The following is a 287,232-nucleotide window of genomic DNA, read 5'->3' on the forward strand; positions in this document are numbered from 1 at the left end:
CAAAGCCTCTTTTGTACTAGGACACAGTTCAAGGGATCTTGCAATGCTGCGTTTGTAAACACGCGGCACTTGCAGCTACACGCTGGGAGATGAGAGCGGGGGCAGCATGGGAGGGCACTGCTCCCACCAGGGCTGTGCTCCCCCTCTGTGCCTACTGCAGTCTGGGGAGCTGGGAGCCCCTGGGATGCTCGTTCCTGAAAAGTCACCAAAAATGGAGTCCTGAAAGAAACAAAAAAGAAAAAAAGAAAAAAAAAAGTGCATCACTAGGAATTGTTTTAGGCCCTGATCCATGCATAATGCAAATCAGTGGCTCCTGGATATGTCTGCAGACACCCTTGGCCTGCACAGGAGCTTCCCCAACAAATAGTGAGGAGCTCACAACATGTCGGCATCCTGCAGGGCTGGGGGTCGTCCCCACAGAGCTCCCACCCAGCTGGGCACAGAGCAGAGCCCAGGTGGCAGAACTCCCCACGCAGTGCTTTCCCTTTGAGGCAATCCCTCCCCTGCTCCCCAGACCCTGCGCAGCATTCCCTGCTTCCCTTTGATCTGTTTCTGATGGGGCTGCTTCCTTCTGCTCATTTTTCTTGCGCTCTGGTTTCTTTTCCTTCGAGTTTTTTCTTTCTTTTTTTTTTTTATATTTGGACAAATAATCCTCGTGTCTCCCTCCTCGCCTTCCTTCAAGGGGGTTGCTCGGGAAGCCCTATTTATGGGTTGAAACGCTGCTGAAAGAGTTATTGCCATGTTATTCAGCTGCTGTGCCAAGCCTGCATGGAGATCGGGTTGCTGCTGAAAGGGTGCCAGGCACGTCTTTTTCCAGGAACCAGCCGCCGCATTTAGCCTCCGGCTGCACATGAAAGGCTGCAGTCGGAAACGTGACATTGTGTCAACATTTGAGGCAGGTCAGAGCTGGGTGAGACCATGAAAACAAGGCAGGGAACGCGACGCGCCCGGCACGGCAGGGGTGGTGAGGAGGGGCTGGGGTCACCCCACGTCCCCACCGTCACCCCACGCCCCCATATTCCCGTCTTCATCCCCCTGCAGCCATGTCACCCCGTGTCCCTGCCCTCCATCACACACCCCTGTTCCATCCCACGGCACACAGCGGTGGCACTGAAGGGACCCTGTGTGCCCCACTGCGCTGCCCTCCTGCCCGTTCCCCCAGCACGTGCCCACCAGTAAGCGATGGGGATGGAGATGGGGCTGAAGCGGGCTGAGCACCACAGGGATGAGGCACAGCCGCAGCGACTGTGGAGGAGCTGAAATGCGGCTGTGCTGAGCGCTGCGTGCCGTCCCCAAAGGGGGTTACGTGGGGTTGCCTTCAGTGGGATCAATATTTAGTGCTCATTAAACCAAACACCAGCACCGGGATGCACGGAACGCCTGAGTCCATGCACATGGGCAGCCCTGCGCTGCTCAGTGCCGTGCAGCATGGGCACGTGTGTGCGTTCCACAGCGGGGTCCCAGGGCTGCAGCAGCCCCATCCCACACAGCACTTTGCTGTCACCACATCTGGCAAGTCTTCCACACTGTAAAAACCTCCAACACCCAGCAGGGCCCTCATGTACTGCCCGTGTGCAAGGGGTGAATGATTCCAGATCCAGCACCTGAGCGGCACACAGCAGCGGAGCAGTGGGATTGAGCCCATCCCACCATGAGGGCAGGAGGAGCTCCCCCATACCTGGGTCCTTGGGAAACAGCATCCCAGCCCCGGAGCAGAGGGGGTGTGGTGAGCAGAGAGGGGCACTGGTCCACCCGCTGGTCCTCAGCAGCACTTGGGATCCAAGGAATGGGGAGAAACCTCAGTTTGAGCAGGTTCACCTGGAGCTGGATGTGGTGAGAGGAGCGATGCCCAGACGTGCAGACGGGAAAGAGATCAGTGAATATCCCTGAAATCAATCAGCGAGCATCCCCAGCAATCCAGCGGCCAGTGAGCATCCCCAAAATCAGTCAGCACCACCCTGACACATGGGAAATACCCCCATCCCCATGCTCATTCCTGCTCCTGCCCCAGCCCAGGTCCTGCAGGGGGACCCAGATGAGCTGTTGGAAAGCACAGAAGCTGACCCCCATCTTCCACAGGAAAAGAATTATTTTATTAAGTATTTTTAAACAACTACTTAACATTTACTCGAGATAAAAATATGTACAATATCCCACCTTGAAGAAGGCTCCAAAATATAAACACTGTACCTCTCCCTAGAGAATAAAACAAAGCTCTTCTCTTCAAAAAAAAAACAAAGGACAACCCAGAAACAAAGATACATTCATATTTCACACTTCTTTGATGCTCAAGTAGTTATACAAATAATAGACATCTGAAACGCTTTACCTTTTAATATATTTATATAATATATATATTTATAACAGGATTTTACAAATAAAGGCAACTGTATACCAAAAAAAACAAAAACAAAAACAAAACAAAACAAACAACCCAATAAAATAAAGGTCAGAACACGATCTGCAATCAAGCATAGTGCATCTCAACAGCTGGGGCAACGGGAAGGTGAAATGGGAATCATACCGGAGTTGTGCTGGACACCAGTCCTCAAAACCAGTGAGAAGAAAAAAAAACAACACAAAACAGGGAAAATTCTGTTTAAAAAAGAAAAAAAGAGAAGCCAAACTGGGCACGGTGTCATGGCTTTACCTGCAGCAAAGGGCCCCGCGGTGCTGGGATCTATGGGACGTGCCCAAACCCTCACCTGGGTTAAGCACAGCTGGGCCACGCTCACCTGGCAGGACCGGGCTCAGCCTCCACCAGCAGCTCGTTACAGGATGGGGCACAGGTTTGTTATTCATTAGGTGTACTCCACGTAAAGCCTCCAAGCAGCATCTACCTTTTATTTATTAAAATACTCATCAGCAAAGGTGTGGAGAGAAATCCTAGTCTGCCTGAACCACTGACTATGCACGGCCAGGCTGGGAGCGCTGAGCCCCCAAAGTACCATCAGGGACAGCCAGAGCTTACAGCCCAAGGCACCGTGGGGACACCCAGACCCTCCTCTGGGAACATCCAGACCCTCCATTGGGGACCTCCACACCTTACAGCTCAGAACCCCCAAAGTACCACCAGGATCACCCAGACCCTACAGCTCAGAGCCCCCGACGTACCACAGAGGGCATCCGTACCCTGCAGCAGGGCCATCCATACCTTCCACTGGGGACATCCAGACCCTACAGACCCACATCTGCCTCTCGGGGCATTTTTTCACAGCTTTGACATAGGGCAGCTGACTGAGCCAACCCGCTCTGTGGGTGCAGAGAAGGGGGCGGAAAGCATCGAGCTCTTTTCTTGTCCTTTTGGAAGCAGCTCTGCACGGCCAAGCCGGGTGCCTCCTTCATCCTCCTGCACGCTCCCTGGCACAGAGGACAGGGACGTGGCTCCCTGCACGCTGCGAGCCGTGGCCCACACCTCCCTCCAGCCAATGCATAAAAGTGAAACGGTCTCAAACTGGAAAAAAAAAAAAAAAAAAAAAAGACAAAAAAACCAAAACCCACGTCGCGCTTAGTCTTTGGTTTCCAAGTTCAACGGGGGGATCTGCTTCAGCGCCTGCAGCAGGGCTGAGGAGTCGATGGGGGAGCGGGCAGGCCCCGGGGAGGGCAGTCTCTGGGGCAGCAGCAGTGGGGGGGACAGCTTGTCGGGGCCCACAAAGCCGGTGAGCGCGGCGGCAGCGGGTGTGGGCAGCCCGGGGTACAGCACAGGGACGGAGGCCGGGTACCAGCACTTCTCCAGCATGGGCAGGTAGGCGGTGGCGGACGGTGGGATCAGGTAGAAGGGCAGGCACAAGGGGGGCTGGTGGGCGTGGGGGGGCAGGAAGCCGCCTGCGGCGCCCATCACCTCGCCGCCAAAGGGGCTGTCGTCATCGGGCACCTCCAGCCTGCTCCTCTTGGCTGGAGGGTCCTCGCTCTCTTGCTTGATGGAGCCGATCCTCTCCTGGACGGCGTATTTCAGTTCGGTATCCTTTGGGAAATAGGGCTGCTCCGGTTTGGAGTCGCTTTTCTCCAGCTCCCCCCCGTAGCCGCTGTCCGTGTCCGTGTCGCTGCCGCTCTGCTCCCCGCTGGAGGCAGCGAATGTCCTTTGGATGACGGGCACGCAGTTCTGCCCGCGCCCCTCGCCCGCTTTGCCCCCCGGCGCCGCCTTCTCCTTCATGTCCTTGGGGCCTCCCGGCAGCAGCTCGGCCGCCACGCGGTGCAGGTGCCCCACCAGCTGCGCTGCCTTCAGCTCCTTGTTGTCGTGCTTGGCCACGTACTGCAGCAGCTCCTTGGCGCACAGCTGGAAGCCGGAGCGGAACATCTCTTGGCTGGAGTCGAGGCTCCTCGCTGACAGGTCACCTGAGGAAACATTAACAGGGAGAAATTAAAAATTAACAGCACGCCAAATACTTTCATTACCACCTCCAGGCTGACAGCACACTTTCGGTACGACGCAGCCAGCAGAGCAAACTCGGTGGCCAACCTGAGTTCCCACGACTTATGCACCAGATTCCAACTTGCTCCTTTCACATCCTTCCGTTCACTTCTACCCATGCCCTTCATCTTTCAGCTCTGCATTTACTGCATCTGGCACATCCACTGGGGAGCAAGCAGCCAGTGCACCCCAGACCCAGCAGGACCCCCCTGGTGCCACAGGTTCCCCCGGTGCCAACGGGTCTCCCCCCGTGCTGACCCTGCAGGGCAGTGGGACCTGCCCAGCCAAACTCAGTCTGACTTTATCAGACCCACGTGAGTGCCACATGTGCAAGCAGCAGGAGGAAGCACGGGGAGCAAGCAGCTGCTGTGCCAGGCCCCTTCTGCCTGCAGAGTGAGAGGGCACAGAGATCTGCACACAGATAGCGGCGTTTGTGTGCTCTGGGGGAAAAGGAAACAGCAGAACTAGGATCCAAAGCTCGTGGTCATGAATGGAGAGAGCTGAACAGCTTTGGAGAGGACATCACAGCAAAGCTGGGCTTTAAATAAAACAACTTAAAATCCACTTTAAAATTAAAGCGACCACACGGCGCGCTTGGCACTGACCCCGCAGAGAGCTGCACTTGTTCTGCACGAGCCCACGAGCCAAGCGAGAGAAACCGACAGCAGTCAAAGGGCAGAGGCACAGCCTCCCCTTCCCCACGCAGTGTCCCCGCAGCCCCGCCAGGCCCCGCACGGCGCACTCACGCACCCGCCTGCAGCCCGCTCTGCAGCGCCAGGATCTTCTGCTGCTGCTGCTCGATGAGCGCGGTCAGAGCCTTCACGTGCTTCAGGGTCAGCTCCAGCACCACCGCCTTCTCCAGGTGGCCCAGGGTCTGCGGGCAGAGCACACAGCGCGTTGGACACAGCTGCGGGGTGGGACGGGCACTGGGGGACATTCCCACGGCAGAGATGGGGGCGATTTGGGGAAGGGGGTCGGGGGGCAGCGCTGCTAATTGGGGAAAGCACAAGAAGTGCTTCCTGTGAACAGAAATATCCGGAATATGCACGGAATAGAGAGCACCGCGGGGCAGCCCCCGGTCCCCTATCCCGGGGGTATTTGGGGACGGCCGGCCCCGAGCAGAGCTCTGCTCCTCAGCGCTGCTGCCCCCGCCGGCACCGCGCGCTCAGCGCAGGGCCGGGCCCGGAGCCCCGGAGCGGTGCGCGGAGTGCCCGTACCGTCAGCTTGAGGTGCTCGGGCAGCAGGTCCTTGAGCTGGGCGATGCACTCGTTGATCCTATCGCGCCGCTTCTTCTCTATCAGCCTGTGGGGCAGCTTGTAGGTGTCCTGCAAGGAGCGGCGGGTCAGCGCTCCGCACCCACCCTCCGTCCTTTTCGCGTTCTTTTTTTTTTCCCTCCTTCCCAAATAATCGCTATACGCACTCCGCATTCCACCCTCGGTTCTTTCTTCTTTTTTTTTTCCTTGCGGCCCCCACCCCAAATACTCCCGAGCTCTCTCCGCCCCCCACCCCTCAGCACGCAGCCTTTCTTTTTGATTTCCCCCCGAATTGTCGCTGAGCGGACGCCCCCTCCCCCAGCTCCGGAGCACCCCACAGAAGCTCAGCTCCCTGTCTCCCCCCCAACGACGACCGCTGACCCCCGCCCCGCACCGCCCACCCCGTTACCTTGCTGTCCTCGCTCCTCTTTAACCCCCTCCTGGGCTTGTACACTTGGTACATGTGCGCGAAGTCCAGCCTGCACGGGCGAAACGAAAGCAGCGAGGTTACCCCTGTCCCCGGGGCCGCGGCGGGGGGACTCTCTCCTCTCGTCCTGTCCCCCCCGCAGCCTTACCCCGGCACATCGGCGCTCTCCAGGGCGGGCAGCTTGCCCAGGCACACGGGCGGGGGCTGCGCGCTGGGGATGCGCTCCATGGGGGCGCGGAGCGGTGCGGTGCCGCGGGAGCCGGGAGGAGCGGAGCGGTGCGGAGCGGCGCGGAGCTCAGCGCGGGCAGCTCATGCCGCGTCCCCGCCTCGCCGGCTGAGGAGCGGAGGGAGGCGGAGGGCCGGGTTAAATGCGGCCGAGTGGGTGGACGGCGGCGACGTGCGTTACCCTGTGACTCCCGGCACGTCTGGCCGGGCTCCCCCCCCCGCTCCCTCCCTCCCTCCATCGCCGTCACATGAGGCTCACGTGTCGGCGAGCGGCGGCCTTCCTCCCCCCGCCCGCTCCGCCGTGCAACGTGCCGGGGGGGGAGGCGGGGCTGCCAGCCCGTGGCCCCGGGTGGCCCCGGCCCTGGTTGCTTCCCGGCCGCCCCTCGGGCGCTGCCCCGCCGTCCCGGAGTGGAGCGGGGCAGGCAGGAGCTCGGCACCCGGCTCCCGCACTCCGGCACTGCCGCGACGCGTCGGTAATCCCCGCTGCCGGAGCCCTTTGGCTGCTCCCGTGCTGGCCGAGCCGTCCCGCGGCGCGGGGCTTACTCATGACCTTAAGGGATGCTGCCAAGGATTTAGGAGTCCCCCTAAAAAGAGGATCCGAGCGGAGCTGTGGCATTCCTGGGCGGCAAGTGGGATGACGGAGAGTTGGGTTACATTGTCCTCCCTGTGATCGGCTTTCATAAGCAGGGGCTGATGCAATCAGCAATTTGTCTTCGAGATTTTGTTTGCTGAATTATTTCTGTGTGGAAATGCATACGTACAAGGCGTATACGATGCAGTAAAAAGGCCAGATTTCCTGCAGCTGCAGGTCTGGAGTGCCATACCAGGCGAGCAGCAGACGGTGCCCAGCAGTGATCTGTAGATATCTACAGAGCCCTGGAAGCCAGGGGCTCACAGTTCGCACTCAAGGCGTGCTGAGAACTCAGAGATGATGATTTGGGGCAAAATGCTGTGAAATCCCAACAGCAGCATGGGATGGAGCCTGTGTGGGCAGCACGGCGTTAGCAGCTGGGCTGCAGCTTCAGCCTCACGATAAGGTTACTGCGGGTGGTTTTGTTTTAAAATGTCCCTTACTTAATATATCCACGAAGGCCAGGCATGTGCCTGTGGCCTGGAATCAGATAGCTGACTCCTCTGCTCTCTCATTTCCAGCAATCTCGTTTCGGGTTACTGGCACCGGAGATTAAAGGACGGCTGCAGGCGAAGGTTATGCAGGGCAGCAGTGCTTCGGCTGGGCACCCAGCGGGCACCCGACGGGCATCCCCAGAGCCCTCCTACTGAACACACCCTCAACCCCAGCAGCCTGCAGGTGGTGACCAAAGCTTGGACTGAGCTTTGAAAACACACTGCCCGGAGCTGCGGTGCCCCATCCCTGGAGGTGCCCGAGGCCACAGATGGGCTCTGCGCAGCCTGAGCTGGGTGGCACCAGCCCATGGCAGCGGTGGGGGTTGGATGACCTCTAAGTTTCCATCCAACCCAACCATTCCATGAATCTGTGATGGTGTCAGGGTACAGGGACCTGTTGGGAAAAGCAGTGAGGGCCAATGGCACTGAGGGGCTGCTGTGTGTGTGCTGCCATGAGCGGGGCGCAGCCCGTCAGCCACGATCTCTCCTCCGACCGAGCGCGGGGATGTTTGCCAGCACCAAGCACGGCAGTGGGAGGAACACGTGGGCAGAAGCTATTTGGAAGTGGCAACATTTGTGGACATTACAATTCATAATAAGAGACTTTAGCCCACTTTAAGGCTCTGTTTAATGAAATCTCCCCATCATGCTCTGACAGCCGCCCTGCCTGGGCGCTTGCTGCTAACCAGGTCCCTGCTTGCACCATCGTGTGGGAAACCGCCCCCAGCTCTGTGCTGGCAACGGGACCTGGAGTGCCCCCAGCCCCGGTGTGAAGCTCCAGGGCTGTCCCCCATCCTGTGGCCACGCACTGGGGGCCACCACGTGTGGCTTCTGAGTGCCAGGAGGGCTTTGCACAAAGGTATCAGATCCCCACACGGCTCTGCCCAACATCAAGCAGTGAGTCAGCTCCGGGCCGTCAGATGTCTGCGCTTCAGCTCTCAGATCTGTGGAGCGAGGAGCACAGAGCTCTGCAGGTATGCAAAGCAGAGCGAGGTGCCTTCAGATCTCTGGCTCAGAAAGCACTGCACCTCCCAACTGCAGAGCTGTTTATTTTTCCCTGGTATCTGAGTACCTGGGTGAGAATCAATACCGGGGAGGTCTGTTCTGCCTGCAGGGCACAGGGAGCAGCGGCTGCAGTGACACGGTGCGTTTCCTTCCTACCTGGATATAAACAATTACTCCTCATACCAATAAAACCCCAAACCAAGTGGGCACGAGAAGGGACCAGCAGCACATTCCCCATGGTTTGACTCAGGCCACAGCCAAGTTAGAGGGACCCTCCACCCCCTGCTGAGGACAGAGGGCTGCACGCACTGCACTGAGCTCAGTGGTGATGTTTGGCCCTTGGAATAAAGAGGACACAAAGAAAATGCAGGAGGTAAGGTAGGGCAGGAGCATGGTGCCATTATCCCCTGCACACGGGGATCCCTGTACAACATGAGCTGGGTGCATGCCAGACATTCATGTGAAAGAAGCACGGGCAGGAATTCAGCGCCATAGGAAACATTCGTGGCAGACTTGTGCCCAGTGAAGGTCACGCACGCGTTTGATCTCCCCCAGCACCCCCACAGCCTGCTCCAGAACCTGGTGCAGCCCCACTGACAGCCCTCGGGGCCTGGCAGCACAGGAGGGGTGAGCGCAGCACAGCGCGTCCCGCAGCGCCCTGCCCTCTGTATCGCAGCCATCTGCCCGAGAAGCACTGGAGCAAACCACAACTGAGGGTGTTGCTGTCTTCCCCAAATACTTTCTCTAATGAGGTTTTTAAATAGTCCTGCCCCACCCACGCGGGCACCCAGGGCACTTTCATCTCAGGTGCTTGGGAGCTGGGTGGGACCCTGCTGGCACAGGGCAGGGGAGTGCTGCTCCTTCCCTGTCCCCAGAGATGCCCCATGCGTGTGGGGCCAATGGGAACTGAGTTCCAATGGGAACTGCAGCAAGCAGCAGCTGGCCGTGCTCAGACCACGGCTCGCTAACAGGCATCAGGGCCCCGTCAGATGTGACCTGTAGCTGCCTCTGACCCTACTGGCCACACGAGAAAATCACAGTCATCCCTCCCAGTGTTGTAAACTCTATGACCATATAATGAAAATAAAGTCCTGCCCAGAGGGGCTGAGTGCATCCGCAGCTGCTGCCCAGATGTGGTGCCAGGACCCTCAGCCCCCACCCTGCTCACAGACCTGGCCAGGGGAGGCTGTGCTCCACAGATCCTGACCAGCGAGACGCCGGGTGCCTTCGGTCTCTGGATAGAGAGCTGAGGCTCTGATTTGAGATGATGAAAATGAATAACCATCTGCTCAGCAGCCGCTGCGGACCCACATTGTATCGGGGCCATATGGTGTCCAGGGCTCCTACGTACGGATTCAATTAGCTGCCGGCGCCTGCGTCAGCAGTGCTGGATCCACCCAGTCATGCTTTTGGAACAAATATTAGAATATTCCCATGGATCCTCCAGACAGTGGGAGGTGTTTCCTTCGCTGTGGAGGTTTTGGGAAGCGATGACTTAGGCTCATTCTCTCACATTCCCATCTCCCAGCTTCCCAGGGCTGTTCCCGGGATCGCTGCGCCCCAGGGAGCAGGGAAGCCCCGGGTGCAGCTGCAGAGTGTGTGTGGGGGGGGTTGGAGAGCAGAGGAGGAGGGCCCCGCTGGGACCGGGTCAGGGCTTGCAGCACTTCCCAGAACACTGCCCGCTCCCAGCCCTGCTCCAGTTCTCTCTTCCTGGCACTTAATGCGGGGTTGCTGTGCTCAGCTCCTGCCAGCAGCCAACCCGCTGCCTCCGCCTCGCAGCCCCGTGCCAGCAGGTTCCAGCTGCAGCCCTGCAATGGGATGCAGAAGGGAGAAAGCAGTTCCCCGACTGCTCCCAGCCCTGCAGACAGACAGGCGGTGTTCCTGCCTTAGGGAGCCAGATCATGCACAGTCTAACCAGCTGCCACCGGCTTCCCAGTCTAGCAACATGGAAGCTCCTTTTCTCCTGCACAGGTGCAGCTCTGCACCCTGCTCTCCTGCACTCTCCACGTGCATTGGCCTACACTGCTTTTCCATTGCGGCTGCAGTGAAAAAAGCCCTGCCAGGAGCAGGAGCCCCAACGTGCAGTGGGATGTGGGCATGGGCTGAGCACACTGCTCTACTCCCTCTGCAACCAGAGGACCGCAGCATCCTCTCCCTCGTTTGGGAATGCGCAGAGGCAGCAATCAGCTCAACCCAAGCAGTCAGAGCTGCTGCTCCTCCCGGGGCTGTGGGGTCTGACAGGAGCCCAGCTACAAGTCAGCTCTGATAGGAGAGCTCTGAGAAGGAGCAGCAAATGGAGCAGGTTCTCATTATGGTGCAAAGCACATAATGGTGAGGGAGGAAGCGACGGGATGGTAGGGCTCATTGCATCCCGGGTCCCCTGCAACTACAGCGTGCTGGAGTGTGCATCTGCTGCAGACTGGGAATGTCTGATGGCTACATGGAAGGAAATGCCTCTGGCCCTGCCTGCAGGATCCAACGTGCCACTTCGTGCTCTTCTTTCCCTCAGTACAGAGCTGCTTCCTGCCAGAATACAGGATTTCAGGCAGCTGGTTCAGCCCTCACTGCCAAACTCCACACCAGTGGAGTCCACACTCACATCATCTTGGGGGGATCCCTGGCCAGGCCCCACCATCTGATGGCGTGTCCCTGGGTCCCCCTAAGGACATGCTTCCAGCTGGGGCCCTGGTGCAGTTTGGGGAGGTGAGGAGTTGCTGCTGGGAGACCAAGCAGTGACTGATGTCTTCTGGGGAAAGTACTTGATGTCCAAACATGTGAACAGCAAAGCCCAGGCATGCGGTTGGGTGATGTGTGGAGTTAGGGAGGGACTTTTTTGTGCCAAATTTCCCTTTTCCCGAAATGGACACGCCAAGTCGCCTTATTTCTTAATATGCAATGAGACGGAGGAGGAAAACTTCCTTCTTAGCTTCTTTTAGGTGCCAGCGTTTCTAGAAAGCTGCTGAATCATGCACACACATGGCCCCAGTGACACCCCACAGATGACTGTGACCACACGGTCCCCCCATTCCCTGCTCCAGAGGCCAGAGCTGCCCTCACCCCAACGCTTCCTCTTCTCCCACTGCTCCCTCCTGCAGCAGGGGCTGCAGGGCTCTGTTTGCCCACATCTGCCCCAGGGAGTGCGCGGAAGGGAGCTCTGCTGGGACAGCACATGCACCCAGCAGACGATTGCAACACGTTCAGTACTTGCAAGCTGCAAAGGCAGTGAGCTGGAGCCAGGTGAGTTATGTGGAAACGGGGAGGCACAGAACCCAGCTAGGGGAAGTAGACCTATGTTTTTTAGAGCAGCAAAGGACTCAGCCCTGCAACTGTTTTGCTTCCCAGAGATATTCAGGCCCCATGGAGCCACATATATTTGCCTATTAACGATGTCGCTGCAATAGCAAAGCCTCCTTCCTCTCTCCCAGGCTCAAATGTGGTATGTAAAATGGCAGTGCCTTTCATAGCCCTGTGCCCACAGAGGCTCAGCTGCCGAACTCATTTCCTATTTACATCAGAAAAAAAGCAGCTCAGCGAGGCCGGCCGCGGGTGCAGGCAGCACTGCGCTCTCTGCAGGTGTGGGAGCGGCTCAGCCCACGGCTCCAGCACACCGCAGCCACCGCTTCCCTGCAGCTCCCGGGGCTTCCCCAGCTTCTGGCTGCCAAGCACACTCAACAGCCCCGGACCAGCCCTGTCTGGCCTCACCCCGCTGCTCAGCATCGCCTGGATCCCCTCCAGCTCCTTTCCCTTCCCCCTGCAGGAAGCCCTCTGCAGGAGCGCCCCTTGAACACCTCCAGCTGGGCACCACGCTGGGCGCTTTGGCTCGCAGCTGAGATGTCATCAAACATCCCCAAATCATCTGCTCCACCTGAAGACACGGCCCTTCTCCCCCTTTGCCCATCTCTTGGCACAGCGGAGGGTCAGGTTGGGTATCAGGGGACGTTTCTTCTCCAAAAGAGCAGTTGGGCACTGGCATGGCTGCCCAGGGGGTGGTGGGGTCAGCGTCCTTGGGGGTGTTCCAGGAATGTGGAGATGTGGCCCTGAGGGACGTGGGCCACGGGCATGGTGGGGGTGGGCTGCGTTGGGCTTGGGGATCTTTTCCAGCTGTCGTGATTCAATGGTTCCATGATTCTATGACTCTGTCCCATGAAAGGAAGAACCCCGTGGCACACGCAGCTGCCTGACACCCTGCCGGCCCCACGCCACTCATCCCTCTGTGCTTTAGATACGAAGCTGTTTTCATCTGCAAGTCACTTCCTCAGAAACTCAGTGGGAGAGTTATAGTTCTCGGTTTGCTGCAGGTTTTTTAGATATGAATAAATTCTCTTTCTGTTCACAAAGAAACCTCCTTCCACCGGAGAGCAACCAGGAGAGCCGTGCTGCAGCACTGCGTGTGCTCCCACCACTGCACGGACACCCTCTGCTGTCACTTCCTTCGTCTCTTAGCAACGTTCGTGCAGCGCCGGGGTCACCACACCCCGACCACATCACACACAGCACAGCCAACTTCCAGAACAAACAACATCAGCTCAGCCCTTCTGGCATCTCGTCTGCACAACTCCAACAGGAGCCGTTCGGGTGGAAATTCCCTGGATTGGGCTCCCATGGTCACTCTGCATGGCCCCGAGGAGAGCGGTGAGGAAGGTGCAGGAGGGAGCAGTGCTTTAGGGCTGGCGGCTCACCCCAGCCCCATTCTGCTCCTAAATGCAGCCCCAGGCATTAAATGGAGATAACTGGGGCTCTCCTGACTGCCACGAGCAGTGATGCTCTCTGACTCTGGCGCATAAGACTCTGGGGCTTCTTAGGATGAAAATCACCATGCAAGTTCAACATTCCATCTCTCAGAGCCATTGAAGTTACCTGCGAATAATGTAACTCCCTCAGTTCTGAGAGCTCCGTGTGATGCAGGCTGAACCTCCGCCACTGCAGCCTTCACTGCAGGGCTGATGTCTGCCTGACTCTCACTGCTGAGATAACGAGAAGGAAAGGAGGGAAACAGTGAAGTGAAGTGAAGTGAAAGCAGTGGTTATGCTGCGAACACAACTCCTCCAGGATGTGGCTCCTGTCACCTGGATGGCAACGCCTCATCAGTGCGGCCCAACGGCACCGAAACACTGCAGCAGCCTCTCCCTGCCTCCCCTCCCTGGGGCAAAGAGTTGGCGAAAACAAAATCATGGGACTGAAATAATAAGAATTAAAAAAAAAAAAAAAAAAAAATCACAAGACCCGTGGTTGGGAGCTGTGCGGGTTTCCCACGGGCGGTGCAGGGCGGGCGCCCAGAGCCATGCACACAGGGCTCCTGAAATGCTGCCCTGTGCTGCTGCAGGGCAGGCAGAGCCGTGGCACTGTGCCTTGGCCACCAGAGCACTCAAGGGCCATGGCTGAGGGCTTGCACCCGACCTACTGCTGGCCGTGGCCGAGTCTTCTCAATCTCCATCACAGAACCTAATTTTGCCACCCATCTCTTTTCACCTCCTCGATTTTGCCCTGAAAAGAAGGTGTAGAAGAGCAACTCAGTTCTTGACTTTTTTTTTTTTTTTAAATAAGAAAACATCTCTTTTCCCCACAAAATTTTCAAAGTAGGTGTCTTCGATGGTAGAAGCTCCTCTCCCTACCGCCAGCTCCAGGGATGCTGCTTCCCCTTCCCTCCCCTCGGCGCCCTCCCCCCCCCCCCCATAGCAGGAGCAAGCTGGCTCCCATTTCCTGGGAGACTGCTCCACCAGATTCAGGAGAAGGGAGCAGCCTCTTGCCAGGACCCATGGCAGATGCTGGCATGAAGGCGGGGATCCAGCTGGAGCTCTGAGCACAGTGCTACAGCTCACTGCCAAGCGCTGCAACAGGGGGCCCACACACAAACACAGGGTGCTGCTCTCCCCAGGGATCTGCACCCAGATCCATCAGCTGCTCTCCCCGGAGCATTCCAACCTCAGCCACAAAGCATCGTTACTCCCCAGTACCGTTGTGTGGATGTCAGCAGCCATTCTCCTGTCCCCATATGGCAGATGCAGAAGCTCAGTCAGATGTGCCACACGCTGTGCCCAGAGCCAGGGAAATCCCCAGGAGGGGAAGGGATGGGCAGCAACATGTGGCACCCAGGGCACAGAGCCACGTGGGGAGGATGTGGGCTTTAGGAAGGAGGTTGGTGACCTTCAGGACAGAGTTTCACCGCCTCCAGCGCAGGGTGTTACAGTGGAACCAGCACTGTGTGAATGCCCTCTCACTTGGGTGCATGCGGACACCACCCACTCATCTCTCCATCTCCCCCCTCCGCTATCCTTTGCTCCTCCATCCCACACAGCAGGCCTGAAAGCCATCTGTAGAAACTTCAGGCCAAGGCCACCAAATGTTCCTCACTTCCACCCCTGATACGTTATTGTGCTAACCCCACTGAGCAGTTATTCATTTGGCACCAGAATGGTGAAGGGCATGAATGGGAATGGCACCAGAACCCCAGAAGGCTCCGTGCACGGCAATAAATGGTTCCCTGAGAGCCCCCGTGTTTGGCAGTACCAGAACTGCAAACCAACGTTGGCAAATCCAACTGTGCAGTGAGCCGGGTCGTCTGACTGCCGGTCTTGTGCTCCGATCACAAGATGATCTCTTCCTCTGCAAGAGCACTGGGCACAGGATAAAGCAGGCTCGTGTTCCCAACGCCTCCCCCACGGACACGCTCTGCTCAGACCTCAGTACACGTGGGGCAGAGCCAGAAGGCAGTGCACTAGCAAGAGCAGCCTGAGCTGGAGCCTGGCATGGGGCTCTTCCGTAACAGAAGCACTGAGCTATCAAGGTTTTCTCACTCCTGTCTTGGTAATCCCTGATTTTTACAGCACAGCTTTAGGAGTGAATCATAGAATCACAGCATCACAGAATATCCCCACCTGGAAGGGACCCACAAGGATGGCTGAGTCCAACTCAGCTACACACAGAGCTACCTAAAGATTAACCCATGTGTGTCAGAGCATTGTCCAAGCACTGGGCTGGGCCTTGGACAGGAAAGCCTACACACTGTGTGATACCACATGTGGCCTCGTACAGCCTATCTTCATTCTTCCTGCTTCTGAAGAGGGCAGCAAGGCCAATGCACTACAAAAAATACAGAAATGTAATGACACAGAAACTGGCTGCAGGCTGTGGTAAGGGCCATGTGCAGGATGAGCTTTGCTGGACAGAACAGCTCACAAACGGAGGAGCTGATGGCTGAGCATCCACATATGGGGGCATTGCCACTCCCTGCCCAGCCCACACTGTGGGCTGAAGTCCATGGGCACGACCGAGTGCCCCTAGTTTTTTTGTGGTTCCAAAATGTCTCAACTCAAAACAAGGACTTAGCAAGGCATGAGCAAAGTCGAGGGATGTGTTGTTCCTGACAACCTGGCCTGGTGCAATGCAGGTTCTGCCTTCGGGAGGCATTCCCTCCTTGCTGCTCTGCATTCAGGCACTGTTAATACTTCTCGAGCAAGTGTTTTTTCTTTCTGTAATCAGTGATGACCCTCTCCAGAATGAGCTAATTTGAAAAAGAAATGTTGCACTGATCACGTTTTTACCGATCTAAATGGAATTGTCTTTTTGCAGGAGACAGCTGATGTGGCTCTGCGTTACCCTCCGTTCTCTCTCTTGCCTTGACCCATTTCGTTCCTTCTTTCCCCTCTTGCCAAGAGAAACAAATCCTGCAACTAACCTTTAAGGGTTCCTTCATCTCTATTTTGTTCCTATTAACCTTCTGTTTCTCTGGATAATTCTGCAGCCAAGAGTAGGTGTGACTCCCACGTTACAAGTCTAGCTGTGCCGTTGACTCATGTGCTGTGCTCACAAAGCCAGATCCTTTAATGGGAAGGCTTATGCAATGTAGCGAGGTCTCCCAGAGCATATGCTCTTACTCGAGTTGTGTGATTTCTGCTTGTTCTCTCTGCTAAATGAGACTGAGTGCAGTGGTGGGCTGCACAGAAGGTGCACGCTGTTTCACTAACCCTATTATGCCCCAAGCGTGTGCATCAATCCCCGCACTGCCCTTATTAAAGCTCCCTTGGGAGGTCACCACACTGCAGCCCAGCATCGTGCACAGCAGCCCAGCACCACGCTGGGGGAACGCAGTGCTGCTCCGGGGCTGTGCTGCCCTGTGCCCCCACTCCCAGCCCACACCAGCACAGGTTCTGTGGCACACAGCTTACATAAAGCACCCGTAACAGACCGGCAGATTTGGCCTGCCATGTTCGAGGGCTCACACACAGCTTTTTTTTCTTTTTTTTTTTTTTTTTCAGGAGGGAAACCGGCAACACATGGTGAAAAACACCCTATAGCTTCTAACTCCTGTCTTTGAGATCTCGCCATCTGTTCCCATGAACTTCAAGCGAGAAGCAGCACCATTTTGAAGGCGGGCGCTTAAAAAAGCCCTCCGTTCCTTGGGCAGAACCCATCCGGCGCCAGCAGGGAGGGCAGCCGGGCCCCTACCCGGAGCCAGGCTGCGGTGCTGCAGGGGCACAAGGCACGACGGCTCCGTCCCACCTCCGCCCTTCCCTGTGCAGGCGCACAGCCACCCAGCCGTCAAACCTACAGCTCCAGGAACCCCCGGAGCCCAGCTGGGGGAAGCACTGTCAACTCTTTTCCCAGGGCCCGGGACTGCTGGGAATGCAGGACGGCGGAGCACTGGCCCACGGCACGCTGCAGGCTCCCTCCCCGTGGCACCTTTCCCAAAAGGAGACGAAGCCGAGCAGCTGCTGATATGGAAACCAACTGTTTGAACTGCAGTGCACTTACATATGCTAATGGCACCAAGCTACTGACTCCTGCAAACGTGATGCAGGAAATGACTAAACATTTAGTGCTTGTTATTTAGCAGTATTCCTGGAGACACGTAGGTGGTGTGGACAGCATGGTATGTGCATTAAAGTGCAATTTAGGTCAATGATTCTTTGAAAGGACCATTCTCCTTTCTCCCCCCCCCCCCCCCCTCCCTTCGGGGAGAAGGAGTGTTCAAAGATTAACTCTGCCAGCTTCTTCCAACCAGTCACCCTCAGCTCTAAAGGAAATAGAAAAGGGGTAAGACTGTAGGAATTACCCTGTGTTAGCAACATCAGAATGCCTCTGCAACACCGTTCACGTTTTATCTGCTTTTAATGCTTAGAAAAAGGATTTGAAAGAAGCTGTGCAGGGCAGAACACGTGTTTAGGCAAAAGTAATAACATTTAATGAGGTGTCAGAGCCTAACTTCGTAACCAACAGCCCCAGATGGGAGCAGAGATCCCCTGGGGGACAGCTGCCATGCAGACGCGGGGCAGAGGAGCTGCAGGGGCGGTGCAGTGTGGGCCACGGGCTCACCAACACAGGAAGAAATGGCTGTGGGTAGCTATGGGATGCACTGGATTGTACTCCTTTATGTGGAGAACTTTCCAAATCATTGGGAAATCCCCGAGGAACTGGAGATGCATCTCTGGAGGTCCGGGATGCACTTGTGTGGGGCCACAGGGAATGGATTCTGCATAAACCACAGCTTCCACGGAACTCAGGTGGCAATGGACTGCTGAGATAGGTCTGGTGTGAGCCTCACTGGGCAGCAAGAGGCACAGAAACCCCAGGTAAATGCAGGAGGGCTCCAAATGACCCCTCTGGTTGCACAGAACACCACATAGAACTGCCTGTAGTTTCCAGCCATCAGATACTTTCTTTCCCTGGTTTCCCTCGTTCCCCAGCAGTGGCAGCTCCTGAGTCACCTGCTCACCTGAGGCTGTCACCGGGCAGTGGCACACCACAGCAAGCTTTCACTACAGCCCATTTTCTAGCACTAGCTGCCTTTCAAGACCATTCATTCGTAGGTGTGAAGCCCTATTTGTTTATTTATTTTGTCCCAAGGGAATTGATATGGCAAAGCTTTCAGGACAGCTGCTGGGGAAGGAGTGTCCCTATTGCTCCCTCATTGCTGGCGGCCCGTGGGACCTCTGTCATTTGGCTGCTGTTCCCACGAGTGAGCAATCTCTCCAAACGCAGGGAATTCTCTTTGGATAAAGGCTGAGGGACAGTCATAGAGGAGCTGTTACTGCCTGTCCCAAGATGTGCTCCTCCATGCCCCTCCAGACTGCCCCCAAGTCATCGCACCCGTCACAATGTCTGAGCTTTGAGTCACCCAGCACCTGGAGGGCATGGAGCCTCCAGCAGTGCTGGCTTTCCAGCGTGGATGCAGAATGCACCAAAAGCAAAACATGGCACATCATCACTTCTTTCTTCTAAGCCCACTTAAGGGCCTTACACTGAAAAGTGCATGCCTGGAGAAAAGAGACATGCGAATACTGAGTACCCTTACAGTGCGAGCAGCTCATGGAAACACAACTACTGCTCCTCCTAAGAAAGGAGACAGTACAGGCAATCAGCAGAGTCCCTCCTTGCCTATGTTTGTTGATAGAGGAGCAGACCTGCTCTCTCATTTGCTCTATCACCACCCTGACATTCCCTGAGTCACTGCATGTTATCTTGCCTGTCAGTGCCATATACTTTTCACTCCAGACACTCTCTCTGGAGCGTTTGTTACTCAGAGACATAATTACTCAGTGCTTCCTTAATCAGCCCAAACGCAAGGCACTGGCCACAGAAGACGTCTAAGAGCTCAGCTTCTTGGAGACCCCGAAGCGTGAAGACAGACAACGTCTTCTCCCAGGAAAACTTACAGGAAAATCAATCCAGCTTTATGTGCTCCCTTCCGCATGGCTCCCAGCTCTGCAGCAGAAGCCCAAGCCCTGGCACAGTGTGACCCAGAGCTGTGGGTGCAAGGAGGGGAGCCGGGACTCACCACAGCCGCAGCACTGCCCGAGTCCTTCCCTCCACATTACAGATGTAACACGGCGCTGCTTTGAAGAGAAATTTCCTTGATATCGTTAGATAGGTTGCTCTTTAATCAAAGTACTGCAGTTAAGTAAGTTATTAAACTGTGGCATCAACAGGTGAATCATAGCTGCTGATCAAGCAGCAGACGGGCTGTGGCCCTGCGGTGCCTGGGAAGCCCCAGGGAGGTCAATGAACTGAATGAACACCAGGAAAACCAGGCAGGGGTGTGCAACCCCAAACACCTGCACTGCAATACCCAGCTGGTGCTGCAACACCCAGCTGGTGGCAGTCCCACAGTGAGGAGCAAATATCCCCACACTCCATCACTGCATCTGCAAGCTGCGGGAAAATGGTCTTCTCAGCCTCACCTGTGCTGTTAATGCAGAACAAATCTGCCTGTTCTGGGGACAAATATGAGGGAAGTTGTTGGGGAAGTTGCTCTGTCAGCCACAATCAGTGAAATGTGGGCTGAAATCTACATCACGGGGAGCCCATCAGGTGGAGACTCCTCATGAGCTCACAGTTTAAGCACACTCTTCCCATTTACCCCTCAAAGGAGTAGGAAAAGATGGAGGGGCGCTTATTGGAGGGAGGGTCTTGAGTTTCCGGCTCACAGTTCTGTGTTTTGTGAGTAATATTAATCTAAGGATTTGATTGCAGCATCATTTCTGTGTGTTTCTCCTGTCTAAATCCAGCAGCATTCTTAGGGTCAAGCCCCAGTCCTAGCTATAACAGTATCAATCCACAATACTTCTCCTCCACGCCCAGAAGGTTTGACATGTGCCCTGCAAGGGCTTTCAGTGCAAGCAGGGCAGGGAGGGGAGATATCAGCCCCATCCATGTGATGTTACTGCAGATCATGGTCACCACGGTCAGACCTCAGCTCCTGGGTGAGTAAGCATCCTCAAGGAGGTGAGCAATGCTCCAGTTACTGTAACAGGGAACAAATGGGCTACTCAAAATAACAGTAAACCCCCAAGAGTGCCATTAGAGCAAATGCGAGCCCTCTCTTAAAGGAACAAGTGAAGGCTTGGATGAGGCTTCGAGAAACCTCATTTAGTGAGAGATGTCTCAGCACACAGCAGCAGTTGGACTGGATGACCTTTAAGATCCCCTCCAACCCAAACCATTCAATGATTTTACAATTCTAGGACTTCTTGTGAACTTTAGTTTTAAGAAAAATCTGTGTCAGAGGGCTTTGTTTTGTTCTGCTGACACTGGGATGAGCTCAGAGGTTGGATACGTGAACGCTATGGAGCAGCAGCGCTGTGAGGAAGGCCATGCTGCAGCTACAGATGGGTGCTGTGCCCCTGAGACATCCAGGTGATGGTTCAGGTACCATCTGAATGGAGCCTGGGGGATTTAACTGCTATTTTTTAGGGTGTTAGCCTATTTTCTCCCCAGTGCCTATAACAAGAGCTCTATTCACAGCACTGCCTGCAAACTCGCCTGCCCAGCCTGGAGAAAACATCTGAGCACGTTGCCTAACCCGACCACAGGCAGCAGAGCCATCAGCTGACAATCCCCAGACCTCACAGCAGGATGGGAGAGAGCCAAACACCATCCCAGGCCTGCCCTATCTGACGGGCTGTGCCCACAGAGGTCACGCAGACCCCACACACGTGCACGTGTCCCATGCCCAGCACCACCAGTGGTCCCTGGGGACTCATTTCTACCCTCACTTTCCACCTCCATCACGTGTTATTTGTGTGAGTTGCATCGAGGAGCGCACCGCATGACTAACAAACACCAGAATTTCCCTGCTTTTGTCTCTCTGCTCCTTCTCAGGAGCTCTTTGGGTTTTTTTTGTTCCCCTCGCATTAACATCAAACCCTCTCCCTTAGCCTTGATAACGGCATAGGAACCCCCCATCAGTGCAGCCATGCCTTTGGGCTCTCCAGCTTGAGAAGCTGGCTGCCCACACTGGCTTTATTTGGTGTTTGTTTGTTTAATGCCCCAGTTAGGAAACTGGGAGTGGGTGATGGAGATGCATACACACCGTGGTGAGCCCTGGCTAAAGCCTGGGACCTCTGCAGCCTAAACCAGGCAGTGTCAGGCTATACTGACACCACATCATTCACAATGAACACATGGAGATATTGCTCCATTCTTCCCTGAGAAAACCAGCCTGATGTGGGGGAGCACTGAGCTGAATCTCAGACTGGGACAGCAGCACAGCTCCTGGCCTTGGTTCCTCCACAGGAGCACGCATGATGGGCTGCAGCCCCAGCTGCAAGCTTTGCTGCTTGGATTTCCACCTGCATCCTTCATGCAGCATCAGGGGGGTCAGTCCGACATCCATAACCTTTGTAAAGCTGTCCATGGTTAAACACAACAAACTCACAGACTTTGCCCCAGTGCAGACACTCCTGCTCCTCCACCTTCTATCCCTTCTATAGAAGAAACTGTGTGCAGATGATGTAGGGATCAACTATGCAATTTCTCAGTTTTATGTAAACAGAAACTCTCCTGAGGGACACCCTGGCTGCTTTAGTTTTGTATTACATTGCATACAGCAGCACAATCAACACAGAATACAGAACCTGGCCCACAGCAAGTACGAGAAGCAGACACAAAGGAGAGCGTCTCTGTCAACTCCCCCTGCTTAGCTTTCAGATCATGGCAGAGCAAGCAGAGCCAGAGACAGATTTCTCTTCCAGCCACAGACAGCATTAAAGAAATGACAAAGCAAAGCACCTGGCTCCCAGCACACTGCTGTGTGTTCTGCTCCCATCTCCAAGGCCAGGACTTACTTTTATGTTATCCGGAAATCTCCTTTTCCCAGCTCCAAACCAAGACTTGAGATCATTAGAGGGAGTACTGCTTGTCAGCGCAGAATGCAAATTTAAAACACTTGTCCCAAATAACAGGAGGTAGTAATTAGGCTCCAGTACTTCCTCCTGCACCCTTTCCTGCACTTCTGCAGTGATGTAGGACATGTATCACCAACATGCCAGTAAAATGAAGAAGCCTCCCTTTCTCCTTTTCACAGACTGCTCCTCTCTTTCTACTCTTGCTCCATCCTCTTGTTTATTAACTTTCTTTCTCAGTCACATCAAACGGGCACCTTCCCTGCAGCAGCACTCAAGGAAATACCCCAGCCATCCTGCTGGCACCGATGCCTCCTGCCACCTCCATTCACAAAATGGAGCTTTCCTTCTGCAACAAAACCCCAGGCCAGGTGGCACGTAGAAGACTTCCCAGCAGAAAGTGTTGGCCAGGTTCATGGTCAGAAGGACCATCAGTCAGGATGGACTCCTGCAGGTCCTGGAGCCACGTACCACAGACATGACAAGCTGAGGCAGTGCTGAGGGCAGACTCACCTCGCCATCGAGGCTGGGCAGGCCTGAAGATGTGAGAACTGACACGGGCTGCAGATCCCCATGTGCGGAGCCCTGCGGGGCTGCAGGGGCTGCGTGGCAAGGACAGAAAGCCAGGAGCAAAACCAGGCACAGCAACCTGCCCCAGAAGTGTCCGTGCCCTTGGAGAGAAGAGGGAAGGTAAAGAAGACAAGTTTTTACATGGAGAAAGTAGATACATTACTTATAATCTGATTAAAATTCCACACGGATACTCTGTAAAGTTAGCTCTGGAATCAGTGAATGGTCACGCATCTCCCAAGCACAAGATTTATGTTTAAGAAACTCTGTCATTATGGTAAACCTACAGGGAGCGTGTCCAATTGGCTGAACAGGAGCAGCAAAGCCGTACTGTAAGATGCCCCAGCAGATCCGTGCGCTGCCTTTTCACGGCCTGAGCCCAAATCCTGGGTGAAACAACCAATTTAGAAGAAGACAGTGCTTCCAAAAAGGCAGCTCGAAGCAGCACCATGGATGTTTTACATCACTTGGTTACTCGATGTTGGTAGGATAGGAAGTGTAGGGATAAATGCCTCCAGGCACTGACGGGTTCAGTGCTGGCCCCGCACTGACTGCTGGCCCAGAGCTGCTCCAGGCAGCCAGGAGTCACACATCAGCTGCTGCGGGTTTTATGTGTTCCATTCCGTCCTGGTGTTTCCCTGCTCTCCAGTTTTGCAGACCGCAGGCTGCACACCACCACAAGGGCCAGGAACAGCTCTGTTGCAGAAGGAGAGCAGCCTCGTGGAGAAGCACGTGAGGAGAGGGTGGGATGGTGCACATGTGTGCCCCATGGGCACCAGAAGGGAAGAGGAGCCCTGCCAGGCCACGGCACACCATCAGAGTGGGCATTCCTGTCTGCTTCCTTCCTGCCTTCATGTCGGCAGTGCTCAGCCCCTGGCACTGGCTGCTGGCGTCCTGCTTGCACTGCAGCCACCTCAATCCTCCAGGCCGGAGATGCAGAACAAAGCTATTTGTCAGCAAAATGAAGCGGCTCTTCCCGCATCCCCCATCTGGGGCTGGCAATCACCTCCCTCCTGCTCCAGGGCTGAGCATCCCTCCCGCCCGAAGTCCCTTCCTCAGGCTGTGGGCTGGCTGCAGGGCAGCTGCTCCCCAGTTCCTCTGGCCACCGTGCCGCCTGTGGATCCCCAGCACCGTGCTGCCTTGGAGAGCATCCAGCACGCTCACTGCAACCCCAGACAAACAAACAGCAGTTGTGCAAGGGTGCGGGGCAGGCATCTCCGGCAGGAAACAAAGCACAGGACTTGCTCTATTTTAATCCTGCCAAGGGTCTTCTTGGAAGCGAAGCAGAGCCTGGCTGCGCAGAGTTAAGAATGAAACCCTATTTTTAGCCTGTCCCCGGTGAGGTAAGAGCGCGTGAGTCAGCCCCGGCGTGGGACGTTGCATAACGTGGGGCCGCCGGCACACGGGGGTGAGGATGGAGGATGGAGGATGGAGGATGGAGGATGGAGGATGGAGGGAGCCGTCCCTCTGCCTTTCCTGGCATTGTCACCGTGAGACAGACCCTTCACATTATTTAAATGCAGGGCTCTTCTTTCCACCTCCCCTCCCCTGAAAATTTTAATTAGAAACAGCAGTAGGCTGGTTATGTAATGCGATTAATTGCAGCATTAGAGTGAAGAAATATAGGGCATACAGGTCTTAAAGATTCACATGCAAAGTCATGTGTGGGAGTGAGAGAGACAAGGGTGAAACGCAAGACTTATCTGTTTGATTATGTACTGCTCACGGGGCAGTGATTTACTCCCTGAAAAACTTAATCACAGCGATCTGCCAATAGCCAAGGCAACCAAAAGGAGCAAACACCCAGAAGACGAGGGAATAGAAGTGCTTTCACAGCATCTCTAAAGGTTAGGTGTGCACCTTGCAAACAGGATGGCACCGTGGCAGCAGACCTGCCCCTCAGCAGCACTCACTCACTCCAATAAAAGTGAGATTTTCCACTGAGTCATGATTAATGAACTGCAGACGCATGCTGATGGGGAGGGCTGCAGCTAACTTTCACTGTGCTGCAACTGTATCTGGGAGAGTAGATGTGGCTTCAGGGTTCTTTCTCTCTTTTGTAAACCTATTTCCAGGGAAGAGCCGAAGCCCAGATCGGTGTGGTCTCCTGCTGGTGACCTCCAAGCACCCAAAAGCGAAGGGTGGGGTTTTGGTCATTGAATGGCCGTTGTTTAAACTCAGCCCAGTCCAGTAGTGGCAAGGAGCTGCCGGTGCACCTGACTGCCCCAAAGTGCCATGGTTGGATGGGCTGAGAGAGGTTTGTCTTCACTGCAGAAGCACAGAGCATCTGGGGCTGAGTCTGAGCAGCCTCACTGCAAAACCCAACTGGGAGAGATGGAGTGAGCGCTGCGGGGACTTCGGGAGGCATGTCTGCAGGTATCTGAGCACTGCTGCTTTTCAAAGCACAAGGACTGCTGTTAATATTCATGGAAAGGAAGATGAAAAGGCACTGGAGGAGGGAGCGCGTGGCAGGGTACCGAGGAAGCCCCAGCATGTTCTATCCTGTGCTTGCAGCAGAGAGAGGAATGCTCGCAGTCCGAGTGCAGCTGCTCTGTGCTATAGATTGCACTCCCAGATTGTCTTCCTGCCAGCTGCCCCCAACGCCAAACCTAAGGCTCTGGTGGGAAGAAGTGCTAATTTAAGGCAGCTCTCTCTGAAGCAAAGGCTCTTCACCCAGTAAGCCCAGCACAGCTCAAATTACCTTCTCTGCTGGCAACCTCAGCTGTAAAGCCATGGTCTGAAACAGAAACACCTCCAGTCGTGATCTCTGCTGAATAAAAACTTAATTTGCTGCTGCTTTGCCATTCCCTTGCAATGATTTCAGAGGCCCCTGTGTATGGATCTGTCAAGAAGCAAAATGCCAAGACAAATTTAAAAGCAGCTTTAAAATTACCTTGAATCCATACTGTTTGATTGCTTTGCTGATAAGAAAAACACTGAATGATTCCTATCAGAAAAAAAACCAAACACACTCAGATTTCAGCTGTCTTCTCAGATAGGCGCAGTGCAGCGGGGTTAGGAGCGATGGCAGGGGACTTCCTGGTGGCACACTGAAGAGGAGGGTGAGCCAGCCAAGAAGTCTCCTCCAGCTGCTTGTAGGTTTGTGCCCTGCACTGCAATAGTCCTCAGCTGCTTGTATGTATTTTTAAAGCTTCCCTCAGCTGTGTGTGTGATGGCTGAGCATGAAACCCGCCCAATCAGCTTGGCATTTGGCTTCATCTGTCTCAGTGCATCTGTACCACTGGAGCAACTTTCTTCCTTATGCACAGCCTAACTGGTGGCTCTCATCAGGCCAGGCCCCGAAGATGCTCTCAGTGAAACCTCCACTGGAACCATCTTCCATTGGAAACGTTTTTCCTCTCCTAGAAACTGGCTGAAGAAAAGCTGTCCGGATACATCTAAGTGCACAGTCAGATTTCTCCTGAAGAAATCAAGATCAAAGCTCGCACAATTAGGAACAAACTAAAAGCAAAGGCACCTTTACTAAAGCTCATTAAAAATATCTTTTGTGCCGATCTCCTGTGTGGCACCCAAAGTCTCATGAACACAGTGGGCTAATGAGAATGCAGTGGTGGTTTTTTTGTTCCTCCAGTATTTTTCTCTTCTGTACTTAGCAAATGTCATGGTTTAATTAAAGGGTGTCAAAGGCACAGAGAGCTGCCCCAAGATCATTGCCTGCTGCTATATAAACGTGGAGGTGAAGACAAGCAAGAAGGGCCATCGTGCCAACAGTAAATTATGGGCAGAGGGCAAAGTTCAACCATGGAATGGACAGAGCTTGATTTATAGTGGTGGGCTGCTTTGCCCTGCCCTGCCGTGGGGCTGCCCAGCCCTGCTCCCCCCAGGCTCCAGTGCTCACCACCACCTCTTGCTGTCCGTGCATGCCCAGCTTCCTTCGGGGCCTGGCCAAGCCCATAATTCAGCCTCTAAAGGCACACATGTGGGCACTTCTGTATTTATAAGTATTTACCAATGCCCTTCTAATGATGAACTCCTTGATTTTACAGCCTCCCATGATTCTCGTGAGATGATGTTTCCTTTTCTGTGGCTGCCTGTTTCTCTCCCCCTGGCTGTGCCTGCTCTCAGATAAAGGCTGCCTCATTCTCCTTCCCTTTCTTCCACATCAGTCAATATTGATCTGACCATTCCAGTTGCAGCTTGTGCTAACAGTTTTCTTTATGCCTCTCTCTCTGATAAACCCGTGCCCTGCAAACTGTCCTCCTGTTTGTCATCCTTGTCTGAGGTCTCAGGGATTCACTGCATTACTTCACAGCTTACTTCTCGGTGTTCTGCAGCAGTCGTCCACGCTTTATCTCACCAATTGCTCCCATTTCTCAGCTGCTTGGAGAGATGACTGAATAACACCCTATGAGCTCTCTCCCTTCAAAAATTACCTCCAAATTAACCTATGAGCGCAATACTCCCAGCAATATATTTCCTTTTAATGGAAATCATGCCTCAACAGCAGCTTGCTGATAACCCGTGTTGGACTTCATCAACACACGGCTCTGGAAGATGGCAGCTGGGGCTCACACCAGGCCTTGACTCCTATTCCTGATGAGCCTACTAGCCATGCAGAATGGAAGGAAGCATCTCTGTGGGACCACAGTACCTCCTAGATCCTCCCTGCTATGCAGCAGACAGTTCTAAGTATGGAGCTGCTGTATTGCCAGACTCTACAGGTCAAGCAAGAGGGATCATTTGCCTTTGTTGTGACTGACTTCTCACTGCAGCGTGGAGGAACAGCTGTATTTCAGCTGGCTTTCATGAGTTACTGGAACGGTCCCACTGGTGAGGCTCTTCAAGGGGAACCACCACACCGAGGTCTCAGAGGTGAACGGTTCACAATGAAAATAGTTATAAGTCATAAAAAGGAGCCAAATGAATTCCTTTGCAGGGAAAGACAGCACAGGGCTTCTGCGCCAAGAAACAACAAAAGGATTTCCATGGCATTCCTCAACAAAGTATCTATCAGCTCATTAGCATGAAACAACCTTCATAAAACATTCTGTAGTTCTACCAGTAAATTCTCATAAAACTAAACCCCCATACTGCTTAATTGCTCTTATTAGCAAGCCAACTGTCTGTCAGACTTATTTTGTTATGCAAGGCACGCTAGTAAGAGAGGGCATGCAGTTTTTAATCAGAGCTGGGATACTCACTAGGATACAGACTTCTGAAGGGCACAGCTTCACCCAAACAAGCACATCCATCACAGCCGGACACAGAGAAGAGGTGCTGTACCTTGCTATACCCAAACATATGGCTGCACACACATTTACCTCCTCCTCCAATACACCTGCAGACACGCTGTTCAGGCCCTGGAGCTGACCTGCCCTAACTGCTGCAGTCCCTGCCCAGGGAGGAGAGACCCAGCTGAGTGCTAAGCAGAGCACAGCAATGCAGATTCACATCCATCCTACGTCTGGGCAGGATTTCTAGCAGAACGCTGGGAATACAAAACCTAAGGAGTGGTTCTGGGTTCTCCAATACAAGCAGCTCAGTCTGAAGGCATCCGTCCCCTCCCTGCTCTGCAGGCCTCCGTGAGCGCCTCATCTCCCATGGAGACACCGTGCTGCCGTTACCATGGCTGTGTGAGACCTTTAGCAAACACACAGTGCTCTCCAATAAAAGCTGTACCTCTCACTGCTCAGCACAGCCATACGTGACCGGGAGCACTGCTGCACGGCCGCCTGCAGCTGCACAGCCCAGCGAGGGACTCGGCACGCTCTCCTCGTGTGTACGGCTTGAGCAAAACCAAGGCTCAGGAGCTCCAGTGAATGCTCTCTCAAAAACTGTACGCAGTTTGGCTCTTACAGAGCTTCAGCTCTACATAATTCTCTGTTGCAATTCTGCTGGCCTGCCTCCGCAGTTAAACCTAAGATTAACCGAACCCATTTTTCACTTCAGCAGAGTTATTCCGAGGCAGAATCCAGGGGAATACAAGCCTTCAGCTCTCAGCAAACACTGTTTCTTGTTTTCTCTCCTTCCTAACAGGCATTTGAGTGGACCACAGGGCCAACAGAACCCAGCTTCTGGCGGATCGGGCAGACTGCTACCTGAGTGTGCTCAGCTCCCAAAAAGGCACATGGACTGAGTGAACATGTCACGACACGGAGCACCGCGTGCCACTGTCCTGTCCTTCCTTCTCTTCCTGTGTCAGGGGCATGTGCTCATGCCTAGAAATTGTAATGCTGCTTCTTTCACTCGTGGCACAGTCACATCTCTCCTCTTTCAGCTCACTATTCTATCACAGGTCTGCTTTGCACAGCCTGCCATGGCTCAGCCCAGGGGAGCAGAGGTGTGGGCAGTGAGCACTGACATGCAGGCAAAGAGCACAGAGGCGCTGCTGCTGCAGCAGAAGCACATTTGGGCAGACTCTGACCTATAAGCTCACTGTCACGCTATGGGTGTTGATGCTCAGATGGTGTCATTCAGGCCTCTGAGGTCACGGAGAGCACCCGGAAATTCTCTTCATCTCAGAAGCCAGCACACATCGTTTGTGGGCTGCTCCACACTTAGGACTTCCAGCACTTTCCACAATTAAAAAAAAATTTAAAAATATCCTGCTTTGATAAAAAATTTGAAAAGGTCCATTGCTTCTTTCAACCAAGGAATGGGGCAGAAGAGGTTTTTTATCCATAATCCTCAACAGATTTTGTGTGAAAAGCTCTAATGCTGCCATGCCTTGGGACTGCAGCCTAAAACCTGGCAGTGGAGGGAAGGGAGAGCTTTGCCATCTTCACGGCCAGTCAGCCACCATGCAGACAACCACCAGGGCTCTGCAAAGCTGCAGTATCCCAGTGGGAGTTTAGTGCATGCTTCCAGCTAAATTCTCCAAAGATTCCACCTCTCTGAGGCTCAGAGCAACCTCTGCACCTGCAGGCATGAGTGGCTGTGGTCTGGGCTCAGACCAGGCATGTGGAATGAAGGCAGACGTTTATTTCCTTGTGATCTCAGCAACCTTTGGAAGTGGAGGCTGCCCAGCTGGAGCGCAGAGGGCAAAAGCTGAGCTCACACTTGAGAAACAGATGCTCATTTTTTCACATTTTGCAGAAATTGAGATAGGGAGTGGTAGATCTGGAGACTGGGGGCAGCTAGGCAGCTGGCTAGCACCAGCAGCTGCGAGTGAGGAAGGAGGGGCAGCAATCTGAAAGGCAGCGCTGATGTCCCCAGGTCTTATGGTCTGCAGAACAAGGTTTCTTGTTCTGAGCTCAGGCTGTGGACCATCATCCCAGTGTTCTTATATCACTGCATCACAGAGTCATTCAGGTTGGAAAAGACCTCTGAGATCCCACCGTGCCCACTGCCCACGTCCCTCAGTGCCACATCTCCACGTTCCTGGAATGTCCCCAGGGATGGTGCCCTCACCGCTCCCTGGGCAGCCCATGCCCGACCGCTCTTTGGAGAACAAATGTTTGCTAATTTCCAACCTGGCCTTCCCCCGACACAATGTGAGGCCACTGACTCTCACCCCCACCTCACTACAACCTCCTTTCGGGAGTTGTGGAGCCCACTGCATCTGCCAGCAAAGCGTCCTGCCCTGCCCAGCACAGCCAGCACCGTCGTGCTGCAGCACATCTCCCGCAGCCCCGGGCAGGACCTCGAGCTGCAGTCTGTCTGCGCGGCCCCAGGGCTGTGCCAAGGCCCCGGGCCACATGCAGAGCCAAGAGGAAAGCGCAGCAGACTGCTGGGAAACCCATCATTAAGCAGAGCTGTCTGCTCCGCTCCCTGAACAAGACAGGGTTCTGGTGCAAAGAGACGACTATCTAATAAGGCTTCTAACTCGTGCCCACAGATAAGCCAAATTAATTCTGCACAGGCATCTCTGAACCTTTCAGTTCTAGATTCTGCAACCGCAGGAATGGTCGTTTATCACCGTTTCGCGTCCGCGGGAATTACTGGGGGCTGCGCTATGCCAGCTGTGCGGGGTGGGGCGGCGGAGCGCTCCGCACTGTGCCGGGCGGCCCTCGCGGAACGCACGCGTGTCCTCCGGGGAACAGAGGCAGAGCAGCACGGCCGGTCGTCCCCCGGCCCCCAGCCGTAATTCCGTACGCTCCGGGAGGGCGTTCAGCGCTGCCCACGGGGCGGCCCGGCCCCGCCCGTGCTCTGCCCTGCCGTGCCCGTGCCGCCGGCTGCATCCGGCGCCCGTCGGGGCGGCCGTGCGGGGCGGGTCGGGCTCGCAGCGTGCTGAGCCGCGTGCGGGGCGGGTCGGACGGCGGGCTCCGCCCGGGCCATGCGGAGCGGAACGTGAGCGGGGCCGACCCCGCCGGGAGGGAAGGGAGGGGAAGGGAGGGAAAGGCCGCCCCGGCCCCTCGCAGCCGGGCTGGCGGCCGCCGGCGCTTCGGGCCGAGTCGCACGGGGCCGGGCGGGCGGCCAAGGCGTGTCACGGCCGGGCGGGCGGCCAGTGCCTCCCCCGCGCAGGGCCGCGTCCGCCGGCCGTCCCGCCGCCGTGCCCCCGCCTCCCCGCCCCGTGGCGTTGGCAGCCGCCGCCGCGGGATTTTCCGCGCCGCCCCTCCGCCCCGGCTCGGCGTGCCTTGGCAGCGCTGTGCGGCTCGGAGCGCTGCGCGGGGCCGGGCCGGACCTCGCCCGCCTCCCCCGGCACCGGTCCGGAGCTCCGGGCGGAGGGAAAGGTGACGGCAGTAAAGCGGAACGCGGAGCAGCCGGGCGGGGCCGAGGGGTGCCAGGGCAACCTGCGCGCTCTCCGTTCGTGAAGTAGCATTCTAATGGCAGGATGTGGTCAGCCTCCGCAGCGAAGCATCGCAGGCGTTCCGGGTGACCTCTCGGAGCCGGCTGCCTCGAGCACCGCCGGCGGACAGAGCCTCGACGTGCGGGGCGGGCAGGTGCCGCCGTGCGCAGCCCTTCTCGGCCCCAGCAGCCGCTCTAACTGCGCTCGCTGCAGGATAAAACTCAATAGAACATCTTCAGAATGACGTTATCTGAAGTATGGAATCCTCGAAAACAGTGGAAATCTTGCAGCTCTGCCAACGCCGGCCCTGCGGGCACAGAGCTGGGAGCTGGGAGCTGGGAGCCCGCCCTCTGCACAGCACGTCTCCAGGGGTGCAGCCTGACAGCACAGCGTGGCAGACCTGGGCCTTCCCAAAAGCCTTAAGCATGCACTTGCATGGTATCCAAACACTGGGTCTGCAGTTACATTAAGTTTTACTTTCCACCAAAGGAGCCGTTAGAACTGCACTTTTCAGAAACTCACGTTCACACTCTTTAATGTTTTGTGGTTGATATCCTGGGACATCTTACCTGGGCTGGGATGGCAGATGTGGTGCATCTCATCACAGCCTGGGTGTGTATGGGGAGCGCCTCAGCTCAGCTCATGGAGGTGTTTGGTCCCCGAGCTGCTCCACGCTGTGTGGCACATGGATGTGGACTCTGCTCACTGGGGCTCCTTGGAAGGGAGCAGAGGGTGATGCTGCGTGTGGTTGCCTTGCCCAGCACTGCCAGTATTTAGGACTTCTGTTGGGAATGCTGCATCTGGAGAGAGGAGTTATTTGAGTAAATGACGAACCTGAAAGAGGGCATTTTAAAGCTTTCTTTTAAAATGTTTTAACACATGGGCGCAGTGAGGACTGCTGGCTCTCCCTGATGCACTGAAGTGTGGTGCCACAGTGAAGTGTTGTACTCAGTGGCCACGTGGAACTCCTCCAGAGCTGCTGGCATCCACCACAGGCACTGAACCTTTCTCTCCTAAAGCCCTTTTCCTAAATGAAGTTGTAAATGCCAGCAGTGTCGGGGGAAGAAGCGGATCAGTTGTGCAGCTTTATGCTCAGCAAACTCCTGCATTCATGCACGAGACAACCAGAGCAGTGCTGGTGCAGAGGGGATGGTTTTGTGCAGAAACGTGGCAAAATCCATCACACGCAGAGCAAGGAACCTCCCTTCCTGTCAGAACACGTGCAAGAGAGGAATTGGGAGAGTGGGGGATGTGGGAGATGCTCAAAGATCTGCAAAATATGTGACCATTTGCTATGCAAGCAGATCTGTGCAGGCAGTCTGTGCGTGGCGTTCATTTTCAGGTTATTTTGGATTCATTTCTATACATATTTGGGTGGTTATTTTTCAGCTGTAAGATCACACCTGTGTTGTGCAGCTCTCAGCAGGGCTGTCCGGCTCCCAGCTGCTCCCAGTACTGGTGATGCAGAGAGCAGCACTGTGGGTACGTTTGGCACCAGGGGCAGCAGGGCTGCTTCAGGGCCTGTGTGAGGAGAGCACGTGGCTCATTTATTTGTGGAGAGACGCTATTTCTCTCTGCCAGGGATGCCACCTTTTGCTGCAATCTCTTCCCAAAAGGGAAGCTGTGGCGAGCTGCCAAGGGGCACGAGATGTGCAGGGTTACATCTGGAGCAAACACTGCTGTTTGGAAACCATCTTCAGTTTCTTCTTGAAAGTCTTCTTGCTTCTCACCTGCTGCCTGCTTCCCACCACTCCCCAGCTGTAGGGCACAGGGTCCAATGAGCTCAGAGCAGCCAGAGGTGCTGTGTCCTGGGCAGGTTCTGTGGCTGCATCTTAACGTCCGCTGGAAGAAAATAACTGAGCATTCACATTGCTTCCTGCAGTCAGAGCTGGATGTGGAGTTCGCACTCTGCCGCTCAGGGGACTTTTGGTTGTTCCCTATCTGTTTTTCAGTAACACGTCTGGTGGTTCTAAAATGAGTGTATTTATCTGACCCAGGAACAGAGACATTACCTCATTGTCACGGGGCTGGTGGCAGGCAGTGCAGCACGGCCAGGCAGAGCTGCTGGACACGGGGCTGTGCTGGGCTCACCCTGTGCAGGACAGCATTACCCTGCGGGGCAGCCCAGCAGGATGGGACAACGTTACCCTATGGGACTGCCCAGCAGGACAGCCACAGCACCAGATTGGGGCAGGATGGGCCCTCTTGTCCCACAGTGCTCACCCGAACACTGGTGCACGCTCATTGGCACATATGTTGTAAGGCTGTGATGTATGCATTTAGGCAGCACTAATGGCTTGATGATTTCAATTCTCGCTGCCTTGATTTTAAATTAAAAGTGAAACTTGTTCCAAGTAATGGTGTAGCACAGTCTGAGTACAGTCCGTTGTGCACACTGGTCATCCTGTGGCTACCATAGGCATGAAGACGAAGGCCAGCAGCTGAGCACAGCCTGCTAACAGCACTGAGCGTGGCCACCTTATATTTCCCCTCTGCTGATGTAGGGTTGTGCAATACACACACGACTTGAATCACAGGTCTACCCCAGGCAAGCCTGGATGGGATCCCTCCAAATTTGCCAGCAGTTCGTTTTCAGATGGCACGCTCAGCATTCAGCCATGAGGCAGAGGAGCCGCCCCTCGGCCATCGGCTTCCCTGTTACTCACTGCTGCTGGGAGGGATGTCTGCAGGATGCTGGGGAGCGTCTCCCCAGGGCACACTGCCAGCACGGCTTTCCTCCTCCGCGCTGTCACTGGGCCCTCTGATTCATCCCGTCTGCCCGCCTTGTTCCTGTGGGATCCAATGCACCACCTCTGCTTTTCTTTTTTTTTTTTTTTTTGGTTCGGGGAAATTTCATGTTCTGTTTAGTTTTCCAGTTTATAAAATCTGGTGTAAGCGTGGGCTGAGATGGCCCTGAGCTCCCAAAGCGAGGAGCTGGCTGAGGGGCTGGGGTAACTCTGTGGGGGCTTTGCAGGCAGGTGGTCTTTTCCCTTTTGCTTTATAATTCATGTTGCTCAGTTAGGGTGAGGATATGGGCGAGGACAAGACTTGTCTGTGCTGTCCTGGCACTACACCTGCAGAGTCTGGAGTGGGGATGAGACTCAGGAAAGGGCTGGAAAACAAGAATTGGAAATTTCAGTCCTTGTAGACAGCAACTCAAGCCCAGGACAGGAGCTCCTTCATTCCTCTGGCACGTGCACTATGAACTGCCTAATAGAACGAAGGATCATTAAGGTTGGAAAAGACCTTTTCAGGAGCAGTGCTGGGGCTGCCCAGCAGTGTGGGGTGAGCCAGACCCCCCTCACCACGGCCCCACATGGGTGTCCTCCATCCTGCCATCAGCTTTGTGAAGGAGATCATCACCAGGCCATGAGAAACCTGGGAGAGGCCACTGACCTCAAAGGCACTGCAAGGAGCCCACATTTCCATCTCTTCCCAGCGTTTACATGGAACAACCTTTGGTTTCCTTCTCTTCCTCCCACTTCCTAATTCCAGGGCAATGAGCAGGCCCTTGGTGCCAGCCACAGACACACACTGACGGCCTCCCTTGGCCCTGTTCTGCCAGGTGCAGGGCAGCTGTGGGTGTCTCAGGGTGAGCCGGAGATGTGGGGCTCTGCAGGTTGGGCTCTCTACACCTCTCATCAGCTCCAGATCTAAGTGAGTGCAACGTGCATCACTCTGTGCATCCTCCTAAGCCCTAGAGGTGGGCTGTCCTACTTGAATGAGCCTCAGTGGCTGCAGACATTCAGACCAGAGGCAAAGAGGGCATGGCCAACCCAGGCAGACACATGGCCCATGCTAAATTCATGGCTATGGGGAGATGTTCTCAAAACCACGGGGCAGTTTGACCACCAGGCACGGAGGAACCACTGGGAGACGTTCTGCAGTGTGCATCAGGCAGGCAGCTGTGCCAGCGGGTGGCAGTGGTACTGGTGGTGTATGAACAATGAATCATCGTGGGATTTAATTGCTGTGAAAAGTCCCGTGGTGTGTAAATAGACACAAACTGCCATTTTTAACTGCTCTCAGGTACGCCAGCACTGGGGGGATGCGGCTTTCTTCCCGTAAGTTTGATGCACGTTACGTTGTTCCCCTCATTCATAAGTAAAAGTTTCTTGCAGACGTAACAGATTGTGTTTCCATCTCTGTTGTGTAAAAACAGCAGTGCGGACACAAGTGAAATGAAAATCACAACATGCCATCTTCAGAGTTGTACTGAAACACATGGAACAGACACTAAATTCCGCTCTGCTGCCTTCAGATTCAGCGCTCTGTGTGTTTACTTAGTGCCAGGGACGGAAAGTAAAAACAAAATTATCATCTGAAAAAGCGGCAGTAAACAGGCGTCGGTTCCATCCTCTCCCTTAGGACTGAGCACCGCTTCCAGGCAGAGGAAACACTCTGTGAGAGCTGCAAAGTCATTCCCAAAATGACACAACAGAGAAAAAGAGAAAAAAAAAAAAAAAAGGATGGAGCTCCAGGGTGAGAACAGACAGCAGACGAGGAATAATGGGTGAGAGGGAGCCAAGAGATGGCCCTGAAGTGATGCTCTCCTGGATGAACGGCCGCCTGCAGCCTGGCTGCTGCTGTGGGTGCAGGCAGGGAAGCACCTGGCCGGCGGTGCTTTGTGCGGCTGTCAGCCCGCGTGTGCACAGACAATGTGTGCATCCTGGGATTGTGAGCTCGCAAGGTGCAGGATGGTTTTCCCATCTTGTGGTTATTTTTGACATTTCTGAAGGTTTTGCTGTGTTGCGCTGGGACAAACAGCTTCCATTTTTCCCACGAGGGAGCACAGAAGGGATCCCAGCTGTGAGCACCAGGAGCTGCAGCAGCGCATCAAGATACGTGGGTTCGGTACAGAGTAGCTCTCGTCTTTTTCTTTTCTCTTCCAACCTTACACAGCTTCGTTTCTGAGGGTCCCCCTCACACACAGAACTGCAGCAGTGCGTCCCACAGACCCACGGCTGTGCCAGAAGTGGCTGTTGCACCCCACTGCCCGCGTGCGCAGGGCTGCATTGCTGTCTGACCATGCACTGATGGCACCTTCAGAGTGTTGCTCCGTATTTGCCTTTCCTTCCTCAGCTAGCTCTAAACTCTGACCAAAAAAACAAGCGGGTTCCTGAGCTACGTGCTGACAAGGCTCAAGCACTCTGGCTGGCAGAGCGGTTATGAAGCTCACAGTGCAGCTGAGTACTGGAAAGATATTTGTCACTGCAGATTTTGCTTGTCATCTGCAGAGATGACATGCAGATCTCCCCTTTGACAGATTGATAGTCATTCCGAGATGCACCCACCCACAAAAACCACAGACATGCTGCTTTACTCAAATCTTTACTTTAACCACTACTTTGTGATGCAAAACTGGTGGAGTTTTTGGTACTTTTTGTTAAAAATGAACTCTTTATAGGGGTTTTCCAGCATCCCTTCTAGTTACTAAAAACAAATTGACATTAGCGTACTGGATGGGACAGCTCAGTTTACTTGTGGGTGGTTTTGACATTCATCAAATTAACGTGTTTAGTCTGGAAGAAGGTTGCAAAGGTAGTAAATAACAAATTGGACACAAAAGTACTGCATCTCCCTCGAAGTTATCATATCCCCATATAGCATCTCCCCATTAAAATGCCAGCTTCACCTTGCTGGAAGGTTTATATGGCTGGACTGGATGATCTTGGTGGTCTTTTCCGACTTCGATGACTCGATACTTTTTTTGTCTCAGATACCAACCCCTCCTACTGACCGAGTTCACATGCAACGAGGGGCTCTGCTGGCCCTGATGAACCTGAAGGCACTTTGACATCACGGCGACATCGCATGTCGGGCGGCCGTGGAGCTGCAGGAGAGCACCCAGGGAACACAGCGCAGTGTCTGCAGGTGCTTATGTTGGAAACGTAAAAGGGAAAGTACTCCAAATAAGTTTCTCTTGTTCAGAAATACAATGGACAATTTAAAAAACCCTATTAAGCCTGTGTGTAGGAGCATTTCCCATTCCGGGAGACAAGTTGAATTGTTACACGGAGCTATATTATGACTCTCCCGACAAAGTATCAATCAAGACTCCATTATGTAAGGAGGGATCCATCACACGCGCCCCATCGCGAGTCCCTGCCGTGAGCGCCGCGGCTGCAATCCAGGCTCCTTTGTCCTGCCCTGTGCCAATTTGCTGCGAAATCGAGGACGGGGCTGGGAGCTGCCATTTAGTTGGCTCAGGGCCGCGGCGCTGCGGCTGTGCTTTCTGAGCGGTTATTTGCATGGCCTTGATTAGCACGTCGCCTGCTTCATTAGCGACGAAAATTCTCGTCCACACATTCAGCCATTCATGCAAATTGAAAAATACATGGAGATCCTTCCCCTCGAGGACTTTCCATTATTAGAAAAATGGGTAGATTCTTTTTGTTCCTTCCTCTTCCGAAGGTCACTTTCATTTTCACCTCCGAATGAAACTTCTTGTTTAAAAGATGACAGAGCCGTATTCCCAAAGTTTCAGGTACAGCGGTCCTGCTTCAAACCCAGGCTCCAGACGGAGCCATTGCAGCTGCCCGCCAGATGGGTGGAGACGCCCAACTTTAATCTCATTCTTGAGCTGCCACTGGGATGCGTCACCGCACCGCTCGGTGTAGTGGAGGTCAGGAAGGGGTTTTCAGTCACAGAGTTTCCACTGTGGGCCCTCAGCCTCTGGGTTCCCAACCAGCAGCTGCTCCTCTTGACATCCTCTGCACAAGTCATTGCATCCTCTCCAAACAGCACCCGGAAGCCTTGCTTCCTTTCCGAGTCCCTGCTTCCGACATCGTGCACTTCCAGCTCCTCACAAGTCACTTCTTCCCGCACCTCAAATCCTTCCTGCTGCCCTCTTGGCCCCTCCGCCACATCCCCACCGCTCTGCTGAAGGTGCGATCCGGCAGCGCGGGTCCCACAGGTACCCACATGCACTGGAGCGGATCCACATGAGCAGCGCCCAGATCCCTCCCTCTCCTATGCAGAGCTCATGGACATGTGCGGCTGTGGGCTGAGAGAAGGAGCCTTGAGGTCCCAGCAGCGCTGCCCAGAGCTGGGGATGCCCCATCCCTGGAGGTGCCCAAAGCCGTGAGTGGGCCCTGCACAGCCTGAGCTGGGCAGCGGGGTCCCTGCCCACAGCTGGGGGTTGGAACAGATGGGCTTGAAGGTCCCTTCTGTGATTCTATGAAAGCACCAGGGCAGAGAGGTGCCGGTTCCTCCTGGCCACCGCTGAATTTGGGTTTTGCATCACAAGGAAAGCATCGCTTCTGGCTGTGGTCTGCAGGGCGAGTTTTGTTCCTTGAAGTAACCTGCTGAAACTCAGAGCTATTCCACCCTACCAGCAGCGTGCACCAACCTCACCATTTGTGGACGGTTTCCCACGACAGCTCATTTCTGATGTCTCTGAGAAAAACCGCTGCACAGATCTCTGCCGGCGTGGACAGCAGGAGCCTCGTATCCATCGCGTGGTGTCTGAGAGGTGACGTTCTGGGATCCCAAGCAAAGGTCAATGCAAAGAAACCATGGGTGTCATTACAGACTCGCATCTTTGGTTTGGGAATGTTTTCACTTTCAAGTCCCCAAATTGTGAATAAAACTTCTTGTAACTTCAATAGATAATCATATTAGTGGAAAAGACTCCCTCTGCTGCGGGGCAGTCGGTCTCCAGGTGGCTTTCCCAGGGGAGCAGCTGTCCCCGATGCCGGCCCCAGCCCACCCCACAGCCATGGGTGTGGAGCTCAGCCCAGCCCAGACCAGGTGGAAGGCATAGGCAGAAGAGGCTTAGCAGCCAAACAGCGTAAGAAGAGAAATTAAGATGTATGATGGCTACACACAGAATTCCATTGTCAAAATGGATTTCTAGGAGTGCTGCTTGCTGCTGGAGGGGAGGAAAGGAAAGGAAAGGAAAGGAAGTTGGCTTCCTCTGTGCTACTGCAGGGCGGCTGCGCTTCACTTCCAGCACTCGGCTGCAGCTGCAGCAATGGGGAATAAAATACCACTTTTTGCAGCTCACCGCATCTCCTGGGAAATGAGAACCGCACATGAAAACACCAGGTTTTGTGCAGCTGGCTTTCACACAGATCACTGCACAGATTGGGGCTTGTACTTCTCGCTGAAGCACCCACTCAGTTTTTGCCTTTTTAAGGCAAAGATGAAGCAAGGCAGCACAGCTGTCCCTGCACAGGGCACACGGGAAGCTGCTGACTTCCCACAGTGCACACAGCCTCCTCCCTCTCACCTGACTTGTGGGAGACACCAGGAAGCCTGGCGGATCTGCGTGTGTTTGTTTATCCCTGCATGGCACGGAGGGAAGGAGTGAGTCAGATGCATGTCTCTACTGTTCAGAGAAAATGAGATCCTCCTCCCTTTATTGCACAACCCCCGATAGCAGCCGCGCGTCACGTTCCCTGTGCGTGCACCTTGCTAGGAGCCAGTGGCTGCAGAGGAGACACCAACAGATCGAGTGGGATGTGCATGGAAATGAGGTGTGATGAAGAACTCTCAAATCACCAGCAGCTCTCTGGCTTGGAGCCGCTGCTCAGGGCTCCCTGCAGCACGGGACGTGCCCAGCACGGCACACGGTGACACTCCATGGCAGTAAGACGTGCCCCTTTCAGATGGCTGTGTGCAGATTAAAGGTGATTAATTGTACCAGGTAGATCCAGCTGCAGAGCTGAATCAAACACACAGTCGGAAACGCTCTATGGAGCTCATGGAGCTGAAGAAATCCTTAAAAAAAAACCAAACAAACAAGACAACAAGAACTCCAACACTTCAGCCTGAGGACGACAAGCCCAAAATATGAGCACTCCACATCTCAATTGCAGGACCTGGAGCACGTTTGCACGCAGCTGCAGAGGGCCCAACTGGTGCTGCTGTTTCTAGACCCATCTGTGCCCCTGGAGCTGCAGGGGGATGAGCTCAGTGCTGCCCTGCAGGGCCCTCCTGCACCGCTTCCCCAACGCCCGTGTGTGTGACAGCACCACACGCAGCCCTCGGGGCGGGGGACAAACCACAGCAGCCTGTGAACATGTGGGATTTTGCATCATTTATTTAAATACCTATATTTATGCATTTACAAATTTTCATAGTTCTGTTTGTAGCTTTTCTTTTTTTTTTTTTGCCCTTTTTTTTTTTTTTTTTTAGACAGTATTGCAGAGAAGTCAGCTTTTGTAAAAGGAAGTCCATGTATAAAACGAAGCAATGGATTGGAGAAAACAAAAGGCTCCTCATACTTTCTAGAATCAGAAACCAAAGTGACCAAACGGAGGGAGAGAAGGGGGTGGGACAAAACACCCTCAGAACAGTGGCTCTCTCACAAGCATTACATATGTCAGTGCTCAGCTACAGTCCTAACGGGATCAATTGGTGCAACGCCTGTCTGCAAAAAGCTATGGCAGGCACAGAGGTCTCTCATGGAAAAACAAAAGGAAAAGGTCCTACAATGAGGAACACGAAGCCCAGACAGCCTCACGACGGGGTTATGGGTTGTGGCACAGAGTGCCTGCAGGAGACTGCGCCGACTCACCAGTAGTGCATACTCGTCCCAAACTTCATTTTGCATAAAAAGTTCCCTTTAAGAAATCTCACCGTTTAAAAAACCCGATATCTGAGCTCTCTTAGCCTCAGTACTCTGCAGAAATCACTTGAAAAAATACTTTCTCTTTTCCCCCTTTGGAAGCTTCAAAGTAAAGTTTCGTTTTAACTGGTATCGATTTAACAGCTCATGGATTCCCAGTGTCGTCCCTGGGAAGAAGAGGCAACAGATATGGCATTGCAAGATATTTACACACATGGTACAAAAATGTCCAAGGGTATGAAAAATCACCAGTAACACAATTTTGCAGCAGCCTCATTTACACCTGTAATTTTATACCATTTATTACATTGTACTAACACACCAGATTCAAAGATGTGCACTCCCTTTAGGACATTCAGGAGTTACAAATATATTGTGATTGCATAATTCATATTGCACAATTGTATAAAAACATAAATACTAGCTATTCTATTCTTTAAATACAAAATACATGTCACGTAGTCAAATATTCTTTTCAAGTGCAATTCAGGTGCTCTCTTTAGTCCTTCCAATAAAAAGGCTATTTTGATAGTTTTGGCACAAGTTTAACCTCTGGCGTGTGCCAACAGTTCTAATTACAATACGTATGCCCCAAACTTTATATAGTAGCAGTCATATACATACAGTATAAAAACAGGGTATTTACAGGATGAGCTAAACGTACACGGGATGCAGCCTCAGTGGTTGGGCTGGACTCGGTTAGCATTATTCACGCTGCTGCAAGAGGGAGAAGCGACCCTTCTGACTTATGCTGGTTGCTGTGGGTTCACATTCATGGGAGGAGGGTGTCCTAGGAGACCGATGCGCTGCTTCTGCTTCCTCTGTTCGGTCATCTGGAAAATTAAAAAGTTTGCTCATTAGGCCCGGCCGCTTCCTGTGTGTCAGCATGGAACGAGCCATCGTGGTCAGGGCTGCTTCGGAAACCCTCTGCTACAAATAATGCTCTCCTGCCCCCTATGCCAAGTGCTTACAGATGGGAAAGGCAGCTCCGCATCTCCTCGGGGAAAAGCCACGGCTTTGCTTGTGTGACTGAGCTCTGCTTGCAAGGAAACGGCCCTGGAGAGCCTGGTGGCACACATGAGCTTGTGCAGGAATTGGTGCAGGAATGAACACAGGTGGCTGCCAGCAGCTTTCCAATAGGAACACTTGGTAACCTGGACGAGGATGAGGCAGGAGGAGGCAGGGGGTGGAAAGAAAAGCTGAGCCTTCACGTGAGGCTGGGGGTGCTGGACAGCTGCAGCTCGCATCAGGAGAGGGCAGACATCCCTCCTGACCCCTAAAGGCACACCTTGCCATCACAGGGTGATGTTGGAGCCACAACCACCTGGAAATGGAGCTCCCTGCACCAACCGCCTCAAAGCAGCATCCAGCACACAGCTGTGCCCTGCCTCATGGCACAAACCTGTGGCTGCAACTGTGCCCCTGCCACAGAATCACTACGGCCCCATAAAATCATCTCGTATTCAAGCATGAGAAACTACACAGAGCATTCTGCTGTATGGGAGCTAACCTTGTCCCTTAACTGAGCATTAGCTCCATGATAATGAGCCAGATAATGCTGTCTTTGCAACATCTACCTCCACAATCATGTAATTTTTTTCAATTTTCAGTTATTTAATTGCAGACGTTGATCAACAGAATTGATTGCAGGAATAATCAATTGCACTCTAAAGGAGACAGCATGTTCACACACTGCTCGTCAACAACACACCCCTGAATGTATTTGCCTAAAAACACGCATTTAGAGGCAGGGCACCCTCCTTCCCTCGCACTTGGAAGGAGGCACTGTGTGCCAGGAGCTGGAGCACAGCTAGGGTGGGGTGTGGAGCCCACCATGGGAATGTGCATCGTTCAAACCCAGCCATGCTGGGCAGCTCCAGAAAGGCACTGGATGCTCCCTGCGCACGGCGCTGTGGCCAGGCACCCAGGCAGGCTGGGTGTGCAGTTACACCCAATTCTGCACCAGGGAAAGGACTGAAATACAACAGCACTCCTGAAACCATAATTAAACATTATTACAGCTGGTGCCTTGCTCAGCGTCTGACCAAGGGGGAGGCAGAACTGTCATTTTTCTGTTACTTTTTAAGAAAAATTGCCACGCTCTCACAAGGAGAGGTCACACCTCGCATTCTCTGTGACACACTTTTGGAAATGTACTTTCACAACAAGCTCAGGGGGCTTCACAGGCAGACAGGCGTGGGTGCAGGGAAGGGAAGGCCTGTGCACAACTCCAAGCACACACACACACACACACACACACACACACACACACACACACACACACACACACACACACACACCCCTTCCCTGCTGGACCACCTGATGTTGTCTACCTGGACTTGTGTGAGGCCTTTGATTTGACCTGCACCACATTCTTATCTCTGCCCAGAGTGGTTGTGGATATCCCATCCCTGAAGGCATTCGAGGCCAGGCTGGATGGGATCCTGGGCAGTCTGATACAGAGGTTGGCAACCCTGCCCACAATGTGAGGTTTGGAACTAGATGATCTTTAAGGTCCCTTCCAATCTAAGCCATTCTATGACTCTATGGAATAGAAACAAACAAACAAAAAAAAATGAGAAAAAAAGTGCAACAAAACAAGACTGATATTTTTCACATTCAGAGGCACGTGGCTGCAAGGCAGAGCAGTTTGAGCCTCTAGCACATTTACCTGGGCAGAGAATCTCTTGCAGAAGTTTGAGGCTGCAGTGACCTGAAGCCCAGCCCAGTAGATAACAGCCTACACACGTTTTGTAGGGGAGCTGTCAGCCCCAACGGCACGTGATTAAACACCAAAACCCAAGGCTCCCAAAGTTCATCAGAGCCGAGCTCTCAGATAATTGTGTGTAATTACGTAGATGCACTCTGCCTAGTTCCAAAGGTTGCTTGTGAGTTGGAGTTAAGTCCAGAAGTGAGAGCAGTGCGTGCAGCAGATGCACGACCAGGGCACTGGTTCCATGGGCACGCTCAGAACGCGCTGCTCGCAGCGTGCCAGCCTCACCTGCTTGGCTGCGACTGCTGGGGACAAGTCAGGTGTGAGGGACAGAGGTCCAGGGTCTCAGTGGTGTCACAGCACTGTCTTGAAAGAAGCCAACATCTATTGTGGCTGCCTCACACTTACTGACATAGGAAGGCAGCGCTGGAAAGGACTTCTGGATGATTGCATCGAATCCCCTGCTGTTGCAGACAATTCTGTCGTAATCTTTTTGCACAGAATTAAAATGATCAAGATTTTAATGGCTCTGTGTGCATTTCTCTCCTTTGTGAAAGCAGGCATGCTGGATTTCACATTTTAACTACTGTCTCCAGAAACCTAACAAGCTTGAAAAGCAAATGAATGAGAGGCCTGCCCTCTGTTTAATTGCAATAAAATAAATACAAATAAAAGTTCCCTGAGCTGGTTCCTTTTCCTGGAGACAGTTCCTAATCAGGAGGAGGGCCGAACTGGCTTTGTCACATAATTGGAACATCCTGCAACTGAAGCAGGGTGCTCTCAATAACGGTACTTAGGGGAATTCCTAAAAGCTATCACAACATTAATGAAGCTGGTTTCCTCTTTTGCTTTTACAGTCAAATAGCTCTTTAAAAGCTAAATCCTTCATTCTTATTTTCACAAAGAGTAAGAAGGGTTTTTCAGTGCTTGGGCAGCCAAGAGCTGCAAGCTTTAGAAATAAATGCGTTCCAATCCAAAGCTGGCTTCAGCCGATGGAAAGACTCCTGTTGTCTGCAGACCACTTTGAGTCAGACCCTTCAACAGGAAGACGTAAGACACATGTTTCAAGATAATTGTTTCCAGGCAAAAGAGCAAAAACGCTACCCAGCAAGTATTAAAGCTCAGACAAAAGAGCAACTGCCTCCATCCTCTGTCCTCAAAACCAACTGGAGCGAGGGGATCCATGGCACAGCGTCTGAAAACTAATTACAGCCAAGAGCAGAAAGACTTTCTGCTCTCAACCTGACACTAATCCCTCCCTGTGCTCTGCAGGGTGCTGGGGAGAAGGGCCCAGCTCCATCAGAAAGCAGAGCATGATCGGAAGTCAGCGCCAGGATCGCAGCCAGTGCCATCTCCCAAAGACCATCTTTATAAAGATAACTGCTTACACAGAGATCGGGTCGGAGCAGAGAAGAGATGGGAAACAGGCATCAGATTAGTACTGAAGGGAGTTCTGCCAACTATCCTGCAGGAGGCAGATCAAATCTGAAAAGGCAACGGTCCAAATCTGTTGACCATTTCTGCCCTGCACAATTCCGCCTGCTGCCCGGGGATACAATTGTGTGCAAGCCTGAATTCATGTCACCCACTGCAGCCATCCACGTACACGTAGGGAGCAGAACCATCTGGCTCGGGTTATTAATCCATAATGATAAGCAGTCACTTCGCTGCCACAGACGGCTTCCACCAGGGCAGGCAGAAGCAGTTTTGCCTTTTACTTCCACTTGGGTTGTAACCCATGCAGACATCACGAAGGAAAGCACGCTGTCAATGAAGCATCGTGTACAAAGAGTAATAACTGACAGTGCAGTTCAGTTCATTCACAACTGGTAAGCCTCTGATCAGCTGCTACTTCACCTTCACATTATCTTAAATAATCCTTTGTGAACCTCTCCCAGAAAGAATAATGTTTACCCAAATACACCTTCCAACATTGAAAACTATTGATCTTAATTACACACGGGAAGGAGTTGGCCAAAACTAAAAGTTAAAGCAAAGTCTCCAAGCTCTCGCTGCACCGACAACTGCTGCACTGAAATACTCCTCTAAGGTCTGTGCAATGTTTGTGTGTGGAGCAGAATCAATGCATGCTGCAATGCAAAATAATACTGTGGGCAGTCTGTGCTGCAGATTAAAGCACGACAGTAGCAAACTCTTATCTGCACAAGCAGCACAGCTCTAACATGAAGGAGACCACTGCACGCTAACTGCTCAGGCTCTTCTCCAGTTTCTCAGTGGGTTTTGAGGTCCGCGAGCAGCGCTGCACTTCTCTCACTATCACACCCTCTGACTCGCAGGATTGCACTGAGGTATTGGGGGTGAAAGCTGTATTAACAACAGAACTGTAAACAAAGATACAGACACGGGCTCTGTGCACCAGCAAATGCTGACTGACATCAACGTCAGCTTTGATTTTCTCAGTGCAAGTTTTTCCTTTTGGGAGGTGTCACCCATCCAGTTTGCGCAGCACTGACAGGCAGGTCAGCTACGGTGCTGGGCTTTGGGAGGGTGTTTTTTTTTGTTCAGTGCCTTCCTAAGCACAAATTACTTTAGAAAAACTCTGCACAGGGTTCACAGAGTCCACAGAGCTGTAAAAACCCACTTGGTGGAACAGGCTTGCAGGAGCTGAGCTGCCTGTGGGCGTGTGACCGCAGGCTGGCTGCCAGCTCTGCTCATCCTTACCTGGTCCTTCAGCTCTGACAGCTGCCCAGAGAGGTTGGTCACCAGCTTCATGGTGGACTCCAGCTTCTCCTGCAGGTTCCTCAGCTCGTTCTGCTCTCCCTCCGAGTCGCTGCTGACGAGGGACATAGCTCGCATCCGGGGGAACCAGTCCAGGTTTCGCTCCTGAGAACCAGGCACAAGTTCATAATTAGCTCTTACCACATGAAAACCTGCACCCCAGCGGCTCAGTGCAGACGTATCTTTAATGCCACACTGGGACATTCCTCAGATACATAAGCTCTGCAGCATCTTCCTCTGCGTCTTACTGGAAAGTCTGTAAAATCACCCACTGGAGGCAACGAGGCACTTCGGATGCAACTACTGAAAATTAAGGCTGCTTCTTGTTGGCTTTTCCTTTCCAGCAACTCATCCTCCCCAGCCATTTCTTTCTCAGCACAACACACAAACACCAGACCATGAAGCAGACTCCATTTAGTGTCTGCACACACATCCTTCCATGTGAGAAATCCACAGCCTTTGTGCACTTCTTCAACCAGCCTTTGTTGAAGATTTTCTGCTGATAAAGTTGGAGTTTGGTTTTTGATCAAAGTTTGGCTGTGCTTTGTACTGAAAGAAAAAGTGCTCTACCTGAAGTTGAAAATTTACAGTTGAAATACTTTCTTTTAAAAGAAAACTTAAAAAATATCCCTGTTATGACCAGCCGTTTCAATCTAAAATGTGGGACGGGTTAAATTCCAATGCACCGCTGACCATCAAGCCTTCCTTCAGGCCTGCAGCTCTCTGGTAGCCCAGGTTTAAGTCACAGCCAGGAACTCAGCGGAGGCATGAGGTTTTACTAATGTGTACACAGAGGCTCACAAGTGCACTCACGTACACACCATGACGTTAAAAATAAAAGCGGGAACGGAATAGAAAGCCACAAGAGAGGAGGAGGGGTGCATCTTGACACCCTGAGTTTTAACACTGGTTTGCTATCTAGTCCGGCTCCCCTCCCACGCTGGAGATGCTCTCTGGAATGGCTGTTCAGGTGGTGCAGGGTGAGGGGATTTGAGCGCTCTCACTGCTGACCCTGGGGCAGCTGGCACTGCTTTCCATGGACCAGATGGACTGGCGGCAGCCCCTGGGATCAGCAGCATCCCAAACCAGAGCTCCGTCAGCCATGCTGGTTAACTGCAGCCAAAGTTCACCACTTCCACAGGCCAGGCATTATGGACTTTTTCAAAACTGTGGCTTACTCCTATGGCACTGCAAACTCGCTTTGGACTTCTGCCATTATCCCCTGCCTAAACCTCTGAATCAACCTCTGCCCAACTCCTTGCCCCCCTCCCTCCACTCTCACTCTTTTCCAGGAACATCCACACTACTTAAATCGAGGCTGTGCACCTCTACACAGAGGCACAGTCACGGCCTTTCTGCAATTCAGATCTCTTGCCAAGAATCATCATCTTAAATTAGTTGCTTCTGATCTGCTCAGAGTTTACTACTGCAGAGATTAAAAGGCATAAATGAGGCCCTTTCCCATGCAGTGCAATGCAGGATTCCCACGTGATGCAGAACTGCCAGAACGGCTTTTCTCCTGATCCCTGTTTACAGGGCAGATGGTTTCTGCTAATAAAAGAAAAATATATATATATACAGAAAATATGCCTTTATCGTGACAAGTGCCAAAATATTTTGGACTTCAGGGAAAGACAGTTCCACAACTAAGCCTTAAGAGCAGCAATGGGCAAACAGCTCCCTGCATTCTTCCAGCAGCACAAAGCACTCAGGAGGGACAAGCAGGCACACACACTGCTTGTGCTCCAGCCCAGCTCCTCTGCCACAAAGTAATTCCCCTCCCCGCCAACTAAAAAACAACTGTAGTTCCCCTCTCTGCTGTCCTGAATGCCACGCGTTTTCAAGGATGGAGCAAATGACACTGCAGCACAATTTACATCCACTGCTCTGTCCTGCCCAGCTCCACATCCCAAAGCTCCCAGGCTCACACAAGAGCAGAGCCCTGCAGCTCCTGCCCGCTCCTCGCTCACTGGGGGAATATTTGGCCTTGACTCACTCCCCATCAAGTGAGCTTTCCATGCTCAGAGCACTCCCAAGAGCTTGTCCATCTGTTCTGCTCGTGGAACACGATGGGAGCAGGACCTGGGGACAGCAGGTTTTCCCTACCTGAAGTGTTTTATTAACAAGTCTCCCACAACCTTTTCCAACATCAGTCTGCAACGCAAGCAAACACTAGAGCTGCTGCAGGGCTGCACCTCGATCACTGCAGGAAGGGCAAGGCAGGTGGCTGGTGGTCTCGGAGAGCTGTGAAATCAACCTAGCAAGCCCTACAGCACAGCCAGCTCCTGCAGGGCTCTCAGGGTTTCGCATTTACTGGCTTTCTGAAAGCCCCTGCTCTTCATATCACCAAGGACGGGAAACCTTGGCTTTCACTTGAAAAGCAACAAAGCGCCTCTCTAATTCTCATGGCTATGGTGAATGATGAAAAACAAAAATGATTCCGTGAATTCCTCAAGCTGAGAAAGGGGAAGGCTGAAGGAAAAGAGAGAAAGATGATGGCTTCCCTTCGCCCTCTGAGCGGCAAGGGTAGGATTCACACCTGAGCCCAGACTCGGCACTGCTGCTACTTCTGCTCCGTGCAAAGTGCCTGGTGTGAGCTCCAGGGTGTCCTGTGCACAGACAGGGAAAGGGCTGAGGTAAATGCCTATGCATCACTCCAGTAGTGTTGCTGGGCTGGACGCAGCCCTCACTCCTGTTCCTGTTTTGTGCCACTAGTAGCTGTTTCACAAACCCCAAGTGCACCTTACATACAGCTGCTGCCTGGCAAGAAGCACAGGGATGTCCACCCAGAGAGCTGGGCAGGTGTGCTGTAGGGAGGCACTGCTCCTGCTCTTCCTCCTCCCCATGCACACAGCCCCACATCATTTTATGCTGCCTTCATGGGAAACCTTCAGCCCGTTCCTACAGCCTGCTCCAGCTCTGCAGAAAGGAGCTCGGAGTCTGGATGTAAGCAGCATGCTTACACACAGCGTCCCGTCCAAACAAACGCTTGCACTCCGGCCGTGGAGGGGGTCCTGTCGAATGTATAAATAACGAAGCCTTGGGCAGAGCTGGTGGAAATGGAAAGAAGCAGGAATGTGGAAAGGTCACCGTCGGGAGCCCGCGGGGCGCTGTGCAGCAGCCAGCCCGGCTCCCGGCCCCACGCCTCCGGCAGCGCTCGGCGCGATTCAGGGCTGAATAAAAGATTTATATCTCGATGATCTAGTTTCTGCTGAACTTTAACTCAACAGCAGGGTGCCTTTAAAGATGCAGCCTGACATCTTTTATTTGAGGTTTGGTAGCTTTTTTTTTTTTGTTTTGCAAAAGCACCGAGCGAGCCACGAAGCGCGAGCCTCCTCCTTGATCCCTTTTTCCTGCCTGTCGGTCGCACGCCGCCCGGCTGCTGGCATCCCACATACCGATGCAGTTATGCACTGTCTGCTGTGGTCCTCGTACAAGCCGAGGCACCGCGATCCTGGTGTGCACTCAGCTCCCTCTTCCCGTCACAGTCGCAGCTTCCTCTGTTTGAACAGACGAGCTGACTGCAGCCACTGACGGAAGCTGGCTAACCACAAGGGCTGGGTTTTCGGGTTAGCTCTTTTCTAGGTAAAGTTGGAAAAGTCCCTCTTGTAAAGCAAATATCATTAAATCTCAGACATGGGGGCGACGCTGACCGGCCTCTTAAAACGTCCACGATTGGAAATTGAAATAAAAGAGGAAGCTGCGTTGCATGATGCAGATGCAATTCATTCTGAGAAATGCCTGTTCTTCCCTGCTTCTGCCGAAGAGTTTATTCTAAGAAGGGTTTCTGAGGCAACCTCCATACGGAACGTGCCAGGAGATGCATTAGCTCTGCTCCTGAGCTGGAGGTGACTGCGCTCGGCTCGGCCTCGCCGCGGCCCCAAGGAAGTCGCCGCTATTCTGGGCCTGCGCTCCAGCAGCAGCGCTGCGCCTCTTATTTATAGGGTGCTGAAAGGCTGATCAGTGCTCGTCAAAGTATCAATTCCGATAGCCTGCCCTCTCAAGAGCAGCCGGCAGGCACTGCTTAGTCAGGGAAAGCGACAGCAGCGAATTTCTACTTGTCCCATGTCATTAGAAGTCATGCAATTAATAAACAGCCTTCTGGAGTGCTTCGAAACTGACAAACTTTGTGCTTTTTTTCTGTTGCTGTTGTTGTTTGTGGCGAGATGAAACCCCTCTTGGTTCTTTCTTGTGCTTCCTAGAAAAAGCCCCACACTGGGTTCTCTCTTCTGCAAAGGGCTGACCATCACTTCTTCCACACCAAAGCGCGCTTCTCACCTCTCTGCGTTGCCTCCCCCCTCCGCACTAAAAATATTTTCAAGTTCCACCCATGTCTTTCAATTTGTGGTTAATGATACAAAAAATATTTCTCCTTTTTTAACATTTAATTTAAATACAGAAGGGGCTTCTGCAGAGTTGCAGAGCGAGGCAGTAGCGGGAGGCCTGGAAGGCGGACACCATTTCCAAAGGTGGAGGAAGGTCGCATCTGCATGGGAAATGATCCCACCGTGTATCCCAGGAACAGCTCTGCCCAATGACTCACTGCAACGGAGCGCTTTGTTTATCAGAAGAGAGGTGAGCTCTCCCAGTGCCACCAAGCAGAACGTGACTGCGAAGTGCAGCGCTGCTGGAAGCTCTGCAGGACATCTCCCAGGCTGGGCAGTGCCACCTCTTCCCAGCAGCTCACCGCTGGTTGTTTGGATCTAGATGTTAAGTGAAGTAGGACGTATTACATCACGATCAGCCAGGCAGGACAGAACAATTAAACACGCAAAGACTGAGCAAACAGGGCTGGCGGCAGCGATGGCCCACCTACTCTTGCTCAACACGCCTGCTAAGAGCCTGCGCAGCCTCCGCAGCGCCTGCAGCACGGGGTCAAGGCCTCAGCGACACTTCTGGAGCAGTGGCAGCGGTGGCTCAGGAGGCGGCCATCTGCTCAGCGACTGCTCAGGGGACGGTCACTGCCTGTGACAGCCTGGAGGCACGGCCATCTCGGCACATGCAGCTCCTCGGGGCTGTCGGTGCTTCTCCCCTCCCTCTGTCCCGGCTGGGCTCCAGCAGCAAGGACACGGCAGCACTGCGTGCTGTGTACCTGCAAGCGCTGGGATCCAGCCCTGTTTGAACACATTATGCAAACAAACCATTACACGGAACTGCTCTGAGGTATGTGCTGCTGTTTTCGCCCACCCAGGCCCTTTTTCTGGCACACGGAGTCTCACAGGATCCAGGCAAAGCCTGGCAGGCCTGCAGGGACACGGGGCTGGCACTCCCGCTGTGTGCTGGGGGCACGAGGCTGTGACATGAAGAGGATGCTGAGGGCAAGGGGAAGAAAGGGAAAAAAAACCACAACAGGAACAAAGTTCTGCTGGGCACCGTTACAGAGCAGCAAGGCTGACAGCACCTCCCCACGCCGTGCCGAATGGGTGACAAGAGAAGGAGGACAACTGTTTCCCCATAGCTTCAGACACGTCACGCATTTAATTGCAAAGACCAGCTCCTTCCATTTACCACCCTCTGCACCTTTACGCTCTTTGCAGGCGCAGATCTGCTGCAGGGCACGGCCCTGCCCCGGTCACTTATCAGGGAGAACCAAGGCCATGGCCACGTCAGGTGGTGGCCAGCAGCAGAAGCCATTGCTGCTGTACACACAGGTCACACCACCTCACCAGGGACCAGCGTGCTTCTGACCTGCACCTTGCCTCATGCCGAGGGTGGGACGAGGAGCTCAGCTATCAAAACCAAAGCTGCAGACCGTGCCTGTGACGCAGTGTTTCCAGCAGCCAAGGGCCTTCTGCCAAGTGCACCTCCTGGCTCTCCTCTGCCCCTGCTATTATTTGCTAGTTAACTCTGTAATTATATTAGCTAACCTTGGTACGGTATCTCAAGACACAGCTTGTTTGGAAGGGAAGGTACCACCAAATTAAGCCCTGACCTCCTTTGGTCCGGCTCTCTGGCTTGCAGTCAGTGCCCGTTTCTGCTGGGAGTTCGGAAGCCCTGGACTCCTCATCTGCAACCAAGCAGCTGCACACAGGTGATTCGTATGGGCTTCTCTCTCCTGTGCCACAGCCCAGCACAGACAAGGCATTCTTTTCTGTTTAGTTTTGTCCCAAAGTAGAGGATTTCCAGGCAAAATTACACATGAATGTAACTAAGTTCTAGTACTTTTTCAGACTCATTCTAGCTATACACTCACCAATCACCAGCACCGAAACCAGAGAGCTCCTTTCCAAATGCTTGGCTACTTGCTACAGGGGCTTCAATTCAAACCCAGCCTTGGCCACCTCCAGCTGAACTTCTTCAGTGCAGAGCTTGGGGACAGCAACCCCTCACAGCCCTCAGAGGCACATGAGCCTCGTGCACGTCACGAGTCACTCCTGTGTGTTTCAGAGCACGACAACCATGGCTGGGTGCTTCAATCCTTCAAATCAGCTTCAACTTGCACTTCTAAGAGAATGTAATTCTGAATCTTGAGACTGCTGAAGCCTCGCCTTCGTTTATTAGGAGCTAATTCTTGGCAGAACTTGCAGGCTTCCCTGGATACTCAATCATAAGAAACCCTTTCCAACTATGGCGAGGCACAAAGCTCAAGGCAAAAAGAAAAACGTTCAGTGCTATCTGCAAATGCCCAGTTTTGTACACAGAGGTTAACTTGGGCACAAAAGGAAATCCTTAGTCCTCATCTCCATTCCAAATTCGTTTAAGGCTATCTGCACCATCATTTCTATTTATAAATGGTTCATTTTCAAATGACAACACAATCCAATTTATAGTTCAGGGCTTGGCACTCTGGATCAGGACATGTGAGCTTGGGCAATCCCTTGCACCTCTCTGCCACGGTGTTGCAATAGAGGTTAATGACATGTATCCTTGGCATCGCACTAGATTAAGCTTTCTGGAAATTGCAAGGGCTAGTTAGGAAGTTTTTTGTTACAAACTTTTCCAAGTCTTTTTTTTTTTTTTTTTTTTTAATTGTTAATATGCATATCTGCCTGCATAAAACCACTCAGCTCCTACCCACACTGATGTGAAGGCATATATGCAAATCCACGTTTTAGCGCATGCAAGAGTTCTGTATGCAAATATTTGCCCATGCAAGAGACAGCATACTGCAGCTGCACACATGACAGCCTGTGAATGCACAGAAACGATATGGAGATCTGCTTCTCTGCGTATCGAGCTTCAGGTTTTTTTACATTTATAAATGCCTGCAAACAGCTGTTTGTACAGAGTTTTGCCAGGGCTCAGAGGACAGCTGTGCTGAAGGGGCTGATACTAGCAGGGCACTGCAGCAACTGGGGGCAAACGCACAAAACTGAAGAAGAAATTCTCCTCCTGAGAGGATGGGCAGATAAGACACTTAAATGAATTAACCTACAGGGAGTTGCACCAAGTTCACATTAGTCATTTGGGTGTGGATGTCAATGTCTGGCCAACACGATAAGTGGATCCCCCCACCTCCTACACACATACTATTATTCAGACATCACCTGATCTTCCCTGGTGACTACAAAGCAACACAGCAGCTGAACCGTATGCCTTTGTTCCTGGGAAACACAAGATGCACTGGACTACCAGCTCTGCAGCACCATAAGCATTCCTTACAGATAACCACTTTTCAAAAGACATTGATCCGTCTTGAAGCCTCGCTATCTTAAGTGCACATCTGCAGTGATTTAGCCAGATGAACAGGAGGTGGGTCATCACAAGGGTTTCATAAGCACTAAAAATTGAAGGTCATCTCTATTACCACCAGAGGTTTCTCTCACATCCTAGGGTACTTTCTGTGCAATTACATACATGTTAGGAGACTGTTCAAGAATGCGTTTTGAAGGTAATCTGCCTCATGCCAAGCTTCTGCTTGCCACCTCCTGAAAACCATAAACTTATCAACCTTGAAAGTGCTGGTAAGAACTTCAGGACGGCAGATGATTCACTGCAGCAGCTAGGGCGTGGAGGCAAAGTTAGCTTTACATCAAACAGAAGCAGCCACCGCATCTTCCCTCCTGCATTTCTCCAGCAATTCCCACCTAAGATTCCTAATATCTCTTGCAAGCTTTACACCACGTACCATAGCAGGCACGCACTCACCTTATTGGAGAAAGTAAATATTATCCCTGTTAGTGGGGGTGAAAGCTGGTGATGAATTCCAGAGCTCCTATCAAAAACCCTGACTTGTAGCTACATGACAGCACAGCACAGCTTCCCACGGCACAGCACACAAACAGCTCCACCACCAAACAGAAACCCTAACAAGAGCAACCTGAGAATTACAAGCACAAACTCAGAGCCACACTCGTCTCATGGGACAGACAAACGTTATGATGGTACAGTTACAAATCAGAGTACTGAAACACAGTAGGTTCCATTTTGTCATATGTTTTGAACATGCTTACAGTGTTCAAAATGCATCTTAAGTTCTGCTTCCAAGTTTGACTACTGACTTGTTTCTGCACATAGCATTTTAATTTAATCAGCCGCTATCCGTGAAATAAAATCCAGATATCACTGGAGACCTGCAGTTAATCATTGATTTTCATGACTACGAGTCACTTTTCTGCCTGGTCAGTTTCCTGCATGCTGCAGGATGAACTCTGGGCAAGATTCAGCCTTGTCATACCCAGGATAGGGGATAGCCTCAAACTTCTTAGATTTTTTTTATTGTAGAGAAGAGAACATCAACATTCAATATCAGCCTTAAGGCTTCTGAATACTCACTAACTAGCCTAAGTGAAACTGCCCGGGATTCTTTTGATAGCAGTGTTTCAGATACCCTTAAAGCACTGTACAGCAGCACTCATTGCACTTACAGTCTGATGGCAAATCATTTTAGTGTCCTAAATTCTGTAGGGCTTTATTTTTGTTTGTTTTTTAATGTCCTCTGGTGCTGAAAAAACACAAATATCGAATGGGAATGGCAAATTATTTTTTTTTTTTTATTTTTTTTTAACACTTGCCAAAAGGCAGAAACCCAGGAGTTTTCTATAGATATTGCGTTGGGAGTCAGAGCAAAGGTGAAACGTATCAAGGCGTATTCTGCAATCACAGGATGACTTGGAGCAGTTTATGCTTCCTACTCTCAGCTACTAAAATGGGTATAGATTTCAGTGAACAATGGTACAGCTAACAGCCCATGGAAAACGACTGCCCCATCTGCGTCAGCATCAAAGATGTTAGAGTGCCACCTTCAGTCTGAAAACGAGGGGAAAAACTCCTCTTTAACTAAGCGCGAAAAACTCTTAGGAAAGCTTTCAGGGAGAATCTGGGAGCTGCTGGCGCCAGGTTCCCATTCACACCCTGTACAGCACAAAAGGAACCACCTCCAGCAGAGCCGAATCCGAATCTCAGAACCACTGACACCTGAGGGCTCCTCCCGCACACCCTGCCGGCCGTCTGAGCGAGACAGCCGTGCCCCAGGCTGCCACCTTCGGCAGAAAGCAGGGCTTCTGACCTCCACAGCAACACCGAAAAGGTCTGATAAAGAAAAGCAGCCGGCGTGTTTTACTTTCAGATTTTCTGGAGTGAAAAAAGAACAAGTGAATGATTTTAATATTCAAGAGCAATGGAAAGAATTTGTTTCCAAGGTTCAGAGTCAGCAGCCCAGGGGAATGCTGCCGAGCAGAGCATGCAGAGCCCAGGCTCCTCCAGCACACATGTGCTGCCGTGGCAGAAACCGTTGTGCAAAGCAAACTCACTGCCTGCTCCTCAGCCTGTACAGCTCTGTGATGCTTACAGACAGCACTGCACTGAGACTCTGAGTTCTTGGTTTAAAACTTCTTCACAAAACACTGAAAGGAACCACTGTGAGACCTGCTCAGAGCCTGGACCTGGGACACACGGCTGAGCAAAGTCTCATCTGCATGAGACACGTGGTCTGTGCAGGACTGATCCACATTCCCATGGAACATCTGGGAACCACCCACTGCTGACACTTCTGCAAATGGGGATTCTAGCAAGTTTTCCATCTTTTCATGCTTACTGCAATCACATGCAAGGATTGTTTTTTAGTTCCTAATTTATACTTTGAATCTGAAATAATAACGTCTCAATCAAATGCTAGCCAGTTCAAATGTTGGTTTTTTTTTTAGTAAAGTATCTCGAATATAATACATAAAATACTTTTACAAGCAGAAGTACTTTAAAGAGTGCAATGCTTCCAAAGCAATGCTTGCAGGCCATAAACAGGCAGCTGGGCAGAATAGAAAGCAGCAGCGATGTGCTTCGTTATCTCACTGTGCTAATCCTCCATCAGGTGACTGCTCACAAGATTTCTTTAAGCCCTCATTACAGAGGCAGAAATCCAGAACTAGGACATACACATTAGTGACCCCAAAGTAACACGTCTCACCTCCAGGAGATCTGGGGGGGATTTGCATTCTGACCAGGCTGAGGCAAACTGCCATGTAACAGGAGGTCGCAACTCCAGAGCAAAAAAAGGGGAGGCAACAGACAAGTATTCTGCTTTTATTTGGCTGAAGGCAAATAAATAACCAGCTAAACGTCCTGCATCAGAAACAGCTCATGCTAACTGGCCAGAAGACAAACAAATCAGTAACTGGGGGTTAGGAGCTAATTCCAGGAGCTCTGAACCTGCTGCTTGGCAGAGACACAGCTTTTAATTCACTCATTAAAAAGCATTACAATTGAGCAGGTATTAATTTTAGTTTCTTGCAGTAATAAGCTAAAATCATATGATGGCAAATCCTCTGAGCCAGTTGAAGTTATTTATACTGGGATGGCTCATAAACTGCTCCCTATACTTCAGACACTCCCAACAACTTGACAACGCTCTTCCAAACAGCAGTGCATTAGTTTTCAAAACAGCAGCTTCTCTTTATCAGATCTAAAACCACAGCGAGTGCCCTGCTGTCACTGCTTGGGCACACGCAGGGTGCTGCAGGCACAGCAATGCACAGCTCTATGCTGCACACTGCCTCCCACTGCAGCCCTGCCCTACAGCGTGCTGCCACACACACACACACACACACACACACACACACACACACACACACACATCTTTGGTTGTATTAACTTGCCAAGGGCATCAGAAGTGCAGTATCTTTAGAAGGCACTTCCGAAAGGAAGGGCATTGGATTAAGCCTATTAGTGTAGAAGTAGACTTCCTCCAAGTTAGTGCCACATTTACCAGATGCACCAGTAGATTGGTCTGTGCTAGGAAAAAAAACTCCAAACTCACCTTGATCATTTCTGCCACATAACTTTCCGGTCCTGTATATTCTGTTGAATCTTTTACTTTCACTAACACGATAAAGCACAAATAATGCCACATGTTGTGCTCTTCTTTAATGTGCTCTTCAAAGGTGACTGTCTTGTTATCAAACTTATCTCTTTCCAAACCTACGAGAGTGACACATACATAACTCTTAGTATTTACAAACTGGGACCAAGAAAATGAGCTCTAAGAACAAAACTTCTACAGCCTCCTGCAGTTCTTAAGTCACATTCTTAAATGAACCATTAAGAACCATTCTTAAATGAACACTGAATGGCCTAAACTCTGACAAACAGCACAGTGCAGTGGGAAGGGGGGGGGGGGGGAGGGAGGGAGCAGGCACTGCAAGTGCTGCTCACAGCTGGTACACATCACAGAAAAACTGTGGGCTAAAAAATGGTAGCCACCTTGTATGCAGTCTGTTGCATTTCAGAAAGCATCCACTGTTTGCAGGCAACATGCAGCATGTGCTTTGCAGCAAAATTCCAAATTACTTCTGTTGGTCCGCTCGTCATGCAGCCCAGGCACTGCCCTGCCAGTTACCTGCACTGGCCTCAGCAGCTTAACTCCAAATCTAATGATGTGAGAAACTTTCATAGACCCTTCTCATCACAATGCACCCCCCAAAAAATGCCTGAAGCAAAGGAGAGGCAGGAAATGAAGATTTGAGGGGAAAAAAACCCAACAGTGCAGGACTGTTGTTAGACTACATTTCCTATTCCTTCCTCCTGTCGAGTTGTTTGCTATGCACATGGAACCCAAGAGCACCAACTGATCAGGGAATGAAAGGTGGGAACAAAATCAGCTGCAAACAAGTCTGGAATTACTATCTCTGACTTTGACAGAGTAACTCTGCGTTAGGTGCGTTTCTACACTTACCACAAATAAAGCAAGTTGTTTTTAAAATCTCTTCTTTCTTCTGTTTTTCACTCCTTAAATCAGCAAAAGTATCAATGATCACACCAAAAATCAGGTTAAGGACAATAATGATGACCATGAAGAAGAACAACAGATCATATATCACTCTAGCAGCAAAGAGAGGTTCCTGCAAGATACGTATTTTAATTATTAACAACCCAAATACGTGTGCAGCTAACCCTTACAATACATTTCTGGCAGTGCAGCAGCAAGAGCATGCTGCCCCACAACCCCTCCCTTCAGAGTCTCCATTTCTGATGCTCTCCAATGATACCTTAGAATTCAAAGCATTAAGTGAAACTAAAGTGCAAGATTACAGAGAAAAGCCAAATTAGCTGAGGATGCAATCACTACCAGGCTGCTCCTTCTGCTCGCTTTGTCCAAGCCTGTGCTATTCTCTCACACGCTCAAGTTTGCCCTCCTCACCCTGCAAACTGATTCCAATTGTATCTGCATTTAATCTGGTTATACACAATAGTGTACCAGTGTTAATTACAAACTGTCACCGAAATTGAACAGTATTCATTTATCTCACCAATTCGTAGCTTTGAATGGAACTAGAATTGGACTTACCACCACTCACATCACATTCATTACCTAACCCCCATTTTCAGAGCCATCCTGGCCAGATTAGCGCCAAACTTTGGTTATGAATTATTGAGCTTTCAAATCATTTTAAGCTGAAAATAAGGCTAAATATTAAAGAACACTTTGAAATTGCAGACCATGTACTTCTGTTATCTCATGTGAACAAAGCAGACAGAGGGTAAAAATGTGGCTTGAAGAGGTCCCTTTTGTCCCTGGCTGCAAGGTGCAAAGCATTCACTCCAACCAAGATTGGCCCCCTGGTCTCCAACATGGTCTTGGAGAATGACCAAAGGGAAGAGAGCCTGAGACTCCAGTAAGCACCATCCTGCTAGTAGCCCTGTGGGCTGCTCTGGGTATGAAGGTCTTTGCTCTGCAAGGATGGCTCCTAAGAAGTTCCTTCCTTGCCCAAAGTCTCATCTCAGTTCCCTCCTCTCATCCCATTCCCTGTTTTACATATCTTACCTTTCCAGCAATGCTCCCCACAGGAACTCATGCCAACAGTAAGGTAGCAGCTAGCACTGCAGCTTTATTCTGCTACGTTACTCTTTCTCTAGCCTGTACCTCTCTCACTTCTTCAATTCCTGAACTCCTGAAGCACAGACTGTTGGCTACACCTGTTCATTTGGGCCTCATTCTAAATAGCCCTCATGCTGAAAAAGGTCTCATTTACTAAGACAAAAGTTAAAAGCTTATTTGAACTGGCTGCTGCTTAATTTAATACAACTGAGATTTAACTGTATTACACAGAGAGAAAGCGTGGTTCCTTCTAGTTTGCAATGTCTCCTACATCTGTTTCAAGAGTGTAAATGCGTTTTCCCCAGCAGAACCAGATCCCCAGCCCTACATGGTTATCACTCTTCCACCCCCATTCAGTGATAATTTACCTCTTTGGATGGTTTCCTGAGCACATCACCTACTCCACCCCCACTCCTGAGCCCATGACTCAGTACAGTAACAATGCACATCAGTAACGTCTCACACGTATGCTCTTTATTCTCTTCCTCCATTTCTTCAGCAATCAGCTCTGTTAACACAGCAAGCAAAGACACGCACAGAAGGCAAGAAGATCAGTTTTAAGTGATTCTCTCCATTCTTTGCTGGCTATGCTCTCATTCCCATTTGCAAAAAGCGCCCACATTTCCAGCCAGCATTGAGAACCTCCACAGCATTCGCAGGGAGCAGACCATCAGCAGGTCTCCCACTCTGGCTCCAGCCTGCCCTCCTTTCCCCCACCAGCAGTCTTCCTTTGTGCTTTAAATGCCGTCTTTGACTTGGTTACATCTCTCTGTTCCTTGCCTATGCATAGCTCTGGATCACCAGATGCCTGTTTATACAGAATCAGAGCTTTTTGACAGCTCAGAGGACAAAGTGTTGCCTCTTAAACTCTCCCCTGGTGCCTAACAGATTGCACAGCCTTTGGGCTGTGCTCAAAATGGCAACTTCAGCTCTTCTTTTCCAATGGCTAAAATACCACTGCTTATGGAAACAGCATTTTGCAGAAACGTAACGCTGTTTTTTATGACCCTCTCTCCATTTGGCTGAAGCTTCCAACTTCACTGTTTCAGTTCCAGGGGCGCTAGAATTAATAACCAAATTTCATACACTCTCCCTGTACCTACTGGGAGTCTCATGGCTTACATCTCATCAAAAATTGCTCATCAGTGGATCCCACCTGTCCTCAGCAAGCCTCGGATGGCCCAGAGCAACCCAGGATATCCCAAACCCAAGAGGGTACAGAAACAGCCAAAGATTTGGATATTGTTAATATCTCTGGCCACATAAGACCCTGATACCAGGTTGATTATTTTTCATACCAGCACATCTCTGGAGTTTTCCTTTCTGCAGCCAAAGTACATAAAGACAAAGTGTTCTCCTGCTAAAGCTGAATAAAGAAGCTATTCTTGTATCTATGTTGAATCTCAGTTTATTAAAGAGGACACTTGAGCAAAACAGAGCCATCTCCCCTTGAGAGCATGGGCTTGTGGCCATTACTGACCTTTGAAGCACTTGGCCATCTAAGAGCTCCACTTCTAAGAAAAATAACGTTACTCTGTCTGGCTTTCTCAGCCAGTGTCATAAATCTTTAAGTAGTAAATTACATTTTCTAGAAAATAAAACTGAGAATTTTCAGCATCCAATCTGAGGCTGGTGATTATGCTACAAGAAATATCTCACATGCACTTTCCTGAGCCCCAAACCTCCCAAAACTACCTTGTGTGCTTAATCCATTGAGCACTTCCTGACATGATATTAAAAACAGTTTCCTTAGTTAACTAGATAAAATAATGCTGACAATAAACAATGTTCTGTTCCATATTTCAGAGTATTATCCTCTGAGATCACATTTAATAGCCTAATATAATAAACTTTGCAAGGACCTAAACTGCATCACTTCCTTTTCAAATTGATAAGGCAGAAAATTAAAGAATATATCAAATGTTTTATCAAAGTGTGGTTCAGTTTCAAGTTTCTCCAGTTCAAACACTTCATGCAACAAACGTCATTTATGCTGTTGCTTTAAGTTGGTTTTACTTCACATTAGTCTCACAACAGCTTTCCTACCCAAATTAGTCAGGATTTTTTTTTTTTTTTTTAATTTTGAAGAATATATATCTACATTTAAGGCATTTAACTGGAAAAAGGGTAAAAAGTCAGGATGGGAATGAAGGATTCAAAAAGCAGATACTCACGATCTGAAGGAATGATTGAAGAACAGTTCTCACTGCTACCTGCTTTGCACACATCTGAATAGAGAAACTCCCCAGTCATGGTCTCACCTGGTTCTGTGCGATCTGAAAGCAGACAGTGATAAACAGAATGGCTCCATATTTTCTATGCTTTGCAAAGTTACCTCTCAGATATTAAGATACCTCAGGATATCACACGTGGTGTTGCATTACTAGGCAGATTTAGAGCTGCATATTAGAGTTAGATGGCCGCAGTACTTCCTGATTCACACAGTCAGTGATTTTAAATTCAAATACAAACTTCTTATTTCCGTGAACTAAAGACTGCAATTGTGTATTTATTTTGAATTAGTTCCACAGTTGGCAAAGTCATTGAAAAGATTCCAGCAATATTATCTTCCAGTTCACAGTGAATTTTCAAGGTGACTGAAAACCTGCACTTCAACATCTTGCAAGTATCAAAGTGCCACACAGTAATATATCTTAGGCATTGCTCCAGCTTGGTGCAAATGTGAATTAATAAGGTCAGTGAGGTTTGGGTCTCCTACAGTATTAGCAGTATAACCAGAAAAAACAGTGGCTATGTCAAATAATGCTTGTCTGAATAACACAAATGTCAGAGAAAACAAAAGCGAGAAAATCAGAACAAGCCCAAACCCAAACTCCTCCTCCAACAATTTCATTTCTATGCCTCCCATCCACTGAGTTGTGCACCAGATGCTGTAGGGTAGAATAAAAACCAACAGCTTTTAACTTAGAATAAGCAAAATAAAGTCAGCACTGAGAAGCCCAATATGGGATTTAGACTATAACAAAAAATTGAGATTCCTACACACATAGAAGCGATGAGCAAATCAGAGTTTGGCAGAGAAGCCTCTACTTCACAGGATTCACCTCTTTGAAGGTCGCTTCCCTTATACTCACAGGGTTATTTCAGATAGAATATTTCTGTGATTCTGTGATTAATTTTTGTTGTGTTGAAACTAAGACCCATCATTAATAGCCAGTATAAACATTCAAGATCTGGCAAACCAAAGTAGAGTTGAATTCCTGTAGCATAGAGCCTTCCCATCAATGCCTACCCAAAGCCTGCTTGTAATTAAAGTGGGGGAGAGAGTAGGAGTTATCTGAATTAGATAATCTCAACTGTTTTAGCAAATGCTGAGGAAAAGTGTCCAGTTTGTTCAGAAAAGCCCTGGTGCTGTCTCCAGAGGTTCCTTCTACCCATCTCTCTTTATATTGCAGCAGATGCAGCATGTTGAAAAAATTTACAAAGTAGATTTGGTGGCAATTTACACCAATCAGTTTTATTTCGTTTCTTTCATTTAAGTAGGTTTGGTAAGAAAGAAGCTGTCAAAATTGCAAGAGAACCAGGATGTCTCACTGAAGGTGGAAGACACTCAGCGTGCCTTGGGGGACAGAAGCCCATTACCTTCACTGTTGTCACAGTGAGTCTTCAATACCAACCTGGCAGTAATGTTTCGTTGGGGAGCTTGTCTACTTCCAGGATAAAGTCATCTTTGAAGAACAGGTACCCCACAATGGAGAACAGGTACACAAGGATGAGCGCGAGCACAGCTGTCAGGATGATGGAGCGCCCATTGCGGGTGACGCTCTTGATGACATTCAGCAAGGTCTCCTCTCGGTACACCAAGTCAAAGAGCTGGGACAACAACCAAAGGCAAAGGTGTTTCTCACATGTACTGCTGATACCACTGGTGGCACATCACCAACGAGCAACATTTTCACCAAATTAGCACTGAGAAGAAAATACGCTGTTTAAATCAATTATGTCTCTCACTTCCCTTCTGGGGCCTGTGACATTTCTCCATTGTAGCCCGGTCAGGTTGGTGGCTACATTGGCTGACAACGAGAAGACAGGTATTTCTTAAATGGAACCTATGGCTATACAGAAAATAACAAATTCGGTTACCAGAGGATGTAGCAGACATCAAACAAAGGGACAAAAATAGAGCTCTGAATGAGCTTTAGAGTTTGCTTTAAAAGTGACACATTTTCTCCACCAACTCTAGATATAATCCTTTACTGCCTGTTCTTAGAAGTACTGCACTGCATGCGATAAATTCCACCCCAAAGAGAAAAGACACCTGCCAAGCACCCTCTCAGTTGTGTAAAGCCTGTGGCTACAGAGATGCTCCACAGTCAGCCAAGCACTCAGAAACACGGACACTGCCTTATTGTTATTGACAGTAATGGAGAAAACTGTCTTCTAGACTGCATGCCCATAAACTTATTTTTTATACATTAATATATTTTAAAATATTAGTACCCTGTAGCACAGTAACACCACAAATGCCCACTGTTCAGCTACCACTTCCAGATTTTTCAGTCATTATTTTTCCTTGTGCATGAATTTATGTGACCTTAAGACTTGAAGCTTTACCGGGTTGTGATCACTTGGAGTCAAAACAAGGGAAGCTGTTTTATCATCTTGGAAGTCAGATCAGGGTCACAAGCAGTGCCCTGAACCTACAGAACGCACACCTTTGGTGCCTGTGAAGATGACTAACTACCACAAAGGGAAATGCTAAATACCTTTGTTGGAATTGCAGACATATTTACTGTAATAACCAATTTTAACAGAATTCAACCTCAAACGTGTCCTGTATAACTTGCTTAACAAAAGCAGTCTCGAGTTTTTCTGTAAAAAAGCACAAGGAGCTACAGCAGGAGCCTTGTGGCCTCCCCCAGGAACACAGCCAAAATCACCACCACGCCATCTTCAAGAGCGGCTGCACAACAGCGTTGCAGCAGTCAAACAGAAAGCGCATGACATCCAGACACACATGAGATGGGGCTTCACAAGCACAAAGGAAGAATAGCATTCTGAGGGCAAAATGAAAACCTACCAGCAAACTATAGAAGAATTCATGTACGAAGAGCCCCAGAGCACAAATCAGGAGGTACAGCAGATGATAAAGAAATTCTACGTCCATGATCATTGCCTTGTATCCTCTAGTGAAGGTTCCGCAGTTACCCACAAAGCTCATCAGAAAAATGATTTTATTACAAACCTAAGGAAAGACGAAGCATAAATTAGTTATAACATACAGCTTGCAGGAAAAAAGGCAGTTTTTCAAAGCAGTGGCCAGTCAGCTACACAGTGATATCAGCAACTGTGCTGTCTGTTCCCTCATAGTGTTCACGTGTCAATCAGAGCAGATTTGTGCTGTGTTTTCTGCAAAGCAGAGACTGAGCCAAAACTAAACACGTTTATAAAACTGGCACGTGGGCTCCACTCTCCAGCTTATGAAAGGGCACCAAAACTAAGATTTAAAGAAGTAAAAACATTCCCTTATGCGAGAGGTAAACCTTCCTTGAAAACAAAACACACAAAACCCTCTAAGCTCTTTACTTTCTGCAATCAAATTACTTTCTAGCCTCCTTATGTTTCCGAAGCTCTCAAAAGCTCCTACTGCTTGCCAATAAGTGAGTGCCCCTGCCTCATGCTCAGTGCTCCCTCAGATCACACACACAGCAGCCCTACTGTGTGGCACCAGCCACCAGCACCAAATGGAAGCTGCCTTCAAGCTACAGCTAAATGCTACAGTTACCAACAGCAGCAGCAACTCTAACAGTGCGGCCCGGATCCTGTAGCACAGGACACTTGGTGGTGTACTTTGAAGATGAGGAGCACTATTAAACCATGCACCTGAAAGCTGGGCACTTCACAAGAAAGGCCAAGGCTCTGAGAAGATGCATTTTTGCACAGCTCCCTCTGACTCAGTCAAAGAAACATTTTTGGCTTACTTGCCTGGAAACCACACATATCTTGGTTTGAGCACTAATGAAGTTCTCTGGTGGCTCTGCTTACACGCTCAGTCCACATATTACTGTAGCAAAACTGCTTAGTGTCAGCTCTTGGCTTGCAGGTACAGTGCAGGCAGACATTTGGGAAATGCGTTTTGTAAATCTTGCACAACCCGGAAATACTGCAGCTCAGTGCAGAACAGAGCTGGGTTTGAACAAACACTGAGTGGTGCAGGGTCACAGAGACTTCTTTACATCGCTGGCTGGGCTGGGAGCTGCTCCTGGACTGTAACAACACCAAAAGAAACCTCAGAGCTCTCCAGCTTAGGGAACCAGGGTTACATGAACAGCAAAGTTCTCCTGCTAGTAACGACCAAGGAGGAAGTGGCCCCACAGCCCAGCCCTGCCCTAGTGTTCCATGCTTTTTCGGCCTGACATCTGCAGGCAAGAAGTCCTTACATAAGGAGCAGTGGGACTTCCAAACACCCAGCTCGATACTTACGTTGAATGCACCCAGAAGAAATAAAGTGGGTTGTAAACCAACTGAAAATATTAGTCGTAATATCGTAGAAGCTATTAAGGCTCGGATGCCGTGGGGCTTAGGAAGAGCAATGACTATAGCCAGAGAAATCAGCATAGCTGTCCACAGCAAGCCTGACAAGTGGGGCTCCAAAGTACCTAGGACGAAGAGTGAAAAAACAAACAAATTCAATGCTTTGTATACCAAGCAAAACAAAAACAAAACAGCCAAGTAAACACCATTTTATCTTATCTTTGGTGGAGTGCCATTAATTCCCATGCTCAGACGCTGCTGATTGCAAAGTGCTAAGTGGGACGTCTGAGCCCAATGCCTTCAGCAGTTTAATTTCAAACTTATTACTAAAGCATTATGTAAATGATAAACACCAGTATTGTAGGATTCTTCATTTTAGTGTTCATTAGTTAGGCACCTTGAATATTGAAACGGAGAGGAGTTGTGCTGGTGTGCTCTATAGATGACTGAACGGATGGGCGCGTGAAGACAACAAACACATGCAGGCCCTGGTTCACACACTCACCCCGAGCCTCCTGTTAGCTTTTGGTCAAAACCTTGTGCCAGTTTATATCATCTCTTGCTATTTCTGGTTCTATTTCAGCTGTCTCGTGAGACTGCCTCCTTACATAACATCAGCTTGCGTTGCTAAAAATACACTTCTCAAAGAACCAAGGAAAATACTCAGCCCAAAAGACCGCTTAACCTGGGTTTATGCAGAATATGAAAGGTATCTTTTTCTTAAAACTTGCATTAAAAATGCTTTTATTCATGAATGTGATACGCTGACAAAGAACATCAACAAGCCAGTGCTCACCAACTGTCCATACGACCCAACCTAAAGCACTTGCTGTCACAGCACGTGGGTCCATTACCTGCCCATAGGCAGGAGGGTGGTGTAAGCTGGAGGTCTGGGTGGGAAGCTCTCCATGCTTCTGGAACTGTCACAACATCACTGCCTCATGCCAGGTCTCCATTTTTGCTCCTGCTCCTCAAGTCAGAAGATTTGCACTTTGTGCTACAGCCATACGCTCAGCAGTGCTCAGTTCAGCACATCTGGGCAACTTGGGATCTGACTTTTCCCAAATAGTTTGCTTTGAAAAGTCTGATTTTTTCAAAAGCTTAAATAAACACACAGATATTTTGTACTTGGATGTTTGATTGTGACTAGTAGATGAAGAGATTTCATCAACATTTTACCTCATAAAGTATTTCAAATATGCAAGGTAGGGCGGCTCCAAAACGCCAAGTGATTCCCTCACCCCTGCTGCTGCAACTTGTAATCCCAACAAACTTGTTTAATGACCAACTTTGCTAGCAGCCATCCATTCGGACTTTTAAATTTTAACTTGCGATCTTTGTGACTGAAGACAGAGAATGCAGCTGCTCCTCGTTCCAGCCAAACCCATTTCAGTGAACTGGTGAGCTTCCAAAAGGGTGAAGCAGCTCGCAGGCTGCACAGGCAGAGCTCAGCTGATACCGTTATGGCCAGGCTGCTGCTGCCCCTGAGCTGTGCTTTCAGGGGGTCTGCAGTCAGACAGGAGCAGGAGGCAGAGGGAAGTGCTGTGGAAGAGATGAGCATCTCTCTGGCCCCGCTGCACCATGAATGCTAAAGGGGAAGTGAAGGCCTGGACACAGGCCCCTCCCCAGGATGGGGTGGTACTTTTGGGGTCCTTAATTTACCTGTGGGCACAGATCTCCTATCCAGTCACATCCACATACCAGCTGTGCAGGAGATACACGCGACAGAGGCAGTCACAAGAGCATTTCTCCAAATGTTCTGGTTCTTGCTGATGTGAACCCATGGACCGACCTGTGCTAGGGTGCATCTCTATGGAGAGGCTGAATCTAAGGATGAGCAGCTGAATCGAGTCAGGGCCCTACTGGAAGTATTTACTGAGTTGGCTCTGAGACTGTGGCACAAACCCCCTGCTTGGATCAAAAGCCACTTCCTCGAGACCTTCTACAGCAAGGTTGTGCAAACCAGCACACATTAACCCATACTTGATTACACAGATGATAGCAAGCCCAGCTGCTGCCTGCTCATGGCAAAGAAATGCCATGTGACCATTAGAGTTTTACAAAAACGACATTAGCAAAATGCAAGCTCAAGGAAAAAATAACATTTCTCGTATTTTTAGTTCAACACTTAACTACAGAATTTAAAACACAGTAGAACTGTCAGGTAACTAACGGTGGATATCTGCCTTTGATAATTTTTTCCCTAGGAAAAAGCAAAGCTCCACGTTTTCCTTATAAATGCCTCAAGAAAGAGTCAGAAAACAGCACTACTTAATCCAAGGCAATTAAAAAAGCCTAATTCTGTTCAACTGTCCTCACTAGAATCAATAGGGATGCACAGGTGTGTTACAAACAGAATCTGTCTCACCAGACTTTATTTGTTCATATATTTTTATATGTTGAATATTGGTACCTCCACGAATTCCTTTGAATGGGTAGAAAAATGCTACCAGCAGGTTCATGAGGACGGCCAGGTTAAAGGAAATACTGCTCCAGAAGGACATGTTCCGAGCACACCAGTACAGGAAAGGCTGAGCTGCAAAACAACCACCATCATTCTTTTTAGTGACACAGCATTTAGAAACACGTCTATATGAAAATAAGCTCCCCCAAAACTCAGCTGATTTGCAGTTTGCCAAAAAGCATGGTATCAGCAGCACCAGCACCCTCTGCTTATTCTCAAGCTGATTTGATTACTCTCTATCTTTGGGGTACTTCCTGCTTCTGAGTCGTGGTTTAAGGCAAAGGGCTGTGTTAAAAAGGAAAGTGTTTTCCGGCATGAATTGATTTAGTGGCATCACAAGTTCAGAAATACCAGAGGTCAAGGACTCCAGGTTTCTTTCCCCTAATAATGCACTCTGCACTGAAGGCACACAGAATGATGAGAAGGAAGAAAACCTGACCACGCTCCCATCAGCGCCACGCAGCCCTCCCTGCTGGCAGCTCCTGCCCACCCCCAGGCTCCTCCTGCACTGCAGCCAGCAGAGCACACCCTGCAAAGGCCCAAAAAGACAAAACACAGCACAGTGTAATCACGTGGCTGAAACATTTAATGGACCAATACAGCCCCAAAGTAACCATCTAGTGGAAGCTCAGCCTGCCTTCCCTCTGTATCGTGGGCAAAGGACACACACGAGGCTGCACAGAGCTGTTACATAGCTGTGTATTTTAAAAATAAGCACAAGTGCCTTTAAAAAGAGTTCTCATTTCACCAATCTCTGCAGCTAGAATCAGCAGGCACAACGAGCAGAAGGCTCTGTATCCTGAAGCAGCCATGGACAAGAGAACGAAAAGGACGGCTCAGAAATGTCCTCGATTCCCTCTGCACCCCAACACCACCCCCAGCTCAGCTCCTGCAGGCTTACTGCGCAGCAAATCGGGTACTCCTGAGAGTTAGTGGTGACAAATCTATCAAAATCCTCTCAAAGAAGGAAAGGAACTCATGTTTTCCTCCCTTGGAAGGAAGCAACATGTATAGATATCAGAGAGCAAAGGAAAAGAAGCTCACGGTGAGATTTAGGGAAAAGATGAAAATGCAAACTCTGAGGCTGAAAGGATGACTGACTGACTGAATGAATGCAGCAGCTCTGAGCTCACAGCAGCCACCACTTCTCTTCAGGAAATCACCTCTTCCAAAGCAAAAAAGTGGGTTAGAAGAGTTACACAATGCTTCATTATATCGAGTTGAAATGCACATTAAAAGTGGATGTATTGAACAGCTGAATGCAAAAGAAAAGACTACAAGGCACCCAGCCACTGCAAGAATACAAGCTTCGTTGCATCTAATTAGCCAGGTACATGTGAAGCCTCAATGAGATGAGAGGTAGCAATGCTTCAAATACATAATGCACTGATTTCTACATTACTTCTCACAAAGAGCCAGGCTTTACCTGAAGCTGCTGTTTGAGGGTGGGCACAGACAATCTGCACTAGGAAGCATTTTCGCCTGGTTTTGGCAGGCTCATTTGAATTCTTAATTAAGACCTCAGCAGACACTTCTGGTGCTCAGGTGATGAGTCAGCTCTACGAGCTGAAGGAGGAAAATAATAATCTTTGAAGACTTCTCAGAAAAGCTTGGTTGATGAGTTTAATATCTGAGGCTGATATCTAACAGAGGTTTGAATAAACCTTAAGTGGCAGCACATGAGCACAACAGAGCAGTGCCAGCCTGTCATGGCACAAATACACCAACCTGCAGTGAGGATGTAGAAATGACTGTAGAAATGTGGACTATCACTGAGGCATATCTAACCCCAAACACGAGGAGACAGTGCCTTCCTGCACAGTATAACAGGATTACCATCTGAACAGAAGACTCCAGTTCTTCAAAGAGAAAAGAAACACTCTCCACTTCTGCTGATGGATCCTGATCGATTTGCAGTCTGTTAATTCTGAGCATCTTCATTGCTTGCTCGCCCAGAGATTGCCTCAAAGACAATTACTGTAACTCAAATCTGGACTTAAACAACAAAAGCCAACATAATGTATGGCTGCTGTCAAACACAACATTGTCCATTTGCTTATGATGTCAGATGCTCCTGTCTTCCTCAGGGTCCTCAGAACCCCCTCAGGAAGCAGCTTTCTAGGGAGTTTGATGCTGTCAGAAGTATTAATCCACTGCCAAGTGGAAACAGCTCCACTACAGTATTCATACACATGAAAAATGTTTCAGCAGAGCTAATCAAGCTTCAGGCTGTCTTATCTATATTTAATCTTGATGATTTTAAATAAAATTACAATTGTTTTCCTCTGTTAAGAAGCCTATTAACATATATATACACGCAGCTTGACAATCAGAAGCAAATATTGAATTTCCTTTGCCAACGTGTAAGACTTTATCAGTTCAAGTGTGAACTGTGCATAAGCAACCTAACCACGAATTGGAGAGAGTCCAGGCTCTTCTTGGAGACGTGCACTGAAAGGGCAGAACGCAATCATCAGAGGTTGCAACAAAGGAAATCATTTCACAAAAAGCCGTTTTCACAAGAAAGGTCAAGAGGTCTCTTCTGAGCCCTTCTTTTCTGCCTGCAGTACACAGCGATGACACAGAACCACTAGGGCCTCTGGCAGGGATGAAGCACTGGCAGCTCACTGCTGGGGTTGCACTGCAGGTGGCTTTGGTGGGCCACACAGCTGCACAGGAGCCCCAGAACATCCAAGTCTAGAGGACAGAGTGGCCACACTGAGCTCCTGCAGCAAGAGCTGGTGCTGAGCTGATGGGGGCATGGGAACAACACGGGTATCAGATGGCAGGTGTCGACTCGAGGAGGAACTGCTTTGTCTCTGACACCTCAGAGGGTCACTGTTGGTAATTTCTAACCACTCATCACCACCCACTGAAGCTCAGCCTCATGTGCGACATTTCTCCTTCATCCAAAAAAAAAAAAAAAGGAACTTCTTTTAAAAAATATATTTGAAGCAAACAAGTTAGAAAGTTTGCTGGGTGAAGCGATGTTGGCGTTGGAAGGAGTCAAATATAATTTCACAAGTTTGCCCAGCTGCCAGTGGGAGCCTGAGAGCAAAAAGGTGTGCAGGGCAGCATGTCCTCCAGTCTGCTCTTTGCCCACAGAAAAGATTAACTCTGCCTTTACTATTACTGGAAAACGTGTGTTTAAACTCTTCTTAAATCTCTGCACTGCTGGAGATGCCACATGCACCACGGGCAGCCCAGGGCCATGCTATTCCTTGGCCTTACTCTCCCTTGCCACACAGGGTAACTGCTCCTTGTACCCAGCACAGGAGAGAAGACTGCTGCTTTCTTCAGTTTTGTCCTCACCACTTCTCCCTGTCCCCAAATGCCATCTCATTTCAGCAAAGCCCCCACAGACGCATTCCCTTCTCTTGAACCTTAAAAAAGATGACCTGTGATCCTTCTTGCTGCTCTCCCTGGATCCCCTCCGGTTGGTCCATATTGCGGTGGCTTTAAGCTTGATTTTGTTACAGCATATCACCATCATGCAGAGAAGCAGATTCTTTCAAACAACCAACAAGGTTGCTGCCACACTAGGTAACCATCTGCTAGCAAGTCAACATTTTACATTCTTAAATGCTGACCTAAATACTCTGCTGGTAACACTCCACACAACTACACTGGCAACAACCACTTACCTCGCAATTTCTTTTGCCAGTTCATCTCATTAAAGAGGTCTTCTGATTTCATGAAGAAATCATTGATCTTACTGCCTTGTTCATCCCTCTCCGTGGTGTAATATATCCGCAGCTTGGACTCCTTGGTGAGGAATTCACATATATTGGGCACAGGGAAGACGATCTGCTCCATCGTACGGTCTGACCTGACAATCTGAACAACAGTCTTAGTGGAGTTTTCCCTACTTTTACATTTTTTTTTACTTCTTAGTTTGCCTGCTTTCTTCTTTCCCCTCTTTAAAATCAGCTACATGCAGAAACTTGGAAGCATTTCTGTAGAACAGCATCTTGACAGAGACTCCAGTTAATTTACCTTTCAAAGCAGGCCTACATTTAGCTCCAAGATGGATAAATTCTCTGCTACGGTCTTACTCTGGCAATATTGTTCTTAGTTGGAATTTCCAAAGGGCCCGGTAAATCCTGCTCCAAAGCTGCTCTGCATTTCAGTACAATCTGGTTGCCCAATTCAGTGATCTTACCAAGTTTTAGCCACGCGTCGCCTGAGGAGTAACAGTTCTATTTAACTTGCTTATTAGATTTGTGAACTCTCCAGGTTTGTGAATGTTTTACCTTTTAAAAGCTTCTCAGATCGACTGCACACAAGGCCAAGCTCTCATTTTAATACAGAAAGAATAGCAGAAGATATCACTAGCTTTACGGATTAAGCAATAGCACCGGCCAAAATGTAACATAAGTGAAGTTACACTTCCTCCTGCCAACAGAGCTCTGCTTAGCTCCATCTTAAAGCCCACACATGACAGCTCAAAAATAGCTCTCCCCCAGAGGCTGTCAAAAAACAAAATAGAAAAAAATAAATATATATTCTTATGTCAAAGATGACAGTCCACACAGGTAGCGAGTTCCATCAAAATACCGTGTGCAATGTCACCATTGTTCAATTACAAGGATTTTCCTCTCCAACTGGTCTTCCCACAGAAGATCACATCCCCAGGACTCTCCCAGCAGTCTCCATTTTCCCTCTTACCTCAATCTGTGCTGTGTGCTTGGCATAGAACTCCAGAGCCTCGTCTCCCTCAATCTGACCTCCTGGCTTCAGCATGTTCTGCAGCTCTTTGTTGTGACGAGCCAACTAAAATAAAGGAATGCAAAAGGAGTGGGAAACACCAGATGTCTCTCTATGATATTAAATTTCTGATTTTTGGCATAAAAAAAGAAATAGTATGCAGTCAGCTGCTAAGAAAGGGCAGAGTTGACAGAAGGCTTGTTCTATTCCAACCAGACACCCTGCAGCTCTATTTTGGGTGCAAGTCATAATGATTCAAATATATATATTTTTAATATCTATGTTGTATTCCTCTTTCACCCATTCTCTCCCACCCTTCACCTGACTGGGGAAAGTTCCTGAACATTCACGTTCAGTCTGTCCTACACCCACCCTAATTCAAAGGTGTGCTGATTGATCCAGCACTGAAGCAGGGATGGAGGAGAATGCTTGCAGCAACTGAAAAGCAGATTCACAGAGCACTGCTTCAACAACAACAAAAAAGTTTCTAGATGCTCTGCTTTCATTTTACACCATGATGACAAATTTCCTTCACAGATGTAAAAGGAACATGGAGTCTCTAATGGAGGGATCTACGTAGTATCAATGTATAAATAGATCCAGATTACTTTTTCCCTTTGACCTTTCAAACACACAGCAGTGCAGTGGAACTGGCTGGCTCCAACATAAGCGATGGGAGAGAGAATGTGGCATGAACAAAGAAAGCAGACTGAGATTTCTCCTCGGGGTTTAAATGACCCACAAGAAGAATTTCTTTAGGTGTAGAAATAACCTCTGATAAAGCTGAAAAATACCACCCTTACTCCCTTAAACTGCCAAGAACATTCATTATGAGGCTTCAGAAACTCAGTCATGAATCTGCCCGCTTCCAATTACAAAACTCCAAATTTTTTTTCATATTTTTATTGCAGAACTTTCTGATTTTTTTTAAAGCTAAGATTGTGCTATAAAAAGAGAACTTGCAGTGAGTTTGTCTCTGAGAGATGAACCATTAAAACAATGGCTTTAAAAAGCGAAAAACAGGCTGCCTGGTATTTGCAGTTTGTGATAATTAGTGCTCACAGAAACCGTAGGTGAAATCCTACCTGATGAGCTAATATATAAATGTTGTGTCCCACGTTCCTGGGAGATGCTGCAAGATCTTCTCCATTCTCTCCATCCTCAAATTCTACTTCACCCTGAAGATATGCCTTCTTTATCACTTCCACCTGGAAAGAGACAATTCAGTTTGAAGGGCACTAAGGCCAGCACACGTGGAGTACTCTTACAGAAGCAGAAGGCATCTGAACATGTACCATTCCAAGAGGAAGGTCAGAGGGCTTCTTAGCACCCAGGGTAAAACAGGAAACCTCAACTCGGCACCTTCAGCCCAGCTCATCAACACAAGATACCAGACCTCATGTTTCCCTCCAATGAATGTGTTTTTGGTCACACTCATGGCACACCACACCACCTTCACCACCTTCTGATCTTTGGCCACACCACAGCTCAACACACTGAGACAATCTGTCAGTGCTTCAGCTGTGCTGTGAATCTCCTGTTTGTGTTTTCATCAATTAACACGTTAAACTCTAGCAGTGTTGTGGGCTGGTTAACAAACAGCTTTTAGGACAGAATAAATTTGTCTTTTGTGCCAACGGTTTCCTTACACAGGCTCTGAAGTATAGGATGAGGATCTCCTCCTTAAGAAGCAGTGAAGCAGCTGGCTCTAGCATTTAGAACCAGGTAAAGCTCCTGCTTTCTGAGAACTAGCCAGGGCCGTTGCCAGCAAACACCGCACTCATTCAATCCAACCCTCATCAGGATGTGGGCTGTCAGTGTCCTCTCACACAGTGCTGGGGCTGATGGCGTCACCCAGAGCCACGATGGCACCTGCTGGCTCGCTCCAAGGGAATGCAGAGTGCCTAGGGACTCACCAGCTCTTTGGGCCTCATGTTGTAAAGAATCCTTTCTGCGTTCTCACTGTCGTGCCTGCTCTCCATGATCGCCAAGAGCAACTTTGAAGCGTTGTTCTGAAGGGAAGGAAGAACAACATCAGTCATCACCAGGAGCCGAAAGCAGAGCACACCCAGCCCCAGCTTCCACACATGCTGCCCAGAACCGCTTCGGATGCCTCTTCTTTTTCCTTTTACTTTCCAAACCCTATTTATCATGGAACACCAAATTAACAACTCAAGTTTTGTCACAGGCTGAGGTTTTGAGGTTGGTGTATCTTGGTTTGTTTTGTGTGAAAAACACTGCAGCATTTTTGCACACTTTCAGCTCCACGGTGGTGCAGCTCAGCACTACTGGAGACTCTGTTGATTAAATCAAAGGACAGCCAAGGCTGAAGACACAGACGTGCTTTGCTGCTTTTAACTGAAAATTACTCTGTGACCTGCTCATGCCAAGAAGAGGAGGAAGGAAATGGGAAACTACCACAAGGCACCAGACTACTTTAATACGAATAATTAAGATTAAAATCCATCATGATTGACAATAAAAACCAATAAAAGTATTTAATTTTGAAGTATAATGCTAATTGAGTCTAAAAGCATTTTTTATTTAGAATAATAAAAAACCCACACTACCCATACTAATGGTGCGAGGCAGCAAAGGAAGACAACTAGACAGTGCACTGTGAGACAGGACAAGCAGTCAGAAAGGAAATACTTCTCAGACACGGGCTGAATTGGGAGTACTCCATGATTACTGCAGTGAGAAGACAACCTGCTAGTGTACTTTGAAATCAGTCCCAGGACTGATATTCATTCAGCATTAATATGAGTAGCCTCAAAAATTCTTGATGACTAAACATCAACCAATTTAACAGCAATAATGAAGTATGAGGCAATTAGGTACAGCACAAGAAATCTGACTTCCTCTGCATATAAAAAGCTCACAAACAACAGAATTTTTAATTGGAATTACATTTTTTTTATCAGTAATTATTTTAGGACTCCTCAGTATTGCCTGCAGTCAGCATGTGTGAAAACAGTGACTCCATGTTTTCATTTAGAAGATGACAAACAATCCCTGGGCACTGCGTTCAGCTCTGTGTAACTTTTCAGCACTTGTGACTATTGGGATATAATAAACATCAGCATGATTCCAGCAATAAAATTATGTTTCATCTTGCTTATGCTAACAGGACCACATAAAATATTCACTTGCCTTTAGTTCTAATACAAGGTCCATCCTCTTCTTTCCCAAAGGGTTGATATCATTGAGAATCAATGCTGTGATGATGTCAATACCGTTGGACTCATGAGTAGCAATACAGTTCTGTCCAAATAAAATTAGTCAAACTTCATTAATTGTCTACACTGAAAACGCAGCCCAGGTCAGTGACCCAGCCAGAACAGAAGAGTTAGCTCTTTCATCGCCTGGTAAGCTGCTCATGATGAATAATGGCACACAAAACTCCAGACAGTAGAATAACATGAGATAAATGCATTTGGTTGTGCACTTTTCCTACAGTCAGCCATGGCGTGTCCTCCTGAAACCACCCGAACCCAGGACACAGAAAACAACACAGCTGATAAACTAAGTACTTACATGCCAAAGAGCTCAGGCTGAATAAGCAGCTAAGGAAGAACAGTGTTTTGCCAAGATTAGGGATAGTTTTCTTTATTTCAGATGTGCCAAACAACACCAACTGTGGACACGTCTAATCAAAGAATGCAATTTTCCACAACCTTTGTGCTTGCCCTGTAACCTCGCTTTCGTAATGGCATATGACTAAAATGTACAAACTGACAGCAGCTTGCCAGCTTCAAATGCAGTCCTGCTCTGTTAGGGAGTTGCTCTGCAAAGACACAGTTTTATTTAAAAGATAGCTATTCCACCCATTCTGTGGCCTGTATTACAGAGACAAAGTGCTGTAAAACACAACCAAATCCCTTTTGTCAGGCAAGCAACGTGAGCAGCCCTGTATGACAACACCAGAGCTGGCTGAGGGCCGAGCCCAGCAGAGCACATGTTGCAAACGCAGGGAGGCAGGGATGTGCACCTCACAGACACATTACCTGGTTTTCGTGGCAGGGCCCCTGGCAGTACTCTGTCAAGCTTTCCAGCGTCTGGTTGATCAGAGCTACGTTTTTCTCATTTATATACAGACCAAGAAGTCCAAGCCCACCAGTTGTGCTTCCACAGATGCAGTCCAGGAACTGCAGCGTTTCACACACCAAGTTGTAGTTGGTCTTGTTGTTCTGGCAGCGAAGGAAATTCTGCAGCATGTTACAGCCGGGGCAGGGAGGAGGAAAGAAATAAACCATACAAATTGATGTTTGGATCATAACGTTTTATTAAGTTAATCAACCTGCAATTGCATTGCATGGTATATTGCTCTAATTTCACTGGAACTTCATTATAGGGAGCCTGGACAGACAATTTAAGACTTCCAGGGCTTGCTTGCCATGTGCAATGTGCTCGAGCAGCTTATTGGCTTCACATTTTTATAGAAGACAGCATGCAATAAACAGAGCGCATCCATTAGAGAACTAAAAGCAGCACAGAATGGGCAATGCAGTACGGATCAGAAAGCTCCTCTAAGCTTGGAAGCTTTCTTCCATCCTGCTTGCTACATTTCACTGCTAATGATCACTGAAGGCTCCTCCTGAGACCCTTCTCCAAGACAAGAGAAAACAATTCCCTAGCTTTGCTTCACAGCAGCACCACCTGAATTGGTGAGGAGGCACCGACTGCATGACTTGAAGGGAAGTGTCCTTCTGTGTAATTCTCTCAGTTGCATTTCTTCCCACGTAATTACTGTAATCCCTGCTTGAAGTTGCTGATTAGGAACAGTGCGTTTAATGAAATACCACAGTTATCAGCATGGATTAAACGTGTTTCCTCTCTTTTGTATTCCAAATGGGAAATAAAAAGAATAAAACAGCCCAAAGAGGGACAATTAATGAGAAACAATTTCCCAAGGACTCGGGTTTCTGTCAGTCAGTTCCCAGCAATGCTCTGGATAACCAAACAGACACCAGCACCTCCTTGCCTGGCAGTGTCAATGGGAGATGGCCCACCTGGCTCCTTGCAGGCAGGTCACAAAACACTGTAAAGGTGGGGGAAAAAAAAGCTGATGAACAAAATGCATGGAACTCTGGAATGAGTAAGGTCTTCTCCACAAGCCCGCAGCCGAGTGCTGTCAACTGATTGCCTCCAGTGCTTGCGTCAGACTAATAAGTCTAAGGCAAACAGACTGAGAAATTGCCAGATTCAATTGAAGGCTAAGCTAAGAAAGGAAAATGCTGTCTATGAATGCAGACTAAAGGTGACAGTGATTCAGCACATTTCAACCAATTGCTCATTTAACAACCTGACTTTTGATTAACTTGTCAGAGCATAGAAAGGTTGATGCTACAGAAATTAGAGCTTTTCCCTTCCCTCCAGAAGAAAAAGCAAAAATAATGGGTAATAGTGAAAGCAACAGAGCAAAGCAACTTTCTCTGCGGTATAAATTTATTCTCATAATAGCTATGCTTGTACCAGCCTTGACATGTTAATTCAAAGTCAATAAAAACAAAGGAAAGAAGCAAGAGGACAGTGTTAGATGGCTAAACAAGGTGAAGGTATTGCAGAAAACAAGAACTGCCAGAACTGGGAGAAACTGCCCAAGGGAATCCCTGCCGAAGTCTCAGCCAATAGTCTGAGCTCTTCCTTTTCTATCACCCAGATCAGCCTTCGGGCTGGGATGAGGGAACACAAGTCTTCAATATTGAAGATGCAATCCCAACGAGATTGATGGTAATGAACCTGAGTTCAGACCCTCTGTGTTCACAATAAAGAGCAATGGAGTTGCAGATTCAGCTGGAACACGTGAGAAATATACAGCTTATGAGATCTTAGGGAGAAAAGAGGAAAAGAGCAAACTTACAGCCTGACTTTAAGCATCCTCAATACTCAGTTGACGAACGCTTTCCAATGGGATGAAGTAGACTCAAAGGCAGCCTTAAGTTCCTGCTTCTGTGAATAACTTTCTGGAGATGCTTCATGCTACTATCCATTTGTAGGGAGCACAATCTTCCCTACTTCTAGGATACACCAGCAGATATGGCCACGTTTGTGTAGGCAGCATCTGCAGGCAGTGCTTAATGCCTCAGACTTTGCTTCCCAGTACACAGCCTGAAGCTGAATATCCTTTGGAGAAAACATACAGACTTAAAATGAAATTGGCTGCTTGAAGAATACCAGCTCAGTGCGTTCAGGCACGGACAGGCACAGAACCCTTGGAAGGAAAAGCTCTACCATCTACATGGGTAACTCCCCCAAAAGCCCAAATGTTGTCATTGAACAGTCTTTGTTTTAGAAGAAATCTGATCCCTGACTGGAAAAAAAACTTTGCAAAAAAGAAGACAGCTAAGAGGCGAGTCTCAGTAAAGAGATTTTGCAATGATCAGATTTCTGTTTTCCTAGCAATCAGGCAAGGCAAGGCATTTTTTTCTGAACACTACAGTCTGCATTGACCTTAAGCTAATTCTCAGATATGCTTCCTGCCTACATGACAAGCTAACCCTGCTCATCCTCTGCATTCTGCAGTACTGCTCTGCCAGCCAAGTGGGATCACTATCCTGCAGCATGCAAAGCCCTACTTTTCTTTATTACCTGTGCTGTGTCTTCAGTAATTAGGAATCAAAGAAGCAGTAAGAAACAGCAACGAAAGTTGCATCAATTCCTGCTTTTTTTTTTTGCACAAGGGCAGCAGGTAGCCTATAGAGCTTTAATCTGAGCATAGCTGGTCAGCATACTATTACAATATTGTTATTTTATTTCACAGAAATTATTCACCTGATAGAAAAAGAATCAGAACAATAAACACTTGATCTTGATGGAAAAAATAAGTGCAGCACTGAAGCAGCATCTCTAAATGTGGCTGCAGGGAAAGGCTGGTGACAAACTCACACACGTTCAGATTCTTCCTGCTGGGAATCCCACTTCCCTTCCCTCCTCGCTATCTGCAAGTTCCATCCCTACGTGCTTCACTCCATCACCAGCTTCAGTTCATATGACTAATTCTGTAGTGCACAGGGATGTCTCCATTCAGAAAAGAGACAGTAAAGGAAAGACCTCCTACAGAAACTGCCGTGGCTGTCACTAAGCCAAACAAACAGCTGCAGCCTGCAGCAAACAAATGGCTGCAGCCATCCACAGCTATTACGCTTTGCTTTCAAGGTTGAGCTCATGCAGAATCAAAAGGTCACACCTAATGTAAGCGTAATAAGAACCCCAAGTATCTGCGTGCAGAGGAACAGCTATTGGATGCCCTCTGTGGCAACATTCAATGCATTCAGCCTGAAGAGGGTAACACAATGTACTGCAGCATCCACTTGCTTTGTCCCAGACTTTCCATTCACCTGAAGGCATTGCAGGCTGGAGGAAGGCAGAATCATAGAACCACTAAGGTTAGAAAAGACCTATGAGATCATCCAGTCCAACCATCCACCTATCAGCAATAGTTCTCAAGAATTGAGATTGACTGATTGTTCTCAAGAAAAGCAACACACGCAGCATGGAACCCTTCTAAGCTCACAGTAAAAGCCTTTTCCTTTTTTGCAAAATATCAGACTACTTACAGTTGCTAATGGCTTGTAAAATGCTTGGTTGGACCAACCTGTCACTGCACTAATAGAAAGGAGTACAAATTACACAAATTTGAACTTATGCAATCTTAGCAAGCCTCAGTTCCTAGAATAAATAACAAGTCTTATTTATTCCTTTAGGTTGTGAACACATTGGTTAATATTGACAATGAGTTCAGATATTGACTATTAGCTGCAGACAGATTTTGAAGCTTCATACGCTCCTACCTCCACATCAGTACCAAAGGAGAAAGGCAAGGATCAAGGTAGGCAAGTAGAAATTGAATTACTTTTGAGAAACGGTTCCCTTTACCTTTACTTTACTCTTTCTTTCCTAGAGCAGAATGACAGTATCTGCTGCTTGGGGAATTGAATTGTTTGGGATGGTGAACAACTCAGGCCAAGTTTTCACAGTGGCTTGAGTTCAATTTTGTTCTTATAGCTTTCGGTGCCTAGCCAAAAACCAGCAGCAAGAAAGGATCCTGTACATGTGGTTTGGAATACTGCCATGTGAAACTACCATCCTACTTGTCTCCAACATTGCTAACGGCATGAGAACTGTTTGACAAAACAAAGATCAAATAGTTGAAAAATTAGGAGAAAGCCTGATGTAGGTAACCTCAGCACCTCCAAAATGTGAGAAGAATTACAAGTTCGTAGCACAGAAATATTAACATACAGCTTTGATTCCAAGTATTGCCAGCAGCAGGGCATTAGAGTTCAGCGGAAGTGATTTGGCAGGTCTAAAAAGCACTCACACAGGGTCTTTACAGTTCTGGCACACAGTACAACAATATGCAATCAAGGCAATTACGCCTCCTTTATGAGGGCATTTAGCGCACTGTACTGCGTCTCCTAACTTCACTTCTAATCCAGCAGCAGCAGTTACTATGCTGAACAAAAATCACGTTAATTACAGTCCGTTTGCAAGCAAAAATCTTATCTCCTGTGGAGGTATGTGCTAGATGAGACAGGGCTCACCAGTCAGAACTGTACAAACATATCAGAGCATCACACACCACTGGGGGTGGCACAGGCAGCAGGCTTCCCACGACTGCCACCAGTTGGGTTTTTAGCATCTCCATAAACAGAAATGCCACAAACTCCCAAGGGCAGCTCGTTCCAGGCTTCCATCACCCTGGCAGTGATAGCATTCTTGCTGTTTAAATGGACTTTTCCAGTTTGTGCCCACTGCCTCTCTGCAGCGACCGCGCGAGGCGGTGCGGGCGCAGCTGCTCAGCAATCACACTGACCTGCAAATCCCGATTGTGGTTCTCACAAAGCAGCTGCAAGAAGCGAAGGATGGGTTGCATTATGGTGATCACAGCACTCATCTCCAGGTCATCTTTGCTCTTGTCGGCTGCTGACTGTGCTCCTTCTGCTGCTGAATAATGGTCATCAGAGTCAGCTTCTCTCCGGTAGGTGCTGTACGCCTTTCTTGTAGCTGCAGAGGCCTCCAGTAACTGATCCCGGACTTCTTCAGTAATCTGGGTCATAGGCTCCCTCACTGAAATACACAAGAACAGATCTTCCTCAGGCAAATCGAATTAAAAGGACCAAATATCCAGTCGCACACCTCCCATGGAAGTTCCACATACAGGTGAGCTAGTTGTCACCAGTCCTTTCCAGTAAGTATGTTTAGTGTGATGCCAGGGTATCACATCACCCCCTTCCCACCTTTTATGCAGATGACATTAAAATTACAAATACTGATATTAATTGGTTAGGGAACACACATGTAACACTAGCAGGAGTTATAATAAAAGGACTTGCTCTAGAAGATAATTAGCATTTCTCCACTCATTGTTAGAGAAGGCACTGACCACAACCCACAGCCCATGGTCATTGCTACGAATCAGATTTGGGCAGCTTGTCACGATGGACAAGGTGGCAGAGTCTCATCTCAAAAACACCTTTCATCATTTCAATAGCACAATCTCACAAACGGATGAAGAGGGGGATGAAGCTCTTGAAATCCCAAGGCAGGGCACCACTGATCTCTGAACTCTGTTCTGTGGGATCAGAGATCAGAGCATTATTGCATCAGTCAAATGAGTTCAAAAAAGCATTTTCCTCTCCCTTGACGCTTTAGAAAGGGCACAACTGGAGATTACCTCTTTTTCTGTTGGGAACATCTCTGTCTGAGTCTTCATCTTTCTTTTTGTTTCCTAAGTCACTCGTGTTGACTGTGACGGTAGCCTTGATTTCTTGCTGTGCTACTTTCATGCGATCATAAAACACCTTAAAGAACTTTTCGGATTTCTTGTCTTCTGTGAGTCGGCAGAAGAACGAATGCTACAAGAGAAAGTGGAACAGGATATATATCTTCTTACAAAGGTATGAATGCAGATTATTTCACCTTTTTGCAATGTGTGACATCCTGAAGGACCAGAAAGTTAATTAGTTTTCAGCAATCTGAAACCTAGAAAAACGGAGACTCAGATCTTATTGTTATAGAAGCCAAAGTGTCTCAACTTTAGCAGCTCCCTTGTCAATGGCTTCCAAATGTAATTTTAAAGAGGTGCAGTATGTTGTGCTAGCCCTCACACGTTCGGGCAGCAGAATTCTCCCTCAAATGTGGAATTAAAGTAAATAAAACAAATCAAGGTAAGGACAAAGGAGTTATTTGTAATTTGATTCTCAGTTCAGAAATGAAACACTATGAAATGTGTAGAGGAAAACCATTCTGCCTTCCTCTCCAGATACCGAAGGGACCGTGGCTCATAATATGCAATAGTTGATCTTCATTCTGTCTGAAGATGTACAAACATGGAACAAGGGATATTTTGTGCTCAGTTTCCATTGCCCTGTCTGCACACTTGTTTAAACTCCTTTTAGTTCCTATTCCAGTACACCTCTAAGTGACAGAGAAGCTCAGAGCACTGACCAGTTTTGGAAAGGTTTGGTAGTGTTCTTCTGTCCATGTACACTTAGGGACAGAAAGTTGATCTGAAGTTGAGGAGAATACAAATCACGTACAGGACAAAGAGGAGCCAACAAGGGGAGCGGTCAGACAATCCTTGATGAAACCAATATGCTGTTACATAAATCAGTACCAGAGCTTAAACACGACTGAAGGATGAACTTGTAAGTGGGTCACCTTATGCAGAGTATTATGAAATTAGTTAGCATTCTGCAGCGGCTCACAACCCAACAGCTTTACATGATGAATAGGAATGAAACCTGATTTGTTGAAAAAACAAATTGAGAACGGGAATAGCAATATATCCTGCCTGCTTGTCTGAGAAGCAGAATGCACAGAGCCTTGTCCGCTGCCTTTGATCGCTCCCAGGCAGCCGCAGCCAGGACACCGCTTCATGACTTTGAAACGCTACAAAGTCGCTGCTGTCATTATAGAGAAGTGCTGCTATTTAAGGAAGTTGGTCAATACTCACGTGAGACATCCCTCCCATCTCTGCAACGCTTCTGGTGACCCAAAGCCCCTCAGGTAAGCTTAGGAGCGTGTTCTTATCTTAGTGATTAACACAGAGGGCAGAAGGAGCAGCACATCTGCACATGGAGCTGTCAGAAACAAGAGGGAGCCACCAACGTTTGGCCCTGCCACTATCCACAAATGAGTAACGTCAAGGAAAAAAAGGAAAGAAAAGGAGATGTTTGAGGACATGCGGTGTTATTTATGTATGTGACGGCCACAAGGACATCTAAGAACCATGGAAGGAAGAAATGTGGAGATTCCAAACATGAAGATGAGAGAAAATGCCCCAGGCCCAGAAGACTGGCCTGGGAAGTGACCAAGGTTTCAGCCAACCTGTCACAAGGGACAAACTCCTTTCACTACCAGGCAACACTGAAGAGACACACTGTGCCAACAGGCATTGCAATGAGCTTAGCAACAGCACAGAAACCATCCCAGGCCTTCTGACCCGACACAGGATGACTTGGTGAGCCCAAATCATTTAGTATTTGCAGAATTATTCTATAATCTAATACTTTCTATCAATAACTTTAATGTTATCTCTATAAATGTAACCAAATAAAAGCATCCATTGAACGATAAGTTACTTATCCAGATAGCATACTTACTCTAAATTGGTTCTTTGACCTGGCCAGGCTCAACAAACAGAATGCTGCCAAGCATCAGCCGCAGCCACGCGAGGCCTTAGCATGATTTCCCTGAGCTGCTGGCCAGTGACCAAACCCAGCTGGTATCAGCTGCATCTTGCAAATTTTACTCTCGTGGTAATTAACAACAAACATATCAATCATAAGACAGAGCAGCATAAACCATCGGCTCCAGGAAAAGTCGCTGCTTTATGAAAAACAGCACTGTTTGCAGCTCGAGCCGGTGACCGTGTCAGCTGGTGGCACAACTGAGGAGCCCATAGAGGAGGATTTTCCCTGTGATGAACCCATAGTGAACAAAAGCCTTTTTCTAAAGAACCACGCTGAAGAACCACCTTGCACGCAAGTGCCGTGACTTGCTGACAGGTTTGATTTTTGTCATCTTTTCAAGCTTCTTAACTGACTTTCCACTGCACTTCAGAGAAAAAACAAATGAAACAAACATTTCCAGTAAAGCATTCTTGTGCGTGCTGTGCGTGCATTTGATGGCTGTCACAACACGACTGTTTCAGTTTAGGTCAGTTCACACATACGTATCAACCACATGCCAGCTACCAAAGATACCCTACTTTAAGTAGTATGATCCTGGAAATTGTGTTCCAACAGGTAACTGGTGATGATAATTAAGGTAGAAATCCTAAATTTTATTTCCTGACACAGCCTCAAACCAAAAACTGAGAAAATCTCCTTTTTAAAACCAGAAATAGAGCAGCCATTCTACCTTATCGCATGCCAGGATCCTGGCTTGCAGAGTCACTGAACCACAAGGCTGGCTGGTGTACTAGAACAGAAGTTGGGAACATGAATCTCAGAACAGTTTGGGTTGAAGGATACCTTTAAGATCATCTAGTTCCAACCCTCTGCCACGGGCAAGGATAAAGACCAGCAACCTCTGCTCATACATATTTCAGAAGGACAGAACTTGGAGGGCCTGCTGAGAGACGAGTGCAACGCTACAGCCAAGCGTGACTTCCTGGAGGCAGCCCTGGCACAGGGCAGGGCAGCGTGCCCCTGCCACAGCCATAGCGGGCTGTCCCAGCACGAGGCACCCGAGGCCCTGAAAGGAGCAGAGGTATGAGCACGGCCTGTAGCCGAGGAACTGGCAGTGGACCAGTTCTCTGCTCTTACTGAGCTCCAACGCCGTGCAGAATGAGACTACATTTTGTTTTGCTACCGGTTGTTGCTGTTAAACACAAGACATCGCATGAACATAGAGAGGAGCATGAGGTTTGTTTTATGAGTGCTGGATTCAGCAAACGCAGCTTTCCAAGTAATGCACCTCAATGAAACGCAATGCAACCCCGCAGCACAGCAACCAGAAAACAGATAATGTGGCTGCAATTAACTAGAGAAAAAGGAGGAAAAACTCCAAAGCACTCACATGAAGCACACAGCTTCTCACACAGCGTTAGGTCAGAGTAGGTGAGGGTACATTTTTAAAGCACAGACACCTACATGAACCCACCCAGCAATAACTTCGCAGCTTTCGTTTGGGCAATGGAAAGAACTTTGTTTAACTGCACAGAAACACAAAGGGAAAAGCTCCCCACATGAAGGTCTGCAAGTTCTATGTCTTGCATGAGTGTGGCAGATCTGCACTGCCATGCTGAGCAGACACCTTGTGACACCCAAAGCAGTCTATTAAGCCACCGAAGGAGTAAAACCAGCACCACGAGGGGTACCAGGGCACCTGCACAACAACTTGTCCTTCCTTCTCCCCATCGCCCAGCTCTGCTCCTGAAGAAATCCAACCACAACCCCTCATGCAGTAAAATTACCCCCTTGCACAACTCCAGCATGCTGCCTTGGAGCTAAAAAAGAGACACTAAGTAAATACCAACACCAGCAATCGTTTTCTCTGTTTTCTATGACTTTTCTTTTTCACCAATTTATGCAAAACGTTTCGCAGGAGCAAAGCTGAGAGACAAGTGACCGATTTAAGAAATTAAAGGTGAAGTTTAAATGCCAGAGTATTTATTAGCTACAGCCCAGCCCACCCCTGAGCACCATCAGCCCCCTTAGGTCTTGCTCACTAAGAGGGACTCAAGTGGAGTTCAAACAATGCAGCTATTCAAGAAAAGCATCCTGTCTTGAGAAGGCGTTAGAGGTGATGAAATATAGGTTAGCAACTGTTAGAAATGTGTGATTAAGCTACTTTCATGTCAATTTCCAGCCATTATTTTGTTTGTCTGTTTTTTTAAATTATTATCTTTTAAGTCTATGTTCTTTCCATGGCCATCCCAGGTACTTGGTATCTTCTCTTCACATCATGTATAGACACTATTAAATGCTCACCCTTTCATCTTTTTCTTTTCTGCCAAACTGAAGAAATATTTCCACAAATCTTGCTCGCTGCTGTTTCACTCAGAATTCATTACATTTTCAATGATTGTTATTTTTTTGGCAGTCCTTTCTCTTTTGTAAACCATTGAAAATATTGGTTCTAGAATTACATTAAAAAAAAAGCAGTAAAGAAAAGGTGCATTGCTTAGGATTACCACTTCACCTCTTGTGCTTTCCCTTCCACGATTTCTGACACGGAAGACACAATCCCCAAAGATGAATGGAAGATCAGCTCCCTGTTCCAGTACTTGATGGGAGGCTCATAAGAGGAGAGAACTTTTTCACACGGTCTGATAGTGACAGGACAAGGAGGAAAGGCTTTAAACTAAAAGAAGGTAGATTTCAGTTAGATATGAGGAAGAAATTCTTCACTCAGAGCAGTGAGGCTCTGACAGTGCTGCCCAGAGCTGTGGTGCCCCATCCCTGGATGTGCCAGGGGCCACGGATGGAGCCCTGTGCAGTCTGAGCTGAGGGCAGCCAGCCCATGGCAGGTTTAGATATGGATGGTCTTTGAGGTCCCTCCCAACCTAAGCCATTTGATGATTCAGCTGAGCACAGGGAGCTCAGGGCAGCAGGACTATGGGGATGGGACAACCCCACAGTGCATACAGGCACAGCAGTGACACGAGCGAGGCTGTGAGCGCCTTACAAACACAGACCCAACTCACAGCGCATTCACCTCACAATGAGCAAAGCTGTACCCGGCAAAGTGCTGCTAAATGGAGAATCAGAACCAGCTGAAAGCAGCCCGCTTCCAGCTCATGCCATCCAAGGGCTTACCCTGTGTTACCCCTCTGCTCAGCACACCGTTCTCCAGCACCTGCCAGCTGGATTTGCCCAAAGGCGCAGCTATCTGCTCTGCTGTCTGGAAGAGGCACAGTTGCTGGCTTGCTTTGCACAAGACAGCTTGGCTTTCCTTCCAGGCTCAGTGATTACGGGTGGACGGTACGCAATCTGAATGATGGTGTTGTGTGAAATATAACCAAAACCTATTAGCAAGTGCTGGATTTGAGACATCTGTTCAGATATGCGCTTCTTCCCGAAGGAGGGTGGCCTGATTTTAGGAAAGCGTTTGGCTGCAGAGCCCAGAGCTCGCCGTCATCCTGCGAGGCCGCAGTATTTTCTGCACCACACCCTCTGCAATTCACAAAGCTGTTCCAACAGAGCGCAGCCGCCGCCAGCCCATCTGAGCAGGTTCCCAAGAACTCCCCAGGAAAACAGACATTTGATTACGAATAAATAAGGAGAAGCAAAGCCCCAGCAAGCGCCTCACATGAATCCCCGTGAGCCGCTGTCATCTCCCTCCCTGCTTCTCTAATGTCAGTGAAGAGAAAATATCCGATGAAGCTGACGAGTCAGGGATATTTCAAAGAGGAAAGTCCCTCCAGACAGAAGAGGAAGATCAGCTCTCTGGCTTCCGTTCAGGACATTTTATTCCAACGCTAAAGAGAAATTATTATGGGGCTGTTAACTTGCTTGGGCTATCCAGACAGGCTGCCAGCACGGAGTAATGCAAAACTTCTGTGCTAACCCACGGCTGCAGAACTTGCTTGCCCCTCCCATCCCATTCCTTACAGCAGGACTACTTCAAAGCAGCCACATTTGAAGAAGGGGAACTGCTTTGCTAACACAAGCATGGAATTAAGCACAAACGCCAACTCTTTATGTTCTGCCCAGATGCATCACAGAATTGAAACCTAACTTTTTCTTTCTCACCCATCTCATGCAGTTATTAATACAATTGAGCTCCTCTCTTCCCAAAGTCTTCCACATCCTGGCTCACTGAAGATCCACCGTTCTGGGACATGACTGATGGATATCATCAGCCTACTGTAGCTTAAGGAACCACCAAATATTTCATGATGAACATACGTCACAGTTTGAAATAAACCCATAAGGAAAATCTGCTGGAACATCTCAATGCTCAATGACTGGATTTTTTTTTTTTTCCTTGCAAGCTATGAAACAAACTTTCTCATGAAAGCAGAAGGGGGACTTCCAGTCTGTTTTCTCCATAGCATGACCAACCCCCTCTGCTATAAGCATCCACATGCAGCCCTGCCGCTCTCATCTGGGGATTGCCCAAAGGTTTTGGTGGCTGTGGACATACACAACCTAGCCTGTGCAAGCCCTCATCTTTCCCAACAAACATTAAATGAAAGCAGCAGCAGAGTTCCATCGCTCATACCAGGAAGAGCCCTTATCCCCTATGTGTCTTCCTGCTGCAACGCTCAAAAGCTTGATGCAATTCCATCATTTCTCAAGGAGAGTCAAAGCAGAGCCAAGGGCAGGGCATGCCCTCACAGCCAGCCCAGGGGACAGCAGCGTGACGCCAGGCGAGCAGAGGGGAGCAGGGCACACTGCAGGAGCTGCAGGCAGAGCCGTGCCTTCCGCCCGCTGCGGATCCCTCTGAACAGGGAGCAGATGGCTTCCACAGCGTGGGAGACTTGGGGGCCTGACCCGCTTTCAGCACGGAGCCTTATTTGAGTTCCTCCTGTGTGCATGTGCGAGCACGCACCGGCGGGTCACACAGCTAATCTGTGCACAGCTCTTGTGTGGCAGGAGCACGAATCCCACTTCCTTGGTGAACCAGCGAGCTGCGTGTAGGTGTGAGAAACAAGGAAGTCTGCAGACTCCCCAAAAGAAAAAAAAAAAAACGTGTAAGATCTTCTTGAGAGACAGAGGAATTAAAGAAAACCATAGCAACAAGTCAGTCCACCTACCCAAACCACCCACCCACCACCAGTTTCATTTGCTGACGCACTTCAAAAACAAGCTGGCTCCTACCAGCTCTGGAAGGTGAGCAAGCCCTGAGAGCTCATTAAATTCCCTCCTCAGCTACTCGTGTGTGCCTGCAGCTAGTGAGCAAGTGGGATATAAATAGAAGTTATATAACATCTCTTTGTTGATTCCTGTGCTTACCAAAAAGAAAAAAAAAAAAAGGCAGCATGACCTTGTTTTTCTGAATAGCTTGCCTCTGCCTGCTTGTGGAGGACTTTAATCCTGCTAGGGATCATCTTAAAAGTTGGGTTTGGATTCCATGGAGAGAACAGGGAGAATCGCTGACTTACATCCCTACTTCTTGGAGCACCAGAACCTCATCTGAACGTCAAGGGAGAGCCACAGGATAGGTCCCCTGGGATATCCAGACAGGCTGCCAGCACAGAGTAATGCAAAACTTCTGTGGCTCCAACATACCCCAAGGGGTATCAGCCATGACTGACATATAAAGGCTCCAAGCGCTGTCACAGCAATCTCACTTCATCCACCTTCAGCCTCATCCAGGCATACTGCTGCCCCCAGTGACAATTAATCATCATTGTAAGACAAGGCCCCCTAATAGCTTTTGGCTCTCGGTGCATTCTTAGCAGGTCTTGTTAGTTTTCAACATGGTGGGGTGTAATGGTAGGGGAGATCCTAGCTTTCACTGTGCTAAATGCATGAAAACACACGTGAAAGAGACCGTGTGCCCAAGGGCTTGCAATCTGAAGTCTCCTCACACCCATGACAATCAACAGCGCATCAGGAGGTGGATTTCCTCAGCGCTAGTTTAATTGCTAGTGCAAGTGCAACGCCTTGTTTTGGAAGGTAACTATGGGGTCTGGATTTGCATCGTGCTTTGTTTCAGAGAGCTCCCTCTCTAGGCCACAGCCCACAGCTCGGTGTGATGCCTGAAGCAGGTCCTTATAAAGATTAAGTAGTAAATTTGGTTAAAACAAACCCAAACTGCCAAATCTAAAACACTATTTTGTAACCACATCTCTGTTCTGCATCACTAACACTTCTGTATTATTTTGCAAAGTTTTCTCCTGATTTTAGAAGGCAACAGCTTGCACCTCCCAGCAGCAGCTTCTGGAGGGTTATCCTCAGGTATTAGTGACCAACAGAAGCAGCTGCACTCAGCTTGTGAGATTTCCATGGAGTCCACATGCTGTTCTCAGCACAAGGCCAACACCTGGAATGTTTTCAGTGCTCCTCAGCGCTTCCTTCCCTTACTACCAACACAATGCACACCAGCTGGGGAGGTCTTCTCCCTGAGCCTACGTAGCAGCTTGGTTCACTTGGTATCTGCTTCTTTCCTATGACCAGCAATACAACTAGGAATTGGGCAATCCAGATTCAATTGCTTTTCATTCAAACAGGCAATTGCTCAATAACCATCAACCCTTGTTGGACAGTGAGGTACCAAATTTAACAATGGAAACCACAATCCATTTTGCAGGAGCTTTCTTGCTGGTGGCAGTACATGAGGAGTAAAGTCAATCAAGCTGAAGCACACGTATTATAGTGCAAGACAGAGCTGGAGGCCAGAGAGCCATGTCAGTCCACCATTTCACCAAAACTGTATTTCCTATGAAACCAGAGGATTGAGAAGCCAGCTGCTGCTAATTCTGCAACAGAGCCACATAACCCCACTTCTTTCCTGAAAAATAATCACTTTTTCCTTGAGTACTGACCCCGTTCACTTTGCGTTTGCAGCCCACCTTGGGAAGCCATGTGCATGAAGGGGTGAGGAAAGGCACCACTGTGCTTCCAACCGGCAGCTCTGCATCACACTGCTTTGGGGCAGCACTAAAACTGCTTAAGCTGAAGTTATCGACCTCAGGTACTTTCCCTTCCTGAAAATACCCACAGGTGCATGTGGGCAGTTTGTCATGTAATCTAACTTTCAAGAAGATCCCTAATTAAACCAGTGGACCGAAGTCTCCATGGAGAGGCTGTTATGTAAGGGACTTGTCATTACCTTTCACAGATGAAGGAAACCCAAAACTCCACGGAGGGGAAGAAAAATACATGGTGCTTCTAATTTGTATCCGGAAGCTGAGAGAAGTGTTACAGAAGTCTTCAACAATTTTCTCCACTGTCATTCATTGCTGAGATTGCTGTAACAGAGGAAAACTCGCCGCGTTGCAGTCTGTGCATGGAATGGGCCATCCTTTGATCTCTTCCCAAGGAGCTCAGTGCTAAGCGTGCCTACAAGCAATAGCAATGGCCCCACTGCTCCTGCAGAGCCAGGCTCCACGTGCCAGCCGGCAGCACCCAGGTGAAGGGCACCCATCCTGCCAGGGCTGCCCGTCCTGCAGCGCTGATGTGAGCTCTCTAGAGGCGAATGCTGAGGGTTACATAAATTAATAAAAGGTTTTACGTAATTTTCAGTTCAGTGAACAGTAGCATTCGTCAAGTTAACCTGCTGCTTGGCCTTGACCCTGCAGTCCCATCTCCACTTCTGTCTCCTTACAAATGAGGGCAGGCATCCATTGAAGGGGGAGCAGCCATCCTGCTTGCCCCAGCTGCTGCCCCCCATGAGTGCTTCTGTTACCAAAGCACTCCCAGGGTTTCTAAGATGCACCAAAAGCTAGAAACAACAACAAACTTCTAAAAGTTTCCATCTGGAGAGCTTTAAGTGGGCAAAGACTTCTCTGTCTTTCTCCCCAAACAGTTCAGCCCTTACAAGAAAAAAGCAGAGCAGTTTGGTGTAACGTGTGTGCTGTCCTCTTGGCCTCTAACCTAAGATAAACCAGGAATTACTTTTCTCATCCTGCTTCTCCTCCATATTAATTTTCTTAACAATACAATAAAAATCACTCCTGCCAATTATTATAAGGAACATTTCTAATTTGCTTTTCTGCTGGAGTTGCCAACCACCTACTTTGCCTAGCCTTAATATCGGCCCTGCGTGCACTTAATGAAACAGCAACACCTATTCCAGTTATCCCTTCCCAGCATCACCGGGATCTGCTCTCCCACTAAAGCTCATGGGAGTTACCCGGGAACTCCCATTATTAACCACATTACAGTCGTCATGTGCAGTTCCTGTGTGTCACTGCAGACTTTTGCTTAACTTCAGGCTGAACTCATTTCCCGTGTGAAAACCTGGAGTTAGGAAAATGCCGTGCAGAGGCAACGCATTTCTGGCTTTGCTGTCAAAGCCTTTTTACGTAACCCGTCCTGATCCCACTAGTTTCCTATTCTCAAAGGACTGTAGGTATAAGCAGGTTAAGTTTAGCAAAAATTATTCAAATACAGCACAGAGCGAACTTATTCAGAATCCTACAAATGAAAAGCTGCTAATAATAACAAAAAAATGAAGTGAAATGACAACAAACTGTGTTAGAACACAGTGCCAACGTGAGCCGACTTGGCCAGGTTGACTGCCACAATGACAAACGTATCTGATGAAACTGAACGATTATGAGCCCGATGACTGCAGATGACTCTGCCACTGACACATACTGGCAACTGCCATAGAATTTCAGAAAATCCACGCTGCAGGTTGCAGAGGTTGTGCAGCCCTACCTTATATGCAAAATGTACAGCATGAACATCAATGGGAGAACGACTGGGACAAAGCATCACAGAGTACTGGGTTAATTTCTATAAACACATCCAGTCTCACAAGCACGTCTAGTTTCCATAAGCCAAGAAAAAAATTTGCAGCCTGTTCTGTAAGAAAATAAGTCTTACCAGACAGGAGAGCACCACACTGCCATACTGTCATTAAATCTGTATTGTAGTGAAAGACTGCTTCATAAAATATGCTAGATGTGCAGCTGTGCAGGCTAGGAACTACCCCATGCAAAGGCAGACTCCCCACCAGCGAGGTGAGCAGCTATGCTGTCTTACTAACCTGAAGAGAGAAAAGCTTTGGTTCCATGACTTTACCATGTCAAGATGCCAGTTTAACTTGAATATCATTCAGCAATTACTGCGAGGCATACGGAACTGAAATGGTGATTTTACTGAAGAGCAAGCCTGCACGTTCACTTTGATTCACTGGTGTTGAGCCAGCTGTTCTCCCAGAAATTAACTTTTGTGGTTGGCGTTTGCCTACATTAAAGTTTTATTTACTTGGCTTTCATGACTCAACTACTACTGAAAGATGAGAGAGCTGAGTAAGTGCCACTCTTGACTAAAGTTTTGGAAGTTTCCATGGGCCTGACGATGCTGGAGACCAGGCAAGCAAAGCAGGGCCTCAGGGAACTCACTAGCTATCAGCAGGTTAATCTAGGCAGAGATAAGTCAGGGAACCCCTCTGAGCACGGATAAGCCTTTTTTGCCTTTTGCTATTAGGTCACTGGATTGTTATAGCATAGAATATCTACCCTGATAGAATATTCACTTCATAGAATATTTTCAATAAAATCTCATCTGTACTTTGCATGCAAGAGTAAGAGCTGCTGGGTGTGCCAAGACCTCACAGTCTGCAGCACCAGCTGCTGGCGTCACCAAGCGATGTGGTTCCTAAAACATTCTGTTCTGCAAAGCAGCAGATCTGTAACCCCCAGCTCCCAGTGTCCTGTCAGGGCACACACACACACACACACACACACAAAGCAACTGCTGGCTGTTCAGGACAAGGTAAAGGCAGCCACAGAACACTTATTCCCAAAGGGAAAGGATGGAAAACAGTTATTCTGGTTCAGCGGAAGTAACTTCTATAAAGGCAACAGCACAGCAGAAATTGGCAGGACTGCGACACACGGACGTGATCTTCTGTAACCACTGTATGCCAACAGCTTGCTCCTAACCACAGCTATTTCACAGACTCCCAACCTGCAGTTATAGACTGCAAATGCAAACTGAAAAAAAAAAAAATTGCTTTTTTGGTGAAAGAGGTGTCTTTGGAGATGGATGGAACATTTCCCTATTTGTTTTGACCCGATGAGCTAAGAATCTACTTCCAACAGAGACACATGCACAGCAGGAAGTGGCTCTGCTCACTCCATTAGCTCTGGATTCCAGGACAAGCAAAGGCTCTCTCCATCTCAGGCTGGTGTAGAATTTGTTTTTCCTTCCAGCATGACAGTGTGAGGTTACCTGAGGCTACCTGTGATTCTCCCCAAAGAGCGTTAATTCTGTCATTGTATTTTAAGATGGTAGAGGATTTCAAATGCTCTGTTCCCACTTTATCTTCTGCAAAAACTTCACTTGAGAGCACATGTACAGGGAAAAAAGAGGGCACTGATTGATTACAGAGTGAAGAGATGAAGGAACCCTAAAAGGTTCCCTCTTCTCTTAGCAGAGGTTTGTGTGAAAACAAGATGGTACTGTAGATGTAACTGGCGGTTTTAATCATAATCATTTATTATAACCTCCCAGAATTCAGCCTCATGTTACACTTCACCAAGTCTCACCACCTCCTGCTACCCAGAGGACAGCATAGCTGCGCATCTCCAGTCAGGAGACCTTTTCTATGGCACTGGATCTGCTTTTGCTGGCAGGCTGCTTTCCCAACAATCAGCAACTCAGTTCAGCTCACTCCACAGCTGCACAAGCCATACAAAAAGGGGACAAACAGAGCTAACAAAAACAGTAACGTCCGTTTTGGCTACAGCCCACAGTTACATTAGATTGAGCACAATGTGGAACGCTGCCTTCAATCTGTTGAAACATTTATTCCAATAGCTGCCACGGAGGGTCCAGCAAAAATAATGTCACCACTGCAGGGGCACCTATCTGCTGCAATGACACCAGAGAATGGCTGTGGATTTTGGGTAGTGTGGTTTTCAGAACAGAAAAACAAGTAAAGGACCATAGAGGTGGTGATGTTATACAGAGATCAGAAGGGTCACGTATATAAGGTTTTCTTAGTCCTGTTCTGAAAATGCTATCTGGGTTTTCTTTTATCTTTAAGTTCTTAAACAATTGTTCCTCAGCAGCACAAATGGCATCAAATTATAAGCCTAAATCTGTATGTATATCAAATGCTTGGATCTGTCTTCTCTCTGAAAGGAACAACCTGTAAAATCGACCTTTCTAAACAAATCACTGATTGTTGCCTTCAGAGATGTGAAACAACTGGCAGCAGGGCAAGGAAAGGGGAAATCAGTCAAGAATAGCTCTATGTAAGGGCCATTGTCCACGTCTGGAACAAACTGTCTGCAATAAAAAGCCAGAATAAGATACTACATAATCAATAAGGGTAGGCTATTTTGCCAAAGTAACACTTTCTTCCTGTTTGGAAGAATACACCATATCTCAAATGCAATGAGCCAGTTGCTGGATATTCACTAGAATCCATAGCAAATGCAATTCTCACATAGGGACAACAAACGCTGATTTAAAACACAGCAGTGAAGCACAGCATGATTACAGGAGAACAGTGGTAGTTTGGAATTTACCACGCAGTGTTATCTTTAATTCTGATCTGAAATTTAGGACCTATAGTTGTAAGAGTCCCAAAGCATCTTGCAGTTGCTTAAAACTTACTCATAAAAGCAGTCACATTGATGTACACTACAAAGCTGTTTTGTTACACGTTCACTCCTCCATATTGCCCTGGGAAATACCTCAATTACCTAGTGCCCATGCAAACATTTAATAAATTTACTTTTGCATGGCAGGCACTGGTATTTCCCTTAATTACAGGTCAAAGATCATTTAGTCATTTCCCCTTCCATTGCTTAAACCTCCTCAGGTTTCCTGGATCTCAAAAACATTTCCCTTCCCAACACGTTTTAGTCAGAAGATTAATACTTTCCATTTTCCTACCTGTATTGTAGTGTTGCCTCCTTCCAGAAGGGCAATGGCGAGTAGGATGCTCTCGTGGAAGACTCTGTCGCTGGTGGCATTCATGATGAGGTCTATGACCAGGTTGGATGCACCTTCTTTATCCAGATGACACTGAACATCTGCTAAACTCATCTCACCTCGGCTCATTGAACTCGATCCAGAGCTTCCTCCTACAAAGTGATGATGATAGCCTAAGATTCAAATCCTGCCACCCTGAAGTGATGGCACCTCTCTTCTGGTTAAATGGTGAACTATCCCAAGTTGCACCCATTTTTTAACACTGACGAACTCAACATCCAGCATTTCTGCAAGGAAGGGTTTTTTGTGGTTGTTGTTTTGTTTTTTAACTAAGAGCACAGGTAGGACACACTGTGTGATGGGCACTTAACACTGCGGCAATACGTGCGAAGCAGGTGGGTGCTGTCCCTGAGGAGAACAGCCTGGGCTGGAGAGGAGAAATAGCTACTGCCACAGCTAGCTTCGTTCACAGCAGAAGCTGGAAAGAGGGCTGATGTATGAAAAGCTGAAAGTAAAAGAGAACCAAGGGATACAAGGAGATGAAGGTTCTGCAGCACCAGCGAGGTGACAGAGAGAAGGCAGGACAAATTTGAGCAGATGGCAATGCCAGTGCCATGCCGTACAATTACAGAAACATAGAACTGGATGGATAAACAGGGCAAACAAGACAAGCACACAGGAGCTGGTGGAGGAGACAGGGAGATTGAGAACTGAAGCAAAATGATCTAGAAAACAAAGGAGTATGACAGCAGGCAGTGCTGTGCAAGAGCAAATGTTACTGCATCCCAATTTCAATTGGAGGGCCAGTTTTTATGCACTTGTTTGTTGCTGATGGCTTGCAACAGGGTTACCCTGTGGTCCGTAGTGGCAAAACCCACTGAGTGGGGCTTTTTAAAAACTACGCTCTGCCCAAGTTCACAAAGCTGGGAAAGGCACGGAGGTACGAGCTCTTCTCCATCTACGAGCAATTTATTGGGGTTTTCGTTTATTTATTTTTGTGAATTTTGTAGAAACAGAACAGCAGAGGAAAAGCCTGAAGGAAAAGGCGGTAAGGCACCATTGGGTGATGGAGACACACAGACATCTGACAGCCCAGCTTCCGTCCCCCCTGCCCACCTCCAGACCCCGCAGCAGCCCGCCTGCCCCCAGCCCACCTCCTGCCCCGGCCTTGCCGGCGCTGCCAGCAGACAGGGGCCCGTTGCCGAAGCTGGTGAGGCTCTCCCTCCGTCCCGCCGGCCGGACGTTGCCATAGTAACGGTTGACCAAAACTTGCCGGAGCGCCTCGCCCTTGATTCAGAGAGGACAAGGAGAGCATGACTTGAGGTTAAGGAACAGGTGAATGAGCAACAGTCACAGCAAGAGCACCGCCCTGCCATTGCTCTGCGTGCAGCAGTGGAGGGGGACGGAGATCCCAGAGATTTGGAGGAATTCACCCCACACCTCCCGGCGCTCTGGGGCCACCTGGGACACCACGTCTGTCTCCAATGAGACTAAGGGTTCCTAGCGCTGCAAATGGCGGCAGTCCAGGTTTCATCCTAAAGCTTTCTGGTCAGATTTTATTCTCTAAGAGACTTTTTACATTCATTTTTTTTCCTTTTTTTAGTTAAGAATTATTGTCTCAGGTTTCAATGTCAACAAGTGGAACGTTGACAGCGCCAGCATAAAACGAAGAGGACGAGAGAAAAACTAACATCAGAAGGAGCTCTGTGACCCTGCATCCCCAGCACCGTCCCCTCCTGTGGTTCCGGCGTTGGTCACTGCAGGGCTGCCAGCCCCACTGCAGGCACAGCCCTGCAGCTCCCACCGCACACAGCAGCCAGCAGCCGAGCACATGAGCGCAGCGCCGCGGGGCGCCTCTCCTTGGGTGACCCTGACATCCCAGGGATGTCTGCACGAAGCACGCGCTGCTGTCATCAGCACAAGTCAAGGGAGAGCAAAGCACCTCCCAGGTCGAATGTTAGCCCACAGAGCTCGCTCTGTGCTCATTTCAGCCTTTGCAAGAGTCCCCAGTAATTGAGAGGGCTGTACAAAAGCTGGCTGTACTGCTGGCAAGAGGCAGATACAGAAACGCTGCACTTGGGTTGACAGACTTATGTAAGGCCTTTGTGCATTCAGGAAGGCGGGCGATTATTTAACAGCAAGCTGCTGCTCTGCTGCTGGGCGCGTGCTGTGCCTGCAGCAGTGCCAGCGACACAGAGGGGACAAAGGGACTTTATAAGGAGCCCCAAAGATCAGAACTAGCCACCAAGCATTTAAATTTGAACATCCGTTAGGATAAGCTACAGTATCTTCCTCTCCATTTGCAAAACGTTTGATGCTTATTTTCAGTTGTATTTCAAATTAAATTAGTTGTCTGCATATAAATTCAGGCCATCATCCAATAGAGGGCTGAGTATTAGCTATCGTGCAAGTGAAGCCTTGCTTTTTCAGCTCTCACTAGAGGCTCTTAAAACACAAGTAAATGTGTTTAACCACACAGCTTAGACGTGCATCAGCTAAGTCATACAGACCCAGCACTGCCACGGTCAGACTGCTTTTGATACGGAGCTAGCACAGCCAAAATGTCAGTTAGGTGAAGCCTTGTACTCGGTGCACTGCAGAGACAAAAGCCTGCTGGGACCTGATCTAGCAACCCGCTAATGTCACTCCCAGGCCAAGAGACCCCACGTGTCCCCACAGCAGGCTGGGATCGCTGCTGTCTGCTGGCAGCCGTGCTGCTCACAGAGCAGAGCTGCTCCTACCGCCCATCACTGTGAGAGCAGCAGCACAGGAACTGCATTTTATGGAATCAGATGGGGACGGGGGAAATGGCAGGGAGATGAGATGTCAGAAAAGCTCTAGCAGAGCTTTCCAACCAGCTGCTTCCAAAAGTTTAAAAAAAAAAAAAAAAAAAAAAAAAGGTTCTTTTGGAAGTAAGAGGAGAAGAAAATATCAGAGCTTTTCCAAGGGCATACGCTTCCTATCACTGCTTGGGCCAAATTGTGAACATGTAGGAGAGGCAAGAGACTAGCTCAAAAGCTCAAGCAAACTTATCCCCAAGGAGCAAGTGACTGACTACATGACAGCATTTAGCACATGACGGAGTGCTTTACTCACCCTTCCTGTCTCAGTCTGGCAGGTAAGGAAGGATATGTGACAGAACAAGGCTAAGACAGGCAAAAAAATCCTGAACTACATCTTCCTTCCACACGGGTACTGATTAAAAGGAAACCTGATACTTACAGCGCCCCGTGCCAAACCCAAGCTGCTCTCCCATTGCCTTTTCTGTTAAGCTGACTAGTGGCTGTCTCAGCATCCGGCATTTAAAAGCAGCAGTTTCTACTCCTTGGTAACAGTACTACAGAGATCACCACTTTGTAGTAATGCTATGAAGATCAGAGCACACATGTGACTACAAGAAGTGCTGCTTAGCGAGCTGCCCGCATCCTGAGCGCAGGGGGTAACTCCAGCTCCTGGGACTGCCTCCGGGCTTTCCTTCCTAGCCATCGTGTTGAGTTCTATGGCACTGCGATGTGTACAATATGCAAACACATCAGATGTCTGGTGGCAGTAAGGAAAACCAAATATGCTACCTAAAGAAATCCAGAAGCATTCAGTTTTATCTGCATGCATCTTCAAGGTAAACCAACAGTAAGCAGCATACAAACACGATGAAACATATGTCAGTAAAACAGATGCAGTGCACAGATCAGGTGTTATCAAAAACCTGTTATGACTTTGAAACAGTAAATCTTTAATACAGTTTAAGAGTGAAGCACTTATCAGTTGCTGCTCCTAGCAGAGAGTAGAAGAAATTAATACATGTATTAACAACGTCAACTTGTCAGCCTCGTTCTTTATGAAAGGGCAGGTGGGGCCAAACAGGCAAATTCCACTGGCACCACTGGGTGCTGTAAGCGTGACCAGAGCAGGATTCGAGGCTGAATCCCAAGCAGCCCAGCCTCACCCTTCCTCAGAATACAACAGGAGCTGCCCAGATGCCCCGTTTTGTAAACACTGCTGCTAGCCTTGCTAACTTCAACAGGCTGACAACGAGCAGATAACCACAGAAGTGTCTTACATTACTTCACTGTTCGCAAAGAAAAGGTAGAGGATTAGTTCTGAACACGCTTGACTGCTGTACATACCCTTCTATGATCCTCCAGTTGCCTCTGTGGTAGACTTTGATCAAGCTCCTGCTGCTGTGCATGTAAAAATTTCCTTTTAAAGCAGAAAAACACTAAAGAGACACTAACATCTTTGCACTCATGGAAAATATTAAGGGAAGTCACGGCTGAAGGCAAGGGGGAGATGAGAAAGACCAACTGACAAACTGAACAACACATGAGCCCTTCCCTAGCTCCAACAGTACTCAATCCGTCTGCTCTGACACCGGCCAGCAGACTACATGGCATGCACGTGTGCCAAGGCATTCTCATGGATTTAAAGGAAACACAAAGTCTATCTAATTGTACAGGTACCACATGAGAGTTTGTCAGAGCTCAGACCATGCATTATGTCCATGCACACACAGACACGTGTACACACACACACAAACACTCCCTTCCCACTCTACACACACTTCTGGTGGAAGTGAAGGCACTTGAATGCATCTGATCATGGGGAGCCCTTGCCAAAACCTATGGGTTTTTCATCCCAAAGCCAAGGACTTCACCGATATATTAAACAAAGCCCCTTGGCACGTGTAGATTTCCAAATAAAATCTCTCTCACTTCAGATGAGAAATATGTAAAGGGAGCAAATATTCGGGAACTTAGTACAGATTGGAACTTCCACCTTGTAAAGCAGTAATACATTCACGTTCTTGTTGCTTTAAAGCATTCTGAAAACACTGAAACATTCTGAAACCACGCTATGCAGGGACCCATCTTAAACCAGAAGCCATCTTCCAAGCATCTCAAAGTCGTTCTGTGACCACTGAGAACTGCAACTTAGATTTGAACACAATTCCACAAAAATTGCATGTACAAAGGTTTAAAGCATCACAGTCTGCATTTTTTCCTTTGTAATTTCAAAACACAAACAGAGAATCAATATACTCCTAGATTAAGACTTCTGTATTGTTTCACTTGGATTTGTACTCATGAAGGATCCAGATGTAAAATCTACTGACATAACTTCTGGGCATCCCCCTAATTCCAAAACGAGCTGAGATTTCACAGATTTTTATGTCTTATCATCCCAGTTGATGCTGGGATGTCTCGAAAACAAAAAGTGCCTACAGCAGGTCACTAAAGAGCTGGGGATCTTCATGCAGTGAAGGGGCCATTAATTATTTCACTGCGGCCCTTCAAACAGGACACCAGGCTGTTCTGGAATTGCGAAACTTCTGCTAACTTCTTTCATCAGCTCCATTCCTTATCAGAGGTTTTAAAGTGAGATAAGGGGAAAACAAAATTCCTTACAAGGAATCACAGAAATGAAGTCTTTGGCTGCTACCAAGGGAGGATTTCAGCAGATACTTCTCTAAGAGCCCCCCTATTAAAAGCATAAGATAAACAGCTGATAGGCCTGCACTACCCAGGACACATTAAGCTGCTTGTCCTTTGGGTCCCTAGCTTCATCCAGGAACAAAAGATTTGGGACTGGTTTACATGCTTTTGTGTATTTTCTGAGTATCTTGCTGATGCTGTACCAGATTGTAGCACACCAACCATACTTTTCACTGTCTACACCACTTAAACACACATTTCACAGTTTTTCTCTAGCAACAAGACACTCCACCAGGACTACTTCAAGACACCAATATTTGCCTGTTGCACAAATATGGGTGGGTGACACACCTCTACGGAGCTTTCTGCTTCTGGAGGCTGCGGCAGCTATTTGAAAGTAAAATGCAGAAAAATTAGTCATTCTTCAAGACTCTTTCATCTCTACAGAAATCTAGTGGTCAACACTTAGTGGAAGGGAACTAGCAAGCCACTCAACTGCACCTGAGTCATCACAAATGAATTATGGCATAATCATCATGTACACCCTCCCAGCCACCCACCATGCTCCTAAGTTCTAAAAACAGAGCAGGTATACCTTGAACATCCCAAACTACTTGGCATAAGCACAAAGGCACGAGCTAAAAGCTATCGTTGCAGGTGCACACGGGGCGCTCAACCCAGAGCTGCGCTGTTGGGCAGCGTGCTCACACTGCACACACAGGATCTGCCACGTGCACATGGAGAACAGCAGCACACGCATCACGGGAACGCAGTGCACGCATCCCCAGTGGGAAGCAGCCAATGCTACGCATCACTAGGAGACTTAATATGCCAGTTTAAAATTTTCTGTGGATTCTAACCTAGAAACGTACTTTTCCTAAGATAAAAGACAAGTAATGCAGTACCAAATACAAGTAATGAAATATAAAGCTTAACGGCAACAACTTCTCAAAATTAAAACACTGACCACATTGAAACATTGATGAAGACAAGCAACTTGCATCTAGAAGAACTTTGACGTACAACAGAGACCTGAGCATTCAAATGGAACTGCCTACTTCACAGTGGGCAAATTGATTTAACCTCTCAGGAACAGAGGCTAAGAAATCAGGCTCTGATGATGCAGCAACACCCAATTAAGCCCGCTGCTGACTGCTCCATCTGCCCAGAGGGCACACAAACTAGACAGACAAATGGGGCACAGGCTGGGAGAGCAGCTGCAGGGCTTTAACCCGACATCCGCTGCAGTTAGGAAACACACAGCAGAGGATAGAAAACTGCTGGGATCCCAAAGCCTAAATATGGTGAGATCCCACTTCCCAGGAGGGAGCCAATGAAGTGAGCCCTTCCCCTGCTCCTCGTGCAGGGGCTCCTTGGCAGGGAGAACCACTCTGTCCTGCTCCTAATAGCCTCTCCTCCTGGCTCCTTTGCACAGCCTTCGGTACACCGCTTCCTTGCATTGTCACCTCTCTTGGAAACCACACAAGCATGCAAACCATTTCTTTCTTGGCTAACTTGGAGCATGGAGTACTTGAGCCAGAGGACCAAAAGTTAACAGGAAAACCCTCATTTGTGCAGAGGAACACACAGTTCCTGCTCAGCGCGCTCCACTGAGCACACCCTTGGCTGCTTGTGGACTGGATACTGGGAAAGCTACATCGAGTCATTAGTGAGTCTGGGCACATTGTCCTGACACCACCAGCACAACCTGCTCTGAGGCAGAGCAAAAACCACCCCCTTCTTTATGGGTTATCAGCAACAGCACGTACATTGCAAGGGAAATTGGGCACCTTCCTTCCAACGGAGACAGAAGCTGGGAGGCCAAGTGGACACGACTACAAGTGGATTTCAGGTTCCGAACAAAAGCTCAGGCTAATACCATGATAAGCCCCAGTTAATAAAACCTGCATGGATGCTCTGGGGCTGAAAATCAGTAGAGATGAAGAATGAGCACGAAATCAATTTGATCTTCCCAACTCAGACTGAAGAACAAATTCCTATACCTTCCCACTTCAGCCCAGACAGCACATGTGCACAGCTCAGCGTGTCAGGACCAGCCTCACAAACTCATCTGCAAGCAGAAGCTGCAGGCCTTGGCAGGGCTCCAGCGATCATTTCACATTACCATGGCCTTCAGCCACCTTTCAGTAAGAACATACACTCCAAATACCAAAATCGCTATTCTCCACGACAAAATGGGTTAAAACAGCAAAGAATTATTGAGCTACCGCGCGCTGCTTCACACTACCCTCAGTACTGCAAAAGCAAAGCACTCGCTTATGCTGTACAAGAAAAGGGAATGCAGATGGAAGCGTTCATTGTGCTAAACTCCCCATGCCTCAATATCCCTCAGTTCTCCACCCAGAAGAAATGCAGTGGCTCTGGGAAGGGTCACAGGGCCCAGAGCTGCAGGGCACCGTGCTGAGAGCTGTCAGCTGGAAGGCAATGAGCAGCAGAGGCAGGGCGCAACGCCGTGCCTTTTCACCAGCAGCAGTAAAAGTTCCTTTCCACTTGCTGTACAGAAAAACCCCTCTTCCTTTTAAGTTTCCATTCCTACAAGGCTGGCAAGTAAACCACTCATCATTAGCCATAACAGGAGGACTGCATTTCATTTGACCCGTCGGTGACTGTAACACCTGTACCATCCATTTCCCCAACACGGGCTGTGCGTGTTTCCCAGGGCTGTTTTTATCTGACTCAACAGTGGATGTGTCCACCTCAGAAACCACCACAGCACTGACAGCTCAAGCCTGAACTTGTTACATCTCAACCTATTGATGAATGGAAGAAGTTCTGGTCCTTTTTCTTTCTTGCTTATAGAAAGGTAATGAAAGTTTTATTTTCATTTGCTTAAAAAAGAAATAAAAAAAATAAAGGATTCAAGCACCCAGCACTGCAGGTTAAAAAAAAAAAAAAGGAAAATGGTTTGAGGAAATACAGACTTTCATTTAGGTTTAAAGCCTCAAGATTAGTTTTCTCATTAATTTTTTTAAACCCAACAATGAGTAACAGTGCAGGACAGAAGCAGTGAAAATGCCTTAAGCACATTTAAAAGGCAGGCAGAGGTTCCCATTCGTGCAGATGGGGTCTCCTCCAAATAACGCCTTCAGCAGCACAGGATAGGAAGCACCTCACATCGTTAGGTCAAAAATGGCCGGAAAACAGTTGTACCAGGAAAGGCTGCACACATTTGTGAGCACACGCATACAAACACTTCCAAAACAAAAAACAGATCCTCTTTTCTTCAGCCCTACTGAACTTCAGGATTTTGACCCCAAAATACTTGCAAGCAGAAAGCCTCTTCCAGTCCTGGACACTTCTAACTTCAGAAGACTGGCAGGTGGCAAACCTGGGCTGTGCAATTTGCACAAGTAGATTACATTTTCCAAACCACGCTGTATCTCTTCTGGGTCGTTTCCAGGTCTCAACCAGCCACGGAAGGGATCGAGCAGTGCAGAGCAATACGAACTAACATCTCTACTGAGCAGCATTCAGGACCAATGCTGAGCACTGTGGAGTGGACCACATTAATAGCATGGTGCAGGAGGAACTGGGAGCTGCCCTGTGCTGCGTAGGACGTTGGGTTAAGTGACAGAGCAGTGCCTTCTGGTCCTGAAATCTGTGCGTATGGCATCTCATTATCAGGGTGGTGAGGAGAGACTTGGCAGAGAAAGAAGTAATAGGGGGCAAAACAACTAGAGACACATCCAGTGTCACTCAGGCCTCTGATAGCTAGGTTGGATATGCAGGTATCAAGAAATAGAGCGAAGATGTCAGATGCAGCTTAGCAGCCGACTGCCCTGCTTTCTCTGCCCTAACTCTGCTCCTCAGCTCCTGCCCAGGCAGAGCTCCAGCTGGATGCAGGCGCTGCCCTGCCAGTCCTTCCCTGCACTTCTCCTTTCTTCTGAGCCTCTGTTCTCTCTCTGAAATACATCTGTGCAGCTCTTGAAACACACAGAGCAAAAGCAAAACGTTGTCATTCTACCAGCTATTCTGACTCACGACAGCAGACAAGAGAACCAGTTGTATAGCTGTCCTTCCTAAGTCCTCAGAAATAACTGACAGCTCTGCATGGGTTACGTGCTAAGTCTCCTATGTAAGGCCAACACTGTTCCTGTGTAGAACCAAGAAGAGTTGGGGCGGCGCAGCTCTTACCAGCTCTGCCATTTCCATCTTCTCTACAAATTCTGCATTAGTAGTTTTAATTAAGCAGTAAGATGGTGCCATTTTTTCTTTTTCTTTTTACAAACAACTAGAAGTGTTCCAGTCTCCTTTTCCAGAGAGCTTACCAATTCCAGTTCCAGTTTGTGCAATAAAAACAGTCCAAAGATTGCAGGATCTCCGAAGGAAAAAAAATATAAAGCAGCCCACAAAAATTTATGAGAGCCTGCATTTCCTCTCCTGGAGACATAACAAGTGAAGCACTGTCTAAGAGCAAAATACACAGAGATGACCTTGGCACAAGCTCTCCCTGCGAGGAAAACAATTTAAAAATGCATCCCCTCAGCACTTAAGAGGTTAATAATTTTTCCAATTTCAGTAATCAAATATGCACAACATGGCCTATATTGTGCACTCCGCTCAGCTTCACAGTTCATCACTGATGAGCAGCATCGTGGAGGTCGCTTCAGTCCATCCCTTTGTGCCAGGATTTTGAGTTCCCTTTCCACCTATGTGAAACCTTAAGACCAAAGCGAAGAGGGGAAAAAAAAAAACAAAAAACCCACAACCTCAAAACTGTATGGAGTGGGCTTAAAGATGTAATTTGGTGATGATTGTTTTTTGGAAGGAACCTTTAGGACTTGCCAGTTCCAACCCCTGTGTGGGCTGGGTGCCCCTGGCAGCTCAGGCCTTGGGCCCCTCCAGGCACAGAGCACCCACAGCTCTCTAGGCAGCCTGTTAGTGAGTTAAAAGATAAATTGATGAAATACTCAGTTCCGTTAGTTTCCTCCAAGTCCTAAACATCCTCAGCACCAAATGGAAACTCAGGTTGTCGCGGGTGCAGGGCTGGGTCTCTCAGGCCATCGATGGGGGCAGGACCAGGAGCACAGCCCCACAGCAGCATGCTGGAGCTGCCTGTCCTCACCCCACTGCAGCCATGGGGCCGCAGGGCAGCCATTGCCACAGCCACCAGCACAGGGTCGGCTGCTGGCAGCCACGGACCCGAGGCAGCGTAAACAGCTCCACCGCCTTTATTGGCAATTACTGCTGAAGGTCACACATCAGCAGCGAGCCTAAATTCCAGGAAAAAAAGCTGTTCTTATGTAACTGCTGCTTGAATGTTGGCAGGTGCCCAATGGAGCAGTTCGCTGCAATGTGGCTGGGAGGGGAGAGGGAAAAAAAATAAAGTAGGACATCTCCCAGTCACATTCAGCATCCTGAGCATGCCACCTGCAGGTCAGCACTCAGACTTCTCACCTTTTTAATCAACAAGATTCACGTGCTCCTTCAGGACACCTGCACTTCAGTGCAGCACAGCCATCCACTGGGGCCAACGGGAGCCCAGGGTGCAGCCTGGTATTCGCAGCTAGGGTTTGGAACTGCAGAACCCACACTTATCACTGGATTTTGGCTTCTGGATGGGTTGGGGATCTAATTAAAAGCAAGCTTATTGCAACCAGACACAACTTTGTTATCACTGCTGGGCACAGTTTCACACCGGGTGGCACCTAAGAAAAATTTAGGTTGGTCTTGCTGGCAGCTTCCCCAGAAATAAAAACACAGCAGAGCAACCCTGAGAGGAGTACATTAGGAAAGGCTCAGCCCAAGGGCTTTTACAGAGACCATGAACCTCAAGGCTGGAGGCGGGCATCTCTATTGCTCAAGGCACTCACATAGAGCTGAGGCTCCAAGCTCTGCAGCCCCTGCCTGAGCCCCAGCCCCAGGGCAGGCTGTGAGCAAAGCACTCCCCAGGCTCCAGCTATGGGTTGCTGAGCCTTTTATTTTTATCAAAGCAAATCTTGTTTCTCCTCAACCTTAAGATACCTCTTCTGTTCTTTGTTTTAAGCCAGTCTCATGCAGATCCTATCCCTACAGCTCTAGGTCTACAGCTCTACAGGAACCTGAAATCTTTGGAAATATTGCAAGAATTGCTTTCCTTCTTAATGCATTGTAATCCCTCTCCTCAGAAGAATCCTGCATGAACCCTGCTGCAGTACTGGATGCTGGAGAGCTTGAAAAACATCTACAAAAGCTTAAGAACTCCACCAGTTCTCCGTGGGAGAACTCCAGCTCCTTCCTGTCCCTCCTTCCTAGCAGCAATGCTGAAAGCAATCTCAGGATAAATCCCTCAGCAGAGAGCACAGAACCTGGCCAAGTGAAGGCAGTGGGATCAAAGCAGTGCTCGCTCCTGCACTGCCAGCACGCCCCACACCGCACTGCCGATCCTTCCTGCCCTGCAGGGGATTTCCTGCCCCACGGTGGATTCCAGAGTTATTCACCTGCTGAGAAAGGCACTCCCTTTCTTCGCCCTCAAATGCTAGCAGGGGCTGCAGCTCCTGTTCTCTTCCTGCCACAAGTCTCTGTGACAAATGCATGCACCTTTTCACATTGTGGGGTTCAGTGAGTCTGGAACACCCCGCATTGAAATTGCCCCGCAGGAAGCAAGTGGAGGATGTGAAGCTCAGACTGCTCGTACCATCACAGGAGCCCTCAGAAATCAGGCAGCTCTGCCCTCAGTTATTTTACTGGAGTCTTACCCTGAGCGAATAAGGAGCACTTCAGCTGGTCAGAAAAATTACATAATGCAGAGTTAGGCAGGGAGGGCATTTATTAGCTCTGCTGCCACTAGAGATTGCTGTGCTTTTTGTCACACACGTGTACCATGGCCAGGGGTGACAAGCTGAAAAAGGCAACGCCGGGATGCTTTCAGGAATCACCAGTGCTTCCAGACCCTGCTGGATCCCCTTCCCACACACCCAACACCTGTGCCTTCCAGTAGCTGCTCCACCACAGAGCAACTGCATTCCAACACTGCAGCCTCAAGAGCAGATCCCAAATTGCTCCACACGCTCCGGCTGATTTATTGCAGGCGAAGGCAGTGCATTGCAGCCAGAAACTAAGTGAGAAAGAGTTTCATGTTATGACTTAATTTGCAATTAAACAATTCATGGTTTTGTCTGAAGGTTCTCCAAGATGAAATGCTGCTGCTATTCTGGGATGCGCCGCACAACCTGGGGGTCCAGCACCTGACGGAGGCGTTTATGTGCCAGCAGGATCATTTTTCACAGAGACATTGCTGGTATGCAAGCCCCAGGTAAGACGGGGAAAAAATCTCATTTAAAAAGTAGTCGCTATTTCAAATCCGATGTGGTTCTCCTCAGAGAAAAGTTACCCAGATAAATGCAGCTGATCAGCATCCAAATAGAGTTCTGCAGAAAGCGCCTTATAGTTCATCATCTCTTCCACTGAATAAACAGGAGCAGCACTGTGAATATTTTAAAGGGTTGAATTTTGTTGCCTCTAAATGGTCGGTTTAGGAGATAACACAGGAAACAAAAAGAGGAAAACGCTTCTATCTCCCTGGCATTTCAATGAAATAAGGTGCTAATCCATCACTTTTGAGCATCATACATTTATGCAAAAAGAATCCCAATATTTGTGCCCACACTGACTTTTTGGGTCTGCCTGAGGAAGCTGTAGCAGCAGAAGCAGCTCAGACTTTGGCAGCTTACCCCAAACATGCCACCTCTGGAGTCCTCAGAAAGCCTAATATCAGTAAAACTGGAAGCCCTTCTCCACACACAGCCTTCCTGCCTGCAAACAACGGCAGCAGGCCCAGCACAGAGCAGTGCCCACTGCCCTCCTGCTGCTCCTTGGGAACAGTCCACGTCCCACTGCCACACAGCTCAGGCAGGGGCTACTCCCACGGCCTCCCAGCTTCTTCCACTTTCCCTGCTAACACCATTAAAACTTTTGGCCTTCCAAAGAGCTGACAGAACCTGATCACAGCTTTCAGTGCTTCATTGCAGCTGAAGGCCGATGCTTTGACAGTGCTCACAGCAGTTAGTGCTCCAGAGGCACTCAGAGATGGTCCCAGACTTGAGGAGAGCTCCTTTGGCACCAGGAGACTGCCAGGAATTCTAACAGCATTTGGACTGATGCTGCAAGCTGCGACACATGGAATTAGTTATGGTAACTATTCCCACTATAGACACATGGCGGACTGGGATCTCCACTACTGCACTAACACAGGCATACAGGGCTGGAGACAACAGGACAGGTCACAGGCTGCTCAAGAAACAAACACCATACAAACAACACCGGAGAAGAGAAATAAAATTAAAACCTCAGCATTATCCAATTCAATGGTAATCTGCTGGGAAAAAAAGAGGGGAAGAATTGAAAGCAAGCATTAGTAAGAGAAATTACAAACAAATCTTACATTAGGATCCTATCAATCATTTAACACTGACACCATAACCCAACATTGTGCTTATTTCACAGCATTGCTTTGCCCCAGGTGTGCGAGGGCAGCTGAGCTGGGAGGCCGGCAGTCGGGTTTCCAGTTTGGAACAGGAGCAGAATTCTGAAATCTAACAACTGGAGAGCTGAGCTCATCATCTGGTAGGCAGCGGGACGAGGTGCATGAATGACATGTTTCAGCTAAGTGAAAAACGTGGGTCTAGCCTACACTGTCAATGGAGCAGAGCTTTCAGCATACCGAATGCACTGCGGTGCGCTCTGCATCGCCGGGAGCGCCTGAGCGCGTGCCAAGAGCAGGAGCCTTCAGCAATATGGAAAGCTTCGAGCCTTCCCACAGGCTTCTGTGCATCTGTGCTCTCACCACGCTTTTTGCATGCTGCAGAGGAATCCCAGCTGTTTAATGAAGGTCTCAGCTAATGGGATGAGGCAGCGCTGTGCTCTACGCTTCCACCTCCGGAAGGGACAGCACACGGGCCAGGAGGGTGAGGCACTTCTGTTTGTGCTGGAAGATTCAGTGGGAGAGGAGGAGTGAGGCCTTCTATAAATCAAACTGTTCCAGAAGCAGCACTCAGCACGCCAGCAGAACCGCATGCTGTGCCCAAGCTGGCCTTGAGCTCCACTGCTGCTGAGCACTGCTTGCAGCAACCCCTCACCTCCAGCTGCACAGCGGGGATGGTCGGCACGCTGCTCACAGCACTGAGATCTGCTGCCTGCCTCTGGGCCTCCTTGCTTTAGAATGGGCGGATAAGATGCTCTTCCTTCTTCTTACGCTTCAGGATGAATGCAAAACCAAAGGCATTGCCTCTTAAGTGGTGACTAAATCCAGCTATATGAGCACAGGGGAGAGCCCATGGTTACACTACTCACACCCAGGCAGCAGCTGTCCTACACTGCCAGCAGTCTATCTGTAAGCACTCAGCTGCTTTCTCATATTCAGAGCTCCACTTCAAGGGATGTTCTTATTTTGCATTATGTAACTGATCTGCTGTAATGCATTTTCTACACTTGGAAGCCTGAGAATCGTGTTGGGCTCTCCAACAGAATGGTGTCCCAACAACTGTATCCTCTGGAGATGCCACTTTACCCAAGTTTGTAAAATTCTAAGGTACCCTTGTAAGTGAGTTTCCATCCAGAAAAACCAACTGGCATATTGCACTAAGAACTCAAAGCTTTTATTTTTTTCACATATAATGTCCATCATTTATATTACACCAGCTGACCTTGAAGAGCCTCTCATGGCTGTTTTTTAATGGGAGAATGTACACTGATAAATTAATTAATACCAAATCTGAGATTGTGTTTCAACTTTTATATCCCCTTGCTTTGGGTACAAGAAAGTGTCAGCAACCAACACCTGATCACCTCGCCCAGCTCCCTATCACTGGAGCAGCCTGACTTGTGCTGGCTGCAGCCAACCCCTGCCAGACCTGACCTGCACAGTACTGCACGTCTTCATAAACAGACAGCGGGGCTGAAGACTTCCAGCTGTACCAAGGGGCTGAGCAGAGGTCAGCAGTTGCCTCAGGGCTTTGCAGGGAGAGGGTTATGACTCAGCACAGGACCCTGACACTTGTGAGGAGGACAATTCATAGAAAACAAGCTGAAAGCTGCAGCTGCCTCATCGTACTGATCTGCTTCCCCTTTCTCATCCCACCTATACATGTTTCTTCCTGCAGTTTATTAGGGCCCTTTCCCAAAGTCAATGAGTTTATCGAAAAACACTGCTACAGCAAAGTGAAGGTGATTCCTTAGCAGCACAGCACTGCAGAACAAATGTGCAGCCACAGCCCGGAGGCAGGCTGGATCTGGAGAGGTGCAGCACAAGGGAAGGAAGCACGCCCTGGCCATCCCTGCCCTCCGGGCACTTTGCTAACAGCCTCCCTCCATCCCGCCCTGCTGCGTGCTCAGCTGGGTGCACTCGGTTGCAGCCCACACATGTGCACGTGCACAGCCACATGTGTGCAGCCTCCCTGTTGTGTTTGCTCTGTCAGCTCCTCCAGGTCTCAGCCTCCTGCTGAACAGGCAGCAGAGCATTGTGTTCTGCTCCTGCATCCTCCTTTCCAGCTACGCCAGACACAGCAGAGGTTGCCTGGGCCATCCCAGGTGGGCATTCACCTGGTGATGCCAAAGCTTCCTCTGCCTTCACAGCTTCTCCCTTTCTCACAGCTGCAGCTATAGCTACAAACAGTTAATATTCATATTATGAAACTGTCTGAGCTCTAAAGCTTCTGCCTTTCTGGGCTGTGAATCTAGCACTGTGCAGCAACTTCAAACCCTACAGCACGTGCTCGTCAGACACGAGACACCATCTGCTCCCAGGCACAGGCTCCCAGCTGCAGGGAGCATCCTTCCACACCACTGCTTCCCAGCCCCAGCTGCCAGCTCTGACCTCTTGGTGAGCACGTTCACCCAGAGGCTGTGCTGCGTGCTGCTGTGCTGCATGCCGTCAGGCTGGGTTGTTTAAAAAATGTAGGAGATGCTTTAGATTGGGAGTTTGAAATGGACTGCAGGAACATCCAGATTCCCAAACATACTGCCATAGACACGCTTCCAACTCAGAGAATTGGTCTGTAGCTACAGGAAAACATCCCTCTCAACTAGACAAAGGAACTGTACATAGAAAAGGCAAAGAAGAGAAAGGAAAATACAGGGGTGGCTGTACAGTTTCCATCTGTAACTCACAAGATGATGACTCAGATGTATGTAAATTAAAATCAAACCACTAAATATCCTCTCATTGCAAGTCTATGTGACCTGGACCCAAAAAAGAGATAAAGAAGTTATATTCATCGTTAAAAGGTAACCACTGTCAGCAACTGCAGGAATTAGGAGTTAAACTTGCAAATTTCAAGTAGAAAACAGAACCAGGCTAACCTTTCCAACTCTATCTGAAGTTGTTAGCTGAATAAAAATTTTTTGTTCCTTCTCCAGCACAGAAATGCTTACACATACAAAACAGCTTGAAGAAGCCAGAAGTTTATTCTCCTTTACTGAATAATAAAGGCAGTGTTGAACATGGAATGACAAACTGTCAATTACATTACCTTTTCTCCATAGCCTCTGTCTTTGGTCATCATTTCCCTGAGTGTCTGTAATACTTTAATACACAGTTTCTCTTCATTCTCCTCTAGCAGCTGTTTAGTATGCTTTATTAATCTGAAAATAAACAATCAATTACAGCTCATTTTAATAATAACATTCTAAAAGTAGGATAACATACTTGTTTTTTTACTGAATTTAAGCTGCAAACAGGGTTTTATTAAAACATAATTCTGTCTCTCCATTATATAACTGTTAGGGGAATATCCTCAATAGCAACACGTCAGAAGCCACTATGGGCTTCAGTGAAGCTGTGAAGGAAATGCACAGAGTAGCAGGCAGGAGAACCAGATAAAAACCATCTGATCACAGGCAGAAAGAAATCAGAGGAAGGCAGCATATAATTTAAGACTTGATAAATCTTCAGAACAAACCCTAACAGCAAGGAGAAAAACTGTTCCACAGCTACTGTGTTAAAAACACACTGGGAGTCCTCAGTAGTGAAATTTGAAATCCACTCTACCCAGCATTTATTAATTACTCAGTTACCTGGTTTCTGTGATCTCTGTCCATAACCCACCTCTCCAGGAGATGATCTGAGAAGCTGGGTTTTGCTCTGAACTGCCCTCCAAATGACCCTGTAATCTCTTCCCTTCCTTCACTCCAAACTCGGGCATCTGAGTTATGTGATGCATGAGATAACAATTGATTTTGACACAGTTCCCCAGCATCAAGAGCTGCAAGGACAAGTGCCTTGCAAACATCATTGAGGTTGAAGACAAGAGTCAGTTCAAAACTGCATCCTCATTTATAGGCACTATATATAATTCAGCAAATAGACTCCTAAATACCAGCTCTAGGAGCACACCAGCCTTTCCCCCACTCCAGGAGCTCACCCTCCCCCAAATGACAAGCACTGTTATAGCAAGAAATGCCAGCACAAAGCTGGGCAAGAGCACACCCCTCCATGGAGCACGGGGTGAAAACTGGTAAAAAGCAAAATACTACAAAGCTCCCAACATGTCAGATTTCAGGACAACTTACTTGCAAATGAAACCTCCGCTTTCACATTTCCTCCTTGCGTCTGTGTTCTCTGGGAAGAGCAGTTCAGGTCTGTGAAGCACATCTACCAGTACAGACAACTCTGCTTGGACAAGAGGACGTAAACGATCCTCTAAAGCTGACACAATGTCCTGGATCATATTGAGATACAATAATTAACCACACATACAGTTATATACAAATTAATTCTACAAGCTGCAAAAGAGGAGCTGAACAGTTAGTTCTGTTCTGCCTGCACTCTCAGGTAGTTTTATCAGTATGCATAAGCATAAGAAGTATTACTTAAAATTATGCATAAATGGGATTCTTGCCTTTTCACTCATGTTTGGAAAGCTGCAGCTACCTGACAATAAAAGCATGTTCATGCTGACACTTCAGCACTCACAAAACACTGAGATACATGCAAAGGCAGAGAGGAGAAGTTTAATTGCATTGAAAAGGACAGTGGGGATTGGATAGAGAGGGACAAACCATTTCAGTGAGAATGGGCTGGGCACAGTTTTTACATTGGGTGCTAAATTAACATAAAATTAGTTAGCACTGTTTGCTATAAAAAGGTTTTGAGCATAGGATTAATCTTCAAAGGAAAAACACATAGTTTAAGATAATGTATTTCCTTCAGTATGAGAAAGGTTTTACTGAACCACCTACTGGTCTGAGCATAGAATATAGCTAAAACAGTCCCTATTTCTAACACAAAGCATTATTTCTAAGTGTTACTTTTTAGCAGAAAGAGTGGGGATGCCAGCACACCTCAGGAAAATGACTCTGGATGCAACTGTGTCACAGGAAAGCAACGCACCCATTCATTTCAAGCTCTGCAGTGCCTCCATGCAGGTCTGTGGCACCTTTCACTGCACTGAGGGGCTTGGTGTACAAGGAGCAATGCACTCAAGGGGTCTGGAAGGCTGCGACAGTGAAAATGTCCTCTCTAACCAAAGGAATGCTTTGTTCCTAACAGATGGTGGAACAAGAATCTTTCAAGTACCAGTAACTTTAAATGCCATCCCCTCCTAAGGGAGTAAAGCTTCTCTATTCATTAAGTGTACATTCAATTCTGTTTCCTCATACGATGCCCTATGTTTGATTCTATGCACAGGATTACATTCAGCATCAGCTAAACTTGTTAACCACAGAGCATTCTGACTAGGCAATTCCCAAGCACTGTTCTACTTAGAGAATTCCTCCTTCCATGTAAATACACAGGTGCTTATCAAAGGAGGAAGGGGTGCTGCACAGTCACCTGTAATCTTTCAATTATGTTTCGATAATCCCTGGAAGCAGCAAGCACTGAATCTCTGCGGGCAGCATTCCTTGCAGTCATTCGCCAGTTCATTGCAGTCTTCTGCACAATATTGTGAGATTTCAGGAAGAGATTGTTGACCTGACTGTCCAAGTCCACAGGAATTGCAATGGCTCGGCTTTTTGCTGCAACAACAAGTAGAGGTTCCTTTAGCCCATGTATTACAATCAATGCAAGAACAAGAAAGGCTCTGCTTGCAGTTCTTTCTGCAATCTGCCTGGTATGCACTTTAAACTATGCAACTGTGTAATGGTCAGACCTCTCTGTAGCACTACTTTAAAGGATTTCACAATTCTGAGCTGTTTACTCAAACTGTGTGAATAGGAGTACATCTTTAGACACACATTAATCCCATGCTAGCACACACGTGCACCTACCCAACAGAATTTGGCTTCATATCCAGTACAAATTACTCTTTTTGCTACTCAAAGCAGAGCAAATTACTGGGAGGAGTGCTACAAAACTCTAGATGGACCATTTCCCAGTCACAGATCAACAGGATTACAGAGAGCTCTGAGGTTAAACCAATAAAGCACTTCAGGTTATTGTGACAACACCTATTGCTCAGCCGTGGCAATCCATGGGCACAATTCTGGCTTTGCAGGGCAACTTGGCTCTGAATTAGCTGCAAACTGCACCAGCAAGAAGCTGAGCTTTGTTTTGGGAAGGACGACACGTGAGCAGCAAACACAAGATCATGTTTGCAGCACTGAGATCTGATTGCATCCATGTCTTACCTACATCTGAGAGCACCCGAATGCAGCTTTCCACTGATGCCTTTTGGCTTGGCATCAACCAGTTGCAATGGTAAACTCTGAACACACCTTGCAGCAACTGTACAAACACAGGCTGTCGAGTCTGGAACACAAGACGAAAGAAAAATCAAGCATCACATCATCCTGAGATGTGCCAGAATCAACTTGAGGTAACACTGGTTTCCAGCTTCAACCATGACTTCTTGCACACCACTCATTTCCAGCTGGTCTGCATCCTTTAGTTACACAATATACTGCATAGGCAGCATATCTACCACACCATCAGCAACCGAATGGAGAGGGTGGGAGCAAGAGCTGGAAGGGAAATACTAAATAGACAGCTTCTAAAGCATAAAGCTTTAGTAATTGAAGACTGACTAAGCAAAGGAAATAAGCAGTAATCTTAATCTGTTTAATCAGAGTTATCAGCAAGCCTGGCACACGGAGGTTCTTCCTTTCGCACTGACCAGCAGCTGACTCAACAGCCCACAGGTAAATGGGACTTGGCTCTGGGCTAAACGACAGCACAGCTGCAGAGCTGAAAACTCATCACTTCAAATATCACCTGGTACCTCATTTACTGAAGAAACCAGCTGGGTATTTGTTATTTTGAACATAGGTAGTAGTTAGTGGTAAATCATCCCAGTTGTTACAGAGCAGCCAAAATTAACGTGTGGTTTTTAGCCCTGTACTTTGCACGGTGATCTGTCACTGCAGATAGGTGAGCTATCTGACACACAAATGCACATGAGCTTTGCTCTTTCATCTCTGCAACATCCCAACTGTATCAATCAGACCTCCCCACTTGGTTTTGTAGAATAATTACTTTCTATAGCAATTCGTTTATTTTACCTAGAGAAGAAAGAGTATTTAAAATGTTTCAAATGACCTCTTCCTGAGAGGGAATACCCACATCCCACTACCTATTAGCTACATCATCTGTCTAGCAGCTATGTGAACTACACCACAGTGCACAGCCCACAAGACTTAGGAACCAGAGAAAAAATACCTCTTTTATTCTGGTCAAGATCTGTGTCTGTTCGTAAGAAAAAAATGGAGTTAGAGGGAAAAAAACAAATCTATGAGATGACTACATCTATTAAACCAATACATTAAAAGATACCACTATGGAATATATAAAAGGAGAGGCAAATACCCAGTATCCTTTCTAGAAATAAGCCAAACACCAGCAACATGGCAGATAGCACTGTCCTCTGAGGGCACCAAAAATATCTGCACTTCTGGACTTCAGCCACCAACAGCCCTTCCAGCTCCTTTCCAAAGACTTGCTGGTCTAAAAGGCTTCAGAGCTGCTTAATTTGCTCAAATTAGGTCCATAAATCAAACAAGAAATTTATTCCACGTTCCAACATCCCTCCAAGAACATTTGTGAAGGAAAGCCTCGGGCAGCAGCAACCTTAGGAGGCAGGCAAGCTAAACAGTACTTGTTACAGAGGAAAATTTTGGACAGCTGTTCTTTGAAAAGACATATTTATGTTCTCCTAATTTTATATTATTTGAACTGTATGATAGATGTACAAGGTGTTCCTTGAACAAGCAAGGCTGGTCCTGACTCAGGGGAGGCACAATTCAAGTCCAACAAGCCATAACATGAAAGAACATCAGACAAGAAGAGGCTCGCATGAAAAGAAATGAGAGGACAAGGCGTAGCAGGAAGAATGGGGAGCAAGCAAATCCAGAGGCAAGGCAGAGCTGAGCGACAAAGGTCGTCTGCCTATGGAGACAGGGAGCTCTGCAGAATCTCAGATCTGAGGGTAAAATCCCACCTGGAGGAGTTATGTGCACCAGGCAGGTACTCCAGCAGGCTGTACTCCTCAGGTGGGAGAGCTCTCAGACGTGAGCAAGAGTGTTGACAGGCAGGGAAAGGTAGAGACAGAGAGCTTTGAACTCAAAGACACAGAAGCAAGGCAAATCCAGGATAAGACAAAGACAGAGCTGTCAAGTGAGATGGTAAGGAGGGATGAAATCGCTGTGTATGGAGGAGTGAACGAGATACTGAAGAAACCTGCTGACACATAAAGTTACCAGATAGCTAACGTGATGATAAGGAAGTGTATTCAAATGTTGTGCTCTCAGATGACAATTAAAGGTATGACAGCCAAGGTATACAACACAGGGATGAGAGGAGAAGGGCAGAGCCCTGGGGAACAAGGCTAACCATTTATCTCAACTTCTTATCTTTGGATGAAATTTTGACAAACTTTCATGGAAGCTGATGTACCATACTCGCTGACATTTTAAAGTCACATGAGAAGCAAATGAACTGCTGGACTGCTCAGACTTGCCTGGGTAAGACACAACTCTAATAAAGCTGCTCAGGCCAAACACAGCTGCTGCATCTTTCAGTGCTCTCACAGGCAACGCACACAGTCTGGCAATTAAAGAGCATTGGACATCAGCTCAAATGCTGCTCTGCTGCTTTCAATGTGACTGACTTCTTGCCTGAATAAGGCCTGAGAAGCAGACCTCTGTTGCATATAAAATAGTTGAATAGATCAGGCTGGAAACTGGTCATCCAGGCACGGATCAACTGCACATCTGATTCAGTGAGGGCAGGAACACACTGTTAATATTGGACAGAAGGAACTCCTCACCTGATGCAGGCACGCAGCAGTGCTCTGTTTGTTTTCCTGGAAGCCTGCAGCACCCAGGCAGCACACCAGGATCCAAAGGGTTACAATCCACACCCTGATGAGGGACTGCCACGGTCAACTGGCAGACGCCCCTTATGGCTGCCTTTGGGAAGCAAGATGCTTCCTAACCTGCTGCCAGTTGCACTGAATTACAAACCTGGAGTTTGCACTCTCAACAATTGCCTTTGGCATGATGAGGTTGCATCAGGTTTCAGCAATCACCACATTTAAACCTGAGAGATCAGCCAGACACCTGACCACTCCGCCCACACTCCTCCCAAGAAGTTATTTATGAATAAAAGAATGATGTTATCATTGTGCTGCAACACAAACATTAGGGCAACGTCCTGACACTGCTGTTCTGCAGAGGCAATCTCCGTCACTGTCACAAACATTCCAAATTCCCCCCCGTGCTTTTTGTTACAGACCAGAAGTTATTCAGCTTAATACAACAGAGCTTTTGCATTTTTGTTTTGTTTTTAAAGGAAATTATAATCTTATAAAATACACTGGCTTTGTACCCTCTGTAACGCGACTTTCACTCCCCCTATCTTGAAGGCTTGCCACCGAAGCTTTATCTTCTTTCCTCAATGTGCTCTGCACAACTCTTTCCTGCCACCCAACTGCTAACCTCATAACTGTAGGCCCTCTGGAGGGTGTTTCTATGTGGTTCCAAGGAAAATTGAATTTACTCATGAAGTTGTAACTGCTGTCACAGAAAAAGTTTGTACATCGATACACAGAATCTTCTATCCATTTCTACCTCAAAACAAACACCTTGGCCACAAAGAACACGCATCTGCACCCACGTGTCTCTTTTGAGCTGGTAACAGAACCGAAGTGGAATTAACATATATCTCTTCATCTGTGCCTCTAGTTTTTTCCTACCTGCAAAGTAGTGCTCTGATCAGAGAACGGGGAGCTGAAGAAAGTGGTGACAATACTCATCACTATTTCTGTGACGTACTTCTCCAATATGGAGTCAGCATGCTTTCTGTCGCTGGTGTTGTTGCAAGCCTGCAAGACAATTCATCACTAGATCAGAAGCAACTCAACCAAAACAGACTAATAAGGATTATGGACTGGAGATGTTTGATTTTGCATCGTTCCAGCCAGGGCAGTGCCCTGCCAGAACAACATTTATGATTCTGGCATCTTTGTATTTCCAGTACGTGCAAAGGCAGACCCCAACACTCTCACTGTTTCAATACGTTGGCATCGAGCATGTTTAGGAGTAAGGAGAAGAAGCAGAGCTCCTTAGAAGAAATATGCTGGAGGATAGGAAGGACCAAGGTGTAATGCTTTCATATGGGGAAATACTTGGAATCCCAGGCAGAAAGCCATAGGGACAAACAAATGCCAAGCTTGGAAAAACAAAACGGTCCTGACCTGCCAAAAAACATTGACTATTGCTTGGGAAGGAACTGGCCATCACAGCCAGAATAAGCAAGCCAGGTGGCAGAACATAAAAATGCATTAGACAAAGGAGCAGGGTGTGGGGCTTTTTTTTTTTTTAAAGGAAAATATCAATGCGTTCCATGGAATATGACTAATGAAATCCACAGGCACGGGAAAAAGGCAAATAGAAATGTGAAAAGGCACAGCAGCTGGGGGCACTCCCTGCCTGGATGCAGCAGCACCGTGCCTTATTTTTATTGCTATATGCTACAGAGGTTAAACTGTTCAATTCAGTTCCCAGATACAGAAATCATTACCCGACAGATGTCAACCAGGAAGTTCTCAAATAGCTTCCACATATGATTACTGGTGTAAATCTCTTTCATTTCTACTTCTGTGTCCACGTAGCAATGATTCAAGAAGTTGATGTACGCAATTTTAACCTAAAAGTGGAGAAAAAGATTACCATTAAAAAAATGAAAACTGGGAAGCGTTGTGAATGGATATAATGTCACATTAAAACTGCTACATAAATCATTTGCAGCTCAACTTCCTTTTAGTTAAGCACTGGTGAAATTTAATGCCATGAATAGCAAGACATCATCCAATAAAAAACACTGGGATTATTGCAGACAAAACGTCAGCATTATAATCATTTCCAGTTCTGCAGAACCATCTGTTCAAGTTTTGTAGCGTACTCCATAAACTTCTCTGCCTCAAGAACCCTATAAAAGAAGCCAGCACAGCATCACATCCCCCCGTTAAGGGCAAGGAAACAAAAGGATTTCACTGAGCTATCCTGAATCACTAGGGTTGTCTATAGCAGGACCAGGAGAGGAATTCAGTTTCCCAGCTCACCTGCTGTTGCTCACCTGCCCCACCAGCTTTATCACAGCAGAAGGACTAAATAACATTAAATCTCTCTTGCCCAAAGTCAATGCATTTCAAATTCATGCAGGCCAGTGTCTGCAAAGAGCCCTCACCTCAGGAATGCAATCCTCATGGGTTACTACCCTAACAATGTCATCCAGAGGAAGGAGGGAGTTGCATTTGATTTCTGTGTAGACATTCTTGCCTTCTGTGCACACAGCAAGCAGTTCTACCAAGTGGATGTGGTACATCAGAGGGCTGTTCTCATCCATCCGATCCCTCTCTGATCTCATCATCTGCACCAAAGTCTGGAAGGAGGCTCTGTCATTGTAAAACACCAGGACGTCTTCTCCTGCGTTCACCAGCTAACAAGAAAGAAAAATATTCCATTAACAGATCAAAGCCTGGGCATCGCCCCACAGCATCCTCCCCTAATCAGCAGGCTGTTGCAGTGCAAGTCCTGATTAGCTAATTAGCTATTCTTTGGAACCTTAAAAGAAGGGCAGCCGCCAAGTCAGCTGGGCATTCCTCCGGTGCTCCCCTCACACGGTGCAGGGCTCAGAAATGACACTGTCTCTTAACAAATTTACCACTTCTAACCTGCTGAGGAACTTCAAAGTCAGCCCAACTGACTGCTCAGACAGAAGTTGTGCCAAGAAGCTTGTGACTTTCCGTTGTACTTTTTAGTTTCACATATATTGCCTCAGCTGACTTCTTAATGCAGTAAGCTGTGGATGTACCATTTTGTTCAGAAAAATGCCTTGGGGGCACGCCGGGTGGGAGGGCTGCCAGGCTCAGTAATTCCACCCTTCTGAACAAACACCATCAATTTTCCAAGGCTAGCAAGTGACATGTTAAGTCACATACTGAAGATTTCTATCAACTTGACACTTCAGGTCTGGATGGCCAGAGCTCCAGAGCAGCGAGGCTCTCCTGTAACTCCACAAACAGAACAATAGCAAGCAGACTGAGAGCTGCTGTGGGGCTGAGCACTACAAAGAACACAGCTGTGGGGATCAAACAGCCTTCCAGGCAGAGCGTGGGGCCATCAGCTAGATAAGAGGCAGAAAGCAACCCCTTCCTCCTCAGCAGCTGCTGACCGTGGTCAAAGCCGACTGCTGAACACCTCCACCAACCCAACCTCACGTTGAAAAGCCCACAAAACCATTCTTAAACTGAGCTGCAAAATACCGAAGATCTCTGATCAACTGATGCAGAAACCAGAGCTTGACAAATCTGATCCTCGAGCGCCCCCTGCCGAGCAGGCCAACAACAATGCCAGCAGACAGACTGCCAGATTGCCTCCAAAATCCCACGGGAAGGGACTTCTGACCCTTTTCTGACCTCTCCCTTCCATCCTGACATCCCGATTTCCCAGTTCCCTACACGCATGTTGGTAAAGACCCTCGGACTTTTCCTCTTTCAGCACTTACCAACAATTTACATATTCACCTACATAAGAAAAAAAATTCCCATCAAATTATGGTATTATCAGTAAAATTTTCCTTCAGCATCAGAATATTGAAATTAACTATTTCTCTTACAGTTTTCCTATGGAAAGGCAGCCTTTCTTCAAACTAAGCTTGCCCATGCACTGCTTTGCAGAAGCCTGGAAAATAACCCGCAATTATCACCCATAACCAACCGCTCTTCGTATCTCTAGGTGAGGAGCTCAGAAGGCTTTTGGTCACAAAAACAGCCTGTGCTTTCTGGAGCTGTATGCTCTTTTTGCATCGAGAGAGCTGTCAGCTTCTTGGCAGTCCCAGAAGCGAGAGGATCAATTTGTCATTTTCACCAAATGGTATGTGAAAACTTCTGTTCAGACCTCGCAAATCTCTGCAGCTCTCACCTCAGCCATTACCATATCTTGGCATTTCTTAATGAATTTTCCTTCCGCCTTGACAATCGTCTGCAGGAACTTTATGTACTGAACATTTCTGCCATGTGTTTCTATACAGTGGACAAAGTGTTGAACAACGCGTTCATTAATCTCACTGCAAAGCTGGAAGTTGTTCATGAAAATGTGCTGCATTGTTACTGCTTCCAGAATCTGATGAAAGGGATGAAAGAAAGAAATTAGAAAAGAAACAAATCACCAAATCCACAGAGAGGTCAGGAGAAAGCCAACATCCCTGCAGGGTGGGTGTATGGCAGAACAGACCATTCCCAAGGAGCCAACCTTTCAACACCACGCCTTGTATCTCAGCTTATTTTGTTTTAGCCCACTTCAGCCTCCTGAACTTTCTATAGTGAAATGGTCCCAAACCAGCTTTGGAGGCTTTAGAAAGAAAACAAAGTGTGACCCCCCTCCAATCAATCTTCATCAGAACAGGCCCAAAGGTAACTACCAAGGACATTCCATTCACTTTTCTCTTTGGAAAAATAAAAAATAAGAAAAATTATGGCATGAGGTTATTCTTACCCCTGGGTTAAGGAACAGGTTTATGTGCTTGTGCAGCAACGCCTGGTTCTGTTGGTTCCCAGCACAAAAGTTCTGTAAAAACTCGTGTGCCAGCTTCATTATCTCCTGCATCCTCGTGTCTTCAGCCTGTGATTGCATGACAAATACGACGGGGTTACAAAGAACCTGAGGGTTCACTTGCAGGTGAGCACTAGATGAGTCCCAGTTCCAGCTCTGCAGGAGAACTGTCACATATCTCTCACTCTCCAAAGAAAAACAAACCTCCACCCAGTTCACAGACATTAGGGATGAGTTTGGCCTGCTTCACAGTTCTAAAGATCATCAAAACTAAAGGCCATAATAGAAGTCACAGTAGTTCATTCTTTAAAATCACAGACTCCACACCCAGGCCTGCCAGCAACGTGCTTTAGTCACTTTTACACTTCTGAGCAGAGAAGCTCACTGGCCAAACCACAACACATCACCACCTGAGGGCTACCAAGGAAAATTGCCACGTCCTGTTGAAATGCATTTTAGCAGTGACAGATGGGTAGTTCATGGCAAAGAGGAGATGGAAAGTTCTTATTGCAGCAGTTAAGCCCAATTTATGTTTACTGGAATGTGCACACTGCTTGCACAGTTCAGGAACCAGTGCCTTTCCTCTGACATCAGTGCAGATTACTGATGGCAAAAAATGCAGTTTGGAAAATCACTGTTTTTATTCTTAAGAGGTTTTATACATTTCCAAGGGTGAAACATCCTCTCCACACTGCCTGTTCAGTAGCATATTCACAAGTATGGGACAGAATGGCAACAAGAGTTATCGGAGGGGCTGTTTCTGCTGATTTTTCTTAACAAAATACAAAGCAAGACAGTGAGACTTAACATTAGTCAAAGCTACTGCCTAGAATTACTGGCTTTCAGAAACCTGTGGAGTCTGGAACAGAGGACAGGACTAAATGGTAAAAAATGTGACAAGGTCCCTCACCTACACAGTGATAAGTGCCTGTTGCCAGTGACTTATTGGGCAGCAGGGCAATGAACTCAGGGTGTGCTCCATCAGCACAATGCAGTGCTGTGCAGTGTGTACAGCAGGCTGGTCCAAGAGAGTTTCACCCTGTACCACTGACACCACACGTGGCACTCTGATATGTCTAATTATGAACTGCAGCCCTCTGCTGGTCACCCTGTTGGTATTAACTCACACCTAAGAGGACTTGGGACTGTAACTGGGAGGAAGGGAGGTCTGTGTTCTGTGTGTAACTACTGGACAGATCTGCTGATGTACGAACAGGGAACCAAGCTCCCCTGTAATCCCAGGATGGCTGTCATACAGGTACCGCACAGCAACAGGGAAGACTTGATGAGGTATTAAAGCCCATCAACCTAACACGAAGTGGTAGCTGTACAAGAACCCAACCTTTTCATAAGGGATCTGCAGCAGTTCAAGCACAACTGCGTGTGCTCCCATGTTCCTCAGCAGTCGCTGCTGCTGCTTGCGGCTCTTCCTGACCGAGGTGCTCTCCTGGACACACAGCTTGCTGAGCCGGAGCAGGATCTGGAGGAGAGATTTGCTTTAGAACTGGGCTGAGTTCCAGAACGTGTCAGATGGCTCCCAGAGGGAATCAATGTCAGAAAACACATCTGCATCAACAGTGATGGTCCTAGTGAGCAAAATCAAGTTTCACAGCCTTGTGATGAGGAGTTAAGACCAGGTTAAAGCCTGGTTGCTCCTGCAACAGCAGTGGGGTGGCAGAAGGACCGATCTGCAGCTAAGAAGCAAGAGGCAGCAGCCGTGACTGTGGCACTCACCCTTCTCCCAGTATGCAGCAGCCAGCACAGTGTTGTCACTGGCACAAGCAAGGGAAGCAGTGAGGCAATAGATCCATCATCACACGTGGTGGTTCCTGGCCTGGGCACCATCCACTTCATCTGACTAGTGCTGCTCTTACAGAATTGAGCTGTGCAAAGTGAGGCTAACATCTGGCTCCACAGCACAGCACTGCAGAAAACCCATTACCAGAACACAGCAGTGCCAATGCAAGCTCTTTTTGAAATTAAATTTCAACAGCACAGTTTTGCATGTGAACTACTCAGGGCAGAACAATTAAAGTAGCTTCTTGACTTGTTTTCTTCCTTCATAGCCTTTGATAGTAAAAATATTGTGTTACCATTGAAACAGCAACAAAACATTGTCTTTCTCATTAATCCATTCTTAAGGAAAGAACACACGTCGTGCTTGTTGCACTCCTGGCTTCTCATTCACGCCGGGATGCGTTATTACTCAGCAAATAGTTTCCACAATGGAAGAGTGACTCAGACTTTCCCGGGTGTCTCCCTCTGACTGCAGTCAGCTCTGCAGAGCTGTGTTACTCACTCACACTGCCATTTAACTATCAAGAAGCAGATTTACCTCTTTCACTACGCGGTAGTTGTAGCTGCTCGTACTTTCAGGCTTCTGTGACTTGCTGTGACCTTCCTGTGGATAAGAATCAGGCAGTTTATTAGAAGCTTGCAGTATGCTCTTCATGAAGACTGAAATTACTGTTCTAGGGTAGTGACTGCTCTCTTCCTGGAAAGGGGTGTCAGCCTTCAGTTTGCTGACAGTCTCAGTCTCAGAAAAATACGTATAATTATCCTGTCAAGACCTCTGTAACATAAAATAATGTGATGGTAGGGTAATTTTAGAGACAGTAACCTCCCGTCCTTTCCTTCATTTGTCACATTCCATCTGTAAGCAGGTCCTCTCCATCAAAAACTCTCTCTCCCCCTTTACTATTATTGTTATTTTACAAAGAGCAAAGGATGTCTAACTAGGCACAAGGAAGGCAATCAGTAAATTACTTGCACTCCCAACAAAAAGCATTCATTTCCCAGGGACCATTTCTTGCATTCTTCCATCCACTGTTTTCTATTTGATTAAAATGATAGTGAGGAGAAAGGCATTTAGCTAGCCATAAGCCACATGTGTGTACTGCAGGAGCCCAGTACTACCAGGCACAATAAAGCACCAGCATTTAACAGGTTCTTTAAGCACTATTCTCTGCCTTTTAATAACAGTAAATAGTTAAAAGTGAAAAATATTCAGGGTTTAATCAAGACTTCTCTCTATAGTATTGGATGTCGCATGGATACGGTGCTTTAGCATACTCTGTATATCTTAGCATTCATTCATTAGCTTCACTAGTGGACTTACTATAAAACTCAATACAATTAATAAACACACCATGCTAATAGCTACAATGAAGTCATAAGCAACCCCACATTATATATGCAAATAATTTAGCCAAGGGATACAGAAAAAAAAAAAAATCAGTTATGTTGAGAGCACATTCCATCTGACTGACTTTGGGTGCAGGCACCCTGGTGTCAGAACCTGAAGCTGACATTGCAGCAACATCATACAGTTCTGAGTAGTTTCCTGAGACTAATTGCCATCAGCTGGTCTAAGTTCCCCCCTAATTCTTGCCTTAGTCCAAAACCAGCAGTCAGCATTACCAGGCCATGCAACTTGCTGACAAGACACTTGTTTCTGCCACAGGCCTGGGAACAGTTACATTTTCAGAAAGTATTAACATACAAATCTGGAGAAGCACAGCCTAATTACCTCTTTTTTCTTGTGTTCATTTTCACCTGGCACTCCATCCATAGTCTCATCAGGGCCCTGGCCTTTGTACACCCAAAGCTCGGATTTTTCCACAATAGATCTCAGCTGGTCCAAATCTTGCTTTATCTGCTTGTAGTTGTCAACATCTTGGCTGGTAACAAGCAGTTGAACCTTACATGAATGCAACCCATTAGTCACACAAAAGATCTTTATTCTTTTTTTTAGCCACAATACATACGTTCAGATGAAGAGTGATGCTTTTAATGAACACACATACCTGCTTGAAAGCTTGCAGAACTTCTTGCCTCTGACTGAAGTGTCGGAAGAGAAGCTGGAGGGCTCCAGAGACCAGAGGAGGATAATCGTGCATCGTTAAATGCAGCAGAACTCTGAGGAACGTTCTGCCACCGTGATCATCCAAATCCAGGGGTGTATTCTCCTCACTGGAAACAGAGTGTAGGAATTTACTGGAACATTGGGCTTATCATTCCAGCAGGTTTCTAAGCCTATCCTCCCTGTGGTGGAAAAAAATCTCTTTCTTTTTAAATAAGGAGGATATTTATCAAATGCTACATGAAGACATACTGTTTTGGTTTTTATTGGTGTGCTGCTTACTTGGAAGGCTATTCCACAATCTCATTACTCACAGTTCACTCAGCATGCAGCTGTGTGCAACCTATGTGTTTCAGAGACAAATTATGACTAATTATTTGTCCCCATATCAGTCTTATCCTACTGCTCAAATAATTCCTGTCCATTCCTAATAGTATCCTTTCTATCCACAACATACAACCATTCCCTTGCATCCAGGTTGCAATACTAATTATGCCAAGCTCTTGTAGTTTTCCTCTTTGCTATCTGTTCTCTGTATTTCCTTTCTGTAGGTGCTAAAATATCCCTTTTTGATTTCCTTACCAATGAGACTCTGAATCTTTCTCAAATTCTGCTTCCAACCAAATACACACACTTGCATTACCAACAGGTTATTAATTCTGTAAATGAATCTCCCCTCATTTAAGTAATCAGTTATCTTAGGTTTACAGAAAGGAGCTGCACCTCTCTGAACAGCTTAAGGGCTATTAGAACATACACCTTCACAGTGTTCCAACAGAGGGAGTGGGTGGAACATCAAGATAAGCCCAAGAACTTTATGTCTGTCACTAATTTTACACCCTGTGATTTAAGAAAGGGTATAAGCAACTCCAGAAAGAAGGCAGGTACTGAAGACAGGGCTTGTTTTGTTCTGTCACACATGTGCAATCTAATTCTGCGTTATAAAAAAACAAGCATGGCCAAGCAGATCTGTCTCAGAATCTTCTTCCCCACACAAACTTTTCCACCTAAGATTTTACAGCAGCACTGAGCTTAGATGCACTGATCCTCCAGCTTCGCTTTCACCCACACAAGCAAAGCACTGCAGCAAAGATCTTTTTCGACTGAAGGGCCACCTGTACCCTCTCCATAGCTTTTAATTTAAACAGACATTACTTCAAGCTCTATCAAGGGTATTTCAGGAAAACAAAGCCTACGCAACTGGGGCAGCTGTTCCCAATCTTTTCCCATTTACCACCTCACTTGCAATTGCAATCCACAGTCCTTATGAGCACACTGGGGACTGCAGCGCTACATCTTGATTAGTGCTACTGAAGAGATACTTTCCTTCCACCAAAGATTCCTTCAGCTTGTTCTTCAATATGTTCAAAGTCTAGGGCTCCTAAGAACAGAAGAGCAGACAAATACGCAGTGTCAGAGTTGCACCAGAGATGTTTCTTCAGTCCAAACACATCTTAAACCACAAGAGTTGCTGTAGATGTATGCCAGAGTCACAGAAACCTGAACGGAATGCATACGTTACTGAAGAAGTATGCTGATAGCCTAAGAAAATACATCAACCTGCCATCAGCTCACAAACTGAACTCATAACCACTTCAGCAACATCCCAGTTGGACCGAAGGACTGATGTAAGTTTCAGAGGGATTGTCCACAGGAAACGCCTGACTGCAGCTAAAAGTTCCAAAGCAGTGGCAACAATACTCCTATGGCTCAACAGACAGAAAGGGCTCTGTGTTTTCCAGTAGAAGGTATGTATTATTTTACTGGCAATAATTATTACTCCAAAATGATAAAAGAGTAAAGCATTCGGCATTTTTTTGCAGGAAGTTTGGCAGCTGCTTCCCTCTCTGCTGCCCCATCTCTCCAACCAGCAGGAGTGACAAACATCAGCTTGAGCTGAATGCCATAGGACTTGCAATTTATACATCAGTTTACTACATGACCAACTCTTGGGCACAATAGGCAGCGAAGTAAAAAGAACATTTTGAATAAAAAACTGATGGTGAGTACAAAACTGAGACTACTGATGTTACCAGGCAACCTTCTGTTTGCACTGCTTCTGTGGGATCAATGTTCACACACCAAAGAAAGAACCTGAATCGATTACTAAGATTAGAGAACCTTTCCTAACACAAACTCATTCTTTGCAAGGTAACTAACCTGGTACATTTGCTGGCATTTCTTGACTACTGCTTCCAGTGGGTGACTCAGACATCTGGGCGTTGCTTTCATCAAATTCATGTTTAAATATACAAAGTAGGCAGGAGATTCTGTAGTCCAATCTCACATTCAGAATGAACTGATGACACAGAAGTAGTAGAAATGTTGAAATGGCTTGCTTGTTCCCAGCGCACACGCAGACCATTTACACAACACTGAACTCCCAACACAAGATCAACATTTTAGAAACGTGGATGCAGTTTGCAGAAGAGGTATGTGGAAATATGCACTGCAATGCTTTTGTTGTCGTTGTTGTTTTCTAGTCCCAGACTCATTAATTTTTTTTTCCAGTGACTTCAGTGAGCACAACAGGCACACAGTAACAAAACCTCAGAAGTAAAAGCCTTTGCAGAGTTTTAATTCCTCACTGCTGCCCAAACCATGCATCCTCACGTTTGAGGGAAAGTGCTTAATGCCAGGTTTAATAACCTATGGTAAAGGGGAATACTGACACATTAAAACACCCCACTGTGACATGCCAGGCCGTATGAGAGAAGTTCTTGGTTTAACTAAAATTAGACATGGTGAAAGGAAGTGAATCAAGCCTCCCCTACGTGCTGCATCTGTTGCTGAGAGGAAGGGCACGACCTCAGATGCAGCTCCGTGCAAAGCCTCCCACGGAGGGCAGGGGGAAGGCACACCATGGCTTTCCTGCTGCTCTGCATGCTTCCGCCCACACGGCCTTTTCAGCATTTTGGCCTACATGAACTCGCCCATGAAGTTCCCAACAGTTCTCAACTTGTACAGCGAGGGAGGGAAGATGGATCTCAGCACAGTATTTTTGTGTCACATCCAGAACAGAGCTGTGGAAAAGGGGGAAAAAAAACCCTTTTTTCTTCATGTTCTGAAGACTAGGGAGTGAACAAGAAGGAAAAGCCAAAGATGGAAGGGACTGCAAGAGACTGGGAAATGTACAGGCATCAACTGTTCAGGCTGACAGCTATCCAGAAACAAGCATCAAGCATGACTCCCCTGCTTGGGACACTTAACAAGATTGTCCTGGAGATCCAGACAAACTAAGAGAGTGCAGGGAGTAAGAGCAAGAGCTCTCCTCTTCTGCAAATCAGCCCTTCAAAAGCCACTGTTAAATACACATGAGTCTGCTGTAGATTCAAGCCTGCCACATGGTTTCAGTCACTGTACCATATTATCATATGTAAGTGAGTGCTTCCTGCCTGAGAAAGTTGCCCTTGTAAGACTTGAAAACAGGTACATGCAAGGCAGGAGTAAATGAAACGGTTGCATGGCACTATACTGACACTTAAAGACAGAACAAGGTGTCCAGTAGTTTACGATGCTGATACCTGAAGTATTTCAATGATCTTCAGCTTCGTATCCATCACCAGGATGTCCTCCTTCTCTGGCTCAGTCTGCTTGACATTGCCCTCAGGAGCAGCAGCAAGTGGGGTCATGGGCAAGAATCCCCCACCTCTCAGCACCACCTGGGTCATCAGCTCCCCGACTCCATGGATTGATCTCATCACATTGCTCCCTTCAGAGAGGTAAATAAACACGTAATTATGTTGGTGTAATGGGACTGCATTAACAGCCCAAGGACCCTTCACATCCTACAGAGAACTTGTGTCAACATTAAAGGCAGCCAGACACCTAACTCCCTGGAACAGGTGAAAGTCAATGGGAGCAATGGTTCAGAACCACCCTGCTTGCTCCCTCTTCCATCAGACATCACTCTGCTTTACAATCAAGCCACAGACAGCACTGAGTAGAAGGTGCTGGAAGCAAGCTAACATTTTTACACCAACTAGAACCTGCTGGTCAACAATCATTTCTCAGTCTTACCTTTGCTTTCCTCGCCTTTTGCCATTTTGGTAATAGGGAAGATGGTAGTGATGTGCACACAGTCTAATATAGCAAGGAGGATTTTGGTTAGCCTGAGGAGGTCACAGAAGTTGTAGAAACCAAAATATATCAGATTTCTGGCCAAGTTAACCACCTACAAAAATAACAATAAGAAGTCTGATCAGTACTAAACATTTTGCTATAAAAAATCAAGTTTTAAAAGAGTGAAAAAAATCAATGACATGGCTGTGAGTCATATTCTGGTTGTGATACCTCCTAATTCCATACTAGACTGTGTACTTCTGCATGTCATTAGAGAGTTTTCTACTTGCTCACAAATACTACAATGCTGGTGGCACAGGTCTCTAGGTACAACTGATATTCCCTGCTACCATTGATATTCCCTAGCTACTGTATTTGTTTCATTACAAACCAGCTGAGATAGGTCAAGACCAGAAGGTACGTATAAATTGCCTTTAGGGCTTTGCTTGACAACACATATACATATGCCACATCCACAGACTACTAAGTTCCCCCACAAGTCCTCCCAACACGCTGCCTCACAATCCACAAAAATACTTTCACATGTAATGCAAATATTGAATGCAGACCAATCAGCTCAAGTGTGTTTCTCCATTTAAATTACCATATTTTTAATCCATAGTCCAAGAATACTACTGCACGCACCCTCTACATTTGATTGCACAGACTACATGGACTGGACAATAAGCCATGGAGGATGGCACTGCTCTATGCATTGTGGTACTGCAAGATGGAGAGAATATCTGTGCATGCAGACAGAGTGTTTTGTTTTACTGACCATGCCAGGAAAGCTTGCTTTGGTAGTAACACAACACACGAGAAGTAAAAAAGTCGCTGCAATTTTAAGACATAAGTTCACATTCATTAACTGCACTTCAAGAGCAAACCTCATAAACCTCAGTGGACGTGTTGTTTCACGAGAGGAGGGCAGCAGGCAGGGCAGCTCAGTGCTGAGTGCTGCTCATCTTCCTGCTGCTGAAATAAGCACCAACATCCCACCAAAAAAGGTTAATATCAGAACTGGATAACTACCTCAAAAGTGAGCTTATTCTTCTCTTTATCAGAGAAAGGGAATCTCTGACACACCACATCTCTTAAATATTCCTCTACAAATTCCATCGTTTGTGCAAATCTCTCTTTAATTTCATCTTTGGAAGTTCCACTGCTATCATAGCTGAAGGGGAAAACAAACAGAACACAATTCAGCACAAATGTACACAGGGCTGCTTCCCCCAGGAAAAGTTAAAGGCTCCTGAACAGCCTGTCCAATGGACAGTCAGGAAGCTGACACCAGACTTTCCTGGCTTTTGCTGCTTTATCCCATAGGGTCACTTTTGAAACTACTTAAAAGTATCCGAGAAAAACAAAACACAAAACAGAGTTTTGTCCCAGTAAAGTCGCTTCTTTTTTAACTGCAAACTGACAAGCTGCGTGCAGCACTCAGGAGAGCAGTTGTGGCCAAGAGATGCTGACTGTGGATGTTAAAATAAAAACAACATTCATTCAGTGCAGACGTTTTTTTGGTAACAGAAACATTGTGTTTCTCAGTCTGTGCAGATAACTGTAAAAAGAAAATCCCTACCTTCTGCACTCGTCCCTTTTTGACCATTCTTCACCCATTGTTTATCTTAAGCTTATCATTATTCTATTTTGGCACTTAAGGTTGACTATGAGCTGCTGTATTTGCTCATAAAAGAGTAGGTTAGTGAGGAGGGGAGTACATAAGTGCTAATACCAAAAAGAATCAAATTCCTGATGGTTAACATGATTGTCAATTCCCGTTTCCCTCTTTCGTTCAATTCTGTTCAACTGTTGTTAAATTACTTCTACTATAAAGAGGTGATAGGGGGTTTGCAGTCAAGAAATCAAGTTTCCAGCCAGGTTGAGGTTTTGTTTAGGTTTTCTACCCCTCTAGCAGAGTATTTTCCATTGGTGATTAAGCAGCATGACTGCATCCAGCACGTTACTCGTTTCTGCACCTTCCCCTTGTTTTTGCTATTGATGGCACTAGCTGCTGTACAGACAATCAGCTTTGAAGAGTCACTGCTCGGATCAAATCAGGCAAGAAGGAAACAGCCCTCCCTCCCCCCTTGCTTCCCCTCCCCAGGGTCACTGACCGCATCACCCCCATCGAGGCAGACACCACAGTGTTCTGCAGAAACACCACCTTTCATACTTCACACCACACAGACAGGAAGGTGGTGTTTTTACTTCTTTTTGTTTTGTTTTTTTTTTACTGAGGAAGATCCCCTCCAAACATTACAAGCAATGAATCTGCACATGGCTATAAGAACAAATTAAAACAGTACTAAACAACCATTCGGATTGATCCGGTTTCATTTAAAAATACTACTAATAATCAAAGGATGGAATTTCCTTTCCCACACCATTCCAGCAAGTACTTACTCATCTATTGCAATTTCAGAAGGAATCTCAGACCACAGCCGTGCATACTTCACTGGTGTAACTTGTTCCTGGGGGTCACGATCCACATGCATGTGCAGCATCAGCCGGCAGAAAGATGCTCTCAGATCATAGGGCAAGTTTTCATCAGACATGCAGCGGAGGATGAGATCCACGTCCAGCTGGCCAGAAATCTCATTTATGGCTAAATACTGGCGATCAAGGCACATTCTAGCAAAGAGGTTTAGCTGGTATCTTTGGGGAGAGGGGAGAAACACAAACAAACGTTTCCAAACCATCCACTGCCTGTAGCACTGATATTAGATGCAGTAACAATGGATGAATTTTCTACTTTCCAGTCTTTACTCGAAAGAAAAAGAAAAGGTATTAACCAAACACTAGTAAAAGTGGAAAGAGTGTAAAAATAAAATAAAAGGGTTCTTCATTTTCTAGAGAGTTATACAGAAGCAATACTATTACCAAAAGTTTTGTAAGGATCCAAACAACACTTAAGGCAGCTCAGCCTGAATACTGTAGATGGAACACTTGTAAGTAATGCTGATGCCATGGTGGTTCACTGAGGAACAGCTGGACTACAGAACCCTTAAAAGATGCCTCAAAAGTACTGAACTCAGTTCCCTCCAGTCAAAGATGGTAACTGAAAAATAAACTGTTCCTTAGCTTCCCAGCCTGTAGGAGCAAATAACTGGCATTTAAGTTGTGCACACTCAGCAGACTGATAATTAACCTTCAGTCACCAACATCCAACACTCATAAATACTCATAGATTTGTGTTGAGCAGTGTCAACTGTGAGATTTCCTAGAGAAATGAATGTTTAATTGACAACAGATTGCTTTTCATCTCCAAGCGCTCCTTATGGTAGTTAACCCAACTTTACACTAAATTGTAGTGGAACAGGCTGCCCAAGGAGGCTGTGGATGCCCCATCCCTGCAGGCTTTCAAGGCCAGGCTGGATGTGGCTCTGGGCAGCCTGGGCTGCTGGTTGGTGACCTGCACGCAGCAGGGGTTGGGACTGGATGAGCACTGTGCTCCTTTGCAACCCAGGCCATTCCAGGATTCTAGTTATTTTAACATGCACATGACTATAAGGTGGGCTAAAAGTAATTAACACTGGCAATTCTGCTTAGAAGAAAATGTAATGCAGTGTAATCCATTTCGAAAGCAACTATAATTTTTATAAGTTGATATTACAAAAGATCGTATTTTAAGTACAGCCCTCCAATAGGTTCAATTGAAAACACACTGGGAAGTCTACTGAAATTATTTCAGTGCAGGAGATAATGCAAAAAATAAAATAAAAAAAAAAGGTACCCAAAAATTCTCTCTGTACTCCCTGTACCACCAGAGCTCAGTCTGTCACACTGCTTTCAGAAGTTTAAAACCCAGACACAGGAATTTGGTCTGGGCTGAAACTTGATCTAACACTATGCCAAGAACTTGGTGTCTTGTCAAGTCATCTGGAAACATCACCTCACATTAGAAACTGCTAAAAGCACAGCTCAAACTGCACGAAAAAACAGTGCATTAATCAAACCTCACCTGTGGCATTTTGTATTTTTTTTTTAAAGTTCATACACTGCCCTGCTGAATTCTGTAGGACTGCTGAACACTTTGATTGCAGAATACTACAGGAACACCAACCACAGAAGGCAGGAGGTAAATAAGTTTTTTTCTTCTAACCAAAAGTAAAACCATTCGTACACTGAAGTCACCCCCAGTCACCATTTCAACACAGGTAACCTACACAGCTGGCATTCAGGCTGCATTAACATCCATTCACATGGAAAGCAAGCAGAAACACAGGCATTAAATGGTGTGCAAGTTTAATGCACTGTAAGCCTCAGCTAATCTTTTCAAATCAGTTTAAACTTTCCCATGCTGATGATTTGATTTCTAACCATGAACCTTAACGCTTTTAAGCTCACACCTCACAGAGTCACTTTTTAACGGCTACTTCATCCACGAGCACAGCATCCTTTCCCCCAATTTAACTGAAGCCTATACACTGAAGGCTTTCCCCCACCATGTAGATGAGCTTTGCTAGCCAGCTACTGCACATGCTGTTAACCTGTAATAGCTGAGCACGTCCCGATCTTCCTTCTGCCCTTCCTTAGCATCCTGAGCCAATTCTCTGATACTCTTACTGCGGATTTCCTTGTTACTGTCTCTCCAGAATAGCCACACTTCTTCCTCATCTTCTCCAACTTCCAAGGCATTTTCTCCACTTGACACTTCTTCAAATTCAAATCGAGAGAGGACCAGCCTGCCAGAATGAAGTGTGGTTAGACTAGAAGCTGCCAAGACCCATGCAGAGCTTTCAGAACATTTCTTTCAAGACATTTGCTGAAATGTACTGGTGATATAAAAGTAAGTAATTTTATGATTCACCTGCCTTAAGAAAACAAATTTTATTCTTGAACTATGCCAAGTAGAAGTTGAATATCACGCTCGTTCTGCAATAGCAATTTATTACAGAAAGTCCTTGGGTTTTATTACTAAAAGCAGTGGAGTAAATTTAGAATGTAAACCTTTCCATTTGACAACAAACATTCCATTCAACAAACAAGGAAGATTTGGTAAACAAAAATATCTAACATTTGATCAATATTAGATCCCATACATACTGGATAACTGAATAACTGGATCAACACTTTTCTGCTTATATGACATAGCTAGAAGCAATTCAGCCACTAAAACAGTAACTGTGCTCTTTCTTTTGCTGAAGAACTAGAAGCATACATATGAAACATGCAAATCAAGCATATGAGATAAGAACAAATAAAATACGAGGCAAATTTAAGCGCTGATGGAAATAAATTAGTCTTCATGCTTTGATGAAGAGAATGACCTCTTCAAGGATATTCTCAGCCACGTGGATTTTGGGTACTACCTGACAAAGGCCTGCTTCCCTTTTACAGTATTTAGATTATGATTATCTGGACCCTATTCCACGTATTGAATAATCTCATCATGATAAAAAAGACAACTGGGATTTGGTGCCTGCAGTGAGGCTCCATCAGAGCAATGCAGAAAACTAGAGACCAAAACCCTACAGCTGGGGGGGGAGAAACAAGAGAGCAGAAATGCATCAGCTTCTGCTTTGGTGCAAGCTGAGCGCAGAGTCCATATACTGCCCAAGAGGTGCTCAGACAGCTCAGAGATGGAAGCTTGGGACCCAGAAGACAGCTTATGGAATCCTGTACACCTTTCCTGTAAGGTTTTCTACTTGAAGGAAAGAAAACAAAATATCTGAAAGGAGTCTCTGACTGCAGGTCTGAAAACAGACATCAGAGACTCCTGCAGTCATCAATATCCATTTATTGTGCATCCAAAGAGGACTCTGCTCATATTTAACTGCTTTCTCTAGATGTGCCAGAAGTGCTCTCAGCTTTGAATCCCTTCCCTTCTGTTTCACACTAGGAAAACCATCTCTAAAGGCACTGACTTACTTCGTTTCAATGAGTATGTCTGCATTTGCTGGATTCAGTACGGCTTTACAGATCAACTCCTGTGTTACTGGAATAGATTTGTTCATGGAAACGCACAGATCTGAGAGATAATCCAAAAACCTGTTGGAAAACGTAAGCCAAGAGGGTATCAATGCGTGCTGAGGTTTAGACTGAGGCAATCTATATTTCAGAAAGAAAACATTCAGAACTCCGATTTAACACTACAGAGAAGATCCTTGCCTTTACAGGGAGTTATGGCAAATGCCAAAAAAGAAGTGAACGAGTTGTGCTCACTTGCTAGTAAGATGGCAGGTGCAGATTTTTCTCAGAAGACTGAGGAAAAAGGTAACTGTGTATTTAAAAATGTAGATCTCACCTGGGCTCCCTATTTTTCCTCACAAGACTAACAAAAGTATCGATCTCAGCAGCTGTGATGTGTTTCTCCAGGAGCTTGCGATTGTTGTGAAGCAGTGCTGTGATGGTGTCCTCAGCCAAGACATCGTAGCCAATTTGTTTCTGCATGAAGCCAAATTGCTTTGCAATGTATTCCTTTAACCAGAGGGAAAGAGAGAGGTGATGTAATTCCTTCTCAGAATTTCAGAAAATAATCAATAACAAAACAACAAGACGTTTGTTAATTCCAACATCCAGGCAGTGACTGAGTTAGATTCTAATTGTTCTTCACAGTCTTAACATCTCCCTTATTCCTGGACTGGATACCAAAGAATTTCCCCCTATCCAAGTCTGGTTTTTAATAGCTGGCAACAAAAAAAACTATGCATCCTTAGTTCATGGGCCAACTTGCAATGGAGCTTGTAGTACACAAGAGTGAAGAAGTTCACCTGGATTGACAGCAATTCCATTGCTTTCTCAAATTCTCCTTACAAGTATTGCTATAGTTACACTGCATGCAGCAGTGATAGAGTTGAAAGATGACAGTAAAATTAAGCAATCCAAAAACCATCTTGCTGACTGTACAACCACACCACAGCACAGCAGGAGCAGTATCAGTGGTTTCTGGAGCAGGATAAACGTTAGTACCGCTGAGAGCTGCAAACATATTCCAAACCTGATTCTTCCTGTAATCCTGCTGAGAATGCCTCAGCACCCTGTAGCAGAGCCTGCAGATGTGTCTGAAGGGAGCATGACGTTGGTCTCCAAGCTCCTCCAAGCGCAGCATGGGGCCATCGCCGCTGTCAGTGAACGGCGCTTGCAACAACTTGAAAATCTACGGATTTATTAAAACCCAAACATGAATCCCATGAGGCATTTGATTAAAACTAACGTAAAGGCACTGTGTTAACATTCAGCAATTTCAGAAAGACACGTCAGAAACACACTGAAGCTGCTGTTTGTTCCTAGGCCACAGAGCAGCCAGGATCATCACTATATTCTAGAATCTTTTCTTCTAGCAATACTACGCCCAGTGGAAGTTCCAACACTGCCAAGCTGCCAACAGCTAGAAACTCAGCGGATCCTTTGGTCCCACCATTCTGACCAGGTTCTATTACTAGGATCTCCTTTCAGACAACCCTTCGTGTAGGCATAGCTTAGAGAAAAATGCAGTCTACCTGCTTTAGGATATTCTGTTCTCTCATCAGTTTTTGCCGTTCTCTATTAGGTTTAGAAAATACCACTTCAAGGACGTCTTGCCCAGAATTAGTTCCACCAGTAACAAAGTAGACCAAATCCTCCAACAATTTGGTAACAGATCTACAGAAAAGTCACAAGTTGTTAATACAAGACTACAGATTCTATCTGTTAAAAGAACGACAGTGTGAGGTTACACAGATTTCATGTTAAGGACAAAAAGCATTATTACTAACCCAGATGTTGGATAAAGCACCAACGTTTGCATGAAATTTAACCTTAGGAACAAGTGCTCCCTATTGTTACAGCCTGTTACAATAGCACAGGTACAACAGTCAAACTGCAGAAGCATTAAGACAACGACATCGCTTTAAGGCCACTATATGATCACTAAGTTTTCAGCAGTTCTTTTGAATTGCCAGAAAAAAAATAGATCAGGTTATAATCTCCTTGAGGCCAAATGAAAGACACCGCCTATGGAAGCACGCGGGTTTGACACAGCAGACTGCACATTCTTTTTGAGTGGCCACATATTTTTCAAAGACATTGCCAGAGGATTTGCCATAAGTCATATGTTCACTCTTCACAAGATGGATTATAAATTCCCACACTCATTTTGCAAAGCCCATCAAGAGAGGCACGCTACGGATTATTCCCCTACGTTCACAACAGTTCCCATGCTCTCACTTCACAAAGTGACAGCGAAGGCTGACAGAACACTGCTTGAGAGCCTCCACTACGTGCACGTATCAATGATAAAAGAAACAGGTCTTGAGTAAAGCAAGCAGTATCTGAACTACTTGTTTCCTTACCGTCTTTCATTCTGGGTTATTGTTCCTTTTTCCAGTTTGCCAGCAATGGAACCTAACACTTTACTTGCATCATTTGCAAAGTCCAAGTCCCGAACCTCTGCAGGAGAAACTGGTACTATAGCAAAAGCTTCTTTGTCCTCTTTTACTGGAGAAGTACCAATCTAAAACCCAAAGATTATTATCAGAATAGAAGGCAAAAAAGCAGTATCACTAAGTATGTGAACAACTAGCACTAACAAAGAGCCCCACTGCTACGCAGATCCACTCAGACAACATGGGAACAGACCCACTCTGCACAAGCTCATAGGTGTTTCCAATACAGAGAAATCTCAGTCTGAGATTGCAAACTGCTGCCATAGAGAGGAGAAAAATCTTCCATGTGCTGACTGCCATATACCAGAGATTTAACAGCTAGCTATTAAGCTACTATAGAAGCCTATAAAATGCTTTGTGTAGGCACTATTAATTGCTGTTACACTGATCGCTGTTTGACAAACTCCAAAGTCTTGAAGGACTGGAATTCTTACCTATAAGCAACATATAAGTGAAAGTATAGAACAAAAGGATGCAATCACAAAAAATTAACAAAGCTTACCTTAAGCATCACAGGTTTCTCTTCTTCTTTATCAATAGGGATATTTGTACTATGAACCCAGGTGTTAGTGCAAAGGTGTCTAAGTCTGACATAAGAGTTCCTAAAAGAAAGTCAGAAGTTTCAAAGTGTGAATCAGATTGCCAGGCAAGAAATCTTAGCATTGTTCAGAAATGCAAAATGCCAGCAGGATCAAGTGGAATAAAAAATAACAACAAAGAAAGTAACAAAACTACTTCTACTCAACCTGCCATAACAGGAATAACTCTTTTTTCCTTGTTAATTTATGCTAACTTACAGTATCTGCTGATTCAAAGAGGCAGCTGGATAAAGTCCATACAACAAATATTTCTGGGGAGGAGCGGACAGCATAGAGCCTGCATTCAAACTGTGCATCTTTGAAAGGTACAGTGTCTTTCAAGTAGCAAGAGGTACCATATGAACAGTTAACTAACCAGATACAACAGAAAATGAAGTGCTAAGCATCAGTCATGTCTTAGCAAATGCAATACAGACAGGTACTGGGAAGAGCCCTATATACAACAGACTTCAGCCAGTTTCTACACTGGCAAGAAAGACACTTCATCTGTTTTCCCATCTATAAAATGGGGTTCTGTTACCAATAACTCCACTGTGAAGTACTAGAGTGATGTTCTAGGCATTTCTACATTAATTTGAAGAGCCACCTCAATTTCAAAGGAAAAAAAACTGTGAGAAAACAGCTCAAAATTGCTGGCCATACCTGGGGACGAGGCTGTCTCCTCCTCGCAGGGTGGTGGGGTCCAACTCGAATATGGAGGAGATATCATTTCCTTCAGGCACAGACACCAGAGAGTACGCCATCTTCTCCTGAGCACTGCGCAAGCCTCTTCTGGAGGCATCCTGCTCAGGGTCCTGCTGTGGAAGAAGTCCCATCACAAAGTCAGTTCAAGCTCTCCAGGCCCAACTGCCTATGTAATTTGTAGACCTAACTCTGAACCACTCCAGGCCCTGGAGAAGATAACTTCTGACTTGGGGCACCAGCAGCTCCTCGTCAAACATTTCCTAGCTTTCTCCACTGTTAATAACTTCTGAGCATTCCTGGATTGATACACACATTAAATCCTAGACAACAGAAGCTGTGTCTTGCAGAGGGTAACAGAAGAAACTCAAAACCCCCCAGTCATTCACCACATAGTGCATCAGGAACTCTGACCAGCTCCAGATGATGCACATCTGGTGAGATGGCCACTCTAGACACTACTGGCTTCTGAAATGCATTTGGCATCACTGGAAGACAGGCACCCAAAGGAGGCTGAAAGCAAGTACCAGTCTTTTGAGGTCTTGATGCAGGGCATTTCAATCCCTAAAAATACTGAATAGCTACCCAGTGTTGTTTGTGCCTCAGAATACTCTGTCATTTGCACATTGGTATTTGGTGAACTTGGCTGCAAAATAGTGACATTTAAAGTCTTTGGTTTTGCACAAGGGAACAGACAGTTAACTGCACGGAACAGAAATACATGCTGGGAATGTGCCATCAAAAGAAGCCACCATACATTCAAGGGTCCATCTGGAGGCTTTACATCTGGAGAAACGTGCTCCTTGGGTTTGAATTCTCCACGTTTCAGCAGTGCCCTTCATCCCCACAGTAAGACAATGGCTAACATCCATGATGTGCCTTTGACACATCGGGACACAACTGGGCAGATACAAGAACTGCAACAAAGCTGACAATGGAAACCAATAAACTGGGAAGCAGGAATTGAGGAAATTTAGGGAAGACTAAACTTCAGCACCAACACTGACAGAAGCAGCCCACTAATACTGAAAGGGTGTTACACGGTGTCTCATTCATGCCCATTTAAACTGCTTTTCCACTGAGCTAAAAGAAAACAGCAACAAAACAGCTATGCAAAGAAACCTGCAGTTCTGCATAGAGCTCACGTTGGAATGAATTTGAAGTAATGTATGAAAGCAGAGGTAAGCAGCCCACACCACGTTGTCATGACTGAATGTTAAGCAGTGCAGTAATTTTATGTCAGAAATGAATTATGTGCTCTTGATCCTACTCTTCATGGTCTATTTTTGCCACCTAGTGGTTAAAAAAACACAGAAGGGAAAAAAGTACACTTCTGAAGCCGAGTGTCACCATTATTACTGCACTCAGGAATAAGGCATTAGTGCACTACCAGCAGGAAGGGTATCTATAATGACAGACACACTGATTAACTTTCAAGTTAAGCCAAAAAAAACAGTTTCGCATTGGATATTTTTCCCCCTCACTGGAAGAACAGCAGTGTGGAGTTTTTGTTCATGCTTTTCCCCACTGTACAACTACATTTACTAAAGACCAGCTGGCAGAAGATGAGTGTTTGCTAAGCTACCAAGAAATAAGGATAACAGTTCAGTATCTGGGGGCAAGTTGGAGCTTCTTAATGGCTAGGCTGTGATGACAAATCCCTTTCAGAGGTAATCTCATCCCTGCAGCACTATCAAAGCATTCACCTCCTTTTAAATATGGGAATAGTTCCTTCGCAGTTCTAAGTGTAGCAAATCTCCCACTACTCAGGATAAATGACTGAGAAATTCACATAAGCCCACAATTTCATCCAAGTTAAAAAATGTAAGCTAAAATTGAAAATGCTGTTCCAGTTCTGTTTTCTCCCATTGAAGCAATGTTGTTTCTCTTTGACACCAATGAGAAGCTTCTAACAGAACAAAGCATCAGCACACCCAATCTTCAACACAAACATATTTACTGAGAAGGACACAGACTTGCTTTCATGAGAAAGAATGGAAGAAAGAAGGGCACTGAAATCATTCCCACCCTGCCATTCTTTCTTTCCAGGCCCTTCAGCATGGCTTTCCCGTGACACACTAAAATGAGAGGGTATTCATGAATTAAACAAGGAGGCCAAGAAAGGCTGACTGGCACAGCACGATGTGAACATCCCACTAGGAACACATGACATTTGATGCCAACCTTGAGCAACTTGCTCTTCAGACCTATACAAAGAGTGCTTCAAGAAAGCAAAGGTTTAAGAAAGAGGAAGACAGAAAGACACACTATGAAGTGGGAAGGTAAGGGGTCCAAGCAACACTTGAGTTTGGTCACAGGTGTATTGCTTCTCACTAAAGCCTACTCCAGTTTTTAATACCCTGCAGGGGCCCTAACAGCCTTCAGATAACACACAATTTCTCAGCATCTGCACTAGCAACAAGGCCTCAACGACCTATGCACTGGCCAACTGAGTACCAGAGCCTGTGCAAGCCCTCTCAATTAGGGGCAAGATCATACTCTTGCCTATACTTACTGAGGATTGACACTCCTGGTCATCTTCCTCATAGTCAGGGTTTACCTGATGAAACAGAATCACATGCATGTCAAAACTCTAACAGTGCTACAAGTGGGAAACAACCTCAGCACAATCTAAACTTGTTTTGTAAAAGATGAGCTCTGCTGCTATGGTTCTACTGGGCATGCAGAACAGATATAATACACAAGTGGATTTATTTCTAATTGGCTGATTAGCAAACCCAAAATGTACTGAAAAAGCTCAATACTGGACCATAGTTGAAAAGGATTTGTTCATGTACACATGACAAACTGTTGCTACTTTTCCAACCTGCTTGTTAGGAGTAGGATATTTAATCCAGACCTTTCCCACTGAAACTCTCATGTCAACAACATGAGCTAAGACAGCCTTTCTGCCCTGCTCTGCACCCTTACATCCAGGACAGCCATTATTTACAGAGGTTTGTGTACAGGCATATTGGTATATCTGTGCACTGAAATACTTACAATTAGTTTTAATGAACATTTACAAGTGTTAAGCAGCAAAACTCACAAAATTATAATGCTTTGACATTTTATTCATTTCATTTTATAAGATGCCCTGAAATTTTACTTCAGTGTGGAAAGATATCAACTACAGTGAGCAAAACAGACCTTACTTTGTGCTTGGACACTTAAGCATTATCTGCAGTTCTTACCAGCCTGCTCTGAAGCCTAGCTGCATTTCCATCTTACAGTCAGTCTTTCCTATTAGGAAATCCATGACTTGAGAGAAGCTAACACTAGTTGATAGAACTCATTTTCCCCAGAGGGGCTCAGCCATTTAGGAGCTATTCAAATACTAATTCAACTTCATTCTCACTACCCACAAAACAGTATACCAGTATTTAGCACCTACCCTTTGTAGAAGAGTAATTGCCTTTAGAATTCATACAGGAGGTGCAATATGTTCAAGACTATCCCTGTACTGCAGCATTCATCCGAGCCTCTTTAACTGACTTCCACATCTACCATCCATGTTAGTAACGACTCTAAAGGACCCAAACACTGCTCTCCTTCCCTCATCTTTTTAGGGTGGGAAATGGGAGGTTTTCAGAAAGAATAAAAGGAATAGGATGCTGAGAAGGAAAGGCAGAGAGCTCCTAAACAACCCCAACACTTACCTCTGCTGCTAAGTAGTGCCCAGTAGCAAGGTGCTTGAACCTGAAAAGGCTGTTCCAGTACCCTGCACCACCACGGCAAGGATCATGCTGTACCACCTGCAATGAAAGGGGAACAGATACACTATACACGAGTGACTTCTCTCTTTAAATACAGTACTTCACATATATATTTCCCTTACAGGTAAAGAGGAAACATAACAAAGAGCTCCAGGGAGGTGGTGGAGTCTCCTTCTCTGGAGATGTTCAAGACCTGCCTGGATGCCTACCTGTGCGACCTGCTGTAGGGAACCTGCTTTGGCAGGGGGTTGGACTCAATGATCTCTGGAGGTCCCTTCCAACCCCTACAATTCTGTGATTCTGTGATGTTTTTTTGGTTGCTGGGTACTGACTAGTGCTCCATTTGGAGTTTCTGGTGGGTGACGGCAGGAAGATTAGGGCACAAGCTGGCAATTAAGTAATGAAAGAAAGTGCTCTCAACTGGCATCGTTGCTAGGTTCTTGAAACACTTCCTAAAGAGATGCAGCAGAGCCATCAAGTTTCACTGGAACTAATATTTAACTAGTGTGCTGTATCTAATGTTCAACCTTCTGAAAGGTCTGAAATGTAGCAGTATTGTACAGAAGTACTGGAAGAGAAATCTGACAGACTGCAAACTTGCCCTGTAGCAAGCAGAATCTCCAACATCAGCTGACCTGTTACTCTGTGTTGGCCACTCCAGGTACACTCACTTAGGAATACTCAGTACAGCTGATCTCTGCTTTCTGAGCAGGGACTGCACCACCTCTGAGCACACTGCACTCATCGCTGTGTGACTGCATGCACATGAACAGTTACAGCAATCATTGGCTTTTGTGGTAAGGCTCTCAAGTAACGCTCATTACAGGTAAGCTTTCAACAGAAATAGGGAAAAGCTGTATATCAAATCAGATACTTCTGCAATGACAATAGGAAAAACACACGCAGCATTACAACTAATTCTATGGCTCTCACAGGCAGTGCAAATGGCAAACGTTTAAAACCATACTGACATAAAATAGCTCTGGTTTATCCTTTGTACCAATAGAGGGAGAGTATTTTTTGAAACCAATGATGGCACAGATGTTAGTCGCTATGTAAAAGCCCAGTACAGTGAAAAATGGTTCAGACAGTGCACAGTCTAGCACGGGTTGCTATCTCCTTTCAAATGAGATATGTATAATCACAGCATTGCACACCAGAAACAGAATGTTCAGAACACTCTGCGGGACAGTTGAGATTATTAGCTGGCTTTAGATTTCAGAGACTGGTGAAAAATGACATCACAGATGCTTCTCTGTACTCTTTTCTGAATTGTCAAGAACCCGTATTTCAGAGCTATCTGTTACAGCACTAGAAATCACCCTCAGTTTTGACTTCGCACAGAAAACATAGCAAATAAAGGAAATATTAAATTCAAATATCAGGAAGACTTTTAGCTAACAAAAGTAATGCAGGCATGTGGTTTTTAAAGAGCAGCAGCCACCACAGAGCCACCTCCAGCCCAGGTCACAGTTCTTATCTTACCTCCACCTCCCACAGTGCTTTTGAGCTGGTTGCAGAAGTGGCAGACTGCCTCCCCGTCGTTCTGAGGAAGACGTGCTGCTTCTTTCTGTGCTCATCACAAGTCAGAAACTTCTCCTGCTCTGCATGAAACAATCTTACTACATCCCCCTGTCAAAGCCCAGAATGCATGATCAGTAGAGACAGAGACATTACCCACCGGAGAACAAGTTACAAGCAAGTAAACTTTTGAGTCTCACCCCTTTGAGGATGTCATCTTTATTATCACTCCATTTCATGAAAAGGACTATTTTCCAGCTTGTATTGCAATTCACAGAGTTGACCTAAAAGGAGAAACAAAACTGTTAGTCCCACTGTCCTGTGCTTGCATAAGCTCTGCCACAGAACTACTGCCTTATTTCTTTAACCTGGTGCTCATCAGGGTACACAAACTCCTGCATTACTTTAAATAAAGCCACTTCTGCATCTGCTCATGAAAAATCTAACTACAGATCTGACTCACCATAGAGCCATGGCTATTGATCTCGAAGAATAATCTCACTTCTATCCAGTCAAAAAAAACCAGATCAAATTTCAACCTTTGTTCAGTGCACAAAAGGTACAAGAGAAGTCTTGCAGAGACATTAAGGAGATGAGTTACAAGATAATTCTTAAACATCACCACAGGTGCTAATGAACTTACCAAGGTTTAATTTTCCTACAACACAAGCCCTAGCAGCTTAGCTGAAATTACAGAGGTTTGTACAGCTGTTCCCAACTCCTGTGCTACCAGCTCTGTCTGTCTGCCCTTACCTCATTGCAGCCCGGATTATCAACAAGCTGATGACTGCTAGCATGAAGAGGTTGACCAGCGTTGACAGGGTTCAGGACTACTTTGTCTCCAATGACAACCTGTAGGTAAGCACAGCATCAGACAAACCTGCAATCTCAGAAAGCATGTTTTTTTTGTTTTTTGTTTAAAAAAAAAAAGTGATAGGAGCAAATTGCAGCCTCGTAGTTTGGAGAGATGCCGGTCTGAATAAGAAAATCAGGATTCCATTGCACCAGAAGCTTACTATAGATTCAGTCATTCAGGCAGGAAAATAATCCCATACCAAGGGACTTAGAGGCTTACAGAAGAAACATAGCCTGTAATTTTGGTAACAAATCTATCTGCTGCTTCCCATGAAGTTGTTTCATTGGTTAACATTTAACAAGTAATTCCGATAGCAAAAGGTCAGCCAAAAATCCTCCTCCTCCAAGATGCACTCTCATTTGTAAAATCAGACTCTCGACCAGGCTGGCATATGACTCAAGGCAAATGCACTTTATTATGGACAGCAAATGTCCTGTTCTTCCCCTCTGCCTGGGCCAAGCCTTACTTAAATTAAAATACAAATCCTTCTCTGGATTGAAGACAACTGGTCATTATGATAAAGCACCTGCAAATTCACAGGATTTGAAGAGGTTAATGGCCACTACAACTGCACTGCCTTGTGCTTTGGCATGCATGCGTGCAAGTGTGTGCAAAAGGAACAATTACATGAAAATGCTTGGGATAGTTCACAGGAGGAATTATTTTATAAAGCCCACTGAATTTATGTGCCAAGCATACAGCTGGGTTACAGCACAGAGCACACTAATGCTTACTTATGCTGTGTTTTAGACAGACTGTACAACCAGGTGACTCAGATATTTAATTTCTTAAGTTTGATGCATGATCTCTTGTACAACAGTAATGCATTACATACCAAATGAGTTATTTTCCAGTCTTCCCATGAACAGAGCCATTTGATCTCATTATTACCTCATTCTTCACGTAAAATTTTTGAGTAATTTTGATTCAAAGCTAGCAACACCAAAAGCTTAGATGCTAATCACTTACTCCAAATCTGCTGAAGAACCTCAGCAGTTCCTCTCATTTAGAACTGGACAGGAACTGTGCACAGCTACCATAATTAAGCCCCTTATTCCTTCCAACGTTCACCCATTGCATGTTTTCAAAATACAAGTTACCATAGCAATTTTTTCCTCTCCCTCTCGACAGGAAAAAGGTTGTTTCTGCAATATCATGCACTAAAATACCTGTGTATTTCATTAATTGCATGACAGACCTCCTTCCAAGCTGCATGCAAACAATACATGAAGATGATTTTCTCAGCACTTACACTGTCTCCAATGGAGCGCAGCTTGTAGAATGGCTGTATGTAGAACCAGGAGCCTTCATTTCCAGCTTCATCCAAGGTCACTCTCATGGCATTCTTCTCTAGTAGAGCTGGCAGTCTCTTATTTACTGTTAAGTATTTGTTACTTTTTAAGTGAAGCAGCTAGAATAAGAATTAGAGTTCAGTTCTAGGAATGCTCGTTTTTCCTCCCCTCAACAGACAGTGAGCATGTATAGGACAACCACAGTGTTACACAGGAATCAAAGTAAAACCTAAAGCACGTTATAGGAAAATTGTGATGAATTCAGGCACGTTTCTACTGGTGCTTATTTCAGTAGCACACTGTGCTCCTGCACAAAGCCCTTCCAGCTAACCTAACTGCAAATGCTTTAGGACGTGCCAAACGGTAAAAGACAACCAGCCAACTTCATGCAATAACCAAGCCCCCTCTGTCGTGCTCCTCGTCACCCACTGCCTTGAATTAGGGCAAATCAGACCTAGTTGGTAATTAGCCCTACTCCTGAAGGGCTGCAGCACCAAATCTACTGGAAGGTAAGTTTGCTTTGGTTTCAGGGTGATCCAGCACCTGCTCACGTTATACTCCAGTTATTAAGGGTGCCTTTTTCAATTATGTAGTTATTGTTCTTTCCATTTCTCTTGGGTTTAACTTCAGTGGTATATCCTTTGCTTAAAGGGACTATAACTGCCTATATGTGTTCACTTTCCTCTGAGGCAAGATTGCCATTTGATGTCTGATCACCTGACTGCAAGAAATTGTGCTTGGAACTGCACAGTGCCATTTGCACACAGCCAGCGATGCAGCAGCACAGAAAGCATTCCCAATGAAATCATTACACGACCTCAGAGGAGAAAAAGCACAGCTAATCCATCACAAAAAACATTGGTCTATCTGCATCCTTATGGACATCAGACCTTGCTTCATGGAATCACACTTCAGAGTGCTGCCACACTACTCAAAACTACAGATTCTTCTCAATGAACTTCAGGAATTTGCAGTCACTCTCTCTAGGATTTTGCTGAAGTCCCCCATGCAGCTTGCAGAGATGCTCACAACTCACCTGGATAACATTGCCATACTGGATAACTGTTCCCAGCAGCTTTCTGTTCTCAGTTTCATTCTGCTTCTTTTCCAAATCGGCTGCATGCTGAAATTAGAGCCAAACAATTTCTTTGCTGTTTTATAGCCAGTGTGGCCAAAGCACCAAGGTTATCTGTAAGTGTTTCACAGAACTGAGAAAAAATGAGTGCACAATACAGCGTGTCCCTCTTTGTTATTTCCAACAGCATTATTTCTCACTCGTTTTTTCAATTGTTTGGTCACCATTTAAACAGCACATATTTTGAATTTGACAAAATTTTGCAATAAAACACGAGATAAAAAAGATTGGAGAGAAATAAACAAATGCTTTATCATATTCCTGATGGTAGAGCAGGATTAGAAAAGAAATCTTAGCAACCACACAGGAAGAGTTACCTGCATACTATATTCAAGTTCCATAACCTTCAGCTCATACAGAATTTCTTACTCTTAGAATATTGCTATGTGTGATAACCAGCTCTTTCTCCATGAGAGCCTGGGGTACAGCTGCTCATTCAAACTCAAAAAAACCCCACCATTCAGAAATAGAGTGCTGCATAAATTGTTGCATAATTTTCTTTTTATTACTGAAAAACATTTTCTTTTCCTTGACTTCAGAGTATAGCATCAATAAAGATTTATTTGGGTAACACAGCAGTGTCTCAGCTATCCATGACAGTAACCAAGAAAAATCCTCTGCCTGCACAGGGTGAGGTATCACATGATTGTAAACAAGGGACATCGTGTGCTCTGTGCAAACATGATTAAGGCTTCGGATGGGTTTCAAAACCATCTGCCACATCTGACTGTCACTCAAGCAGAAAGAAGCACTTTCTCTGGCCACTAGATGTCAGCTTCTCAAGCAGCACTGATTCACGATACCAAAGAAAGACAAGTGTCCCAGATTTTAAATCCCTTAAATGGCATTAACTTAAAATAACCTGACCTCAGCAGTGAACATGCCACAGCAGACAATAAATTGCACCAGCAGGCAAACAGAAGCCAAAAAAGGCAAGTGAATATGACTAAATCCTGCATCGCTGATTTTCATAAAAATTGCATGTCCTGCTAAAGAAATCCAGCTATGTGCAGAGGTAACAGTTGCAGGCACACATTCTGGGGACACAGCCTGCTTCTCCTCTAAGACGTATTACAGAAAACACAGGGGTGTTAGTGCCTTCCACGTACCCATAAGTGACATGTGCTCACATAACTGACAGAAAAGAGTTTTGGTGCACAGGCAGCGCACACACGATCAAATTATTTTAACTCCATGCACCAGACTCAGGCACTGGGATGGATGTGACTGCGCACACCCACCGCAGAGGCTCAGTGCTGAACCATTCCCAGTAGAACTGCACGGCCTCAGGCTCTCCCAGCCAAGCAGACAGCAGGTGCAGGCTGGGGCACTGCCTGTATGGACACACTCAGCTGGGGATAAACACTGGGAAAATCAAATCCTGGATCTCTGCAGGGACCCCGTCAGAAAACAGTAACGTAACAGTCCCAGGCACCTGAACTGGAAGATACTAAAGGAAGAGAAGACAACTTTAAACGAGACAGCAATCCAGAGCAATTACACAGTGTCTTCCCTGTGTGATACAGTATTTAGAACATACTTTTCCTTAAAATACATGAACCTGAACTCTCCCCTCCCCTGACACATCAGAAAACATAAAACCAGAAACCCCTGAGACTTAAAGCTTGATGGCACGGCCTCCTTCTCATATCATCGTAGAGGGGGAAGGAGAAACACAGCACAAGGGACTGACCTCTGTGCTACAGCCAGTGAAGAAGTAACTTTCACCTGGTCAAGTTGTTGCTCCTGGGATATAAAATTATGTTTTCAGAAGCAAAATGAGCCTAACAGTCTCAGTAAAACGCAGGAGCAAGGCAGCCATATGGCAATCAGCAAATGACACTCTCCTACTGGGCCATTTTGTATTTCTGTCTTCAAGGAGCTTAATATAGGCTTTAAGAAACTAAAAATACTTAGAATTGTAATTTTGACATGAAGTACTCCAGCCTATGCAATTTTAACATAAACATGTGTTTTATTTAACTCTAAAGTCAACAGATGGTATTTAAGTTAGTTGGCTTTTTTTAAAAAAAAAGCAACTCTAAAAACAGCAATCAACTGCCTGGCTGGGTTTTCAACTGCTGAACAACATCTTACCCAGAAAAATATTAAATACTGCAAGCTAATAAGGAAAGAGAGGCAGTCTGGCCTTATAAATTAGTCATAATTACCCAGCAACCTTTACATAGATCCAGCAGCAGCGTTTACATGAGAAACCTCAGCAGATCTATCAGCCTTCCTTTGCTCCCATGGCACAACCAGCATAGCTAGCACCCATCACTTCATGTGCTGAGCTGCAATCCCAAGAGCCTGCTCCTCTGAGCAGCTGTCTGCACCAACAGAAAAGTACAGGCCCACAAAGAGCACCACTGTGGTCAGCACAGGTCACCAAGAGAAGTTTAAATGGCTGCCACTCCAACCTGGTACCATGCATCCCATTGTTTGGACACAGGCTGTGAACAGTATGCCATCACAAACCAAAAGGTGTTTAGAAGTGAGATCTCAGTCAATGCCTCAAAAGGAGTCTTGTGTAATGATTTCAACACCCTCTGCTGGTGCCTCCTTGGTAACTGTGGGAAGGTGACTAGAAATGCTTCTTTAAAGCAGTACAGATTAGAGTGTTAATAATCAACAAGCACCAGAACCTGAATACTTACGTGCAGTTTGTTGAGTAGCACTGCATCAGTCGTGCTGTTAGCTCCTGGCTTTGCTGCTTTCCAGAACTGTTTTTGAGCAGAGTACCGGTTCATAGGACATAGTTTGAACAGACAATCTACAAAAACAATGAAATAAGCATGGAAATTGCTTCAACCATTTGTAATTAACTAGGATTTTGCTGCTAGTATTGTCCAAATATTTCAGCAGCAAGGAAAGCTTTATAAACAAATTCCAGAAAGCTCTTGATCAGACGCATGCTTTTTTGGGCAACAGGAACGTTGCCCCATGAATGATAAAAATTAACTGCTGCTGCCAAACATCTGATGCAAGACCGGAAAATTCACCGCTTGTCCCAGTCTGAAAACCCATTGTACTAAAATGGTAACACTTCTCAATGCTTTCCCAGGCAAACTGATCCATCTTACACACTTTCAAATCTTGCTTTTCATACTTCAGCTAGTACGTTGCATCACCCCGTGTGATTGTTTCAAGGTTTTGTTTGTTTTAAACGAGTCCCTTCTATTGCTAAGGAAAACAAGGCACAAGAAACTGGTGACAACTGCACGGTAAGGCAGTGAGCAGAAGAAAACACCCCTGTGTGACAGTGTGAAGCAGCAGAGGCACTCAGTGCACAGCTCAGAGGCAGAGGTAACCCCAGGGATGCCGGGTTCCTCACCAAGTTCACCACCTCTGTTTACTTAATGTCCTGCCCAGCAAAAGTCAGGAATTACAGCTGATAAGCCTCATTAAACATACATTTTTATATTCAAGAGATGCTAGCTTATCAGTAATACAACTGAATTAGCTGTATTTACTATTTTTTGCCCATGTGCCACTAAGCAACCATACACGCAAGTAAACAAATTAAGCTATTCAGAGAGCACCCAAAGCAGCAGCCTGCACGTTTGAGCACAGTGCCCCACATGCCAGCACAGCTGTTCCAGCACCTCTTTGGAAACAATGTGGCTGTAAGGCTTCTGGCTGCTACCTCACATATCTTACAGGCACACCAGGTGCAGGACCTGCAGCAGGGGCAGCCAGGAGCAGGCTGGAGCAGCAGGGAGCGCCGAGCCCCGTCTGGAGCACTGACCTCACAGCACTTGGGCACTTTCCAGGCACGCACTCTTCCACCTATTTTTCCTTTAGATAAAGATGAATCACAGTGACTGACAACACAGAGCAGCATTCAGAGCTGCTGCAGAATGGCACTTTCAGTGAAGATGATGCGTTGTAAGCAAGACATCAGTCATAAAATTTTCTATTTTTGCTTAAACCATCAGTTCACACAATGACAGCAATTAACAGAACCACACGGAAGAATTAATGGCATGCCAGATTTAGTCACTGTGCAAGCACACTTGCTTCCAGGCTCTTCAATCAGAGAAGTTTCCCAGCCAGGCTTCACTCCTACCTGCAGAGCTGCTTGCAGCAACCCCCCTTGTGAGCATTTGACCTTGTCCCACATCACAGAGAAAAACACAACATGTTTTTCTTAGGTTTCTTCCTAGGTAAAAAGCTACAAACAATAAAACGTTTCTACATTCTAAATCTGTTTCTTAAGCAGCTGAGGAGACAAACCAGGTGTAATTTGGCATTCACCTCAACACGGTCACCGGAGGCTGGTTGGAGCAGCGCATTTCACCACAGATCTACGAGCTTTCTGAGCATAAAGATTGATTTGCACACTCTACAGGCTCACGTTTCCAAAAATCAACGTGCAAGGACGAGTCAGCTGAGCACCACCACGGTCAGAGGTCTGCAATCACAGCATCAGAGAAACCGAGCTCTTGTCACTGCCCTCGGGTAAGTTGGGCCTATCTAACAGATCCAAAATGAAGCCAAAGCAGTGAAGAATCTCACTGACTTCCCTGTAGACAAAAGCCCAGCTCTCTGCTCATGGGCTCAGGAAGATTTATTGACCATGAGAGTGGCGAGGTGCTGGAACAGCTGCCCAGAGAGGCTGTGGATGCCCTGTCCATCCCTGGAGGTGTTCAAGGCCAGGTTGGATGGGGCCCTGGGCAGCCTGGGTTGGTATTAAATGGGGAGGTTGGTGGCCCTGCGTGTGGCAGGGGGTTGGAGACTCATCATCCTTGAGGTCCCTTCCAGCCCTGGCCATTCTGTGATTTACCAAGCCAATAAACAAAGCCATCGCTGCAGAGTTAATCACATTGTACCAAACACTGCTTGTTGAACTTCACCTGCTAAGGAATGCATTTGGTGTTCAGATCCTCATAAGAAGCAGTGAAAGAAGGCAGAGTCACACACTGAGCAAGCAGAAAAATGAAATGCTACATAACTGCTGGTTAAGCGAGGGCACGCTGTCAAGCACAAACACTGAACAAAGGTCCAGCCGGGAGGAAAAAAGCACCCACGTAACTCATTGTGCACATGCACAAAGGGGATGAATGGGATTTATGTAGACACGTATTAAACATGTGTTTCAAGCTTTCCAGGCTGAATTCTGCTCTTCTGTCAGCAGTCGTTTTGCCTCAAGTGAAGAGGATTTGCACATAAATGCATGCGAGTTCTCTCTGTTTGGGCATCTGGATCTCCACCCGGGTTCTGCCACCTGAAGCTCATAGAAATACACCAGCAATGCGTGGTCCTCCTCTGCACGCACCAGAAACACAGAGGGATAATGAAGGCATATCAGAAACACTAGAAAACACCATGTCCTGAGGTATGCTGGGATGTGGAGAAGGAATAACCCTCCAGGCCACTGCTCCAACCACAACTGCCCCTTCGGACAGATCCAGCTGCAGAGCACTTTCAGAGGAGGAAAAACTACAAACGTGAAGATGCTTCATTAAGCCATTTATAAAGCCTGCTGAGTATTTAACACCAACACAGCTACGCCTTCATTACTTGATTAAAAAAAAAAACAACTGCTTTTTGCACAGCAATACCAAAATTAAAAGATTAGCAAATCCCCACTGGAATTTAGCAGTTGCTCTTTCTTGTGTTCTGTACCTCCATAGCTGGTATTTCCCCAAGGGTGAAACCCGCTCGCAGTAGAGAATAAATACAAGAAAATAATGAAATCAGCATCCTGGAAAAAAATAACAGGACAGCAGATGAAGAGGCAATGAATCTGGCAGTGAGGGGAAGATGGGACACCCAAGTTCTCAGTGCCAGTGACAAAGGTCTTGCAGTGCTCACACGTTCACAAAGATGGTAGCATTCACACAGCTGAAGAAATTATTTCAAGACAAAATGAAGACCTTTTCTGTGTTTAATTGAAATATTTCCATGCAGGAGGTATACAGAATAGAAAAATACATATATTCAATCCCATGCAAGTTTCACCTTCCCAGCAGCCCTTGCAGCACTACACTGTCTATTTCCATACTTGCTCTTTTTGACATTTAAAACAAATAGATGACAGCCTAAGAGGCTCAAAGAACATAAAGCAACAATAATGAACGTGTTCATTATTAATCATTCCTGCATTTCTATAAAGAAGGAGGAAAAAAGAACCGATCTACTGAAATTACTGTCTTTGTGATGAGAAGACATCCTTTCATTTTCACTCTGCAGTGAACGAGCTTTGCTCACAGTAGAGCAGGAGTGTTTCAGATCAGAATTGTGTCAGGACACACTGAACGTCTGCCCCACTATCGCAGCAGAGCCCACTCCATCAGCAGCTCCAGCCTAAGCAGCAGGAAAACAAACCTCAGCTGCATACGGTTTGCCAGCAGAAGAGCACTGAAGTCCTCTCTCACATTGCCAACAGTTTGGTCATGGAACAACTGGGGAAAACATCAGTGCAGGTCAGAAGGACATCTGTATATCAAACTGGCAGATCTCACGTCACTGCAAGGCAACCAACAGTTTGAGATTCCAACTCTGGACCAATTACATGACTAAATTATCTGAAATTTCTGCTGCATCTTACCCTTTCCAAGAAATTCCAATGCTTTTTTTTTTTTTTAAAAAGCACAAAGCAAAAATCCCCCTTGCAGCTAACACTTCAATGGAAAGGCTGTGTGACCTGTGATTTGAAGATATTTTTTAATGTTAAATTAACAACCCTCCATTCATATCTGTAAGATGTTATGGCAACGGCTCTCCTGCCACAGTACTCACTTATGAAGAGTTCTACTGATGGAAATCACTACTTGATTTGTCAAGCTGTAACAGTGTAGGAAATAAGGTAGCTATTATTAACTTAGAGCTGATGCACGAAATCAAGGAAAGAAATAAACCACAATAGTGGTTTCAAAGCGAAAGAAATCACACATTTGAAAGATGGACACTAAATATCAATGTCTATTCAATCAAGAGCACTTATTGTGATATGCATTAAAAAGCAAAGGTGTTTTAAATAGGAAGCAGAATGTGCCTCCACCCAGTGCTGTCAGTAACTCTGCAGTCACTAACAGGGTGCCAACATGCACAGTGCAACTAAACATCGCTGTGGGATAAAGCTGCTCCTTGGTTAAAAATGAGCAAGGTAACTTCATTCCAAGCAGGAGGAGAAGCACACAGCTCCCCCCGCAGGGAAAAATAACTTCACCATGCTCTGCACGCGCAGCCATGCCTCGGGGAAAACTGAGAATGAAAGCAAAGACATCACACAGCACAACAAGCAAAGGCCTCCAGAAGCCCTCCTAACCACAATGGTAACAAAGTGCCCAAAAAAACACCAAAGGAATAACGAGGAGAAACACCTTTAAGTAAACATTTTAGGTACCGAAGAGTTCACGATACACCAGTGTTTGTTTTATTTCTGCATGTAACCTCTTTGGTCTCCTTCAAAAAGAAAGCTGCTACTCGAAAAGAGAGAAATATTTAGACACTACATATACAGGCAGTTCCAAAAGGAAACATTTGCAGGAAAGACCAGTTACGTTTTTCAACCTCTGGTATGAGCACTGCTGAGTAAAGGTGCTTCATGAAGACACAAAGCCCCGAGGAGCAGCAACACCAGCAGTAGGAATGAAGGCCAGCTGTGCTTCACCACAACGTTCTCCCCCAGCAGCAGCAGGAGAACATCACACCCTGAGGCAGCCAGGAATCAGCACAACTCCCAGAGAAACCTGATGGGCAAAGAGTGCCTGTCTGTGTCACTGGAGCGTTATGGAGCACATTGTATCTATGGATGCTAAGGAGAAGGGAAACAAAAAGGCAAAAAAAAAAACCCTCAACGCCTAAAGGAACACATGAGAAGAGTTCACAACTGCAAACATTTATTAGGATTAACCCAGGATCTGAAGAAAGCAGGTGGTTTCAGCCAACGTTTTTACCCTCTTAGATCATCTCCGCCTCTGGTCCTGCATGAAAAGAAATCCTGGACAAGAGGCAAAGCTCACCAAGAGGCAAGTTTGAGGGACGGTCCCTTCCCTCTCCCACAGAACTGAAAATTAAGCCCTACATGCAGCAAAGAGAAATATGTCATACTTTATACAAAGGGGATTCAGCAAACTAAGATACGTAAGCACTGCAGGAGCATTTTTAAATAAAGCACCTTGGCTTCAACCTTTGTCAGAGCCTCGAGAGCTGTACTCTTAACTCAGGAAGCCATCCTCTATTTCCTTTTTAATAGTTTACACGATAAATCCCACTGCGAGGCACTAAAACACAAGTGTCAGAATGTGAACACCGCGACATTCTTCCTTTGGGTCTTTTCAGCGTCTGTCTGTAGCATTTTCTGCCAGAAGCATCTGCTGCCTGCACTTCATTTTATTTCAACTGTTCCCCCTTTGGATATAATGTCCATGTTTGCTTCTTCACTTGTTCCTGCTGCTCCAGGATGGAGTTGCAGCCCTGGATGGGCCAGGAAGTGGGGGTAGGAGGCAGGGAAGGGCTTGGATATGGAGCAGGGGAAGAGCAAGGAGTAGATCAGATTTCAAACACCATCTGAACACATCAATGAGGAACAGTATGGAGAGAACATGGCCGGGCTGTTAGAGCTGGCTGAACAGCACAATGCAAGTTGCTTCTGTTTAAACACATCCTGTGTGCATGCTGTAAGAAAGCCACCGCACATCACAGAAGGCAAAAGGCAGAATTTTCAGCTGTTCAATACAGTAACTTGATTTTCAGCCTTTAATGCGTTTCAGCCAAACGCATTTGGCTTAGGCAAAAAGCTCACGTAATGTCCCACATTAGAGGGACACTACAGAAATGCTCGGTAACATTACTGAAGTCTAGCTTAGAGGAACTGAAGAAATAATAAACCTGAACTCAGTGCTTCCATTCTTCACGTGGCAACAGCATGCTTGGGATACCTCACCTGAAAGGGCCATTGGTTCCTTCCTGCTCACTCCCCAGGTCGTGGCCCTGCTGCCTTCCACACAACTGCCCACACTGCAACTTCACAGGGCTGAAAGACCCTCAGAAAGTTTACTCAGCTCATCCTTTTCTCAAAGGCAGAAGCAGCCATGCCTGCTCCATTCCTGACATAGCTCCTGTAGCAATCTATCCCTGTGCCCCACTATTTCTGTACCTAACCTGCTTGTTTTTACAATTTAAGCCATTGCTTCTTTCTTTTTCCATGCACACACGGCCAACAGAACATCCCCTCTCTCAGCTGGATGCTGTGCCCAAAGCTGCCAAAACGCAAGCCTGTTCCTGACCATTGCACTCTGTTGGCTCCTCTCTTTCCTGAAGAACAAGGTGCAATATTACACAGCATGCTCCACATGAGGCTCTGCCAACAAGTCAAATAGGGAAAAAAATAATTTACTATGTCTTTTGGCATCTGTTCTTTTTATATATTCCAAAGCAGTATCTGTACTTTTACTGACAGCACAACATTGACTCCTCCTGTTCCAACTCAATTCCTAAAACACCTAGACCCTTCCCCAGGGCACTGCAGCATGTGCCTGTATTCTCTCCCTCCCTGGATTTGGCCATCTCAGTGCTTTGCCATCTGCCCCCACTGAACTGCAGTGATATTTTTGAACACATTTCTTCATTTTTCACGATAATCGAATGAATTTCCAAGTTGTGTTCAGCTCTGTAAGGCTTGCAGCAAACCTACCAGCAGCATGGCACAGAGCAGTACCATAAGGTGCTGCCACGCAGATGTTCCAATTTCCAATAAATGGGAGATGGATGGACTTAAGCAGCACTATGTGTAGGCCTTAGCAAACCAAAGAAAAAATGAAATAACGACGAAAGAAGCCAGACCTGTCTTAATTATAGGAAACAACATCCTGGATTTGAACAGATCAGCCATGCTGCTGAGCTGAGCTCCAGTCTCACGCACATAAGGTTTAACACCAGTGTCTCCATCCATTTTCCCAGTGTAAAAGCTTTATTCCTCACTTCCCGTTCCTGTGCTTGGCTGGGCCTTTCACCTCACTTACTGAGGCCCACTCCCTGTCTCTACTTTAAACAGTCACCCTCCTTTTGGCAGGGGACCAGAGATGCTCTTGCTGAAGCCTATTGAATCTGCCTCCCAATCTGCCCAGCTCTCTCCTTCACGTTTGCCACTCCTCTGCTCAGGAACAGAGCACACAGCACACCAAGAAATCATGCAGCTAATTAAAACCTGGATGAACCCTCTATGGCACAGCCTTAGCATTGAAGATTGCACACCGACTGCTGTTTTAAAAAGCAGATTATGCTGACGATTATGCTGTGCATACTGTAAGTGCAAGTGCAGCCATCTATTTCATCTGCCCAAACTGCCTGCAGCAGCATAGCAGTGTGCTGCAGTGCAGGACAAAACACTTGGAGCACTTCTACAGCGTACAATATTCAGCTAGTGTAGAGAGTTAAGCTTTGCCAGCGCTGCAGCTGGAACAAAATCCACAGCTTCAGAGATCAAAAATGAAAGTGGAAAATAGTCCTAAACTAGTAAAGCAGCCCCTTCCAGGAACAGCCAAACAGCACTACTTGACCAAATAAGGCAAGTGAAAGCTCTGAGCCAAAGCAGCAAACCCACATTGTATTAAAGTCAGACAGCTGGACAGCAGAAAGGCGAATCAGCCCGCTGCACTGGACCGGATTGCAAATGGGAAGAACAAATGTTCAGAAAGCAGGAGCGGAAGCGCAGCCTGCCAGCAGAGGCTCACAGGCATTTGTCCCAGCCTGCGGGAGCCTACGCTCCATTCTTACAGGATTTTTCCTTGGTTTTTAATGCAATGCCATCATCCCAAACAAGCTACAGACTCCCTATTGATTACGCCTGGACAGAGGGATGCACTTGGCGTCTCCTGGAGCGCCCTGCACTTGGTGCAGTGAGACAGGCAAGAGAAAACCAAGCCCTCCCTGCACAGTGAGTGCGGGGCTGCCACGTGCCTCACCCTGCTGTACAGAGCTGCCCTCGTGCTGCTGGACGAAGATGAGCAGAACACTGCCCTTTTTTCCAACTTCAAAAGAGACTGAGCTGAAATTTAATGCAGGAAAACAAGGACCTAAAACATCCCTTTAAGGGAAAGTTTAAGGTTCGTTGCCTTAACTCCTTGTCCAGCTAAGCAGAGCTAGAAGTTTGGATTTAGGTGCCATAATGCTACATGACAACTTCTGCCTCTTTTGACTGGACCGTTTGAGACAAAGCTGAACCCAAACCCAGCCTGATGCTGACACTTTCACAAAAGCATGCAAGCAATAGAACTCCCAACTTCTTCTTCAACTCCCCTGCAGGAGCTGCACCAACCCAAGAGGTGCTCCTCTCCCCTGTGCTCCAGGGATTCCCCTCTGCTAACGCCTGGCTCCCACCGACCCTGCAGCAGTGACACCAGTGCTACAGCAACACCAGGTAAGGAGCACCCATCTGCACGCCCAGCCCCAGCACAGCCTGCTTCCCAAGCCTATTTAGCCTCAAGAACACAATATTTACCAGTCAAGGAGTTTCAAAGCCTATTAATTAGTGCCTTCCCACAGCCTTTGTGAATCAACATATCCATTCATTTCAGTCCCCTCTTCTGCCAGCTGCCAAGAGATGAGTGAATCTGCACATCAGTGTGTGTTGGGCACAGCTGGGAGGCCTTCACAGCAACACTATTTGCTAAAGAAGGGGAGGGGAAAAAAGTGATGATATAATCCTTGCCTAGCTAAAGCTACGACCCAGGTAAAGCTTTTCCTTAGCATTCAAAGCACACACTTTAGATCCAAATGTTTTTTCCCAGCCTTCAGTTGATTCTGGGGACAGAATCTACGCAAAGCCCACAGACCACAACAGCAATGCACAAGCACTGCCCAGGGAAGCACCAAATGACTGCCCCAACATTGAGGCCACACACATCTGACTTGATCAATTTATTCAAGCTACTTCACACGCTAGATACATTTTCCAAATTTCCTTCTACACAAATCATTATTTTTCAGTGTTCTAAGCCATATTTTATCTGCCTTATGACATAATGACAATACATCAATCAGTGGCAAAGAAAGCTGGATTCAGAGTGATGGATGGGCTGGGAAGAGTTATTAAATACCACCAGCTGTATCCCCAACTGAGCACATCCCACGCCTGCATCAATGCAGTCAGCAAGGAGCCCTCCTGGATCACAGACACCATCAGTAGCCACAAAGCACTGACAAACTTAAAGTTCAGAAAAATGGCACTGAAATCTTTCAACATTGCTGGCTCCTCGCCCCTCTTTCCTTTGTTACAATCACTTTTTTTCAAGTATTATTTGTATCATAATGACACTAAAAATGCTTCCCAGCTGTTGGTGTCAGATCTTCCAGCCTCTATGCCCAGATCAACATCAGGTTTATGCCCTTCTTTCAGATACACCTTCCTTTTTGACATGTGATATTGGCATTGTAGAACAGCAGAAGCATCTACAGGCAGACACTCTAAGAGCCACACCACTGAAAAGCAGCATTTCTTCAAACAATACAGAGAGGTGCAGAGCAATGCCAAGACAACCTTGACCAAGCCCAGGGGGCCATGAAGTGCCCACACATCGGTTCTGCCATCTCTTTCCCCTGCCCACCACCATAGAGAACTCCAACTTGCTCTTCAAAAGATCCCTACATGCCTTCAAAGCTTCCCCCGACGATCGCACCCAACTCTTGGCAGCACGGAGCTCTCAGGACCGTTTGCAGGAGCAGATTCGTGCAGCTCTTCCCATTCTCCTCCCCCAGCCTTCCATGGCCCAAAGCAGCTGCTCCTGCCCACGCCGCCCCCCGCTCTCCTCCATGGCAACACTTCTGCGTACCACAGGGAAAAAGAGAGAAAAAGGGATCATTTGTGCCCTCAGATCGAGCACTGGAACACTATTAGCAATCGGGAATCATCGCCTTCTGCAATTCAGTCAGTTGCTGAGATTTCAATTGGGATTGGACTAACTGCACACGAATGCAACAAGCCCAGCCTGAAAGCTGCTTGCCCAGGCCTGTAAAGCACTGAAACCCACACAGGATAGTGCCTGATGCAGACTACTGAAGAAGCCACTCTGTAGGTCACTGTCTCTTATGGAAGGTTCGTTTCATCACACAGCTTCCTGTCTCTCATTACTGCAAGTATCCATCCAACATCATGTATCCACAGCTCCCTTAGGCTTCTGTCCACTACATGAAGATGAAAAGAAATATTGCAACCCTACCACATCAAAGCGTAGATGGACATAGTTTCTTCCTATAAAATCTGCAGGTTGATAAAATCTTCCCCTTAACACACATGGAAACATCTCTCACCAGGACACACAACTAATTTCACAAGTGCTGTGCAGCACCACCTCCCAGCACACCGCAGGCACTGTCCTCAAGGTGCAGGGCTGGAGGGAGGCGCACAGGACAGATGCACAGGGGATTTATCCAGGCTCACAGCCAGAACAAGGTGCGATTCAAGCTCCATGCGGAGATGTCCACCGATGACCCCGTGTGGCACAGATCTCAGGAGGTCAAAGCACCGCTCATCTCTTCTAGCTGAGTTGAAGAAAAAAGTGCAAGAAACTTGTTTTCAATTCTTCAGCAGAGATCAGAATAATCCCGGATTACATGGCAATAAATACTAGCACTGTTTATGGAGCAGTCACTTGGAATGATGGAAAAAAAATCTAGATAAACATAACTTTGTATTTGCAAAACAGTAAGTATTTATAAATAAATGCCCTCCTTTCTACTTAGCAATACCAGAGTACCATGCCTTTATACTTCTTTAAAAGTCTAAATATTTAAATTATGTTTAAAATTAGCATAGTGCAAAAGATTCTTCCAATAATGTATCCACCAATAAAAATCATCTTCGGAGGTGGAAGAAAATCTTCGGGCTTCCAGCAAGAGCCACATGCTAGCTGAGATATTCAGAGCAGCTGAGTCACTGTGGTTTTCTGAAATGAGCCTTTAACTACGACTTGAGGGAAGGAACTCTAAGTGACAGGCACTTCAAATCACTGAAGGATAAAAGTTAGTCTTTTAAAGTTACTGGGTTTTTAAGTCTAAGGCTGCAGTTCATTTTCCTGCCACTTTTTCCCCCCCCCCAAGTACTTTGATGTCTAGTTCCCAACACAGTGTTTAATTTTAATCCTGTATTAGCCATAATTTAAACTCTGCACGAGCACAGCATTGCTCTTCAGAGCAGTTAACTGCTTGGTGACCAGGATCATTGCCTCAGAGATACTCCTGCAGGCCAGGGATGGCACACAGTGAGCACAAATGTCTGCAGCAATGGATTTGCAGGACTAATCTGAGGGTTTAGCGTTCAGCTCTTTATTTAAAAGACAAAAACAAAACCGCCCCATTAACAAATCCCTTCCCATTTCTTGCTCTGTGCTTTTACAGCTACAGCAGTAGCAGGCCATCAAGGCGAGGAGCAGGCTCACTGTACTCAGCAATGCAGGGCAGACAAGCAGATCCAGGACTTCCTGCTGTCCCCAGAAAGGGGACAATACAGAATGCAGGAAATGCATACATCAGGGGCACCTAAAGGGAAAGCACAGCGAGGAGGAATTAGTTTTGCATGGTCAGTTGACAGCTCCATTTAATCCTCTCCCTGTTATCAGACAAAAGCATTTGGAGCCCAACTGACCATAGCAAAGGATCACAACGATTCTCACTATAGCACAGATATTTCCATAGTGAAAGCTGTAACACCAAGCTGGAAGAAAATGCTTTGTGAGAACAGCAATCCCCTCTCCTGAAAATGTCTAAAAAAGAATCGCTTTGTCTGACTTATTTCTCTAAGAACTTTCACAGCTTTCCCCACAGTTTTGGTTTGTTTCTTTTTCCCTTTGAATTTCAGAAAGTGAAAAACCTCACACGTTTTCATGTTCTTTTCAACAGTTATGTGAGAGTCTCCCTGCCCACAAACAGCCTCCCCACCACACAGCCTCATCTGAGGGCATCTTCCCCACAGCTCTCTCCAAACCGACTGCCACCATCACCTCACTGCTGCAGTCACTGCTCAGGCCATGTCCACACCAAATGAAATGAGCAGAGCTGCAACACAGCTGAGGGCTTCCCTCTATCAAACACTTCATAGAAACAAAGCACTAATTACTCACACTTGTTCCCATCATAGAAACATTTTCTCAGAGCCATGGGCCTCTGAGGTCCTCAAAGCTGCTTGTGAGCACTGGGAACGGGAGGACCAAAAAGCCACGGCGATTGCTGCTGACCATTCAATGCAACTTCAGCTAAATACTAAGAGCAATGAAACATGAAATCACCCTTTGATTTTTGCACCAGAAAAATTAGAAACTACGCACCAGCCATAATATCAAGGTTAGAAGATGCTGATGTGAAATCCTAGTGGATGCTCATGTAAGGTTCTACATGAATATAGAATTCCCTATACATACACCCTCCTCTTACATTTTTGTAGTTCTTAGTGTATGCTTATATAAATATACATTCACACGCACTACCTATAAGGAGACAGAAGATGGATAAGCTGTTAAATTCCAAAGGACTCTCTGCAGACAAATTCTGATCCAAATGCAGAATTATCTTTTGTCAAGTTGTCTCATATTTCAGCATTAATGCTGTAATCTACAGCAACCACACAAAGAAGTAGGGAATATTGGATAGGGATGAAATTGTCAGTTCTTCCTCTTTCTGAGGTTGATTTGCTACTTTCACTGAAGAGGAATCGAGCACTGAAGCAACCACTCCATAGATTATTTATCCCAAATTCCCACAACACAAAACCTTTAAGAACACAACTGATAGCATATGGGGAAAAAAAAAATGCGTATTTGAAATTAGAACTTGTAAATCATATTTGAAGGATCTTCTCCTTGTTGTCATTCTTTATGACCAGGGCCATCTGCCTGACAGGGAGTAGGAGGGAATCAATTTTCTGCCTATTTTAGCATTCGGCAGCAATAAAGAGTTATCTTTAAGGCCTGCATTGCCTTCAGACTTTATCCTCCAGTCTTTAAGACATCAGCTTGCGGGGTGCTGGCACTGCTGTTTGAAGCATGGAAAGTGGTGCGTGGTGTTGGGCCATGAGCACACAGTGCCTGCAGCCCCAGCCAGATGCTCCTGCAGCCCCTGGTGAAGGTGCACAATTCCTGTTTCCCAGAAAACCTCAGTAACCAAGTTCCTCCTGCAGTCCAGTACTACAAGTTCTATTGGCTTTCCAGCATCACTCTGTTGTGATCACACAAGTATGGAATAACATACTTGCTTTTAAATCTGTATGTTTCTGAAAAACAGAAGCCAACAAACTCCAAGACACAACTTTTGCTCAGTACTGAAGTTGCGATATGAATGAAGAGCGAAAGGTAGCTGGATGCCTTGGATAGGAGCATCTACAGGAAGGAGCAGAAGAATGCTGGAATTTGCCTTCAGCACAGACAGCCAAGACTCTTCTCGATCCGTGCCACCATAAATTCACCGCATCGTTCTTCAGCCCTGCTCTGAAACCTTTGGTGCTGATTAATCCAAACGTGTACACGGGGCTGATGGAGCATTCATCAGAGCAGTACCACCATTTCTGCTTTCTGAAGTGAGCCAGAACTCCAGCTCAGTCCTCTCTGGCCACACTCAGTATCCCAGCATGTTCAGGCTCTAACAATTCACTGCAGAGTCTGCGGGGAGGGAAGCAAACATTTCCTCTTTGCACAGAGAGACTGATTACATTCTAATAATACTGAGATTTATTCTTGTTTCTTAGAAAACAAGCCCCAGCTTTACAGCGTAAGGAGCAGTCATGGGCTGGAATCCCTAACACAAACAACTCTGCTCGTACCCCGGTCCCAAAGGCTGTGGGGCACCGTCCCTCCCAAACCCTGCCTTCCTGGGCTGGTTAAAGTTAGCTGGTGCTGGCTGGGGACCACGTGCTGCTATGGAGGGGGAAGGATTTCTGTGGATACAGCCAAGATTTTTTCCTTTTCAGGATGGCTACTCTCTCATCCAGTTCTCACTTCCTCATGCCTGCAAGTCCTGTGCTTATTTTTTCCCTTGTATAATTTTTAACTTCAACAAGCAGAAGGGCTGACATTCACTGAATACAAGGTCTAAGTGCTACCAGACTGTTTTTGCATAGCAAAGCATTTTGTACCCTTAATAAAATCTGAACCAGAGATAATCTGTTCCAGCTAAAGCAGGAGCAAATCCTGCAGCAGTGCTTTGAGCAGTGTCACTGCTTCTCTGCTGGCCGTGGAGCACAGAGGTGATTTCTTACTCTAAGTATTGGACTGAGAGCCATGGAAAGATCCCTCACCTGAAATACAAGGAGTTCTGTCTTCACTGAACTTCTGTGAGTTATATAATCAAAACACAGTAGTTGCCAATATGAGAACTCAACAGCAAGTATTTTCACAAATTAGGTACAAAGTTAACTGTAACTCGAGTATCTCCTAATGGGCTGAATAATACACATTTCATTATAATAAAATTTTCCAGGAACACTGCATTTAGCATCAGTCAATCTGTAATGGCTATTCCAGTATCTGAAACATTCCCATGAGACATGACAGCCTAAAGGCTCTGACTTTCGCAATAAGGGGACAGCAGTTAGCTCACGTGCTCAGCATCCCTGTGTGCAGCAGGGCCAGAGCAGCTCCCCATCAGCTGGGCAGGCCTCTGCTTCCCCAAACAGTTCCAGGCACTGCTTCTGCTCTAACCTGGTGATGCACACAGAGGCAGAAGCTTGAAGGGCAAGACCATCCTGAAAGAGGAACCCAAATCCTGCAATGGAAATGAAGGAGCATTCAATCTCCAGCAGCAATATGGGAACAGAGGAAGACGCAGGTGTCACAGGCTGCTCGCTGCAGACACCCGGACCAGGTCTGGCTTTCACTACAGCCCATTTTTATGGCTTGCTGTGCTCATCCAAGGCCTCACCATTCTTATTCCGACTGCTCTCAGACAAACTGAAGCACTGCCAACATTACTTCCCAGACTTACAGCTGCAGAGATACCACCAGCTTGGTTAATCTCCCCCAGATTTGCATTTTTTTTCATATTTATACCCAAAAAACCCCCAACAACTTACACATAAGAAAACTTCACTCTAGCCAACTGGGGAAGGGCTGGTCTAATCCCTAACACCTGTTTCTCTTCCAGTACATACACAGTTCTTTCCTCACAAACCTCTCACTGATGACTCTACCCACCTGCTTTAGTATTTGCACCTTTCTGTGTAAGACCCCTCCACCTCTACAGCACTCAGGTTCTCCCAGCCAGAAGTGCTGGCAGTAGATCTGCAGTTTCCCTGAAGGTCCTCTGGCAGCAGCACATGGATTCTCAGTATTGATGAAGGCCACTAGCATCTCAGTCTTCACAGCTTACAGAACAGAGCAAAAGCTTTCAGAAGAAACAGAGTAAAGTATATGGAACACAACTGTTGAAATACCCTAAATTTTAAGCAAGCCACAAATTTTAATAACTTTGTTATATTAAAAGATATGTACCAATGTCACCCCACCCCCACAATTCATTAAGGCATTTCACTCCCTTGGGCTCTTGTGACTAAGTATAATATTTCATTAAATATCCTGTTCATACTGGCTTATGTACTAGGGAACACACTAATTTTAGAAAACTGATTAGCTAGTTCTTTCTAACCGAATGTTATTGTAGCTAAGGTCAGATTTTGCACTGAAACTATGGCAACAAAGCCACAGTATTCTTTTGTCTACAAGGTTGGGGCTAGGTTTATTAACAGCACTGTTCTACTTAATAGCTAAGCACTGCTTTTTGGCAATCCCTCCCTTGATCCTACCTGAAATAGGCTGAACTTTCCACAGGGGAAAAAGCTCTGACCTGTGAAAGCAGTTGAGAAAGAATGATCATTCGAACCAGAACTCTGCTTATTTCTCATTTTCAGTACGTGGCCACTGCACTGCCTGGTTCCCCCATCTACTGCTTCAGCAGCAAAGAACCTATACCTACATTTTTTAGACGGGCAAACGAAGCACACAGGTCCTAAAACCTCACAGTCCAACTCTCCCTGTTCTTTCGCAGTACCTGAGCCAACAGACTGTGCCATGCACACACCACTCCAGTTAACCATATTAATGGCCACTTTATATTTCAAAGGGGCTTCGCTCTGCCTTCATCTAGATGCAAAACAGCTAAGATGAAAGCGCTTACCCCAGAAGCTGGCAGACAGCTGCTTAACCACAGCACACCAAGCACAGACCAGCACGCAAACTCAGCTCAGCCAGTGCTCAGTGTGTGCCTCAGAAGCCGAGCAGCCCCATCTCCTCTTCCTGTTCAGCGCCTGCAGCTCTTTTCTTGTGCCAAATTAAGACGACTCTCTTGTAAGCCGTACCACGCAGACCTTGTCTCCACTATGGCCTTGGTACCCCAGCAATAGGATACAGCAGATGTTTGGGAATGAGGTGTTCAGGAAAGCACTGCACCTTGCCTGCCTCCTGCCTGGGAAGGGTGGGAGGATGCTGGGTGTGCTCCTGCATGCGCTGCAGCAGCTCTCAGCTTGGATTCCTTCTGAGAACCTTTCAAGCTTCAGCAGATACAAAGCACATTACTGTGTGCAAAAACACAACATTTCTGTCTTTCCAGTTTTTTGAAAGCTCTAAATGCCACTGTAACAATTGCCTGTAACATCTGCTTGTATGTAGGATGCAGTGGGCTAAAAACTCACATTTCAGAGGCAGCGCTCAGGATTTCTTGATCAGATAAAGGGCATCAAATTCAAAGGCCTACTCACAGTTGGCAGTTTTCTGGTACAGTTATATAAATACTTCAACTCATACTAAAGGTTTCCTCATCAAGCCCATGAAAACGTATTGCAGATATTTAACAGTATCCTTCTGCAAGATATATTCTTCCACCAACAAATGACCAATACTTCAGTCTTAAAGATGTTACAGGCACAGTATTAGACTCTACTTTCCTTCTTTCCCTCATCCATCATTCTAACCTTGAAGTTTCTTTTGATTTTCCACTACATCTTATCAGTGTCCTTAGCATTAGTTCTTCTTTGCATGACATTTGCCTCTTTGGGAAAACAGAGAAGTCAGATAAGCAGGTGCTCAGTGCTGCTGTCCCACTTGGTGTTCAGTTTTGGTACTCAGCACGTGCATTGTAGTCTGACTCGGACAGCACAGAACAGAGGAGTCACAACTCCACTGCACCCTGCACAGAGCTCTTCCAGGCAACCATGCTAAGCTTTCAACTCGGCACTCAGGCACTTCCAAACATTCTGCCTGGAATGAAAAAGGAATTTTGCAATTGCATCTGTTATCTGTTCTCTGTTATCAAAGTGAAAAGGCCCCATTTAGACACGAGTTCAAGCATTTTAAAAAACGTCTTTTAGTTAATATACCCACACATTTCACCAGCATTACAAGTCTCTATTCCAAGAGAAAAAGACAGCTGAGCCTGGCCACGCAGCCATGCCCAGCACGTTTCTTGTCTCACAGTCAGCCCTGGAACCTGCTCCACTCTGCAGAGCACCCACCCCAACTCAGGCAGTGCACACACAAGTCACCCACTTCAGACTATTCTACGTCGAAGTTTAAAAAGCAATCTGAGCTGATATAATGGCTTTCAGCAGACTAGACATAGGACAACATGCACAGGTACGTGGGGAGCAAGGATTTCAGGCTGCACGCTTATCTGAAGCCAAACACACAATACCTAGGGGCTTACACTGCTGAAAATTATTCTGATGAGTACAGGGACAGAGCTGACCTACCTTACCACCTAACAAGTGCACTTTAATGCACTGCTAATGTTTTTGCTATACTAAGAGGCAGAGGAGTCTGGGTGTTTATTTTGATTATTTCACATTCTAAAGTGTTTGGGAAAGCTGAGCACGCAACCCTGTAACTGCCAATTCCCTCAGCCTCAGTTCTAATGCTGAGCTGCACACCAGTCTGCATCAGTTGAACAGGGGTAAATAAGGAAGTACACACATAAATCCTCCAACCCCACTGCCTGTATCAGCACTTATCAACACATAAATTCCATGCTCTCCTTCACACCACTAATGGCAAAGCTAAGAACAAAACTGCTCTCAAACATTTCTGTGATGGAGGGGCGCTGACTTCAACCAGTGCCAAGCACAGTGCAAATCTTAGAGAAATCCATCGAAAGAATTGGGATGTGCACATATATACATCAAATTTCTGTGTTAAAGCCTCTCTGCAGAGCCCAGGCCATGCATGTGCTGAAGGTGAACTTGCAGTTTGAAGCCCTTGACCCCAGCAGGGCCGTGGCAGTGCCAGACAAGCAGGGCAACTGCTTCCTGACAGCAGCGCTCATAAAGAGCACACAGCATGGATTAGGATCAAAAGAACAAACAGAATCTGAATCGCTCATCTTCTGCTTCTCCATGAGGGTATTTTAAGTCTAAGAGATATGGGTTCATTCCTTGAACATCTTGCCAAAAAAAGCGTGTTGCTCAGCAACTACTAAAACAGCGCTCTGGAAGGAGGTGGCTGCTGGAGGAGTTAACCCATCAATGCCTGCTTCCTGCAGCACTGCAGGGCCCAGCAGCCTGCGTGTCCCAAACACAGAGCTGCCACAAGCTGCTGGCAGACGGGCTGCCTCACTGCAGCCCCAGTGTCCCACACCAAGCAAACACACTGGGCTTAGCACACTGCTACGCTCCCATCCAAAAAGAACACAAGCGAAGCCTCTGTGAGAGTACATCCAAGCAAACACAGCAGATCCAGCAGCTGCAGCCCCAGCCTCTGCTTCTGCTTTGCCACTGCGCCAGGTCTGACCCGTTTCATTTGCAAAGCAGCAATCTGTCTCTGTGCATTTAAGCACAAATCATTCCTAATGAAATACTGTGCTGCTTTTAACCCGTCTGGAGGGTCAGCTTTAGTTCATACTTTCCACATAAATCCATGCATATCTCAGGCATGTTCATTTACAGTCACTGCTTGGATGCACAGTCATACTCACAGGCAGCAGACTGAGCATCAATTCCAGCTGTATAAAATAGCAAAATGCCTTTTTTTGTTCAAAGCAGTGCAGATAACTAAGGAATTGTCACACTTACTTTTTTTGGAGACTTCCACAACTAGGATTTCTTCCAGGAATCTCATCTGCACACAGTGCATTCAGACAAGCCACTTACTTCCCCATGAATTTTCATATCAACATTTTAAAAAAGAAACACTAGTGAATGCAATTCTTGAGTCCTATCATTCGTAAGGAATTTTAGGGGTTTTTAATGGAATTCGTTGAAGCTGAAGACACGAAGGGACAGACATGCACTGGACTTTAAAAAAAAAAAAAAAAAGAAAAAAAAAAGGAAAACCAAACTCAAACAAACACAAACAAACCAAACCACAGCATCATTTAAAGTGGTCCTGAAAGCCAGAGAAAAAAAAATGCAATCTCACAGACCGTAATCACCACTCAACCTCAAACCACTCTGGGTGCTGTCTGCATCTGGGGGGGGTGGGAAAAGGAAGAGAGAAAAATGAGCTCGCACACCTCCAAGCATTCCTGTAATATTCTGAGGACAGAAGACATAATAGCATTTAATATGTGCAATAACTGCTGGTAAACCATCATTGCAACTTCAGTGTGTTGAACTAATAACTTTGGAGTTTTAAGGCCTATTACTGCTTTCCAGCTTGGTACTTCAGGTTTTCCCATCTAACCCATCCTCTATTTCTTTCTGCCCTTCTTTTTCCTCCCCCGTTATGCTCTTACTCTGCACCCCGAAGCTGACCTGAGCTCCATCCCTCCTCACAGCCTCCAGCACTCTCTCCCTTCCCGTGCTCCACCACCAGCAGACAAATCTCTCCACCTATTTTTACCACAGCTCTGCCAATGAAAGCAGCCCTGGTGTCCTCAGGACACCCCTGGTTCCCTGAAGCAGGCTGACGGGCTCCATCGCTCCCAGCTCCAGCCGCTCCACATGCACTCTGGGCTTCCCTCATGTTCTCAGCCCAACACAAAGTCAGCATTCTGCAGGGAGTGACTTACTAACACACAAACACAGTGAACTTCAAGCACAGCTCGTTGCAAGGAGGATCTCACGGCACCAGAAGCCAGGTTACGGCACAGAGCATTTTTCCAGTACTGTGCCTTTCCAAAGCCATAATGGCAGTCACCGCCATTCGATTCACTTTGGCCCTGCACTAACAAGATCTCCAGAAGTTATTCCTCAGTGGCTGCTCCCAGCACTTCACACCAATTTCAGCTCACACCAAGGTTCCACCCCTCCTCCAGCCTTCCCGAAACAAGCAAGTCTGAACCTGAAGTATGTGGGAACAAAATCCTGGGATTGCTGAATGGCTTCCACCAGATGCCCATTGTTGCTTTATATCCCCAAAGTAAGTGATGCTGTTCAGACAAATACCTTAGGGAAGGCTGTGTTTTGTTTGCAAGGAAGGTATTTTTGGAAGGTGCCCTTAAAACACGTGGACTGAAGAGACAGGGCTGTAGTTCCTGACTGTGTCACAGACAACACCCCCACACGTGTCTGAGTGCCTCTGCTTCAGCATTAAAAAGGGACATTTTCCACTTGCGTTGAAGATGGTGAGATAAATTTCATCATCATTTCTTCCAAATATATTAGAGCAGAAAGCGTTTTTATCTTGAGCCACGCTTACAAAGCACACATATAAACAACTGAAATGTCTGCTAAAATTTTATGACTTCTGTTGCCATTTACCATTAAGCATAAACTTCCCCACAAAGGCTTTAGTGAAGTGACTACAAAGGTTGGAAAAGGTTCATACCATTCTTTCTCAATGTATAAATTACAAGTAACATGAGAACTTTTACAACGTCCAACAACATTTTATGCCAAACAAATGTTTCTTTGTACTTGCAGTTCCTAAACCATGCTAGAAATAATTGCTTTTCTCTCTCTCCACCCCTTCCCTTTCTCTTCCATCCCCCACCTTGTCCCCAATCTCTTCTACGCCCAGCCATTTCAGTCAGATCTGGATTTGTTTCTTGATTTGATTGCCTAGTTAGTGCTCTAGATAATGTAATATCATCACCCTTGTTCTGGAGAGTTTAACACTGACTTTTTAAGTTTCTCCAGGTTGCCTCTTCAATACCTGAATCATTGGCATCCAAATTACTCTCTGGAAAGAGAACTAAAACTTACAGGGACATTCTGGTAGGACAGATGTGAAAGCCAGACCCCATTTGCAGCCACCCCTCACAGAGCCTTCAACAACTCAATTCAATTCACAGACATTCACACACGCACTTTTTCCACCCCCCTTATGAGTTGCCCTTTGTGGAAGACTGCAATGCTAAAATATTCCATAGAAAGGGAGGTGCTTCAGAACAGTTTGCACAAAATGAAGGACTTCTTCCACCTGGATGGTAACAAACAGCCTAGCAAACTCACCTCTGAACTTTTTGGGTGGGTTATTAAGGTCACCTGCTTCTGGCTGTACAACACACCGGTCATCCACAAGGCTGCAAAGAAATGAGAAATCAAGTAAGATTCTTTTCCTTTGCAATAGCTTACATCCTCGCTAGCAAAACCAAAGTGGTTTATCCACAGTAAATATCTGAGTGGCCACTTCAGCAGAAGACATTGCCCAAATGCCAAATCTCTCTAAGAAGCATGCAGCTAATTTCTACTGTTGCCCAGAGCTACGCTTCTAGATAGGTGGGACAATAAGTAAGTAATTGCTCCTGTAAACTGCATCTGCTTTCTGTCCCCTCTTTGAGGTGCAGACAGAACAGCCCATATTCTAGTTGAGTGATAAACAGCCTTAAAACAATTATTGCCTCTTGGACAGATTTGAATAATGGTGTAATTGTGTTTGCATTGAAAGACAGAACAGGACAATGTGACCGGGTGAACTGGACACTGATTACATGGCTCTCCTTAAGTATCAAGAAAGGTAGAAGCATCAATTGCCACAGTAAAAATTGACCCTCAGGAGATAGGAAGGCATAAATACACCCTCCTGCTTCCCAGTCATAAACACTAGCAAAGTCAGGAGGGCAAACTAACCTCCTTTTAGAAGAAAGGAAGTGAATTGGATAAGTGAACCCAAGAGATTTTAATAGGAAACGCCAGCACAGAGCTTCTCCTGTGAACACACACTGGCAACAAAAAACACCCAAAAACCTGGAGGCTCAATGCAAAGCCCACAGAGTACATCAGACATTTAAGATGTACTTGTCATCTCTGCTCTGCTCCTAGCATGCTGTGTCAACGTGGAGCTGCTCCATTATCAGACAGCATTTCCAAATTGCGAGGAATGCAACTGGAACCAAATATTCTGTTGTTTCTGATTTGATGTTCAGTTATACAATTTGGCCCCTTAAAACCAATCTGTCAAAGAGGCTTTCTACACAGATGTAGAACATAAAACTCAGAGGTCTTAGAGGTTTGAGAGGTCCATTCTCATGCAGGATCAACTTGAGAGACTGAGATCTAGAATATGAGAGTTGTTCCTTGCAGAGGCCGGTTACATGCAGGGAGCATCTGGAGACAACAGTTACGGAAAGTCAAGAAGTGCATAAGAATTAAGAGGTCAGAGAGACTAAGTGGACTCGAGAGGTCTATGCATCTAAGATTTGCAAATGCAAACATTCAGAGTAAGTTGCTTTTTCCCCATGGATTTTCTCCCTATTCGGTATTTTACAAACATGCACGTGCTCCAACCAGAATGACAGCACTAATATCTGAGCTCACTGAAACACCTGCTTCTAGTGAATGAATGGCCAAAAGGTACTGAAAGTCAAATGGGTTACTCTGATAATCCCCCATACAGTTACTCTCAGTGCAGTGTATATCCCTCTCATCCTGAGATTCAATTGAAAGTAAGGAGGAGCTTCCCAAATTGCTAAGAAAATAACTTCACAAGGTACAAAGCACAGAAGAGGATATTTTATACGCTAGCAATCATAGTGATGACAGCACTGAGTTTGGGAAACAGCAAGAGTAAAGTCCTGATTAAACAACAGTCACGTCATAGGAGCATTAAATAGGAACACTCTTCAAAGAGAGTTATTTGGCTAAAATGACATTAGAATGTAGAGCAGTATCTGTTTCTCAACCTTCATTAGCCACATGAACAAGTCATTACACATCGTTATGACATAAGACTGTCAGAACTCCACATGGTATAAAGCACGATTACACTGAATCTTCTCTTTGGTTCTTTAATTTTCTCCAGGACAAAGACTAAATTAAATACGGGACAAAGCTAATTTGATTATGAAGGCTTATTAAGATGATAATGCATTTCATGTTTCACATAGCAATTGGGATTTCTGGCTCAAATTAGGCTCAGAAGATGTGTGGCCATTCTATAATGCCGTTACCTTAAAACAGTACTAATCGAATCAACGAGGATGCTTGTAATGCTGAGGGATCTTCAAATCTGCCATCAGAACATCTCATCAAGCCTAAAACAAATAGGTGCTTCGGGCCTGTAATGTCTAGAAGGACTACCCATGGTGAAAAATATCTGCTCAGCAATGCCATCAAAGCCACAGCCACTGCATAATGTTCATCATGCACTGTATAGGATTAAACATAACAACTTTCTACTTGTTTTGGAATTATCTACTGCCAAACTTGCTTCAATACTAGGAATAAAAAAGCCAAATGTATAGTATTGCTCAGTTCATTGTGCCAGTTTTCAGCAGATAGTATTTGGCCAGTTACGCAGCCGATCGAATACTGCACAGTGTGCATCTCATATTTGACGAGTACCTGGGAAATTTGTCAAATACATTTGCCAAATACTATTCGACCAACCCTACTTACTACATTCCCTTGCTTTTATCATACCTTCTTTCCCTTCTGGCAGCATCCCATATTTTCTTCTCTTTCCTATAATAGATCATGGTGCATCTTCAGTGTCTGCTTCCTTCTCTGCCCCCTTATTTTCCAGAATCCTAATAGCTAGAGGACTAAACCTACAAGTTAGTTTGGAGTCACTGTGATGAGATTCCAGCCCATTGTTTCCTGCTGAGAGACTTACCAGGATGCTGTCTTTGTACCCTGCTTGGGAGCTTCATTTATCAGATGCATCTGGACAGTAGGCATCAAAAAATTTGCTGTCACTGTACCCACCCTGAGGCCCTTACGGCTACTGGAAATGAGAAAGAGCATGTTGTGTGCGTGCCCACTCACCACATCATCAAGCTTTCTGGTTGCTTCTTTGCTACTCGTTACCGAAGAACGCAGCAACGTGCCACACTATTTCCCTCCCACTAATTTCCCACTGCTTTAAAACCAGGTGGCAGATGTGCCTGCATCTCATCCAGCCCCCTGGAAGCTCTTCCAAACTCGTACACAGCTCCGCTGCCAGCTTCCAACATTCTGAGAGAGTTCTCTTAAGCGGTAGTTGAGCAGAATCAAACATAACCCTGCCGCTCGTGTCAAAGCTACATTTCAATTCTGTGGTTTCTCTGCAGAGCCTTCCTATGTGAAGGACTACTTTCTGTTCAATGAGGTGGGATGCATGTCTTCCTGCTCGAGAGGCTCTCTCCTACAGAGCACCTGCTCAGATGGATTTGCAGAAGACAGCACAGAGGAGCCGTGTGAGGAAGCTCAGGGCACAGGAGCAGGCACAGCACGGCTCCCGGCACAGCTCCAGGGTGGCTGGCTGTTGCCGAAAGATGGAAAATGTTCTCCTCTGACTGAAGAAGTACAGTTTTGGTTTTCTGAGAAACCTCAAACACCGTAGGACAAGACACAACTAGTCAGAGCAGTAATTCGGTGGTGTACAAACGGTTTGGCTCAGGGTTTCCAATTTTGTTTTTCCAATGCCTACGCATACATCGCTATCTTCTTTTTTCCAATCAGTACTGGGGCCTGTCTGTTGCTGACTGGGGTGGGCAGGAAGGGACAGGACAGGACATACGGATGGACATGGGACAGACAACATGAAAATCATTTACTTTCATTCACTCCCTCTACCCACAGCTTAACCTTGGAAAGCCTCTTCCTCCCCACCAAGTACATTAACACCATACCACAGCCATCAATATGTCCTTCATCCTCCCAAGAAATCTAACTTGCAATAGTTATTTCACGCCATTTTTAAACTTAGGGCAAGATCTGTACAGAACACAACTTGGCTTTGCCCAGCATTGCCTGGAAGTCGGGCCCACGACAGCCAATTGAGCTCTGTTAGTTCTTACACATGTGTTTTGTACAAGAGAACAGCTGTTCTTACCCCAAAGTGCTAATAAATCCATTGGTTGAGCCCTCTGCATAGAGAGAACAAATATCTCCAATATGAAGGAAGCTCGACATCTTGTCAGTCATCTCTGGCTTAGAGCCCCTGCAAGAATAAAGTGAAACATTACTACTTATTATGTAGAACGATTTCTCCATACAAATTGCTGAAGGTTACAACAATAGGACTCCTTGTGTTTATTTGTTTGGAAAAAGGGACACGCTCCCATGTTGGAATTTCAGGTATCAAGGACAACACAGCATGCCAAATTGCCTGCTTAGAAAAATAAGCTAGGGGAAAACAGCAGGCTGCTGGCACCCCATGCAGCATGGGTTGTTTCTCTAGAAGCCATATCCTACCCCACAGATGTTCACAGACACCTCACACCAGGCGTGCCAGAGTGCCTCATCCCATGCAAGAGGGAAAAAAGGAAGAAGAGTGCTTTGGTTTAAGCTCCATTACTTGTACCATCTGTATTACAGCCCGTATCTCTGCCTAAAACACTTCCGCCACAATGAGAGGTAGGTATGAGTGTATTTAAAGGTCCTCTGGTGTGCTGAAATAGCACTCACAGGAATAGTAATGTAAAACAGTGCCATGATTCACAGAACCATAGAAATCGTTGGAGTTGGAAAGGAACAGCTTCTGTCACCCACAGGAATGCTGGGGTGAGCCATGTACCCAGAGCTGCTGCTTCAAACAGGCCATTACAGCAAGACCCACTCAATATGCCCCACAATGGATTTCACATCTGAAAATGTAAAGCTTCAGATTTTTCAGTGGCAAATACTTTAAATGACATATAAAGAAGCCAAATCCCTGTGAAATGAGGAACGTTCAATCCTGTTTAAAAACAAACGCAAGGCAGAGGGGCCACGACTCAGCCTCGACAGCTTCTGCAGCATTAAGAACACCATTATTTCCTTCAAAGCCCCAAATCCTGGGCTGAATGGCACAGGACCTACCTGCCATTTAAACAAATACAGAACAGCCAGTTTCCATCTGCCACAGCAACAGAGAGAGACAAACAACAGGAGCCCTGATAAAAAGAAGCCCGACCAGAGAGTTTTCAAAGATGTCCTTTCAAAAGCCATTTACTGGTTTCTTGGAGACGTTCCTAAGCTGTGGCTTTTGATCACCAACCTCAAAACACTGAGTTAAGCTCTCTGCCCATGAGCCTCCTACCAGCAGGCAGCACTGAATCACCCTGAGCCGCTCAGCCCCGCAGGTTGGCGATGCTCCAAAGGGCAAAGCCCAGGACAGACTGCAAGGAAAAATAACCGCAAACACGTTCACCCTCCCTCACATCAAGCACGACACACCAAAATCAACTCCCAGCGAGCCACCATCAGGAGATACACAGCAGGAAATCGTGCTGATATACAGCTCAGCCCTGACATGCGCGTGGGATAAATATCCTTTTTCATTGAGTATTAACTTGTTTACCAAAGGTGTAAGGCTCAAGTTTATTAAGCAAGGCTGGAGATCAACGAGGACAGATTTGAGGGATTTAAAAGTTAATGCTGATAATACACAGCAGATATCAGAGTGCTGGCAAAAACCAAAGGCTGCACTTCTCTTCTGCAAAGCTGCAAACAACCATCCCTCCTCACTGCCTGGCCCAAAGCGTTGGGGTGGGGGGCAATAAACATAGCTGTTAAGCCAAAACATGTGTTGGACATTCTCATGGCTGTAAGTCATTGTGCCTCTTGTACAGTTGAAACCAAAATGAAGAAAAAAAAAGCAACCAAGAAAAACCCAAATGAGAACAGGCCAAGATCACATGCAGAGTTGCAGAGTGAGGAATCTCAGCTCCTCTGAAATCAAACCTGCATGCACAGAAGCAATGTGCTTGGCTTCAGGTTGCTTGCTTAGTGCCAAGTCCTTCAGCCACTGCACATGCTACAGAGCCCAGACTACAGAATCATAGAATGGCCTGGGTTGCAAAGGAGCACAGTGCTCATCCAGCTCCAACCCCTGCTGTGTGCAGGTCGCCAACCAGCAGCCCAGGCTGCCCAGAGCCACATCCAGCCTGGCCTTGAAAGCCTGCAGGGATGGGGCATCCACAGCCTCCTTGGGCAGCCTGTGCCAGTGCCTCACCACCCTCTGTGTGGAAAAGCACCCTCAATGTGAAAAAAAAAAAACAGCACACCAAAACTTCCCTTCCCTCTCCATAAGTGGACAGAAACCATCACTATCTATTTTAAAATACATGCCAGAAACATCAGATATAGGCAGAAAGACTGAATTAGCATCACCAGAATCTCAGCTTTCCTGATTTCCTGACTTGGAAGTTAACTACAAAAACTTCTTACAAAACAAACTTTCAGATCCTCACAATGAAAGCTCTGCCTTAAGCTCACAGATCCCAAGCAAGGAGCAGCCAAGCATAGAGAAAGTGCAGTAATTCTGGGGGCACAACGCCCGCTCTGCTCGGACACTTGCACTGATTTCTGATACTTCGGGGCCTTGGGGCTGTGCAGTGTTACAGCATCCCTACACACACTGCATTTCTAGCTCTTAACTCCTCCGTTTTACCATGGCAAGTAAGAATCCCTGTCAGCAGGAATTACTTCCCAGGACTGCATTATTTTCCTTTGGAAGAGGCAGATGTTTACCAAAGCAGTTTCCAAGAAAACATGCAGGTCAAAATTATTCTTTTCTAGTGGAAATCAATTTTTTCTCTGAAAAAAAACAAAAAAAACCAAACCCAACAAACCCTGATATCCCAGACCACTGAACAGAAGCAGGCCTAAGGATGTGCAATCAGATTCTGGCATCGCAGTAACTATTTCCCACTTGGCATTTCCCCCCAGGTTCCAGCAGGTGGGGCGAGGAGCTGAGTGACCCACATCGTGGTCACACATAAGGGAATCATTTCCAAAGCAGCTCTGTTTAGTTGTAAGCTGCTTTCCTAGCCTCCTCCCAAGCACTAGTGATGTCTAACAAAATTAGTCCACTGGTTAATCAATTATTTGCATTAAACTAACAGAAATTGAGTATTTGCCACCTCTGAGTCTTAGGACAACTAGGATATCTGAGACAAAAAAACAATTCTAAGCTTTTCGAAAGCAACGTTCCCAGGTGACCAGCTTGTAAACCCTGTCAAAGCAACCGGTTGTCAGTGTGACCCCGAAATCTCAGCTGTATGGAGGTCTGTGTGTTCCCTGTGTCGGGGAGCCCGGAGGGAAAGCTCTGTTAGCCTGGGCACACACAGCCATGCTCACAGCACGGCCGGGGCACGCAGACCTTCCCACACAAGGGATCCACAGCACCGGGCACAGGCTGGCAGCAGTGACCCCTGAGGAACAAGGGATGGGGATTCCAGCATGCACAGCCCGTGGTGGTGTTCAAAGCAAAATCACTGCTCCAAAAGCAATTGTACTCTGTAGATAAACATAAGCCTCACTCTGAAATTTGTTTATTTTAGATATGCCAGTGCCAAGAGCCATTGATTATTACTAGAGGGGAGGACCCCAAGGGCACCGTTGGTGCTGCACAGAACCAATTCCTGGCAGCTCTGTCATGACATCATCAGAGCTGAACTAAAACGCCTTAACAAATGGAAGGTCAGGAGATGACAGCAGTGCAGCAATGCAGGCATACGGGCACAGAAAAGGTGAGCTGGGTTTCTCCAGACACGTGTTGGAGGTTTGTAACACAGATGGCTGCACGGTGGGCAGCAGCAACACGAGTTGTTAAAGGAGACAAAGGCGCTTCTGCTTTGGGAGAAAAGGAGGAATACTGACAAACTGTGCAATGCTTGAGATGAGAAATGGAATATGAACTAGAGGCAGGCTGTTGCATTGGGAAGTTGGCTGTATTTACCCATGAGCACAGAAAAACACCTCAAAGATGAACACTTCCTACTATTTTTCTTTTTAAGCCCTGACAGCTTAAATTCTTCCAGTTATGCAGGCAATGACTTCAACCCGCCTATCATCTACGTAAAAGCCAGTGTGTCTTCAGATACATTTTAGGCACAATTTACCTGCACAGGAAAACAGAACTAAGTCCCTATTTAAGAAGATAAACACAAATAACAAATACAGAACCCCGCAGAATCTGCAAGGCGCACCTCTCAAAGTCATTCTGCCCTCCTATAGCTTTGATGCATGGGACTGGCTATGAGAGTGCATTAGCTAAATCAGGAAGCAAACTAAAGCAAAAGGGAACACCTCCAGAGTTTTAGCATGAGCACTGCCCTGCTGCTCCATGCTGGAGCCTGGTCTGTGATGGGACAGCAACCATAGGAAACACAGGGCCTATTTGTGGTCACATCCATACAGATTCCATCTTGCACACCCTTAAAACGGGCTGCACTGCACACAGTGAATGGCAACAAGTAGAAGCAGTGCAGGCAGGCCATGTGCTCAGCCCAGTGACCTTGATTCAGCCACAGCAAGTTTGATACTGTCACTGAATCTCAGCTGGGAGATTTCAACTCGTGTTCCCATGCAAACACACTTCATAATGGCAGCTAAAGCAGAATTAGCAGTGAAAACACTTAGAAATCAAACTGACTGTTACATATCAAATACCTTAATGAGACATCTGCTTTTTGAAGATCTCGGAGTAGGAAACGCAACTGCTTTGTAAACATATCACACTAATTTCTCCCATCACTCATCCCAATCTCCACACTCAGAAGCAAGCAGGCTTCAGAGCAGTGCTGGAGGCTTGTTTTCCTTGAGCAAGTGTTGAGGCCCTGTCTGAAGTTCCTCCTTACAGACGGGAACGACTGAAACAAAACTCCTGCAGGATGCTATTCCTCACCTTCAGCAACTGAGCACTGAAAGGCTTCTCAAAGAATTTCAAGCTATTTTGCAGATACCACATCTCATGCATCTGCTTTGTGTGGGATTTTAATACTCTACCCTATGACTGCAAATCCTATTTGTAAAATAAACAAGACCCACTAAATCTCATCACTGACAGCAGATCTCCAGCAACTGCGATACAAATGACTTCACCTTTTGAAGATGGCTCTAATAATGTTTATTTTGAGCAAGAAAGCTCCTCGCTGTGCCTTGTGGTCCCATGACGTGCTCAGTTCTCTATTATCATATTTTCACTGTAGTTTACTGCTCAATTAAGTAGAGACTTGTGATCTTATACGTACTTTTCAGAAACTGGGGCAGCACTTATCAAAGTCTTCTTCCCTATTTAGACTGTTTAGGCAGGAATCAGATCTCAAACTGTGCTGCACTGCTTCAGGTTAATGCTGCAGACAGGAAGCTCCGCTGCCAAAGATCAGGTTTGGTCTTTAACAGTAAAGAAATCCGTTTTTAAGAGTAGAGACAACAAAAGCTAGGAAGCAAAGGACTGCTTAACGGCAAAAGCCATCACCATGCATGTGAGGACTGCCCTCACTCAGCAGGCACCACCAGCATCACAAAGACTTGGTCAGATGGGAACCCAGCAGACCACGCACACTTAAGGGACAGAATCAAGCAGAACTGTGCCCCTGATATTTCTGTGTCAGGCCATGCAGATTACTTCCAAACGCTCCTGAACTCCCAGGGTTTAAGTGAAAGTTGGGCGCTGGAGCACCTCTGCAAACTGAAACTTCACAAGAAGATCTGATCCATAAGTCAGACCTACAGCCTCAGTCTAACGTTGCTCCTAACATACACTTTTCTAATGACTTCTACATGCTTGAGATGGAATCCTCCCAGCATTCTGTACCTATTTCTACAGGTGCGATTCCTGTCATAAAAACTGAAACAAAAAAGCTTCTGTTGCCCATTTTTATTTCAATTTAAAAAAGAATGAAGGAAGGTTTCCTCCCGGAGGGCTGTCAGAAAGGTTCACAAGAACTCCATTAAAGCAGCTAAAGCAAGGAGGAAGCTCCTATTTAAAGACCACCCAGTGAATAAGCACTCTTCCGGGGCTGCAAAATGCAGCGCTGCCACTTTCAAAGCCTGGCTTAACAGACCATAGCACACACAGCCCAGTGGGAAAGGGAAAGCAGCAGGGCTGGGCCATGGAGCAAAGGCTGCAGGCTCCAACAGCAGGGACAGGTGTTGTCATTGTACAGATTACACATTTTAAAAGATATCAGCACGGTATGTTTATCTACCACACGATCTTGTTTTCCATTTAACTGCAGCCTCTCACGTCCAGAAGCCTGCTATCCACAGACAAGTTCTCTTCTGATGAACTGTTAGATTAAAAAGGAGAAACGCGCTTTCTCAGAGGAAGTATTTCTCAGTCTTAATGCTTAAACACAGCAGATTTTTCTATAGCTTGCAGGTGGAGGATGAGGAGAAGGATGCAGCAGCACACAGGACTTAGCAACGGGCACACAGCAGGCTGAGCCCAGAGCCAATAAAGGGCTCCCTGCACACCTCTTAAATTCATCCAGCTTGACAATGACCAAGTTAATTGCGTTCTAGCCATACCTTTCGCTGCTGAGCAGAAAAACCCATTTATTTACAGTTGCCATTACAATTAGAAAGTTACTCAGAAGGTAATACTGAATAGGTGCAATGAAGCACGATTTAATGAAAAGGGAGAAACAGATAAAGGAACACATTTGATCAACTTTAACCTCAAGAACATCCTCCACACAACAAATATGCACGACACTGATTATTTTTACTTGCCCAGAGCAGCCAGGTGGGCAAACAGCCACTTGGCCATGACAGAAAAGCCACCTAAACACCCCTAACAAGGCACTGGGCAGCAATACGCTGTGACAGGCAGCTCCCACCACAGCCATAAGGCCGATGTCAGAAACACAGCTGACAGATCCCACTGACAGGCAGGAGCCAAAAAAGAGCACCTATTAGAGATGCGCTGTCAGGGCACAAATCATTTTTAAAGTTTCAAACCAAATGTGACCTGACAGCAACTTTTTAATTCCATTAGAAGTGGGCAGCACTTGCTGAAGTTGATGCTTACTGAAGCCCATACTTACTGGCTGTAGACTTGGTGGGAGAAAGCAGCCTAGATGCCAGCTTCCTGGTGAAGCCCTATGAGCACACAGCATTTTCCAGAATATTTTATTAGGAGAGACTTGGAACATGCCAAAAGAAATGGAGCAACCAATGTCAGGAATAAGGAGAGTGAGCATGGTTTACAGCATCCACTGAAGCCTGGCCAGGAAAACACATAAAACATTGAGAAGTCTGCATAGCCATACACCTACCAGACCTCACTCACGATGGGCTGCCTCCTACAGCCCACACTTCTTCCTTCAAGAGATGCAAGTTTCTGGCAAATACTCTACATCTCTACATCTAGGGGAGCATTTTTGTTCTGCCTATCCATCTCCCCAGACTGTCCTCACACAACTCTTTCACCTATCCTGAGTGCTGTACTTCCCACCTCCTCCTTTACCTTGGTGGAGGTTCTCTGCCCTCCATGGTGTCGCTGGAGTCTCCTTCCAGGATTGGGCTTTGCAGGATGGCTCCTGGTAGCTTCAGGTCCCCGCTGGCAGTAGTGCCAACGCTTCTCTTCCCCTAGCAGGGCTTCCAGCTGAAGACTTGAGTCGTATCCGGCTCGCAGCTGCAGCAGCCCGATGGGGTGAGCTGGTTCCTTCCCTCCTGGACACCTCAGCAGGCAACCAGGTCTGAAGAGAGAGCCCAAGTGCCTGGGACAAGGTGCCGGGGAGGAGGAGCCCCTGCCAGCACATGACCAGCACGTGGGCAACCACTGGTGGCCAGGGGACCTACTTTGCACCCTCCTGACCCAAAAACCCAGCCGCTGTGGCTGCGGTGCAGGGGAGGCTCAAGCTCTCGGGCTGGGTGAACATGTTGGCCTCCCAGCAATCATCTAGAACTCAAGCACGAGTCATTCTTCCGAAGTAAAGTTTTGAAATACCGTACCAACTTAGCTCATAAAGAGCATCAGCAACTGAATCTGCTTAACAGATTCCATCTTGCAGATGGAGGAGTGGCCAACTGGATTTAAATCCATCAGAAGATACATCAGTTTTCACTTAACCCTTCAGATCAGCACCATCAGCAAGCAGCATCTGTCCCTGTGTCTGCATGGGCTGCAGACAGGGCACAGACACCACAATACTACAATTAACACTTCTTTCTTCAGAACTTCCTGGCAGATGTCTGAATTTTTCAAGAGGAGGAAAGATTTTGCCAGGATGCAAACCAAATATTTGTTGAACATTCATACTAAACTGCTACTAAGCAATTCCCAGAAATTATTAAAAAAGAAGCCACAGCCCTCTGGCTGCATACATTTTTGGCCTACTGTGATCAAATTTCTTGCGTGTACGTGGACAGAGATCACTGCCTTCTGCCTTCACACACCCTGCACAGGGCAGGGATGAGGAGAGCAATGCATCCTTTAAGTACACACCATTGTATCCGGATTCAGCATCCAGGCCTCTTCCCCTATAACTCAGGTTATAGGGAGTATCAGTATCAGGTTACTCCAGCAGCAGAAACACTGTAACATCCTCAACACTTTAACAATCCAAAAATTGGCTTCTCAGAGGCTTTTACCAGCCCTTGCAGATCTGTTCAGCAACGATGCTAGAAGCACAAACTCTGAGCTCTCTGCTCCACCCCCCCAGGGAGCGTTCTGGCACTCAGGGACGGAGTTACACCGCTGCAAGCTGTGTGCCACCAAAGGAACGCCTGCTTCCACACACTTCTCACACATTTTTCTCCCTACAGGGTTAACTTGCACAGGTCTACAGTGACTTTTTCCTCACTATACAGCACTGTTAGGAAGGAAAAATAAGTTGGTTCTCATACAAGTTTTGATAGGCTTCACCAAAACCACAGCTAGGTTTAGAACACACAGCTGAATTCTGTAGCTTCATTCCAGTTGGAGCTGCAGTTTCCCAAACAGGAGATGCATGATGGAACCACTCTGAGTCACCACAGACACGGATAGGATCTGCCAATGGAGTTCCCTGCCTGACACCACCTGTAAAGCAGCACCTGTGTGCACTCAGGCTCAATGCAGGGGCTGTACAGAACTGCTCAGAGTTTTTCCCACTCATCTTCTGCACTATTACACAATGAAAAGCTACAGAAGCAACAGGAATAAGTGAAAGTACTACGTCAAGAAGCAGAAACTCATTTGGAACATTCCATAAGGAAAATATTTATGTACCCAGATTAATATCACAGCCACACTATGACAGAACTGCTGCATTTACATAACTTTCTCCCAACACACCACTTCCCAGCTCTAAGCCCCTTCGATCTCCCTAAGCTGCTTTGTGAGCTGCTTCCATTCCATCCCCCATGGGGTCCTGCATCCCTCCTGCCCCAAGGCACAGCCCTACAACCACAGCAGCCTTCACAGCTACAGCCTAACAGCACCACAGTTCTCATTACAAGTGGCTTTGCCACTAGTTGCACTGCACACCATGCACTAAGGACCTTGCACAGCATCACTGGGGAGCAGCACTGTCAGCTCACTGACTGCTCCATCCAAAGGGCAGAACAAGATGACAAGACAGGGCTCTGCATGTCTGGGTCCTGTTTTACGTAGTACTGAAACACAAATTTCACTTCAATAGCATCCATCTCCACAGTGCTGTGCCATAAGACCCTACTGACTTCCTCTCCTCCATTTACAACCAGGGACTCGTGCTGGGTGCCCTTCCTCACACCTGGAGCTCCAACAGCCACTACCAAAGGCTCCAGCCACTTGTGCACCCTCATGCTCTCCACGCTCCAATGCTGCTGCTCACAGCAAGCAAATCTTAGAAGACAATTTCCCACAGTTAAGCTCCACCCCACAACTGCAAAGGCAAACGAGGGTTACTCTGCTGGTTTAGTTCCTAATTTATGAACCTCTCTCAGAGAAAACCCATTTCCCTATTTCAAGGCTTAATGAACATTGCAAAACAAGCAGGTGGGAGCAGGGGAAACACAGCTGGGCAAAGTCTTCAGCCTCAGGGCAGAACAAGGTAATTTAACAAGAAAAAAATATTATTGACAAAAAAAATGGCTAAGAAACATTATAAGTAATTAGCTAGATAAACAGTTCTACCCTACAGCACTCCTGTAACAACTTGTTTGGAAAAAACAACGGAATTGTTTGTGTTTTTTATACTCACAATGACTCCTTTTTGTTGACGCACACCAATCACCGCCCATTCACACCGTTACAAGTTGCTGGCTTTGACATCTGGTTATCAAAGAAGCACAGAAGGGTTGGATTGGAAGGGCCCTCAAAGCCCCCCCAACGCCAATCCCCGTCGCGTTCTGGCTGCCCAGGGCTCCTCTAGGTATGGGGCAGCACTGCCGGGACCTCACTGCGAGAACTGGCCCCGCGTATCCAATCTAAATCTCCCCGTCACAGTTTAAAATCACTCCCCGTGTCCTACTGCTAACAGACAACGCACAAAGTCTCTCTCCTGCTTATCGGCTCCCTCCAGGTAGCGGAAGGCCGCAGCGAGGACTCCCGGAGCCTTCTGTTCCCCAGGCTGCCCTCCCCAGCTCTCAGCCTTCCCTTTCAGCGGAGGTTCTCCTCCATCACCACGGTCTCCTCCGGCCCCGCTCCACCCGTCCCACACCCCTCTGGATCCGAAGTCCCGGCTCGCTCCAAAGCGCCCCGTTACAGCCGCTACTCCCCCCCCGCAGCGGTCAGCCGGCGGCCCGTTACCATTATCAGAACCGCGGGGCATCGAGGGCCCGCAGCGCCGTGCGAGGAAACGGGCTCACATCGCAGCGCGGGGAGCAGCGCGGTGCGCGAGCACAGAGGAACTTCGGCCGGGAAGGAGCGGGCTCAGCAGCTCACAGCCCGCACACGGCCGGGCAGCGCGGCTCGGGGCCTTCGGGCCGGGACGGCACCGCGGGGCCGGGCGCCCCGGGGCAGCGGAAGAGTGAGGAGCCCGAGCGCCCGCACGGGCACGGCGCTGCTAACAGCCAAAGCGCACAGCGGCCACGCGCGCTGCCCCGCGCGCTGCCCACACCGCCGCTTCTCCCACCCGCAGCACTGTCGCCGCACCGAGCGGGCTCCCGCCGGACCCGCCGCCCTCCCCCCATCCCTACCTGGCTGCGGCGCGCGGGGCGGGCTAGCGGTGCAGCCCCATGCTGGCCGGCGGCGCTGCCCGCTCCGTTAGGATGAAGGCTGCGCCGAGCTGCCGCCGCCTCAGCCACGCATCCACATGGTTACTGCGCCCCGAGCGCGCCGCCGCGCCTTATATAGCCGCGCGGGGCCTTCTGGGTAGCAGAGTCCCGGCCGCTCCCCGCGCCGCGCGCTGGAGGCGGGCAGCGCCCTGACAGGACTACGGCTCCCAGCGTGCACCGCGCCGAGCCCACAGCCGGGCCGGGAGCGCGGGCCCGCCGCGGAGTTCCCTGAGGGAGCGCTCTGCCAGGCTGGGGTCCTCGTCGGCGCCACGGGCCGACGCCGCTACTGATAGCAGCGAGCAGCAGTGGGAAATAAGCGATGCTCGCTTTTGTTTATTGTAAATAAACTATTTGTCCTTAAAATATTCCTCTGGAGATGCGGTTTGTGGTTGCACCGCAGTTTTCTGCCTGCTGTGGGGTACAGGCGGGCACGTCCAGAGCTCGGCTGCGGTGTACAGGGCGGGAAATGTCCCCCGCCCACCTACGGCCTCGGTCACCTCAGGCAGCGCGCAGCACCCGGCCTCGGTCACCTCAGGCGGTGCGATGCCTGCTGCCTGGCCTGCTGTGGAGCTGCCGGAGCAGGCCTGGATCAGGGCTGCCAACACACTGCCCACCGTGCTGCTCCTGCACTGAAATACCGTGAAGAAGTTGAACCACTGCTGCTAAGCACGGATGTGCAAGGCTGAGGTCCACCGCTTAGAAACTGAAGCTGAGGTCGGCAGTGGAGCTGTGCTATTCCCATCCTGCGGTACTACAAAGCCGTTACTCATCAGAAATTTGGCAGAATAATGGTGCCTAATATCGTTAGGTAATCCTAATGAATTCCCATGTAATCAAATCTAATCTCTGGCAGAGCTGAGCAGCCAAGGCAGGCAAGGGCCAGAACGCTGGGTGCATGTAGGCACAGTGCTTTGGGCAGCAGTGGAAGGAAAAGTCGTTGCAGCCAACATGAGGAGCTGTGCCTGTTGCTATCAGCGTGCAGAGCTCTGTTCTTGGTGCACAGAAGAGCAGCAGCTGTATGTGAGAAGTTGCACATAAAATAATTCCCAAAGAGCCTGCTAGCGCGAAGCTGAGGTGCGCAGAAGACAGCAGGGGTGACCTGGGGATGTTCTGCACCATCCCAGTCTGCGAATGACCAGTTTGGTGTCTAAAGTGTTGCAGGCACCCCTCTTTGCTTCTACTGCAGCAGTCATGTTGTCAATCTCTTGCTCCTTCTGCAGCCTCTCTGGAATGTCAGAGGCTTTTTTTTCTCACGGAACACCTTTGCTGGGTCAGTTCTTCAGTGACTGTGGAGGATGTGCCAGTGAAGACCTTTCAGCCACAAATACTGACCAAGTCATGCAAAGATTTGAAGGGATATTGGGAAGATAATCACAGGCATTTCCGATACAGGAAAAGTTTCCATTTTTCTTTGGGATGCTGTTGCAAGCACAGTGAGTTTATAAGGCTCCTATAATCTTATAGCTTTAAGAACAGATGAAATGGTAGGGCAGCCTGGAAATGACAGAATTCACACTCAAAAGTACTGTGGAGAATGGAGAGATGAAGAATAGGGTCCTATCAGATCACCAGCAACCAAGAGACTGGGCTTAGGTTGTGTGTAAATACAAAAAAGGGTCCAAGGAGCAAAAGCTGTTCAAGAATTCAGGGAGGAGGTGCTGAAAAAAAAAAAGACTAAATAGTAGATACCACCTTAATTTTAAGAGAGCTGTAATACAGATGTTCAGCCCAACCATCTATGTGATTTCTGTCACAAGAAAACACCTTGCAAGAAGTGTTTCGTTGTTTGTGCATGTGATTTTTAATTTTTTCTTTTAATGCTGCCTAATTTACAATTAATTGTTGACTTGCTTGGACTATTTCAGTCAGAAAGCACTCCAGGCTGCTGAGTTGGTTTGCATACTTCTTCCTCTGCTGTTGTTTCAGCTGCTCAAGCAGAAGCCAGGGAAGAAGAGGAGCAGAAGATATTTCAGGCAGCCACCAGGACTGCAGGGATCAAACAGGCTAATTTGCACGTGACCTGTCTCCATGAAGAGATAGATGATCACAAAAGCTTCCAGTACGAGTTGTCTATGCTAGCAGTGCAGCAGTAGGAGATGAAAAACATTAGCAACACAGAGGAATGCTAGGCAACACCTCAGCTTTTCAGCTAAGTGCTGAAAGATCCTATTTCTGTAATATTTTAAATAACAGTGAAACCAGTGTCTTAATTCTGGAGCACAGTGTAATCAGTGAGAGCAGAGAGAATAATTAAACCCTGTGCAGAAGAGATTAGCTGCCTGTGAAGTAATGACTTCGGAGCATAAAAATGATGGGTAAATGACACCAATGAAAGTTCTCAGAAGTCCTCTGGATTAGAAGCTGGAAGTTGGATGCTGTTCAGAATCAAACTGTCATTGCCATTGCTTCATTTAGTCTCCTGAGAGAACACAAGAATATAAATCTTACTGATGGAAGTACAGAAACAAGGCAGAAAAGAATTCTAGGAAAACAGGCAATGAGAACAAGTAGGCATGATACATGAGAGAACTGTGCTAGCTGATGGAATTGAGCTGGTTTTGACACAGCCAGGATCCCATGGCTTTAATAAGGACAAGTTGTCTTAGCAGACTGCTTGGAGTTCCAGAAGACAGTCGAATTTGGATACCTAGATTTTGCTGCCATTTCAGTAAATTGCTTTGGAAATTTGAAAGGAGAAAATAAGTTATAATTACTTTGTGCTTTCATAGATCTGTTACTGCATGGGGCTAGGATCACTGTTTCTGCATAAAAGGAATATTTATGGCTTCTGACCCTGAAGCAGCAAGGGTGACTTGATTTTATAATTAAATTTGTATGCTTTTATTTTCATCCACTCTGCTGATTTTCTAAGTACGTCACAGGGCAGAAGGGACTAATGATAGATAATTGGAATGCATGCCTGTGAAGACTCTCAGCACTGTCATTTTAGCACACAATAAAATTTCATGGAGCCAATAGAGCTAAGTAGTGCTCCTTTGTACAAATACAAAAGAAAACAAACTAAGAGCCTTCTATCTAGCTAAGCTTTTTGCTGCATAGTCCCCACTTGTACGAGGAAAATGATATTAAATATATGCAATTAACATCCCACATAATGAATAAAAATTTCCCTCAGCGTAGTGGAGGACCCAGTGAATACATTCTGCTGATGGTCCTGAACAGAAATTTCCACACAAAGTAAAGATTTTCACGTTGGAGCACCAAAGTCTTCAAGAGCTGCAGTGACCTACAGGAAAAACTAAAGAAAACAAGGTGCTGTTCTCTGATGCAGAGGGTGCAGAAGGTTCAGAGTGAGACAGGTCCCTCACCATCAGACTGGTGCAGGATCTGCCTCAGGCTCCATGCCTTCCCCAGGCAGTGCATATGTGGGGATACCAGAGCAGGGCTGAGGGTTTATGGCACACAGGAAGGCAGCTGAGCGCACCTGCTGCTCCCTCAGCTCCATAGCAGAGGGACGGTGAGTGGAAATTGCTGCTGCTCTGATTGCAAAGCCCCAGCCAGCCGAGCTGGCACAGAGTGGGGTAGCAATTTGTATTTTGCTACTAGAAGCAAATTGCTGCCTCTCCCAAGGGCAAACTAGGAGGCTGTTATGCATCCATAAAGTATTTTTCCAGTCCTGACCCACTCAGCTTGCACATTAGCATGTTGCCGTTCACCTGGCTGGTGACAAACTGCTGCTCAGCCACCAGCGCCTGCAAAAAGAGCCCAAGGGCTGCAACAACAGGGTTTGGTGTTCACCTGGAAAGAAAAGTTGGTTCCTCCCTTTCCCCGTCCGGTTCACAGTGGTGTTCTTGCCACAAAGACTTCTTGTACCACACTTGGTAAAATCGATTTTTAAGCATGAAACATCCGAGTCCCAGGACAGGGACACAAACACGTGTCCCCGGCAATTTAGTATTTGTTTACTTTTTCCTCAGCCCTTATGCTCAGACGATGCTCGGTTGCACCGCCTCCCGTTAACGGGGAGATGCAGGCGCACTCACCAGAAGGCTCTGTGCACTCTCACATTCCACTTTGCTGTTGAACTCATTCAGACTAAATGCAGCACACTGGAGCCTTCGACCCGAACCCGTCCAAGTCTCTGCCATTAATGCCATCTCCGTGCTGCTGGCGCCCTCCACCTCCAGCTTCTCTGCAGCAGCTCCTCTCCAGATAACGGACCCCGCTGAGGGGCAGTAGGAGGTAGGCGCCGCTTCCCCTTTAAGAGGCGGGCGATCACGTGACTGCGGCTGGCACGTGGTCTTCTCGCCAATATGGCTGCGCCCGCAGTACTCCGCCGCTTGTTCCTGCTGCTGGGAGTGGGGCTGGTGGTGGCTGCCGGCGCCGTGAAGGAGGCAGCTCCCGGCGGGAATTGCGGCTGTGGCGCTAGTCGCGGTAGTGGGGATGAGCGAGAGGCGGCGGCGCGGCGGTATTCGGCGGCGGCCAATGGCGGCAGGAGTTCTGGGCACGGGCCGGTGAGCGGTGGGCGGCGGCTGGGGCGGGAATCTGGGCTCTCCGAGGGGAGGGCGGGAGGCGAGGAGCCGCGTTCTCGGGGCGTCTGTTGTCCGACCCGCCCGCACTGAGCCCCGGGAACCGCGTCCCGCACTGCCTCATCTCTACCGTTCTGAACGCTGCCGGGGATGGTGACCCCTCCGCTCCCCGGGCAGTCCGTGCAGGGCATCACCGCTCTTTAGAGAATAAATTGTTCCTAATATCCGGCCTGCTGACGCCCAGTGCCCTGCTGCGTGAGACGTGGTCGGTTATGGGAAACGGGGTGTTGAAGGGAACAGATCTTGGCGTTTCACCGTGGGCCTCGCCATAAGGCTAACAGTCTCTGACTGCCCGGCACAGTGGATGACGTTTGTCGGCCTCTGCTGTTGGTTTTCTGCTTCCGTAGTTCAGCTGTGATGCTTCTTAAGGACTAGTTCCTTGTCGTTAGCCACCTGTACTTCGAAGTTGGATGTTTGTTAATGGCTTAATTAATGTTACGGTGTTCTTTCTGGATGCGATATTGCTGTAGAAACATGTAATGCCACATTCCACCATTATTTGCTGAAGAATGCTGCCAGACATCTGAGCCTTGCAGCCTGTGTTAACACCAAATGTGCTGATGTTATCATAAAGCTGACTAGGGAAAGTCCTGTTTCCAAACAGAAGGTAGGGCTGTGAAATGTGCCTTGCTGGAGGCTGGTAGTCCTGTGGAATCAATGTTCATGGATGTCAGTCTTGGATGGGCAGTCTGTCAGGATTTTTCAGGTTTGGGAAGTGAATTCTAGACTGTAAAGAATGAGTTAATGTTTCACGTGCTTTCGGACAGTGATTCACTGCTGAGGTTTCAGTCTTGCTTTGAAGACTACTTCAAGGAGTTGTTTTAGCTACAGTACATTGGAATGAGGTTAGAAGGAAGTGGTGAACTCTTTCCATGTTGTCATTCCCAAAGGCCTGAAAAATGTAAGCAGATTTATCCTGAAGCCCTTTTATGGATTCTTTTACAGACTATCTGTAAGTGCTCAGATCGTTTGTAGTGGAGAAGTGTAAATGAGGACACAGTTAACTTTAAATGTAGCTGATTCAAAGGAAAAGCATTTGTAGTGCTTCTCGTAACCCTGCTGCAAGTTATATGAATTTAAGTGTTGCTGGGTGAGATCTAAGTGAAAGAAGAACTTTGGAATGCTGGAGGAAAAAAAAAAAGCAGACAGACAATTCCTCCCTAATGCATTCCTGTGTTGATGAGTTGGGCAACGTCTTGGCAAACTGCCTCCTGGTAACATCAGTCCTCCAAACGTTGCCTGGGGAGGTATTGCAGAGCAGTAGCTGTCACTTGTCATTCTAACACAGGCTTCTGAGTGGGACTGGGGGTGCTGTTGTGTGTTGTGGGAATGGCTGTTGGGCAAGAAATAGTTTGATCCACCTGTGGTCTTCAGGAGGGTCTTGGGAAACATGTGCTGCATTGGGACAAGACCTCTGGGGCTTTTGGCTTCTGAGAAAAGTGAAGGGAAACTTTGTTTCCCTGGAAAATGGCTGAAAGACATTTTATTGAAGCAGTAAAAATGTTCTTTTGCTCCTCGTTTGCTTTTGTTCTTTACTTGTGAAGGCCAGTCATCCAGAGTGGAATATACTGATGTGAAGCTGTGTCTACTCTGCCCACGTTGCTGCAGGCGCTGCCTGCCTGCTAGCGGTGTGACTAGTGATCAAATGCTGCAAGTGCCTCCTGTGAAATGAAGGCCCATAAGAAGTTGGTGTGCAAACAGGCATGCTGTGCTTGTCCTCAGAAGAGTGCTTGACAGTTCTGTAATCTTGAGTTTCTTTTTCCAGTCTTCCTAGGAATTGAGTAAAATGTAAAACTGCTTATCTAAGAATAAGTAAAAATATGTGTTCTGTACTGCTTCTTGGCTTTTAATACAGTAAGAAAGTATGTTTTTGCTCATTTATCCTGGGTGAAAATTCTGCACTGCCCAGATTAAATGCAGAAAGAGCTACAATGGGATTTTTGCTTTCAGTTTAAGTTGTCTTACTGTTCCCTTCAAGCAGATGGTGAATGAAATGTCAAGGCTGTCATTTTCTTGTGCTGTTTTCATCTGTCAGGTGCTGCTCTGAGCACAGGAACCTCCAAAGATGAGATAGAGGGGGGGTAAAGCCAATAAGAGGCTTCTCAGTCTTACATTTTCATGACTTGTTGATGTTAACTGTTTCCTCTTGTAGATGGTTGCTATTCCAGGAGGAGTGTTCACTATGGGCACTGATGAGCCTGAAATACAGCAAGATGGAGAGTGGCCTGCAAGAAGAGTCCATGTTAACAGCTTCTATATGGATCGATATGAGGTCAGCAATCAGGAATTTGAGAGATTTGTGAATTCTACTGGGTACCTCACTGAGGTAAGGTGGAATTGTGTAGCCCCTTCTCATTGTTGTCTATGTTGAGAAAAACCACATTAAAAGCTTAACCTCTTCTTTTTTTGAAGGACATCACAATGCAGTATTTGATTGGGATTTGCATGCTAGAATATTTTGGATGTAGGTAGCAGAGAGATGGAATCGTCTTGCCATGTTGCCTGGGAGTCTATGAGGACACAAAGATAGATGCTACTGCCACTTTTAGTGTCTTTTAGTGTCTGAAACAAAAAGTTTTTTTCCAGTGTAACTGAGGCAGCCTGGGTGAAACTAACGGATGGCTGAAGATGCCTATGCAGACTTTTTAGAAGAGTAGAATCATAGAATTGCTCAGGTTGGAAAAGACCTTCAAGATCAAGGCCATTTCCCTCGTCACCAGTGAGAAGAGACCAACCCCACTCTTGCTGTAAGCACCTTACAGTATCGGATGAGAGCAATAAGGTCTCCCCTCAGCCTTCTCTTCCCCATGCTAAACAGCCCCAGTTCCCTCAGTCACTCCTCATAAGGCATATTCTCCAGGCCCTTCACAGCCTTGTTGCCCTTCTATGGACCTGCTCCAGCACCTCACTGTCCTTTTTGTATTGAAGTGCTCAAAACTGAACACAGTACTTGAGGTGGGGCCTCACCAGTCCCAAGTACAGGAGGATTACTTCCCTTTTTTTAAAACCTTTGGGTCCTAGAACATCTTTGTACCAGTACAATAACATTGTTAGACTTTTTTTTTCCCCCCCTTATTTAAAAGGAGCAGGGGTGGAGAGATTTGAAAAATGATGTGATTGTTGAGGAATCTGCAGGCTAGTTCATTGCAGCTACTTGATAACAAGCTGAGTGGTAGGAGGTTCTTCTGCCTAAAGAAGATGTAATAGCAGGTATCATAATGGCTTTTGTGCAGGGTACTGGGAACAATGGGGTAAGAAAGAATATGCTAAAGTACTTGGGAGAAAGGAGTGCATGAGGCACTGATCTTTCCTGACAGCTAATTGTTCCTACACAACTTTCAGAAAACCCTGTCAAACGTTTAGGCAAATAAAGGCATGGGTAATGATCAGGTCTCAAAGGAGACATTTTACTGAGTTCTTTTGTTAAGCTGGTTCTCATCAGGAAGACAGAATCCTTTTAGATAGAAATAGTGCTCTAGATAAAAGCAGCTCTTCTTAGTTTTTGGCTCAATTATGAACGAAGGTTGTGTAATGATTTCGAGTTTGAAGAGGAATTGTTCATTGCAAACAGCAATATGTCCTTGAATGTTAGATTATTCATTGTAACATGTTAAAGCAATTGGGGCTATTGGAACTGCATTTTTAATTAACAGAAGTAATAAAATAAAATAAAAAATTTGCAGAAGCTCTTTGAGCAGCCATCTGTCCAGTGGCTGTTAAGAACAATGACATCCTGTGATAAAAATGCTGCCTTTTCCATTCCAAAACAGATTCTTTGAACAACTCAAAGTTACTGTTTGAATTTCATTATTCTTGATAGAATAAAGCTCTAGATGCGACTGGCATCTTGGAAATAATGTTCCTTTGATATGTGATCAAATCTTGTTCTTTCCATAGGCAGAGAAGTTCGGAGATTCCTTTGTGTTTGAGGGAATGCTGAGTGAAGAAGTCAAGGCTGAAATCCATCAGGCAGTGAGTAACGTGGCAAAGAAAAACCTGCTTGGGAATCACTGGGGTAGATGTGTTGGCAATTATGGCAACAATGTTTAAATTATGATATTTCCAAACTGCTATACAAAAAGGTGATGTATGGAGGAGTTTTAAAAAAATCTGTAGAATCCCACTTGCCTTGCTATTTTTCTTTCCAGTTCTCTTCCTCTAAGGCAAGACAGTGGTTTCTGTTCAGACAGTGGCTGCACTGCTTGTAAAGCTGGAGCTGACGCAGTTTTTTCCTTTAGGGGAGTTGAGTATTGGAAAAAAAAAAAAGCAAAAAAACCCACATGAGTCTGGTAGCTAAAAAGGAAGGGAATTAGTACCTGTTATGTCAAACAGCTGAGAGCACCCAGGGTTTTTGTATTGAGTCATTTTCACCAAAATAATAGAACTTTCCTTGCAAATGGGAGTGATCAGCATTGATAGTTCTATGTAAACTGACCTCTTGGTTGAGGGAGAATATTGGTAGAGCTTAATTTTACTTAGAGACTAATTGAAACTTCTGACCTCTGTGAGTCTGTGCTGTAAATGACTGTGGCAAAAATGTGGGATTTGTTTTCCTACTGCAAGGAAAGAAAGGGCATGAGGATAGTACATATATCTTATTGAAGGTCACCATTTGTGTCCTGTGAGATCTGAGACTGTTACGTTGCAGTAGCCAAATACTAGCATCATTGGTGCTGAATGGTGAATAAATGCAGCTGCAATCATCGCAGCTCCACAAGAGAAAATTCAGCTGTTGGTATGGAAGAATTCTTTTTCCTGCCTTAGTTCCACGATTCAGAAATCTCCAACCAGGCATTCTGTTGGAAGAAATAAACAGAATTCCAGTGTAAGTTCAGTCCTGGCTGCTGGTGTAAACAAACACAATGTTGGGAGCCGCTTGCTGGGTGTGTCAACCAGATCCTAAAGTACTGCCTGTAGTGCTAACAGAGCAAGCATTATGCCACAGAACTGGAACAGAGCCCACTCTGGTCTTTTTGGCTGCTTTTTTTTTTTTTTAATGAGCATTTTTTGTGTTTCTTTAAATTAAAATTTTCAGGAGTTTTTTTTTTTGCTGTGTTTTTCAGTATTTCTTATTAGGTCATTCAGCAAGTTACTGACATAAAGAGTGTCTTTGAAACAGACATGGAGAAAGATTGTACTGATTATTTTGGTGAAACAGTGACTGCCTGCCTTGTTTGGCACTTCATGCTGTTGCTGTGGGCAAACTTCTGCTCTAAAAAACTGTAATGTTGTGAGAAGGTAAAAAAGTAAATGCCTTTTTTCCTCCTCTCGTTTGCTTGTCCCCCTACCAGCTGCATACCATCTGACTCTTGGGAAGGCTCTTGAGCAGGGGAGAGGTGTCAGAAGGCAGATCAGTGGTGGGGCTGAAAGGAGAACTTAGTGTCTGAGCGTGCAGCTTAGTCCTTTGTTGTATAGAGCTGTCACAGCTCTGTCTTTTTGTTGCTCTTGGATGCGTTTTCTTTGAGAGATTATGATGTTGAGAGTACTGTGCAGAGGTTGGTGGTTTTCTTTTTTTCTTTTTGCCTTTGGCAACGCAGTTTGTAGACCAGAACAGGTGAGTGTTTTTTCTGTTGCAGGGAAGAGAAGCATAATCCACATGGCTGTGACTTCAGAATGCAGCTCAGACTGCTTCTCAGACACACGTTGTGTGAAGGCAATGCTTATCCCCTCTTACTGAAACTAAAAGATGTGCACTGGCAGTTTGCTATGCATTGTTTTCAAGGAACACGTTGCTATAGACAAATGACAAGAAACTAAAATGCAGATTTCCAGCTACTGTGAGGGATTCTAAGGGCTCTGCAGAAGCAAATCCTTCCTAGAGATCTGCTGAACCACCAGCAGAAACACTGGTAGCCTCTGATTTGCTAGATGGCCCCTGAAATGCCTCAGTTCTGCTAATACCAGCTGAGGGAAAAAGATGAAAGGAATCTAACTCTATTAAAAAAAAAAAAAGTGAACATATTTTAAAACTTGGCAACCACAGTGTAACTGTTAATGTGATTAGAGAAGGTATAAGCAGCATGAATTTGATCTGCTTCAATAAGTTGTCATGATCAGCACTAGAGAAGACTAAGGCTTCTTTGTCCAAGTGTGCTTGAGTCAGCTGGTATTGTAAAGTGTAGTATGTATCTTGAACCATAACCATCATCGTGAACATCTATGGCTTATTTCTACTCTTCAAGTGTCATTTGTACTGCACTAAACTGATGGGAAAAATGACTCTATTACTGCTTTGCCTTCATGGCTTAGATGTGGTTTGAGGCTGTTCTCCAGCTGAATGCAGATGTGAACACAAGAAAAGCAATAGGGGTGTGCATTTTGTGAGTAGTATTTCAAACGCAGGGGAAAAATTGGGAAAAGGTGGAAGTGAAGGTATTGAACCAAATGTGTTTGTGTCTGACAGCTTGTGATTATAATGGAGTGGGGGGGGGCAGGGGGGGAGGGAGGTGGGGGTGATATCTGTCTGGGGTTTTGCTCTATTTGGGCGCTGAGGCTTCTCCATGTCTTATTTGAATGGTTTTGTTGTAGTCCCTGAAAAGAAGCAGACAGCTACACTAGCACAGAGGTGGGGCTGTGAAAGCTGATCAGGAGCAAGCCAGCTTAGCACGTAGAGTAATTGTTGGAGCTTTGGGTGTGCGTTTCCTGAAGGTGAAGTCTCCTAGATATCCACTGCTGAAGAATGTAGGTTGGACCAAACCCTTGTGTGGAAGGAAACAGTAAAAAGGGGTGTAGCAACCAGTAACTGAATTGTTCTAGGCTTCTGGAGATGCAGGTTTTAGTTTTGGTCTCTTGAGTTTGCTGCGGTAACGTGGCAGAGAGTAGAAATGTAGCATGGTCACAGATGAAGGTGATGCTGACAAAACTGGCATGGACTTCTTCTCTTGTAGGATTTTGCAGGGCGAGGGAAGACCTTTGAAAACAGAACTACTTGCATGGGCTTGCTTGTTTTGATAGCTTCATGAATTAAAATCATCTGCTAATTTACTTCATCTATTACATGTATTAAGTTGTGGCCTTTCCTGGATACTTGGTCTTCAGTGTAAATATCTGAGAGCACAAGCTAGAATTGCCAACAGCTGGGCAGTCAGTGCTTTTTCTTTCTTGTTTTTGGAGGATGGGAAGGTGGATGGGGAAAGAAGACCTCAAAACTTAGAGATGATGTTTATTCATGTATTGTGATGAGACTGCTTGCCTGACCGCTTGTCTCCCTGACTGAATTGAGGAGAAAGTGGAGAGGGAAAATCCGTGGCCGGTGCCATTATTTCATTTGTGTGGGATTTCAATGCTTCCTAGAGAGAAGATCATGAAGGCTGTGTCTGCCAGATGAGAAGGCAGTGAGGTGCACTTGCCCGTAAAGGGATTTAAGAGCTCTTGCAAATAATTGCAAGAGTTTTTGCTTGCTGTGCAGCTACTATGAAAAAGGTAAACAGAACAGCACTTACCAAGTCTGAAGCACAGAGTATGTCAAATTTGCTCACTGGAGAGTTGTGGGAACATTTTAATCCTTGGCTTGTGGAAGATAGAATTAATTTTTGCCTTTAGGCCAGATGGACTCTGCAGTGAGGAGACAGAGTGCATTCAAATCTGCTTCTCAATTTATTTTCAGGTAGTACTTAATTTACGGCCTGAGAATGCAATGAAATCAGTTTGCTGGCAGACTTGAGCAAGCACTATTAACTCGGAGTTCTCTCAGTCTAGAACTATTGGACACCTTTAATCCCTTTTTGTTTGGAATCTCTGCAGTAGTCTTTCTGTACAAATTTACTCATTTATAGCATTATCTCTAGATAACGAGGAAAACATTGTGCATTTCAGGATTCATTTGAAATACTCGTGCTTGCAGGTAGGACAGCATTCCCAGCGTTCACTATGGACTTGGGAAAGTGTACCTCTTGTCAGCTTATAACGACTTGCTTATCTGTGGCATAGGGGAAAAGGGATCGGGTTATTGTATCAGTTCCTGACACTCTTAAGATGTCAACATATATTCTGCTTAAGCAGTCACATCCATTGGTACTTTAAGTCACCTCTGTTGCAGCTGGCTCTTGCTTTCTCAGAAACCTTTCAGAGGAAACTGAAATCAAAGGAAGAGGTGGGTGAGCTTCCTTCTTGCAGGCCTCACTGCTTCAGAAATCCCTGCAAGGAGCTGAGGAGGTGGAGCTGTTGAACTGTTGGTCTCGATTTTCTTAAACTGTTCACTCGATCTTGAGACTAAGGAAAGAAGCTCGCAGTTCTCACTGGAAATTAACCAGTAATATTGGTCTATCTTTATCAGCATAAGCTCCAGCTTTAAAGCTGGGTGAAGCTTGTTCCTCAGGCTGTAGGTGCATCTGTGCGTGCCTCTTTCTTAAAGCTTATATTCACTTGGAAAAAGTGACCAGCTGGAGTGCAAAATTAGATGTTGGCTGAAAAATGAGCTTCCAAAGATGGAACTCACCAGGAATATCAGCTCCTCAAAAGAAGCTTCTCTGGATTCCAAAACTTGCACTTAATCAATCTCACTGGATTTTAGTATCAAATAATTTTGGCTATTTTTCTTGGAGAATTGAAATGGCATTGAAGTATTATACTATTTGAATGAGATAACCTTTTCTTATGTGAAGGAAAGTGTCTCTTCAGAAAGGTAGAGTGCTCTTTTCCAGTTAAATATGAAATCCTTTCACTAACTGACTTAAAACATATTTAATTCTATAAAACTGTCACGCTTCATTTTTGCAGTGCTTTAATTTAAAACTTCTTAGCAATAATGCAAACAATATCAATATTCAGTATTGAACATCTAGCCTTTGTGCTTCCATTTCTGAGCTCATATGGGAGGCTAAAAACCTTAGGAGGATGAGAACAGATTCTTCTTTAACTACAGCTTTTGGTGGAGCTTGAGATTTTAACTGATATAATCAATAATGTAAGACCTGTGGTAACATTACAGGTGCTGCTGATGTCCAGGATGAGTTATCATGGGGGTGGGAGGATGCTTCAACTTTTTGCTTCCAACTACTATATTGAACTGAATTCCCAGTGTGGTGGAGAATCTCACAATCAAGTTTCACTTCAGTTTATATACATAATTACAGAAGGTTTGTCCTGTTGCAGAGCATTTTCAAGTGCAGGTATGAATGATAGCTGCATACATAGAGTCCCTGCTGCAGCTACTGTGACAAGCTGGAAAAGATCTCTTCTTTGTCCTGAGCCTTGAACCCCTATTCACTTTCTCACTATTTACATTTGTGATGTCTCCCTGACTCAGTTACAGCTGTTTCAATTTAAACACAAGCCTGTTGCTATGGGGATGATGTACTGCATAGAAATAGGTCATGATTGTGCCGTTTGCAGTGTGCTGATAAAAAGGAGAAGAAGCACTGCAGGCTGGCTGAGGTGAGCAGGCAGCGTGCATCTGCCGAAGGGCTTTGCCTTGGGTTTGGAAAATGGCTTTTGAATCGAGTGGGAACCACAGCACAGCTCCACCTGTTTAAACTGCCCCTCATCGTGTGATGTGTTCTGAGCTCAACTGCAAATCTCTGTGCCTTCCACTGGTTTCCTTCTTATCCTGAGCAGGATGTGAAGTGGCAGCAAGCAGCCAAAGCGTTGGTGGGTGGCTGTCAGCCCCGAGCAGGGCCATGCTAACACGGCAGACCAGAATAGCTGCTGCCTGCTGGGGTCTGGCACTGCTGGGGCTGAGCCCAGGGCTCAGCAGATCCACGGCCCGCTTTGCAGGCAGGTGCAGGTAACACTACCTGCAGATGGCAGGAGGCTCTGCTGCAGGGGAGGGAGGTGCTGTGATAATGAGCCTGGGGGTGATGGGAGGCATCTGTGCCCAAATCTTAGCCAGGGGAAGGGTTTGAGGGGAATGAGGAAGATACGCCAATGATAATAGATATAATGGGGCTTGTGGCTCCAATGATAGTAAGTATAATGGGGCTTGTGGCTCGGGCCTAACCTAAAGAGATTTCTGTAGTTTCTGAAGGGAAAATGCCAGTAGCTCATCTGTTACTCAGTATGCTCTAAATTTTTATTTTTTAAACTGCTTGCCCTAGTAAGAACACTGAATTTTCTGTCTTCTGTCTGCCTCTTTCCTCAGTTGATGAGTCAGCTGCACAAAGCTTAGGATATGGCATAGAGGAAGAAAAGTTAACAGATTTGTGTATCTGCAAATCTTCAACTCAAAATGATATTCTTGACTGAAAAACTACTACTACCTCACAGTAGTGAAGATCTCCACACCACTGGGTATTTCTCAAAGATAATGCTTCCTAACTTCCCTGCTTCCAGCCTATGCACATGCTGCTTTTGTAGCTAAGAGGATGCTTTTGCAAATTAAAGATGTGATAAATGTGATTAGAAAGTAAAATTGGGGCTGTAGTGAGGCTTGAGGGGAGGGGAAGCTTCCAAAGTGGCCAGTGCTGTGTTAGCCCCAAGATCAATACAGGTGTTTTCATGGCTGCTGGCTGTGGTTGTGTTTTATGGGGGATATGTTCCTACTGTTTCTGCACTGCCAGGAACATGGCATAACGCTGATGATGAAACTGACTTTGCTGATGTTTCCCTATCCAGTAATTTTTGGAATTTTTCTTCAAGACAGTTGTGAAGTTGTCAGAAAGTCACCAGTTAATGGAGCAGTTAAAGTGAGGATATCACAGCCTACCTTGATAAGAAAATTGAGTACTTAAAGCTTTTTAAATTTAATGCAAGCTGATAGTGGGAGTGTAGGTTTCAGCTCAGCAAATTGCTTCATTTGAGTGGAAAACTCAAATAGGTTGCAGTTCCTATTGATCTTCATGGCGTTATCATGTGTTCTCTTCAGTACTAACAGTGATAAGCAGAACACTGAGCTCCTGAAGTTTAATCCTGAAGCAGAGCTGGACAATGCCACGTTTCCCTCTTGATCAGACCAGAATGAGCACTGAGCTTTTCTGCTTCCAAAATGCTCCTTGCTACCAGAACTGCACCTTCCTTATGCACCAGGGCTGCTGTGCGACACTAGAGCAGCCTCATTTAGCTGGTTCTGTTGCAAGTGATAGCTATGCTATAAGGAGGGAATCAGTATAGATCTGGTAGCCTCTTCTAATTCAGTATCTCTTCAGGATCTCTCCAGCAGCCTTTGCTGCTGCTTTTTCAGGAGTCTCCTGCCAGCCCACAGAGCACACTTAGCAGCGAGGCATGAGAATGCGGAGCGTTACGAAAGGAGCTAAGCTCATTAGTGGTAAGGGAGAGCTTTGCTGTGTTAAATGTGATGTTGTAATATTACTAATTAGCTTTCCCACTAATTAGATTTAGAGCAATTAAAAGCTTTGCGGACTTCTGAGAAGTTTTTTGAAAGGGCTGTAAATTTCAGGTACGTGACTTTCACTTTTGGGAAGAGCATCCTGGTGCGTGCTCAGTGCTGCCAGTGGCTGACTTAAATTAGCTTCCAGTTAATTATTGGAGGCTGCATGTAGTTCATCACTGTTGTCAGCGTCCTCTGAAGATCTGGGTGTTCTGAAGGTATTGGCAGCCGTTTGGTGTTCAGTTCAGCCAGAAACAGAAGACAAGCACACGTAGTGCTCTCATGCAGAGAGACTGTATTTTTTGTTTAAAATAAGCCCTTCTGATCGAAAGCATCTGCTTTTTCTTTTGCATAGTGAAAATGTTTTCCAAAATTAGTCTTCTGTAGTGCAAGTCTTTGCAGTCATTTGCAGAGATTCTTCTGAAAAGTAGCAGTTTAATTGATAAAATGCTGTATTGCACTCAGTGACTGTCAGGCTAAAATCCTACTCCTGGTATTTTGTATTCAGGGAGAACTTTCAGCAAATGGAACTGTGGCTCTTTGCTGTTGCTGTAAGAGTTGGCAAATTCTGACCTGAGCTTTCTGTCCTCTCGAATGTAGACTAATGCTCAAAACAGGGAATTGGATAAATCAGGCTGGTGTTCAGCCTGTTACCTGTACTATCTGATCAGCAGCTTGGCCATTCTGAGGCTTCAGATAGCGCTATGAGAGCTGAGCTGAAGGAAAGTCCTGTTTGGGGTTTGAGTGCTCCGTAACAAAGCTGTAGCTTCTAGTGAGAGATCCAATACTTTCCTTCCCCTCCCCCCAAAAAAAGCATGAGGGCCTCTAATTGTAGAGAGGGTCAATGGTTTTGTTACATTCTGAGCTACAGTTACGTGGCTGATATCGATTTGTTTCCTCCTCATGCTAGGGAGATCAGAAAGCAAGATCTTTAAGAGATTTTACTGCTTTGGTAATTTGGAAGTAAACCTAGTAGGAGAAGCCCTTAAATGAGTGTATTCCATGAATACTTCCTTGGTATTGCAAAACCAAATTGGAGACTTCTGGTCAGAGAAGTGCTGGATGTTTGCAGTGTTACACAGCATTCAGTTTGTGAGCTTGATGTTGTTCACTAAGCCAACTTTTAAATCAATACATAAAGCTTCACTTCTGTGTCTCTCCCGTCTCCACCTTCTGGAAGCTGACAGCAAGTACTTCAGATTCAGTTAAATTAGCTGGGAAGCAGAAGTGTTGTAAGATGTGTGTTTTGACCCTTGTTAGAGGATGTCATCAGGATTTTGTTTTAATTATTCTAAAACATGGAGTCTGGGGAGAAAATAATTGAAATGAAAACACTTTAAGCTAAAGCTGTTTCTTATCCCTGCAGTATGTGTCAGACCAGAATCAGCCAGGAGGTTAATTGGTCTGAATGTACTGTGGGAACAACACTGTGAAAAGATCGAGGAAAACTTGAATATTCTAGGTGGTTTTTCAACCACTGCCACCCGAGGTGCATTTGACGTGTGCTTTCGGAAGAATTATGCATGAGAATCTCAGAGAGGACAGTCTGATCTGCCTCAGGAAGTGTGCTGAAGGCCGTGCCTTCCCAAGGAATAAACCCTGGCTTAAATCAGATGTGCAGGTGAGAAAATCTGGGAGGGAAAGAGACAGCCAGGAGGCAGCACTGCAGGGAAGTATGCTCAAGGTTTTGCCTGCCTCTTACTAATTTTTTGGGTATATTTTTCACTGTTCTGATCCATACCTTTGGTTATTTTCTGGCCAGCAATGTTGTAATGTGAATCCAGAGATTGTCTTGGTTCCTCAGAGGTGATGTGGAATGTAGTAGATAAGCCAGCTACAAGCAGAGCCTTGAGCACTGAGTTAAAGCTTTACAGCCATTTGTTACTGGATTTGTGTTTTCAGAATAGCTTTTAGATGGGAATTTGAGGGCATCTTCCCTGTCCATTTCTGTCTCCTTTCAGGTTGCAGCTGCTCCCTGGTGGTTGCCTGTGAAGGGAGCCAACTGGAGGCAACCCGAGGGTCCTGGCTCCAGCATCCTGAGCAGGTAAGGTGCAAGGGCTGTTCTGTTATGATACGCACTGCTTGCTGTAAATATGCCTGTAAACATCTTACCTGACTTGGGTGCTTACTTAGGTGTCAGTGGCCTCATTTTTGACCTCTTAAATTACTTCTCTCACTAGGCAAATGACACTAACTGCTTAACTAGTTAAAGTTTCACAACTGCTGCTGGAAATAGCCAGGCTCTCTAGCCTAGATCTAGTGGATGTTGGCATGTTTTTGAGTCCCCTAAGGACAGGGTTAGGTTAATGTAACATCATCTGATGGCTGAACTGCTTAGTAACAAATCCATTGTCTCTTCTCCAAGGGCAATGAAAGAATTATCTGAGGCAAAAATAGAGATAATATGTGGAGGCATTGTTAGGGGGAGACTGAGAAATTGAGGTCACAGTCAGCACATAACAGCTGGAAAAATGCCATGCAAACCTTGCCTTGCAGAAGTATAGTGCAAACTTAGGCTGGTACAACTGCTATGAACTTCCATATGAAAGCAGTATTCTGCTTCCATAGGTGCAGGCTATTTTAACAGGCTTGTTAAAACAAGGCAGAGAAGTGAATAGGAATTCCTCTGGATCAGTATCCTCAGCTCTTGAAGCCTATCAGTCTGTCAGAGGCTCAGATGGAATGATCCTTGTGACAAGAATAATTGGGCATTCATTCTGGAAAGAGAGCGTAGGGTTCCAAGTGCAGTCCTGGAAACAAACCAAGGGGAAGATGGGAGCCTTTCTGTAAACTGTGGATTGCCTAAAGAACACGGAAAAATACTTTTTTGTTAAACTTCTGCAGGTGACTGCTTCCTGGATTGGGTGCTGCAAAAGATCACGTTGCTCTGCATCAAAAACCCCACAGCTGAAAGCAAATAACCTGCAGCAAAAAGAGGAGTGTGCAAGGGATTGAACAGTGATCCTATTTGCCATTAAACTGCAATGCATATTTACCTATCAAGTCTTAGTTACTTGTTAAGATACTATGAAGTCAGCTGAGAAATGGGTCTTGCTGCAGTCTTCAATTACTTTTGGTGTCTTCCTTTGGGATTCTAAGCATTTCCCCAGAAGGCAGCAAATCAGCAGCTCCTTGCTGGTTCTTTGGTGCAGCAGGTTCCTGATATGAGAGAGTGCAAGCTGTACCAGACTTGTGCTGCTGTGGAGCTACACATAAAAGCACATTCATCGTTCTGTCTGGTGGCTGCATTACCCATCCAACACCTACCATAGCTCCTTGTTTTTCTTCAAATAGCTTATTTTCTGTTAAAGTGATCTGGTAACTTGTCTGGTTCTAACTGAAGGCGTAAACTTTCTCACAGTGTTTTGTGGCCACCTCTTCAGAATTTTGTGAAGTCCTTTTTCTGCACTGCTGTGAGACTACCTGCTTCTGCTGATGGCCTTTCCTGTTTGTTTTGCCCTCCAGGATGGACCATCCAGTTCTTCACGTGTCCTGGAATGACGCTGTAGCATTTTGCACGTGGGCAGGGAAGCGATTACCAACAGAGGCTGAATGGGAGTACAGCTGTCGAGGGGGCCTTGAGAAAAGGTACCTGCCACAGATGTCTCTTATCATGTTTAAAACTGATAGTTACTAGATAAGGAAAAGCTGAGAGGGTTTTTTGTTTCCCTCCATGCCTGTCTTGCATAGTGTATGCCTCCATGGTAAACGTAACGCAGGCTTTCTCTGAACGAATTGCTTTATGTCACCTAAGATGTATAGCAGAAAGTCAGTGCAAAGAGCCCAGGAGGGTGAGGTGTGATACAAAGCCAAGGTATAGGACTGCTGCTATTGCAGGAGGTGGAGGATAAAACAAAAAAGGGCTTAGTGCCAAGACTGAAGGAGTTACAAAGGAGCTTGAGAAGTAATTACGTGTGTTGCTTCACAGCATTAGGATCAGTGGATATACCTTTTAGGTGACCATGGCCTATGGGAGAAGGGGGAGACCAAGTGAACAACAGGTCTTTTTTTGTCTTTTTTTGTTTTTGTGTCCCCTCCATCCTGTGTCCTGAACTGCATGCTGCACATGGCAGTGCTAGCAAGGGCTGCCTTTCCCTCATTTGGTAACAAATTGCCCTTGTAGAAGCCTTGTTATTCTTTAAAGCCTTCGTGCTTAAAGAAAGTATTAGTACAAATGGAACTGAAATACAAACAGCTTCCCCAGAGTAAGGTGGTCAGTAAAAGGATGGATAAAGTGTTTCATTTATTAAAAAGAATAAAATAAGAGTTTGACAACTGTTTTTCTGTCTTTTAATAGACTTTTCCCATGGGGCAACAAGCTTCAGCCGAAAGGTCAGCATTATGCAAACATCTGGCAGGGAGTTTTCCCAAGTAACAACACTGCAGAAGATGGATACAAAGGAACTGCACCGGTAAGAGTGTCTCAAAGTCAATCACCATATGGAAATTAACTTCCTAACATCGAGGTCCATGTTCAACATAATGAATGTGGATGTTTTCCATCTCTGTACTTTTACCTTTTGATTTTCAAGTTCCAGTATATTTCACTGCAGGCTTGAATATTACCAATGGATACGTTTTAAAAGCTTAATTGAAAAGATTACCTGCATTTTAACTTTTAGTCCTTCTCAAACTGACCCCTTTTCCCCATTTCCAAGCACTTTTGAGTCAGATGCTGAAACTCCCTCTTGCCTCTAGTTTTGGCATTGCCATTTTTTAGCTCTCACTGTTGATTAGGTGCTCCCAAGCTACAAAAATTGTACAGTAAAAGAAATGCAGCTTCCCTTTTTGGAGCCTGTCCACTATGGCAAACAATGGGGTGGGTTTTTTTTCAAGATAGGAATGTGAATTAAGTGGCAGTTTAAAAGTTTAATCAGTTAAGAAATCTGTGCTTGGATGAGCTGACAGCCATTCTTGTTTTCTTAGGTGCGGAAGGGGAATCTAGAAGTTGTAAGAACGAGTGCTGATGCTGTGTGCTGTCCTGTGTTTGTTTGTCAGACAGTGCTCCTCTTGAGAGGATCAGTCAGCAAAATTGATGAGAATAGGCCAGGTGCCATAATGGACCCAGTGCTGAGAACATCGAGGATCATAGCTGTTCATTCTTTTGTTCTGTTTTACTGGAGTGGAGTAAGCCAATGTGTCACAGTTCTGCACTGCTGGTTTGTCTGTCTGTGAGACACGAAGGCAGAGCTCTTGGCAGAAATCAACTTACCTTCAGCAAAACGGTCTTCAGGTTTTAAATACCTTATTTCATGTGGGGTGGTTTAAAGAACTGGCAGTTATTTGTCTTGTATAGGTCACTGCGTTTCCTCCCAATGGATATGGCTTGTACAACATTGTAGGAAATGCCTGGGAGTGGACATCTGACTGGTGGGCTGTTCATCATTCAGCAGATGAAGCTCATGACCCTGTGAGTATATTAATGGCACACATAAAGGCACAGCTCCCTCTTACTACTTGGGTTTGGTTGCTGATCAGAAACCTACTGTTCTTTGCTCCTCTTTGTGTGTCACACCACAAGTCACCAGCACTGAAATAGCAGTGCAGTAGTGCAATTTCATTTTCTTTTCTTGGCCTCTGCCATTGGTTAGGAGTTAAATGCTTCCAAACTGACATCAGGTGAAACAAGTAAAGAATTTGCTAATGCAATGGAATAAATGGGAGGGGGATGTTTTGCTACAAGCTGCACTATTTATTTTTTTTCTAGGTAGAAAACAAACCATCCTGGATTATTTTAATGGATTTTACTAGCTCACTTAAGCTGAGCATGTAATAAAGCTGATGTTTATGGAGAGAAGTAGCTTTCTGGGCTTTGAAGGGGTTAATCTTTGGTTATCTTTACAGCAGCCAGTGGAAGAGGCCCAGCAGGGTGAGCTTTGTGTTTTGGTTTTCTTGCACCATATCTCTCAGCAGATTCAAGCTCTAATGTTACATATCCTCTCATTTATCTAGGATGACTAAATCTGAGAAGTGAACTGCTCCACTCTCACAGAACTTGTTTTGTTCAGATATGGTTATCTGTAATGAGAAAACCAGTTAAGCCTCTCTGGGCAGGAGCTATCTGTTTCCTGCAGGATTTGAGTATCCCCACGCTGTGGTCTTGTACATATTGTCTTTGTCTGGTGTGCTGAGCATAATCACAGACCTCTGTGGGAAGTCAGCAGCTGGAAGCAGCTTGAGGAACTTGTTAAACTTTGCTGGTCAGTGCTTGCAGAGGCTGACATTCTGCTGTTTCATCAGGATGGTGTCACCAGCATGAGGTACCTCCTTGGGCCTAATTGCACGAGGTCTGTTCTAGCAGTTTCAGTGCACTGATGGAGACCTCTTAATGTACCAAGCATATTGGCTGATTCCAGGTTACTTGTATTCCAGGAAGACACCACAAGTTTTATTTGGTAGGTGTAACTATGGATCAGATGGTGAATTTACATACATCTCTCCAGGTGACTGAACTGCTTTGTCCGTAGCTTTTTTCCTTGCTTGATTTTTAAAAACTGGGTGGGCTATTTTGTAACTTCTGTTCACAGGCAGTCTTCAATAGCTTAGCAATAGCTGAAAGCAACCAAAGAAACAAGATGAAGATGAAGCCTTGAATAGTTAGCAGAATGTAGATCTGGATGAAAGTGAAGAACAAAGTTAGTGAACTTTCTTGTCAGAGTAGATGAGTATTGATTCAGTGCAGCCTGGTAAGTCAGGGTAGGAGGAAGCAAGTAAGCAGCACTGAGCTTTTTGTTCCAGACTGTGGTAACCATGGCCTGAGCCAGGAAAGCTTCTGCTTTTCTCCTCTCAGTGCCTGGCACCACAGCACAATGATGGGCATGTGCTACCTCAGCAGAGCAGGAAGGACCCTGCACCCACCCCTGCTCTTTCAGAGACAAAAACAGCATCTGTGCTCCTGGGAAAGAACACAGGTCTGGTAGTTTGCAGCATATTGCAGTTATCCCTGTTCTTGTTCATCTGTTGCTCACTTTAACAGCCACTTCAGTTTTGGCCACTCGTTTCTTCCTGCTGTATTTATAATGCTGGTGCAGTAGTACTTCTGCATTAAACTCAGGTGATGGTGGGAAACAAGTGTTATATCTGACTTGAGAATTTTGCTCTCTATTAAACTTAAGAGGATGTGAGTTGGCCTGGATTTTTAAATTCAACACAAACTTTTCCCAGATGCTTTGGAAAGGATTTAATTATTGGGTGTTAATAATTATGATTTTAGTTTTTTCAGTTGTAAACAGTTTGTCAGGATATTGTGTCTGAGGTAGGGCCCTCCAGTGTGAGTTCTGAAGAGTTCTGATGAAATGGAAAAGGAAACTGAATCTCATAACGTGAAGACATGTCCCAGAATAGCCAGGCTGCAGTATCTTCTGAGACATTAGAAATCATTAGCACTGTAACTATCAGTGCCAACCTCCTAAGCCTCTCCAGAGCACAGCTCAACATAACCCATATATGGAGTATGTTCTTTTTGCCTGAAAGATAGATGGATTCACGAGGGTCAGAGCTTAGTGAAAGTTTCTTGACACATCTGGTACATCTAATGTGCTGTTTCCAGATCAGCCCCTATGGCCCTGATAGGGAGCTAGGTGATGCACAGAGCCTTTGTAGAGGAGCTGAGCTGCACACTGGAGGAGAACACAACCACTGGCTGCTTTTCAGAGAACTTCCTCAGTGTCGTGATGAGCTCTTCACCTTCAGTGATGTGAGAGAATTATCTACCCAGGGGATGCTGTTTCACATAGATTACTGGAGATCCCCGTGTGAGGTTTGTGTGGTGGTAAAGCGTATCAGTGTTGTGATCTTCTTCAGAGGCTGGGGGAGGGGAGTTCAACTTAACTTCATGGTTATCAAGTATCTTCTGCCAGGCAAAAATCGAGTATCGAAGTTATTTGGAACTAATAGAAAGAAGTTAGGCCGTTTTCTTTAGTTCTCATGCTTCTTCAGTACGCTGCCCCATCCCAACGTGCTGCAGCAGTTAGAGCTGCAGGTTTGGACAGCCGCCCCCCCGACCCTCAAGTAGCACACCTCTCTTAGTGCAAGAATCACTCTAGAGCTCACAGCAAAGACTGAAGCTCTGGATTTGAGTTTCATTTTGTAATGGGAAATCCTTTTGAACAGCTCCATTGTGTTCTGGCTTGTTCTCGTGGCTTTTTTAGGTCAGTTTTCTTACGGCTGGGTGTACCCTGGCTTCCCTGGAATGAGATTAACAGGTTGCCTGAGTTGATTGTGCTCAGTAGCGACTTACCAGAGAGTGGGGTACACTGCACCCATATGCACTTTTTGGGAAAGCAGCTTCCAGAGATGTTGAAAAAGAGGAAACCTGCCCTAGGGGAGCAGCCAGGCTTGGAAGCCAGCAGACACAGTGTGTGGATGTGCTTTTCCTTGGATACTTGTAGGATGGTAAATGTGGGAGTGGGCCAGTTCTCCTTCTGTCCGATTTCCTGTAAGCTTTTGCAGTAAGTGAGAGATGTTTCAGGGTAAGGCTTCAGCATGAAGGGAAAATTTGCTGCAGTAGCTGCATTTTGTTGGTCAAGGCTTTGTCCTTTGTGCAGCAAGCACAGCTCCCTCCTGATATGTCCTGGATGCATGGGCTGTCAGTTGGGCATGAGAAGAACAACAACGGGCAGGTTTTATTTTTCATCAGTAGTTTGTTTTTAACTTATTATGGTACCTTTCTGTGGTCTGTCTTCTATCATCTCCATGCTCTGTGGCAATGAATTTTTTTCTTCTAACTGCCAAAAACTAAGCTAATGACTTTCTTGCAACCTGCATTTGTTGGTTGTATGTAATGGCCTTAGCAGAAGATACAGGCTTTTTTCTTCCTGTATCCCTCCTTTTTTTCTGATAAGATTTTCTGTAGATTTACAGGCATGATCCAGTGAAAGCCATGTCAGTTTATGCCTTGAGTGGATGGCTCTTTGAGGCTTGGAGGTGATAAGGAAATGTTTTGGTTGCACGCCAACGTAATGTAGACAGAAATAAAACGTCATGCAAATTAACTGAGAGGCTGCTCAGTAGCTGTGTTATCTTTTAGGTTTGCCTTGCCACTTCTCTAATAAAATAGCTTTTCTTGATCTTGTTGCTTTTATAGGACATATTCTTGTGGCTTCATCCTGAAAGTAGATTCACAATGCCCATGGACACTAAAAAGCTTATAGGAATGCTTGATATCAACAGTAGGAACATGCAGTATGGCAGGAGTCTCTACTGTTAAGCAGTAGATGAGTGCAGTAGTAACTACTTCACTCAGCTAAAAGGAGCCACAGGGGAGAATTGCTCTCATGCTCAATAAATATGCAACAAAGCTAGCAGAAGTGTTATCATGGGAGCCCAGTGTCTCCTTGAACTAGCGGGCCATTATTTGGAGTTGGAGTTGAAGAAGAATGGTGAAATAACTTTGTTAAAGCAATTCTAGAGCCAATTTCATAAGCAGTTAAAGTAAATCACCTACATTACACTGCAAATGGACATGCAATTACAGAATTGTAGCTCGTAAGCACAGTGCTTTCTGCAGACCTTTTTAGCTGTCACAAAGCTGCATAATGAGAGATCCAGCACGCAGCAGCGGGAGCTGTTACAGAATGTCTTGCAGCACAGTCACTAGCTTGTGCTTCAGTCTGCACTTTGGACTGGGAGGCAGTAAGCACCGAATGTTGGGGATTACAGCCCCCCATCTCTGCGGCCCATGGATGTGTTCATCTGACACCCTGTGGTGGTGACATGGAGCCGAGGGGCTGATGAGAATCTCATCTTTCACTATAGCAGGCTGGTATGTGGAAATACGTGATCCTGGGAAAAGTCAAAAACTACACAATCTTAACTGCTTTAAAGCTTTTTGGTTCGGGCACAGCTGAAGGTTTGTTTACTCAGCGCCTTTGGATGCTGTTCTCCATCTCCCTGCTCTCACAGCTTCTTCCCCTAACCCTATGATTGGCAATTGCTGTTCCTGTGAGTGCTGACAGTGTCCTCTCATCTGCAGAAAGGGCCCTCGTCGGGGACGGACCGAGTGAAGAAGGGTGGATCATACATGTGCCACAAGGTACTGTGAAACAGCTGACACCACCATTAATTGTTCAGCCAGGGGGTCGTTAGCAGTTTCCACTTTCTACTTGCATTCTCTTTATTTATGATGATATAACTCTAACCTGAAGGTACTGGGCAGCTGGTACTTGACCTCACCAGAAAATTGAAAACATCCTGTATAAACCCATATGGATATTCCTTTTTGTTCTACTGGATAGTACTTGTTTCCCTCTGGAAGGAGACACAGATGTCTGTGTGGCAAGGAGGAAGTAAGCATAGATAGTGTTGGCCAGAAAAACCGAAGCTCCTCTAGTTCTGACTTGCAGAATTTTCAGTTGCATGGGAAACTGAAAGCAACTCGACCAAGGTACTGCTTGTTCAAGAGATTCCAGCTCTAGATAAGTGTATCTTTATATAATGTGGAGCTCAATATGAAACTCGGTGTGAAAGACAGGTGACCTTTCATCATCTGAAACTCAAAACCTTTTTCTCACATCACCGGGGCCGACCTGACCTGGAAAGTACCACAAACGTTTGGTGCAAATTTTAACTCAGTGCAGATTTCTAAGTCTGAAGCGTGTGCAGCTGGGTCTGAGCTCACACATGATGTCTTTGGTGGGACAGGAATGTGGCAGCTGCCAGTGCTTCTCATCTACCATGGGCTCTGCATAAGCTGTAGGGGTCTCTCTGTTCAGTCTCACTTCACTCCTTCCTAGAAGGTGGTTTTTGATCTTGGAGGACTCCTAGCCCTGAGCTTATTTTCCAGTTGAGAGTTGTTGAATTGCTGTTGTCAGATTGGTCAGCTTGGAAAGGAGTTGGGTTGGCACACAGCCCTGTGTAAATGTCTTCTTAAGAAGTGAAGAAGTACAGAGAAGCCAAGAGCTTCCAAAGGATAAATTACTGATGTGATTGCCAAGCTGTGTTCTTACCCCAAGTGTTGTCATAAACATTTTCTGATGCTGGGGAGAGTGCTGAAGAGTTCAGTACTGGAGTTAGTAAGAAATATTATTACATCCTAATTAAAATACTTATTTGCTGTAGGAAAATCATCTTCTGTAGGAAATCAGCAGGAATTCATGTTAGTTTGTCAGATTAAAAATACCACTTTTCAGGATGGATATCTGTGCGCAGTGATCTTTCCTCTGGAACTACATCACAGTAATGACAGTTAAATACTCTTCAAGAATGATTCTTGACCCACGAACAATACAGAGTGTTTGGAGAGGGATGGCTGGGAGATGATGACTGTTTTGGCTTGGTGGCTGATTTGAAATTCTTCCTGGAAATCTGGGTACAGCCACAGAGCAATCACCATTCGTGTTATTTGGGCTTAACTGTGAGTGGGAAATACAGGATGGAGTCTACAAAGCTTCTTCCTTTATCTTTTTCATTATTCTTTCTTTCTTAAATCATGTATTAAACTGTTCACGTTGCACTGCAGAAAGCACTCGGGTATTTCTCATTGTCACTAAAGCTGTTCTGTTCCTTCTTCCCTTTCAAAGTCTGCAGCTGGGAAACCATCCTCATAATTAAATTAAATATTTATACAGTGAGATCCCATTTTCTACACTGATTTCCTTCTTAGGTGAAATCAATGTCAGAAGTTAATTAGTGGTTTTGATTAAATTAACGCTCAAATAGGTTCGTCTTTGGTGATGAATAATGTGACCCATTTTAAAGGCTTGTGAAGATTCTGGTCTGTCCTGGTGTATTTTGTAGGTGATAAAACTAGGCTGAGTATCAAGACAAAAGTCCAAGTGCTATTAGTACAAGGACTTTTTATTGGTTACCTGAAAATCTACTTAGACTTGCTGTTGTACCTCTTAAAGCTGACAAAGAATCCAGCATGCACTTTCCAGCTTCCAAATCCAAACAGTTTGCTGTTGAAATCGAGGGCTGGACCTGAGCAGCACGAGGTCAGAGCAGCACGAGGTCAGAGCAGCACGCTCCCTTCCTGCTTAGGCCAACAGCTGCTCTCTGCTTGGTGTCAGCATCAGAGCTTGCAAAGAATGGGGCTTTGAGCATCTCCTTAGATGGAGAGAACTTGGTGCTGGCAGAGAGGAGCGTGGTGGTCCTGCTGCCTCTGCAGGGCTGCATGGAGCAGTGCTGTCTGCCCGCTGGCATCTTGTGGCTGCCCTCAGAACTGTACAGAGGCAGTGGCTGAGTAGCTGAGCCCAAATTCCTGAAAAGATTTGGATTGAAAGGAGGGAAAAACCCAACAACCAACTGCCAGCCCTTCCTTCCCTCCCCAGCGCTTTGCTTTATAACTCAGTTGCTCCAGAAATGTGGTTCAGAGCCTGACCGTGTGCAGCTGACCCAGCCCGAGGGAGGTGGCACTGCTTGTTGGAGGCTTGAGCAGAGGGCAGGGCTGAGAAAAAAATCCCTGAGCCGCGTGTGTTGAAGTGGGGCACGGCTTGGGTGTTGTGCTGGCATGTGCCACAGCTGTACAGCCACTGCAGCCCTTCCTGGTAACAGCACAACTGTTCTTCCTCGCTGCAATGCTAACTGCTTCTGGGCAGCCTAACCTAACGTAGCTATGTGCTGAACCTGGTTGGTTTTGTGGTGTTTGGAAATCACCACGATTAACGTCAGCTAATTAACAATAAATTACACTGAATAGCATTTCTTTTTTCCCCCTAAGGAGCATAATGAGATGAATGTGCACTGAGACATGACCAAATCTGCCCAGCCAGGCAGTGTACAAAGCACCTCCCAGTCCAGCGTGTGCATCTCACTATAAAGACTTCTGGCCTTGCCTTGTTTGTTGGGATCTCTGCAATGCAGTGCAGTTGAATCACTTTAGCAGTGGCATCATTTTAAACAAATATTTTCATAGCCACTGGTCCAGATTATATTTCAATTACAAATATCCTTTAAATCCTGACCATACTGGGGAAAAGCTTTTTTTTTTTTTTTTTTTTTTAACATTTCATTCAGCAAAATGCTTTTTGACAGCTGTCAGCACCTGGTCACTATTGGCCATCAGTATCTTGATAGAGATGAAGGCATTGATGGCGGTCACTTCTGCTTTGGTTGGAGCAGGATGTGTTATTAGTGCCCTCTGAATGGCCAAGTGTCTGATAACATCAAAGTAGTTCCTGTGTCTGTTGCAATTGCTCTAGTTATGCTGATATTTACCTTCTTTCTAGCACAGTGACATTGACCTGCATTGGTTCATTGGTCCTCCCAGCTGCATTTGAAATGGTTTGCTCTACCACTCTTAACAAGCTTTTGCCTGAAGTAACTCAAGATGAGACAGGCTCTGAAGTGATCTTTGTCCCTCTTTCTCTCTAGTCTTACTGCTACAGGTATCGCTGTGCAGCCCGCAGCCAAAACACCCCTGACAGCTCAGCTTCAAATCTGGGGTTTCGCTGTGCAGCTGATGCCTCGCCGGACCCACAGTGACCACATGGCTGCACTGCATTCAGGGAAGAGGCATGCAGTGTTACCTGCTGCTGAGAATGGAGAATCTTGTGCTTAAAGTTCCTGTTGGACAGGAAAATTCCAGCACTCACCAGCACTGCTTGAAGCTGTGTGTGCCTATGCTTGGGGAGCCTGGCCTGGACTTTCATCGTGACCAAGCTTCTTAGAGGTACTGCTTTCAGTGGGAGTAGCCTGGAGTTACATAAGCACAAACCTGAGCAGAAACATGCTGACAGTGTTTTAAAATGTTAACTTTATTTAGTAGATCCTTTGGAAAAGTTCTTTAATAACTAAATGTATTTATGTATTGTTTGAATCTCCACGCTCAGATCTGATAAATGAGGACTTCATAGGCTCCTGGATAGCTCTAAAAGAAATCTGAAGCAGTTACTGCTTCCATAACCTTGTAGGAGGCATACTTACCATTTGGAAAAGACACGAAGACAACACAGGGACAGTCAGTGCAGCTGGTGTATTGCGTTCTAACGGCAGTGAATCAAATCCAGCAATGTGCTTTTTTGGTGCAATACTAACTGCTCCATAGGAAGAAGTGCCTTTTGCAACTGGGGGGAGGGATAATCATCACTGTGAGGATTAGAAATGTATGTATTTGAATAAAATAGCAAGCATCTCTTCACGCTGAAAACTTTTACTGGTGGGGAAAAATACTGGCAACGTGCTTTGAATTTCTCTTGGCTGGGTTGTAGGCTTACTTTCAGAACTTCCAAATTGCAAATATGGCATTGGAAACTGAGGCTAATGAATGACTGCTAGAATAGAATTCATTCAAATCAAAATATGGCAAATGGAACTATGGGCCCTAAGGTTTAATGAGATAAACTAAGAAGCTGTTGTCTGTTCCCCAACACAAAGCAAACACCCAAACAAAACAACCTGTCCTTATTTAAAAGAACAACGATAGCAAGGAGAAGGGGGTATACTGAGAACTACCTCATTTCAGGATCTGAATGTATTTCAGCCCTGTCACTAAGTGTTCTCAACTACTACTGCTGCACAGGGGTGCTTGTGCTAACTGGAGCCTTCACAGGGAATGTCTGTGCTGTCAGCTCTGCCCCAGCACGGCTCTCCTCCTGGACCTGTTATGCAGCAGTGGTGCTGACCTCTGTCAGGCTGTGTAAGTGCCTGTGTTAAATGGATTGAACTCGGCAGTCTTGTCAGATGCTCTCAGAGATAACAGTGGAAAAATGTGGTGGATTAACAGAGCTTTTGCATTGATGACGCTCTTTCCCAGCAGTGGTGAAGTAGGTGCGGGTCAATGCAGTGTGAGGTGAATACAAACCTGTGCCCATCCAGCTCCCTCTGCACTTGGTGTTCAATGCTGGGAGGCACAAGAGAGCATCAGGGGAGCCCTTCCCTGAGCATCAGCCTCTGGGGCAGTGGGAAACTCATGTGAGCAGCAGAGAAAATGATTCCAGAACACGCCAGCGTGGTGAAAGCTAGGATTCTGTGGCAAATATTTTGTACGCTGAGGTTGTTTTACCAGCATGAAAGGTTTTAAATCTGTGTATTAGAAACATCTTTTCCTGTTAATTCTTAATAAAATTGATTCTCCCTTTCTAAAAGGCTTAATTCTGCCTTAAGAGATACACTTCATAAAGATTCTGCGGAGTTGTTTTTCGTTTTTATTCTGGAAAAATGCCTCGGAGTAAAACAAACAAAAAGCTGTATATAGCTCTGCATAGTGGAACGTAACTTGCCCATTTAAAAACAACTTCATATCAATTTTTTTTTTTTTTTTTTTCAGGTCTTGCTAGGGCACGTTTAGGATTCCGGTCCACACCCGAGGGCAGCAGGCAGTGCTAACAGCCCTGCTGTTTACACAAAGGTGCGCTGTGATGGGCCTTTAGTGCGGCTGTTTCTAACAGCCCTGCAGTCCCTTCTTGCTCTGCGTGTGGAAGTTTGTTTTGGCCCAATAACTGCTCAGCTCGCTTGTTAGAGACAGCAGCAGCAGGTGGGGGCTGGGCAGGTAGGACTGCAGGGGCAGAAGGCAATGAGCTCGGATTTAAGGCTGCTGGTGCAAGGAGCAGGTATTGTTAATGTGCTCCTCTGTTTTGGGTTTTGAATTTACACTTCCTTAACTACTCGAAATCATGCCAAGTATGTATTCATAACAGGAAGCTAACACACAGTGCTGTCATCTTGAAAACCCATCTAATCTTCAGGAACAGGAATACAGGAGACAAACCTATCTTGAAACTTTTTCCAAGAGGAAAAAGAGGAAGCAGATTGGATCATCTACTCCCACACCTCCTGTCCTGTAGGCTGAAAGTGTCTGGGTGGCTGCCACGATGCCCTTGGGGAGAAGAAAACCAGATAAGCCCCTCAACAAGACGAGAAATCTTGCAGTCTAAGCTGTGTTCTGGTTCCTAGCAAAGCGTGCATTGAGTCACAGAACCACACAGTTCTGTAGAATCAGACAGCCCAGCTCAGACCAAAGGAAATCAAGCTGCTGCCCCCGCTGTGTGGGAATGGTACCTTTCACAGCAGCTGCATTCCTGTGGGTGTTCCTCTGTAGTGACAGGAGTGCAGACAGAACGCTCCCCAGCTGCTCTCCTGCAGCGCCGCAGGGAGGCCGTGCACAGCAGCACGTGTGTGTATCTCTGTGCAAGGATAACAAAAAGAAGATGCAATAATTATTTCTTTCCTGCTGCAGGAGGCAGGCATTGCCTCATTCTGTTTGCCTCTGTAGAAACAGAGAAAAGAAAACAATAGCTCCTAACTTCTAACTTCTCAGTCTGTTGTTTTCAGATGTGCTTCACTTTCCAACTTTAATCCATCTCAGAAGCCAGAACAGCAGTGCCATGCTGCTTTGGGCTGCACTCTGATTTTACTTTTGGAGTGCAATAGTGCAGTGCTGGAAAGTAATGTAGAAGCAATGCTTGCTGTTACTGCAGAAATCACAGCAGATGAGCCTCAAGATAGAAGTGCAATCATCCCATCTATCTAAACCACATCCATGAGCCTTCTGTGCGCTCTGCACAGAAGCTAAACAATAACAAAATGGAACAGTCCCTTAATGAGGAATTTTGGCAAGCTGCTTTATGTGACTGGAAGAGGAAAAGCAGGTGGGAAGCATTTAAGTTAGCCTTTTAGGGCAGGTTTTGAACATGTGTAAGAATTGCGGTTGGTGGAACAAGAGAACTGTAGCAACTCATTTTAAAGATTTATTTCTTACAACAAGGTTTAAGACATCTAATGCCTCTTACTGCAAATTCCAGCATTCCTTTGTCTCTCTCACTCCTCTGTGTGACTGCCAGAGCTGCCTGTTGCTGTTACCACAGCTCCCTTCTCCATACCTGTGTTAATGCTCATTCGTTCTGAAAGCTTTAGTACAAATTAAAGACATAATTTGTTAACATATGGTAAGCTGTCAGCTGAAAACAAGAAGAAAGCACCAATCCCGGGTCAGTAATTGAGACTGGAACACCCTGAAGCTTCTTATCATCCACCTTGAAAACAGCCTCTGGGACGCTGCATGAAGGTGGTCTCAAAATCTTATGTTCTCAGCTGTTACTCAAAACCTCGCTTTATACTTCTATAAAAAATAGTTCTTTGATGTTTGCAGAGTTTGATCTAGGTGCACTTCAACTACTGGAGAAAATGGCATCGCTACGTATGGCCAGGGAGCTACGGAGAGCTCTGTGAATGTGTGTCTGCAGCGGGGAACAGGGAGCCGTCCCAGGGCAGGAAGGCAGCACAGGTCTGGGACCCACAGAAGCACGGCTTCCTCAGCACGCTGCCTTCTTCTGAAGCTTTTTGTTCCCCCTCAGTTGGCGGTAAGTTATGGAACCTCCCAGAATAATCGTAGCAAAGCTCCTCTCCAGCAGAAATATCGGTGGCAGCGAAAAGCGCCAGCCTGGGCACCATGGAGTCAACGCGGACGGGCACCATCACTAAGTTGGGTTCGCAGGAGTGATTGAGGAACCTGCCCACGTTCCCGATGTACGTGGGGTCAACGAAGGTCTCCATCAGCCGCCCGTCGTGGAGGTGCTCCCGCACGGCTATGATGTAGTTCGGATCCTGGGCCGCCTGGGCGCAGCTCCTCCTGCGTGCCTCGGCGAAGCCCAAAACCTCCCCGGCGTATTCGCAGACAAAGCTCCCCTTGGCTACGGCTTCCAGAGCGCGGACGCCCCAGCCCTTCTTAGCCGTCTTGAACACCTGGAGCCTGACCTGCAGACCCCTCTGCACGACCCTGTTCTGACAGCCGTCCCCGCAGCGGCACATGGCGTTGCACTCCAAGAGCGGCGCGGCGCAATGCGGGACGTTGCCGCGCCGTCCGAGCCGCACGCACGGGCAGGAGCGGGCGGTGCAGGAGCGGACGCGGCATGGGCAGCCCTGGAAGGTCACCTCGGTGGGGTCGATGGCTCCGTCCGCCCCGGGCACGCAGTCCGGGCTGTACTGCGGGGAGAGCGGCACTCAGAGCCCGCTACCGGGCTCTCCCGGGTACCCGGGCTATCCGAACGGCCGCCCGCGTCGGAAGGACGGCGGACGCGCGGCTCGGTGACGCCGATGCCCCCCGCGGGTGAGCGAGCGATCTCAGCGCTGCCGAACGCCGCGTTTCGTCGCCCGGCCGACGCGCTCCCGATGGCCGCCCCGCTCCGCCTACCTGGAACGGCGCCGGGCTTTCCCCGGGCGGCCACAGCGCCACGGCTACGGGCTCCAGCCCGCCGCTCACGTCCCGCCCGGCCGCCATGCTTTAGCCCCGCCCTCTCCCCGCGCCGATTGGCTGCCCGGGCCGCTGTCGCTCCTCTCATTGGCTGGGGGGATGGGGCATCGCGCGGGCGCTGTGGTAGCCTTGGGGGCGTGGCGCAGGAGGAGAGCGCCATTTTGAGGGCGTGAAGCTGCCGCCCTGTGTGGGGTGGTTCGTCGGTCCGTGCTCTCGTTCCGAGCTCATCTGTGGGTGTTGAACCCGCAGGCTGTGCAGGAGTGGTTTTTCTCAGGACTCACACCGCGGCGTGGAGCGCCAGCAGCAGAAGGGCTCTGCGGTCTCGTGTCCGTGCCCGGTCGGCTGCTCCTCTCCCTTCTCTGCTTATCTTAGGGTTTCTTTAACCGCTCTGTTTGTGGTCACATCTCCGTGCTGCTCTTCTCAGCTCGGGTGTGCGCCTTCCTTTGATTTGAGCTTGTTTCCTGGTAAGCTTTTCCATCAGCTCTGCAGGCACCTTCTGCCAGTGCGCGGTGTGTCTGCTGGAACATCGATCCGCAGGGAGGGGGGCACCAAAAATCCACGTCCTGTTGAGCGGGGCAGAGCTGCGCTGCGCTGAGGGCAGTGAAGTTCACAGGCTGCTGTGTGCACGTGGAAGCGTTGGGTTGTTTCCCCACGTGGCCTCGGTTCTGCAAGTAAAGCACACATCTGGTAGGGTTCGTTCAGCTCTCAAGTTTGCAAGGCTGTTGGTGATGCAGCACAGCCAAAAAGCACTTTGATTTGACACCTGCCATCTACTGCTATTGAGCTCCGAACCTCCGAGTGGCAGAACACAAATGTTGTGCAGGGTGTTTGGGAGTGGGATGCAGTGTGGTCCACTGACAGATAACGTTATCAAACGACACGTCGTGTGTGATCACACACAAGGCAGTTTGTGTGAATGAGTGTTACACAGTGTTACTTTTGACTGAGAAGTCAGGTTGTTCGTCGTGTTCAGGTGGAACTGTGTCGGAGTGATTCTTTTTGGTGATTTACCACTAATTCTGTGGTGGTGTGCTGGTTTCAGACCCGTGTTGTGTGTCAGCCATGTTTCCAGCCTGCATGAACCCCAAATCGGTGCAGGTGTAGAGGAGATTGTACAGCTTGGTCTTGGCAAACGCTGCAGTGGTCTTCCAAGGTGAGAAGATGAGCGCACAGGGGTTCTTGTACTGAGTGAGTGAGGAACTCAGTGCACTCCAAGGCTGTAATGTTGATCAGGTTTCATGGTGCTGGTTGGTATCTCCTGAGATGGAACAGAGCTGCAAACACACATAAGCTGGAGCTGATGAAAGCTGCTGGGCTGTGAGCGGAGGGCTGGGTAAGAAATGAGCATTTTTATCTCCATGATGGATCGTGGGACAAATCCTTCCAGCCCCTGTCCTGTGTGGCATCTTGGTCTGCAGTGTTTCCTTTGTTAAAGGGTTTGACAGTAAGAAAAATGCTGGGTTTGGGTTTTTGTTTAATTCTTTAAAGCAATGTTTGGTTGATATCTTACAAGGTGTCAAACTGCTGATTCTATAATATTTATGCTCTCAAAAATACGGCGTTTTGAAGTCTTTTTTTAAAATTTGTGTTGTTGAAAAATATGTTGTAAAAGAATAAAAATGTCCCTTATCTTATCTTAGTGCTCCAGAACTGTACTTGGCTTTAAATGAAATCCATAACTTTCTTATGTTGGTATGACAACAGCACACGTTGTGTTGAAATTAGAGTAAGAGTATAGATGAATGTTAGCTGGGTGTGCAGAACGGCTCAATAAATCACTGGGATTTCTGATTAAAGAAGAATAATTCAGAATGACAGGCAGTGGAACAACGCTTTTAAGAGGGGAGGAGCAGTATGAAGAAAGAATTATGCGTGTTTAATGCAGTATTTCACTGTGATGGTAAATCAATTCCTTTGTCAAGGTGTATGAACAAATTTATGAGCGTTCGTATGTGGGGCAATTAGTAAGTGATCTTGTATAGGACTGAGATATCTGGTTTTGCACTGTAACCTTTAGATGCAATTTATCTCAGAGACTGGGTGCTTGAAACTATCTAAATGTTCCATCTAGAGGAAAAATGGAAAAGAAGAAGGAGATGATGTGGAGCTGTGGGTGTGAGGCTGCAGGTGGCATCTCAGCTCCTGCCTCAGCCGCTCTGTGCTGAGCTCCTCTCTGCAGTTCAGGGCTGGGGCTGTGCATGCAGGCAGCAAAGTCCTGCTCTGGAATGATGGCTGCAAGGCAGAAATAAAGGCACTAGATAGGGAAGTTGTGACTGAGCAGCACATCTGGGTTTTGCGCAGAACTTGGAAGATAGTCTGTGCAGGTATCACCTTGCTCTCAGTAGCCAGTTTCATAATGCTTTTCTTAGTTATTTTCCCTATAGAAAATATGAGGCTGCAAAACTGAGGAGCAGAATCTAAATAATACATAACTTGGTCTTTCCTGAAGCAGGTAACTGGATGGTAGAGGGTTCAGAAGTGATTTGAGGGTCTAGCTAGAGAAACAAGTGCATTCTTTGCATGGCCATTCTTTAGGATACGTGCAGACGGATGAATGGCTGTTTCCCTGAGAAGCTGGATGTGCTTCCAGCACTGAAGTTTTCTGTACCTCTGCTCTTTGGCAAGTTGCTTTGCCCCTCCTGCTTCAGTGAGCAGGTGCAGCAGCGGTGAGTGCAGGAGGGCAGAGAGGAGCAGTTTGATAAGGTCAGCACTGCTGGTTGTGTGCAGCTGAAAGAACACCATTGGAACGTGTGTCCAAGTCATCTCCAGCTCGCTGTCACCCCTGCTTATTGTAACGTTGGCTATGTGGAAGCAGCAGTCCTGTTTTTCTTGAAAGGAGGTTTGTAGTTGGATTTTTCCTCACTTGGCATTTCTAAACTTTAATAAAAACTTCACAATCAGCTTTTGCTGGACCAGAGCACTGGATATTTCCTATGAATGCTAAAGCTGTGGTGGGTTGTTTTTTTTTTTTTCCAGGGCTTCAGTTTTTTCTTGTTGCCTTGATCCTAAGCCTGAGGTTTTCAGGTGTTCCAGTCAGGTGCAGGTGCCTTAGGTGTGAGAACGGGCAGATGCAGGTACTGAGAGCCACCAGCAGCCCTTGCCTGGTGTTTCCTCTGTAGAAGAAATGGCTCTGGTCAAAAAAGCCAGGCTGGCTGCCTGACTCCCTTCAGTCTCTTCCTGGGAGAGAGTTTTACTGGGGGTGTTTGAAGAAATCCTGCAGGTTGGGCTGAATGCACAAACAGCTCCTTGCATTCATCCAGGCTCCGGCATCCCAGCCATTCATGTTCCCCATGGATGTTCTCTGGCTCTGTTAAGGATCTCACAGTGAGATTTCCAGGTGTAGAAATAAAATCTCAAGCTATAAATGCGAGGCTCCTGGTGCAGCACTGGGGAGTTTCCGTGTAGGAGCTTCCATTTTAGGAATCCACCAGTGAGCATCACTGATCCTGCCTTTCACACAGGCCGCTGTGAAGCACACTGCCCACATCACCAACTACTGAGTAGGCAAAGGTGAGGACCAACCATCGTTCCTGTCTCAAAAGCTGTTGAATGGCTATGGAAGAAGCCTGCTCTGATCTTAGGTTAGCATTACCTGACTTTAATTACACTTGGTTGTTGAAATGAGTTTGGGGAGGCAAAGAAAAAGAGACTTGGTCAGGCTGCCCATGGATGATGCTGGAGTCAGCATCTTCCTCACAAGCATTGCTTGGACTGACAGCATCTGCACTGTAGTAGCTGACAGGTATGTTTGGGGTACTGCATTTAACAACAGTATTTCCCTAATATGACATTGTTTTGTGTTTTTTCATTTTTCCTCCCAACGTCTCAAAATGCTTCTTGCTGTCGGCTGTTTCTCTGATTGTGTGGCTGGCAATGCATTGCGTTCATTTGCCACTGAAGACAAAGTGCCCTAGCTCTCACTGCTGCTGTGTTCTTTCTTAAATGAAGTCCTCCTTTTTGCTGCCTTGTGCTGTTTTATTGTCTCGGTTCGGTTTGTGGAGGCACTGCAGGTTGGAGGTGAGAGCTGGCTGTCCAACCCAACCTGTTTGCAGGGCTTGCATAGGGAGGTCCTCAGCTGCTCAGCTTGTTATCAGAGTGCAGTGCTGCTAGAGATGCTGTGACACACATTAGCAAGATCATTATTTATCCCAGTGTTCTTCTTGATGCTGGCAGGCCTAATGAGATGGTAAACTGTGAGGGGAAGCTTGAAGCCTTGGCCTGGCAGTTGTGCAGTGTTGCTGTTATGGACTACTCACCCCGATGACGTTGTCTGAAATACGGGAGAAATGAAGAGCAATCTCACTTTCAAAGTCTTGCTGGTGACCTTTAAATTAGGGCTGGGAGTCTCATCATGAACTGCAGCTGCAGGATACGTGACTTACTTGTTTTCCTTCTCCTCTGAAAGGTTGTTTTGGATGAAATTACCGCTTATTACAGAAAGGTCAAATGCGTATAACCACATCTCAAGTAAGCAGGCAGTGACCTTGTTTCTCTCAGTACACTGCTCACAATTCCATAATTGTGTGCTTTTTTCTAAAGACCACACTGTTGTTGTTCATTTATAGCATGTTGCAAATACACACGTTTTATGGGCTGGCTCTGAACTGGTGCAAATTATTTCTGTTCACTCGAATGGAACAATGGTAAATTACACCGGAGCGGGGCTTGGTGCTTTGTAAGAGTTGTTCTCAAATTGATCTCTGTCCAGTCTCCCTTGAAAATAATGCTTGAAGACTGTTTGCAGCGTGTTGCTCTGCGTGTGCTGTTGTGCCCACTGAGGTGTCGGTGTGTGCTGCACAGTGACTGAGGCTGCACTGTGCATTGCAGTTGGTACGGTGTGTTTGTGGTTGTGGAGCTGATGGATCGCAGTTGTAGGAGCTTGTGATGTTGTTGGATTTCAGACTAAGCTCTGTTATAACTTAGGAACTTGGGCTTGGACTAGATTTAGTTTGATACCAGAGGGTGGATGGCGATAGGACAAGGGGAATGGTTTTAAACTGAGACAGGGGAGGTTTAGGTTGGATCTTAGGAGGAAGTTTTTCCCCCAGAGGGTGGTGAAGCACTGGCACAGGCTGCCCAAGGAGGCTGTGGATGCCCCATCCCTGCAGGCATTCAAGGCCAGGCTGGATGTGGCTCTGGGCAGCCTGGGCTGCTGGTTGGTGACCTGCACACAGCAGGGGGTTGGGACTGGATGAGCACTGTGCTCCTTTGCAACCCAGGCCATTCTGTGATTCTACCTAAAGAACTTCTTTTCCCCAAGGTTTCTATAGATATTTCAAAACCAAACTGTTGCACAGAAGGTTCTCCTGCAAGGTGTCCCACCTGTCTTTGGGAGGAATTGAGCCTTGCAGGAGCTGAGCTGCTGTCCTTTGCAGCTGGAGGGGGTGGGTGATGGTAGGGCTGTGTTATGCTCAGTACTGGGTTGGGCCGTTCCCTGTGAGCTGTCAGAACTTAACATCCTGATGATGCTTTCTGAGCTGCCAGTTGGAATATTTCAGTGCACCTTTAGATCCCTGAGTTGCTGTATTACACTGAGTGTAGACGCTGTACATCAGGAACTGCTGCTCACTACTTTCTGTGACCCCATCGTAATGCCCAGGTGGCATTAGGCAGTGCTCCTGTCTCTGTGTGTCTTTGCTATGTAGCTTTAATTGCTGGTTTGGAGTTAACACGTTTGGGAGTCCTGCAGCTCCACGTGCGTTTTCTCCCCCAGCTCTGCCAACACGAGGATGGCATTTTGGTCATGTGGAAGAAATCCTGAATGCAGGACAGTGGTAACAGGCCGCTCGTGTCAGACAGCCATAGGAACGAGTTGACGTGTTTGGTGGGAAGCAAAACATGGGAATTCAAGGCAGTTTCTGCAGACGTTTGCCTAACGTAAAGTCCTCATCTTACGAGTCGGGGAGGTGCGGGGGCAGTCTGGGCTCTTCAACAGGACTTCATCCCCTTTCGCTTTGGCTGGGAAGAGAAGCACGTGCCTATGTACTTCTATCGGCTCTTTCAGGTCCCTTCGGAGGGGTTCCCTTCTTATCCACCCGTGTGCCGGGAGGTGGCGGTGCGGCTCCGGCGCAGCCCCGCGGTGCTGCCGTGGGCGGCCGTCGGTGCGTCCCGGCGCCGGTGCTGCGTCGGCGCTGTGTGTGAAAGGCTTCAGCCCAAGCTGCGAATCGCTTGTTTAAGAGTGCTGCTTCTACAGCAAGTATCTGCGGGGAAGCAAGTGGTACAGATGGGTGCTAAAATCTGAGGCTGCTGCCGTTGCCTGAACAGAATTTATAGCCGTGTAGAAAGTAAACTTAATTCGGGTGTCCTTCGTGGCACTGCTGCCACAGTCACGGCTGCAGTTGTGATCTCAGGGTGGCTGATGTGGAAGGCACAAGTTGGTTCTTGGCCAAGAGGCAGTGGGACCAAAGTCCAGAGAGGGCTGGGGCTGAGCCTTCATCTGTGTGTGTCAGCTCAGTGGAGCTTCCAAGTGATGGCATTTCAGTTTTGGAAACCACACATCAGGACGTCTTGAAGCTCATCACAAAAGCAGCAAAGCACTGCAGAAGAGGCACGGGGCACGGGTGACTGCAGGGCTGGCCCAGCAGGGCACGCCAGGTGCCTCTGCCAGGTCCTTCCCATGGTTCTGAGCACACTGGTGTCTGCTGCCGGGCTTCTCCCCTCCCCAGGGTTCTGAAGCAATCCTGTTTTTCCCTCTGTGTTCAAGCCAAAGGCAGGAGAAAGCGGTGGGAACCCTTCCATTGACACCGACAGGCTTTTGGTTCAGCCTGTTGTTGCAGAGGAGGGAACATAATCTTCAGTATTAAGCATCTTTGTAATTCACGTTGTGTTCCGGGGCTTTTAGATCAAATATTGACTAAATTCTTCTTTCTTCTTAGAACTGTGCCTTGTGCCAAGGAGCATGCTGGAGCTGCTGTGCATTGTCACGTGGAAACTCATGTACAATGGCCAATCTGTGTTCCCACTTCGTCTAAATAAATGGTTGCTTAGCATCCAGAATCATCCTGCTTGGGATTATCTCCCCATATGCCAGTGTTGCAGCACTGAATGATGTGGATGTGCAGGGAGAGCAGAGCCTTTTGTTGTTAATGGCTGTACGGGGGTAGCTGCGATGATTTTGTTTTTGTAATAGTTGGCCAATTTCTGGAGACTTGCCGAAAAAAATCTCGGTTTGCTCCAGAGATTTTTAGCTCGTGTGTTCACAGACCTGTGGTCACAGGGTGCCAACAAATAAAGTGGATTTTTATCAGCATCACGAAACTGCTTCGATAGCAGAGTATTGGGAAACTTTTAAGATGAAGGAAAAATCATTCTTATTGATAAGAGGACTGAATGCAATTACCAAGGCTCTGTTTGTTCTGTCAGCATGCTGTGTAAGTTCTTATTTTTTTGGACCTCGCTGGTTAGTCAGAAAAGTACTTTGCGTGTTCTGTACATCCACATGTCATCTTGTGGTGCATCTCACTGTGCCAAACTCTGCTGTGCAAAGCGTGATTTGCTCACAGCAGTGAAATGAGCTTTGTGTCTTTGCCACATCTCCTTGTTCAGAGGGCTTGCAGCATATCCTTCTTTTCCATGCACACTCACAACGTTGTCTATGCCCCATAGGGTTTTGCCTGTCTCATTTCAGAACTTGTTGCTGCTGGCAGCAGTAAGGGACGAAACTCACTTGACCCACTTAGGGCACAAAACCTGCAGAGCGTGCGCTGGCTGAGGCCCTCCTTGCTGCGTTCTGTGCTTTGATTCCTGCCTTTGTCCTCCCATCTGTTCATCTCTCCTGCAGCTCTCTGCACCAAGGCCTGCTTGCAGGCTGCTGACGGCTGCTCCTGCTGTGCCCGCTGCTTTAGGGTCCCCAGTCCTTTGGGGGCACCGTGGGCCTCCATGCCAGTGTCAATGCTGGTTTCTGTAGGGTGACAGGATTACCTGCTGTAACAGATCAGAATCGAGTGCCAGTTTCCTTTAGGTAAGTTCATTCCAAGCTGTAAAAGCAGAGTACTGCTCGTGTTGCTCAGAGGCAGCCCGTTCTGCACTCACGGTGTTTGCAGTTGCTGAAATGATTGATAAGAAAACTCTTCAAAGAAACCGTTAAGGTTTGGTGCTTTAAAAACAAACCCAGACTTGAGGGGGAAAAGCACAACCGTAGCATCGAGTTCCTTTGTGATAAGGTCTATGAGATTTTTTCTCAAATAACGAGTGGGATGTGAATACATCAGTTCAAAGAAACGTGCAAATCTCTTCTGACAAACGTTGCTGTCAGGAGGCACTCGCTGTGTCTGCAGGCATTGCTCTGCCAGAGGTGACCCCAACTCTGCTTCCAGGTATCATGTTTTACCTCCGGCTGAAACCGTGATGGGGGAAATAGGTTTTCTGCATGGTCTGTCCTGGGAAATTGTCACTAACCAATCTGGAGTAACAGTGGGTTGCCAGCAGTTGGAGTGCCCTCAGGAGCATGCCTGGAGGTAAGGAGGGCACTTCTCAGTAGGATTCTGTGTGAAAGGGAAATAATTTCTCTACATAAAATAAAGGAAGATAAAAGATTTTAACTCTGGGATTAAATCTGGTGCTCGTCAGTTTGGGTTAGTGAAAATAAATGAAGTTTTTAATGATTTCATTTCAGATAAGCTGTTGTTTACGGGAGCGGAGGGGCGAGGATCCCCTGCGTGGCTCTGCTCAGTGTGTGTGCTGCTGGGATTTCCTGCCTACTGCCTCGGCTGCAAGAAATGTGTGACAGCAGGCATCGGGGCTGAGGCAGAAATCCAGCATGGATGGTGGGGAATTGATGATGCAACCCAAGGGTGAAGCTCTGGCCCATTGAGAATTCACAGTGTTTGTGTTCTGCATGGCATGTAGAGATTCCTCAAAGGCATCTTGAGCAGAATGCTATCAACACGGGCTGCGGATACGTTCCTGTTCTAAGGAATACTGTACCAGCCAGATAAGTTGTCAATACAATTTTATCTCTGCACTTCTGTGTGCAGTTCCTATCGCCCTGCTGCTATCTGATGGCGAGCTCTCGCTGTTTGCATTCATACCCGGTTCGCTGTGGAAGGCAAATGTGGTGGGATCCTGGCTGCTACATAACCTGGGCAGTGTCTTTTCTGAGAGCAGTGGGTTTGCCTGGGGTATCCATGTTCACTTCCTGTGTCTCCAGTTACCCTCTTGGCAGAAGGCAGAACCGGTCTGCTTCACCACGTATAGCAGCAGAAAGCTGGGAATAAGGGCAAAACCTGGGCTCAGAGGTGTCCTCTTGGAATGAATTCCTTCCTATTGTCCTTCTTGGTACGAGTTTCATTTAACTGCTTGAAAAGGAGCTTGGATATTGCTCAGCCCAGGTAAAAATAGCCCCATTCTGTCATACTCCCTATTCTATTAAACCTTGTGCTAAGTGTGTGTGTTTCATGGCATAGCAGAGGTGACCTAAGAGACTTGTGGGGAATAATTCATCTTCTGCAATAATGAGTTTTCTCTTACCCTCTTTGCTGTGTTCCATCTGCCTCAGGTTTTTGCTAAGTTAAAAATGAAAGTTGTTACAGATCAGGCTTGAAGTTCTGCTTGTTCTGAAGGACGGCTGCCCGCTGCACGGCCAGACGTGAGTGCTTTCCTTTCTCTCCAAGGAGATCCAGGAACCCATTGGCTGATCTAGTTAGAGGTGTACAGATGTAAACGTGGGCTTCTGCCTGTGATCTGTGGTGTTGGATGTGCTGAAGACCAATACAGGACACAAACTTTGTAATTCTTTGCATTAGTGGAGATATTCCTCTTCCCAGCTTTGCTCTAGAGAAATAATGTGTTCTTTCTTACAAAAGAAATTATGAAGGAAAAATTTTGCTGATCAAATATAAAGATCAGTGCGAATTTTATTCCAAGTTGTCACCAAGTAGCTGCTTTCTGCAGTCTGCCAAGGAGCAATGTGCTTTCCTTGTTAGAAGGGTGATCTGCAGGAACTTCACCCCGCGTGTCCTTAGAATCACATACCTGAACTCCTCTGCGAGAAGAGGGAAAAAACCATTTACCTTCTCCTTCCTCCTCCTTTAGTAATGTGTTGCTCGTACAGGGAGGCACGCAGATGGCTGCGTGGTGTGTGCTTCCTTACTCTTAGCCACAATGATTTCCTACCAGAAAAAAAGATTTTTTTTCAGTCTATTTGTCAAAATGATCTCCAGAGCTCTCCTCTGTTTTGCTGAGGGTTCCTCCCAGGCCGCAGAGCAGGGTGCGGCCGTACTTCACACAGGAATGGAAAGCTCAGCTCCAGGCTGGATGTGGCTCTGGGCAGCCTGGTCTGCTGGTTGGCGACCTGCACACAGCAGGGCTTGGAACTGGCTGAGCACTGTGCTCCTTCTCAACCCAGGCCATGCTGTGATTCTTTGACTTTTAGAACAAGTTTGTCATGGTGCTCGGTGACGTGTTGTTTTCAGAGCAGCGTTACGTTGTGGTTTGGAGCCCTTCTGCTTCTTCCAGCAGTTTTGTCTGTGTTGCTGGACAGGTCGGTGTGGGCAGTTTTAACCTACAAAAAGATGGCTCAGATTTGCATTTCTAGAGTGCCATGCTTTCAGAACGCTGGGTGTGCTGCAAAGCGGCGCTATTGATGATTAGAGAAGAGAGATAATAATCTTGAAACATCCAGCCATAAATATAATTGAAAATAAAACCTCAGCGTGTGGATTTAGCAGAGAGGATTTTTGTTTAGTCTAGTGACTCCATTAGTTTAAAGACCATTTCCACGTAGCCAGCAAACATTATGCCCCCAGAGCAGATGTAGAGTTTGGAGTCCTGCTGAGGTGAATCGTCTCTTCAGAGCTTGAGTTTGAAGGCAACATAAAGAAGGAAACAGCTGGAGAAAGCTGAGCGAGGCTTTTGGGGGTCAGCTTCCTACAGATTATTCTCCTAATTGCTACAGCTGAGCTCACAAGAAGAAAGGCTGAGCCGGGGGAGGTGTGTGGCTGAAAAATACGGCCTTTCTGCTGGCTGATTGTCGGCGTTCTGCTTCTTGTGCTGTTAGGGCTGAGTCTTTGCTTCTGAATTTTAGCAAGCTCAGATGTTTAACAAATAAAAACATCCTTAATCGCAGTCTCTCACATTGTTTCAGTGTCTCAAGGTATATGTTGTTCTAACTGCTGCTGGCTAAGAGGAAAATGTGAAAACCAAGACCCAGCCTACATGAGAGCTGGTGAAGATTTACCCACTTCTACCTCTTTCAGTGTGATTGGCAGCAGGTTGGGATGGTTTTTTTTGTGTCTTTTCCCCCCTCAAGTGGGCCAGTTTGAGTTTGTCTCATTGGTGCTCTGTGCCCATAACTCTGGGAGGGAAGGCAGAGCTATCAGATCTGGTTTGTGATCCCTTTGCACTTAGTAAAGGCTGCAGACTGCCCAGCTTTTCTTGTTACAGGATAAAAGCAGTGCATAATGGCACATAACAGCAGTTCTCCGGGCTGAAGCCAGCCTGATTTGGTGCTATTGCTCTGGGTCCTGGTACAAACCTTCCTGCTCTAGGTTCAGCTCTCTTTTGTAGGTTATTGCTTCCTTGGATTCAAAGTCTTCCTCCATGCTTTAATTACATTCCAGCCAGCTTTACTGTGGGAAAGTACACTTGTCCTAGGTACCTGTGAGTTTAGACACCCCCCCCCCCCCCCCACTAGATTGATGTATGTGGTAGCAAATACTGGGGGGCAAAATGCATGCAAGTGCTACCAGTGTTATCAGGCTGCCTCAGCTGTGGCACAGCCCTTTGTATGGGTGCAGAGTTGTTTCTGTCAAAGCAACTCAGTGAGTTTAGAACTGCAGGATTCCCCAGCTGTGATCCTGCCTGCGGGAAGTGGAGCTGCCAGAGCTGTGTATGTGCACAGGAATGCTGCCAGGGGAGAGACTGCTGGGTGCTGGCCTCATCTGTGGCGTTGGGGTTGAAATCCTCTTCTCATTGCTTGGAGGGGAGCTGAAGCCATCTTAAGCTTCCTCTTATAGGAAGCCTGAGCCCTGGGCTGTAAGGGTTGTGGAAGTTGGGATTCTTCAATTGATTCCAAACTATCTGTTTTGCGCCTTCCTACTTGAGTCTGTCATTGGAGGAATGGTGAAGTTGCCCATCATCATCCACCTCCTACTCATCCATATTTGCAAGGCCTGGCCTGTCCCAAGCACAGCTTTCAAGGACGATGTCGCTGTGATGGGGCTGAGTGCATCTCCTGGCTGCCCAACCCACTCCTGCACCGTGTGCTGAGCTGCTGCCAGCTGGGTTTGGGAAGGTACAGAGCACAGAATGCTTGCACAGAGTGATTGTTTTGGTGATCGTACTTTCATTGAACTCAAGAAAATGGGTGTACAGTTGAAATAAGCGCGAGTGATGGTTGGCTTTGTTCTTTGAGATGGATGAGCTCAGCCCGTGTGCTCTCAGAGCGGTTTCAGCCAGCTGCCACCAATAAATCCTGCCTCCTGAAGAGGCACTTCAGTGAAGATTTAATACAGACTTCTGGAAATGGTTATTGCACTCAGATGCAGAGAAAGCTGAGAGCTGTACAAAAAAAAAAAACAAAAAACCCCACAGTTATAAATCTGAGCACGCTCCTTTTTATTTTATTTTTCCTGCTTGCTTTTAAATCATGAGATGATGTAGATGACTTCAAGCTATTGTAGGGTAAGACGCAACCTAAAGAAGGGGTAGCATTTTGGGAAGCTTTGAGCATCAGCTGCTCCTCTTCCTGTGGCTTACTAAAACCATCATGCTGGGGTGGCCTGAAGAGCAGGATCCCTTTGTTCCCTTCCCACTGCAGCAGCTGTTGCAATGCAGAGCCCTGCTAGAAGCAGATCCCGGTGTGGCTGTTTGTTTGTTTGTTCCTAATGGTTTTCTTTCCTGCTTGTTTTTAAAGGCTACTGTAGCTGTAGTCTCTTCCAGGGATTAAGTCCTGTTGTATACATGAGGTTGGGATTTGGGAGCATATGTGGATCCACAGGGTTTGAGCTGCGATGTGGAAAAGCTGTTACACTGGGGATTGCTCCTGAGGAAGGGAGAGCTTCTGGTCCTCATCCCACTAAATCTGTGCCCGAGACTTGTTAGCACAGTTACATACTAATAAAAGCAAACTGATGTGTTTTTATGTTGAGAACATTTAGCATGTCTTCTGGCATCGTACTTGTGGTGCTGCTCTCTGATCACTCAGCTGCTTTCACTCTGCCTGCCCATCCCAGGTCAGAACAGAGGGAAACCCAGCTGCCTCCCTGCACAGTGCTCATGTGGGGTTGGCTTTGCAGGGCTGAGATCCTGCTGGTGGTAAATGGTCAGGAGGACTTGAAGGCTGCATGCAGCCTGATTGCATCTGTGCTGGTTTGTAGATGTTGGATCACTGGTGGCTTCAGTGTGCCCACAAAGAATTGCTCCTGTATCCCTGTCCTTCCCTGCTGCTTCCATTGCATTTGTAGCGTCGTATTCCGCAGCTAGATGATGAGTGTCTAACTGTTCTTGTGTTAATGCTTGGGTTCAATTCATTTAAAAAACTGATAAGAAACAGTATTTCACGTCTTGAAATAGTGGAGGTACTCAAAAAGCCTTTTGTGTTCAGAGCAGACCTAATAGCCGTGTCTAGCTGGGAGAATGCTTGAATAACTACGACTTTTAAAAATGTCTGTGCTGCATGCACCAGTGTTCAGTGGTCACAGCGTTACACGTCAGGATAGACCACGTGGAACGGGAACCAGGGGAGGATGACAGGTTATATTTGCTGTTGCAGAGGCTCAGAGCACTCTGTGCCATTAGGCAAAGCTCCTGCAGCGTATGCAGCCGTGGTGCTCTCTGCCAGGTTGGAAGGTGGGAGTTCAGCTTTGGAGCTGGGGCTGTGGCTCGAAAGAGGTGGGTGGCAGAAGGTGTCCGCAGTGGTGGTGGATGCACTGTTTTGGGAAGTCCCTGACGTTCAGTCCTATGGGTTGTTCAGCAGCGTGCTGTTCCTGGGAGTGCCTTTGGATCTTAGCAGCTCTTCACCGCTGGCTTTTAGATAATCAAACTATGTTGGGTAGGTGGCAGTCCTGATAGCAGCTTTCGTTGCCTTCAGTGAACTGGAAAAGCATCCCAAAAAGTGGAGGCTGCAGAGGAAGGGTGGGTGCTGGCTCCCCGTGCTCAGCCTTGTGACCAGTTCTCCAGCAGACGTGTCGGTGGTCAGGCCCAGCCCAGCCCATATTGGGGCACTTTGGCCATTGCTGCTCTGAGGATGCTGTGATGGATCCATGGCCCATCAGCAGTGTCTCCCCGCCTGCGCCCGATGTTGGGTGGGCTGTGGCCACAGGTGCAAATCCTTGCCCCATAAGGATGGTCAGGTTTCTTGGAACGTTTGTTTGGGGAGCCTGAGGTGATAGATACCATTTTCTCCCTCCTTTGGCCTTCTTTTGTAGCTGTGCTGGGTGCTGGTCCCTATTCACCAGCCTTCATGGCGCATTTGCTTCGTATCTTTGGGATTGAATTGTACAAATAGTTTAGTCAGCACTGAGAGTCCTGAATACACGTCGTTAATTTCTTCCAGTGTGGGATTTGCGCTCAATTCTTTATTTTCCCATATATCCAATAAATATTCAAAGCACTGGGCTAAGGAGTATTCTGCAGAACGAACCTCTCAATCTTTTTCTACTGGAGTTGTTCTACTTAATAGGAAAAACATGCGCTTCAAGAGCAAAGTGATAGGAAAAAATAACTACAGTGGATGGTGGAGAGGACTCCTGGGATGGACAAAGTGAGACAAAGATATTCTGGATTCTAATTCTGTCTCTCCTGAATATTTATTTGTGCAAAAAAAGGACAGGTTCAATAGGAGATGCAGCCCAAGGTCTTCCTCTGAAGTGCTCTGGAGCTCATCTTGGAAGCAGTGTCAGCTTCCAATGACAACCAGCTGCGATGTCAACCAGCAGAAGCACCAGGTCCTGCGGTGGGCACCATCCATGCTCATGCTGTAGGAATGCAGGAGGGCCCACACGTTTTGGGAGGTGGCAGAGCTGCGTGCTGAGCTGGTGGGACGTTGCTGGTGGGGCTCCATGTCCTGTGGGGCTGCGGAGCTGAGGTGCTTGGACCCCAGTGAGGTGAGGGCAGCAGCCAGGGCTCCTGAGGGGCTGCCATGAGCTCACTGAGGGTGACTGGTGCTGGGGTGGGTGATCACATCACATGTGAGGAACGAGGTGCTCTGATGCCATGTTTTCCTGTTGCTTTATCCCAGACTTCGCTCAGATGAGCCTTTAACTATTCCTGGTTCATCTGAATCCCTAAATCTCCTGTTTAGCTCCAGCCTTTGGTGGGGGAATTGAGAAGAGTTTTATCACTCGTTTATGTAAGCTTTTGTCACCGAATAGTTAGATTTATGCAGTGTAGTTAAGTCAGATGTAGGGGATGCTGTTAACTCAGAGAGAATGACCCAGGGGACGGAAGGAAACTTCAGCTAAAGAAACATTTTATTTCAGGCTTGGATGAGCGTTATACCAAACAGAGTTGTGCACCTCTAAGAGGGTAAAGAATTACAGCAGTGCCTTTCTGGCTGTAGCATTAATGATGTTGCTCGAGTGTGTTTTAAATTCTATGTCTGTAATTGGCCAGAAATTGTCTGCAAACATCAGGTTGCTGCTTTCTGACCAGAGCTTGGCCTCTGCCCCTCACGCTGTATGGAGGAAGGTGTGAGGAGCTTCTGCCCTTCAGCAGGAGGTCCTGATGTTGTTTGGTTTATCTGAGCTTCTCCTGTGCTCTTGCAGCCAACCCAAGGGGCTCACTCCTGCTTTGCAAGAGTGCAGCAGTGTCCAGGGGGAGCACAACCAGTGCCGTGGTCTTAGGGGAAGCTGGGAAGGAGCAGGGCAGCGTCCTCAGCTGGGTGATGGTGGTGGTGGGAGCACCAGCAGTGAGCGGCGGAAGCTGGGATTATTTAAAAAAATCTATCCAGGAATGAGCTTTCTTGGGGACCAGGGAGACAGATGTGCTCCTTTGTTACAGCCCATGTGGAAGCTCAGGAGGTAGATGTGTGAGTGAAATGCAATGAAGGATCGCAGCATAAGCAAGAACGGTGAGGGCTTTGGTGTATGGCATTGCTCCTGTTTGAGAAAATACTGGGGATGTTTGCAGAAATCAGGTGTTCTGTGGCTTTCTGTTCTTCACCAGTAGTAGGCTTTGCATCTCAGGCTGAAAGGGACACAGGCCTGAATTCCCAAGCCTAGAGGATGCTCTTACTTGGGATAAATCTCAGGAGAAGTTTGTCTCTTTCTGGTTGGCAGCTCTGTGAGCGTCGATGTTAATCTTTTCTGCCTGGATCCAGATGGCATTTCATGTAGCTTTATGTACCAGTGGGTGAGCAACCTCTGGTGCTGCGTGGGCTGCTCACGTGGATGCTGGTTCTTGGCATGGTTTTTCCTCTCTGTTCACTAAATCCTTTCATTGATTCTCCTTAAATCCAGCCTTAGGTGCACAGGCATTACTTTGAGTACAGTAAAAGAACCTAAGAGACAAAAACCTGTCTACCCCGATCTCTGTGGCTTTGCAGGTTTCAAGTGTTACAAGCATGCTAAGTCTGAGTTAAATTATTGCATCTCATGCAATTGCCAAGGCAAGCATTGTATTTTACTTTTGCTCTGAAGAAAAGGGAAAGATGATCAGAGAGAGGAGTGTCTTTCTTTTTTCTCCTCAGGATTGAAATCAAACAGGATCTGTAGAGCTGGACATGCTATGGAGGAACTCTGCTATATATATATTCAAGACAGTTTAGAGTCAAATAGTGTGAATTAATGAATTGTATCAGAAGGAGCTATGGAATTCAAATCTGTGTGGAAAGATTATAATCTCATGGCTGTGACAGAAGCTGCCCTCACAACACGCTGATAATGCCCGTGAAAAGCTAAGTGAGATTGAAAAGCTGCACAAGCAGAAAATTGACAGCAGTTCTGTCTGTGTTGGCTGGATGTGGGGCTGGCTGCAGGGAACTGGAGATTTTCTGTCTTGCAGACCTCTGTTTTTTGGAGCAAAGTAAATAACCTGAAAGGCTGGAGCAAGTCTGTGAATCCTGAACAGAGGTCAGCAATGCAGGTGGCTGCCTTGAGGATGGGTTGTTCAGATCAGCTGTCTGGTAGAAGCAAGCAGTCCAACACAGGAAAGCTTTTAACTTCCACAGCCACGTCTGTTTAAAAGGAGTTTTAAAGGAGCAGCTGAGAGTGTGGTGCTTCCAGGCAACGCAGCTTGGGAAGGACAAAAGCCATCAGGATTAACAGTGTGAGTGAGAGAGAACCGTCCAGGTTATCTTCTGCACAAGAGAAGGAACCAGTCAATGTGTTCTGATTGATTCTAGAACCACAAGATATGCTAAAAAGGTTCTGATGAATTGACAGCCATAACATAACGCACTCTGAAAGCTAAGAGCTGGCACTTGTCCTGTTTTTGTAGTTAGTGGGTAATCAGTAGTAGAATAATAGCGATCCAAGTCATGGTCGAGAAAGTGATGTTGGAGAAGAGCTGGATGCAGTGAGTGCCTCAGGCTCTGCTGGTGGGAATCACCTGAGCTGCTGTCACAAATGGGGGTCAGCAGAGGACGGTTTGAAAAATGGGCCAGGTGAGAACATGGCAGGAGCAGATGGTGGAAAGCAGAACTTTGGTGGGAAAGGAACTTAAATGTGGACTGTTAACTACAACAACAATGTCTTTGAAATCAGTCTTGGTGTTTTGTTTGAGTTGAGGGAGGCTTCCAGTGGTCCAGCTGGTTAAGTTTTGGTCCCGTGTGGGTCAGTGCCTCTGAATCAGGTCAGGAAAAGGACCGAATAGTGCAGTGATAGTGTGATTGTATGTGTGTTACTGCTCTACAGAACCTGCACAGAGAAGGTTCTCCAGGAACAACTGTGCAGCACTTCATACAAGACTCACAGCTATGGGATTAATGGGTTGTAGTGGGATTAGTGGGTTGTAGATTCCCCTTCTGTTCTCTGAGCCGCTGTGCCACTTGTTGTGTCTTCACAAGAAGACCTACCAGCGATATTTGAAGAATGTGTGCAGGCAAGGTAATGTTAATTTGGAAGCATATTTTCCGAATTCAAAGGCATTTATAAAGTCTTTGTTCTCATGCATCTTCATTCACTGGCACAGGTTGCCCAAGGAGGCTGTGGATGCCCCATCCCTGCAGGCATTCAAGGCCAGGCTGGATGTGGCTCTGGGCAGCCTGGGCTGCTGGTTGGCGACCTGCACACAGCAGAGTTGGAACTGGATGAGCTCTGTGCTCCTTTGCAACCCAGGCCATTCTATGATTGTATAATCTTCTCTGGGAAGGGGGTGAATGCCTCCCACTGTTTGGGAAAATGAGCCCCTTGAAGTTTGCTTTGTGTGTACTCTTGTCCTGCTTTCATCAAATGTACTTGGTGCTGCAGGCAGCTGTGTGTGGTGTTCTCTACCTGCAGGGCTGTCTCCAGGAAGGTTTTCTTACACAAGCAGCGAGAACAGCAGAAACAGCCAGAGTACTGCAGGTACTTGCATTTCTGTCAAAAGGACCACAAAATTAGAGCCTTACTCCTGGGTATGGTTGTGATTTAAATGCTCAACTTCCAGTCTCTCCAAAACATTGTGCAGATATGGACATTTTTATTAAATTGTTGCAGTACAACACTGACAGGATGCAAGAGCAGCAGAGCCAGCGAATGAAGTGTGCAAAGCAGTGCAAGGCAGCAGAGAAAGCTCAGTTGCAGCTCGTTACACTGCTGCTAATGATTGGGTAACCACTGCAAAATCAATGATGTTGCCACCTTCTGCAGCCTTCTGCTGCTGGAAATGGGGCTGTTGGTGCTAACTGTATTAAGGAGTGAAAAACAATTATGAAGTTTCTACTTGGAATAAAAAACCTCGTTTGGCATTGGAGGGTGAGCACCATGTAACGCAGCAAGCTGCAGCCTTGTTGGCAGCAGAACTGCATTCCTGTGAATAGGTGCACATCTCTGATTCAGGACAGTGCCGTGGGAGGTGGGGAAAACAAACCAGGTGAGAGGCTTTCTCCTTCAGGGTGTGCTGGCACAGATATAATTGACGTGCCCTCGGGTTTCTGATAGCCTGAGCCTGCCAGTAAATAGCTGCTGTGAGGAATGGTTCATAATAATGGGCCAGCTGAAATATTTCCCAGTGCTCATACCCACTTTCTCATACAGGAGAACAATAGCTAATCCTGCAGTGTTTCCTGACTTAATGGGCATCTGCCCTTAAGCAGCATCCTGTGCTGATAATTAAATCTGGAAGTAAGCAAACTTTATGTCAAATGATGGAGACTTAAACAATTGAAAAACAAAGGAATGGTCCTGAGTGACGTATGCTGTGTATAATCAGAATAAAGAAATCTATCGTATTTTGTATTCTAGTTCCATCTTAAAATCATCTCCCTTGCTTGCCTAAGGCTAAACTTGAATATTGCTACTTCAGGGTGACACACCGAGGATTCGATCTGAGCAGGAAAGAAATAAAAATGAGAGAAGCTGGTGGTGCACGTTAGGAAGTTGACATGAAACCATATGACTAATTTTAGTTTTAAAATATTTATTTTCCTTCTCTTTTAACCTGACTTGAGCCTTCCTACACAAAGCTAAGAGAGGTTGTGACCTAGCACAGCATGGGTCCGCTTATTTTAAGGTGGAAAAAGTCGTTAGCTGTGTCCTGTGGAGACCTTGTGTTGAGGAAGGCAGATGAGGAGCCTGCAGATGGGTTTGGCTGTGTGCTGCTTCCATCCTTGCTTCTTGGAGCACTGGGGCTGCTTTGTGGGGCAGCCATGGCTCTGTGGGGTGGCTGGGGATGGGCTGGGATGCAGCTGAAAGAAAGCATTTGTTACAAAACTTGCATGAAGGACAAGGTTCTCATGGCCCAAGCTTGAAGAAAAAGCAGGTGCCCCAATCTGTTGAATCGTCTGGTTATTGCTGCCTCCTGTTGTGTTGTGGAAGGAATTGAGAGTAAAATGCTGGTTTTGCTGACTCATCTTGGGAAGCCTTTCAGCTATTTTGATTTCCTTGCAGCAGTTGAGCATCCTGTGTTGAAATATCATAAGGTGAGTTGATGCAGAATGCAGAGTGTCTGAGGGTCCCGGGGGGGGTGGGGAGGATGCTCACCTGCCTGGGGCCAGAGGAGCCCAGGGGGAGCAGAGCAGCATTCTGTTTTGAGGATGGTGTCCCAATGCAATGAATGGTTCTGTGCTGTTTTGGCAATCTTTGTCTGCTCATAAGCGTTATGAAGCTTTTGAGAATGTCTCATAGGAGTCGTTTCTGCAGATTTTTCTAGGTTAAGCTTTTATGTACGAACCTTACAATAGAAAAGTATGCTTAAAGAAAACGTTCCAACGCTTTAAAGGTTTGCACCAAAGTACTGTTATTCACAAGCACATGAGATCGTGTTCGATAGGCTGAGTATTGCCAGCTTGAGAACATCACGCTGCTTCTCTCGTCTCAAGGAAGGGCTGTAAGGACATGCAAGGACCCTCTGCGTGCTGCTGGGCTGCCCCTGCAGAAACAGACCTGCTGGGAATGGAGATGGGCCCGGCCACGTTCCGTCAGGCGCTGTGCGGTGCTCCGCCGCTGCTGAGCTTGAGTGGAGGTGAGAAGAACCCTAATAGAATTTTCTTGTGGCTCTCATGGCTTGCTCTCACAGCAGAGATTTCAAAGTGAATTTCATTAAGTATCTCTACTGGATACGTAGCAGTAAACATATAAAGCAGTGCTGTTATTCTGAGCTGGAACTTGTCTTACTCTGTAGCTCTGGTAACGGCTCTGCTTCGTGCCAGACTTAATTTCAAACAGCAGAAACTTTCATTTCCAGAATTAAAACCCCAGAAGACACAGAAGTGTGGTGTCTGTTGATGTGCCGATTATTTCAAGGTCAGGCGAGCGATCACTAATTGTGCCACTGTCACTGCGGTAATAATTTCATCTTGAAGTGAGGTTTCTTCACATACCTCTCAGAGCAGAATACAGAATCCAGTTGCTGATTTCTCCAGAGCCCCTCATTCACTCTGCATGCAGGGCACTCATGCCTGAGCCATCGTGGTCCTGTAGGTCCATGCGCACAGAACTGGGCTGGGGACCCTGCTTCTTGTTGGCAGCTGTTGGGAACCACCATAGGAGTTGAACCATAGGATTTCAAATGAACCTGAAATTGAAAACCAGTTTTTGAAATAATATTGAGTTCAGCTCTTCGCACTTACTGCTAAGGAGAAAGTGCTCTTGGCGTGGTGTTATTGAATTGTGACAAAATGCATGTTGAGGTTGGAAAACAACAGAATAGGGCTGAGTTTATGTTGATTTACTGCTTTTCACATCAGTGGGAAACGCTTCAATGTTAACATTTATTCAAAAGGTTTTTGCCAAGACTTTGAGCCTCATACATTAATAAGAGGCTGTAACAAGGACATCAAGATACACAATGTGTTTTTCATAAATGAAATCGTTGGCTTCCTTAACTGAAACTTTAATATGTGCAATGTATAACTGCAGTGCCTTACAGGGATTTCTTAACAAGAGCATTTTGGAGCAGCCACTAAAAAGCAGCAATCAGTAATAACAATGAGGGCATTAGCACTCAGACCAGAGTAAAAGCATCATTAGAGTGCAAGTTCTAAGGTACCCTACTTAAAATTTCCCTCATTACATGTGCAATTAGGGAATAAACAATAAAGCAGTGATTATTTTCCTGTGATTTCTTATCCTGACTACCTTTTAAAAGTGTAATTAATGTGAAGTGGGATGAGCTGAAGTGTGGTGAGCAGCTCTCCTCTAGAGCAATGGATGGATGGATCACTTCTTGCGCCTACCTGGCAGGGGCCTCTGCTCCTGGTGGTGGCAGAGCAACCTTTGTGCCTTTTGTTGTACCAGATAAGATGTTAATTAAGATAGTGCTCACCCAAGGGCTGATTTTAATATATATACACTGCTATTGGCGTATACATTTTGTAATCCATCATTCTGGCTTCATCTGGTTTATTTTAGGTATTGATTCGGCACAAACAGAAATTGGGGAGAAAATGCACTATGGCACCAGAATCGTTTCAGCAAGAATAAGTGGTATAAATGAGTGAAACGTGGTTCCTCTGTGCAGTAGGGTGTTTTGTTTCCCTGGAAGGGAATAATTAAACTTCAAGAAGGAAATACCTGGGTGGATTAACTTTTTCCTGAATGACAGTATTTGTAGAGGGGCGTTGAGGAGAAACACATCAGCATAGCAGTGCTCCTAGCAGTGAGCTGCCAGCAGGTATGGGAGAGAAAAGTCTTATTCTTTTTGCCTGTATTGTATTGCTGGGATTGACATCAGCTGGAGAGCATCTGGAATAGAAGAGGACAGGGATAACAGTAATTGTGCTGCATCTTGCAGGTGTTTTGGGAAGAAATCCACTTTGGAAGTAGTGCTTTAATGAAAAACTTTACCATAAACCCTGAGATATGAAAATTGATGGAAATGTGAACTCAAAAAAAAACATTTTTTTTTTTTTTAAAGCTGTTTAAAACTGTTAGTTTGAGTTAGTGTAAGAGAACTGTTCTGTCATGGCCTGAGTTGATGATTGATCACCTGGTGCAGGGGGTGGCTGGCCCAGGAAGCACGGGGGCATGCAATTCACCTCTGCTTCCCACCGGACTGGGGGGGACCCTTAATGAGCTCCCTGGGCTCACATAAAGGCTCACCCCTGGAAGGAGAAGGTCTGCTGGGTGAAGGCTGCTTCCTGAGAAGGAGCGTTCTGTTGCTAGAGGCCTGCTTGCCAGTCAGGTGAGTTAACTTTTTTCCTACATATGGTTATTGTTATTCCTAACAAACTTTGCCTGCTGTTGCAAAAAATGTATCAGAAGCAATTTTACTGCTTCCAAGGGCCAACAGATGGCTAGGTATTTCATTAACTCTGAGATTGGGCCTTGCAGATCTTGTCTAAGAACCTTTTTCTCGTCTATAGGAAAAAGAGGTTTCAGAGCATTCAGCATCTCCCCTGTGAGACACCTGTATGTGGTACCCGAGCAGCAAGGTGCCCACGTCTGCTTGGAGCTGCCCTGTGCCTGCAGTGTGCTGCCTGCACTGCCTTCACTTGGGTAGGTAATTTTGTAGTGATGGAGAAATGTGATTTCGTTGCAGATAACGGGACACGTTTATTTTTCCAACTAGTCATGTTTCTGTGAGATTTTTATCTGGTAATTGTGCTTGTCTGTGGTGTGCAGATTATTGCACCTGAGCCTGCTTAGCTCATGATGTCAGTCAGGATTGCTGTGCTAGGAGATGTGATTGACATGCTGGGTTCTTAGGGATCACCTTCAGCAAACCCAGCACCTGCAGCAGAGAAGTAGGGGCTGTGAAGCAGATACGAGTCTATGAGTGCATTGTAACCATGGCACTGTGGGGATGTGGGGCAGCTGTGTGGCCAGGCTGCAGTGAGGCTCTGTTCTGTGGCTCTGTGTTAGGTACACAGCTGCATCTGAATCTCCACAGGGTAATATGTTAAACCTCCTCCCTAACCTCTAAAGTGCGGAATGAGAACAGTGGAGAAGGAGCAAACAATTAAAGGCAAGACAAAAATACCTACTTGTCACAGGGAGGGTTCAATACTTTGTTTCTCTGCTAAAGGGGAAAAAGAAAAAAAAAAAAAAAAAGAGGGATATAAGCTCAGGTAGTAACTTTAAATTAGCTTAACTTGCTGATACCTTAAGGCTGAGGATTAGTGAATTTAATTATGGGAGCCAGGAAACGCATTAAGATAGCATTAGGCCTTAAACTGAGCCCCACGAGGGAATGAAATTAAAGTTGGTTTGTGCTCCCTCTCTATGCCATCCTGTCTGTGCAATGCTGCAGCCCTTCCTGCTCTGCCAGCACTTTGTGTTGGCTGTTCTGTGCTTCTGGTGAGCACATGAGCACCTGCAGCAGCCTTGCAAGGCACTGGGGTGCTTTATGTTGGGTGGATCTGATGCTTGTTGGGCACGGACAGGAGGTCAGCCATAGAGGCACCCAGTGGCCCAGACTCTGCCCAGGGTGCTGCCCTCCTTCGTGGACATTCCTCTGCTTTGCTGCAGCTCCAGCAGGGAGCGTTGAGGCCTTTTGATGCCATGCAGGTGGCTGTTAGTCTGGTGCCAAGTTAGTTCCTGCTTTGCTTTCACCTTCCTGCTCTATGGAGTCTATTATTCATCGCGGACTCTTCTCCCATTCACTGCTGTGGAGCTGTACACCCCTCGCCTCCTGTTCTTAACATGGAAGCAATACCTTGCCAGGGAGTGCAAGATTGTGTTGAAAAAGGAAAACAATTTACTTGTCTCAGGTTATGTCATTCTTTCTTTTGGTTTTGGGTTGGTTTTTCTTTTTAGTATTCACTATATATCTTTCATCTGATAAAAATGCAGTAGCCTTTAAATAAAAAACCCTGCTGTTCTGATGTATTGTGTGCTCTGCTGCAATCCGAAGGAGCTGAGAACGTTAAACCTGCAAATACAGAAGAGTTTTGAGGGATAAAAGAGGTTTGAGTCCTTGAGCCCTCGAAAAGCCAAAGAGCATCAGAGGAGAGCACAGCTGTGTTTGTCACTGGGATGCACACCTGAGGCTTATCACTGCCATGTGAGGGTTGGCTCCATGCTGAGCACAACAGCAAGGTCCCATCCAGCTGAGCTGCTCTGCTCCACTGCTGGAGAATAATCGATGCACTCTGGCCATTTGGACTTCTCTAGGAAAGAAACATAGATAACGAAACAAATGACTGTTATTTGTATCACAGTTGAATCAGCAGTGTCACACAGATGACTCTGGGTTCACATATTTAATTATAGTAAAAATGTAGAGAATAACAGACTGAAACAAAAAAAACGCTGCTGCTTTCTGCAGTTTTATGGCTTTATCTGGTGCGTTTAGCAGCCCCATAATCCATGCTGTGGTCTCGGCTGTATGTCAGTTGATACATTCCTTGTTTTATGGATCACTGGAAGATAATTCTGTTGTTTTCCATTGGACCTGTAGTAAATATATGTCAGGATTTTTCCGGTGCTGCATACTCCAGTTTCCAGCTGCTGTATTAATTTCTGTCAAGTACTTTGGCTTCATGCTTGTTCCAGAGATGGTCTGTTTTCTTGCTGGGTTAAATCGTTAATCCAGATCCTATTTTTTCCAAACTAAAAGAAATTATTTGAAATGTGCATTCGAGAGTATTTTCCTCGTGTCTTTTCTATCCCTTCTAAAAGAAAAGAAGCAGCCCTCTTGCAGTGCCTCAGAGCTGATGCAGTGCGTTTGCTTTAAATGCACACATGTGCTTTGTAGCTTTTAAGGCTTGTGACAAAGCACAGCATTGAGCTGCAGAGCCGCAGCAGAGTCAGTCTGCAGAAGAGAGCTGTGCACTCCAATCCCAGCCCTGTATTTGATAAATCTGATATTTTTGGCTTGAGGTAAAAAGGCATTTGGGGCTGATTTGGGAATTTAAGATACTTCACCTTGATGATGTGCCAACGCATTGCCTGTATGGTGTAGCTCAGGTAGCTCATGGTTCTACCTGGAGCTCCTGAGCTGTATGCAGCAGCATGAACACCCTCACAGTGCTACATTGCTGTGTTTTTAACATGCAAAAATCCTAGCAACACAGCTAATAGTTCACCTATTAGCAGCTGTGCTGTGCAGGTGCCAGCCCTCCATCAGCAGTGGCACGCTCACATCCTGCTGAGTTCCTCTTGGGATCTTTCTCAGTCACGAATGTTGCTGTTGTGTTCTGTTTTGGATGGGTTGCTGTCTCGTTTTGTTGTTCTGTACATCTCTGACACAGCCAGGATGGCTGTTTCAGGACTTTATTTTCGCTGCGTGTTTTGGAAGTCTGCTGGTTAAAAGCCTGGAAAATGAGGTTTATTTCAATGTCACGGAAATGCAGACAAAATGGGAAGCTGTTTGAGATTCTCCTAATTGAGCTCTTTCCAATTCACTGAGAAGAAGTTGGTGCCAATTGCTCTATAAATAGTAATTCTGCTTAATAACAGCAAGTTTCTGATTGAACCTACAGGTACATTGCCCATGACCATCACCCCCATTTTATCAGCCTGGGCACCTATCGGGATGCTATGGCAAGGCAGCCTGCAACGTGTTTTCTCCTGCTGTCTTGTAACCAGGGGCCTGAGGTCACGTGCAGCAGAGATTCACTGTCTGCCTGCAGCAGTCTTTGTGCTGCTGTCCCCTTGCTGCACACTGCCAACCCATGCCAACATCCAGAGAAGTGTGGGTGCCCATCCATGGAGGTGCCCAAAGCAGCCTGATCTGCTGGGAGCACCCAGCCTGTGGCAGGGCTTGGAACTCAGTGACCTTGAAAGTCCCTTCCAATGCAAGCCGTTCTGTGAACCCATGAGGAGCTGCTGGCACTCTGGGCTGTGCACTCTGTGCTCCCTGAGCTCCTGCAGCCCCAGGGGCAGAGCGCAGCCCGGCTGCAGGTGGTAATGCTGCAGTGCTGAGCCCAACGGCCACCGCCAAGAGGCCTTGCCAAGAGTGCTGACTTGTTTGTCTGTCTTCACGCGGGGTCTGCATGCATACTAAGTAGTTCCTCTATGAAAAATCCTTGAATTCCAAAGCTGCTATTCACAGTAATTGCACTTTAAGAGGAAAGAAGGGCATTGCAGTTTTGTTCCTTACAGTGCTCTCTGCACAGTGTCTTCTATAACACCTAAATAAAGCTCAGGCACTTGCCTTGCTTTGTAGTCATGCTTTCCCCTGGTAATATATTTTTTTTTTTTGAGACATGAAAACATTATGACATTAAAGGCATCCTCAGTCTGTGCAGGTTCTGTACAAAAATGGAAGGGTGATCAGAGGCAGAGAAAGGTAACACTTTGAACGAGGGACTTTTCAGCTGCTTGGTGTCACCAGGGACAGCAGGACAGCTGCTTGGGCTGGTATGGAAAAGCTGATGCTGTGCCCCCTGCACCAACACCTGCACAGCACAGCCCACGTTCTTCCCCTGGATTGCAGGTCACTGATAATATACTGCTAAGCCTTTCTTGCTGTAGTTGAAGGTGGTTATTTATTGATCTGCTCTTGGCAGCTGGTAAAATGCCAGCTTTCAGCATTAGCTACTGGCCTCGTTTTATTTAAACCTTGTAAAATTTCATCATTTCTCTTCAGCAGCGAGAATGTGTAAATGTTTCTCCTGGAATAGTTTAGAATAAGGCTTTTGACCTTCTTCTGCTCTAAACCTTAACAACACTCTTACGGTTTCAAAAAAGAATCATGAGAAGTTCCCTCTGGTGCCCTTCCTGTGGCCTTCTGGGTTGGTGGCCAATCTGTAGCAGGGCTGTCTTGAAGGGAGCGTGGTGACATTGGGAGCAAAAATTAATAATTACTACCAGCTCAGACCAAATCTTTGGTTTTGAGATTTCTTTTTTTGTTTGTTTGTTTTGTGATTTATTTTTATTTTTGTAGTGGCAACAAAACATCCCTGTATCCTTAGACAGCAAAGTGTGAAGTTTGTTGTTTGGAATACCTGCGTGCTGATGGCTCTTGCAGTGCGAGAGAAGGTGCAGGAAAACATCTGGCTGGGGGTTGCTATTTTGACACAGGAGTGTTGGAGAGCACTGCTGGGTTTCTTTGTACTACCTGCAGAAATGGAGACAGATGGGGCAAGAATTGCAGAGCCTATTAAAAATCAACCTTCCTGTGTTATTAATATTCTTTTCCACATGTAGATCTCTCTGTAGTGATAAAAGGAACGTTTACAGACTGTTGTAATGAAATATCCTGACTGCTGTTACTATGAGTAGGCTCATTCTGTAAGTAGGCCATTCCATGATTCATTTATAAGGAGTTTCTTGAGTCAACTCCAGGAGTGTCACTTCTGATGGACAGTGCATTTACCCATTACTCTTTGAGAATATTCTGTGGACTGTTAAATTTGTTGTCATTCCAAGTCATCCATCTGTTCGGCATCTATTTTCCTATTATTTGACCCACGTTACCTTTTTGGATCCATTCATAGGCTTGCAGAGTGTTCCAGCATAGCTGCACAGTGCTCCCAAGGAAGGCTGGGCACCCCAAGTGATACCCAGTGCAGGTCCTGCTGAGAGCTGAACTGGTGGGATGCACTCATCCACATCCCTGCTGTGAGATAGTGAGATATGGTGCTAAATTCCATTCAGTAATTGCCCTAATGAGTGTTGGAGGTGAGTTGCAATTGCCATTCCAGTGTAATTCAGCTTCCACGCGTGGCAGCTCCTCATAGAACAACAGGTTCTGTGCACCTTCTTCTGTCTTGTGATGCTACACGTTTCTCTTGGTGAGGCTGATTGTCGATTTGATTTGGGTTTTGCTGCTGAGAAGTGCCATGCTTTGATAGCATGGAACAGCCTTCGGAGCAGATTGTGGAGTAGTTTTTTTTTCTGCTTTATTTTTATTTCAAGTTTGCTGGGCGTTTTGCTTGTCTCTAGATCCTGCAGTACTGCAGAAAAGGCACTGGGTCTCTGTGTACAAAACAGAGGCACCAGGCCTAACGCTGGCCTTTCCATTGCTCACACTTATGGTAAGAACCAGATAGATCCCGAGAGAAGAGGTAGTGTAATATACAACAGCAGATTTCAGCAGGGTCTAAGCAGATGGAAGCAGGAAATGAGGAGCAGTGACAAACATGACACGCCTTGTATTCTTTGCAATAAATTCATCTGAATGCTGAGTTGCTGTGTATATGTGCAAAATCTGTCTCCCTCTAATTTTAGGGCTGCGATTTATTTTATTTGGCATCTATATAGCCGTTGGCTTGTCCCCTATGGCTGTAGGCATAAAAAAATACTTTTTGCAGTTTGTTTGCTGTTGTGTATTTCTTTGCAGCAATTAAGTGTTTTAATTCTTTTTTTTTTTTTCCTCCTAACAGTTGTTTCTGCTTTTAATTCTCTTGTGTCTGACCCGTGTGCCTTTGCTGCAAATGTTACCACTGCTGTGCATTGGCAAGGAAAGTTTCACTGGTGCCATGGAGGGGAGGATGAAAGCTCAGGCTTTGCTTTGGTGCTGTTTTGTGACAGCAGCATGGCTGCACGCAGGGATGGTGAGCAGTGGTGAGGTCAGAGCACTGCCCAGGTTCCATTCCCAGGCTGTAGCACCAGGCCTTCAGACCCAGTGCCCTCCAAAACCGATTATGGTTATTTTGTGGCATCCAGAGCTGCTTGTTAAGAATAAAACTATTGAAATTCAGTAGCGCTAATCAAGAGCCAAGTAACTCTGTGCAGTAAGTTATGAGCAGTGAAAGGTGAGAATTATGAAGAAAAGTCATGGTCCAGGAAGAAACCCCAACATAATGGGAATTGAAAGTAATGCTGAGAGCTGGCTGTGTGTAGTTACTCAAGCAGGGAGTAGGGAATGTGGTTGTTCTTGAAAGAATTTGTGTTAGGGGAGCCTACTGATGTACTGCTATACGGACTGCACAGAGAGGTTGTGGATACCCCATCATAGAATCTGGGAATGGCCTGGGTTGCAAAGGATGCTCATCCAGTTCCAACCCCCTGCTGTGTGCAGGTCACCAACCAGCAGCCCAGGCTGCCCAGAGCCACATCCAGCCTGGCCTTGAATGCCTGCAGGGATGGGGCATCCACAGCCTCCTTGGGCAACCTGTTCCAGTGCCTCACCACCCTCTGGGGGAAAAACTTTCTCCTAAGATCCAACCTAAGCCTCCCCTGTCTCAGTTTAAAACCATTGCCCCTTGTTCTATCACTAAGGCCATGCTGGATGTGGCTCTGAGCAGCCTGATCTAGTGGTTTGCAACCCTGCCTGTGGCAGTGGATTGAAACTAGATGACCTTTAAGGTCCTGTCCAATCCAGGCCATTCTACATTTCACCCAGGTACAGCTGCTGAGGAACAGGCTGAGCCCACACTTACTGCTGCTGATGGGACTCAGCCTGAAAGGCTCTGCTGGGAGATGGGTGCAGCACAAGCCTGGCATCCCACCAGAGTCCCGGGGTGCTCATGGGGCATCCCTGCATGTGCAAGGTCTGTGAGGGTGCTGAGAAGGACTTGTGTGGAGCTGGAAAGCCAGGAATCCAAAACAAGAATTTGGGGCATGTTCGGAGGTGTGGTTCAGCCCCATCATCAGAGGTCATCAGGGCTTGTTGTGACAAACCTGAGTGTCAGGATCTCCATGCTCTACATATGGGTATGTAGCAGGAAATACCAGTGACAAAGCAGCACAGTTTACTCAGTCAGCTAATTCCACCTTCCATTAGAACAAAGTGAAGAATGCTGCAGATTGGGAGCATGCTTTCATAGCAATCAGTACTTAAATTATTTTTCTCCTTACACCACCTGTTCTGGCAGCTAACAACAATACAGAATTTTATATTGTGTTATTACTTGAAAATGGAAACAAATGAAACAAGGCTGCGTGGCAGTCATTGCCATTCTGTGCTCTCCGTTCTCCCATGGCAGGTCTCTATTAGCCATCATCACCAGCAGTGCAGGCAGGGCTGCTGCTTCTCATGCTGGTGGGCAAACGTTTGCATTGTAGCTCATTGACTCCAGGAAATCATAGTAGAATTGAGACTGCTTATTGCTGTGACTATTTGCTTACTTTAAGTTTGCAGGGACTGATTGAATCTGCAGATGAAGAGCCCAATATTTTCAGTACAAGTATTGGATTCATCAATCTTCAGTTCATCCCTTTGTTAAAATTTCACGCTCTGTGAAGAAAAGACTGTAGATGAGGTAACCAAAATGTAGAACAACTTGTTTGATCATCGCTCCCACTGATTTTCCTAGCGCTGAATTATCCTGGCTTAGGCAGTGCATGTGCTCTGTTGTGTACAGTGCAGCCTCACTGGCTGGTGATCCTGCAGGTAGGATGTGGGGTTACTGTCAGCAGAATTTTGAGTAGGAGCACGAAATGGATTCTCACTTCCAGAAATCAAACTAGTTCCTTACACCTGGGGGCTGCTGGAGGTCATTCCGTGGGTTCAATTGCAATAATGACAGGTTTCATTGCAACACATGGCCTTGCTGTGGCAGCCTTGGCATGGATGCATGCTGAACGGCTACTGTTTGTTACTGCATCCCTTCCTGGCATCAGTGTCCCTAAGGACAGCAGCACAGCAAATTCTTGTTGAGCATAAGTGTAAATTAGAAGCAAATCCTTGATGACTATGTGATGATTCTAGCAGGCTTTAGTGTATATTAAAGACTGAGCTCACAGGGCTATTAATATCAATTAAATCAGTAACCAACACCAAAGAGGATTTTATTTCAATTCCCAGGTAACTTAGAGAAACAATATTGATTTTTTTTTTTTTTTTTTTTTCCAGTGGCCACGACCTGCCCGTTGTGTTCAGAGCATTTTTTCCTACTTTGCTGAAATCCTTCACCTTATCCAGAACTCCTCAGTCACTGACGTGCTTTATTTTGTGTGGGTTCGTGGTGTATGTTAAATGTCAGAAGAACTGTTTAAATAGAGCACCGTGATGATGTAAGATTTGGTGCTTGCTGGACCAATTGTTTCATGCTGAGTGATTCTGGATCTCTGCAGAATCCATTCTGAGTGATGGGCTCAGAAAAACGAGGTAGGAAATAAGCAGAGGAACAGTAGTGTGTTTGGTGTTTGGGGTGAAGTACTGTTAAGAAGTGTATTTTAACATGGAAAAAGAGGAATTTTCAATAGTGCCTTAATGTGCTTTTGGAGAAAACAGAATAACAAAATAATTCATTCGCTTGTATTTTTTAATTTGTAAATCAAATAGGAGTTACAAAGCATAAAATCGTGAGAATGCTGGTTACATTCTCCCTGTTTACCAGTTGACAGTGCTGATTTGGCCATTGTTCAGTATGACTTAAGAAATATAAATTTGGATGTGTTTCAGATGTTTTGGGCACTGCTTGCTTAATGTGAATAATATGCCTCAGGAAAACTTGCAGTCCGCTGATTTAAGCTTAGAATCCGAGCAAGCCATCCAACAGAACCACAAGAATTAGATTTAGAAACAATTTTGCTGCACGCTCCCAATCAACCTTTTTCTTAGAAAATGGTCTAATTAAGAACAAAAATAGCCATTACAAAATCATGTTCCATTGCCATTTCCTTTTGCTTCCTCACTCAGCTTTGCTGGAAAACAAAACCTCGTTCTGCCAGCACTGAGCACCAGGGCTGGTGCTGCCCTTATGTGAGGTTTGTGCTCCTTGTGCTGCTGCAGCTTCGCAGAGCTGTTTGTTCTGCAGCCACTTAGTGTACGACCTTGAGCAAGGCAGCAAGGGCTAAATTTTTCAGGAAGTGGTCTTTAATTAGGCGAATTTCTGTTCACTGCTGTATGCCTTGGGGCTGCTTGAAGCGGGATGCTGGAAAAATGCATTTATTGGGCCTTGCTTGTCTGAGAAGTCAGAATTGCATGAATAAAGAAAATGCTGTGACCTTGGCTGCTTGCTTTAGAAGCAGTACAAATCAGTGTGTGGTAGTGAACCTGTGGTGGTGTTGCAGAGTGGTGGGGCTGGTTGGAAGGACGTGGCTGAGGAGCTGAGAGCTGCCATGTGCTCACTCCCAGGCTCTCTTAGTACTCAGCAGCTCCTGGTTGTCCTTTGGTTCCCCACCAAATGCACCCTGAGTGCAGGAAGCACAAGTCCTATCTGTAGATGTGTTGGCTGAGCCCCACCTCCTTGAGCTGCCTCATTGCAGGGTGCAGTCCCACCACCTGTCCATGTCTGTGTCCATCTCCTGCTGGGACTATGGACCCACACTCAAAGCATGCCAGTGAGTGGGGAGCACCATCTCCTGCTGGCAGCCACGATGTGCTGCTCTTCATTAAGCACGTCCCCCAAATCTGTGCCCTCAGAGCATGTGGTCACTTACAATGTTTGGTACAGTCAGTGGCTGCTGCATCTTATTCTTCCTCATCTCTGGAGCAGTTGGATAGGCAGAGGGTTCTGAAATAGGCAAGAAGTGGCTCTCTTTGTTAGTTCTAATCTGTGTAATGGTTGGTATGCTTCATAAATAAAGGGATATGCCTGCAACTTTCTAGGTCCTCTGCAGGCAGAAAGCTGGAAGGTCATTCCGTACAAGTTTGCTGTTTTCTGAAAGCTAGAGCCTAAAATGGCAAGTCCTGATGTGACAAGACAAATACCAGCAGAAGAAAACAAATGAAAGAAAATACCCCAAATATTTGTACTGTTTCCATGACTTTAAATTATATATTTAAAAAAAAAAAATCTCTCATTCTACCTGGCTGCCATGGAGCAGCTGTGCCAGCAGCCATCAGCCCACTGGTGCATGTGGTTTGATGGAGAGCACTCATTGGAAATGTGTAACTGACTGCTGCCAGGGAACTTCTCACAGGCTTTACCTGATGGGGGTCACTCATGTGAGTCTGCTGTCCTTTTTTTATGTGTGTAGAAGCTTCCAGTTCTGGACAACCTTTTGGAAAAGTCCTGGAGAGCCGAATACAGCTGCAAAGCCTGTGGCAGGCTATTTAAAGACATAATAGAGCATGGCACAAAAGTAAGACCTTTCTCTGGGCTCTCTAATGCAATTATATAGCAAGTATGTAACTTTATCAGGACTATTGTTGAGCTTTCAAAAATTCTATAGAAAAGTTGGTATTTTCTGCTCCTTTAATAGCAGGTCGGTGTGTGCATGTGGCTGCCAGTTTTATTGGCAGCTTTATTAACTTCCTTGCTGCCACAGCAAGAGCTGAGAAACAGGACTTGTTTCTCTCCATTTCAGACTGTTTTTTTCCCTGGTTTTGCTTCTTCACTTCAAGCTGCACTGTCCCAGAATCCCAGCTGGAGCCAGCACCCTATTGCACTAAGTGCTATACGTTAAAGGAGCAGTGTGTAATGTAGTAAATAATGCTACAGGTGTGGATAAAACTGTAGCCTTTTCCTTTTTTCCTCCGCTGTTTGGTCTATTGCATGTGTATTCTGTGTCTGTCTGATGAGGAAACATTTAGATCTGATTCGTCAGATTTGTCAAGGTAAAGGTGATCCTAATGTGAAATAGAAAGTCTCACTGATTTCTTGAGGCTGCTCGTTAGTGAAAGAGAAGCATTGATATGCAGTAATGAATTGAATTCATAATGTAGTAAACATGCATATGTTGTTTTTCCAGGTGAGTTCAAAGATTGTCACTGCAATATCATCACGGCAAACACTTCTCAGGAGTTCTTACTTCACCACGTGAGTTAACCAGATGTATTACCAGCAAAGTCCTGGGGATGCCAGCAGTGTGGGGTGTGATTTCCAGTGTAGCATTGAAGAGAGGTTTCAAGAAGGCATGTGCTGGCAGGGAGGAGGCCGACCAGCCAGAGGTAAAATGATTAATAAATAATTTTTATGTAAGAAAAGAAGCATTTCTGAAATGTCAGTAGCTACTACATAAATACACGTGCCATTATTTGACACTGCAGTGATAAATCCATGCTGTGTGACAGAATTATGGTCTGAGCAATGAGTTGTGATGTCATGGAACAGAAGTTGGACCAGTCATTAGAAGATGAAAGCGGATGGAGTGCTTTTACGGTCAGAGGAGAAGGCAGGAGTTGTACGCAGGGCTTTCTGGCCTCCAGAATCCTTGTCCATAACCATACTAAGAGTGCTGCATGCTGGACATGCTTTCTCCTTCATGCTGATGTTATGTACAGCCTCCGGTCAGCGCGAGTCAGAAATAAGGGGAGATGCCTTCTCAGCTGGTCACATAAATACTTCATTGCTGAGAAATTACATCATTCAGCTTATATTTGGAGTAAGGCGTTCAAAAATTCTGTGTCACCCAAAATGTTGAATTTGCTTCAGTTTTCTTGTCAGTGAGTACATGTGAGGTAACCATTTGCTTTCTGTGGCAATATTGATTGCTGTAAATAATAACACTCCAAGCAGATGAAAACTTTTGCTCCAAAAAGAAATACTCAGAGCAGCCAAAGGGAAAGAAAGCCATCAGCAAGCTCAGGGCAGCAGTTACCAGTGGAATCTCCAAACAGGTTGGAAAAGTAAGGCTTACTGACTGGTAGCGATGGGTGTCTTAGCATTGTCAGCAGCTATTGCTTCATTCCTTAGGACCACATGTGGTGATAAGGCATGAATTTAAATCCGGTTCTGGAAAACACAATTGGTGCCCATGTGGCACAGTGTGACACAGAAGTCAGCCAGGGTAGGTAAGGATCTTGTGCTGGCCATGTGTACGTTCATCTTCTCTAGTGCCCAGTGCCCATGTATGCAGATTCTGCTCAAGTTAGTTATGTTCTCTGGGATCAGCGGCCACTGGAGTCAGTAGTTACTCATTCTTCTCTTTTGACAAGGATGTATAATCTTTTTGTTACCGGCATTATGTGTCTGGAGCATGCAAATTCATCTTTTGACAAGCGTGGCAGTGCTTGTAAATAGCACTTACACGAGTGCTTGTATGTCTGACTGTGGGTCATCCAGAAGCAAAGAACTTGCAAGGGTGTTGTTTCTGTCTAACAAAACCTTATTTATTGTAGTGGCAAAGTATGAGGGAAAGTCAGTGCTGGCAAATTCCTCTGTTTTCTTAAAACTGCATTAATTTCTTTCTTCCCACTCCTTCACCTTTGTAACCACAACCTTCCTGCCTAGCATGGAAGCACCTCTCTCCAGGACCAGGTTACAAGGCACAGAGGACTGCTTCCATGCATTTGAGGGATGTTCTACCCTAGGCTTTCCGTGGAGCAAGAGCTGCAGGGCACCGTGTGCCATTCTGCCCTCTGCACCTCCATAAGCAGCCAAAGGTCTCTGATCAATGAGCGGGTTCTGTGTGCTCCTCTGCTCCTGCTGGGACACAGCAGTGGCTGGAGGGGATGGATGGTGGGGAAGCTGTCCAGCTTGTGGATGGGGAGCTGAGGATAAACCTGCTCCCAAATCGGGTACCTTCGTTTTCTCACCAGAACTGAGAGTTCACGCTAAATAAGCAGTCAGTGTCCTTAGGGTGATTTTAATGATCCTGCATAGCTAACCAAGGCTGTCAGCAAACTGGGATTTCTGCTCCAGGGTGAGATGTTTCGGGCTGGAGATTGTTGCTGGCAGTGCTGGCAGAGGCTGTGGTTTTCAGGCCTGGGCTGTGGAAGTGCTTCCTGAGCTATTCATCTCTGCCCTGCGCACAGAAGCCATGTTTGGGGATCTGTCTGCCTCTTTCAGGGCACCGGCTGAACTGCAAAGAGCATAAAAGCTTCCCTTCACTTTTCTCTGGTGCCACCGCAGTAGCTGGCAGCCGAGTGAATGTGTGAGTGTGTGTGTGAGGGCAGCTGGGCACAGAGGGCCAATTCACAGCCTCGCCAGCCCCTGCTCTGCTTTGTTGGAGAGCCAGGGCCTGCCCAGGAGAGGACAGATTTCCTGGCTCCTTCCCCTCTCCAGCTGCACCGCGCAGAACCTGTTAACATGCATTGATGTGCCACTGCGGATAGGCCAGATGCAGGGCAGAAAAGCACGAGGAAGCCCACACTGACATCACTTGTGGGCTCATCTCACAGCTTTTAGCAACTTCTCCCAAATCAATTGCTCCCCAAACTTTTCCATCTCCATCCAGAAGCACGCGTCAGCTGGAGCTCTGAGTCTGCAGTCGTGTCCCCTGCTGTATGTGTGGCACTGGAGCCTGTTTCTGCTTTCTCGTGCAGCTTTGGCCAACTGCTGCCGGTTTCCTTTGGCACGGACAGGCACTGTGATCCTCAGCTGGGAGCCTTTCATTTGGGATTGCAAACTTTGGAGAGAAGGCACTGAAAGAGTTCAGTGTAAAATTAAAAGCCTGCTTGGAGAGATTTCTGATGCTGACCGATTAACAGCAACAATCTCTTTGCTTTCAGTGCTTAATGGGATGCATTAATTAAGCAAGGGATGAGTGTGGATGGGAAAATGGAGTGTAATTGTGGGAATCAGCCTTAGCTCTCAAAGTGTGCAGGCTGTCCCTTGGTTTGTGAAGAACATTCTTTCGTAGACACCTTAGGCTCTGCTTTCCAAAATATAAAAAGGCCTTTGCATTCTGAAAGCACCAATGGTTCTGTTAATTTTTTTTCTATGAACCAATTTCATCTGCTGAGCAGCAGCACACAGCCCTCACCCTGCACCCGTTTCATTACTGACTGCTGCTACCTGCTCTGAGAAGTCAGTATACAGTTCTGATTTTTTTTATGTGGACACGAACATGGCCGTGGTATCGTTGTGGATGAGTGCTGAAATGAGCGTGTTATTGTCAGGGCTTTTTGACAAATGTCATTTTGAAAGCATTTCTGGGAGGGTTTGTTGTTTTTTGGTGTTTTTTTTTTTGGAGTTATTGTTTCTCTTCTGTTCTGACAGTTGGCAAACATCAAAAAAGATCTGCTAAGGAGACAGATGCTGACTTAGTGGGTACACAGTTTGAATGACAAACCAAGATCAACAGATCATTATTTTTCACAGCAAGCAAAGAAGAGCTGAGAGAAATGGCTCATCTTGGTGCCAACCTGTGCCAGAAACATCTCTCATATTCCAAAATGCCACACAACAGGAGAGGCTCTGCGTTGCACCGTTTTGGGGTTTTGCTCTGTTTGATTGCAATTATGTTCTTTTTCCATTTGGGCCACTACCAGTTGGCTCAAAGCACTGCCATTGCAAAAAGGAGACTGATCACCTCATCTGCTCCGATTCCAATCAGAGGTAATCAGTTGTTGTATGTGGATTCAGTTAATAACAGTGGTAATTCCACATAACAGTCGTTTTATACTTCTGTGTGCAGCTTCTGAGGTTTGAGTGCTGCTGGATTGATAAACTCAGCATATTTTTCTGCAAGTCACTGGAACAGGCTGCCCAAGGAGGCCGTGGATGCCCTGGAGGCATTCAAGGCCGGGCTGGATGTGGCTCTGGGCAGCCTGGGCTGCTGGTTGGTGACCTGCACACAGCAGGAGGTGGAAACTTGATGATCATTGCTGTCCTTTTCAACCCAGGCTGTTCTGTGACTCTATCAAGTCCTGCACTTGTGCACAGCAGCAGATGATTTGCCCAACGCCTTTCCTGTCCTGGTCCTGGAAGGTTTCTTTGAGCAGCACAGCCGTGTAACAGAACGTGAGTGCGATGTGCCAAGCCATTGGGAAGCCTGTGTATTCTTTTACACTTTGAACACAGCAGTAGTACTGGTTAGGCTATAATTACTTGTCTGCTTGTGCTAAACTAAAGGATTGTTGTGTTACTTAAAAAGCCGAGTTTTCAAATGCAGGTGATTAATTGCATAACCTGCTCTATTGGTCCCTCAGATGGAATCTGATCACTGGGATCCCACCTGTGGTTAAGGGATCTCCCACATATGTGGCCATGTGCTGCTGCAGGCTGTGGCCGTGTGAATCCAACTGATGCTGCAGAAGGTCCCCATTTTTCCTCGATCTCTTCTTGCTTTTATTCTTTTTGTAACTACGTGACAATTTAAGTCTCCTTAGTGTGAGCCAATAATGGTGTGAGCTAGCTAGGCTAGCCCCAGTCACTGTGAAGGCAAACAGGCAGGTCAGCCCTTGTCTTCTGGCTGGAGCAGAGAAATGTCCTCACTGTGTTCTCGTTACTGTCAGTAGGCAGTGGAGTGCAAGCAGGCGACCAACCAGGGTGATCTCAGGTTGTTGCTTCTGAGTCACGGCAGTCATTTTCAGCTCAATGTTTCTTGAGCACCAGAAGGTTCTAAATGGTGGATTGAAACTTCTGAGCAGCTCCCATTGTGGGTGTGCTTGCTCCCAAGTTAGAAATGCGGGTTACAGGCCAAGTGCTCTGTTGTGACTCTGACAGATGCATCTTTCTCTTTCACTATTAGCTATAAAAAAAAGAAAAAAAATTACAAAAAGGCAAAACTGGTGCTGCCCTCCCTCCTTTGCTGGGATCAGCACAGGCTGACACAAGCCCGCCTCTGTTACTTCTGAACCTGTTGTTTTCTCTGGTAGGGCAGCATCTTTGAGCATAACTGCATCTGCTGAAAGTAGAGAATAAACCAGTTTGCTCTCATTGTCTGTGTGTGACTCTGGGATGTGAGAGGAGCAGGCTGTGGGAGGAGGGCAGCTCTGCTCCTTTGGCCCCGAGTGCCTCCATGGGGAGTTCTGGTGATGAATTGACAACCTGTGAAATCATGACGTCTGCACCCAATCACACCGCTGACCTTCCTGCATCTTTCCCACTGCCTGCTGCTCAAATTTCAGCATGGAAGAGAGTAAGTGGAGTTGGTTGCTGGGGCTGGAAATGGCTTTCTGCAAGTAAAGGCAGCTCCAAAACTGTGCTGTGTATGGAGAGCACAGCCTTTGTTTTGAAGTACTGCAAGGCAGTACAGGATTTCAGGAGAGGTGTTGTTTTGCCATTCCTGGGCTACTGTAAAGAAGATGGAGAAAGCACTGTTTTTCTGGGAGACAAATACTGTATGTTTCAAAATGAGAAGGAATTCCTAATGCAAAATGAAGAGACGGCTTCAAAATGGTGCTGTAGGAAGAAGATGTTTTCTGGGCGTTTAATTATGGGGCTGATCTGAATGGGAACATCCAAGTCTGTTTTGATGTGATGATTGCAAACAAAGCTAATGCAGTTTGCAGAGGCGTCAGTCAGAGTCGATGGGAATTTGTTTCCCTCAGTCATAAAACTGCACCAGGCGCCGCAATTAAAACCTTTTTTTCTGTGACTTGCTGGTACGTCAGGCATCAGCACGAGGTTAGCAGAATTCTAAGTTATCTTGTTCAGAATTCAGTAGGAATTTCTGTGCTATGAAGACGTGCTGGTAGTTTCACAGCAGATCTTCCTTATGAATATGTACACCAAAGTGCCTCAGCATGCGCGGTGCAAACCATTACGTGCACAGATGCATGTTTGTTTTAATCTCCTCGAATGCAAATGTAACTCTGCTCTTCTTGCTGTTGACTCTGCTCCCATCAAGCTCTACGCCATCGACTGCATTACTTTACTAGATGTGTGCTGGGAACATGGATGCCATAAGGTGTGTTTTCCTCATTCCTCTCTGAGATTTCTTGCCTTTAGTGGCCTCTGGTTTTCCCTGTGTTAAGCATTTTGAATTTTTGTTCCTTCTCATGGCCTCCCATGACAAGACATAGGAGTGTCTCAGTCTGTTTTCCTCTAACCACTGAGGGAAGACAGAAATGAGAAGAAATCGTTCTCCAAGTTATTCACCCACTGTGGTGTGAAGGTTGAGGGTTTTCAGTGTGGGAGGGTGCTGAAGACCTGAGTACTAGTAAAGAAAACAAGGTTTTTTTCCTCATTAATTTCTCCATGTATCTCTTATTTAGGGAAAGATGAGCAAAAACCATAGACACACCAGCTGTGCTTTTGCTCAGATCAGGGAGATGTCAAATGAGATGGCAATGAAGGAATAAAATGGTTTAAAAGAAGTGCAGCTCCTGGTGAGACATCATGGCACAGAGGAGGAATGGGCTGGGGAGCATCTGGAAAAACGGGGATCCACAAATGATTGAATGCCACAGTGATCTTAAAGAATTGCTTATCAGCTTGGTGAGTTAGTGCTTTGTTCAGACAGCTTGGGAGTTGGAGAGGGAAACTGGGGCATTGGGGAGGAGTAAGTATGCAATTCCTGCTTCTGTCAGAGCAACGACGGGGCAGGTGTGTAAGTCTGCCCTGGAAATGCTTGAGCAGACCCTCTCCAGGGCCTGGCTTAGTTCTCAGAAGAGCTCAGAGGGGTTTCTTGCTCAGCATTGGGTAAGGGAAGTGCAGGTGGGGCTCTTAAAGCACGGATGGAAGACGTCCACTGTGTAATTTCTAATGGCTTCTTTCAGATTTGAGATTCTTTGTCCCCAAATCAGTAATTACAAGAAATTGCAAGTCTGATGCTAGGACACAGATCCTGAGTAACCCTAAGGCAGCATAACTCCATTGAGCTCAAGGACTGCAGCATCTTTTCTTCTGTTCTTGAACATGGATGAACAGATTGCCTTACGCAGCCGTGGTATAACAGGGGTTAATCATTATTCAAGTGCTGCTGTGCCTAATGTTTGTTGGCATTTAATTGAAACAAAGCCTAGGAAAGTGAAAACGAGAGTAGGAGATTTCCTAAATCAGTGTGTCTGAGTGGGGGAGAATTTAATTTCTATATTGGAAATTGCAAGTTTGACTCGAGCTGAGTTAAGCTTTCCTTCCTATTTGTATCAGAATGGATCAGTTTCTAATTCGTATAAATTAATTCCTTTATTTAAAAAGAAGAACTGGGGGGGAGATGCTTTGTTATCATTTTTCTGTAAGTTGTTCTTTTCCCATCTGTTATTTTTAATATAGTTTTTATGCATTTGAAAGTAAACACACTTTTTCCTGCACAACATTCCTCCTGCTGCTCCAGCGTCCCAATGTAAGTTACAATACATGCTACACTCCAGTAGAAAAGCATCACTTTTTTTTTCTCCCAACAATTACCAAAGGTTACACCAGGTGCAAAGGCATTAGTTGATTTAATGTTTTGGAACCATTCAAGAGAAAGTGCACTTGTCACTTTCCAAACTGCCCAATGCTGCCTTTGCCTCCAGCGAAACAAAAGAGGGTTTTGTTTGCGCTGCAGAAGAGTTTGCTCGTGAGCTGTTGCCACTTAATTGTTGACATTGTACCTTTGTATTGCTCTTAGTTCAAGGATCATAAACTTGGTCAGGTTGATTACTTACCAATTAATCTCAAATGGATTTCACCGTCTAATCTAATTACTTACATTTCTGTTCTGTGCTGCTGTTACACCTCTTGTAAGGCTTTCAGCAAACTCAATACTGACAATGTACAAGGATGCTGAGGCTTGGCATTTATAAATGTCAGGAATCACACGTGCTCGTTTCAGTTTGGTCTTTGTTTCTGGCTGTCCCAGTTACAGACGAGCCCCATCTAGGTGGTGTCCCTGTCTGAGCTGTTACATCTTGATCATAGCTGTCTTACGGGGCAGTCACGTTCTGGTCTGCCAGTCCCATTCTATTATCTTCTAGTGAAGAAAAAAAAAAAGCTGCCTAATACCCTAATGATAGGCTCATGAAATTATGAAGCGTGTCGTGCTGCGTAGTGGAAGATAATAGCTATGCCAGTAACAGCAGCAGAACTTGTAAGCATTTATTATTGGAAAGCACGAGAATATTTTAAACACAGCTTCGGAACGGGTGGGTGAGCAGCCAGGACTGAGCCTCTGTGAGAGGCGGCTTTGTGTGCTCTGCTGGGTGCTGCAGGCTGCTCCAAGGAGGCCGAGGGAAGTGGTACCTTCTCCTTTTTTAATGACAAATATCTTAATTTGTGTTTCTATCTCTCTCCCTATGCCTCTGCTTATTAGAGCAAATCTGCGAGTCTCAGGGAGGCGGTGTTGAAGAGGAAGGTGGAGATCACATTGAGTGACACAGGAGTGGTTGCACGTGTGGGTTGGTGGCTGGTCCAGATGAACTTAGCTGTCATTCCTTAGCCTTAATGATGCTGTGAAAGAAGCCATTGGCCAATTTTTCCTTAATTAGTATCAATAATTACTTTGTAATTTCATCTGTACCACTCAGCATGCTAGGCTTGGACTTGCTCATGTCCTGCTGCAGTGGGCAGAGCTGTGTGGAGGAGGGTGTCCAGGTCCAAGGGGCAGAGAGCTGTCTGAGAAATCAGCTCCTGTGTGTCAGACTAATGCAGTAAGGGAAGATGGCAAAAAAATAATTGCGTTCTCTTTGTTAATGAAAGATCACTTCAAGTCACTGATGGCTTCACCAGCTTAATTACTTTGCAGCGGCGGCAGTCAGAGCCCTTGGTTCGAGGTCTGAAATAGCAGGTGTGTGTAGATATTCTGCAGTGAACAAGGCTGTTGTGTGCAATGGCAGTTCAGGGGTGTGGAGGTGCACGTGGAGAAGTGCAGGAAAAAGAGATGAGGTGCTTGGTGAAGGGCAGGGACATCTCCCAACCCAACAAGTGCTGTGTGCATGGATGTGTGCTTGTTCTGTGTGAAAGTTGCTGTGTTCAGCTATGTGCACGTTCTGCAGGGGATCCAGCAGACAATAAAACATATACAGTGATTCAATAGAACCCAGAGGGAACAGGTAATGTGATGCAAAAATTGGGCCCAGCCAATCTATAGTGAGGATTTATAAGGCAGACAGCGATTGATGAGTAAAATGGTTATCTCCCACTTCTATGTGCAAGATGAAGAAAATGTCCAAAGAGGTCCCCACAAGGGTGATAAAAGCATTTTTGAGTTTTGTGAAGGAAAGTGAATGTTTGCTTTGGGGAGTAAAGGAACAGAGGAGTGGTCCTGGCTTTGTCCTTGAGAGTTTTGTATGGGATAACACTGTGCTGCACCATATGTGAGCATGTGACACGAAAGTTACCAGGATGCCCCTAGAGACCTGTGAAGCAGGGCTGATTTCAGTGCTCTCTTGGATTAGTGCTTCTTGGCTGAGTCAGGCCCTGCATTTTTCCCTGGTTATTTCAAAGGCTTGGGTCAATAGCAAATTAATCAACATCTCAGAGCAGTGTGTTGGTAAGGGCCAACTCATCATAACCTGCTGTCCAAACAGCAGTTCTGTCGACATCTGACTTTTGAGTACTTCTTAAGTTCAAATGCATATTTTGTGATAATATGGAAAAACTGCTGCTATTCAGTCGTTGACCCAAAATCTTTGTGGAACATGGAGTTCTCACTTTATGTTAGCTTTTCTTTTTTTGGTTTCCCATTTAGAGCTGCAAGACGTGGTGCAGAGCAGTAGAAGTGTGTGGTTACCTTCAAGATTACATTCAAAGGACCGAGGGGATCTGTCCTGTGCTGGCACATCACACTCTGCCCTGTCCTGACTTCCTTGCTGGCAGCAAGATGCCAACAGCCATGCTGGGTGCTGCGTCACAGGGTTTTATCACTTTAGGATCATCATTTCTGTGGTGTGCCTTGCCAGGCTACGCATTTCTGTATCGTCTGACTTGTAATTATATCCCCTCCGTGAAACAGTTTTCTGATAAACTGGAAGGACTTATTCATCTGCTTCTGCTGAACTATGTATAGAACTGAGCCGCCGCCGTGATTTGTACCCTTGTAGTTGTTTATTATTCCTTCCTGGGAGTCTCAATGCCTGTTGGAGAAATCTGTGGTGTGGGATGGTGTCGTGGCAGTAGTGAAGAGCTGGGTTCAAAGTGGGAGGCAGCCATTCCAGAACGTTTTTATTTTTAGATCCTCCTTTCCTCAGTCTTGGATGCTGCCTCTCTGCCCTCCTTCAGTCTGATTGCTGCCAAGCTGTGCGAGACAACTTCAGACTGACATCCAGCCACAGCTTGAAATGCGCCTTGAAATCTGTTTTAATTAGATACGAGCCATAATAATTTAATTACAGATCCACCCACTAAATTGTCTGTTTTGAATTTTAGCAGCCACGTTGTATACAGAAACAAAATGTTTGGAGCAGTTCCCTCTGATTCCTAGCAAGGGCATTGAAGCTAGGAGTGCAACAGCAGTGTGCTCTGCTTGTTTTACGTCTGGCTTGCTTGTCACCACACAGTGTGTAGCATCTCAGAGTAGGGGACAGTGGAGCTGTGCAGGGTCTGGAGCACTGGTCTAACGGGGAGCAGCTGAGGGGGCTGGAGTGCTTCAGTCTGGAGAAGAGGAGTTCAGGGGAGGCCTCATCTCTCTCTATAGCTGCCTGAGCAGAGGTTGTGGCAAGAGGGAGATCAGCCTCTGCTCCTGGCTAACAGCAATAGGATGAGAGGGGTTGACCACGCTTTGCACCAAGGCAGATTCCAGGTGGGATATTAGGAACAGCATCTTCTCCAGAGAGCTGTCAGGTGCTGGCATGGGCTGCTCAGGGGGTGGTGGGGGCACCGTCCCTGAAGGTGTTCAAGAAACATGGAGATGTGACCTGAGGGATGTGGGCAGTGGGTATGGTAGGGGTGGGCTGGGCTTGGAGATCTTGGAGGTCTTTTCAAACCTCTGTGGTTCTGTGGTCTACATAGAATATTCCAAGTTGGAGGAGACCCACAAGGCAGCTGGAACTTAGCTGCCTGCTCCTGTGGGTGTTTCCTAGTGCTGAGGAAGCCCCAGAGACAAGAGTGGGCAATGGATGGCTGGAGCTTGAGACGTATCCCACTGCCATATGAACAGACCTGTCAAATAACTAGTTCCTATCAACTGAATTAAATGGGCATCAGATGTTGAAGATGGAATTCCATCTTTCATTGTAGATATATAGAGACTGTTGTCCCAGAGGAATTGCTGCTGGGAACAAAGATGGGGTTGCTATGCAGCGATCTGCATACCATGAGATACAGCTGTCTGAATTTGCAATTGAGAAGAAGATTGATAACTGTTAGGTCCTTGGCCATGTGTAGTAATTAGAATAGACAAAGCCTCTTGGTCATGTGAGGGTGCTGGCTGGTATGCGATGCCATGCAGCAGGGCAGTGAGCGAGGGCTGTGCTGTAGGAGAGGCTGTGTCTGAGCAGTGGGCTGGGGGCAGCCCTGAGCTCTGCTGCAGAGCACTGCTCAAGCCCTCAGGATGCGTGCATGCATTGAATCCTCCCAGTGGTGTCCATCGTGAACAGAGATGGCTGTTCTTAGGGACAGGGTGACAGCAGAACTGTCCTGGGGAAAATACTTGCTAACATGCCAAAGTGCTGTGTGAGCAAACCTGAAACACTCTTTACTGATCAAGTGGGAGATGCTAATTTGATTCATTCTGAATTATCTAAAAGAAGGCATTAAGTAATGTTCTTGAAGGGCTTCGTGTTTTACTTCAGTATGTCTGAGGAAATACTGCTGTAGAGAATATTGTAGTTGACAGCACAAATTCTGTAATTCTTGTTAGCTTTATGGTGTAACATTTATTTATACTTTGCTAGTGTTGCAGATTCAGTGCAATCTTCAGGTTTGAACTGTTCTGTACCTTCATATTCACAAATGAGTAATTTCCAGCTTGATAATTTCTTCATTCTTACGTGTTCTTCAAGAACCTTCTTCAAGAACATGTAAGTTCTTGAAACTTGCGAAGGATGTTTTTTTTTTTTCCAAAATTTTGGACAGCTATTCTGATGAAATCCTGTTAACAGGATTTCTTAGTGGTGAGCAGCTGGTTGAAAAGCTGAGAAATCTAAATTAATTCTCCTTTTTGTTGCCTGTGGTATAAAATCCCATTTAAATCAGTTATGAAAGCTGCTGGATGGGTGCATCCATTCACGTGGGCAGCGGGTGCTAGAAAACAGCTGCTGTGCTGTGAGCTCAGCTGGGATCCCGAAGATGACTGAGAGATGTGCTCCTGGTAAGTCGGCAGGGACCCTCGTGATGGAGGCCTGATGTCCTGAGGGTAATTCTGCCTTCACCTGTGATGTGATTGGGCTGTGCTGCTTCATCCAGCTGCCTCCTGAGCAGGAAGCTGGCACGGCACTTGTCAGGTGCTCCTCTGTTTCCTTGGCTACAGGACCGTTTAAATGCCATCAGTTTTATTGGCATTAATGAGAACCTTCTGGGACACGTGTCTTCCTACAATAGGCAGCAGTCTCCTTTGCACTGCAGGCTGTGGCAAAGCACTGGCTGTAGGGATGTGGTGTTTTGGGTACCGATCACCTCCCAGGAGGAAGAAAGCAGTTTAGGAAGAGAGAAATACTAAAACTGTGTAAGTCTCCATACTGAACATCCTCAGATGACGTCCTTTATTGTTTGAATCTTTCATTCCGTGGCACTAACATGCTACCAAGACTTTTTGCTTCCAAAAACCAAGTATGTGTTTCTTTACAAACACCTATAATCATGTCAGAATTGTATAAAAGGTTTTCTATTTGCATAGGATAGCATTAATTTTGCATTCTTCTCTCAAATGAAGCACAGAGAAGGAACAAATAATTTATTCATGCAAAACCAACCCACATGAATCATTTATTTACCACTTCTGGTGATTTCTCAAGCTCCCTTTTCGTGCATCAAGCTGCAAATTAATAAAAAATTTCTAGGGATTGGTTTTGTCCTGAGAAAAGTAATTCCCTCCATAGCTTCCCCTATGCAGAAAAGCATTATGTGAACTTGGGGAGAAAAAGTCCATGGGAGGGATTTTGTTTGTTAAATGAAGTAACTGAAAGAGGAGCTGTAAGAGAAGCAGTTCTCATTCCTAATGAAGATTTGAAAAGAGAATTCTTGAAGTCAATCCGTGAATTCGGAGCAACTCCCTCTATTATGTGAGGTTTTACCACCCTGTGTGATGCGTGAGATCTGCAAATGCATGAAGAGGTGAGTGAGAGGTGTCCCGACTTCCTAAAACTGTGGTCCTTTCCCAGCATCAGAGTTTAACAGAACAAATTCTGCTCCTGCTGGGCTCAGGGGCAAACAGCCCATGGAGTTTGCTGTTTGGAGGTCGTTTGGAGGATGTTTCGTGTGGTACCACGTGGGTTTTACAGTTAGGGTTAGGTGCTGTTTCTTGAGCCACCGTTTGGTGCTCAGGATGGGTTTTGCTCCATGTTTTGTTACTGCAGGGCATCCTCCTTCCATCTCAGAGGATTCAGTGGCGCTGTGAAACAAGGGAGAGTGCACATGCCTGATGGAACGATGGGCAGATGCTCAGATGTGCTGTAATTGAGAATGCTGCAAGGCTGTCATTTTACACTGCGTTAAGAGCTTCACAAATAACGGGAAGATTATCTTAACGAAGGTGAAAAGTAATTATTGTGCTTTTTTGCCACTATCATCAAGGGCCTGTCAGCATCTCCATTGTGCTAGAGATGGCTGGGGAGGCTAATCTGAGTGTGTGTGAGGAATACTTGTGTGGAATTAAAACCTGGTGAGAGGTGCAAATGTTTTGTTTAGTGTTCTGATTAACTTTCTTTCTCTTTCAGTAAATGGGCTCTTGAACTCATCACTGGTATTTCTATATAGACTTAGTTTAGGCCATTTAAGCAAAGGTAGAATGATCACAAGGGAAGTAGTTACTGTTTGATGGATTTTCATAGCTCTGTTGGAAGTATTTTCTCTTGAAATGCATGTTTGTGTCACAGGAGTCAGTGCCTTAATGGCCGTTATCGTGCTCTGTGCCATCCAGCAGATGAGCTGAATACACTGAACGCTGTGTTTTGGGAAGCTCCCCTCTTAGCAAGGCTCCTTCCCTGATGAAAAGCATGAGAGCAGAAAAGCTGAAGTTTCTTTACTGTCTGCCAGTTAATGGCCAAGTCCTCACCTTGCTCTGGTGTCCCACGATCAGATTGTTGCACCTGGGTGTTGCAAGCAATCTCTGTGGTTGTTGATTTGGTGACGCAGCACTTTAAAGTTTGTTGGATCTTCACAAGGTCTTGTTTCAAGGGTAATTAAACAACTCATTAGATTTGGTAACATTGGAGATTGCATTTTTGATTTTACTTGCATTTTAAAATTTGCTCCAGCTAAAAAATAGTTTTTATAAGTGGAACTGGAAGAAGCAACTAGGGGTGGGTATCTGTAAGCTTGCAAATTATGGGTCAGGGAAGAGTGTGGGGATTATCTGTCTCAGAAGCAGAGCTGCCCATTCTGATTGGTCTTTCTCACTCAAGGTCTTGGTAGATTTGAAAAAATTAAAAGTGATTAAATTGATCCAACCACACGGTGGTTGTTGAGATCTAAATTTGGCTAACCTCTTGCTTGAGTTGAGGAGCTAAAAAGTGCTAATGCTAAATATACTGTATTTAAATCCGTTGATATGATTGACATTGACAGCAACAGGCTCTTCCTATGGAAAGGTATTGGTTGTGTTGCTGAAGGCTTGACATTTTTAGATTTTACAAGTATGATTTGAGTCTTGCAGATCTTAAAAGTGAGACAACGATTTCTGTTCCCAGCTCCATGCTGTCATAGAAGAACAGAAAAGCTGAATTCTGAGTGCTTGGATTTAAAAAGATTTTGGAAACATACTTAAAAGCCACAAGGACAACATGAAACAAGGAAATGCAAGCTTGAAAATAATTCATTTGCTTTCTGAATAATTAAATCTCCATGTGAAATGCATGATAACGCTTCAGTCCTCAGCAAGCTAGCAATGCTTATTTATCTGGTGTGTTATAGTTGGCAATTTATGTCCTTCTGCTAACAATATGCCAATTAAACATTCTTGCATTTTATTACTAATTTCTCTCAGTCAGTTCTTCTTGAAGATGAACACTACAGTGCAGTTTTCACGAGTATGCAGGTGATTACTAAGATGCATGGATTGGTGGCAGCAGTCGCTGGTTGGTGCCAGCAGCTTTGGAAAGGTGGATGCTACCAGTTCCCAGGGTAAGTGGCATACAGCCCACTGCACCCACAGTAGGTCCACGTGCAGTTCAATTGCATGCATGTGCCAAATGCTTTGCTTCTCCTTTCGTGAATACCAGTCTGGCTTCTGATTATCCTCCTTTGATCCAAGATCTTGTGTGTACTTTTGTCAGTGAGGCTTGGGGAGCATAGTGCTTCTGGAGAAGTTCCCCTGTGCCTTGAACTTGAAGCACGTCTGGACACAGAATATTTACACTTGACACACTGACTTACTCTTAACTCATGTTCTGCAGATTAGCATTAAGCTCTGCCAGTATCCAGGGGAAAGCCTCTGTGGTGGGTGGGAAATTTTTTTCTCCAAAGTCACCAGCAGTGAGTTGGGAAGTGAGAGCTGAAGTGGATTTCTTAATAAGTCAGCCCATTGGAGCAACAATAAGGTGGGTTTAGAGATAGCTGTTCCGTCTTGGCTTGAAAAATGATTTATCAAGGGCCAGAATATTCCTGTTAGGTAGTGAACACGGCTTGAAGCAAGTTGGCAGATGTACTCCAACCTCTCCAAAGAAAATAGCCCAATTTCTGCCTCCTGTTGTCATCAGTGACCTTTGTTCATTGCAGAGGCAGCGCAAGGAGTGTGTGTGGAATGGTTCAACCTTTTGCATATATCAGGCACTCGGTTTAATAGCTTTGTCTCAGCAGCATCTTGAAAGTATAATGAAAAATGACTTTTCTCTTGTTGCTCTTTGATGGCTGTGAGGCTTGTGTTTTGAAGCAGCATTGAACGTCACAGACTTCCACTGGATGTGCGGTCAGGCAGTTGGCTCTTTGTCCAGAAACCTGAGCTGTGTCAGTGCTGAGGTGTCCCTGCCATCAATGTCCCCCTTTACCTGTGTGAGAGAGGGCTGGTTTCATGGGGGCATGGGAATAATCATAACTGACATCAATTGGTCGAGGTATTGCCAACAGAACGGCATGCCTAATCTGTTTTGTTTTCCTGTTTCATTTAAGGATTTCTCTTTCTTTTAAAAGATGAATGCGTGTCACACGTAACAGCAGATTTTGTAGGTGGAGGCTTGTCCTTCTGATACGTTAAGCATTGTCGGATGGACTCTTTTGGGCTCCCATCTACACAGCTATGTGAAACAGACCAAGGGAACACGTTCCGTGTAACTTTCCAAGTTCATGCTCAACTGATTTCTAAAACACAGTGATTTCATTTGTGACTGTGAGCGTGGTTCTGGTGGTAAGTCTCACTGATCTTCTTAAATAACCCACTGCTTCATGTGATGGATTGTGTTAACGAAAACTAGAGCAGTGACCAGAGACTAAAGAAGCTGAAATACATAAATAAGCTTTGTCTGTGGCAGCCAATTAAACGTGACTAGAAGAGTGAAAAACACCATGCTGGAGGATTTACCTCCCAGATCTAGTGCTGCAAACACAAGCAGTTCTGATAGATGTGGCAGAGATCATGGTGAGATGATTGAACCTCAGATAAGTAAGGTTTAGATAACTAATTAGCTGTAGCTCCTTACCAAAACAATGTGAACAACAGAGCTCATCCCTGAGTGGCAGTGCCACCAGCAGAACCAGGCGGCTGTCGCTGCACTGATGGCTTGGTGACAGATTGCTGGGGAGCTGTGCTGGAGATGTGACATATTCCACTGTCAGTAATATACTTCTCTGCTGTTTCTTTCCCTGTGCAGCCTTGTGTGCAGGGCAGATTGCACTCCTGGACAGCTGTGTCCCATCTCTGACACTCATTGGTACGGCTCTGGCTGGGAGGTGAATGCGGACTTGTACAAAAACAAAAAAATCCCCAGACCTTTCTTTCTCGTTTTGAGAGCTTGTTAAAATTAACAGCAACTTTAAACCTTTGCGTGTATGCAAAGGATCATTGTGAAGACATTTAATGAACAAAATCCATCGTCAAAAAGAGAATGATGTACATTGTCCCAGGAAGCTCAATTAGCTGAGTAACGAGAGCTGTGGCCCTGTGTTGAGCTGCACCTGTCAGTTATCACAGCAACTGAACCAGAAACCCAAACTCCTTGTGTAACCCAGGCCTCGTGAGCTGCAGGAACACCACAGCTTTCTAGCATGTCAGTTTTCTGGTGGGAACCTGCTGTCTGGTATAAGAGCCCTGTGGCCAAGTGTCTTCCTCCAGCCAGCTGGTGGAGGAGAAGGAACCCTGTACTGAGCAAGGCCTTCAGGCACTTCCATGTACAGGAGTGTGCATTGCACGTGCATGAATTACTGAGCTGTTCAGGTTTTAATCATCCGATTTATTGCACACTACCCTAAAAGCCTAATGGACGGATGCTTGGGATGATCCCCTGGAGACAGCAGTTGTGTTCAGGGATGATTTTTGAGAAAGTGAAGGTGTGCTGCTTTGATACGAATAATCTTAGACAATAATTTGTGCTGGGTTAAGTATGGAGGTAAAATCCAGGGTAGAAAATCCAAGTGCTCCATGAAACACGTTAAGACTAATTCTTCCTTTGAGTTGGAGTAATGCACTTAATGTTATATAAATATTTCTAAGTAAATGAAAGATTTTATAGAGCATTAAAAATTTATAGCACATCAGTTGCCTTAAAAATGCCTTTCCTTTCTTTATACTCCTGTGCATTTCAGTCCTCAACTGTGCCTGCTTTGTTATGGCCTTCTTATTTCCGAGCAGTCATTACAAATGCCCTGAAGTTTAAGTGAATGCATTTGTGGTGGTTGCTGTGCAATGACTGTTCTGCTCTGTAAATAGACTATAAATTATGGATGGGGGATTTATGAATTAATCTATAGTAGATATCTCGTGCTCATAAATATTGTATGATACCTTGCAGCCTCTTTATAACGTGCTGCTGGAGATCTTTATGTGCAGGGGTTTGTGCTCGTATCAGAAGCCGTTTTGATTTCTGCAGTGATGTTTCAGTTCATCTGTCAGGACTGCGCTTTGCAGCACACAGAGCAAAACTGTCCCATGTTGTGTCAGTGCAGTGAGGGATGTGCATCCCTTCTTGCTGTTGGGAAGGGAGGAATGTCAGAAGTTTTGCACCCTTGGGGCTATTTTTTCTTTAACCTAGGTCCTCTGAATAATACATGTCTTCCCCAGGTAGCTAATTACAGGATGAGATTAATGTGGTGGCAGATTTCAGCCACCCCTGCAGATCTCAGTAAGTGGCTGTTAAAGCACTGTACTGTCGGCAGCGCTGAAATGTTCTGTTTGCTCAAAATAAGGCTGAGATGCACTGGTAGACATAAAGGACACCATTGTAGACACCATTTCAGCCAGCTTGGTGTTTAGGTGAAAAACAAGTAGAGAGAGAGGGCAGACCTCTATTTAGTTCTTTTGCTGTGAGTACCAGTTCTGGGTAGCTTCATGGTGCTCTGTGCTCACAGATATGCAAAGGAAGTTACTTATCCTCTGTGAAGTATGATGTACTGAGTTATATCAGAAGACATAGCCAATTTGGGGAATGTAAAAGCATTCAAAATATAGCTGGACAGCAGATCTGTGAGCTTTGCCAGATGGGCTCTGTGTTCAGGAGCAGCAGAGAAAGAACATCTTGCTTTCTTACTGTTTGCTTTTAGCATCTCAGTACCAGCACAGAGATGAGGGGGTTGGTGCCACTCCTGTCATGTGTATTTCATCACGTGTTTTTCCCATTCGGTCTCTTCCTGACCACCTGTGTTGTCTCACCTCTCTCTTGTTGGCTGTGTAACCTCCAGCTCTGGACAGCTTGATTCATTCTTCATACTCAAAGTCATCAGAACCTGGCAGTCCTTAGCAGCAGTGGGCACAAGGAGACTTTGGGGGCAGCTGGCCACAAGAGGACCCAGATGAGGATGTCATTGTGCTCTTCCCGTGCATCGTGACCATGATGCAAAAAGTCCTTCCAGGGATTGCCTGTTGGAGTAAGTGCATTGTGTGTTTGGTTATGTACTCAGCTCTTTGCATCTCTGCAAGAACTGACACCCTTGTCTTAGAAAGTTAGCAGTGGGAAATGGAGCAACACAAATATTACAGCACCGTTGGATTTTATTTTTTAAATGTGTTGCAGTCTTGTTATCATCTTGATGTATCCTAATTTGGGTGCTGGAACAACAGTAAGATTATGGATGGAAGACAATGAGATGGAGCACACCTCCAACAAACCCCGCTGGTTCTGTGTGCCATTCCTGTACCTCTGGAAGTCATGGGGCCAGTGGCTGCTGCTGGAGGTGCGGGCAGTGACATCTCCGCAGTCTGAGACTGCTTCAAATCCACGCTCTGCCATCATGTCTGGAATAGAGTGGTTATTCTTTGTATTTTTTTCAATTCCAGCTGTAAAATTGATCTCTAAGTAGTGCTTTTCTCAGTGTGGTGAATTAACCACTGGTGCACAACGGAGGAAAAATGCTTCTTCAAATACATGGATTCTTTATGGCCACGAAGGAAGAAAAGAAAGTGCAGAAGGTGACTGTTGTGCTTTGGGATGGACCTGCGGCTCTGGTCAAGGTGGTGGCTCTGGGGGGATCTGAGCAGGAGGTCCTGTATGCCAGCTGTGCAGATGAAACACAACATGCCTTTGGGAGACTTGCACGGACTCAAGTTCTACATGGAAGCTTTTTTCATACAAATATAACTGCGGCACATTTGTCTGTTTTGCTTTCAGCTTACCAAACAAATCCTTTTGCTGTTTGCAGGAAGCGGTAATTTTTGCTTCCAGCGTCTCTGTTTACTAAGAAAAAATAAACACTTGTGGGAAGGTTTATCTTGCCATACGATCCTCCAGGTGCCAATTTGTTTCTATATAATTGGAGGCTTCTAGTATCTTTACTTAATTTCTGCAATCTTTCTATTTATGTATTTTGAAAAAGAAATGCCTGTCTAAAAGCAGGGGACAGATTGAAGCACCGGTGGGAAGCAGGAGAAATGGCAAATCAGTGCTTGCTCTAACCAGACTCAAGAGGAGGAGCTGAGTGCATATAAGGCAGATTTTCCCCTGAAGGTCATCAGTTGGTTCCCAGGGATGAATGTACCCATACCAGACCCTAACAAATGTCATTAGAAGGCAGTACAGAGCAGTCAGGCTTAATGCTGCAGCCAACTGGGAGCGGCACTGAGGGTCCATTTCCGTCCGTGTGCCTTTTGGGAGACGGATGGCTGGATGAGGCACAGCCTTCCTTTAATTTCTTCACTCAAGCTCTGAACCGCATTTCCAACCTATGAGATAAAATTAATTTCAGGTCTGGAGTTAGTTTTTTTTTTTTTGAACTTTAAATAAATACTCCTAAAAATTGAATGTCTCTCCATAGATACTCGTGGAGAATAAATAACAGTAGTTTATTTTCAGATGTATTAGTTTTGAGTTTTAGGCTTCGATTCTGACCGAACCACAGATATTTCCCAGGGTGAAGTCAGAACAGAGCAGTCAGCTCCATGTGCTGGAGTCAGAGAGGTGAAAGCCATGGGGTGCAAGACAGAGCATGAACCCGGATATCTAACTTCAGACCAACCAGTACTTCAGAAATACTTCCACTGTTCAAAAAAGCCAGGGAGGTAAAGGGGCCCATAGGTACTGCGTGGGGTTTCACCTGCTGGGATTAGCACTGATAGCTTTGCATGTTTTTCCCATCACAGTTTCATTGGCAGCTTCAGAAGATGAGCTGAGAGGAAGAGCTTCTGCATGAGGCACAGCCCAGAGGGACGCTCAATGCCTGCCTCGGCTGTGTGCTCGCTCATGTCTCCCTGCTGCCCTGCAGCTGGAGAAGGCTTGAAGGTTGAAATTCAAGTCCAGGTGCGTGTCGAGTGAAAGCAACTTGGGAAAACAGCAACTGGGATGTTCTCAGGGTCCTTCCTGACCCCGTGTGGAAGCAAAGAAAGCAATAGAACACAATTAAATGATGTATTGATTTGAGTAGCAGAGAGGAGTTATATCTCAAGTTGCAAACATGATTTGGACCTGTTTTTCTTGTGATTCAGCAGACTAACAGAGAGATGATTTCTTAACTATGTGGCATTCTGGTTTTAATGCAAACATACTTTGAAAATGCTGTTTCATTAAACGGTGCTTTGACTTACAGTAATAATAATGTCATGAATAATTTAAAAAGAGAACATTTCTCAATTTGGGGGCCTGTGAAGGAGAGAGATGAATAATCCAGGCTCTTGTTGTAACTGACTGAGTTGCTTTGTGCACTGAAGGCTGAAGGGCTCTCTGTATTTATAGGACAAATCCATCATTGGAGAGGTCTGGGCATCCCTGCGATGTCCCACTGGTGTCAGCATTGGTGGAACGAAGGAGACCCAGTCCCCACTGTGATGCTGGGGTGCCCTATGTTGAATTCCACAGGTGCCAAGAGAGGAGGAACTGCCACTTCCCAGGTAGGCCTAGCACGAGGCTTTGTGGGACTTGAACTACATCCTTGTCAAGTTTAACAGCCCTCAGATCATCTGTCACTAATGCTTGTTTCTAGGAGCAGTGGTAGATGACTGGCTGCCAACAGCTCAGGAGGAAAATGAGCTGCCTGAGCTGTGAGAACTATTTCTGGAGGTGAAGCCTGACACTGAACTAGATGCCAGTTCTGGTGATGGAATCAAAACATTCCTGCTGCCCTCAGTGGGTTTAGCCAGTCTGTCACATCTGCAGATGTAACAGCAAGGCACGGCACCAGTGGGTGAGTTATGGCCATTCCCCCAGACTGTGTCTGGTCCTGGTGGTGCCTGCAGTGCTGGGGAGCTGGGGAATGGGACGTTGTTTGCCTTTGCTCTGGGGTGGTCAGTGGGTTGGTTTTGTGATGCCTTGGGTGGTGCTCCACAAAGGCAGAGGTTGCACTGCAGTGCTGGGAATGCATCCACAGCCCCATATGGTGCTCTGGGACATGTGGGGCTCTGAGGTCTGGGCACTGAGAAACAACTGCTGATAGAGAGTTTGGAAAATGTCTTTCTATGGTGCTCTTTTAATTCGATATCAGTCTGCTCTGGGGAGAGAAACCTAATGCGGTTTTAGCAACAGACTTCTTGCTATTTGGTGTGCTATTTTCTGGTGAACTGGAAGTTGAAGGTGGCAGACAGACACAGAGCCAGGTGGGAAGCAAAGTGCAGGGTTTGAGGATGGTGTGGAATGAGGGGTCCCACTGCTGCCCTGAGATTCCACAGCTCTTCCTACAGGAATTTCTGTAAGAACTTCCCTTGTAGAGCCATGTAAAATACACGTCGGTGACGCACAGATTTCTTTGTGCACGTTTATGTGCTGCTTTTATGCACGCACCTTCAAATTGCTGTTACTGAATGTGAGCTTGTGGGCTGGCAGCTTACCTGCATGCCTTATCCTGCACAGGCCAAGTGCTGCTGGGCCTGCCTGGAGTGGGAGCAGCCCATGGTTGACACTCTGATGCAGCATGAACTTTGAATTTAAAACATTTTTCCTTCTTGAGTACCTCTGTAAGGTTGCAGTATCTGTATTTGTGGTTTTCTTCGTTCTTAGTGAAACTTGATAATAGATAAATGCCCATTATAAAGTTACGGAAGCTCAGTCATAAAGGTGCTGTTCACTCTTATGTTCGTGTGGGACTTAACAGGAGCTCCTGAGCAGCCCGTGAGGTTTCTCTTTGCTGAGATTTAGCAGGTCAGTTTTGCTGCAAGTGCAATTTGATTGGGCTTCTGGGATCACTGCTTCAGTCTTATGTTGCTTAACGAACACATGGATAATTACTCGTTATTAGCGAAATGGAGCAGTGATGCTGAAATCCCATTGCCCATCTCGGAGCTGCAGTCAGTGCAGGGGTGCCTTTGCTGGAGATGCTGCATTCCCTCCGTGTTGAGCTCTGTGGTGGTAAATGGCAGTGATGGGGGGAGCAGCTGCTCATGCAGAATGATGGGAAGTACAGAATGCAAAGGATGCAATCTTGGAGCCTATTCCTTGAGATAAAAGCAGCCGGCAGAATGATGAGGCTGTTCTTTTTCTTCACAACTCATTTTTATTGTCAGAAAGGAAATGTGATAATAAAGCTTAGATTCACTTGTATTTATTTAGAAATGTCATATTATTGTACTCTTCTTTGCTCCTGACGTTTTTATCTGCATACTGGGGAACTCTTCTCTCTGTAATCTGTAGAGTAACCTACTTGGATTTCTCAGCTTCATTGACTATGTTTTGTTTAGGATCTTACCTTGAGAAATTACTCTCTTATTTCATATTTCAATATCTTCTTTGCTTCCTTTATATTTCACATTAGCTGTAACTTATAATCCGAATTATTGGCAGATGGCTTTGTATGAAGGGCAGCATTCAAAGTCACTATATCCATCTGCTCTCTTACGTGGATGGCACTGAAGATAAATTCTTCAAACATTAAAAAATAAAAAAAAAGCTTAACAATTTCACCTTTAGTTGTAAGAGACAGTGAGCATCCTAAGGTAGCTGTGAAATCCCCCAGCCAGCTGCAGGCTGTAGCATCCACAGCCCTATGCTTATCCTGTCCCCTCCTGGAATCCTCCACACTCCATGCTGACATTTAACCTTTACTTATCTCATGCTAATTCCATCAGCTGTAACAAAATTGCCTTGTTTTACCCCATGCTGAGCGTCTCTGGAGGCACTTCAATTATTATTTTATTTTTAAGAAGAAGAAGAACCAAACGAGTGACCTTCAATTAACTTTTTTCTGCTGAGTTTTATGTTGAAACGACTCGTTTTTGCCACAGGATTTTACTGGCTGTGGATGTGGAAACTGGGCTCTGATAAATGTGCTTCTGCATCAAACAAAACACAGCTGGGGTAGACAAACAGGCCTGGGATTCTAAGTATGTCCCAGGGATGCCATGGTGTACGCTGGTCTTTTATCTCATGGTTACTTTATAAGTAAACTGAGAGTGTTGAGATACAGGTTATTAAAAGGTAGAGATGCTGTTGGCTCTCCCGGGATGCTGGAGGTGAAGGCTGTGTGTTTTCCTGGGTTAGAATTCGTCTGATGGTTTCAGGGAAAAGGAAAAGATGAAAAGTCAAGAAGTGACTCAGGAGGCAAACAGAAGAGCAAAGTGGGTGCGTGGCTGCGGTGTCTTTCTCTTGTGATGCTCTGCGCCTGGTTCTGGTGATCGACTTCCAGCCATTTCTGAGCTGATTTGCTGGTAGCTCAGGTCAGCCTGCAGCGCGTTGTAGGCAGTGCTGGGAGCTTCATAGCAAAAGCCATTACAGCTGTGAGCATTCAGATGCTTGCTTTCACAGTTCGCTGGTCTCAGGCAACAGCTGCTCCTTTTCATCTGCCTCCTTCTTTTGTTCTGCATTTGTTCTGTATTGGGAGTGACTTTTGCATCGATTGTGTCAGATCAGGTGGGTTTTTTTTTCTCTTTAAATTCTATCTAAAAGTTTAAGATGACTTCACTGTTTTTTATTCTGATTCTTGTCAATTGCAGTGAATTATTTATAAAACAGGTCAGCCTTAAAATAAATTTCCTGTGGGAATTTCCACTGTTTTCAGCAGATTACGGTTTCTCAAGCCACAGACCCAGTGGACAAAGATGAGGCAGCTGCTCGGTGCCCAGGAGCTGTGTGCTCAGCAAGACCTTGCTTTCACTTAGCATTGCTGACAATGGCTGAGGTTCTGCCACCCCAACGCTGTGGAAATGATCTTCACAGAACATTCTGGGCTACTGTTGTAGAACCATAGAATCATTCAGGTTGGAAAAGATCTTTGAGATGCCAAAGCCCAACCCCAGCCCTCCTCTGCTGATGTCCCTCAGGGCTGCATCTCCACGTTCCTGGAACACCCCAGCACAGTGACCCCCCACCCCTGTCCCCTGGGCAGCCCATGCCAGCACCTGACCACTCTTTCCAAGAGGAAATTGTTCCTAATATCCGACCTGATGCTCCCCTGGCACAACTTAAGGCCATTACCTCTCATCCTATCTGTCTGTGTCCCTCTGCAACCTCTTTCTTTTTGCTGAGATTTCCGTTTGGGCTGAGCCTTGAAATCTTTGTCGTAAGGTATAATGAAAGACAAAAGCAAAACTTTCCTCAGTGTTTGTTTTATTATCACCACAAACGAAGAACAGAGGAATTGGAGCAGAAGGGCTGTCTTGGTTTTTGGTTTGAGTTAATCAAACTGATGCAAAGAACGTAAATCTTCATGAGCACTGGCAAAGACCTGAGATGGCTGACAATTTGGTGTTAGGGCACAGCCAGATAACATCACCACACAGCACAAGGTTCAATTAAGAGCTTGGTGTCACTAAGTATTTCACTTCGGCTACTGTCAGGATAAAAAATAAACATTATTTATTTATGATGTCATCATTCTTCTCCTAAAAAAGTCATTGCAATCTCTCCATTTTGGACCAAGGACGTAAGCCAGTAGCTGCTTCCTGGAATCCTCATCTCAGAACAGGAGTGCTGCTTCAGCATTGCTCAATCCAAAACCCATTCAGCTGTGACTGCGGACTGCTCTGCATCACACAGGCGTGCTTTACTCTATTACTGAAATATTTTGAAAAGAAATGTAATTTGGAAATGGCAGTCAATACTCTCTACAGCAACTGAAGTTGTGTGCATGTAAAATATGTACAGTTTTAAGGACTTCACTCCTTGCCCAGATTGTTGACAGGACTCTCCTTCACACTCAGCTAAAACAACAGAGAGAGCATTTTGAATCCTGGATTTTGGAGCCTGTGAGGTCTGAATTTCCAAGATAAGCACCTAGGCTTCTTCCTGCCAGTGATTTGTATTGATAAGATGAACATCTGATGTTGATCAGATGCCTTCATTTCATAAAACTCCCTTTTGTGAATGTTACTTAATTCAAACATTTCTTAGCTGCAAAATGCTGCAGAATAATGAAATGATAAGGATATGCAAAGCAGGGTAAGAGAAGCTAACAGATTTAGTGAAGCAATAGCACCAGGGTGTGAGGTTATCTCCTGAGGGTAAAGTAAGGTGGAAAGATGTGAAATATTGAAGAGATTATGGACTCATGGGAACGATGTGAGGGCCAGGAGATCTGGGGATGCTGGTGGGAGTGTGGAGAGGCCTTCTGGAAAGGAAAATCAGTGTGTTCCTTTCCTGCAGGAGCTGGGATTTGTTTCCTCCTCGTTTTGGATTCCAGCAAACTCCCAAAAGCAGTATTCCCAACAGGCTTACAGTGTTGCAGCATTCAGTGCTTGAGAAGAGCTTGGCTTGACTTCTGCCCGTCGCAGTGATAACTCTGGGGGATATCATTACAGGGACCTTCTGATGACTTTCTTGGAGGTGTAAGATTAATTAATCTCATACGGGGCTTTTCTGAACTATTATTCTTTGTGCAGCTTCTATAAATTACTGATGACATTTTCTTTAGCACAGGAATGCCAATGAGCTAATTATTCAAAACAGTGTAATTAAGTTTAGCACTGTGGGCTACAGGAAGCATCACCACTCAGTTGGGTCAGTTGGCGTGAGTGATTTATTAACTTATTTACTATTACTCATGATTTATTGTGAGTTTGGATGTGAAGCCTTGTGGGAATCTGGCATAGAATTGAAACTGCACATTGTAATATCAGGATTTGAGCATGGACGGGGGGAGGTTTCATAGAGATTTTGCTAAAAGTACATCCAGGGTGTATCTTCCAAGTATTTAAGTGAAATCTTAGAAGCCTAAATAGTTTCATTTTACTATTCTCTTTCCCTTACTGTAGGCTGTAAAAATGCCTTGAGCTGCTGCTGCACACACTAACAGTCATCAGATGTTGGCTGTCCTTTACCAACAGGTGAGGTGTGCAGAGCAAGGAGCATAACAGCTATTGCAGAGATGGGAAATGGAGGAGGAGGGGAATGTTGGAGTCCTGATAGATGTTGCTCTTGTATTGATCTTTTTGAAAACAATTTGACAAAAATCCTGTTTTCCAGGATTAATCACCGCTTCAGATGGAGCACGAAAGGGAGATAATCCCATTCTATACCACAGCAATAATGCTGCGGGCCCTGAAATGCAAAATGCAGTGGGGCTGCAGAATCATACGCCTGGTGATGGGCTTGCATGAGCAGGAGCTGATTGCTGGCTCTACAGAAGAACCTGTCTGCTCCTTTGGCTTTGCAGTGGTTTCCAGCGTGCTTTGGGTGCCCTTTGTTAGAGAGAATCTGTTCCTTCAGGCAGAGGGATCCAAAGGCATTGGCAGAAGCATTTGAAAGTTGGGGTCCAGAACTCGGTTTGAGAAATGTGAGCTGAAGATTTGAATTACTTAAGATTAAAAAAAAACTTTGTATAGAAAAAGTTTGCAAACACTGTTTGGTGATGTCCCTTCTTCCTGCAGCTTTCTGTGGAGGCAGTGGAATGGAAATGTTTCCTCAGAGGGCCCACTGCTGCCTGCCTGCTGTCTGCATTGGTTTCTCCCTCTGATCCCATGGAGCTTGCAAGGCTTTCCCAGTGCATTCAGACAGTGCCTCCCACAAAGGGGCCTCTTCAGAATGGGACCAGAGCACTCTCCACTGCTCCTCATATTCCAGCCAATTGCTCCAATGTTACCATCTGGGCTCTTTTTAATCTGGCTCCACCTTAGTTCTTTAATGTGCCTTTTCTGTTCCATTTCTGTTTTCCTCTGTCTCCCCTCACTTCTTTATTGCACTTTTTCCTGTCTCCTCTCCCCTCTCTCTTTGCTGGTGAGGGAAACAAAATGCAAAGAAATTGCTCCAGGAGATCTGTGATCATCAGAGCATTTTCTGGTGGAGTTTTTCAGCCTGTTCCGAAAGAAATGTATTTGTGGCTGTACAGCTTCAGCCTTGAAGTTTATAGCTACATGTTTGTGAAGAGAGCAGCTTTGGGAGCAGCTGCTGCTTTTACACTGTGCTTAAAAACAGGACCGAACGATGGGAGAGGCTGCAGTGAGTGCACAGATCAGTGAGTGTGCAAAATAGGCCCAAGGTGGTGGGGTGCATTGTGAAATGACCCTGACTGGTTTCTGGATGCTTGTCAATCTGGTTATCAATGCCAGGATCCCTCCTTCCAGAGGTGTAACTGATGGTGTCCTGTAAGAAACTGATTCTGTGGGCAGGGGGTGGTACATGGTCTGCAGGTGCTGCTTCTGATGCAGTTCATGTGAGCTGTTTGGTTTGGTTGGGCTCTGCTTTGCTTCATGGGAGCTGCCTGCCTTTTTCTTAATAATTTAGAAATAGTGCCAAGATTGCTGCTTTTTTTCCTGTTGTGGATGGAGGCAGCAATATAAAATACAGGGGTTGCATTTACTGCTACATCAAAGTCTCCTTGAAAAACGAGGAAGAGAGTTTGTATTTAAATTGAAAATTCTTCTGTTTGGGCTTAGAATGCCTGTTGTGCACACTTTGGTCATCTTGTGGTGAGAATCTCAGCAGAACTGATGCACATACAGAGGCAACCTTGGGTGGATGTGACTGTTGGTGGCAAAGTGAACCGGGGACACGTGGAATTATTCCTATTGGAATTCCATGGGGGAGAAGTCACCCAGTCTGGAGTTCAGGAGCTGTACACCAACACGTCTCTGCAAAGCTTTGCCACTCTGCTGTGATGCTGTGTAATATTTTTTTCTTACCTTAAGCTAACGAAGACTCATTACATGAAAAACACCTTTTAGGGGCATCAAGGAAGTATAGCGGGCATCCAAGCACTGCACAATTATTCAGGTTGAGGCTAAATTTTCCAAATGATTCTAATCTGTGCTAGTCAGTTCTGTTCCCAATTACTGCCCCGAAATTCTATTTATAGGTTGGTTGCTCCCAGTTAAGGGATGAAATGTCAGAGAATGTAAAAAGTGAAGAAAACAATGGCAAGATGCACTGATAATTAATGCCTGAAGGGAAAGCAATTCACTTTGTTTGGTATTCTGCTTCAGTCGGCTGCGTTTTGACAAATGCAACGTGTGTGTGATGCACGGACTGCAAGAACAGAGCAGAGGCAGATGACAGAAGAAAACCCCACGCCCCAAGCCGTGGCCATCCGTGCCTGCAGCAGCACATTGCTCTCACACAGCAGCAGCTCCCACTCCTGAGAGCCGAGGGGGTGAGGGGTCCTTCCAGCACTGAGCAGTTGAAGCAGCTGGTTGCTCACCTTTGTGTTTTCACAACCAGTGGCATTCCCTCCCTCTTTTCCACTTCTCTCTGCTATCAAATGTGCTTCCAGGTGTTCCGAAGTGACGTCTTGCTTTTAAAACTGGAATAGCTGATGACTTATTAGAAAGCACAGATAGACCTGCAGTTTCACCAGCGTGGGAGTGGAGTGCTGGTGCCCCATAGGTGAGGCAGGCAGTGCTGGGGGCTCTGGGTGCTGATGTCCCTCCCCATCCAGCAGCACTGCATCCTTGGCCTCGTGCAGTAAGGCAGGTTTGTGTCCTCTGTTGTGAAATAAATGTTATGTCTGTGCATTAAATTGCTGTTACACCGAGGGCCACCTGGAATTGCTCTGCATAACGCTGGCTGTTTGTGTCCTATATTGCACCTTCTTTCTTTATAGGAGAAATGAAAGCTTTTATCTCAACTTCTGTAAAGTAGTAATAATAACCTGCTGTAAGCCTGGCTGTCCCGAATGTCACTGCTGGCTCAGGAAAACAAGATAAAGGCATCAATCCACCCACCTGAGCTCTGTGTAGTGAGTACTGGTCTGATTTCCATCCTTATGCTGGCACACACAGCCACGTTTTTCTATTTGAGGTTTGGGGGTGGCCCCAAAGATAACGAAGATCCTGTGCTTGGGGTTGCATTGCTGTGAGATGGTTTGGGTCAAGAACCTACAGAAACAAACGTTCTGTCTGTGGAACTGCTGCAACTTCTTGTCAGTTTTCCAGCTGCTGCCCGTGGGGTTGCAAAGTGTC

At 46.6% G+C, this 287,232-nt stretch overlaps 5 protein-coding genes across 27 annotated transcripts in view; 2 read left to right on the forward strand and 3 right to left on the reverse strand.

Annotated features, from left to right (window-relative positions):
• Positions 1-2,071: 2,071 nt before the first annotated feature.
• Positions 2,072-6,319, reverse strand: BHLHE40 (basic helix-loop-helix family member e40). The gene is made up of 5 exons (XM_042823854.1): positions 6,240-6,319; positions 6,074-6,143; positions 5,629-5,736; positions 5,162-5,285; positions 2,072-4,335 (listed from the first exon to the last, which is right to left on the reverse strand). Exons 1-5 carry the CDS (start codon positions 6,317-6,319, stop codon positions 3,509-3,511), a joined length of 1,209 nt encoding a protein of 402 aa, XP_042679788.1. The 3' UTR covers positions 2,072-3,508.
• A 34,104-nt stretch (positions 6,320-40,423) lies between these two features.
• Positions 40,424-189,429, reverse strand: ITPR1 (inositol 1,4,5-trisphosphate receptor type 1). Of its 3 annotated transcripts, XM_042823314.1 has the most exons (58): positions 189,397-189,429; positions 178,412-178,519; positions 174,610-174,680; positions 152,957-153,072; positions 150,201-150,287; positions 149,125-149,283; positions 147,770-147,868; positions 147,217-147,300; positions 146,981-147,127; positions 145,439-145,534; positions 144,295-144,339; positions 141,741-141,895; positions 141,002-141,101; positions 140,407-140,567; positions 139,576-139,717; positions 139,074-139,232; positions 138,381-138,553; positions 138,005-138,124; positions 136,624-136,818; positions 134,537-134,788; positions 133,163-133,304; positions 132,089-132,242; positions 131,593-131,780; positions 130,229-130,367; positions 129,395-129,449; positions 128,013-128,178; positions 127,736-127,906; positions 126,542-126,607; positions 125,549-125,686; positions 124,150-124,275; positions 123,577-123,777; positions 121,841-122,092; positions 121,175-121,300; positions 120,348-120,476; positions 116,788-116,908; positions 115,991-116,175; positions 114,730-114,878; positions 113,691-113,802; positions 97,945-98,077; positions 96,752-96,942; positions 82,948-83,128; positions 82,087-82,340; positions 77,276-77,476; positions 76,422-76,532; positions 75,185-75,280; positions 74,354-74,476; positions 73,230-73,334; positions 72,206-72,398; positions 68,511-68,633; positions 66,047-66,222; positions 64,644-64,808; positions 63,241-63,436; positions 61,777-61,878; positions 59,971-60,110; positions 58,460-58,625; positions 57,545-57,705; positions 46,294-46,455; positions 40,424-41,731 (listed from the first exon to the last, which is right to left on the reverse strand). In XM_042823314.1, exons 2-58 carry the CDS (start codon positions 178,501-178,503, stop codon positions 41,645-41,647), a joined length of 8,139 nt encoding a protein of 2,712 aa, XP_042679248.1. In that variant the 5' UTR covers positions 178,504-178,519; positions 189,397-189,429; the 3' UTR covers positions 40,424-41,644. The 3 variants fall into 3 exon arrangements, with proteins under 3 accessions (XP_042679248.1, XP_042679249.1, XP_042679250.1); XM_042823315.1 differs by lacking the exon at positions 144,295-144,339 and having other exon boundaries at positions 189,397-189,428; XM_042823316.1 differs by lacking the exons at positions 149,125-149,283; positions 150,201-150,287; positions 152,957-153,072; ... (1 more) ...; positions 178,412-178,519; positions 189,397-189,429 and adding an exon at positions 148,072-148,098.
• Positions 189,430-193,737: 4,308 nt separating this feature from the next.
• Positions 193,738-220,347, forward strand: SUMF1 (sulfatase modifying factor 1). The gene is made up of 9 exons (XM_042823565.1): positions 193,738-193,949; positions 196,177-196,350; positions 197,922-197,996; positions 207,249-207,331; positions 208,753-208,875; positions 209,585-209,699; positions 210,584-210,697; positions 215,261-215,320; positions 218,599-220,347. Exons 1-9 carry the CDS (start codon positions 193,749-193,751, stop codon positions 218,707-218,709), a joined length of 1,056 nt encoding a protein of 351 aa, XP_042679499.1. The 5' UTR covers positions 193,738-193,748; the 3' UTR covers positions 218,710-220,347.
• A 1,552-nt stretch (positions 220,348-221,899) lies between these two features.
• Positions 221,900-223,038, reverse strand: LOC122162964 (histone-lysine N-methyltransferase SETMAR; the record flags this gene model as incomplete). Its single annotated transcript, XM_042823774.1, has 1 exon — positions 221,900-223,038. A coding segment is annotated over one exon (663 nt), but the record flags the coding sequence as incomplete, so codon positions are not given.
• An 18,543-nt stretch (positions 223,039-241,581) lies between these two features.
• The window catches only part of LOC122162706, a 70,488-nt gene continuing 24,837 nt past the window's right edge, over positions 241,582-287,232 (forward strand). For 6 of the 21 annotated variants that reach the window (XR_006169658.1, XR_006169649.1, XR_006169657.1 and 3 more), the window contains exons 1-9: positions 241,582-246,115; positions 246,297-246,429; positions 254,618-254,872; positions 256,690-256,794; positions 257,404-257,602; positions 276,168-276,353; positions 278,062-278,218; positions 278,651-278,805; positions 278,898-279,098. Coding sequence is in view for 4 of the 21 variants with exons in the window: in XM_042823270.1 (XP_042679204.1) it covers positions 246,003-246,115; positions 246,297-246,429; positions 257,404-257,471 (314 nt within the window). In the remaining 17 variants the exon portion in view is untranslated. Of the gene's footprint in view, positions 246,116-246,296; positions 246,430-253,937; positions 254,025-254,617; positions 254,873-256,689; positions 256,795-257,403; positions 257,603-272,334; positions 272,463-276,167; positions 276,354-276,499; positions 276,573-276,762; positions 276,895-278,061; positions 278,219-278,650; positions 278,806-278,897; positions 279,099-287,232 lie in introns of those variants that run through there. The other 15 variants (XR_006169648.1, XM_042823269.1, XM_042823273.1 and 12 more) reach the window with 13 other exon arrangements.

This window comes from Centrocercus urophasianus, unplaced genomic scaffold (genome assembly GCF_019232065.1).
Source record: "Centrocercus urophasianus isolate 14NV4802_14NV808 unplaced genomic scaffold, USGS_Curo_1.0 seq_22, whole genome shotgun sequence".
Lineage (NCBI taxonomy): Eukaryota > Metazoa > Chordata > Aves > Galliformes > Phasianidae > Centrocercus > Centrocercus urophasianus.

Coding starts and splice junctions, on each gene's coding strand:
- BHLHE40 (XM_042823854.1), bottom strand. CDS start 6,319: ATGGAGCGCATCCCCAGCGCGCAGCCCCCGCCCGTGTGCCTGGGCAAG. Junction 6,144..6,239: donor GAGAGCGCCGATGTGCCGGG/GTAAGGCTGCGG, acceptor TCGCCCGTGCAG/GCTGGACTTCGCGCACATGT. Junction 4,336..5,161: donor GCAGAGCGGGCTGCAGGCGG/GTGCGTGAGTGC, acceptor ATGTTTCCTCAG/GTGACCTGTCAGCGAGGAGC.
- ITPR1 (XM_042823314.1), bottom strand. CDS start 178,503: ATGACTGACAAGATGTCGAGCTTCCTTCATATTGGAGATATTTGTTCT. Junction 141,896..144,294: donor ACCAGGAGTGTCAATCCTCA/GTAAGTATAGGC, acceptor CTTCTTCCACAG/CAGGACCCTGAGCAGGATGC. Junction 129,450..130,228: donor AATGCCAGCAAATGTACCAG/GTTAGTTACCTT, acceptor TTCTGTTCTTAG/GAGCCCTAGACTTTGAACAT.
- SUMF1 (XM_042823565.1), top strand. CDS start 193,749: ATGGCTGCGCCCGCAGTACTCCGCCGCTTGTTCCTGCTGCTGGGAGTG. Junction 208,876..209,584: donor CGAGGGGGCCTTGAGAAAAG/GTACCTGCCACA, acceptor GTCTTTTAATAG/ACTTTTCCCATGGGGCAACA. Junction 210,698..215,260: donor CAGATGAAGCTCATGACCCT/GTGAGTATATTA, acceptor TCTCATCTGCAG/AAAGGGCCCTCGTCGGGGAC.